The sequence below is a fragment of the Cygnus olor genome, chromosome 7 (genome assembly GCF_009769625.2).
Source record: "Cygnus olor isolate bCygOlo1 chromosome 7, bCygOlo1.pri.v2, whole genome shotgun sequence".
Taxonomy (NCBI): Eukaryota; Metazoa; Chordata; class Aves; order Anseriformes; family Anatidae; genus Cygnus; species Cygnus olor.
The window spans coordinates 18,598,585-18,886,942 of NC_049175.1; the positions used below are offsets into that span (position 1 = coordinate 18,598,585).

At 42.0% G+C, this 288,358-nt stretch overlaps 10 protein-coding genes and 2 long non-coding RNA genes across 14 annotated transcripts; 5 read left to right on the forward strand and 7 right to left on the reverse strand.

Annotated features, from left to right (window-relative positions):
• The first annotated feature begins 7,458 nt into the window (after positions 1-7,458).
• LOC121072922 (beta-microseminoprotein-like) lies at positions 7,459-11,622 on the forward strand. Its single transcript, XM_040563224.1, has 4 exons — positions 7,459-7,595; positions 9,525-9,633; positions 10,308-10,413; positions 11,140-11,622. Exons 1-4 carry the CDS (start codon positions 7,593-7,595, stop codon positions 11,267-11,269), a joined length of 348 nt encoding a protein of 115 aa, XP_040419158.1. The 5' UTR covers positions 7,459-7,592; the 3' UTR covers positions 11,270-11,622.
• Positions 11,623-14,393: 2,771 nt separating this feature from the next.
• Positions 14,394-19,922, reverse strand: ELOB (elongin B). 2 transcript variants are annotated; one of them, XM_040563221.1, is made up of 2 exons: positions 19,822-19,922; positions 14,394-16,600 (listed from the first exon to the last, which is right to left on the reverse strand). In XM_040563221.1, exon 2 carries the CDS (start codon positions 16,512-16,514, stop codon positions 16,149-16,151), a length of 366 nt encoding a protein of 121 aa, XP_040419155.1. In that variant the 5' UTR covers positions 16,515-16,600; positions 19,822-19,922; the 3' UTR covers positions 14,394-16,148. The 2 variants fall into 2 exon arrangements, with proteins under 2 accessions (XP_040419155.1, XP_040419156.1); XM_040563222.1 differs by having other exon boundaries at positions 14,394-16,582; positions 19,822-19,914.
• Positions 19,923-21,048: 1,126 nt separating this feature from the next.
• On the forward strand, positions 21,049-23,600 carry LOC121072924 (beta-microseminoprotein-like). The gene is made up of 4 exons (XM_040563226.1): positions 21,049-21,116; positions 21,238-21,325; positions 21,998-22,100; positions 23,212-23,600. Exons 1-4 carry the CDS (start codon positions 21,114-21,116, stop codon positions 23,339-23,341), a joined length of 324 nt encoding a protein of 107 aa, XP_040419160.1. The 5' UTR covers positions 21,049-21,113; the 3' UTR covers positions 23,342-23,600.
• Positions 23,601-27,858: 4,258 nt separating this feature from the next.
• LOC121072926 lies at positions 27,859-34,360 on the reverse strand. Its single transcript, XR_005821439.1, has 3 exons — positions 34,287-34,360; positions 29,090-29,094; positions 27,859-27,949 (listed from the first exon to the last, which is right to left on the reverse strand). It is a non-coding gene; the product is annotated as an uncharacterized LOC121072926 (long non-coding RNA).
• Positions 34,361-34,396: 36 nt separating this feature from the next.
• LOC121072920 (neuropeptide Y receptor type 4-2-like) lies at positions 34,397-35,526 on the forward strand. The gene is given in 2 exon segments (XM_040563220.1): positions 34,397-35,378; positions 35,381-35,526. Coding segments are annotated over 2 exon segments (1,128 nt in total).
• Positions 35,527-51,793: 16,267 nt separating this feature from the next.
• On the reverse strand, positions 51,794-75,239 carry ANXA8L1 (annexin A8 like 1). 2 transcript variants are annotated; one of them, XR_005821440.1, is made up of 14 exons: positions 74,570-75,239; positions 74,401-74,447; positions 70,704-70,794; positions 70,352-70,446; positions 69,032-69,145; positions 68,107-68,197; positions 67,413-67,492; positions 66,739-66,798; positions 66,111-66,204; positions 64,695-64,790; positions 64,407-64,465; positions 63,568-63,690; positions 61,704-62,392; positions 51,794-51,804 (listed from the first exon to the last, which is right to left on the reverse strand). XR_005821440.1 is itself a non-coding variant. In XM_040563228.1 (13 exons), the coding sequence occupies exons 2-13, from the start codon at positions 74,419-74,421 to the stop codon at positions 62,336-62,338; spliced, it is 981 nt and encodes a 326-aa protein (XP_040419162.1). In that variant the 5' UTR covers positions 74,422-74,447; positions 74,570-75,239; the 3' UTR covers positions 61,689-62,335. The 2 variants fall into 2 exon arrangements, 1 of the variants encoding a protein (XP_040419162.1); XM_040563228.1 differs by lacking the exon at positions 51,794-51,804 and having other exon boundaries at positions 61,689-62,392.
• On the forward strand, positions 61,563-77,384 carry LOC121072928. Its single transcript, XR_005821441.1, has 3 exons — positions 61,563-61,692; positions 66,725-66,734; positions 77,373-77,384. It is a non-coding gene; the product is annotated as an uncharacterized LOC121072928 (long non-coding RNA).
• Positions 77,385-87,289: 9,905 nt separating this feature from the next.
• Positions 87,290-143,325, reverse strand: ANTXRL (ANTXR like). The gene is made up of 18 exons (XM_040563230.1): positions 142,467-143,325; positions 130,657-130,728; positions 130,434-130,505; positions 129,089-129,170; positions 128,952-128,985; positions 126,953-127,032; positions 126,776-126,844; positions 126,494-126,574; positions 126,331-126,391; positions 121,590-121,688; positions 120,227-120,296; positions 118,708-118,786; positions 114,452-114,547; positions 113,219-113,257; positions 110,549-110,647; positions 108,532-108,699; positions 107,317-107,397; positions 87,290-92,443 (listed from the first exon to the last, which is right to left on the reverse strand). Exons 1-18 carry the CDS (start codon positions 142,625-142,627, stop codon positions 92,213-92,215), a joined length of 1,674 nt encoding a protein of 557 aa, XP_040419164.1. The 5' UTR covers positions 142,628-143,325; the 3' UTR covers positions 87,290-92,212.
• Positions 143,326-145,706: 2,381 nt separating this feature from the next.
• On the forward strand, positions 145,707-168,879 carry ZNF488 (zinc finger protein 488). The gene is made up of 4 exons (XM_040563231.1): positions 145,707-145,791; positions 158,103-158,325; positions 160,832-161,060; positions 161,697-168,879. Exons 2-4 carry the CDS (start codon positions 158,107-158,109, stop codon positions 162,854-162,856), a joined length of 1,608 nt encoding a protein of 535 aa, XP_040419165.1. The 5' UTR covers positions 145,707-145,791; positions 158,103-158,106; the 3' UTR covers positions 162,857-168,879.
• Positions 168,880-169,192: 313 nt separating this feature from the next.
• On the reverse strand, positions 169,193-185,649 carry RBP3 (retinol binding protein 3; the record flags this gene model as incomplete). Its single annotated transcript, XM_040563232.1, has 4 exons — positions 169,193-169,854; positions 171,664-171,806; positions 174,726-174,916; positions 182,614-185,649. Coding segments are annotated over 4 exons (3,699 nt in total), but the record flags the coding sequence as incomplete, so codon positions are not given.
• An 11,921-nt stretch (positions 185,650-197,570) lies between these two features.
• GDF2 (growth differentiation factor 2) lies at positions 197,571-200,600 on the reverse strand. The gene is made up of 2 exons (XM_040563233.1): positions 200,255-200,600; positions 197,571-198,524 (listed from the first exon to the last, which is right to left on the reverse strand). The coding sequence occupies exons 1-2, from the start codon at positions 200,598-200,600 to the stop codon at positions 197,587-197,589; spliced, it is 1,284 nt and encodes a 427-aa protein (XP_040419167.1). The 3' UTR covers positions 197,571-197,586.
• A 4,758-nt stretch (positions 200,601-205,358) lies between these two features.
• On the reverse strand, positions 205,359-215,517 carry GDF10 (growth differentiation factor 10). The gene is made up of 3 exons (XM_040563234.1): positions 215,188-215,517; positions 210,275-211,182; positions 205,359-206,681 (listed from the first exon to the last, which is right to left on the reverse strand). The coding sequence occupies exons 1-3, from the start codon at positions 215,453-215,455 to the stop codon at positions 206,490-206,492; spliced, it is 1,368 nt and encodes a 455-aa protein (XP_040419168.1). The 5' UTR covers positions 215,456-215,517; the 3' UTR covers positions 205,359-206,489.
• Positions 215,518-288,358: the final 72,841 nt, after the last annotated feature.

Sequence of the window (288,358 nt, forward strand, 5' to 3'; positions counted from 1 at the left end):
GCTAGCCATTAGTAAAATCAGAAGGATTTAATGTGGAATGTTTTCTCTGGCTTTGTTTTTGGTAAATTGCCTATGAACATTGTTTTAAGCTTTCTTATGGCTTCATTTGAGATACCTCTTTTTGGGAAAAACATCCAATGGTTTTGCAAGCATTAGTATTACATTCTTAGCCTTTTAAAGTCCTCTGCACTGTGGGCTGGATATCAGTCAATAATTCCATGTTTCTGTAAAATTGTTACCTGTGAAGCTGAAGAAAATGTGAGGGGCCAGAAATAGAGTCAGTTCAGCTTTTTCCAGCATGTACATTTGCATATGATTTTTTTTTTAAACCTGACCTTTATCCACTGATTTAAGCATGTTATTCCTCAAACTTTTGCTTCCCCATAAAGGAAAACCATATGCATATGGAAATGAACTTTCTCATGTTGCTGAAGGTAAATTTTCTCCAAAGAGATTTTGTATCTTGCAGAAGAGGAAGAGTTTTGAAACTTGTCCTGAATGGCTTATTCCTTTTTCTTACAGCTCATGTCAAAATCATAAAGAGCACAGCCTCAACTGGTACCTATGTGAACCTTCTCACTTAAAAAGCAGACAGCTGTTGCTTCTTAGCAGAAGAAATACTTTGAGCATGGAGATTCAGAGACTTCCTACTTACATAGCTCATACAACAGTTTCTTGAGAAAAATCAGCTTTCATATTATTATTTTTTTAAATGACAGTTTTAAAAATCTTTTCATAGCTAACAAAAGTGGCATGGCAGCTTCTTATGGATTATTTTTTAATTCATATCACTGAGAACTGTACACATCAGCATTAACAACCTGTTTGTCGCAGTTGGGAACTGTGCCATACCATACTGGAATTATTTCTGAATTTCAAGTTTTGCCTTACCATAGACTTACAAAGTAAGACTACATTTTTTCTTCTGAAATATATGAAAAACATTTTATTATCTCATGAGGTCACATTCATATTCTTAATATGAGTAGTTCCTCAGCAAGACCTCAGATTCTAAGTGATTTGCAGATGTTTAGTTTACTTTGAAAGTAAGTAGAATTTAATTCTACATATCACCTTTTTTGGATCCTTATTTATTTATAATTAGGAGATTTATTACCTCCTAAGGTCCCAAATGTTTCTGTAGAAATTAGGTGCAAAATTTCTTACACAAGAAGATGACTTTCTCACTGCAAGAAGATTTCCAATGTTTTGACAATACCAGTAAAAGTATGAGTGACTGGAGCAAGAAACCTAGCATACCTTTTGGATCTCCAGCTTAATATAGACATTAATGTTATGGGACTGGGAAGAAACAGCACGTTTGATGAACATGATTCATAATTAACATATCTTCCCAGAAGCCCCCCATGTGTGGGGAGGCCCATCTTCCACTGCAAGGGCACCTCCTCCACCACATCCACTCAAGGCAGAATCTGAATCAGCACAAACAAGAACTGACACCAGAGAAGCAAGGAAATAGATTCTGGTGAGTTTACTGGGCAAAGGAAACATAGGAAATGTAGAAACTGACCTAGAGGTGCCAGAGAATAATCCAGCTTCACTGAAACCCACAAATTCCCTCCAGACTTCTTAAAGAGAAGTCTTTCAGTTTCAACATGTAATTGTATTGGGTTTTCTGCTGGGAGGAGAAATGCTTAACAGCTTGCTGCCGACAATGTTTTTTGCATTCATGAGATGACCCTACTGTAGAAAAGCAAGATGTTACACCACTTACCCTCTGTTTTGAATATTTGCTATTATTTGTGTACCACCAAAGACAAGCAGTATATGTGTAGGACAGGAACATGCAGAGATACCATTTCAGTCTACTATCCTTTGCAGTGCTAAAACTGCTAGTCAAATTTCAGTAACTCCCTCAGAAATCTCAACAGAACTTCTCCAAAACTGAAATATTTTTGTAGTCGACACTGCACTGTATTTGCTAAGACATTGAAGAATACATTTTTGCCTTTTTCCAAATTTCAGATCCAAATCTAAATTTCAGATTCTTCAGATTTGATAGCACTCCATCTGTTAACATGTATGTGATCAGTGATGCCAACACTGTACATGCATTTGAACTGCAACTATTTCACATCTGAAGGAATAACAAAAATAAAATGCTAACTGTGCATTTGTGAAAACAGACACACAAACTCTATTAAATACACAATTATTTGCTTACACCTGTGTTTTTAAACAAAGACTCTGATGACTGATATTTTCTCCTTTGGGAAAAAGGGAACTTTGCCAAAAGTCTGCAGACTAGTGGTACCAAGAGTCAGGCACTCAAGTTGCTGATTGAAGACACTGTACATGACTACTAGTACTTCGCAGATCTTTGTTGTTTCAGTATCCATTTCTCATCTTGCATTCCTTTATTATTCTCAGTGAAGTTGTTTATGCCAGGTAAAACATTCTCAGTATATTTACAGCCATAAGCACGGATGGATCTCAGAAGCTGCAAGCTTTGCAGGATAGGCAGCAGGTTTTGTTCAAAGCGTATGTTTGTAAGAAGTGGCAAGATGGTGAATGGAGACAGGGCTGGAAGAGATGATATCCTGAGTCATTGAGCACTGTTCTTTACCATTGCAAGATATGCATCGTACTATCACTTTCACAAGCTTAGAGTAGTGTCCCAAGTCCTACCCTTCAGATGCATCCCCTTTTCTTTGTCAAAGAGAGGGAAAACAATTCTTCTAGCACAAGTATGCTTTCACTAACTGTTAAAATACTTCCTAGAAACAGTCACAGACACCGTGTGTGTTTTTTACAGCGATGTTTCCTCAGCTTCCTTCTTGCCTTTGGCTACTTGACATCCCTATGCAATGTATACTGTTATTATGAACTAAATAGCCCAGGAGCAGTTCTGGTGAAAATTGCCACAAGAGCCACAACAGCCCTCCTTAGGTTACTCTTTTCTAGTTGATACCCACTGGAAACAGAGAGAAAGTGTGTAGAACAAGAAATGGGATGAAGTAGGATTTTATCCATTACAGTGGAAAATAGCAGAGAAAGAAAAGAGAAAACATCCAAACAGCCAAGATATCCCATGAATTGGACTGAAGCACTCTGTGGCTGCCCTCCCCACCCCAGACTGTTATGGGTCCATGCAGCAATAATATCCAAGCAATGAGTTTTATCTTTGTGGAATCAGTGACTAACAGATTTAAAAAATGGAAACAAGCTCAAGTCTCTCAAAATAGAGATGAAATGTAGTGTAGGTAGAGTATAAACAGAATTAACTAATTTTTCCCAAAATGGCCCAAACCCGGAGGTCGCTGAACTAAGTAATTGACAGCATAAACCTTGACTGCCACCCTTCCCATAGCTGACTGCTTAGGTCACACCTCCATCAAAAATCTTTGCTTTTTCATAGACTTATGATCTTCGTTTGCTTAATCAACTGCAGAGTTTGGATAACAATCTGTGTATGGAAATACTGTGTTTTCTCATTTCTGGAATAAGCTTTTCTTTGATTTTCTGGTTCGCAGAAGATTTCTAAGATCTTTTTGTTACCACATGGCTTGAGCTGAAAATTAGCTGTGTAGGAAATACTGCATTTCCCATAAATTCAAGCTCTTTTTTTGGCTGACTATGCCACTCTTAACCATTCTGTTTTTCTGCTCCTGGACTTTTAACCTTGCTGCCATAGTATTTGTGGTTATCTTCCCCAGTGCTGCCCACACTGCAGAGACAGAGGTAGCCTTCTTGCAAGCACAGCCTGGGCTTTACAGCTGGTCCTTTAGATCTTCTTGTCCTTATGTTCTTTACCTAGCACTGATCATTTATTTTTGGGATCATGACAGGACAGGATTTTCTGGGCCAGCTGAAGAATTACCATGCATTTTAAAACATGTGCCTTCGCAAGAGGGATCTTTGCTTTCCCACAGAACTAAACAGGAAAACAATGAAGTGTTTCTCACCTCCCTGAAACTGCATTGAATTCAAACTGAAATTTGGCCCAGTGATGGAGACTCTGTTACATATGGAAGGAGACAGGGGTGTTCAAGTCAGGGAAGAAATGACGTTGTTGACTCCAGCTTAGGCCTTCCAGCTTGAACTGAGACCTCAATTCAAATTTCTGCTTTGCCAGATATCATCCTGGTAAAGCCATTCACACCCTTAGTCTTTTGACTATAACATTTATACAGCTCTTTGACAATGCCTAGAACAGGAGGGATCTGAGGGCACAGGTTTGGAGGTTTGTGGGTGTATAAGCCTCAGAGTTAACAAAAATGTTCCCACCAAGAGAAAACTTCCTTCTAACAGATTTACTGTTTCAAAAGTGCACCATATTCTTTATTGCTGTTTAACTATGCTTCTGCTTAAACAATTGTCCCGTCTCGCATGCGACTGTGGAAGATCATCATCATTCAACAGTTGTAAAGCCAACATACACTACACCTAGCATTGTCCATTTAAGATCACCACGAATTTATTTGTAAAATTGTGTTTACTTATGATCTATGAGCTGATATGCCTCACTCTTCCTCTTGCTTTCTCCCTTCGAATGGCAGTGCCAGTCAACTTACTGCTTTTAGCAACTGGGTGTGTGAACTCGTCTTCCATAAGGAGTACAGCACATACTCTCTCCCCTGCAGAAAGCAGAGCATTCTAAAAAAAGTGAGGGTAGTACTGATATGGTCTGTTAAGAAACAGTGTTCCTGGGCTGCTTTCCTTTTATCTTGAAGTTATTCATGGATATTAACTTTTTTTTTGGTTGGTTGGTTGGTTGTTTAAGAACATTATTGCTGTATTTCTCTGTTGACTGCCTAGCACTGAAAAATACAGAAAAAAAGCAAGGCCAATGGCCTTGCATTACCCTAATTATCTCAGTGGTCATCAGTGACATGTAACCAGAAACCCCAGGTGAAGAATGACCAACTAAAATAGTGAGATAGATCTTCAAGAAAGTCTCCGAGATTTCCCCCCCTTCCTGAGGAAGAAACAGGATACTCTGTTCATCAGAGTGAGTGAAAAGAGGGCACAGAACTGGGTGGAACACGGATATATTCTTTGAATGTTTTTAAGAAGAAATAAACAGGTTGAGTAGACAACAGGAAATTTCAACAGAGCAATATCTGCTGTAGATATCTGTTCGTTCCCCACACAAGCATGGCATCTATCATCCTGCACACAAGCAACGTGAAGAAGAAATGCAACGTGGTATGGGCCAAATACGACGACCTCAGTAAGCATATATGAATGGACTATCCACAGAATTTGCTGTTCTGAGTGGTCTCAGAAACACAGCATGTTTTAAGGGTCACCTGAGGTACACAGATCATGCAAAAAGCTTCTTCGCTGTCCCTAGACATTGCACAGGCTTAGACAGATCAGTCCCTGCCGCATTCCGAAGAAAGCTGCTTGCAAGAGCCTCTCTCCATTCCTGGCATAGCTTGTGCCTAAAAATCAGGGAAGGGCCCTGCAATGGGGACGGCTGGGCGGTCCGTGCTTGTCTGAAAGGTTGACAGAGAGTGCACACACCCATTGGTTGGATTTGTGTATTTTGGAGCTAGAGTAATAAACACGTTCTCTGTCACTCAGCACCAAACTAGCAAGTTTAATGGGTCTTGGCTGTAACAGATTCCACGGGTCTCACTCCAGCACACCTGCGTCACAATTTGCAGTGTGTCTGGCGGTGAGTTTTGTTCACATACAAAACCTGCTGCAGGTCACCCATCAAGCAAAATGTTGTGTGCAAGCTTCCACACCATGGAAGGAGAAAAAATATAAATGACTCGGTAACACTAACAGAATCAAGATGATATAATTTGATGGTCCTTTTCTTACGAACTATCACAGAATACTTGCTGCTTTACCTTTGTACCTCCCACAGCCTTCTCAGCTAAGGTGAAATAGTTACTTACCCACCACGTAGAAGTTGCAAAGTACAGGCAAGCAAAACAAGTACCTGTCCTCAGCCATCTCAGACGTAAGCAATTAGGTCAGGCAGCATAGCGACAGGACAATGGAAGTGAGAGTGTGAACTCTCTCCATTCTCACTGTAACCAACACAAAAGAAGGCCTTGGCCAAGGACCAGGATATATAATTTTGTTAACCTACCGAGTCTTTTATTTCCTTTAATAGAACAATGCATCTGGTCTGGAATACCTTCTCTGAAAAACTATCCCAAACTGCAATGACACCGTGAAATTGGTTTCATATATGTTTGTGACACATCCAAAGGGGATATTTGTACTCTGCTGATGTCAGAAAAGAAATTTCCAGTGCCTATACTCATGGACTAACATGTTCTGTTGATTTATTAGTGATTAGAGCTCAAGGGCGTTAACCACGTGGCTGCGGTACTAGCCATTTCGTGATAGTGCATACATTGACATTGCCAAATCCAACTTACTAATTAAAATTGATTGATAAAAACTGATTCTGGGCAGTTTTATCAAACCTAAGAATACCTGAAAACTCTTTATCTCTTTTCTCCCATCCTGAAGAAAGATCTGGTAACTAAAGAAAAGCACACACCCCCTCCCCTCCCTGGCCCGGAGGGTGTGTGGGGGGGGAAAGTTACAAAAACAGTCTTCTCATGCTGTGGTGACAATTTACCCAGCCTACGGAGTTGAAAGCCAGCTAAGGCTGCCCCTATGAGTTGTCACACTGTGACATGCACTGCAATAATGCTGGCTTTCTCAAATGGGTAACCTGAGTGAGCTCTCAACTCTGGAGTTTGAGTAGAGGTGGAGTAGTCACCCCAGCCTGGTGTTAACCTCAACTGTCAAATCCACACGATGAGGCAAAAGTTAGGCAGCCAGACTAGCTGAAGTATTGCAAATTGGGTAGCTCTGGTAACAAGAAGTCTTCCCCTTGGTACCAGAGCTACACAATTTGCAATACCTGAATGAACTAAATCAAAACTACGCAAAAGGGATCTGTTCTTGACTCCTTCACTATCAAATTACTGTCCTAAGCATTTGGAAAGAGTGTCTGTCCTGACACTGTCTACCGCACACACAGAGGGCCTCAGCACTTGGGTCTTCTAAATGATGGAAAACTAAATACTGAAGAAAATAGTCATCTAGCACCCGTTTTTAAGGGCTCACAGATGCCAGCGACTCTTCACAGAAAACCATCTTTCCACATAACCCTTCCAACCACCACTCCTTTTCCACAAGAGCCTTCCTTCACCTGATGAACAAGAAAGATGAAAAATTGTTCAAAATTTGTCTCTTAAAATCTAGATGGTTCAAATTAAGCATACAAATCTTGGTGTGAGCAACAACCACAACCACACAGTCCCTAATGTTTTTTTCAGTGCATTAAATATTCCTCTCAGGCTTGAAATTCCTTCTGAAGTACCTCCCATAGCTCCCTTCTAAATGCGGAGTGGAACAAAAGCCACACCTATTTCTTCAGTGCCTTTCAGAACCAAACCTTCCTGTGTGTAATTGGCTCATTTTAATAATCTTCACTGCATGAGGTCATTTTGCAGAAAACTCATTGGAGTTATTCATGTATGTTCAGTTTGCTCAAGAACTGGTATCAGAAGTTTCTGCTCTATATAAGTTCGTGGACAAGATGAACTTCCTTCAGGCTGGCTCCTTACTGGAAACCTCATAATTCTACGAGAATGGTGAGTCCTTCCATCTTATGTTGTAAATGACGATGATATATTGCTACAGGTTTTAAAAGAGGTTCTGCTGGGTTTTTCTGAGTACTCAGAATTCTAAGTAACTCAGAGAAAGTAGAAACTGTGTTTTAAGAACAAAAGTCAGACAGATAAGGACAGGCAGGTAAGAACCCTGGGTAAAAGATTCCAGGATTTACAAGGAAGATGTCATCTAATAGGACTCCAGTTGAAGGTTTTTATTATAACATTCTGTTTTCGATTCTTATAATGTTTGGATGTAATCACTTTTCTGGCAGAAAGCAACTGTTTTGCCTCAACCTAGCACTGGCCTTCATTTTCATGAAAAGTTTGGGTAACATACAAGTGTTTAGTTAAACTCAAAAAATGTTATCTTTATTTTTAGTCATTTTTCAGCTCAAATATATTTGAATTCTCCCTACAAAAAATAACTCCTCTCAGTAAGTACTAGAATCTTGTTTTCTTCTTTGAAGAAATCAAAATATTTGAGTGAGTTATGCTTAAAATCTTGATCCAACACCTACTGCTTAGTATGACTGCTCCCAGCTCTATCGTGTACTCATAGGCCTAGCACACTGATTCATCCAACTAGTACCATTCCTGCAGGGTTCTGCAAATCTGTACCAAAATACTGCTTTCTGGGGCCAGACCATAAATGACATCTACATCATCATCTTTCAGCTTATTTTTCTTTGTAATTGTTTCCTGTTTCAAGACTATCTGATCCCTTCCATGACAGAGCTTGGTCTACAGGGAAAGCTAGATATAAGTACAGATTATGAACGCAGAGGACATGTTAATATCTTGTACTTGACTTGCTTAAGGTGACCAGAAGCTCATACCTATACGTCACTGCAAATGTTATGGAAACAATGATCGCAAGATTTGCATGATTTAAATAACTATTGTCTTTGTGGATTTCCTGTTCTCCAAAGAAATCCCTTGTTTTCAGTGCTCCGATTGGTTTATTTTCTTTAACTTGTCCCTCCACCTGTTAAACAAGCTGGTGATTTTTAACCTCATCTCTGCAAAATTAAATGCTTGTTTATCCCTCCTTCCATCTCTAAGGTAAGAGTTCTTTTTCTAAGAAGTCATCAGTTCTACTCTGTCTGACAGAGAGCAAGAGAGACGTTGTTTATTTCTTGTCTATCTTTCCTCTCTTACCAACATTTTAAACTCATCACAGATAATTCCATCCCAGCACTTATTTCTCTCATGTCCTCACTGAAAGCCATTCAAACATTTCAACCTAACATTGAAGGATGAGGTACTAGGTGGGGAATTTAAGCTAAACTTTGTCAACAGATTTTCTGAAAGTTTATAGAATATAGAATTATCTAGGTTGGAAGGGATGCTTGCAGATCATTTAGTCTAAACTCCTGCTTAAAACAGGGCCAAATCTTGAAGGTTTAACTTTGACTAAAGTTCTTCAGCTTATTCCTTCAATATTAGGTTGAAACATCCACTCAGTTCTTCGGACCCCAGTGAAGAAGGTTTTTGGTGTTTTTGCTTTTGTTTTTTTAAAACAACTATGCAGTTAGTGGCAGAGACAGTTGGTGACCAATCCTATGGAGAAAATAATGACAAGAAAAATGAACGTGGATGGGGAAGGAGTAAAATACAGTCCCTGTTCAGGTTACTTTCACAGACAGTGTCTGGATCTACCAATCCTGTATCAGGCAGTGCCTGATTTTAACACCTTGGAAACACAGACTCTTTCTTCTCAAATGATGCTCTGCTTCTTCTATATGGCTTGGTATTCCTGACTGTATGTTAAAGTGTATAAAATGCAAAAGACAATTAAATTTTGGTTCAAAACCACAATATATTTTCCTATTTCTAACAATAGCATTTATCATCAGGAAGTTTTAATATATACTTAAGTATTCACAATAATTCTGCTTTCTTGTTCAGAAAACCTTCTTGGCCTGCCTTCTTGTTCTTTCTGCTAGCGTGGCAGTGTCCAATGCTGCTTGTTACTTTCAACCATTGAAGCCAGTGAATCCTGGTGATGAGATCAAAGGTGAGAAGTCAATTGTCCTCAACTTGACACACACTACCACAAGTACTGCCTGATTTGATTTATCCAGTCGGCACATTTCATCGCAATTCAGAAATAATTGGAAAGAGTGGAGAGGAACCACTGTGAAGTGGGGAAAATGGAGCATGGAGAGTAATGGATTTATAATACGCTATAAAAGAAAAGCTTGTCTAAGAAGCATGACGGAGGCCAAATTACACATGGATTTTGTCTAGGGAAGTAGCATAGGCTTAGGTTATTTACCTGTATGAAGTCATACTTTTTTTTCCTATGAGTGCTGCTACAGGAAAATAAGTGTTCAAAAGCAGTATGCAATTAGTTGGACACACTATTGCGGTTTAGCCTAGCAGGCAGCTAAACATCACACAGCTGTTCACTCCCTTTCTGGGATGGGGGAGAAGAACCAGGGGAAAAAATTGTAAAAGCTCATGGGTTGAGATAAAGAAAGTTTGATAAGTTTTGAAAGTTTGTTGTTCTGTTGAGAACAACAAGGAACAGAGCAGATGAGGATATCCTTTTCCATGCCACTACTATAGTAGTAGTCCCGCTACGTTAATGAAAAAAGCCAGCAGATTTCCTATATGGTTTGTGCAGGCAATAGCAATGTTAGTGCAAGGTGTCTGACACTAACAGATACTTGTGTACTACATTTTCAGGCTGCTATGACTCAAAGGGAGAGCTGCATGAATTTGGTTCCGAGTGGAAGACTGCGGACTGCCTTGAGTGCTCCTGTTCCAGGGGTGGAATCGGCTGCTGCTCCACGTGAGTTCAGAGCAGCAGTGGGGTTTCATCTGCTGCCACAGCACAGCACAAAGCACTTCCCTTCACACAGGGGTCCCTGAGAAATCACCATGACTCTTCTCTCACGCCTTTGATATCACAAAGTAATGCATTAACCCAACACCATCACTAAGCATGCAAGAAGTTCCTCTAAAAAACAAAACTCATGTTTAAAAAATAATCCTTGTTTAAAAAAAAAAGAAAAAAAGAGTGATTTTTTCTTGGGGCTAAAGTTTCAGGTAAGAAACTGATTCATGAGGGAACATTTAGCTGCTTAAGAATTTTCTACTGCTGCTAATCCAGATCTTTCCCAAGCCACGCATTGCTCCTCCTTTCTCTCTGAGGAACAGCCTGGGATACACTGGCTTGCCTGTAGTTTTTACTGTAGTGACACCTAACCACTCATGCAATTCTTGTTCCATATCATAGCTAAATAGAAAAGGCAATGATATTGTTGATATTGGAGCAACAAATAAACACAAACATCCCTTGGTCAAAAATCAGATCAGTAAGCTACAACTCTCTCTTCATCCTGTTTAAGCAGCAGGGTAAGTCACCTTTGATCTGGGAGCTTCACATGAGCTCCTTTTTCTGCCCCTAAACACTGCCTCAGTATAGTGTCTTCATATTAGAAGTGCATAGATACAATCTCAAATGGAAGCTGTTTTTTTTCTAGGTCTCATCACCTCTTTCTTTTTCCAATGACAGCTATTCAACACCAGTTGATTATGATGAAGAGAAATGTGTAAGCATTTTCAACAAGGAGACCTGCACTTATGAAGTAGTGGAGAAAAACGATCACTCAAAGACATGCCCGGTATACGGGATGGTGGGCTAACACAAAAGAGTGCTGGATTTGGGCTTTTTTTTTTTTTTTTTTTTTTCATTTCAAGGCTTCTTTCTCACAAATTCAAAAACACTGAAAAATGCAGCCATCAAGTGAAATCTACTCAAAAACTTCCTAAGTGATAAAATTGAGTATGTAAGCACAAAAGATTTCCTCAGTTTCTCTGCCTTCCTCTTCTCCATGCAGTTAGAATTTATACCTTCCTTGACATCTGAAATTAAAGCTGACTTTAAGTATCATCAGTAGCTGCTAATTTTAGTTCTTCTCCCTTCAAACTTCAATGTCAAGGAGTATGTTATCTTCACACAGCTGTATCTTAAAGCTAAAAATAAAATCAGATGAAGCACCAAACATTCATGTGACTTTTTTTTTTTGAGGAAGAAAACCTAAAGAATTAACAGTCAAAAAAATATGGGAAAGCAATGAAAAGCAGCTTAGAAGTCTTTCTGAACACTTTTCTAGGACAATGTCTCATATGACGATCATTTATCCTACTTGGCTCCCTGAAGCCTGCCCAACCTATGGGCTTTAAGATCCAACACCTACCCAGTATTGTATGTCTACAACACAGCAAACCCAGTCCTCAGCCAAGGGTCTGATTAATCTTTAGAAGATTCAGCTTGAGCCCCATCCACAGTAGGAACCAGTCTTCTTACCAGGTTTGTCCTTGCAGTATGAAGTGGCCTTTACCTCAAACTTCAGCTCACTAATTGCTTTAATTGTGCAAGTGCAGGCTACTGGTTTCCTGCCTGCCTGCCTTACTCCAGCACCCAGATTTTGTTTTCCAACAGTCTGGGCTCCAACTCACTGTGCTGGATGGCTAGCCCCAGCCCCTTCAGCACCTGCCAAGGATACTGAAGTTGGGCCAGAACTATTTCAGAACCGCACCCGCACTCTTACACGTGCAATCACAATTCAGCTACCACAAACCACATGCTTGTGTTTCTCAGGGAAACTTTGGCCAATAGTGTGACTGCAAGCAGTGATACCAGCTTCCCTTTTCTGTTTCTGCTTCCCACTCTCTCAACTGCTTGGAAAGCTCGGAACTTCCCATCCACAAAATAATCTGTCAGCATTCAGTTGCATTGCTTGGAAGACACTAGCCCCAATAGCATGAGAGTCATGAGCCAGTTTACCTCCCTTTGTTCACCTGTGCTAAGAGAAAGCATATTTGAAGGCATCTTCTAATGACACAGTGTCCAGTACAGACCCCAACACTTTAGGTTTGAGTCTGGAGGACTCAGAAATGGATACTAAAAAAACTACTGCACCATGGATATTGTAGGGTTGTTCTTTGTAGTTTCATCCAGAGGAGATGACACAGGAAAGGTAGCAGCATGGACGTCTTTCTGTCTGCAAGAGACTTCCAGATTCAGTTGTAAGGCATGTCCATAGAGAACATCAAGTTTCTAGTAAGCTGTGACCAAAGATTTGATTTCCTTTTTAATGCTAATGACTTATGTACCCAAACTCCAGAAAAGCCAGCCTTACCAGTACTCCTACTGGATTCAAACCAATTTAACCATATTTTAAACACACTCAAGCACTTTTCTCTAGCATCTGACAATTGTTGTTTTATGTGGATCTACCCTGTCTACTATGCAAAAATAACAAAGATTCACATCTAAACCAAAGTATCTCCAGGGAGCTGTCTGTTCTCCTCTTGTCTGCTCAAAGCTTCAGCATGGGAAAGGATAATGTTACCTATCACATCTAGTTTCAGAACACCAGAAGCACAGCAGAAATTTGGCTGCCTTCTGTAGCAAGGAACCTAGCTGTGGTAGGATGACAAAACCTTCCAAACCGAGAGCAGAGAGCATAAAACCTCTGCTCCTCCTTCTGCCAAGTAATGTTTTTGTCTTATAATTTCTCTACTTCAATGCACACAGCTACAGTCCCCTACAAAGAATACATTCCCAGTCCCAGTCTTCAAGCTTTAGGTGATAACACCACTAGCTCCATGTAGAGTAAAGGAAACATTTGCATAAGAGTTTCCCATTATCCTGACATGTAAAAAGTTTAAAAGAGACTCTGCAGAACCTTGAGAGTCCAAGCACAGCCCCAGGCAGAGTGAAGAGACTACGTGCTCTCTTCTACACCCATTACTATCTCCCTACCTGGAAGAATGCAACACTTCCACTAGCCTTACTAGAAAAAGAAATGAAATTTCAGGTGGCTGATCCTGATCCCTCTAATCCCAGTAATTCTTTCTGAGGTAAGACTTTTAAATACCAATAGATGTTCTTGCCCTAAAACTGAAATATTATGCTTACCCTACCAATATGTTTGAACATAACAGAACACATAAGCCATAATCTGATGGAAATTTTCCAATTAAGGAGTGTTAATCACTTAAATCCTATTTGTTTTTACACCCATTTGTGTGTTGTTCCCATTAAGATTTTTACAAGCCTTAAAAATAAAATCCAATTTAAACAGTCATAAATAAGGAATGCACATATCTTATTTACATTACAAGCTAGAAATTTCCGGCTCATATTCTGCTTTGTGCTGCTTTTTTAAGATATTGTTAAGCATGTTCACTTTGGTTTTAATTAATGCTTCTGTTGGTATGCAGGAAAGTTTGCCTTGGCACCTTCTGAAAGCCTGAAAGTTTGTTCAAATCTATTGTTGTGTTCATGTTTCACTAAGCCAAGCTGTGGTTTATTTTAGGGCAAACTAATGGGCTTTATAATAGTAATTTATATGAAACTCCAGAACACAAGTCATATGACCAATCTAAAACACTCAGTAAGACTGAGTTACTTTAACATTTATCCCCCACATCCAAAGTCTTCAACATTTCATTTCTTACAGCATGTAGTTCTCAGCAACTATCATGGTTTTTTACACATCATGATTGCAGCGCTCTTGCATAATCATTACTTCAGGTAGATCTCCATTATAGAGCACTGATGAACTGCAGTCCTTTACCACCATGAAATCAGCCTCCAAGAACAGCCTCTTATTTTTCCCTCTCTATAAGTCCAGAGAGGTCTCCCATTTCTATCCTAGCCCGCCAAAGACAAGACAAATCTACCAAAGCAAGCAGTTTTGTTTTACTGATAAATATAGTGGCTCAGAAATCCTTTAGATATCTGAATTCAGATGGGATTATTTGACCTCTTAAAGGCTTCTTTTTTTCCCGTTCCATCTCAGTTGTTTCTTCCCTTTTCTAGTATTCAGCTGTGTAAGGCAGGCTATTGAACAAGTTAATTCAAAGCAGTATTAGTATTATTCCCTAATATTAACAGAAAATGATAAAAAGTTAAAGAAGAGATCAGTTCTGTAAGATTGCGTTCTGAAAGGAACATTTGTGAGCATAACACCTAGAATTCCATTATCTAGTTTGGCTACATTGCTTGCATCAGGCCTATGTTTTTACAATATAGTCTCTTTCTATCAGTCAATATTTCTCATTAACATCTTCCCTCACTCCCTTCTGAGTATTAATTGGAAGTGAGGGACTCTTCCAACCCTCTTCAGTAGAAAGGGGTTAAAAACTTAGAACAACCAAAATTGTATCACAAATCAAGAGCATCAAGCCAGTGCCACTTTGCTTGGTGCTGCTCACTGGGAGCCAAGGACTTCAGAGGGTACCTAACTTTTCCAGCAAGTGTTGTGGGAAGTATCAACAACTTCGCAGAGTAGATTGTGCTAGCTACAGCCCAGCTACATTAGTACAGCTGTTTATGTACAAAGGTGACAGATCTGGAACTTTATTTTTGTTCTCTGCTAAAAAACAGCAAGTCACTAGATGGCATCCTAGTTCTGCAGCAGTGCTCCTGTATTGGAAGGAAAGGCTGGACAAACCAGATGTACAGATAGCATGAAAACTTAGATCCTGATGCTCCTGGCAGACTGGAGCTTTTTCATTTGTTCTAGTGAGGTTCAAGAATGCAAGCATCTTTTTAGAAGTATTCTTAATCTATTAATAAGGGGAAAAAACTCCAAGGAGCTGTCATGGACAGGACTGAGTAGCTTTAAGTTTTTGGACTCTGATAGACTGGCCTACTTAAATTATCCTTGGTAGAGGAGAAAGAAAGCTCAATAATAACACTACAAAGTTTTATTCAGGGAATAGATATATTAGCATCTCTAATTGTTACCAGAGGAAAAAAAAAAAGACTAAAGAGTTTGATGGGACTGATCCCACGCTTTAAAGCATGTGGTGACAGACTTCCTTCTTGCAGGCCTCTTATCAAGAGCTGCAGTTTTAGTATATTCATTTCTGACTGTACTGTCCTTTTTTAAGCTCTGTTGGAAAAAAAAAAAAAAACACCTTTGTGCAGTCCTTGCCAGTGACCAAGCTCAATGTCAGATTTAGAAGTTTCTTGCGCATTGTATTAGTGCAATGTCCCTTAACTTGAAAGGACACAAGCTCCATTTTCTAAGCTCACCTCTGCTCAGGTCTTACTCTTGCTTGCAGCAAAATCGTTAGAAGTTTATTCTGCAGCCCTTTCTCCCAAGATTTCCAGCTAAACTCCTCAGAAGCACTATTTTGAGGAGCCAAAATGAAGACTGATAGATCTGCTTGTCTACCAAGTTAGTCTGGGCAGCACTTCTTTCCCCAGAGCCAGAACCTCAGAACTGGTAAGGCCATGGGGATTGGCTGGAAGGAACACAAGTGGCAGAACATACCACTTACAATTCAGGAGGCATACATGCCATCAGCTGCTGCCATCCGAGAAAAGCCTCTCAGGAAACAGTTCTGTGGGTTGCCTGGGCACTACAGCACATTGACATCATGTAATTGAATTGCAATGCTTTATTATTCAGGTAGACAACTTTGGAAGGGTGTGGATAGGAGCAGAATACATAGACAACACCAGCTTCCTATCTGGAAGAGGCAGAACAGAAGATTATGGTTTTAACGCAAGGCTTGCTCACTGGAGCTGCTACCAGAGTCTTGTGACTTCACAACATCAGGTAGCTCTGAGGTGCTTGAGAAGGGGTCAATGCGCAGTGGCTCAAAGGAGCCACTACCAGGTCTGAATAAAGCTAAGCCCACTGTGGCAGGAATATGAGGACGGCAGTTTTGGCTGCTTAAGCCACAGTCTAGCAAAGTTCTGTCATCATCATCCAGCAGCTGGTCATCTTTGTAGAGCCTCTGCTCCTCCGGTGGCCTCTTCAGTATTCCCTCCACCACCTTTTTCAACTCATGCACAGTTGTTGTCTCTTTGGCCTCAGTGAAGATTGTCGTCTTGTGACGTCGAATCATCAGGTAGACATCCATCACTGCCCAGGGGCTTCCTGCAGTCCTCTGTCACTGGGAAGCAGGTCTCAGTCCTCTTAGCAGGAAACCTGTATTTTCAGGAATAACTGAAGTCAAGACAGAACTGTCATTAGGTGATTAGACCCACTGGGGAAGGGTGGGTGGGGTGGGGGGTGAGGGGAATAGTCTACAGGAAGCTGCTCTGCTAGACAGACTGAGATCCTCATCGTCAGAACTATGGAGTACAAGTACAGCAAGCTCAATGACTTCTGTATTTCTACCTAGGTATCATCTAGTAGAGAGCTAGTACACTGTTAATGAGAATTTGTATTGCTTCAGCTTCTTTCCTGAAAGGATTTAATTCCTAAATCATTTGGGGCCACCCGCATCTACCCAAGATCCTAGGCACATGCAACACACAGAAGATGGAACATGTGAGGATGCAAGCACACAAAGCAGTTGGGCTTTGTTCCTAGTCAGTCAAGAAACCGAAACATCCCTGGTTCTTCCATACGCTTGGTAAGTGTAGGAAAGCTGACATACTGAAATAAGTACTGAAATGTTGGAAGTTCTCAACATAAGGGATAGTGTTACAGTATTACAGCTTCCTGCTCCAGCATCAGGAAGTCAGTTATCAGGTCTCATTGCCTAGCATCAGCGAGAAGAGGGAAGAAGTTTAGAAGTAACTTTTCTCCCCCAGCATTAAGATTAGAGATCCATGCCTGAGTCAGGAGCAGTCTGGGAAGGGAAATTATGTCTGGTAACATTAGAGAAAGATTAGAGAAAGAAGGAGTTCCTCAAAGTCCAGCCATTTTAGTACTTTATGGCAGTGCCAGTACACAGTCCCTTGTCACATGTGGAACAAGTCACACCCAAGAGGCTTAAAGACTCTCTTCAGTCAAGGACATCTGCCCAGAGCTGCCATTACTGGTTCACACAGAGTTTAGGACCAGTTGCATCTAATCCCATTGACACCAGGCCCTACTTCCAGCTCCCTGTCAAAGCAGCCACATTTCAAGGGTATGGGCTGCTCTTGTCTTTGGGATGATTTATACAATCTGAAGGGAAACCAGAGTATGGCTCTCCCCACTGGAGCCCCCTGGAAGGGGTGTGATACACTCCTCTGTATGAAGGCAAGCAGTGGTCAGATACCTACAGGCTACAATGCTGAATAGGCAGAGCTCTTGTTCACTAGGTCAGAGAGAGGTGGGTGGGTGGGAAATTTAAGCTTGTTTTTCTCTTCCTTTTGCACTTTGATATCACTGGCACAAACAAGCTTTCCATGACAAACCAAGGCTAGAGTTAATCCCTTGTATGGTCATACAGGCTAGATTACACCAAAGATAGTAACAGATGCAATAAAAGCAACTCCATTCCTCCAGTAGTTTCTTCCTATCCAACAGGGAACCAGATGTTTATTCCAGTCAGCATCCAACCCTAAGCAGTGACCCATAGGTACTGTCATCTAAGCATTGCCAATAACCATAATGCCACATAACACCAACTTGCAGACATGCACATGTGCCTGTTCCAGCTGGAGTTCCCTGGGCTTTGCAGTGCATTCTGCAGGAGAGGGGGAGAAAAGAGCCACAAGTACAGCAAAACCAACAAAATAAGAGGGAGCTGCTCTGGACTCAGACTCAAGGTTTATGTGCGGGCCAATTCCTGCTGAAGGCAAGCAGAACCTTGGGATCTACACACATTTGTGGACTGAGGCCTAAATTCTCCCCTTCCCAAGGCCAGAACTGAAGGAAGGAAAAAAGCCAAGTTTACCTCTCTTCAACAAAGTGGAGTTATTACATTATATTTATGTTATCTTGCTGATCAGTTTAAAGAGTCAGGCCTGTTGCAAGAACAGCAATTAGAAAACTCAATTCTTGTTTCAAACAGCATTTGGACACACAGGCATGCTGGACAAAATGGAGTATGCTCATAGGCTAAACAACTGGAAGTAACTCAAAAAAAAAAACCACAACACAGTGCTCCACACATACACAGAAACCTCCTCTATCTGCCCCAGACTAATAGAGTTACAAACTAACAGGGAGAGAAAGGTAGAGGGGAGAGAAAGGTAGAGCTAGAGAAATGTTCATTTTAAATTTCCTTAGGGACAGGATTTGGGCAGCATACACATGCATAACCTGAAAGCATCAGGAAGTCAATCCTGAATCCTTGCTGCAGAGGGAAGATAGCACCACCTGCCACAAGGGATGGTCACACCAGTGCTACTGCACTCAGATAAACAGCGGAATACATTCTCATAGACAAGAGGAGGAGCAGTCCTCAGCTGGGCAAGCTAAACTAAGCCATCCCTTAACGGAGGGACCCACAGAGGACACAGTACTACAGCCCTGAGAGGCACTGTTCACTCATATCTACACAATAGAGAACCCTTTCTGCTCCTTCATTACCTACTTGACCTGGAAAACCTTATTTGCCTCAAGAGAAGATTTCTGAGCAGGTCAGCACAACATTGACAGAGAAACAGGTTCAGCCTCTACTCTGTTACAAATCCCATAAACAACTCTCTCAAAGTTACAGTCTTTTAAAAGCATTTGGTTTCTTCATTCTCAAGTCTACAATCAAAGTGGCCTTCAGCTGCCGCCCCCACCCCCCCCCCCCCCCCACCCCCCCCCCCCCCCCCCCCCCCTTTTTTTTAAGGAAAAAAAGCACAGAGCATACTTTAAATATACACATAGGGTTAAGACAGTAGTGCTGCCAGGCTCTTCTGGCAGCAATAGCTTCGATCACACTGCACTTGCCTACCAGAGAAACAACAGGAGTAATAAAACAGTCATTAACATCGTTACTTCTTTTCAAGAAATAAAAAAGTGAGCTTATTATTTTAAGGGAATCATTTAGAATACACCATGCCCTTTGAGTCAAAAGTTACTTATCACATGTCCTTGCAACTATACTATTATTACAGATACTATACACCTTAACAATAACCCATCAAGAAACAGTACAAGATTAAGAGTTACATCAGGGACAGGCCAGAAGTTTGAATATGATCCCATGTTTAAGGGTTTAATAGCATAAGAGAAACTGCAGTTTCACTTGATTTCCTCTAAGTGCCAAGGTCATTTTGAACAAATCATTCTTTTCAGACTGAAGTTCATTCATTAAGGATTACAAGGGAACTTTTTCCTTGAGGCACTTCATTAGATACCACAACTGTTTCCTAAAGCAGAACCACAGAGTGTAAACTACCACAATCACAAGGTTAACACAAAAAAATATCAGCTGCACTACAAGATCAGAAGCAAACTACTATAACAGCTCTAAAGCTTCTTGCTAAGTACACAAAAACAAGCAAACAACTTACGTAAACCAAATCCTCTGTCGCAGCAAGCAGCAGCCGCTTTCCCCACAATCATTCCTTTCCTCTAGACCACTCCAGAGAGGGCACGTGCTCTGCCACTGTGCCTTTTATCCCCAAACCCATTCCAGGGCAGCTTTGCTTCCTTCATTTGTCAATCAGTCGAAGCTGATGAGTAACCAAGGTGTCTAATCAAGGAAAGGCTTGCTGAAAGACCCATGCTAATAGAATTATTTCAACTCATTATGCTGGGAATCCTCTGATAACTTTTAAAACTTGTTATGCCTGTGCTGCAGCTCAGCAAAGCAGTGGATTCCTACAGTCCCTGACACAGCTGCAGACAGTCTGGGATCTGTGCAAGTTTTCCTGGTTGATTTTGAGATGCAGCCTCATATACTGTGTATTGCAACAGTCTAATTGTGGAAGCCCTGGACACCTGTGGTAAAATGTCCTCATGATCTCCAGAAATAACGCTGTAAGATCCTAGCTGTTTCAGAGGCAGGGAATGCGTAAGGTAAAAGAAAACTGGAACTTTTGCTTCCTTTGCCTTCCCCAGTCCTTAGAATCACTATTGTTGCTGTCAGGAATCCATGAGTAACCAGCATCCTGACTGTTACATTCAGTTCTGGACCAAGGCAATGCACACACAGCTCATCTCACTTTTGCTGACAAAAAGGTGCTATCTGTTCACGGTGATCTGTCTCTGCCTCCTCAGCCTGGCTTTGCGTCAGCAACTGAGAGATACAATACTCTACAGCTAGGCCCTGCAGCTCACTAAGTATGGACAAAATAATGTGTCACATGTAAAATAACTGAAATTATAATAAATCAGTCTGAGAACAGCAGCCACGTCTCCACACCACTGCACTGTATGAATGACCTGTTCTACACCCGGGTTGATCTCCTTGCAGCAGGTCAGGCGAACAATAGTGTGCGGCTGCCTTGCTTCACATGTGCCCTTTCCCCACTGTTTCTTGATAGCCTGCCAGCTCTGAAGGCATAACTTTTGGGGGGTCAAATTCTTCCCCTGACATCAGTGTGGATGTGGAGTAACTAGTGTATCTGCTGGAGTTTCTTAAGATTTACGCCGGCACAGTGGAGATCAAGATGCCGACGTACATCATTGCAGGCTTTTTGAGGTGACACCTTCTGATCGATGGTAAGAACAGGTTAGAGTGTCCACTGGCACCCCGGGTACTCACATTTACATCACCTCCCTTTGCACTGACCATTGTTTCCTTACTGTATATAAATAGACAGCTGCCCCTTATTTGAGGATTTGAGCAGTCCACGCAAGTATGGTAAGTCAGCAGCTTATATTCTCTCTCTATATATGTTTGTGTGTGTGTGTGTGTGTATGTACAGTGGATGTATTTTTCAAAACCACCTAGTTTTAAAGAAAGCTTCCCGTTTCTTTTGTAGAAATTCTTGCTGGTCTTCTGCTTGATCCTTCTCTTCTCAGGGACTCTGTGTGATGCTCGCTGTTACTTTAGACCATCCAGCAAATACGGTAATGGCAAAAATACCTGACAACCCTGAAGCAGAGATTGAAAGCCTAATTATGTTAGAAATGTTGGAATAGTATAACACATTCTGTGTTGAAGAATGATCTGAACAGCTACACACTCAGGTACCAACCCATCTGGAAGCATCTCTGGACAGAGAGACACTATCTGATGGATAGCTGAAATTCTTGCCGAAATGGCAAAAAATATGTACTTTCAAGCAGCGTTGACTAACTTGAGTGGTACCTGGCACTAAAATCAAAGCAAAAACTATACAACTGGTGTTTAAATTCAGTTTAGCAGAACAAGTTGAAACCTAATAAAAGTTGTGGAGGGAGGGAGGAAGGAGAAATTACAGTCTAGACTTGTATGTTGAGCATGAGAAAGGGCAGAAAGATCCTACCATAGCCATCAGCTAAAGCATTTCGCTAGCAGAATAGTGCTCCTCTAGTATGTGATCGCTACCACTTTATCATGACATGTCATACACTCACACACTACAGAAGCAAAGACATGGTATCCTTTCCGTAGAGCACTGTGTCACGTTCTTCCCTGATGTGACTCTATGGAAATCAGCAATTTGATTGCCAGTCCACAAACATGAGACTGTGGTTTATGTCTATTAATACATGTTCATACTGAATTACTGACAATTATTTTCTGCTGTGTGCATGTAGGGTGCCTTTCAAACAGAAACCTTTATGTTTTTGGTGCGGTGTGGAAGACTGAAGATTGTTACCAATGCAGGTGTAAGATGAATGCAATGATTTGCTGCAGCTTGTAAGTTCCCCTAAATTACTTTTTGGGTTTACTTATTCAGGAATTGGTTGAAATTTTCAGACTTAAAGAGCCTCAGTGACAGCATGCACTGGAATTTCATACTCACTTCAGCAAAATTCCTCTTCCTGTTTCTCAGCTCTAAATATGACCAAGCAGAATTATTTGCCAACCACACAGACCTTTTCTGGGATATCACCTGGTCCTTCTTTTGATTCTGACACTGGGGTCATGGGTGTATGACAACTGGATGTATGATTCCCTCTATCCTCATTTTTCTTCCTCCTTGTCTTCAGCAGCTTGTTTATAGATACCTAAATGCCCCATAACACAAATACATATGGACTCCTGAAACTGTGCTCCAGACCAGTGCCTGCCTGCAAGCATTTAATCAGGCCAGTGCTGCTCCACACCCTTCCCTGTGCTGCTACGAGCTCATCTTTCCTGCTTAGCACAACAGGACACACGTGCTCTGCTCTGATCATTTGGTTTCTAAATCTTCTTGTGTGTTCCCATCTCATGGATAGCAGGTGGCACATCAAGGACAGATGTCTTCCTGAGTATAATAGGGTGGACTGATTATGTCCCCAGAAGGCTAAAAAACTTTTTGGGGTGAAGGATAAAGAGTCCCATACAGGGTCTATGAGGAAGGATACAACTTGAGGAACCTGTGGTGGGGAATATTTCTGGCTTTTCTCAGCCGTAAGACAAGGGGAGGTACCTCATCTGGGAGGTATTCATGCTAGGGTGATTCAGCACTCTTTAAATGGTTTGTTCTTAACGATAACAACAAAAAAGCCTTAGTTTGAATGGGAACGACAGAATTAATCCCCACTTTGTCTCTATGCAAGAATTTATACCAATCCCTAACAGAATGACCAGTGAGAAATGTATTTGAACTTGAAGACACAAGTAAATCATTTCATCTGTGACCAAACATGATCAGGGCTCTGTATTTCTCTTACTATAATCCCTAGTGCTTACACTAATGGAATCTACAAGCCAAACCAAGCCATAATGTATCTTCCCCAGATCGGCTGTGGATCAATAAGCACACATATCTCAGTCCATACCTTAACTTCTTATTTTTCTCTTTGCCTTTTTCAAATGACAGAGTTGTAATCCCCAAGAACTATGACAGGGCAAACTGCGTTGGTCTGTTCCACAAGAAAAGCTGTTCAATCAAAGTAGTGAAGAAGACAAACCCTGACATAAGCTGCAAAGTCTACAATGGAGTTGGTTAAGTCCATGTGATGTGTTTCTCCTCTTCTGCATGTCCCTGGAAGTTGAATATGTTCTGGATCGCTCATTTAGAGGAAATCAGCAAAGCAACATGGTTTCAGGAGGAATGGGTTCACCTCATGCCTTTCACAACTCTAATTACGGCACGTCTGTCTCATTTCTGACACTAGGGGGTTTGTCTTATTATATACACATTTGTAACAAATCTTTACCATACGTAATTTTGTGACTTTATTCCTGTTGGGATCCAGAGTTAAATAAATTTCCACATACACCATATTACTTCTTTTCCTTCCAAGTAGTTACTGAGTGGTCTTGCTGAAAACAGAAGAATTCATGGTGTCTATAAAAACATGATTGCAAAGCTAATTATTGATTTAGAAATCATCTAGCAATTAGAGTAACAGATATTACACAAAGCTGCTAGACAAACAGATTCATTATGCTATTACACCCATTGACATTTCTCCCAAGGACTTGTACACTAGAACAGGATAAAACAAAGCAGAAAACAGCCCTTTGAAAGCCTCCCCCAGCCTGGTGCCTTCTGTAGGTCAATCCATTAGTGCAGATGTACAAGGGAACATATTTTTCAGGAGATAACTGGTGTATTACAAAAATGGCAAGCTCATTCCTGGGAGTCCAACCTATTGCAAAGAAATGCCATATAAATAGCTCTGTAGCCTTCCATACTGGTGTTGAATTTCCTGCAATAATCTTGTTTGGACCAAAGTCCAGTGACAAACAACCCTGTGAAAGCTGTTTGTATAGAAAACCCAGACTATAAAATATGTTTCGAGAGTAGACTTTAGGCGCTACACTGTGCCTGGTACAAAGTCCATGAGAGAGGTTTATATAAAAATATCCTATAAAACATATTTATACAATATAAAAAGCAATTATAACAAGAGCACTGTACAACTTTAAAGGCCCAGATAAATAATTTGAGTGAGTTTATTTAACAGTGACATCATGGGTGTTCTCTTCATGTCCTTTCTTCTATCTTGCTGAAGTGTATTACAAAGAAATATTTCAGCTGATGGGAACACCAACATATTTTTCATAACCATTGTGATCTATTTTTAAGTGCAGTGCACATACTAAGGAAAACAGCTTACCAGTTTTTAGAAGAAAATCCATCCATGGCTCCATCTACTACCAGAAAGTCATTAAGGTGATTTGAGAAAGTAAGTAAAATGAAAAATACAATTGTAGCTCCCTAAATCTGTGGCCCTCAGGATTAGCAGCTCCTTCAGACAGTATCTCCCAGTGCCTTTTTGGGAGTAAGGGAGTGCCTAGCCTAGCCCCAGGGAGTGCCGTAGCCTAGCCCCAGATTTGTTGCCCATTGTCTCTTCTGTGCTAACAGTCTGTGGGAAATCAGGTTCACTAGCTCCCACTGTTGAAGGAGGGGTATGAACAAAGTGGAGAAGGATGAAAATGATTAAAATATCAATTCTTCCTGAGAGAGAGAGAGATTCTGACAAAGCCAAGCAACCAAAACCAAACTTCTTCAAACTTCCTACAAGGATGCAATGTAGATCTGTTAAGCTTAGCATATAGATGGACTATGGTGCATTTTTTTCCATAATACTTTTGTTATCAAGTAGCCCATCCTATTCTTTTTGGACACTGTTTGCTCCCTGTTTAACAATGCCAGAGAGAGCAGGACTCCAGATGATGGACCACAATTAGATTTCCTAAATGTACTGTAGGAGAATTGGCCTCTGAAATTCCAGGCTCAGAAGAGAGAAAGGCAGAGCCTCAGGGCTCCATCCATGAAGGCTGATATGGCTGGAAGCCTGACACAAGAATGTTGGAGGAGACCCTCGAAACATCCAAGGTGCAGTCATAGTCCCAGTGCTATGTCAATCCCCTTTCCTCCAGGGAAACAGTTTACTGTACCCAGTGAATGTTTCTTGGTAGAGACTTTGCTATCACCATAACCTCTTGCAGAAATGAGTTATCTGGCCATCACAAAGAGGACTACTTCCCATGCACCTCCCTTGAAACAGGTTGTCTCTGTGGAGTCCAACTGTCTTAAATAAAAATAAAATAAAATAAAATAAAAATAAAACACCTGTAGAGAAAAGAATTTGGTTCCCAAGTGCCTTCCCATAACAGGAGCACGTGCTGTGGACAGCAAATGGGCCCACGTGTTCTTATCACTCTGTGGGTAGGAGGACAGGCCTACGCTATGCCAGCCGCAGTTTTACTCCATTTCCTATCAACTGTAAACAGAGGTTGGTCCATTGGTTGCTAGAGTCAATGTAAACCAACTGATAGGAACAGAAACAGCCAGTCTGACCAGCCCGTGGCTTGCAGTAGCTGGACCTACCACCCTCCCGTGCTGCTTTGCAGCAGCAAGTATCCTGGATAAAAAGGAATTTCCATGCTTGGGCACCCTCTTACAAGTACTGCTTGTGCATTTGCCAAAAGCCTTAGCAGGCCAGGATCCGCGCAGACACTCTCCGCAAATAACAGCTCAGTGGTCCCCATCGTACAGTGCCAGATAGGACTCTAGTGCAGCCCCATTTACCTCACCAAAAATGGCCAGAACCTTGATACATCAGTTCATCCCCAAAATCTGTCAAGAAAGACCCTGATGCCGTAGAAAAATATCCATAGTCAGGTCATTTCCTGATCCCTGGGCTGCATAGGCCTGAGCTGCCTTTCAGGAAGAGTGCTGCAGCTGTTCTTCATTGCTTGTAAGAAGAGAGCAAATGTTAATTTGCTGGTTGGAGGCTCTGCCCAAAGGTCTGAACTGAGAGGATAAATGTGACACAGTGTGTCTTTAACTGTTCAGGAGGTGTGGAGATAGCACTGGCAGACCACTTTCACAAGCTGAAGGGGACAGGAAGAACAGCGCCATAAATCAAAATATTCCCCAGGAAAAGTACTGTCTGTTTCCTGGTGGTTTCCCTCCCCTTTCTTTAATGCTTTGAACAGCAGAACAAATAAACATACGATAAATAAATTAAGGAAGGAACAGAAGTGAACAGGCCAGCTAAATAAATCATTTCTGCTTTTCTGTCTCCAGTAAGATAGGAAGCCTCTACTTCGTAAGGAGCTGGCAAGAGGCTGAGGATCTGCATGGGCTGCTGCCTTCTCAGCTGGAAGCACAGGCTTCATGTCCCCTTCCCTAGTAAGATCAGAAAGGTCATCTCCACCTGAGGGGTCTGGGTAAAAGGGAAATGCTGTTTAAAGCTAACTGGTAAATAAAGCTCCTGAAAAAGAGGCTGGGAAGAATAAGTAACACGAAATAAGCAACCTAGGCATGCACTGAAGAAAGGAGCACTAAGGACCACCCTCTAGCTTATACCACTCATCATACAGGTTCCCGTTTTAAGCCTCTCAGCATCATAAGATACAAGAAATGCCAAATTATGCTAGAAATATTTTAAACATTTCTGTTTCTGCTTTATTTCTTTAATGAAGAAAGATGTCAGCTAAGAGCTTAATAGATGGGCACATCTCCTCTAATAGCTGGTACCAGAAAAAATGAAAGAAAGAATACAGTACAAATAAATGACTATTTTCACTGTTAGTTTAGTTGATAAGAGCTTGTAGTTATTTTTGATATTGAAATGTTTTATTTCTGTTGACATACTACACACCTACAAATGAAAATACGCATTTACTACAACTTTAGAACTACACACCTTTAGAAGGGCCCCAGAACAGCAGTAGGTAGAATAGACCTACCTTAGACTAGTAGCTGACCATAGCTTAAAACACACTTTAAGTAAAGACAAAAATTAGGTTATTCTGGTATAGCCCTTGAAAATATTCTGTTTGTGTATTTTCTCAATGCAAGATAAAAATTTGCAACTCTGATTTCTGACTTGGATTTTCACGAGAAAGGGGGGAAACAAAACAAACAAACAAACAAAAAACGATGAAAGCTAGCACTTGGCAAATCCTTCTTTTCCTCCATTTCCAAATTTCTCAGTGCTCTCAGATTTCTGAATTCTTTGCATGGGTAATAGTGCACATCTTCCCCTTCCACAAGCTGGATATTTAACGACTTGAAGCCTGGATCCTTCTAAAATAAAATTCCAATTCTGGTCTTTGGTGGACTAGGCGTAGGGGGACTGGGGTGGAGAGAGGGAAAAAAAATGATACTGTCATCTTTTTTCTATATGTATGAGGAAAAACTGTCTTTGAAACCTACAGAAATCTCACCTCAGGAAGAAGAACAGAGTGAGGATTCATTCCTGTACTTCGCCCCTCTCCTTCCAATCATGTACATGCTTGTGTGCAGCATGGGTGCACATAGTGCCTCAAATCGTTTCATAGCTCTTTCCTGGAGCTGCATTTCATCTCATGTATCTGTAGAATTTCTACATTTACGGAACAGCAGAGGGAGCCCGAACTTTTAAGTCAGACCAACACCATGAAGCAGGAATAATTGGCTAAACTGAACAGAGGGAAGGGGGGGGGAGGGAGAGAACTACCATCCAATTTACCTACAGAAACAGCGAGGAGAGCGTCTCCTCTGGATTGCTAAAACACAGAAGATCTTGCTTTGCTGCTACAACAGTCCTCTCTTCTTCCAAGACAGAAATGGGCAGCAGCAGTCATTTTCTCCATCAGTGAGAGGTAAGAATTTCCTAAAGTATTTATTTCAGCATTGTAAGAGCTCAGATCTCTTTATCTCTTTTGATTGTCAAAAAATTATTCAACTTTCACTTGAGTGGCTGACAGATGATGCCATCATTATTAATTCCCTTTGTGCTCAGACCTTGCTCTGCTTTAGATAACATTTTCTGGTCAGAAATCAGTTAGTTAACTAAGGATTCACCTGAAACTTTAACCTAGGATGTGAGGCATGAACTATATATCAGAAATTTTTACAGTAGATTTGCTATTACATTAATACAATTTAAATAAAGAAGTTTTAGAAGAATGTGAGAATATGAATTAAAACCAGTTTTGATATGATTGTTCATTCATTTAACTATTAGGGTAAACATGAAAGAATGAAAAGCATTCAATTAGCATTTGAATTTTAAAATTGAGCCCTTGGAACTGACAGAGATGTAAAGTTTAAATTCAGCAGAAGCTGTGGATTCAGAGGCTTTGCCCAGACTGAATTCCTAAAAGCAAAAGATTCTTACATAGTCCAGTTCCACAAAAAGTTGTGGATTTCTTGATGGTTTTAAACCCATACAGAAACAAGGGCAGAAATATGAAGTGAACTTGATCCAAAGTCCACTGGGATCAATGCGCTCTGAATTCAGTCACAAGGCAAGGAAAAACAGTAATAAATACTTTGCTCTGTTTGCATACTTTTAAGCTCTTTCCCTAACTCTTGTCCACCTCTGTTGTCAAGAGAGAGACTTGTCTCCTCCGCTAGACCTGTATAGCACCAAGCACAAAATGACCTATTCTCAATCAGTTTTTTCAACACCACCGCAATAAACATTAATATCATTATTAATGGTAATAATTTAGCAAGGTTTATAAAAGTGAGGGAGGCCTTAATAAATACTTAACTTTATCATTCAGCTTTGATTAAGGTTGTGCAAACAATTGTTTTTATCAGTCAGTGCCTGAACCAAAACATTAAAAGTATAATTTGAAAGGAAAGAAGACATTTTTCAGATGCAATTAAAAAAAAAAGAGTTATTTTGGTATGAATGTTACTTTTGTTTAATTGGAAATAAAATTTTAATCAATTTATGAGCTTTTTCCTTTTTTTTATTTAAATAAACAAAAGGACTTGAGCTTGGTACAGGATATGGTGATACCAAACCTGGTATTTAACCCATTGGAGCTGGTGATCTTCTGAGTTCTCCCTCCTCCATCCCATTCAGAAAAAAGCATTTGAATGGACATCTCTCAGCTCCATGAAATGTTCCTTTCCCATTGTTTTGTGGCACGTCTTACTGGTTTTAGAGTTCCTACCTATACCACAACTTTTTTAAAGTTACCCTGGCATTATTCTGCGGGTTTGAGTTCAGAGAGTATGGATACACAACCACCATATGCCACCAAGCAGATGACTATTTCTGACAGATTGATCCAGTCTTACTTATCATGAAAGGTCCAACCCCTGTACACTGGGACTTTTGCAAACTTTCAAGGTCAAAGAAGGAGATGGCAACTTCTTGGGAGATTTTTGAGGCTTGGGTGTGCTCCCTGCCACCTTGCAATGTGCCACAAAGACTTTCTGGTTATCATTAATCCCAATACTTTTGGAACAGAACTTAACAAAGATGAAGATTGATAAAATGTTCACCACTGAATCTCATTATATCAAATCCCTTACAGACTTCACTTTGCTGTGACATGTCTGTGCATACTCAGTGACAGGTTCCCTCTTCTAGTTAAGTGTTGCTTTCCTGTGAGCCTATAATGATATCCACCTGATTTTTAACCCCTCTCCAAGGTATAAGGTTAAACAGGGCAGTTCCGTTTTACTGAGATAACATAACTGCAGACAAAAATGGGGTACCACTGTTAGTTACCACCATCTCCATTAATATCTGCAATATGGATTTCAGAGTTCTGGTAAACCTTTCCACTACACATTTGTTTCTACTTTATAAGAGACAGCCCATAGCTACTTTATTCAAGATAATTTGCATAACTTTTTAAATAAGTAATACAACCACTTGGCTGTAAGAATCACTTCTCTCATGAAGACTTACGGATTGAAAGGAGCAAACAGTGCTTGAGCTACTGATTAAGTTCTGAACTTGACAATTAATTCCTTCTGAGTACCAAACAATGATGACAAACACTGCAAGCATATTTTTTTTCCTTCTACCTATATCTAATGTAGAAATCGATCCACTCTGTCCATCACAGCTATATAGAGACTGGCTTTTGATTGCAGGGAGGGGCTGATGCTGATTAGCTTTGCAAGAAGGACCTACCCTTTCCCAGTTAGCAACAGAACATATTATTAGCAGTAGTGCCATGCTTTATCCTGCCTCCAGAAGAAGTTTTTATAGAGATTTAAATGGCATGTCTTCAAGTCCACGGGTCTCTCTAAAGGGCAGTCATGTATTAACTGCCTGGGATCACTTACTGTCTAGCAATCTCTCTTTAAAACCCACTGGGGAGTTCATTTTCTTCCCTGAGCCATTTCTGCAGAACTCCCTTTCTTTTGAAGATTTTTTTTGGGACATATAGGATATCCCTTTATGAGAAAACTTTCAAACTGACTAATTACAGGGTTTGTTTGTTTGTTTTGTTTTTTATATAGCCTGAGTGATATTTGTTACTTTAGAGGGCTGTGCTGTTCAGCAAGGCAAATTCTTCACACCTTGGCTGCTCTATTTCCTTGCTTCCAACAGGATAATGAATGTCTGTTAAAGACAAAAATGGAGAATCTAACTTAGAATAAGATTAAACTGGAAAGTCATTTTTCTTTTTCTGTATACAGTCAAGTTGCTGCAAACTTTTGTGATGCCTACCTTTCAGAGATGCCCCTCTTGCTGCATCAATTAGAAAACCTTGCTTTTGAAGCACGTTAGCTCTTATAACTGACCTCTTTCCTGAAGTTCAAAAGTTCTGAATATATATCTTCATTCATATTTATAACCTTCCCTCTTTAAAAACAAACAAAGAAAAAAGCCAACTCTTCCCCCAACTCCCTCTTCAAACTGATTTAGGAGGTTTGTTACTCCTACAAGCCAATTCAGTATTGCTTAGTTTCTGGAGAAAAAAATGTTGTATTTGTCTTTAATTTTTTGCTATATTTTAGTGGGTAATTGACAAGCATTCAATACAGCAAGGGGAGCTAACACTCTTTTCCATGTGCATTGGTGATTTAGTTTATTAGCTAACATTTGACTGAACTGTCTAAACAGAGCAAGTCCATATTGATTATTACTAGCTCTTAATTTAGACCAAACCAAATGGCAATCAAACATTTTGAGATGACAAGCAATTTTGCAGCAACTGACCCCAAGAATCTGTCATTTAAGGATACTGTAACAGGACACATAAGTATTACATCACCACAATACTTATTTCTCCTGTTTTTCTATAAATGTTTTTTTTACATCATGATTGCCAGAATAAGAGATATAGAGAGCTCTGCGTGTAAGTGAGCTAGGCTCTGACTTTTCCAAATACACAAGGTTTGACAGGGAGTTTTAAGCCCTGCATAGTGTACCAAAGATTTCCTTGAGACACTCACATTGCACCTCCCTGTCTCACTCCCCTGGTCTGTGATAAGAGGGTAATTCCTTATATACCTGTGGGCAATACCATGAGAATACATGACCAGGAAATGTTTGCCAGTCACTTTGTGAGAGACACCACAGAATGCAAAGTATTAAAGAGGGAATTCCTAAGCCAACAAAATGCATTGCAGAGCCTTCAGAGACATGGCAGTGCCATCTGCAACAAATGCATAGCCACATTCTCCTTGGCGTTCCTCTTGGGAACGTGCCCCTTAAAGCTGTGGGATCTAGCTTCCACTTTTCAGGTTGCTCCAATACTTCATTTCCTTGTTTAAATGTTATTAGTTCTCCTTACTGACCCCTCAGTGCGTCCAAAGCTGTCTGGCACCCTTGAGAAGGCTTACTCTGTGGGGCACAGATGTTTGTAATAACAGCACACATTTTTCAAGCAATATGAGAACCATGTATTTGTTGTCTGGGATACTGTAACTAAGGATACTGGGCTGGGACTGTAGTAAAAGGCCCATGTGTTCACTTACAGCAGAGTCTGTTTGTCCTGTCCAAATGCCAAGACTGAGCTCCTTCAACTGGTACCAAACCATATTGCAGGCTGGTGACCCCTCTGCTCTATTCCGTATGCAGCATCTCCACTGGCCAGCAGTCACTAAAAACTAAGGGGCTGGTTGCTGGTTTTTCATTTGATCACCATCTTCATGCTGAGACAGACTCTCACTAACCCTCCGCATATACAACTATGCAATCTACACATCACCACTGCTGCTTTTAGTTTCAGAAAATTAATCAACCTGTTCACAGGGCTTGAGTAACAGCACAAAAGTAAGTGGATAGGAAGAGTTACACCTATACCCACAGTTTGGAAAATTTCCATCATCCTCTTTAATTAAGATTTAAACTGCTGAGAAAAGAGCAAGAGGAAAAAAAGGTTAGAATATCTTACTCTGTCAACCATCTCTGACATACGAATAAAGATAGATGACAAAGACAGATAAATCAGCAAGTTTAAAAAAAAAAGGGAATTGCCTGTACTAATTTTTGCTGATCAAACACAACAACATCACAAAACACCTTTATATTTACTGTACACTATGCCTTTGTTGTCAGTTCTGGAGATGCAATGCTTCAGAAAGAGAAAACCAAGGCAAACAAAAGAGGCTAGCATGGCAGGCGGACACTTTTTTCTAGAGTGTTAGTTACCTTTATGCATGCAGTTGCTCAGCAGTTAATGCTACTCAAACAGTGATAAGCTCTCTATACCATTTTATTTATGTATTAATTTTCTGACCACTTGTTTTTCTGAAGCTCTGAGAAATTTATCGCAACCTCACAAACTTGTTTGAGTAGCATTTTATTGCTGAGGAAAGGCTTGTGCAATGGGTAAATAGTGTCATTCCCTGTGTATTTATTTACTTTTCACATTACAAGCCTTCGTACAGCATGTAACTGCCTCTGACCTGAGAAGGGCAGGGTCATATTTTTTCTTCTAATCCTGGACAAGGAAGATGTGGACTCCAAAGTCAGGATTATAGAGCTACGGCAAGGGGTAGTCACTTACATCAATGTATCCCAATGCCTGGCTGAAAGGAAGGAGCTAGTAACAAAGAGGAAAGAGGATATTATCCTCCATGCAGAGTGGGAAAGGGAACTGGGAAGAACGGGTGGTGCCAGGTGATCACGGCAGCCTCCCAGAAGCCTTCTGGTAGAGCCCAGACATTCCTATGGTGGAGATTTCCAAACACATACAGCCCCAATTAACTCTGTTGGGTCGGTTCCCTGGGCCCGTTGAAAATCCCAGCTCAGGGATTGCAGCCACGGCTAAGCAGCAGTCCCAAATGCCTATGCAGAAACAGCATCCAGTAGATAGCACATGCTGCTACAACACTTGAACTCTCCCAGTTAAAAAGAGAAAAGTTCTGCTGAGGAAGGAAGCTTATTGCAAGAAATTAAGAGAAGTTGTCAAAACCACCCATTCTTAAAGCCAAAATCAGGAGATTGGAATATTATCCCTGATAAGCCCTGTGATGGCCACATTGGCCACCCAGAAAAAGGTATCAGTGCCCTGTGGGCACTGGGGTTCATCTAGAATGGGGAAGCAGGGAATTTGGACCGCAGTTCCCATGACCTATTGCAGCCGCACAGAAGCTGGAAAATAATGAATTTCGAATTCCTTCAGACTCTTTCAAAATTGTCCCATGTTATCCCTCCTGAGGATATGAGCCTGAATTTTTGCATGGTGATCCTGTCTCAAGCAAATGTGGTTTCTGGCTGCAATTTTGATTTCAGTGCACAAATTAACTCACATTAAGATACGATAGTGTTAGCTTTATGCAGTTAATGTGCCTTAGTTTTGCATTGATGTTTAGCTTGACTGAAGGAAAATGCAGCCCCAACAAAGGGCCTTCCACTCAGTTTGGGATCAGAACTTTGCAAATCCAGAATCACACATGATTTTTATTCTCAGGTGTGTTTTGATCCAACTTTCTACTGCATTTGTCATGTTTAAGATACTGCACTGAGTTAAGTGATGAAGTGAAAATATTCTTAAATCTCTAGGGTAACCTCATAACCAGTAAACACAGTTAATCTATTTCTATAGAAATAGACCACAGACTTCTATACCACACTCTAGCAAATTGTTCCATGTCATGAGCTGATAAGCCATATGAAAGGGAGCTGAAGATACACAGAGTCATTGGTGTTTGCTTCTCTGTCCCACTGCCCTCCACTACCCTTTTGACTAGTCTTTTGTGGCATAACAAAGTAATCTTTTTCCTTTCCTTTGCAGGCATACCTTCTGCAGCCAAACAGAACAGATACAACCTTTTTAGAAGATAAAACCTTTTAGAAGACCCAGACTGTATTTGATTATCGCCTTTTTGGATAAACATTTTGGGGTCCAGGATGAATAAGACAAGGTCTGTTCATGATGGTTTTCCTTTCCTGAACAGTAAGAACTTGAGCTCAAACCGAAGCTTCCCCTCACACCTTTCTAATCAGTGCAGGAATGTCACTGACCTCACTGTTTTTCTGGCCACCTCTTATAGCTTGGAGACAGTTCTAGGCATTGTGGGAAACATCTGCCTGATTGCTGTCATAGCCAGGCAGAAGGAAAAGACCAACGTCACCAACATCCTAATTTCCAACTTAATAATTTCAGACTTGTTTATGTGTCTTGTCTGCCTGCCTTCCACCATTGTTTACACCATGATGGACTACTGGATATTTGGGGAGGTCATGTGTAAAATGACCTCTTTCACTCAGTGCACATCTGTGACGGTGTCAATACTTTCCCTTGTCCTTATTGCTCTGGAAAGACACCAGCTCATCATAAACCCAACTGGCTGGAGGCCAAGTATCTCCCAAGCCTACCTAGGAATTGGAGTCATTTGGACTTTAGCATGTCTCATGTCCTTGCCCTTTTTGACCACGTCCGTCTTGTCTAATGACTTGTACCAGCAGCTTTCACACATCATGAATTTTTCCAGTGACAAGGCCATATGCATTGACTCATGGCCTTCTGAGCAACACAGACTTATCTACACCACCACCTTACTGCTCTTGCAATACTGCATCCCACTGTTCTTCATTATACTTTGCTACCTGCGTATCTACTTACGCCTACAGAAAAGAAAAGACATGTTTGAGAAGAGCGAATACAGCAACCGAGCAGTTCAGCTGAGAAGGATAAATATTTTGTTAGCATCCATGGTTGCTGCTTTTGCTGTTTGCTGGTTACCACTGCATGTTTTCAACACCATTGTGGACTGGAATTACAAAATCATTTCACCTTGCCACCACAATCTGATCTTCTCATTGTGCCACCTGGTAGCCATGGCTTCCACCTGTGTCAACCCCGTTATCTATGGTTTCCTAAACAGCAACTTCAAAAAGAAGTGAAGTCACTGATTCTGAGCTGCCAGCATAATTCAGTAACTGCATCCATGGAAGAATATGATCATTTACCTTTATCCACCATGCAGACTGAAATCTCCAAGGGCTCACTGATGAACTGCAGACATAATTCCATTTAGCTAGCAGAAAACATTTCAGAGGGTTGCATTGACACCACACACCAACAGTACCTGTGAGTATAAAAAGCAACTGATGATGCTGCAGCTGGGATGCAAACAGGAGCCCACTGCTGCCTGATTTTTGGAAGGACAGGCAAAGAAAGTTCATAAATGTATGCAGTAGCTCCTGTGGTGCCCAAGCTGTTCACATCATTGAGGCGGTACAGACGTTGAGAAGACTGGGCTGATGTGTAACTGACTGCTCTACCAGCTCAGTAACTAAGGTGCAGCTGCACATAGACTGACGTGGGGTTCATTAGCTAAGCTCACATCTCCACCACAGCCGAGATAGAATCTCAGGCTTCCAATATCAGTTCTACAGGCTGCCAAAAGCCGCATTAGTGAAGGCTTCATTTTCAGTATTAGTAAGATTTTTATGCACTGATGACACACCAGTGGAACAGAGATATGTAAATATATACATTTTTGTGCTTTACTAACTCTGACAGCTTGTTAGGTAACAGTAATGTATCAACAGATCTAGTTCACATCAAACTGGATGCCTGGAACTTCTCTCTCATCATACAGGCCTGGGAATAGCCACTTGGCAATACCAAGTAGGGACACAGAACAACAATCCTGTTACATAAAGAAGAAAGTTACTTATAGAGGAATAGTGGCAAATGAAAACATTACTCTGTCGATTAAACCCCCGAAGCACATAGACATGATGCAGAGCACTTTTTTTAAATAAATGAAAAACAGTTGCAGATCTATGTGGAAACAAATCTGGTTGATTTTGCAATTCCTGCTGCTGCCAGTCACAGAGCTCCACAATGCTAAAAGTGCATGCCATGATGATAAGAAGTGGCTGGATTACTGGAGCTGTTCCAGACCTCGGTAGCAAGATCTCAATTCTGCTTCAGCAGCAAAATACTAATTAACTCCTTGGTACTTTAACTGCAGGGTGTCTCATTCAGAAAGTCTGAATGATCATGAAAAATTTGTTTGTGGAAGCCTTGTATTTTCAGAGTGCATACACTCCCAAAGAAATAAGCATACACATGGAGGTTTTCTGTTTCCTGTTAAAATAAACCAGATATCAGACACCCGTCCCACTTGCTGGCATCAGCAACAAAGATGGAGCTGAAGCTCCGACAAATCAATAGAAGGTCAGTAAAAATAGCACAAGTGGAATCCAGGTCAGGTGGAAACACAAATCTTAAAGCCAAGCTACATGTAAATAAATAGTATTGTCTATTTTGTCTAATTGCTCTACTGAAGCGAGGGTCATGCTTTTTAAGATGTGTGGTATTTTTAGTCTTTGTCCACAAATTGGCTCAGTGACTGCTGAGAAACCAAGAAGTAGTTATGCCCAAGAAACTCATGCTGAGGAACAAAATGAAATAAAAAAATATATAAGTAAGTTAGAAGGCAAGTGTATAAAAGGATACCAACATGTTAATTCAAGGTGCTGTAGGCTAATAGTAAAGAAATATGGAACTGTATTCTGTCCTGTGTTGTTAAACTAACCTTAGCAGAAGACTGGACTAGGTGACCAGCTGAGGTCACTTCTAACCTGAATTATGTTACGCTAAGTAGTCATTACTATTGTAGTCAATGGGATTGCGTGGAATTGAAGCTATCTAACATACAGTTATGCAGAAAGCTTCCCTTAGCTGGAAGCTCTCCAATTAGTTGACTGGTAAACAATTAGATGAGCTTCCCATGCTGTGGTCTGACAAGCAATATGGACTTTGGACAAAGCATCTGAAGACAAGATCAAACTCTTACACCGTGGGGTAGCAAGAGCTATCAACAAAGATGAATTCATATCTGCAACTGGCAGAGATGGCAGGTAATCCCTTACCATGAGCTGGGACACAGAAATCGGTGGCAAAGCTTCAGGTTTGGACATTGAATTCTTGCATGCAGAGTCTTAAGGAGGAAGCTGTTCTGACACAGCCACCCTTCTAATTCTGGGCAGAACCTGTATATCTCAGTAAGAGTTCTTGCGTGATTTCCTTCTGCATCTTCTTCAGTTATCTGGCAAGACGGCTGCTCCTTTCACAGGGACTTCTGCTTTCTTTTGTATTGTATTTTTTGTTGTTACTTGTTGCAATATGAGAAGTAGTTTCTCTTGATTTCTTTGTATTCAGTGTCATTTCTAGTCTGGACATTGATCCCATTAGAAACACAGAACAAGGGGACTCATTTTTATCTGAACCACAGTTTGAAGTTTGCTACTGTAACTGAAACCAGAGCTGATATAACCATGCAATGCTGAGTAGTAAAAATATATTAATTTCCCCTAATCAATTTTATTTATACCAAAACCGTATTGTATTATTTGAGAGCTTAAATACTGATTACATTTTATGGTGTTTTTATATTTAGGGTCCATTTCACCCAATTACTCAAGTAATTCTGCCTGTTTCCTGCTCTTTTTTGTAATTTCAACATTTAATTAATGTGCATGTCAAGCTATAGTAAGAATACCCTGCTAAACGTGAACATAGAAGATTAGCTGATTTATAGTCTTAAATGTACAGCTTTTCAAGCACCACTCTGTGAAATGGAAACACAATTACCCTAAGGTTTTTTAATTCCATGAGCATGTCTTTGGCGCTAGTTCTAAGTGAAAATTTTTTGATAGAAAACTTGCATAGCTCTTATAGCAGGTCTCTGACATACCATATTTGCATTGTTCATCAAGTGCCAGTTCCTCCTGCAATGGCAAGAAGTATCTGACTCTTTCTTAAACTGTGATTCATGCGGCCATTTGTACCCACAGTCACAAGTAAGTATGCAAAGCAAGCAGATCCAATTTTACAATAACCCATACTGACACAAACAGGAATGTATCTTCCTCTAGTGAAGAAGGGAAGTGTCAAGCTTGGAGTCAAGTACCATTTATTGCTAATGGACTTTGGGCTGGATAAACTAAAGGGTTTAGACATTAAAACCCACTAAACTCCACCCAAACATCTAAGCACAAAATGCGGAGCCTGAAAATTCCCAGTCAGCTGCTGCCTATTCATCCCGAGGCATATACTTCAACATCTAAAATTCCGTAGGTAACTAAACATAATTTTAAAGTAAATCCAGAAAAAAAAATCTAAGTTCCAAGGGGCTAACCATATATGCCACATATAAGCTCTATCTTCATTTACACACTGGGCATCATGCTGTCACAAATAGCCCTAACAGGAAAGGTGCCTTTATCACCACATCTTCATTCTGCATGGACATAACGGTGCACAGAATGTAGCTGTGCACAAAGCAGTAGAAAACATTACGCTGTTAGTTTTCACAAAGAGCTCTAGCAACTGTTCTCCGTCCCCTTTGAAGGCAAAGGCACCAGACTGGATGTAATTATTCCTGCATGGCTCTTGAAAGAGCCTTTTCATTTGTTGCTTTGTGGCTTTAACACAACCAAGAAGGGATCTGTCTCCTTAGTCCTGCAAGAGGGTAACAGGACAGAAATAGATTACATACATTTTACCCACTTGTAAATAACTAATAACTTTATTTAAGGATCAAGCACTTCTGTGTTCATTGTACTACAGCAATGCTTTTTAGTATGCTCTTTAAAAAGTTGTGCTACTGAGTTACAAAGGTGATGTTGGGGAAACGTGCTGGAGCTATGTAAACCACAAGTTCATACACTTCTAAGACTTTTCCCTGATTTTTTGTTTGTTTGTTTAAAAAAAATGCTTTTTATGTTCCTGCCTCTTGTGACATGCGGTAAAGAGATAGTAAGATTTTTCAGAGCAAGAAAACAACTTATTGGTGTGATATAAGTGGCACACTTTGGGAAATCTAGTAATAACTAATAAAATAATATTGCCTCTGTTACTTTGTCTCTGCTTCTATAAAATAGCATAATACTAATCATAATATGAAGCATATAATGTTTGGTTCTCAAATAGCGTTTTTCAAGAGAAAAAAGTTAAACATAATCGGTGACTCATACAGTTTATTACATTCACACACACAAGGGAAAAAAGTACAATAGCGTTACCTGTTACATGCCTGGGTTATTGATATATGGCATAAAATGATAGCAGCAGCAGTCGGTAATGATGTCACTAAGGGTACACACACTGCGGGTCTGCTATTTTCAAATGCAGTTGTACACAACCATACAAAGTGTTGCAGTCTAACACAGCTTATGGTAAATTAAGACATCGCATCCTGAGAACCCATTAAGGGATGCTTTTACTTTGACCTATGTGTCTTCTCACACTTTGACCTGATATTTCTTTTATAGGCTATTCTCCTCTAAATTGCTAGTCCATGGAATACTAGCTGATATTCAGAATGTATTGAACATTGATTTCAATAGAAATTGTTGCCTAGCATCATGAGTAACCTGGGTTTAAATTTTATGAACAGCAGCATCCACAGAGCTTTTATGACCTTCCCTCACTATCGCAGTTTGCTTAACAAAGTCACTTCTTTGAACTCAGGAAGTCATAAGTAGAATAAGCCTGAGATTTATACTTTTGTATAATGCCTTTTCCTGCCAGACAATGCTCATTAGGCCTTAGTCAGAATTGTTTTGTTATCCTTCCAATAAATGCTTAGTAAACATGAAGCCCAGTAGCAGCACAGAGATTATATGATGGAAAGCCAGGACGAAATTGAACACCAGTGGTTTCTTTATTTAGAACTTAAATTGATGAGACTCTACTCCACTTTTGTAAGAAGCATTCAGTTATAGAGTGCTGTAGTATTCATCCCATATGCATGAAAATACTTGGTCCAGTAGCAACTATAGTAAAGATTATCAGCCATAGTACTAAAAAGAGTTTTAGTCATGGTACATGAAAAATACAGCACTGCATTTTTTTTCTACCAATTGACAAAATATGCAAATAGCCCAATATGCAAAATATGTGGGCTATGTTAGAAATGGTGACATAATAATAATAGTACATGTTTTCTGTGGAGTATCACAGGTGCAAGTACAGCTTGATTTTATTAGGCTCAAGATGCAACCCTGGCAGTAGAAAGATAATTTTGTTAATTACAAGCTATGATGACATGCAGAACATTAAATTTGCACTTTAACCCCTAAAAATAGGGCTTTGTTTTATCCTTAAAGCCTTTTTCAGGTAAAAATCTCTATCCTTTGAATACCATAAAAGTAGCTCATAAATTGTTGTGTCCTCTATCCAGACTATGGGAGTACAAAGCCTCCTTGTCAACAGCTAGCGGGCAACCACTACTTCATCATTCATAAATATTTGTCTTGAATCCATTTTATTACAGCAGGACTGCAAGTAGAATGCATTTATCCTGTGTTATGCTCATAGTGAGGTAGGAGCCACTGATTCATCTACTTGATAAGCTGACTTAATGACTAAAAATAATTATGTGTACCAAGTATTTATTTCATTTCAATGCAGACATTAGAAGTGGTCCTGATGTTCTAAAGACCAATTTCTGAAAAACATTGCATTCACAGCAGAGAATACAGCTGAAAAATACTAGAAGGTTCTGGTCTCCTCAGCACATATGTTAAGTTCGCAGCAAATATAGTCAAGTATAGAGTTTTGTTAAAAAAATAATGGCAAAACACACAGACTGCTTCTGAACCATAATGTGGATATACTGTCTGCCCTGTGTTTTTGGGAAGGCTCATGGGATTCAAAGGCCGCAGACGCTGGCTGGCACTGCAAATAATATTTTTAAAGCTGATGAAGTCATCTAACCACACCATTCCCATTTAAAATTCAGCATATATTTAACTTCATTTGTCAGAAATACAGCTAAACTACTGCAGATTGTAAAGTGTCCTTTCCCAATAATCTGCATTTTCACGAGCCATCACAGAAGTCCCATATGGAACGATGCACACAGGCATGCGCAGCTTCACATCAAGCAAGCTAATTGTCATGAGCAAACCAAAAGGGATTGTTAAGCCTACAAACCGCTAATATAGCTCCTCTGTCTCAGAAATAGCCCACGAAATATGGATCTTAATAGGATGAATATATTCCCCATGCATTGCAAAGGCAAGCTTCACAGCAGTTTAATTGCATTCTCTGAGTTGGTTACAGACTTTTGGGCTAAGACGTACTAGTAAAGAGCATCTTACTATTTGTGAGAAGGAGTCATGGAACTATTTGACTGAAACAAGAGGAAATATTCTACCTGTACTCAGAGCAAAAGGCAATATACTTGCTAACAAAAATCTTGATCCAGCACATACTCAATTGTTTGCACTGCAAAATGAATGAACAATCCAGATTTGCAAATGCTAACCTTTATGTGAGGACAATGGCAGGCTTTATAGTTCAAAACCATTTTCACTGATCTGTTTTCCACAAAACACAAATAGTTAGAACAACAATATGCAAAGCATTCCAGAATTAATATATATAATTACTATATGATTTCCCAGGATCTGGTGCATGGAATAACAACTGCACACTATACATATTTTAAATCACGCATGAAAGAATCCACATCCAAGACTGTAGAGCACACATGAAAGCACTATTGTGACTGGTCTATAATTAAGTGGTATGATTTTGTGCAATACAGAACAGCTATTAGGCTTCTCTTAAGTATAATAAAGAAGGGACATACTTTTATTTCAACTATCTGAACTCAATGTCACTTTTTACAAATAGAGTTCACATGAAAGAGGTAGTAGCAGACATCTGTGTGTACAGAGAATATGTGAGCATAAAGAACAGATTTAAGACGTTATCATTAAGACTTGTATCTAGGAGATTACGTAAAGTCTTTATGAGTTTTTTAGACCTGGAAACAAATTAATTGATGCTGTTGCTATGATTCAGCCATCAGCTAGACTGGCTGCACTCATTTTTGTCTGAGTAGTCTGTTATTATATTTAGGGAATGAAAATAAGCAGTGTGATGCTTATTCTAAGTGTGTTACTCAGTGGCAATCCCCCCATTTTATACTAGGAGCGAAATATGTTTAATATTTCCTTTTATAGCTAAATATAAGTTAATAAGAGGTATAGGGCCAATAAGTAGTACCAACACCCAAGAATACCTACTCTTTATCAAACTTTTTTTTTTAATAGCAGTTTTAATACCTATTGAGGAAAACAATGTCAAGTGTTTTAACAGAGGTTTACAAATCACTTCCCTATTAGGAAAGAACACCTATGTTGCATCCTGTGCTGTGTGTATTAGTTGTTAATAACTACCAACGCCACTTGCCTACAATGAGTTCCAAGCCCCTCAACACCATCATGATACACAGAAATTAAGTGTAAATGGCTACAGAGAACTCGATTTCCAGCTGCAGGAGCACATGAACTCAGACAGGACTAGACATTTTCCTACATGCCACAAGCACACACACAGAGATGCACATGCATTCAGAGCTGCAGACACAGCTCCAGAGCTCTTGCTCTTCACCATGTTAAGTATCAATTATGTGCAGGTAATTAACTCCCAGGAAGAGAATGCACTATCAAATTAAATATGTTAGTGAGGAGCTGTTGACTCCCTCGAGGGCAGAGAAACCTCGCAGAGAGATCTTGACAAATGAGAGGGCTGGGCAATCACCAACAATATGAAGCCTAACAAGAACAAGTACCAGATTCTGCACCTGGACGGGACAACCATGGCTGTACATACAGACTGGGGGATGAGAGGGTGGAGAGCAGCACCACAGAAAGGGGTCTGGGTTTGAACAGGAGTCATGAGCATGCCCTGGCAGCCAAAAGGGCCAGCTGTACCCTGGGGTGCATCAGGTGCAGTGTAACTAGCCAGCCGAGGGGGGGATTGTCCTGCTCTGCGCTGGTGCAGCCTCACCTTGAGCACTGTGTGCAGTTTTGGGAACCACAATATAAGGACATAAAACTATTAGAAAGCGTCCAAAGGAGGGCTACAAAAACGGTGAAGGGTCCAGAGTGCAAGATGTACGAGGAGCAGCTAAGGTCACTTCATTTGTTCAGCCCAGAGCAGAGCAGACTGAGGGGAGGCCTCATGGTGGCCTGCAGCTCCCTCATGAGGGGAGCGGAGGGGCAGGCGCTGAGCTGTGCTCTCTGGGGACAGCGACAGGACCCAAGGGAACGGCATGGAGCTGGGACAGAGGAGGGTCAGGCTGGGTGTTAGGAAAAGGTTCTGCACCCAGAGGGTGGTCGAGCACTGGGACAGGCTATCCAGGGCAGTAGTCATGGCATCAAGCCTGCCACCACTTATTAATAAGCCAGCTTCCACCCTACACATGCATCAACCTCTGAAAACTGCAGCCCCAGCATCTTCAATGAAGAAGAGGCACACACAGATTAAGAGCACTGAAAGAAGATGAGGCTGTACAAGGTGACCCAAATAAGGATGGGCAGTCACACAATTAGAACATTCATCCTTCTCAGGGAGTCTCTTGATTTTGTAATTAACTTAGTTTGAATGAGTTCACTTCTTGCAGGCTCTGTACTGCTAATGAGGCATCCAGCCCCTGAGGAACACATACCTGTGCAGACCTTGCAGGATATACTTTAATGCAATTTTAATTCTTACTTGGTTAACTGTTAGACCTCCTCAAATGCACTAAACAAAGCATACCCAGTTCTGCCTACCCATATATGAAGAGCACCCAAGAGGTACAGTCAGATAAAGACAGAGGCCTGAGTTTTTTAGTTAATTAGCACCAGGTAATAGCCATTCCTACTTTCAGTGAGACAGGGCAAGTCAGCATGCAATTTTCCAATATGTTGGATTCAGGGATTATACTGGTCTCTTTCCAGCTTTCTCCCCATCCACTCATTCATCACTCCATGAGACAAGACATGACAGTACCTCCCAGGAAAGCTGGCAAGTAGACAGCTGGACTGATAGGCAATTAAAAATAACATTAAAAAAACATTCTAAAAAAGGAAAATATCTATTTTTAACCTTATTTTTATCACTGATCCAGCTAATACTTTAATAGTTATATTACCAAAACTAAAGAGACAGTGACCTTGCAGCGTGGGAACAAGCAGAGGAGGGAGAATGTTGGGAACTGGAATTTTAAGACAGCTTCACCACTGAAGTCAGCCTTGTGTCTTACTAAAGCCTCAGTCTGGGGATTTGTTCCTCACCTGTCCTGAGGGAAGCATGGCCAGAACCTCACAAAACCACAGTGGCTAGTCCACAGGCCGAGACAGGGTCTTCAGCCTGATGGCAGAAGATAGTCCATTCAAACTTACTGAAATTTAGGTCTAACTTGCATGATCCTGTTTCTTTACAGCAGCAGCTCTTATGCGATAGTCATATCTCACTCAATACTGAATGTACAACCACGATAAGATTAATTTCAAAAGCTAAGCTAGAACAAGAACGGAGGTTTTCTATCCTGAGGTACGGGTGAAGGTTCAGTGACCAATAGTTTCAGTCAGAATCTCTGTTTGAACAACTCCCCGTCTAAGACCTGTTACTTGTGTCTTTGCTCCAGATTCCCATGAAGAGTTTCACAATTAAAACATGGTATTTTCCACTTGGCTATTAATATTTGTCAGCAACTTTTTTTTTTTCCTGTTGGGCGCAGTATGAAGTTCCTGAGCCTCATTTGCCACAGTATTCTGCTGTAAGGACATGGCAGCCGCCAGCAGTAGTGAAGGTGGTGTTGGGTACTTTCACAAGAGGACAATCTTCCTTATCTTCTGCAACAATAAGGAGATTATCCCTGCAGCTGCATGAGCTGTGCTGCAACCCAAATCTTTAGGAAATCAACTAGATGCATCAAACCAGCAAAATGTCAGCTTATTTTTTCCTCTGCTGGGGTCTTATTTTTTAAAAGCAAATTTTTTCCTAAGCTGCCCTGATTAGATAGCACTAATGTCATTAAGCTAAATTGGTTCCTTGGGAGATGTCCCAATTAAATGGCTATCCTAATTAAGCACATCCTGATTAAGCAGAAGATCCTATAATTATAATAATAGCGTGTAATAAAAACTGGCCCATAGTTTTGTTCAGACAGAAAGCATTTTGCAAGCCTTATTTACAGGAACCACTTTATCCAGCACTGAAACACAACCAGCTCTTGGGTGAAATGCTACATCTGCTTAACAACATTCGGTAGAACTAAACAGTCTTTCAGGGCAGGAAATGAACAATTCTGCACCATACTGACAACATACAGAATATTATGATAAGGCAGAAGGCACTTAGCCAACAATTGGGCCAAGTATTTTGGCTATTCTCAGCAAAACTGTAGCAGTATTTATGAATGCTGCATATGACCACAAGCGCACCCAGAAGTGGCATCCATAGAAGCCTCTACCATAAAAGTTTAAGTTCCATGTTAAATGGAGGACAAATGCTTCATGTTGAACTTTTGGCTTACAAATATCCAAAAAAGATATCCTGTTCCTGTGTTAATACCATGGACTTTTCTCTGCTTACAATACTGAGAAGAGCAACACAAGAAGCCAGGTACAGTCTGGTAATAAGTACAAGTGTGAAAATACTAGCAAGTCCATTTTCACCAATGAGCTGTAAATCCAAGATCCCAAACCTCTGTAGTTATCGTAAATGCATGTTTTTTGAGTGCTACTGTACCAAGGGGAATTCCTACTGTGTGTTTTCAATGCTGTTTGTGATCCAGCTTGCATAGTTGTATTTTGCTGGCTCACAGCTCTGTCATGGACAGCCTCATTTTTTAGTTTGTCCTACACAACACTACAGGGATGTTAAGTGACCCTTAGTAAGTAATGAGAGCCAGATAAACAAATCTGAACAAACATTTGTAGTTATTAAAATTACTTTTTTGGCCTCAGTAACAAAAGAGCAGAAACAAACAGTCAATATGAAGCTCAAAGGCTCAGAACTGTTAGCTGATGAAGACTGAATTAATGTAGACGTGAACAGCCATCAGCTGGTAAATTATCAGAAAACAGGAAAATTAGAAAAGACTACAACAAATCATTGGTCCAAGGAGTATCTCCAACAACTCTCTACATCTCTCCTAATTGCGCTGCCATTGTCATGTCTGAGCATCTCAATGCTCAAGCAATTCTGCAATATCCCTTTATGCAACAGCAGCTCCAGTGCTTCAGCTAGGGCTGAAGCTGTAATTGCGTGGGCCTGAAGGCTTAAAGCTAGCACCATAACTATGAGGAGCAGAGTCTGACCCCTCTGTGTACTGGTGAGCACACGAGGTGCCTTGAGGTGCTGCAGACCACAACACCAAGCTAGAGAACTGAAGCCATCTTCTCAGATAAGATCAATACAATGCAATTCCCAGAGAACAATTCTCCAATTCCTTGTTCATGCTGTACCAAGCTTGCTGTTGGTCTTCTGCAAAAAACTCTCTCTACACATAGCAATATGCAATAGCAATATGCATCCTCTATACATAGCATAGATAGACTTAGAGTGTTCTTGAAGTACTGCAGAAATGTGCTTTCCTCAGAGCACTTTCTTTGTATGTGGGAAAACAAAGATCTTGCAGTAGTTTACACTAACTCTTGACCCATCCATTCCCTCTCAATATCCTCAGGAACGCCAGCCATTTGGACTGTCATTAACCAGAAGGGGCTTAGAAGTCAAAAATCCCCAGGAGACTTCTCAGCACAAATGGCCCTTACACAGATCAGACAAAAACAACAATACCCTGAATCTATTTAGCGTCCTGGAGGGGAAAACAACAACAGTATTTGTCCCACAAGCATATAAATGTTGTACACCATTTTATTGCCATAAATAAATACAAATAGAAACCCCAGAATAAGATGCAAGGACTGTTGTCCAGTACGGAAAATGCAGAAACTAAAGAAATGTATGCATCTCCTGATCCAAAAACAAAGTAAGCCTTTTACTTTATTTCTCATTATGAATAGCAGTGCAGCACAGATTAGCCATCTCATTTTTTGCCAATTATGATAGCCAGAAATTACCACAAGAGAAGTGGTCTGGAAACTCATACAAAACTAACCTAGCATTGCTCAGAAGAGAGGAGAATCTGACCATCTACATCCCTCAGCAATAAAAGAGCTGGCACATGAAACATGCATAGTTCCTTTCCAAACCAGGGACACAAACAATTCAAATATTTATAAAATTAGCTTCAGTGTTATATAGCATTTCTAAGCAAGTATTGAAGAAAAGTAAAGTTTGATCCTGGAGGTGATGAGGCAAAAACATAACACAAATTTACCACAGGGAACACATGCCAAATTAACTGGCATCCCTAATTGATATCACTAACCTTATTAGGACAGAGCGGCAAATTTAGTGTCTTTGCAAGTACATGAAGCATTATATAGGGTTTCAGAGGAGAAATGACTAATAAGAAAATGAAGAAAGATGAGGATTTAAGTAAAAAAATAAAACAAATCCCTATACTGCACAACTAATAAGGACAGTTAAAGATGCCAATGGGTTATGTAGAAACAGAACTACAGGCTGAACACACCCCACCAATGGAGTGATCTTTTGGATGGACCTTATTTCAGACATTCTACCGTGACTGCAACATTAGACCTGTGTAAGCGCAGGTAAGCCCTGCTGATGACACTTTGGTTAGAGACATTAGCAACATGGAAAAGGATAGGACAATACTGAGAAAGGGCGTAACTGATACACCATGAAACTTAATAGAAAGTGCAAAGCCTAAACAAAGAGCCTAGAGCTGTTTTAAATAAGTTGTATGAAGGAGGGCAGAAGGCTCAGCAGCCAGACCTTGCCAAGGGTATGAGGAAAACACTGCCATCCCAGCATTACTGTGGGGTCATGACATGAGGCAGCTGTGAGAAGCACAAATGCAATCTGAAGATACATAGAGCAACAAACGTGAAATAGTTGACAAAAATGGCATTGTGCTAGGGCTTCATGCAAAATGCAGTATACAGTTGTCTACACTGAAGAAAGAGCTACAGAAACCAGGACAAGCTGCAAAGTAATATCACTAAAATCAGAGAAACAGCAAGTCTATGTAACAAAAAAGGCTAAAAGAGCTCACAGCCCCATGCTCTGCTGCCCAGTAGTTGGGGTATCAGACTGACTGGCACAGTCTCACTGCCAGCCCTGCCTTAAGTCTTCTTCCTTCAACCCAGCCTGTCAAATCATTAAGAGCTCCATACCTTCATATACCTTTCTACTAAGCACTGACAATAAAGATGATAATTTTGCAGAGGCCACCTGTGGCTATGCTTCCCCACAACAGCGCTGGTTTAGGATAACTTCCTTTTTAAGGAGCTGCTGTAAGTCTTTTAGCAGTTCTCAGCATCAACACAATAACCACTCTCTTTTCAATCCTAGTAAGGGCAGGAGATTTTTCTTCTTCAGAATAAATTCTTTTTTAGATAGAATCATACCAAGTTTCCAGACCACCAGATGAATATTGCTGTATGCAACCAATGTCTCAGAATAGAAACTTGAAATAAAAACATTAAAAAACATTTTGTTATTATCTCCAACAATAAATACCTTATGGGGAAATACACTAAACTTCTGTAGTAAAAACTATACTAGCTTCCTGCTTCTTTTCAGACTCATCTTCCTCAACAACTCAACTAAGAAGCTAAAGCCCAGCCCCTGAAATAGCACAAATAAAGGGCAAATCTTCTGGGACCTCCCCTAGCAATTACTACTCAAGCTTAATTATCTTAGATTGGAATTACATGAAGTTTGATTTTTCTCACCTCTCCATGCCCTGAGGTCTCAGGTGATGATTTTATACCCAGGTCTTCCCAATAAGTTGCAATTAATATGCTTCCTGATTTTATGACTGTTTTCTACATTAAAAAGGTAGTAAAAAATGCATCATACTTAAAAAACTACTTTCTGCAAAGCATGAGGCATTTTTGGAAACATGAAGAAAGCTTCACAACAGTCTTGAAAGCAGGGCTAAGGTTATGATAGATGAAGTGGCAGCTACCCCAGTAGGGGAGGCTGGAAGAGTATTTTATTTTCAAAAGCCTATTTCCAGGCACTCAGAACTTGCCCAGCCTTTGGGAATTAACATTTGGCTGAATTAAAGACAGAGTTTCAGCTGCTGTAAAGCAGCAGAGCACCACCAGAGCCAGTGAAACACATTTGATTCCTGTAAGTGGAAATGGCCTCTGCAGCTCTGCAAAGTCATTTCCACAGGGGGAACCAGGCTCGAGCTTGGATACTGGTTAGGCCCAGACCTAACCAGTTTTTGAACCATCCTGAAGCACACATAGTTAGCAGGCTATTTCATTCTTCATTTCACTGAGACATCCTAAATTGGAAACTCAGGCATGAACAAACTGGTTATTTTTAACACATATACATACCAAGTGTATCTGTGTTACAAACTTATTTTGTCAAAATAGTGATCATTTTCCACCTGCCATAAGTTGAATTCTGCTCAAATTTGTATTGCTAGGTGATTCCACAACTGTCATGATTTTTTTTTCCTTAAATCAGGATTTAATTTTCAAAGGAACAAACTACCTCATAATTTGGGAGTAACCCTAAGAGTACTCTTCACCATTCATGTGAACCTGCTGACTTTTTTCTCCTGGCAACCTTTTGTCTCATGGTCTAAAGATCAAAGTTGTCTCCTTGTAATACTACCAGTCTCATAGGATGGACAAATGCTAATGTTTCCGTTATTATATTATAAAAGACATTGTGCAGGCCCTGTTTTCTTCAACAGGCCTTCTGTTACATTGTAAGAGCTTCAAAATTTGAGGTGAAGTTTCCTGCCTGCCTTACACACGGTGGCAAAATGGGGCCCCGTTCCTCCATGTGCCACAACAAAAATACTGTTATTACAGCACTCATCTTGGGAACAGACATGAAAGACTAGAAGAAGCTTTTCTTCTGAATCAAAACTTCAGCCAGCATGAACTAGGCTTCTAATGCGAGTTTTCTACTGACCTGGGTTCAGATTTTGGCAGGTCTGGTGCTGTACTCAGACAAACCAAAATGACACATTGCCTGGGCTGTGTTAGAGCAGAAGTTGAAGTAAGCTCCATACTGCATTTGAGAAACCATAAAGGCTTTATCCCCATACAATAACCCATGGGAACCTTGAACAAGAGAATCTGAGCTCTCAGGGTATGGACAAGATTGCAGAGTGGGAAACCACTCTTAGGGACATGTCCTGGTATCCACATTTAGGCTGTTAGAAATCAAAATCTCATGTTGTGTACGTTTATAGGGAAGTCATATAACACAAATTACAGGAAAAGCAGGACCAGCTAGTGATCTGCCAGAGGTTGCACTAGCAGATCCTTCTGGAGGGCCCCTTCATATTGCTGTAATTTGGCATCTACTTCTGTTTATTTATTATGATAAGCATAACACATACTTATTAATAAAGATGCTTAGCCTCCACACCCGTTATTAAAATTAATGAGAAAATAAAGTCTTGTGCACCTCTCTGCATCTGACCATACGTCATGATCTTGAGAAGATGTTGACTGGCCCGCAGCATCCCAACTTCAACAAAATCCATGGTCCTCAGCCATAGCGTTGAATCTGTCCTGAGAAATTCACCTGCCAGGACTGGAGCCCAGACAAGCTGGGATGTTAATGAGTCCTTTTAAAGTAAGTTATTTCTGTGGTAAGGTTTCTATTTCCTTTGCATACAACATCAAAGTCTAATTGATAATTGCATGCTAAAATTAACAAGAAACATGAGGTTTTGTGGGTTTTGTGCTTTTTTTTTTTTTTTAAACTGGTTTATTCTAGAGGAAAATGGTAAATATTTTAGGAGCTATGTTGCAAGTCCTGAATGTCTTGACCCCTGGGATTACTTAGCCTTAACCCTAGATGTAGTAACTTCACCCTGTCCTCAAAGCAGAAATGTTGTTGTGCTTGGCAGGCTGTCCACGTCAGCACAAACTTATGAAACTTCAGAATATAATGTCTCCAGTGGTCTTCAGGTGAGGGAAGTGCCCCATTGATCATTACTGTAGATCTTGGAAAGGCTGACAACCTCATTCATTAAAATGACTCACAACAAATATTTTTTAAAATAATTTTGGCTTCTCTTTGAAAGGCTGTCGGCTCTCACAAAGTAGGGCCTGTGGTGTTGTTAAACTCTCAGTTCTTTGGCTGGCAACCCACAAAAGCCACAGGCTATATGCAGACATAGCTATTTGTTGTTGCAAGGTTGTGCTGTCGCTGCTGCTTCGTTTCACTGGTGAGCAGGCAGAAGGTGAGTCTGCAGAGCTTTACAGGTTATTTGTTGCATTGCCACTTCATCAGATGGCATCACATCAGGGTACTACAGATCACCTTTGCACTGGAGGAGAAAACTGTGCATAACTAATTTTATTTATATGTTATACACAAGTCCTTGAAATGGGGTGGTTACGAACCGAGATAATTTGAGAGGTATGTGAGGCTGAGTCCAAACATCAGAACTCAGTTCCCAGGGAGCAACAAGCCTAAAGAGCAGATTCCAAGTAGACAGAAAGGCAAATCTTGCCACAGCTCTACCCAACATTGCACCATTTTTCTTTAGAGTTCAAACTCCATTGCCCCAGTCAAAGAGAGCCAAAAACTAAACCAAGCTGAACCACGGTGAGTTCTGCCCTATATGCTTTGTAATCATCACTTACCTTCCAGCAGACTTGGTGTCTGACAAAATCTCCACCTCCAGCAAGTGAGGATTTCAATTTACCCAGAATGCAGGAATCACAGGGACAGGGACAGCACAAACTTCCACTGTCCTGACATTGCTGCTGTTCTTACTCTGGGGAAGGGACACAGACTTACCTTTTCTTTGGCCCCCTCATATCAGATTAGGACTAATTATAATGGAAGTTGTTTAGAGACTACAAATATTTAGCTGGTTCCACAGTAAAAGTATGAGAAACAGCTGGCAAAGTACCAGCTTTAGACTTGGGAACCTGTGATTTTGTTCCTTGCAGTATCACAGGTTTCCCATGTGACAACAGGTACAGCCAAGCCCTAATGTAGAGAGTAGCAACAGTCCCCACGTCCACTTGGTTCCATGCTCTAAAACAGAAGTAAAGTGTAACAGAAGTATTGGGAGGACAAACACGCACCAGGAAGTATTCAGATACCACAGTAAAGGTGTTATGTAAATACCTCCAGCTAACAGCAAGAGATGTTTGCTCTACATGATTATCATCGTGACACCCAAAACTCACTGCACCACATTTATTTATCAGCAAGACGCAGTCATAAAAACATCATGCCTTCCAAGCACTATGACATTCCCTTCCTGCAGATGGCTGGAAATGTTCTTAGATACAATATTTGCAATTAGTTTGCTGATGAAATTAGTGCTCTGAAATGGTTAGTTTTATAGATGCCTATGTTGCTCCCTCTGTGGCTATTACTGCTTTAACCTCTTCAAGACCTTGGCTGAGAGCATCTTCTCAGGACTGTGTTATTGAAAGAGCAGGTCAGAAAGAAATACAGTCCAGTGCAAGTGGAGAGAAAAGGTGTCATCCCTGGGTGGATGATTTCCCTGGGGCTCTGATGATCTGAGGTCTAATCCACTGCTTCCAGTCACTCATCTCCATTTCTACATCTGTCCCTGGCAGAGGACATGCAATGGGAGAGCTCAGTGTCATCAGTGATCCCGGTGACCAGCTCTGGCATCTCCTATTTGCATGAGTAGTCGTCTGTCCTGACAAGTGCTTCCTTGCCCCTTTCAGTTACTCTCCAGGAGAGTTTTGGGCACATGTTCAAAACATTCAGGAAAAATGCCTCCAACTACTGCCCCTGAATTCCCCAAGAGAATTGTCCTGGTGCACACACAGCTGATGGCAAACACCGCCCTTTGCCTGCAGACCCCAGGACTGGAAGTGTGCCAGTGACAGAAAGGATCTGTCCAGAATACAGGGACAGGCTTCATGGGGCACATCAGGGATCTCTGGGGGTCCCATACTCCCAGGGCAGAGTTGTTTCACTTTGCCTCTGTTCACTGCTTTGTGCCATTGGGATGTGCGGGACCAGAATCTCTTCCATAGGAAGCAACCAGGAAACTCACAGGTTAGTAAAGTCTGGATTCCCTTTTTGCACCTAAGCCCATCAATGTTTCAGACTGGTTTTCACCTTTCATTGACAATAAAGTAATTTGCTAGTAACAAACAACTTCTAATCTGAACAAGGACATGAATCAGATAGCTCCTGCTCATTTTTGAACACTGCATTATGCCCTGATTGATTGTCACTGGCTAATGGTTCCATCAATAGGACACGCTCCCTGGAAGAATGACACACTTCCAAGAAATTTTCAACAGACCCAAGCATGTATTACTGATGAGCTAAGAGAAAATAATCTTGGTCTGGTTACAAAACACGAGGTTTAAAGTGGTTTTATTGAAGGTCTGCCAGTCTTTTTGATTATGGCTCCCCTCTGAGATAAAGTGTATTTCCCCCGAGGCAAAGGATTTAGCTATGGCACTAACCTGCAGCTCAGGAGAGCTGTGCTCTCTCCTTGGTTCTGCCTCAGGTGGTTCAAGCAGCCCCTTGGAACAAATCTGCATCCTCAGGCTACAGATATTGAGAGAGGTTCTCTGCCCGTTTGTCCCCAGAACCAGCTCATCGCCAACTCAGGGAAGTGATGGAGTGAAGGAAGCTACCAGAGCAGCTAAACTGGATCATTAAACCACATCCTAAACCCCTTACTTTCTGTGTGGCTAGCTCTACCACCTGTCCCATACGTTGTGGGATCTTTTTATTTAAACTCAGCCTTGAAGCAGGAGCTTCCCCTTAACATGCACTCATGCAATGCCTCGCAGCACGGGGATCTGATCTTTGTTGTATGCCTAGAGATCATAACTACTCATTAAGTAGTTTCACAAAAAATGAAAAGCATTCAACTGCTGCCAACAACCATGGCTGCCCAGTAGTGCTCCCTCTTTGCTGTAGTATTTGCAGACCTTTGGAGAACTTTTCCATCTTCTCCTGTTTCCTGCAAGGATATTATCTGTGCTTGCAAGGATTCAATTAATGCCATTGATGGGGAATGTTGTTCCATTCATCACCAGCCACTGCATCTAATGAATAGGATAATCTAATTCTCCCCAAATAAATATGACACCAAATTAAAAGAGTTCATAAGCAGCCTCCAAAATGGAGTGAGTTTGTTTCAATTTATTGCCTTTTAAATTACACTGGATCCCTCAAGTACCAACCTCGCTATAAACAAGTCAGTGACTGAGGTTGAAAGTTTATTATCACAAATGTTTGCCTCTATTTATACTAGAATTGAGTATTAGTATTAGCTGGAAGAACAGCGAAAGGAAGGTCATCCAAATGCCACAGTTTTTAACCACAATTTTCCTAACCTAGTGAGAGAGCTTTAAGGCATAATGCATTCATGACAATTATTTTTGCTGTGTTTACTGTCACTAAAACATTTAACGAAGTGGCTATGACCTGCCATTAGAACATGTGAAAAGTTCACTAGGGAACCGGAAAAAAGTAATAATGCCTACTTGGTGCTTGGCTAGTTTAAGAAGAGACTTCTCTCCCTACCCTCCACCAAAAAAAAAAAAAGAAAAAAAAAGAAAAAAAAAAAACCACCCACAGCTCTTCCAGCTTGTTGCCAGGTCTCATTTCCTTTGGGAAGCAGCTGTAAGACAGATGATTATGTACATGAAGATAGATGAGCTTGTCAAGCTCTTTGAATTTAGCCTTGAATTTCAGGGTCCTATGTTGTCTGACAAGCTTTTCCAGATTATTTGGCAGGAAAAAAGGTAAGTAGTGTGGCTGTGATTTCTTACAGGATGATCTAGGAAAAAAAAAAAAAAAGAAGACGACAACTGAACTAGAGACTTAATTTGGTGCTTACAAACTGTATCATTTTGGCTCACTAGTTTCTTACTCTAGGCAATATCTGGTGCTTCAGAAGAAACAGATCTTGTTCTTCACTGCTTGAAAATCCTATTTATTTAACAGCTTTTATCATGGCATATGAACACTTTCCTGAAATTAATTGATTTAACCTCATTAAAGGCAGTCCCAAGAAGATGTATCTCTATGTGGCTTTTACAGTTAGCACATTACTCATGGCAACACAGCTGTGCCTTAGAAATACAGAGCTATCAAATCTGCAGAGCAAAAAACTGCCTTGTGCAGGGATTTATTTTTTTTTTCAGTCCCAAAAGCATGAGAAGCAGTAAGAAGTAAATGGATTTGTATAATGATTTTCAAATCCTGCAGAACATTCTTCATTTCAGCCCTGGACTCTGACATTAATGTGTGATGTGGGGACTCTGAAACCCTTGTCTGCCTTGCCTGCAAGAAGAGAGCTAAGGCTGAGATGGTGATGGTATGGGAAAAAACTATGGGATCTTCTTGTATCTAAGCAGTAATTCCTTGAATTAATAGGAATGATTGATCTTAGGAAAAGTGGTATCTCTGTTTATTTATGAAGGATTTTTTTTTTTTTTTGAGTCTAGGATAGCAGAGTATTGAACTAATATTATCTTAGATTAGGAAAAAATGGTACTGAATAGCTAATGACTTCTGAACGATAAGCTGCATTTGTAGTTGTTTGGCACAGAGTGAATACATTTCTACACCTTCCTTTTGCTACTGTCCTGCTGCAAACTAGAAAGCTCACGACTTAGTATTTCTTACAAAAATATTTGTCATCTTGTCTGTTGCTTCCTAGCAGAGTAATGAAGTAGGGCTAGGGCGAAAAACCTGGTAAGTGTGGAAAGTAAAGGATAACCAACTAACAGAGGAAGGCAGAAGAGCTGCTTGGTGATTATGATATGCTTCATAACCTTTGATCACAGAGCTCTGGCAAAAGCAGAGGTTGACATCAGCTGTACTTTTCCTGTTCTTTTCTTGTCTAGCTCTTCTGTGAGTTGTTTTTCCTGTTAAACTCATACAGAGTTTAGCTCCAACTACACCGGTCTTTTCTGTTAGAGAAGACAGCTAGTGAAGTTTAAAGCAATCAGTCTTTCCTCCCTTATAAAGGACATCAGCTTTTATTATGGCTAAAAGAAAAGGGGATCTTCAGCTCAGTGTCTGAACCACAAAACTGAAGGGAAAACTGAGGTTGGTTGGCTTAAACTAAAATACAAATATAGGAGATATACAGGAAAGTAAAAATATATATATATTCTGATGCAAACTGAAACATTGAGCATTTTCCCTTCCAAAATGTCATGTCTCAGGTTCAGATTAATGAAACCTTTAAACAATTGTTTTTCAACATGAAATGTTTTTTTTAAAATAAAGTTGCCATTTTAAAATCAATACATGGAAATGTTGACTTTCATTTTTCCCTATTTTGCTGTCTGACATTTATTTATAAGCTTAGTTTAATTTAATTTATGCCCCCCAGATGCCATTTTTCAGTGAATATACTACTGTCAATGACATTTTGCCCAGTCCTGATTGTGATCCTATGCTTCTCTTGAACATGGCCACACATGACTCAGTTCCTGCTTGGACTGTAACTCAATTTCAAAGCTTACTGTCATCTATAACTCCAAAGAGCAATTTCAGCTGAAATCCTTAATTGAATTACAAAGTTGTATTGCATTGCTCACTATTTATTAATAATATTGTGCCTACAACATATCCTGTTCTTCATTACCACAGAGAGAACAGTACTGGTTCCTCTGTGTGATCCAGAGCTATTTATTTCTCCAAATGTTAGATTCCTGCATGCACAGAGTCTAAAGAAGCCTGCATTTCTTTTGTAGTAAGTACTTTTATCTAGCCAGTAATGCAGAAAAGGTTTCTCAGGATTATAAAACCATTGGGAGTATATACAGGCGTTATATGCCATAGAAAAACACCACCATATACATTCTTCAAGTTTCAAAGAAATTCTAAGTGTAATGAATAGTATCCAGGAGACTTGAACTCCCATACCAACACCACCGTTTGGTCTCAGGTACACAACTTTCAGACAGAAATGCCAGTCCCAAGCCTCCAACAGACGCGAGCAGTCCAAAGCACGATGCAGATGCACTGTGACTAATTGAGATTTGGAACAGGAAGGGATATTGGGAAAACAGAAGCACAGCTTGAACATATCATACTTTCTGCCAAATAGACAGGAGCCCAGGTCCCCAAGGCTGACTGTTTCTATCATCTTCTGGGAGGACGGTCAAATATAAATCCCAAACTATGATTTATTTATTTATTTTTTTCTGCAGCTTAACATAAGTTTATTTAGTAAACAGCAAATTCTCTACTGATAACTTCTTGGAAACTCAGGGACAAGTCCTTTGAGTTCAAATATATGACACCAGAAGACTGAACGACAACTACTTACAAGCCCATTATTGTTTGCAGTGATGGGAATGATGGAGTGACCTTGTCTACATGTGGTCTGATGAGAAGAGGTCACTGCACTGCGTTGAACAAAACATCTCTGTGCTGCTGCGGTATCCCAGGCACAGGGAAGTGCTGCACTTATTGACCCTGACCACTACAAGACTGAAGAGTTTTGGAGTCAGCTCGGGCATTCAGGTTCAGGGCAGAAGTTGAAGAAAACATGCTATGTCTTTGGCGTAATCCCACCTTTGCGCCTCACAGGTTCTACTACCTTCCCTGCAAGGAAGATACCATCCAATAGGCCACAGGGAAGACCTCCAGTTTTGTCATCAGATGGTGACCTTGCCAACTGAATGGGCTCCTTCAAGAAAGACAGGCAATAAACCTCAACACTAGAAGACTCTCTTATCTCATCTGGATGCCTGTGGCAGGCAGTACTTCCTCACCATGTCACATTACAATAACAAATTGACACTAATTCACCATTAATTTATGAATTTAACAATAAAAAAGCCTATGTTTCCATCCAGTAAGGCTCCCATCTGCCCAGCATGGAGGATGCTCTCCCCTTGGGTCTCCCTTCTGCCCACCACAGTGACCAATGGGGGTGTCCATACTAGCATAACCCACCTCCCCATGGAGCTCCCTGCACACTGGGCTGTCCTGCATTTCAGCAAAACCACCCCACCCCCTACTCTGAAGAGAAGTGCTGTCTGTGCAGCCCCACAGATCTCCCAGCACCAGCTCTGGTGCCTGACCTGGAGCTCTTTCCCTGGCTCCCCCAGCTCCAGCTCAACCCCATACACCCCCCAGGGATACCTCCACACACTCCTAGGGAAACCACAGGGAGACAGGAAGATTGAACATCCTTTTCATGTTTTCTTCCACAAAAACAATTCTTAAGGGTGGGGAGATGGGAAAGAAAGCTTCCACTTTGCCTCAGATATTTGCCATTGTCTTCTTTCACTTCCCATCAGGAATGAGGGCTTTACTAACCTCAGTTTAAACACTTAAATATACTTTACCCTCAGATGACTGCAAACTATTGCAAAATAAAAATGCAAATGAACATGGGCCAACCCAATCTTTTCCTCTTCTCTCCAGAAGTCCCAGCAATGAGACACCTCTTCTGCAGGGCCTTCTCTTGCCCATGGCTGGCCACTGCCTGGGGATCCCGTGGTCACTCTTTGGGGTGCTAGGCCATGTCTGCACTGGGATGCTGGGAGAATCAAGCAACTCCTACATCGCCACCTTTCTCTGGAACTGAAGCCTTTGGGTTTAAACATATTTTAATTTACACATTGACATCATACCTTGAACAGATTTTTGCAAGTTTACCTCTTGATCATGAACAGAGCTGGTAGCTAGATTCAACCGTCGCTACATATACCCAGGCATGAGCTAAGCAGAGATGCAGTGCCTGCAGCCAGCCAGGGGGCACAGCAAGGTGCAGCAGGGCAGCTCCCCAGCTCCACACACACAGCTCTGACTGCAGCATGGGCAGCCAGCAGGACTGGAAAAGGGCTAGCGCATGGGTGGCAGAAGGCATGCACCGGTCCCGAGCATTTCTTGCAGTGCCCCCGTCAGAGTCTGTGTTGCCTTTTGCTTTGCTGAGAATTTATCTTGATTTTTGTGCAATAAAATCGTGTTAATTAAACTGTGGATGAATAGAAAGGCCCTAAGTCAATGTTTGTGTTTGGAAAAGACTGGTTAGAACAGCTTAGGAATTGATTCCGCTTTATTAAAGCACCTGTTCACCCAGGGAACATTTTAGCAGCAATCAATATGTAATTAAATCTTTATTGATGTTTTACAATTGCTTTGTTTCCCAGCAATTATGTTGATAGAATCAGCTTCCCTCAGTTGTTCCTCCTTTCCCAGCTGATCCCAACTACCCATCACCTGTGATCCCAGGGGCACCTCACCTCACACCTCCCGGCCTGTTGTTGGTATGTGGGCACCACCATCACACCCAAGCCCACCGCACGAGGCACATGCCATTCAGCACAGAAAGCCAGCCTCTGGCCTAAGTAACCAGGTACAAGGGCTCCAGGATGATTTAAGTACAAAAGTTTCACTGAAATCCACAGAACAGGGATGGTTTTTTGTTTGGTAGTCTACTGGTCTGCCTCTGGGTGACTCCTCTTTTCAGGTAATAAAGAAGAAACTGGCAACATCCTAGCTGGCCTCTGTGTTGTTACTGAGGATAGATTGTGATCCCTGAGAATTAAGGCAAGGGGTGAATGCTATGTTTGTGTGGGGTGGTTGGTAAGGGGATGCAGGGAGATGTCTAGTAGGGCAGGGATGGTTCAAGTTCTATAGGTACATTGCTCAGAAAGGAAAGTGGGTGATATTGGTGGTAGGGAGATGACTGGACCAGGTGATTTTGAAGGTCTTTTCCAACTTTAATGATTCTGTGATCTCTTGCAGCTGGGGTCAGTGCTCTCACTGCCTGCCCAGCCTCCAGAAATGCAGACAGTGTGGGTACAAACTATTTAAATCATTCACACTCCCTGCTTTGTCAGTTCCAAATTCCCTTCTGGCCTTTCCTATAAAACACCCAAAACATAGAGGATCTGGCTTGTATTTTCACTAAAGCCTCATCGTGGGGATCTGGACAGAAGAGAGCAGTTCTGCAGAGCCTCTGAGCCACACGGAGGCATGCTGCTGCAGGGTGAGAGTCAGCGGACAGAAGCGGAGGTGCAGTGTCAGGAGGGGGACACGGCCAGAGGAAACCACAGGATTTAGACCAGCCGAGAGGGCAACCACGCCCTGCTAGACGTGGAGCAGGCCTGGCCCTCCTCCTCGCCCCGCATCCCGCCCGCTGCCGGGCGCTGAGGCCTGGTCCCGCACGGGGCCCCTCGCGTCCCGCCCGGCGGGGTGCAGCGCGGCCGGCCCCCAGCAGGTGGTGGTGCAGGCACGGCTTTCCCCGCAGCGGCTCCTCGGGGAGGGCTGCCAGCGCCGGCCGGGAGCTCTTGCCCTGAAAACCAGGGGGACCCTGGCCTGTGATGCCTGGAGCAGGCCGCCATGCCTGGGCAGAAGCGGGTGGCAGCCAGGGAACAGCTCTGCACCACCCGCAGCCCCTGAGCGGTGCTGCACGAGTGCTTGAGGCACCTTTGTCACATTAGTAAAACTGGTACATCCCCCGAAAAGTGAGCCTGCGGGAGACATTAAAAGGCCTGGGAATTAAAAATATTTGGTGAGAAGTTAGGTGATACAAGGTAATAGACCTAGCAGTTACGGGGAAAACGAACAGATAAATTCAGTGTAGATAAACTGAGGTTAAAAATAAAAAATAAAAAAATCAACCACAATATAAAACTATCAGGAAGTTCAGAAATATGCAATGAAGGCAATTTTCTCTCTCACTAATGTCTGTAAAAACAACCAAAAATCTAGTTATTCACCAGTAGCAACCAGGACATTTATGACTCAACTTGGGTGAATATTTTCCCAGGAAGAATAAGAAAAAAACCAAACCCACAGTTTTTCCATTTAGAACATTTGCATAAGAAGCTTCTGATTTTGGGGGAGAGGAAGAGACTTAGCAGAAAGAGCATGTAATCTGCAACCCAGGCCACTGAAAAGTATAGTTGAAAATATATTTTAGTGACAACTTTTGTATTTTACTTAAAGTTATTTTTAGAAGTCATTTTTGTTTTGACAAGACATCCTTTCTATTTACTGAAAATAGTTCCCTCCCCGCAACAAGAAAGATATGCATCATCCCCATTTAAAAGAAAAACATTTATGTCCCCAGAAATCTCTTTATTAATCATAACAAGATTTTCCTCATCTCCATGTCTTTATTGGTCAGCCCTAGTCAGATATCAGGGTATCATCATACCAGGCACTGTCAAGAGTTCATAAAAGAAATCTGTCCCTGTGCCAGAATTGCTTGTTCAGACAGAATGTGGAAAGTGGATAAAAGAGACGAGACCAAGTGTAGTGAGTCCAATACATGCTACTACAAAGTCTTGATTCTGCTGTGCCTCAGGATGTTTGGGTGGTACGCAATACCTCATACCCAGGAGCTTACAATTTGTATCTCACCTAAAGGTTGCTTAAACCTCAGTTTCTGTGTTAAGAGTCTGTTCAGTTCTTGACAGGTGAAGGAGCCCAGGGCTCATGAACTGGAGGAAGCCCAGAGGACCTGGCAATGGCATGCCACCACAGCAGGACATTCCCCTGACTGGAGGGCATCTAGCTGTGCAGCTCACCCACACCCCCCAGAGACTGAGCGAAGAGCCCATCCTTCATGCTCAGTCTAGAAATACACTTTTTAGTCCAGGTGAGGAATTGGGATATTGCTGGAAACAAGCACTTAAAGGATAAGAGATTTCTGCCCTTCAAAATGCATTAGAAAAGAAGAGAAATTACACAGAATGAAATGGAAGCAAAAACCAAACACAAATGGAAGTGTTTCTAACACCATTATGGAAGTAAACAGTTTTTAATGTGTACTAAGCATCCATGTTTCTCAGGGAGCTTTGGAAATCTTTACTAATTTGATCTCTCCCTACCCCAACCCCCCTCCCACCCCCTCAACCCTCCTTGAATCAATGGAAGGATTTTCTGTGTGCGCATTTTCAGGCACTTATTCTCTTAATTTGCTTTCTGTATCCATTTCAGCATCTTCCTCCTAGATTTTGTCACTCACTGCCACAGAGATTTAGCAAGGCTGTCTTGTAATCACCACTGGTGTCATCCTGATGGGGGAAAAATTAAAAAAAAAAAAAAAAAGAAAAAAGTTGAGTATAGAAGTCCCTCTTTATAAACTGGCTGCTGCCTTTGTCAGTGGATGGGATATAACCCCCACAAGAAAAACACTTTGGAAAGATCAAGCCAGATTTCAGCAGGGTTACTGCCAGCTGAAACCATCAAAAGTGAACAGAGAAATGAAGCCCATTACTGCCACCTGAAACAACATTTATCAAGTCCAATTCTTTTCTTTGGGATCCCAATGAGTAATTGATTGGGGCTCCATCCTACAGAGTGGCACAGAAAGTCAGCACAAACAAGAGAAATCAGTACTGTTGTGTTCAGATTTTACATCCCTGGTATTTGTGTAGTGTTCCCTCCCTTACAGGAAGGGAATGGGCAGTTAGCCCTGACAAAGGACGTTTTTAAGAAAGCCACAAATATGGTCATTTTGGTCTACAGAAGTACTACAGAGAACATCTTGAGATAGAAATTTTACTCCCTTTGAATATTTTGTGATGACAGGTATAAAGGCATTTCCACTTCTCAGAGGAAAGAATAGTCCATACAGACCCTCGAAGACTGATCATTAATCAACATGACAGACACTGACAGTGTCAATTAGAAGAAAGGGCCCTCATTACAGAATGAGACGTTCCATGGGGATTGATAAGCATAGGGCTTTTGTGCCATTTGCACTAGGGGAAAGGGATACCCCAGAGACCTTATACAGCAAATTATAAAACCCAGCTTTTCAGCCCTAATAGAAAACGTGGCTTTTTGCTAGGGGAGGGTCCTTTGTCCAGTGCTGAGACTCAAGCACCAAGAAATGCAGTATGCTTTGATAAGGTTCAGTTTATAAACTTATCTCACCACAGCATGGGCCAGGCCTTCATTTGGGGTAAGTCAATTTAAAATAGAGAAATAAAATCACAACTGCTTTGACTTACATGACACTAGTTTTTGGTAGTTAAGGACAACAGAAAGGAGAAAATGGCACAGTGTGGGAAAGGTGTAAAAGGGAGGATTAAATGCATCTTGATTCATTTAGAAGATCATGAAGGACACATGAAAAGCCTAGAGCAGTCTCTCATCAGGTTTGGCTTTGCCCACATCATGTTTTTCTGGGCAGGTTAGGAAAGCACATGACGACTAAGAGCCATTATATCAAGATGCTGCTTACCACAATCATGCTGGAGAGAGACTGTCCTGCAATCCGCTTGAATTCAGCCTTGATAAGATTTAAGTCAACTTCACTTCGAGAAACAATCACCCTTATGAGGGTCCCATCGCGGGTGCCAGCCCCCTGAAACAACAGATACATCAGTCTGCAGTGTTAGTGGGCATTCAAGGGATAAGCTGTTGCGAACTGGTCTGGGACTGGGTGAATTAGCTTTCAGACACCACTCGGCACACATTCTGCAGCAGATCTGCTTTTCCTTGTGAAGATGCCACATCCTCACCTCCAGGGGCCACTGTCCATACCACAAGCCTTCTGTCTAAGCGTGCCATGAGCCTTTGCACATGTGAAATGCAAAAGCAAACACTTACAGGATTGAAAGAGGGCATGAATACATACTGCCCTTCTGCAGCAGCACCCATACAACACCTGCCTTCAACCAGTATTGTTTAAGAACTCACAGGAAAATAAAGTTCACTTCAATAACACAAATCTTTGGGGGAATAAGAAAATAAACAGTCATCTCAGCTTTCCACCAAGTTGGGAGAGCTGACATTTTTACATATCATTTAAAAATTATAGGGACACAATCTGCAGTTGTCTTACATATCACCATTTGGAACTTTTTTTTTTTTTTTTTTTGACTGTTTTATTAAGAGAATTGCTTCCTAAAAAGAAAATATCATGGCCCAGTCCATTAAGTTAACATTATGGGCAAAATCCCACTATGACAAACTTCCTCAAAAAGCTTCTTCCAGAAGTTGGCAGGAGCCAGATTGCAGTAAAGCCCGGTATGAATAATAATAATAATAAGAAGAAGAAGGTTGCAATAAATGCCTTACCTTTAAAGCATGGTATAGCCTTTCTGCAAAGTAGCAATGGATGTTCCTTGTGCATTTCACTAGGCATATAAAAAAGACTCAGTAAGAATCAATGATAATTGCAGTCCAGGGCAGCAGGTTCAACAGATTCAGCTTTTCCATTCATTCAGTCTACACCTAGGACATGAACTAAGTATCCTTTACTTCCTACCAGAGAGTTTTATAAAGTAGATCCATCCCATAGTAGTCAATTGCTGCAGAAGGAAAGACAACAAACTCAGGAAAAAGAAAGGGAAATGGGACACTTACCAATAGCCAGCATAGCATCCTCTAGTGAGCCACTAGTCTCACTCTTGATGCTGTCTTCTATGCTTTTACCAGAAAGTTTCTGGTATTCTTCAAACACTGTTTGAAACACAAAGCACTTTGAATTTTCACCAAACAGCTGCTAAACATAGTAAACAGGTGCAGATTCCAAGTTATATAAACTCCCACATAAACAAAATAGTAACAGAGTTGTTGTTCCCTTTTGTTCTCTAGATACAGATTCTGGTTCCAAAGTACAAACCCCTGTTTTGATTCCTAGCTTTTAAACTAACAAAGAAGAAAACCTGCTATGTAATGCAATGAATATCATACTGAAGTTTGCACAACATTTAGGATCGTATCCCTAAACATTAACACTCAGATATTTTGGTGAAAGGCAATACTACAGAATAGAGAAATTGATACAAACCTTCTCAACTCAGACCTACTCTCCATATTAAAAAAATAAATATATAGTTGCAATACACATACATTTTAAAAAATAAACTATTATAGTCTGCCTTAGTACAGAGGAAATCAAATTCGTTTCCTTGATAATTTAGCAGGTCCCAAAGATTGGTTACATCCAGACCAACTGTTGCAACTCAGTTCTTAAAGGCAGACACAGCCAAAGACTAGAGGCCACTTTTTGTTTGGTTTGGTTTGTTTCTAAGTGCTGTTGGCAGATTAAGTTTAAAAACACAAGGGGGAGCTGGCCTCCAGGGCCCTGAAAATTGTCTCCAAAGACTTCAGCTTGAAGAAGTTCAGGCATACTTAGGTCATCAACAGCTAAATTTATCAATTGAGTTCCAGTAAATTCACATGCTACTTGATGTGCTTAGATCAGGGCCAACATAACAAAATCTGTTAGTTAGAGCTTTGGACTGCCTCGAAAGTCTTGCGATTACAAGGCCAGGTCTCTGCTGCTTTGGGCCTTGGGGAGCTGAGGGCTCCCTTAGCTGGAGCTTGTTCATCATTTCCCCTCCCAAGCAGCCTCCAATGGTCTCAGAAGAACTTCTAGGCCAAAACTGGAAAAGGCTTCCTGTGGTTGCCCGGCACTGGCTTTGTCAGTGATTTTTTCCCAAAGAAACCCGTGTCCAAGGAGTCATGAGTCTGTCCACTGCACGTTTCTACCTAGTTAGGCAGGAACTCTCTCCCCCTAGGCTTATAAAAATAGCTACACCATCTAGTCATCACTGCTGTATCAGGACTCCTATATAAACAATCTGATTTTCAGTTGCATTAAGTCTTCATAAGCTTCAAAGCTGCTGGCAGCTTTGGGGCATGGATTAGGCAAGGATTAGTAGGCAGGTGTTTATTTCTGACCACCCGAGCTTTGACATCTGTATCCCTGCCTCTTCTTTTTTGGCTAGGATGATTTCTCATTTCAGATGCTTAGGAACGTGGACTGCTTCATACCTTTCATCAAGTGTGTGGCACTCCTCGTGCACAGGATGGTGATGAACTGTATCTCATCGGTGCCCCGTATCTTCTCCCCAGCAGCATAGAGAGTCTGAAATTTAACACACTATTGTTAGATTTTCTGTGCATGCAGCTGGTAAAGGAACAGGCATTTGGCTTGAGGTACTGCTTGGGCAACAGGTCTCAAAGTAACCTAAAGTACTGTATGAACTAGACTCTGCTAGAATAGTTGACTGTGTAGACCCTTGATTGTGTCTTCTAGTGAAATCAGGGCAGTCACTATCTCCACCCTTTCTATCCCTCCTAAAGCAGCTGGAGCAGCCAGCACTGCTATTGAGGTTTCTTCCCTATCTTCAGTGTCCCTCGCCACAATGTCTATATATTTCCACATGTCAAAAGCAGTGGAGCCTGAGCCCACACTTCTCATCCTTCCTGTTTGGAACAGCAAGGCTCGGCAGTGCAGGCAAAACTGAAGAACTCCAAGTTGCTTCTGCTTCAAGAAGGCCCCTCCCAAAACTGTTATGGCTCCAACCCCATGATGACCAGGACTCTGTTGCCCAAGGACCCTGAAATTCAAGATAGGCAGGATGCAAGCATATCACTGATCACAGGCATTTGAGAGTACCTCTGCATCCTGGAGAGCCAACGCGGTATCCACATAGAGAGTGGCATTGTCCCTCTCACCCTATGAGGAGAAAAAGACAGACACCATTTGCTCTCATTAATTATTTTCCACACAAGGATCACAGAGTACATTCTAGACAAAGAACAAATCTCCTCCTCAGCTATTTCTGTAGAGTACTCAGTCAGTAATGTTTCAGACAACACAAGAGCTAACTCCTTGGCTCCACTTCATATTACTGATTTCAGTCAAGGAGTTGTTAAGTTATTCTGCTTCTTGGCAAGAAAATTGAGAAAATTCAATAGGATAAATAAATCCAAACATGCTCTCAGCATTGAGGTGGCAGACTCTGGAATAGTGTTGAATCATTGTTGAGGAGATTTTTTATTTTTATTTTTTAAAGACCCCTATACGGTGTAGTGACTTTATGCGTATGTAAAAGTGAGATGTTTCTCTGCAGCAGAGCTGACTGTTTCCAGCTCTCTTACTGCTGCTAAGGGAGGGTTTTCCTGCCTCGGTCACACTGAAGCTGAAAACAGAGATCCAGTTCAAGTGATGTGTTTGTCCTGTAGTTTGTGATGATTGTGACTGCATTGTCCCTTCTATCGCACATCTTCTCCAAAAAGGAATAGAAAAATGAAGATCTTTGGATCCTCTTTTCTCTTCTCTAACATTACCTGAAGAAGGCAAACTAGAATCTGTTCAAAATAGCCACTTGTTTCTGATTTTATGTCTTCTTCCAGATCAGAACCGTATTCTACACAAGAGAAAGAGAAGAACGATGGAAGTATTTACTTGGGTGTTATGATCAGGATATCACCAGTCACCTAAGGACATACACAAGTCAAGAAGGTCACTAGTGAAAAATGGCAGGCTGAGATCAGCATACACCCTCAGTGATACCCAGACAGGCACTCCCATCTGACCGAGTGTACCACTAGCTCCATTGGCAAAGGCATAAACCCACGGCTAATGTTAGAGATGTAGTTTGAGGGACCAAAGAGCTGTGAAATAGTTACAAACATAATTGATAGATTCCCATTTACAGCACATTTAAGGGAGAGAAAAAGCCAAGTGTACAGCTGTAGCTTTATTTGCCTTCTGACAATGGTTGAGCTTGGCACCACAGACTAAATTTGTGATTTGCTGACCTTTTCCTCTGACTGGAAGAAAGCTAGAGAGGGATTTTCAAATTCACTCAGCACAGCCAGGTTCTGTTTGCCAGGCTGAAGGCAGAGTTAGGCTGCACCTTCTTGCTTCTACAATCCCCTTTTCCTGCTGACAGTGCTAGCTGGTAACACCATTCCCGCTGTGCAGTCAGGCAGCGGCACATTGCTCTGACCACACAAACCAGAGCCCCAGGCACTTTACCTTCTTTGTACGCCTTGATTATCTCTCTGATCTGCGCCTTTGTTCGTGATGCCAGGATCTCTATGATAACACCTTCACTTGTTCCCACACCCTTTGATGGAAAGCATAGTGGAAAAAAAGGTAGAGAAAGATATCCAGTCATGCAGTGAAATTTACTGCTGGAGAAGTATGGTTAAACGAGGAGTCTGATGGCAGCAAAGGGTCAGACTGTGTGCTTAGCTGTGAGAAACTGTCAAGATGAAAGCTGGAGACACAAAGCACATTTGTTTTGTGTGGATTCATTTACTGAGATGCCCAATTTGTAAAGGTTTCTTGTATATAACCCTGCACTTCTGCAACGCATTTTTGGATCTGAATCTTTGGTGGAAAGTATCGGAGGGATGTGGGGACACTAATGCTTGTCTAGTCAGTCCTTTGTACCATTAAAAAAATACTATATCAACAGGTAGGATCCCAGCTAACCCCAGCTTGGCCCTTGCACCAACACTCATTCATTTCTTTGATTTCTTAACGGTTTCACTGCTCAGGTGGGGTGTCAGGGCAGCAACTTTGGCCCAAGGTCATTGAGCTCCATTCACAATAGGCACTACATAAAGCATCGAAGAGTTTCTAGAGCTACATGTTAGAAACTCATCTGCAGATGCTCATCTGTTGCCAAAGCCAAGTTTAGATCCACTGTTACCTTCCCCAGGCTTTGAAACACATACGTACAGAAACACATATACATATTACATATAAATATTACAGCAGCATTCCCCCCCAACATTCACTGATAGCACAACTAAATATTTCTCAAGGGGTAGTGTTAATAACAAACTTAATAATCACCCACTAGCCCAGTTACTATCACTTTTCATTAATAGGCAGTTACAGGAAATGAACATTGGACCTATGCTACTAAAATAGCAGCATGCAGTTTACTTACCTTCATGGCATCGTACAGCTCCTTTGCATCATACTTGAACGGGGGGTACATGAGAGCCACAATGAGCCTCTCGAAGTCGCCGCTCAGTTCAGACTTCAGGCTTTCAATCAGATCCTGTTGAACATCACCATGCTTACCACATAAAAAGCCTCAAAGGTTCTCTTTCCTGCCCAGTGCAGTTTCCATCCCCATGGCCTACAGCCGTGAAGCTGTGACATCATTGTGCTGACAGTTTATTAGAAAAGGTCCTGGGGGCTGGAAAAGGCACCTAACTCCAAAATGGATTTTGTCTAGGTCCTTCCACATCCTTTGTTCCCCAGTATCAAGCTTCCCCCAGGTAATAATTCTGCAGCAGAGCAGGGAAGATAAACATCTTCCTCCAACCTGTTTTAGACAGGAAGCAGAACCAGGAGCTGAAGGCCTTGAACTAAGTGAAGGATATAGCCAATACCCAAAGCCTACACATGCACACACACACAGGACGTCTGCAGAATCAGGCATGCAGTCTGTTTAAAGACAGGCTTCAAACCTTCCTCTCATTATTGTATAGATCTTTTAGGGTATGCCTCACCCTGTTTCAGTGGGTATATGGAATGAAACCATTCTATTCATTGTCCCATACACATTTGCTTCCCTTTCTTAGGCCCTTTCAAGGCAGTCCCTTTTCCATCAGGGTTTGCTGGAGATTCCTATTTCTATATTGGCCCAAGAGCCTATATTGCTCTTTGCCAATAACTTTCCTTCCCCCACACTTTTAGATGCAACTCTCACACATCTGGCTACACCGTTGGGCTGGTGGAAGGGTTTGCAGCACAAGTTTTTCTAATGAGAGTAAGGTTTTATCAAAGACAGAAAGATAGCCACATAAAAACATGGTTGTCAACAATTGCAGTTTGTTTTCATTTTTAGAATTTCCAAATAAATGTAATGAAATAAGTATTTAAATTGAATTTTATCACTTAAAAGAGCCCCAAACCAGCCCGATAGTTTACTCAAAAGGCTACTTAGAAAGTATAACTTTTTGTTATAGCTTCAAAAACAATAAGAAGTTACACTTTAAGTCAAAATGGATTTAAAAAAAAAATATTTCTGGTCAAAATACCTTTTAGAAAGAAAATTACAATCACTAGGCGAAAACCAGTTTATCCCACCACAAATTAATTTCACATATTCACCCCAGGCCTTATTATCAAATATTAACCTGTTTGCAAAAGACCTGCATATTGTTTACACCATGCTTGCAGGATGAACTGTACACCCATTTACTACATCCCACATGCAGTGAAACAGTGACTGAATATGGCTTTGTTTTGGAAGAACCTTTCCAAACTGTCCTTTGAAGGATTTGGCAATCTGTTGACGCTGCATGTTACTCCTCTTAGTTAGGACATCAATTATAGCTTGTTCATCAGTCCCTATGGAGAGCAACAATAAGCCATAAACACAGTGCACAGAGTAATAATAATCCCAATTCAAGTAATCAGACAACCTCCCCTAGTTTATTGCCTTCATGATGTAGAAATTCAATTATGTCTTGCAGAAATGTTGATTTTGAATTATCCACATAAAAAAAACCCATCATCTCTAGCTGCAATTTTCTTCAGGAATGGCTTTTAACTGAGCAACTATAAATGCAACATAGAATTTACACATATGGATAGAGTTAACTCACCAAGCCCCTTCATGGCCTTGTACAGGGCTTGAGCATCAGGTGCAGGGTCAAAGTTTAAAGCACCTGTCACAGACACACCCTCTGCTTCGCTCTGAAAAATAAGAAAAATACAACACTTCATTACTGCATTTTGTCAGCTCAAGAAAAGGTATTTTGGAACGTAAAATAATATTATTCATATTATTACACATGTGGAAGACAGAAAAGCGGAGGGGTTGGTTCAAGTCATTCTGAAGAGCAAATCTCAGAAGAGAACACAAGTTTCTTCCCTCCACTTGCCTGTACCAGCCTCTGGCTCCTGGCAGAAAAATGAGGTCAAGCACTGCTGCAAAAGTCATTAGGTGCAGGTGGTCTGGCAGAAAAAGCTAAGTAGCCTGGACTTTCCTATTCAAGCCTTTCTACAATGCTTAAGAGCACGTATGCTATCATATCATACTGCTATTAAGCGCCACATTTTCCAGCACTTTGGTACAGGGTGGTTTTATACATAGCCTTTTCAGTTTCATGGAATACATATCTTCCCACAAACCATTTTTCTAGTTAGCAGCTTTATTCTGCTGCTGCTTCTCTCAAGTGCAACTGGTTTCACATAAGGAAGCACCTCCTTGGGAAGGATTTGTGCCAAGAGGCTACTTTGAAGGAACAGATCCATCTGGAGAAGTGCAGTTACAATGTTCTCCTCCCCAGAGCTGAGAGCCAACTACATAGCAATCCTCCAGTCAGACCCGTAAGGCACAGCCAGCACCAGAGTAACAGGGCAGAAAGACACACTGGGACTTACTCCAGTCACCATAAGGCAGTGAGGCCATCAACCAGAACCCAGGCTTAAGAGCTTCTGTTTAACCAAAGCTGTTAGGCAAGGGAATTGGCTTGAATACACTGACATCTCCAACAATAATGTCCTATCAACAGGGAAGTCTGTGAATGGTTAGTCATAAAGAGTCATCACCACTTTATTCCAGTAACTGCAGTTTTCTCTTGCTTAGCAGCGGAGAGATTTAAGCTTCCCCAGGAAACTGCTGTATTCTCATAAATGGACTTGTAGGGATATGATTAATATTGAACTAATGATATCAGCATGACTTGATGGATTTTTTCTAAGGGGGGTGGCCTCACAGTCAGGTAAAAAGCACCTTCAATCCAGAGCTTACAGACCAGAAGTAATCACTAATGCTGTCCCATATGACTTGCATAATATAGACCTCCAAGTGCCACCCAGCAGCCTCCTGCTCTGGTGCAAATTCCTTTTGCTCCTATTTCCTTTGTGACAGAGGGATCTTCTCCCTCTTCTCATTGCGTCCTTTGAGGTAATTCATGTCCTCCCCAGAGAAAAATCCTCCCCAGAGCTAACCTTCAAGAAATCTTTGCCACGTAGAAAGGTTTGTGGAAGTTCCCTTCGGGACCTGCATTGCTGGCATTTTTTATTTTTAAATAAGAGTCTGGAAGATTAATGACATGCTCCTGAGCACGCAGCCAAGAAACACTAGGCCTAGCCCAGCACCACAGCTGAGGCATAGCCACGCCATGCTGCACAGATACTCAGGCTGGCTCAGGGCAAGCTCGTTCAGGTGTTCTTGTCCAGTGCTCTACTGGTAGACATAGCTGGCAGGTGTTTTCACGCCAGCCAAGCTCTGGGAACAGTATCAAGCAACCAAGAAATGATGAGCTTCAATAGAAGCAGTATGTTCAGCAGACTGCAAGATCTGGAAGAACTCTTTTTTTACTGAAGTTTGCTTTGCATCCAGCACAGCAACAGAATCCTGTGCCACCAAACCCTGCTCTGGGTAGGGAGGGCAGCTGAGGAAGGGACTGCATCAATGGGAAGCTTGTCATTAGATGCAGCTTCAATTACGTCCCAGTGATTACTGAGCAGCAAGTTTAAGGCTGTGGTGAAGCTGTCACTGCAGAGCCACTCCCAAAGGCTTGCCATCAGCCTGGAACAGGAGGCCTGGCCAGGCTGTTGACAGGATCAGAGCAAGTGCTCCTTTTCTGCTCCCCTGTGAAGTCAGCCAGTACCAGCAAAACTTCCCCGGAAAGCAGGATACACTCATCTGTCTGATTTTGCTCTGAAATAGACAGACAGTCCTCTCTAGCTTCACTCAAAGGCTCATGTGAAATAAATGCTCTGGATCCATGCCTGGTGACTCAGGGTAAGAGGCAGTGCAAAGCTCAGCTTTCATTTGGAGGCAGCGGTAACAGATCAAACAATGGCCCTTTTTGGTCTTAATTCCAAGAAACACAGCCCATCCTCGTTCAAGTAGCTTACTCATGACTCACTCATAGGCTTGATTCTCTGTGTTCCAGCACAGGTACAATCACAGTCAGTTTCCAGAGAAACACTATTCAGTTTGGTCTTGTTTTCCAGATGAATTGATGCTATAATTACCTAGCTGAAACTACTCAAAGCATCCATGCAAATCTCCTGGTAAGATGAATAACTAGTGCAAAAGCAATGTAATCTGTGTACCCTGCGGCTGATGATGTGAAGAGCGTTTTACCTATAAATGAAGGGTAAGGGGATTAAAAAATATATCAAAATATATATCCTATCAAAATATTTTCTAACCTAAGGAGTAGTTTATCAAAAACCTGAAATGTGTGTGACAGGTGGGGTTATTGCTTTTCAGTGGAAAGTTTCTGAAAGAGTTTCACATTTTTCATAGTTTGCATATGAGTTGTATTTTTTATGGAGGATTTTGAAAAAACAATTTATTTTTAACTACTCCTCCATTGCCTGTCTTCATACCTTCACCCCTACAACACCAACAGATAAGAGTCCTCTAGAGCTTTCAATGACTTTCCTCCTTTTCTCACTAAGTTTCCAAATGATTTCCAGCTTGGAGGGTGGGGGCAACAGATCAACATAAAGGGAAAAATTAAAGTGAGAGCTCCTCCAGGCTTTGGAAAAAAATCCATTTTACTATACTAACTTCCAAAAGGGTGGTGACTGGGCAGGGAAAGAAGACTTTTCCACCAGTGCTCCAACACATGCCATTCTCCAGCAGCTCTCTTCTAGGCCTTGGCTTGTAGATATCTAGAGATAAAGTCCCCAGGGAAACCTAGCCTTCCACAGAAGCTAATGTGAGAGCTGCCACTGATCTGTATGTGGAGGCTGCTTCAGGGCACCCCACAACTCCCAAAGCCACAAGAGCTTAAAAGAGAACAAACAGCATTTCTGGCTCCTAGCAGACAGGCAGGGCGTCCAAGTCCACATCGTTGCAGCAATATTCAAAACCCACCAAAGAAAGACACTGTGGCTTGACAAACCATACCTCCCTCCATGACCACAGCCTGCCAGCATGCTGGGGACAGGCCACTGCTCTGAACCCACTGCCAGAGGTGAAGGAAGGGACAAGGAGTCTGCAGCTTTCATACCTAATGCAGACCTCTGCTGTGCAGCTTTGCTGATCCCCAGTACCATATCCCAATGTACACATAATCATCCCTCTGCACCACTCAACTGAAGGGCCAGGGAGAGTCTGGTCTTCTTAAAGCCAGCATGCATGTTAACACCTCCTTTAATCAAGGTTTTGGAAGTGCTAAAACCATTTTATAGTCAGAAAAGCAGTAAACAGATTTGGCTGATTTTTAAAGGGAAACATTTAATTCCCACACAGTGCCTGATAGAGCTTACAAGTTAACTTATTGTAGTGCGAAAGAAGTGAAGGTGTTTCACTTCACTATTTCCTCTACTTACCCAAGCCTTCCACCATGCCATCTCAGTGTTGGTAGTGATACCTGGGCCTGTTAATGAAGAAAACCACATGCATCACACCTCACAGTAAGGGAATCTGAGATTTGAAGAGGGTGGGGGGGGGAAGAGGAATAATTTTCTTTTTTTTTTTTTTTTTTTCCAATAGACTTACCACAAGAAAGTTAGAATAACTGTGTTCCTCTGGAGGCTTATTCCCTCTGGAAGCTGCAGAATGTAACTGGACTCTGTGCTGAGAACTGGCAGGTATAACCCATCCTTATCTACAAATTCCATGGGGCAACGCCCGCAGACACTGCTCAACCTGTTTTGCGCGTATGATCTCACAGGGAGAGATCGAGTTGCTTAACAAACCAGGCTTCCCCTGTGAGGAGCCCTATATTCAACCTCAGTTGACTAATGCTCATTGTAATTTTTCCACTGCTTCTCCCCCACACCCTAACCCGCTAACATTTTAGCCTCTGGCACTGACACAATGTGCAAATTAAAGCCAGGTAATTTCTTGGCATTAAACTCCACTGAGACCCAGTGAGTTCTGCTACAATGAAATAAACCACTCTCATATTATTAAGGACTTTCTATTTCTACCAATCTGGATGACACCAAAACAGGACTCTCAAAACTTAACAAACGCTCACCTACATCCCTTCCTTCATAAAAGCCTATAAAAAAACCACACTAAGTCAACAGCCAAACATGTCCTACCTCTCATAGCAAAGCTCAGTACAGCAGCAGACTGTATACTGACTTGGGAAGTCTCTTCCTGTCACGTAACCCAGACTCACACAGCATGAGCAAGAAGCATCTCAAGGCCAACACAGAACCAGCACGTTTCAGGCTAACTGCTCTCAGCAATGTCAGTTCCAGCAAGGTTACCGTAAGGCTTGCTATTACATGTTAAGGCTTGGTGCAATGTGAATATTTTTTCCTTTTTGTGTTCATAGTAAGAGCCAAAATGCTCTTAATACTTAAATTCGGAGAAGTGTTTCTGTGAAACCAGCTGAAATATCTTATGGCTGTAGCAATATTTTCCTGTCTAGACTTTTGTCAGAACCCATCATGCCCGTGTTATTTATTTGTTTTTAGATGGAAAGCTGCCCTGATGGAAACATTCCCATCAGCTATATCTTAACCCTTGCTATAGAGGAACTTTGTCCCCTCTCACATTTACAAGCCCACGCGGGACCCTGGGTAAACACCAAACCATGGGCCTCTCTTACTTCCTTCCCACACACTGTTATTTCACTTAACCCAGCTGGGTCCCCCTGGCCTGGGAAGCTGCTCTGGTTATTCCCACTGGAATGAGCTCTGCCAGCTCCTCCCACCTCAAACCCATCCATCACACGGGGAGGGCAAGTTGTGGAGGAGGAGGCACTGTCCTTGGCATAGGAAGTGTGCAACTAGGGTCCACACCAGCTTGGTTTCTAGTCAACTTTAAGCAGCAGGGTCATCAACAGTGCACAGCAAGGAGGGTTCATGAGTGGTCCTTCATTCTCCCTCCTTCTCGGGGAAGGGTGGTCAGAGCAAGATGGATTTGCTTTTGCTGGATCCCAAGGCTGTGCCTGGCTGCTTACATATGCCTTTTCCCTGTGTTGGGATTTAATTAGGTCAGCTTGCCATGAAGGTCAGCTTTCTTGAGGACTCCATGGACAAAGAAACTCTTCTAGACAGAAAGTCACGGAGTTGGAGCTAACAGCTGTAGGTCACAGAGGGGAGCAGAAACCCAACCAGACAGAAAATGGGAAAAAGTCCAAGCAGTCATTTTTGCCAGCACAAACTAAAAAGGCCGCAAAGGGACACCAGAGGAGACTTTAACAGGGGAATTAGAATTTAATGTGGCCAGATTTTAAGAAATCAGTATAAATGGGCTACATAAGATCTAGAGAAACTGAACTCCGAGCAATCCCTCTTCAGGTATGGTGCTACTGCTCTGAATTGATTCTTGCTCTTCATTCACCGTGGTTTATCTTGTTAGTAAGAACTGATCACTTTGTCAGCTGTGAGTTGAACTGTATTGCAGCATCAATGATGCAAGGCCTCAGAGCAGTGCTGCACAGTCTTAATGCAGATGAGAGCAGTCAACGCTCTCAGGCCAGCACAGCAGGAGGTACACTGCAGTCTAACATCCCTTTTGCTTGGGGAGATGTTTGTTTTAAACAGCTCAATTAACAGACTCATCTTCACTACACATCTTGGTGCTCCCTTACCACACTTGTTGTACATGTGAGTGAGCTTGTCTGTGGTTCGTGTACTTTACTGTTATGTACCAGAAACATACATACACACACATCTTTTACAGCAGCAATATAACCTCACATACTGCAGTGATTATCCTCAGGATCACACAAAATTTCAGAAAGGGGTAGAAGACAACACACAAGTTCTACAGGTTCTCCCAAGCCTCCCTGTCTCACACACACAAAGTCATTTCTGCATCCCTTCCTTGTAAAGCGAACTCCAAATTCACTAAAAATACTGTCAGGAGAACTCTGCCCAGAAACATGTTAAGGTGGTTAAAATTTGATCTTGTAATCCTTCTTGCTTGCCCTGCGGTACCCCTACAAAACAGGGTCATCTCTAAGCCATCTGCAAGAGCGTCATCTGAGCGGTGGGTCAGTCATGTTGTGGGTACAGACATCCACAAAGTGTCTCCACAGTGAAGTTCTCTCAAGCCTCAGACCTGAACACCTCCAAGCTTTCAGCAAGTCCCTGCTTCTGCCAGTGTGTCTGGCCAAGTCAGCTGTTGGCACAGCCATCAGCCACCAAAAGTGGTCAGAAACCTCCAGAAGCAGCAGCACATACACCATAACTAGGTCTGGTTTGTGTGTTTTTAGGCCATTCAATCCAAATCCATTTTCAGCTAGACATAATGAAGAAGCTGCTCTGCACTTAGCTTTTTCTTGACTCTGCACTTGGGACTTTCCAAGCTTGAATCAGGGACACTGGAGCTACCTCAGTACATACCCAGCCAGTGTAAGGAATGCTATAGAAGAATTCATGAGCAGGATTGGATTTTGCTCAACCTTGTTCAAAACCATAAAAGACTTGAAGTAAAAGAAAAAAAAAAGTGCTGATAGCCTTCAAAAGGTTCACTACTTACATTGCTTCAAGATTGTACCACTCAGTAAACTCTGACTGCTCTGTTTTATGTTGGACAAAAGCAGCTTAAAGGATGCTCTAATTTAGATGCATCTAATTTAGATGCTCTAGCTTCTAGAGTGCAGCCCCTTTCTCCCCTTCCCCATTTGTAGGTTAGTAAAGTCTGGCCCTGTGCCTGGAGAGTTTGAGGCCAGGAGCTGACTGCTTTGGAACACGAAAGCTTATGCAAAACAGGTCCTCAACTGTCCAGCAGTTTTACTTACCCCATGGCTTTTCTCTGCTACTAGAACTTCCTGCAGCAGGACAAGAACAGAACAGCCCATTGGGAATTTCACCCCAAAATTTGTATTTATTCTTTTTTTTTTAAAGCCAGGAGCTTAATCATTCTGGAAATAGCAGACCAAACAGACATTGATACTTGATGCAAATCAATAATCTGACCAATCATAAAATATTTTACTACGTAAATTTGAGGAAATTAGAGCACACCCCTCATACCAAGCAGGAGAGAAGCATTCTGCTGCAAAGAAAGAAGATAAACAACGTTTTTCAGCCCAGTTTATAAGTAATACTGCGTAGAATCACAGCTCTGATGAGGACTCATTTCAACAAATTGCAGGGTTTCCTTTCATGTGATACCAAACTCTTAATATCTCTTCCAGTCCTATGCTTTCCAGGACAGGTCATTACCTCCTTACTTTTTAGTCTTTTAGCTCCAGACCCATTACTGACAATACTTTGCCCCTACCTTCCAGTGACTTACATCAGTCTCTTGCCCCAGCAGCTGCCATGTTTGCAGACCAGGTTACACTCCCTCACTGTGCAAACCTAACCTGTCTCATCCTGCAGATTTTAAATCAGTGTGCAAACAACTCCACAAACCACACTAAGTTCTACTCCTACTACTCCATTCTTTTTTCCCTTCTGTGTATTGCTACTTAAATAGATACTATCAGCTGACTACCATCAGCAGTAAGAGCGAATGCCCTTACATCTACTAATCAGCTCGCTATCACCTGAAATCAGATCATTACATGGAAGGGCTGTGTAAATTTGCTAGCAGGCCAATCCAAGCAAAAAGTTATTGTCTGTTTATGAAAGAGGTGTGAGCTGGGGTAAACAAGCAGATGGGAAAGGCAGTAGTTCTCAAAAGGAGAGTATCTGCAATACAAAAATAAAGTCACTAAAGTCTAAAAAAATTATACTGACATACCTGGCAGCTCACTGCTCACCCTGCCCTTTCCTCTTGTGCCTTTGAACCATCTTTCAAAGTGAAAATGATCCCAAAATAGGATTATTTCCATTTGAAAATCACTAGCTCAGCTTCATTTTCCAAGTTTCCTTTATTACCGCAAGCAGCTTTGTGCCAAGTACCATAAGAGAAAAATCCGTGCCTATATGTTTTGGGGGATGTTCAAGCAGCAACAGTGTAAAATCTCAGGGCCTGATTGTGTCAGCACCAGAAGGACGAGCCCCGGGGTCAGTGGGGCAGCCAGTGCCACAGGGGACTGTGCGCAGAGCTGTGTGCAGGTTAGCAAAGGGTGTGTCGGCTTCACCTTTGCCACACAGGGCCCCTTCGCTACCGGTGGGACAGCCAGGGTTAGGCACAAACACAAACGAGCAGAGCACGTCCCCTTGGCTTGCTCTGGCTCTGCTCTGACTCCGGCTGAGCATTTTTCTGTTCATTCCTTTCTTGCGCTAGTGCTGGAGCCAAGGAATTCTTCCCAGTTGCCCTAACAACCATTCCCCACACAAAACAGGCAACTGCTGCTCTTGTTTAACCCCAAAGGCCAACAAAGAAAGCACCCTCTGAATCAAAATGGGCAAGGGGAGTTCATTTGGGTCTGATGGGGACATGACAGATGCCAGGAGATCAAATGCCAGCAGCGGGTGTGAGGCAGCATTCAGGAAGCATTGGGTGCTTGTATGTGTAATATTTTGTGCACATCCCAAGACACCTCTACGGGGATTATTTTTTGTATAGTCCCTGATGGAACAAGTACGGGTGCCCATACACAATTAAAGACAGTCCTGCTGTTTGAATGAGCCCTGCAATGGAGAAGGATGTACACAGAGCTGCCTAAGGGTGACCTCTCGATGCCACCTGTCATGCCCCTACTGATGTGCTTCACTCTGCAGCAAGGATTGAGCCAGCAGCCCCACATCAGGCTCACCCTAACACTGATCATGTGGTGCATTCCCATCAGTAGCAGCTGCATCTGAATGGCTCAAGAGCCACAGAGTTCAAGCACTGCTGAGTGATTGGAGTGATCTATGCTAAAGGAGGTTAAATTTAAAAATGAGAGAACACAGTGTCACTTCTGATTTGTTAGTAAAATTAGACATAATATTACATTTTCACATCTTCCTCTACAGCTAGATTTTCCTTCAGCTTTGAAGTGGCCGTATTCCAGCCTGGAGCTGGCAACACTGAGGACAGCATCCTGGAGCAGACTCTGTGAGATGCTAGTGGGTCAGCTAGGCTAGTAGCTTGGCTGCAATTGCTTGGTGGCACAGTCTCTGAACACTGCAATACTGCAGGCAGTACTATGCCTACGCCATAGTATGAAGGGCCCAAAGCCAGTCCACTTCAGCCCATGCCTCTGTTGAGTATACAGAAGCAGAGAGCCTATGAGTAAACAGACTGTTCTACTAGCTCTAATGGAATTATTATAGTTCTAATTAGGGCACTATAATATCATGATAGAGGAAACAGGCCTAGATTGATACACTAAAAAAAAACCAAACACATTTTTCTATCAGGTGCAGATGTTTCTCTGTGTTCCTCTGTCACCTGTAAAACCAGTGGGAGCTCTGCCAGTGATTGGTATGAGTGCCAAGCCAGACTTAACTTTGGTCCCCCTCCCGCTCTGGCAGAATTTTGACACTGCTGAAGTCAGCATGTCCATGATGCCAGTTACACTGGTGACATTGTGATTGGTATCCAGACCTCTGCTTGTGTGCATTCAGGTGTCTTGGTGGAGACAGCAAAGGCATTTGTGTCTCACAATCTTGACAAAGTAAAACAGAAGCAAGGAGACATAAAGTACCGCTTTCCTTTCCCAGAGAAGTGGTGTTCAGTCTCTACTCAAGTACCTGTGATCTTCATTCACTAGCTAAGCAGACTATTGGGAACCCTTTACATGAACACAAGTAAACGAGGAAGCAAGACTTTGATAAATGGTTCTGCCTGTCTGAATTTGTCATTCAAGGTATAGACAGGTCACTGAGCCAGATCTCACAATATGAGCACATACATCTGCCCTCTCACCCAGATACCAGTTTCTGGGACGCACTGAAGAACACACACCTAGAAATGTGTGTGAGGTGGGGATTGTTTGTTTTCTCATTTTATTGTGAGCTAACACAAAGGCTGTTGCTTTCTAAGGGAAAACCAACATATTTCACAAATTGTTTTTGTAGTAAGAAGAACTGAAAACAGGGCAAGTAAGTTTATAATGGAAAAAACTTTTGTATCAGAAGCACTAAAAATAGCAGCAGTGCTGCTAAAACAGCCAGCTCTCCTTAAGCTGAGGGCTGTGGTCTAGCTGTGCTAGTTGAAAATCTTCCAAATGTTCTATTGTTTCCTTAGAGAGCTCTGCCAAATATAGGTGGTTCAACCTTAGTGTGGAATGAGACCAGCCCCTCTTTAGTACTGAGATAATTAGAGGCCATGGGGATCAAACCAGAGAGGATGTGTTTAGGATCACGGAGAGATCAAGAAATCAAAATAAGTTCTCCCAAGAGCCAGGCTCACAGTGCCACAGCATCTCAGTCGTGGAATGGTGGGAAGTATCATCTGTGCCTCAACAGAATACCTTGTGCCCCAAACTGTGAGTTATTTTCAGCACTAATTTTTGTCACAAAAGGGATAAATGAAGGCTGGATGTTTCAGACATTGAATCAGCAGCAGCTCATGAACCAGCTCAGTTAGATGCAAGAACAGAAGTAGACTGATGGTCTCTTCTGCCTGGAGAATTTTACTCAGTACACGTTCAGGGTTGATTTGTGTCTCTTTGACAGTGATAGAGCAACCAGGTCACAGCTCACCAGTGAATATGCCTGTATGAAAAGTGCACTGCAGAAAACACAGTGCTGCTGCATTACAAACTTGGCTCTGCATGGAAGCTGCAAAGGGCAGAAGCATGGCTGAGAAAGGAGCAGCACTGAGGAAGGCAAATGAAAGAGCCAGGAAAGAGGATCTAACCATGGCAAGGGCTCAGGAAGGAGCTGAGGAGGGAGCAGTTGTGGCAGAGGTCTATGAGTGCTGGAGGGAGGAAAGATGGCAGCACCAAGGTCAACCCCAAGTTTTCTTCAGCCTACAGTGGAAACAGCACTGAGCAGTGGCACTACCAGGCTGCAATTACCTAGCTGCAGTCCTGCTATTGAACACCCCAGAAATGCTGAACCATTCCAGGTCCAAGAACTGAACCTCAGTGAAACTCTTAGCCATGAGACCTTTTCTATTGCAGAGTTCTACTTTGGTGCAAGATGCATAACAGTAGATGCTGTTAGCTGATAGGCTTAGACAGTCATCTTCTTCAATGCTGGGCACTAGAGAAAGCACCACTTTGCTGCCAAAGCTGTGTGGTGTCTTGAGGATTGCTTTTGTTGGGTCAGCCATGTCTCGTTCTGGTCACAGCCTTTGTGAATCTCATCAGAGTCTTAGGCAATTCCTATGCAAGCAACAGAAGTCCTGCATTGCATCACAAGCTGACGGTAACCAGGAAACAAATGAAAACTCTTATCCCAGGAGACTTTTACAACTATCATTTCCAGTTTATGTCGCTGTCAAAAGGCAGCTCTCTCATGCTGTGTGTGTGACCTGACCTACCACAGGGAGCACATACTTCCAGCAGCAGGCTGCTCCCTGCTTGGTGCCCACGCAAACCCCATCCCAGCGTGTGGTGTGGGCCTCACGCTGGTGGCGGCTGGGGACAGCTCAAGGCCAACAATGCTGGTCGGTGGTGAGGGCGAAGAGGCCAGCGGCTGGCAGCAGCGTGGCCATGGGTTTTACAGCCAGGGAGTTGCTGCTCCTTGGCAGGTCAGGCACAGAGAGCGCTGTCACCTTGTGGGCGGTACAGGAGCTGGAACTGCAGGTTTAACTAGGGGTTCCAGAGCAAAACCAACTTAAAACACATTACTTTTTTCTTTAAAAGCCATGCTGACTTCCTGCACTGCTCTGGGAGCTCCCGGCAGGCTGCTCCACCGCGGGCCATCGGCTGTCCAGCCCTGCCCTCCAGCGGCAGCCCGGCCGGGGCCTACCGCAGGCGGGCGAGGACGAGCAGGGGGACCGGCCCCTCGGGGGCAGGAGGAGGCCCTGGGGGGGCTCTCCCTCAGCAGAGGGGCAGGGGAGGTGTGGGGGCAGCCAGAGGCCTCGGTGGGGCTCGGGGGGATGCCAAGCTGTGGTGGCATGGGTACAGCAAACTGGGGTTGGTAGCAGCCCTTTCTCCACCCTGGGATTTGGTAGGGCTCTGCTCAGAGCATTGCTTCCAGGGCAGCTTCAACCATCTCCCTCTTCGTTGTCCTGAAAGACGAGTGGCAACAGAGAATCTTGGGCTCCACAGGCTGCCCTACAACGAGCCAGCAGGCTCCTGGGGCTGACATTTGCCCTCAGTGCACTGCCGGGGCAGCAGCAATCTTGCAAGGGGCAAGTGCTTCTCTGCAGCTTGTCCCCCCTGTGCAGCTCTCCAAGATGGTTGGGAAAGGGGCTGCCGGGGCCAGATCCTGGCAGAGAGACATCACACACTTGGCTTGGCTGCGAGCACACCAACAGGCTATTTTTACACTTATTTCCTGCTGTTGAATTGGGGCTGTTCACAACAAACCAAAACCCTGGCTTCCCAGATGTGAATCATGGGCATGGCCAGTGCAGGGCGCCCGGCTCATCCCCATGCTAAGGGGGGAGCTGCTAAGAGACCCAGAGAGGAAAGCAGGCAGCTGCTGAATTTGGACAGAGCCACCATGGCTACAGCTGCAGAAACTGTCAGAGCAGGAGTGCTGAGACGCACAGTTCAACCAGCCATAGCTGGGCTCTGTCCTTCCAGCAAGGGAAACTGAGGCACAAAATGGAGGGCAGAGAAACAGCCAAAGCCTACTTCTCCTGTGGTAGCATTACAGGAAAGCAGGAAAGACTTGATGCTGGCTTTGCCACCCGACAAGAATGACACTGCAGAGCTGGTGAACCCAGGGGTGCTCAGTCGGTTCCTCAGAGCCACCCTTGATACCAGCAGGCTGCAGATCAGGCTGTTGGGGAGCAGACAACCCCCACACATACATAGCTCAGGAAAAAGAGAAGGACAGGATTCCTGGATGATGTAGGAAACCTACCCTCCAAATCCACCTTCCAGGAGACCTTGCCAGAGGCCTGTCTGAGGCCACCCAGGAAACATCCCACCTGTTCTTCCTGTGGTGATGCTGGGTCCAGATGGGTTAGAGGAAGACCTGTTCCTTTGCTCCTGTGCTAGGGAGGAAAATGAGCTATTTGCTGTTTTGACCTGTGGGTCACTTCAGCAATGCAGAAACCAGTAGAGTTGGCAAAAACAGACAGAAGGCTGGGAAGCTCCAGAGCCTGCAGGGAGCTGTCAGTTCTCCCCACCCACTTGTTCCCTAGGAGAGGATGAGTGCTGCAAGACACCTGCCAGCTCAGGAGGAGACAGACCTGACTCTCTGTGACTGTCCTGGTGGATGGGCTGTCATTCACAATGTCTCAGACACAGGCTGCGTGCATTTCTGGAGAGGGAGGCTCCCGATGACCCACAGTAGACCCAAGTCTACCAACATGGTGACAATGGCTTTTAAAGTTTATTAATTATCTTCTGAAGGCATCTTTCTGCTGAGGACATTGCAGCATTTCCCAACTGGCAGCAGGCCCAACAGATGGAGCAGAAATTCAGTAAAGAATAGAAAAGACCTCTAAAGCTGACCAACACTAACTCCTACCTCTGGTCACGTTCACTTTTGCATAAGGTACTCCTCGTATACAAGGAAACAGAGGCACAAAGCAGTCACAGTTGTGTTTTTGAGGAGGTTGAGCTACCACAGATGCTTACCACATTTTCCCATTGGTTTTGGTTAGCCAAATATGCCTTTGGTGACATAGAGGAATCTTAAGACTCATGTTTTCATCTCAAAGCGTCTTCGTATGTACTGAAATAATGGAGAATAGAAAACACTTTAGTGCGCTTAATATTTTACCTGAACAGTGCACGAGCCATGATCTCTAAAGAAAGGGTAGCTTTATTTAGTAGCCTGTCAAATGCATGTGTGTTTATTACAAGTGGATGTCCTGAATGCTGTGTTCGTCTGTGCCCTCTGTGAAGACTCAGGCTATAAATCCAAACCCCTTTGCCCTCAGACGGAAAAGCATACACCTCCAGTGCTGTATGTTCTGGGTCATGAGACCTAGGACATTTCTGCAAGCCTGCTCCCAAAATCATGTCCCTGAGGTTCAGCAGGATGCAGGAGAACACTAGCATGGACAAAGGGCAACTCAGCTGCTACATGGCAATGACGGACTGGCATGAGAAGAGCTCACTTTGTTGAACTTGGTGGCGAAGACACAGATAGGTTTATATAAACACCTTTAATGAAGTATTTATACATGCATGCCAATGCTGCACCTTGGAAAGTTTAACAGGAAACATTTTTCAATCAATGTCACAGCCAAAACCTTTCAGTAGGATGCCACATTGTTCCCTTTCTCTCAGGGCTTGTAGCTCTTTCGTTTCATCTTTGGAGTTTCACTGGTTCTCCTGAGCTGCTGTCAGAAATCAGAGTAGTATTTGGCTAGGAGGCTTCCAGCATACCCTGCCTTGCAGTGACATGGGGTTCCTCAGTGTGAAGGAAGGGGGCACCTTAGTTGCAGAAACTGGTAAAGCTTGGGATAAGTCCTTACCCCAAGGCCAAAGCACATTCATAGAGTAAAGATCAGAAAATTTTCAGTATGGACAACATACTCTGCCTGTGGTTTCTTTAGGAATGGGAGCATGTGGAGAATGGGTATTTTTCAGTTACTAGCTCAGATGCTGAAGCCAGTAAAATTCTTGCTGCTGACTTCCACACAGCCACATGTTGGTGTATGTTCACATGTAAATGCCACTCCTGAGACTGTGAAGTATGTTTGATGAAAGGTGCTAAATCAGCATTAGAGACTATTTATAGACAAGGCTGTAACCAAAGCCTTAGACTTAGCCCAGACTGCGGGGAAGTTCAGGTCAAATCTGAATTCTGTTGTCTCAGGCATGCAGAAACCTAACCAGCCACAGCTGCAGCCAGTGTTGGGTTTTTGTTAACGCAGAACAAAAATGCCCAGAGCCTCGGCTCCAGCTTTTGTTTGTGTGATCTCTTCTGAGAGCCCTAGCCTGCCTTTCCCGTAAGAACCAGATGGAGGAACAAAAGAGTGAAGGTCACAAAACCGTTCTGTCAGCCTGGGGAGCAGAGTGAGGGCAAGCTGGGCTTTGTCAGAGACCCCGATGCCATGAGGAGGTGCACAGCTCTAGGCAAAGGATTTCAGCTCCCATAGGGATGGGGGCACCTGGCTCAGTCACCATGCAGCTGCCCCCAGCTTTGTCACAATGACTTTGTGCAGGGATCAGGCCCCTAGAAATCGGTGCCCAGAGTTTTTCCAGATGATGCTCTACTGCACTATGAAGCTGGGCTTAACTGACCCTTCCCACTACAGCTCCTTGGTAAGGATAGGGATAAGAGCCCAGCCTGGCCCAGAGAGCATCTTGTACCCAGCTGGCTGCCAGACACACTGCTTTCACAGGAGGATGGCAGAGACAGAGCACAATTACCCCACACACAATCTCTGCTAACAATGGACATAGAGAAGCCTTTGCCCAACTCCAGCTGAGAAGGAAGTCACAGATGTCCTTGGCATCACCCTGTCATGTTGTGTATCCCAGGTAGTGATGGCATGGGCTCAAGGGGCTGAATATGTGCAAGGACCAACTTCATTTCCCATTGCACACACGACTGTGGCTGCCATACTGTGCAAACTACGTACATAGCACAGCTCAGCAGCTTTGCAGCGTCCTTGGTTTCCTATAATTGCAGCCTACTTAGGTTAGAGATTTTTGTGGCTTACCCCTGCTGACCTCCTTGCCTGGCTCATGTTTCCCCCAGGCCCCCCACCCTCAAAATCCTCAATGGGGTTTGGAGAGATACAGAGGAAGCCTTAGCAGCAGGGAGGGAAGAAAAAATTAGCTTCAGAGACAGTGAAGGAGAAGGGAGTTTAGGATCAAGTCCTGCGTTCTTCAGGCAAGGCTTCTAGAAATCAGTAGTTGTGCTCAAGTAAAGATAAAAACCAACCCTGTGTCTCCAGTGTTTTCATAGGTGTAGGCTTTGCTATAGAATTTGCTCTTTGCCAAAGACTTGGGCTCTAGCATCTTATTTTGCTTGGCTTTATGTTCATGTTTCTATACACTGGACTTCTCTTTAGATAGCAGCAATAAGCTCACATCCTACCTCCCTCAATCAATGTTCAAGTACCAACTTCAGTGGAAGTTACTCATCATTTCTACCCTACCTGAGAACAAAAAGGGCTTAAAACAAGTGAATGAGACAAGGATTTCAATTCTCAGGAAACTGAAGCACTGAACATACCCTCGTCTCTATTCACATAATGACTAAACAGTAACTTGGGATCGGAATTCTGACAGCCCAACCCCACATACTCCTCCTGACTGTTAGAGGGTTCAGCTGATTAGAAACCCGAGCACAGACAAGCTTATCCCTTCTTAAGATGACCCTTACAATGAAATTCACTGTAGTGTTTAACCAGTAAGCACTTTTATTGTTGATTTTGAATCCATTACGACTACATTATGTTGGATTACAAGACGTTGGCTACATCTCCCACATTTGCATGCAGGCATTACATTTGCGAGGTTTTCTCAGAAAAATGGAGCAGGCGCGTAAAATGCATAAAGGTTATATGATTATAACATGGAAGCAGCATGTCAGTTACAGAAATTGGTACCACATGTATCAATAACAACCCCCCACACCCCCATTTAAAACTTCTTTGTCCATCAAAAATCAAACTGGTTTCTCTGTCCCTCGTCTCTGTTCCCTGGCTGTCTGTCAGCCCCCATCCCCAGTGTTTCTGAAAACACACTTTTTTTTTTAAAAGAATTTAGTACAGTACATTGTTTTTCCCTTAAAAACAAAAACCTTTCTCCTTCACTATCCCCTCCCCCCAAAATGAAAAATCTATCATAACCTACACATCTCTTCAAGCAGTGTTAAATGTTAGGAATCTATTGCAGTATCAAAAGTATCAGATCAGTAACAAACTTCTAAACATACTAGGATGACCCTAAAATTCCCCTTTCCCGAAACTACCGAGAACTGAAAATGCTATACTGCATTATCACACTTGCATGCATGTATCCTGAGCCACCTGTATTTATTCACCTTAAGCCCCTTTTAATAAATAACTGTCCAGCAGTAACATCCAGAAGTGTGCTGTCTCCTCCAAATTAAACTATATTTACAGAAGTAGGGCTGTTTTTTCAGTGAAATTTTTTTTTAAAAAAAAACAAAATAACAACAATAAAAACCAGCAAACGATTAAAGAGAAAGCATATTACTGATCACGTTGTCTAAAGACCAACAGGAGTAAAAAGCATTAGGAGCACCAGGTGCACATGCATTTGAACTGGTACAGTTCATGAAATATCATTCATTGTTATGCTCACTCATTCAGATGAGGAGCAGATTATTTTCTTTTCTTTTTCCTTTTTACATTTAGGACTGTCTGCTCTGCAGGCTACTCCCACAGATGGCAATGCATGCACTGAGGTTAAAAGATGGCCATAAATATGCTTTGATCAATGTGGTTCTGTATCAGCTTTAAACACTTGGGGTTTCCCTCCCCACTGCTTTGCACCTTGTGTCACTTCACATCTGTGCTAAGTGTGAGCCAAAGGTCCCTCAAATCCACATTTTTCTCTTGGATGAGGGGAAGCATTAGATACTCACTTTTCATTAAGTTTCAAATGATGCTATGAGCTGGAAAATACAGGGGAATCATCCCACATGAGAACATTTCTTAGCAGTGTAAGTACTGTAATCACAACTGATATACATGCATATCAAAACAAACATAGTTAAATCTCAAGCCAGTTAGAAGGATTTTGTTCCTTCTCTTATTTGAGCCAGCTCTCAGCTGATAGACACCAGTATTACTGCCTTGATTTCAGTTGACCTACGTTAACTTACACCAGGTAAGGATCAAGCTCAATAAAATAGCAACCATTTTCTCTTACTGCATTGTTATAGTGCCTGAGACCACTGCAAACGGGCACATTTCTACAAAGCCAAAAGGCCTTAATGTAGCCAGTGTGGTATATTAACATTTCAAAGGCGATTCAGCCAGATTCACTTTCTCTTCTTCCGACATTACCAGCAAACTATCATCTAAACCTGCAGTGCTGCCATCATAGAAGCTGGTGGGGGGCACCAAAAACTTTGAGTTATTCACCACACACTTAAATTTTATATAGTGAAGATGCTGGGAACTCCATTTACGCTAAACCTAATTTTCAATTTCATGGTGCTTTCTGCTTTATAATACAGAGATCTGATCACCTGGAATCACCAAATCACTCCTATTCTTGCTGCACTTGCACATTATGCAGAAATTATAAGTAATTTATACCTGCAAGACTGCCTATTTGTAGCAAAGGAGAATATTTTCCAGAACTACAAGTGACAGGCATGTTGGAAGTTTGATTGTGGAGAGTCCTCCCTAAGCCAACACCCCCATTCTTACTGAAAGCGAGTTAAATTCTACATTAACATCAGTGCAAGTCTGCGACAACTCTGACCCCTCTTCAAGATCTATTACAGGAGCAAGAGAATAAAGAATTTGTCTTACAGGCTTTTTCATTAGCTGAACTTTACTCCTGACCCATTAGTTCAACTTGATAAGCAGATACTAAATCAGTAAGCAAATTTTCCCTTTCAGTATCACATAACTTGTGAGATCCACCATTATTACAATCCCATCATCACCTGCTGATAAGAGACTTGGCATCTACAGAGCAGTGGTCTGCTCCAATCCCACAAGCAGATAACCCTCAAAGGCTGTGTTTTGCCCTGGCAGGGCAAATTTATTATTTTTAATCACCCTCTGCCATTTCAATTCTTGATTAGCATTTGTGGCTAATTGTCCATTGCCCATCTAAACCACATTTGTGGCTAATATGTGAGACGCTATTAGGTTCAACTGTATGTACATATTACAACACATCTTAGATCCAGCAAGTTTACTTCACATAGGCTTCCATAGGACAAAAATAACATCAACCAGTGATCTCTGCTTGTAAAGCACCTTCCCCCACATCCAGGTTCCCACACTCTCATTGGAGTCATCCAGTTGCTTCCACTGGTGTCAAAAGTGGAGCTTCACCAGAACTGCAGTAGAAAATTAGACACATTTTAGATTCACCTTTCAACTGAAAGAAATGGAGATAAGTAAGCGATGACTGTGTTGCACTGGCTACAGAAGGCCTTTCCATTCATAGGAGTGCTGCTCTCTGAGCAATTTTTTGTAAAGGAAGAGAAACCAAACATTAAAAACCTACACACTTCCCACACACACAGACACATACATACATACACACGCTTCTCCTCCGAACAGAAATCCATTCTTAGAGATCAAATTATGCAGACCCTCTTCAAGTGACTAAAAACATGAGAACAGCATTGAGTACATCCCAGTTCTCCTTTCTGATCATGAAGTCACAGGTCAGCAAAATACTTGGGCATAAGGATGTTCCTCTTGACCTGCAGGACATATTAATGCATGCAGAAGTGCTTTGCTGGCTCAGGCCTAAATTAGGAACAGTTCCAAGGCCAGCTGGCACCCATGAGTGTGATTCCACTACCTGCACCAATATACATGAGGTAAGAGCATAACTCAAGAGAGCGGAGCAGTGCAAGAGGAGAAAAGAGGCTCTGTGGTTCTTCTGAGTTTAACTTTGACAGCCCCAGCTGCATACACACGGCATGTCACAGTGATCAGCACAGACCGATGAGAGCTTGGTATGGTGTTCTGCAAGTGGGACTTCCACTGGAAATAGTAAGCCTGATTCCTATTTGCACCAGTGCAATGTTATATGTCTGTAAAAATTGCATGAAGAGGCCATTAAATCTGGAGTAGTTACATGATAGTTTGTTTTATCTTGGATCTATATGCCAATAACTCATGTGATGTGCTACACACCCACACCTACACACAGATAGAGAGATAGGTATATGCTGAGCCATAATGCAACATACACATTATTTCTACAAATATCCTAACTACACAGTTAATGACTAAGCTAAGCAGCATAGGGATTTGCAGACACCCTCTCCAATACCACATGATAGGTACTGGTGGAGAAAAGCAAGCTCAGGTGTTACTTTGATTACTAGGGAATGATCTAGGCACAACCCACGCAGATGCCACACTGCACACTAGGCATGGGCTGTCCCACAGTCCCGCGTCAAACTCCCACCTCTGTGTAGGTGCCCCATCACTTCTCTGATGACACGCAGAATTGAGGGCAAGCAGTCAACACTTGGGAAATCCTCCAGTCAAACTGGAGAGAGGGGAAAAAGCTAGCACCAACACACCACACCGTGCCTCTCGCAACCACAGGTAGACTGCAAGGCTACATGTTATTGGGATCTGGGCCATCTAAAGAAAGCTACTTATTTACTGATTTCTTATTTACTGATTTATTTACGTCTGAATCACAAGAGGATTCAGTTCTGCTCGGCAGTAAGCCTGAAAGGAAAATTTTTAGTGATTAACCGGCAATGGAATCAGTCCCTCCTGATTTATATGACATACTGTTTGCATATGGTAGCATTCATGCTCAAATTACACCTTTCTGTTCCATTTTGGAGTGTGTTTTCTGTAAGTGAAAACAAAACACCTATCCAAAATACTTGTCAAAATTCCTCTGAACTTGGATGAAGCTGAACCCAGGTCTTGCTCAGGGTTTGGACTTCTGGAACCAAAATCTGGCCTTCAGTGACTATCCCATGCAATCAAATCTAAACATACCTAGAAATGGCAGGCTCAAAACTGATTTTTCTGGAGAAAGACACCCCTCTTATACGTGAGATTACTGGCACATAGTCTTATCTTACTTTATTATTGTTATAGCCTCCTTATAAAAACTTTCATGGAAATTCCACCTGCAGAACTAAAGGCAGAAATTATATTTGCAATTATTGTTCCATTTTAACATCTGGATGCAGTACTGTTTGGGAAACAAAAAGCAAATTCTTCTGTGAACTATGTTTAACCAACTTGCAGGTGGCAGCTATCAAAACAGATGCACGTGTATCCAGCTAAAGTTATTAACATATGATCTGACATACCAAGTCAGACAAATGTCATGTGTAAATAGATCTTCAAACGTATACATATAAAAGCTGCTACTGTATCTAGATGATCCTTTTTGTTTGTTTCTGTACCCCATAGCTCTGAATCTATCCACTGAATGTTTACTCAGCACGTGTGGTATAAATATATTCATACACTAAAATTGACACTTGGCAATTTTTTCCTTTTTTTTTTTTTTTTTGCTGACCAGCAACAAAATCTGATATCTTTAACTGTAAACCAATACTCAATAAATATGCCGCATTCAGCAAAGAGACATATTTTGTCGATCAGGATTTTGCTGTACTAAGCCATGGGCTGTGGAGGTGGCCGTGAAGGAGGAGGTCCAGGAGGGGCTCGGGATGGGGGTGGTCCGGGAGGTGGCTGCCTGGAAGGGGGCTGCAGAGACACGGGAGGAGAAGGGCTTCTCGGAGTGTAGTTGAGAGGAACATCGTCACGTCGTGGCAGCTTTGGCGGTGGGCTGTAAGGGGCAGAGGTCCCATCTGATTTCACCCGAGTGAAGTTCATGCATCTTCCCTGGAGGTAAAAGAAAAATTAGTTATTCATAAAAAGCATGTGTTTTGACTCATCAGCAACTAGCCAAAGGGCCTGTAAGCAGAGAGGCCAGGCTGCACTTAGAGGTCTTCATCCAACATCATTCACTGGATCCTAGACATGATATTGAGACTAGGCTATACTAAAGGTCAGTACTAGAGACCGATGCTTTCCTTGGGTTCCAGAGCTCCTGCCTATGGAGAATAGCCTAGGACTGGTTTAACTCAAAAGGAAGCCCAGTGTGACTTCGCTCACATACACCCTCTTCTTTGCTATGACTGCCATGCAGAACCTGGCTAAAGCCACAGAGCTGCCACAAAGTCCTGCCTGCCTTGGTGAGATCCATTACTGACACAGCTGTGCTGGAAAAAAAAAAAAAAAAAAATTCATCGGGGAAAACAGGATTATACCAAACAACATTAGCAAAGGCACCATCTGCGGCTTTCCTTTTCACAGTGATGCTAGCCTAGCTGGTGTCCATGCTTCCAACACTGTGCTGGGATAGTACATCTGTCTTCTCTGCTCGAAATGTAGCTGGGGCTTTTCTGTCATCCTCACAAAAACCTATGAGGTGTGGGATTTATGCAGAGGGAGCTCCAGTGGGTGTGTTTTCAGCATGGATGTGGGATATAGGCAGGCAGGACCTGGTGGAGAACTGTAGATGGAGATCTTGGAACAGGAGTAGATGAAGTTTGGGAAAAAAAAAAACAAAATAGCAAATGCTGAGGATATCCCAGACACAACTATGGGCTAAACACAACTACACCAGGGTTTCCTTAAGCCAAAACAAAAGCTCTATACAGGTTCCCACTAACCAAATTCCGGACAGGAAGAGATATAGACAGACCCCAAAGACCACCTAGCCTTTCTGATCAGGAGCAGCCAGGGGCTCCTTGGCATTTCAAAATCTACATGACAATCTCATTCAGGAACCAGGACCTCTGCTGTCTGCTTTACTTGCTTCTCCTGTTGGCCACCGTGTTCTGTTACAAAGGAGCCCGCTATTGCTGTGAAAGCCTCATGAAATCCTGCAGACACAAACTTGTGTGCAGAGTTACAATTCTTGGCGTCTCTCTACCCATCTCCTCACCTGGAGAGGTGGGAGGAGACGCTTTGGCAACAACCCGACTGCTGCAACCTCAGCAGCAGCCTGCACCTGGAAGTCAGAAGGTCCTTTAATCACCACATACAAAGACAAAGGCTGGAGGTAAAGACTGAAAACGCACGTGTGGCACTGCCGACTGCCCATTTACAGGAGCCTTCAAATGCCTGGTGAACTGACTAATCCCACCAGTCTCAGCCCCTGAATTTTAACACAACAGCACTTCATGAACACTTCAGATACATAACGGGGTCGTTCACAGCTTTGATATGCACTTATCAAAAAGCACACACAGACTGCTTTTCCTCATTGCAACTGGGACTTGGTTTCCACACAAGTAACCATAGGCAGGAAAATACCCATCTCATTGGTGATGAACTCCATTTGCCAGCACTTTTTCCTTTGTGCAGCAGGCCTGTTTTGTTTCATGCAGTAATCATCCTAATGCAAATGCCCTCTGCAGTTTAGCATAGAGAGGAATGTTACCTGTTTTTCTCTTTCCAGCACAAACACTGGGTGTGGAAAAGCAAAACAGTTGTTTGGTGTTTAGAAAGCATGTCTCTGAAGGCACCTTTCCCTCCATCATTTTGAAAGGCCTGCAAAGCCATGATGCTGGCAAGAGGTTTAGGTTGCATGCTGGAATCAACAAACCAAATTCAGCTCTAGGTTATACCAACATCTCTCAAGCAAAAATCAGGAGAAGGATTCCATATTTATAAAAGCTGCCTTCAGGGCCACACAGCTGTAGACTGTGATCTCTGTAGCTACAGATGGCTGTGACAATGGGGATACAAGATCCCATACCAGGGACAGATCGCTGCTGGTACGGTGCTGCTTGGCACAAATAAACACTGAAGGTGCTTAGGGAACTGGCTGAGTTTCTGAATCACAGCTTCCGCTGGAATCCAGGCAGAAGCCATCACAGCTTAACCACAACTATCTGTTTTGTTAAGTGACTTGCAATGCCTGTAGTTTGGTTCATGAAACTATTCCTTCAATAAGAAGGGAATTGCTTTAGTTTATGACTTTCTGAAGAACGGCAAACAGAGCTGTTTCTGCTATGTATCAAGAGAACCTTGTGCAAGCTCCAGAGAGCCTAGAAAATGATTCAACAAATGTAATAACGCCCAAATGGTACCACCCTACCACTTACTTGGATTGGATGGCTCAGGGCTTCAAGAGCTCAGCTGCAGCCAAGAGTTATTTGAATGGACATGTTGTTGCCTGTACACGAGATGTACTCAGTAGCTCTCAGTCCCAGTTTTCACCATCACAAATTCACCACTACACTTAAATAACAGCCTCAATAAATAGGATAAAATCCTCTTTCTAAAAATGGAGGCTTGTTACAGCAGACTTTGCTTATGCACCTGGCTCAAGGGAACAATGTACTGGGGCCAGATGCAAGGAGACCTCAACGGGCAAAAGTCCAGGTCTTGGTGACTTCTGCAAAGATGAACCATTGGATCAAAAGACACCACAAGTCAGTGCTTTGCTCTACTGCCACAGAACTCAAGTCCTTCCCAGCACTGCTGTGAGCGACCATCCCTGTCAGCCTCCAACTGTCATTTGTCTTCTGCTGTGCTCCGCTGTACTCAAAGCGCACTTTGGAATTCAGCAGTGTTTACTGGTAGGCAATTAATGCTGCAGATAAACTTACAAATATCAAGGCTGAATTTCCTTAAATGTATCTGCAGTAGAGCTATTGAGTTTATGAATTTAAAACAGCCAAATAGTCAATTCAGGAGAAAAAAAAAAAAAAGGTATTCAGATGAGATGCAACATAGAGGGAGGGGAAAAAATACAAGAAAAAAAATAGAACAATCTCCCAGAAAAAATGCAAAGCTGCAAACCCAGCACTAGTGCTTTTGCCTACAAGCCTTTCCTGCCTCTCTGTTGTCTTTCCCCCAGACATCAATTCCAAATATATTCATAGTCTATAATCAAAGGGGATCCCATAAATCTGTTTGCATTACTTTCACTTCAGTTAAAGTGATAGGCGACGTCAAACTGCTGCCAGTTTCTGCCACAGTCACTGATTTGTCAGACAGATGGGTAATTTAAAGGCCATGCGCCGCATTGTGTCATGAAAAATACGGTTGGGTTGGGAGAGTCTGACAGACAGAGGCTCGGATGATCGATGTATGTATTGTGACACTTCCTCACAAAAGATTACCGGTGTTACCCTGCAATCTCATACATCAAAGACTTCTGGTGAACACTGGAGCAAATCCTCCTGAGCACTTCAAGCAGCCATTGATAAATTGAGGCCAAACTTTTAGCTAGGGTTAGGATTAACAGCCAAAAGGGAAAGGGAGGAACTAGTGACAATAAATCATAAGCCAGTTTGAACTTCTCTGGTATATTTCAAAGGATTTCCACGTTGAAGAATTAAGCCCTGCACTCATCACACTTTCCTAAAAACAAAATGCCACAGCAATTCTGCCTAGCAGGCACACCCCTCTGGGATTAGCTTCAAAAAAAATTGTGACTGTTTCTCAAATAAGCTCTTTCTTACAGTAACCACAAGATTTTTAACACTGTGGCTGAAAGGATTAAGTAATTTCCTCTTCAAATGCATTTGAAGTCTCTTAAACCACAGAAATATTAAGACATTATTCCAAAGGTATCCTGTACCTCTGCTCTCCTTGCACAGAACCAAGGAGAAGCATCTTTTTTCCAGGAGCATTGTATACACCAAGTACTTTAGGGAAGGGGGTCTGAGTTGCAAGATGCAGTAATATGATGGTAATTGCAGGCACAACAGCTGTGGGTAGCTGCTTTGTTGTCTACGAAGCAAATGATCTGCGTAAATCCAGTTTTGTCTGGTTTCAGCCCCACTCCCAGGACAGCAACCCTCAGATGCTACGACCCGCACCGCGTACTGTCATACAGGCACCAAGTGAAGGTCAACAACGCACCATATGGAGTTACGCCCTTGCTTCAGCTCACATCTGCACAGTCTTCCTAATGCACAATTATTTTGCCTCCCCATATGTCCATCCACTTGTTAGGCTCTTGTTACGCTGCTTGCCAAATTGGCTTTTCAAAAAGTACAAATACTGAAGCAGCAGGATCTGCCCTTGTCCCAGCTGTATTTTATCCCAGTGTAACAATCACATATGCAATTCAAGCACTTTGTACTTCTAGGCAATGCCTCCTCGACCACCTAGGATGTGTTTTTGTGTGTGGTTTGGGGGGAGGAAGGGAGGAACCTCTTAAAAGCCACTGCATCTTGTTTCTGGACTAGTTTCATCATAGTGCTCAGTACATCACTCCCCAGTGCTTGTTCCCCCCAAATTTTTAGATACTACTCAGCAAGGTTTCAATAGAAAGGAACAATTCTGTTAAAAGAATCCAGGTAATTCAGTGTCACGGGCAAGTCTCTTCACCCATGATACTAAGAGCATTTCAGAAAAAAAGTATTTCAAAAATCCAGCCCATCTGCCAGTAACTGTCGCTTTTCTGTGTCCATTACAATAAACACATTGATATTTAGCGAAAAAATCAAATCCAGTTTCATCTGTGCGTGATGGAATTTTTGTACACACTAAAGTCAGCCTGTTTCCTCTTTCTAGCTGTATTAGTTGACCTAATAAAAGATATCCTTCCCATTATAAACTTAACCTGGGTTTCCATTCACCCTCATTTTTGCTTATGGAGTCTCAGTGCCACAATTTTGACTAGCTGAGGGGGTATATGACTGAGGAAGAATCGGCTTCAATTAAATATTTACTGAAATTTCTTAGTCTTTATTTTGGATTAATATGATACTTGCCTTTATGTTTTAGAATGAATTAAATAGAACATGCCTGCAAAGATTAATCACTCTAAAATGCAAATTTAGGGATCCTCACATAGTGGTCCAAAATATGGGTCCATGAAAGTTTTATATATATACACATATATATATATATATACACACACACACAGGACTTTTTCATTAGTGTTTATTTCATTAGCATTTAGCTTTACTTCCTAAATATCAATAATTCATTGCAAAAGTGGAGTTCTAAAACTCAACAGGATAGACGAAAGTTTCTATGCTAGCTAAAAACTCAGGAGAGGAAAGCACGGTAAAAAATAAAAGGAATGCTAAAACTTCAAGCCATAAGGCAAAGGATTAAGTTGAAGTGCTAGCATCTACAAGGAGTCAATCACTTTAGCTAAGTAAAGGTTTTGACCCAAACACCCAGAAACTGATGGGATACACTTTTAAGATCAATGATTTCTGCAAAAAAAGTTTAATTTTGGAGACATTAGAGGGCAGTGATTAAAAGAATAAAGACTTTTTAGTAGAAACACCTACACTGAATATCCTAAACCAGCAACAGTGCAGAAAGCTGTTCTACTAGACCTATTTATGAATGAGGCAGATTATAGATAGTAATTTTTATTTTTAAAAAAAAAAAGCCTAACCAAGGAGGTACAGAGCTCCCACTACTCAAGTCTGCTGGGCAAGTATCAGGATTAGCAGCTGGCTCCTCAGAAGTCAGGATCTACGTGAAGCAGCCTTTGCCAAAAGCTTCCTTGCACTGCACTGCTTCATGCTGACTGCGTGCTGAACATGTCACAGCTCATTAAAACCTTCACGGATTTCCTGGAAATTGCACTGATTACCCTGCAGCACACAGGCTAGAAATTAGTGAGCCACTGAAACAGTTTGTCACATAAAACCCAACCCTGCCCTGTTTCCAGGCACAGTCCAATAACTTTTACTAACTACTAGTCTTATATTTGGGACTGAGATACTTTTTTTCAACGCAAAAGCAGTATCAGAATTGTCAGAGATTCCTATATCAGCAGTTTGGTGGTTGGTCATGCTTTCAGTTGAATAAATATGTAATTTATATTTAATTTCTTATTATAATTAATGGTGATTAAAGTTTAATTCTTAAATGACATTGTTGTTAACAGATTAAACATTAATAACTAACATGTAATTATTTTTTGTATGTAGCCATTTTTGGTTATTAGGTTTCAAATCAAAACAATATAATTACCATAAAATATTTGTTTGTATGAGAGTCTGGCTCTGTAGACATCCTCTAGTTTGACAGGTCCTCTCCTGTCAGTGCCTATTTCCTAGGGATATCTGGCAGCTCAGAATTGTTACCTAAAGTGATGTCAATCCAAAGCTATTTACAGGTAAGAGAACATGGGGTTGACTGAATGGAAGAGGATTTTAAAAGATCCAATAAAGAAGTGGAGTCCAACAATGAGAATATACTTACTTTCTTCACCACTTCTTTTAAAAAAGAAAGAAATTTAGTCCATCCCTTTCTTTATCCAGTGTATTATGCGGCATCTTTACCTGCAAACTGATATCACTTTTGGTCCCTCCTTTTATGATGGAGCTATCTGAGGGGAAGAAAATCACTACATTGTGGGCTATAAATCATTCATATGGTAACAGTGAGTGCCTTATAATGGCTGTAGGTACATCTAATAAATTGAAAATTACAACAAGATGAATTCAAAGGCACAAGAATGATCCAAGAAGCAGCAGAAAACTGCTTACAGCCCAACATGACATGCACACCTGCAGACACTGCTCCCACCTCACAGCTCAATCTGTGCAGGGCACTGCTTAAAACCAGGAAGGGGTCCTCTGGGAGAAATCTACTCAAGTTCAAAGTCCAGTGCAAGAGCACATGGAAGAGAAGTGGGCTACTTCTAACCTACACCAGGAGAAATCAGACAGTTCCAGGAATCAGATGGAGAAATTGGCTCTTTTAAGCTAGGATCAGGGACCTTCAGCAAAATGAACTTCATGCTGAGCACATCCATACAATCTGTCTCTCACATGCCTGCTACCACTTTTCCAGCTTAAGAACAGAAGGAAAGAACAACACAGCAGGTGTTGGACATCGAGAACCTATCCCAGTAATGAATTCAGGACTACTAAATAATTTGCATCATGCTCCATTCAGCAGGGAGCTGCATGTTTTTTCCAGCCCTGCCTTAGCAAGAAAATGCAGCAATGGACTACAGACACCTCCTGAAAGAAGGGCCAGAGTCACAAGATATCTTTCAGGAATGCACAAAACATCACATGTCTTGGACCTTGCTGAGGTTGTGGCTAAAGTAGCTCTCAGTGCAGACCATAACAAAGCCTGTTGATTCTGAGCCCTAAAAAGCTGAAATGGTGAAAGGGATAGAAATGGATGACAATAAGCATAAACAAAGTAATGGTCCATCAGTCATCCTTTATGTTCACTACCAATCTCCAAGTATAGCCATGCTAAACCAAAACCCATCCAAACCTCACAGAAATATCAAACCTAAACCTGCACTTATGATGCACAATTTACTGCCTTCCTCTTGGCTGTCAGCTTTTATGGATGAAGCTCCTAAAGTAGAGGAAGCGAGGAGAGAGACTGCTAGGTCATATCATCTACCCAAGGTCAGGCAGAAACTTGGGAAAAAAAAATGGTACATACAAGTTCAGGACTCGTGACTCACATCCCTTGTTTCAACCACAGCACCACACGTTTCCACACTTGAATGCTGACCAGACGAGAATGTGGTTCAAGGGAAAAAACAGTGGGGTTGGTTTGCAAAAGATTTTTTCTCATTTCCTTAGCATTTTCAGGGAAAAGGAGGTTGCACGTGCACATCGCCTAGAACACAGAGGGCTTTGGAGCATAGCAACAAGAGCAACAAATACTTGCTGGGCATGACAGGCCTAACCTTGAGGTGTCAGCGGGCTGCTGGGAGGAGCAAAGGAGGCCACAGAGGACCACAAATAGTCTTGCTCCAACCGTAATTAAGTGTCACCGTGCTTTCCAGAGTGAATCGTTTGATTGTCTCTGCAGGAGCAAGATGGAGATTGTGATGCACACAGAGGAAGAGCACTAGGCTCTTTATGTACCTAGTATATAGGATAACATTGGAGACCGAGAGCTTTCTAGTGAAAATGGCTATTAATTTTCCTTGGCTTAGCCAAAAACTTAAAACTTTGGCCCACTGTGCAAACGAACTGGCTCTTCGTTTAAAATGTGGAAACAAATACAAGCATGCCCAAGCCCTCTCTGAGTAACTGGCCCTTAAGAGACTCTGCTGCTGTCTAGGACAAGCAGATGGTAAAACTGCAATTCCCACGTTACCTCTGTGCTCATCTCACAAAGACTTTCCCCTCCTGGGATGAGACTACTACAATTCATTATCAGTACTACCATAATTTGAAAGCACAGAAATCCTCTACTCGCCTCAAAGCTCCTACGTTAACTTGGATAGAAGAGCTCCTTGGGACAAAGCCACCTTATTTCTAGGAATGAACACACTAGTGAAGCATTTCAGATTCTGAAGTCCCGACATGGAACTTTCCTTCCTATTTCCAGTGCGCTATAGAGACCTAACACCCTATGAAAAAATGTCATTGTCACACTTCCCTTACAGAGCATGACCAGTCTATTGAGTACCAGTTCTGCACTTTGAAGCAGCTCTCTTCCACAAGCAACTCATCACCATCTCTCATACATATTCTGCTATATACCCTGGTCCCAGCTTACCACAGTAGTGTGACCTGTCTCCCCAGAAGCAGAAAAAAAAGCACATACAACATAAAACACAGGTACACTTCCATTTTTCCTCAAACCTCTAAGGAAACCCAGCACTCAGAGTGCCTAGTCCTTAGCATTGCAAGAAGGGAAACTACTTTTTGTGAGCTTCACTTCAAAATTTCTATAAATCCCACTCCTGAAAGTTATCAGCCAGTGAAGTCTGAGGTTTCTACTCACATAATTATATTCCCTAGAAATAACCCAAAAAGCAGAGAAGGAATATTTCATGTGGGAAAAAAAAAAGCAGAAAGATCTTAAAATGCTGCAGAAACTACCAAAGTTTTTGCTGCAAATGCACACCACTCAGCTTCCTATCTGAGACTAAAGCTGCCATAGAAGTCTGGAGGATTTTAATATTTACCTGATATTTATGTTCAAAGCAAGATTAAGTGACTTAACAGATATAGCTCATAAGCTCTCAGGTCACATAGTATCTTTGTGCTACCCACATACAATAGCAGACAGTGATTTTGGGTAGTCCTCTGGTACCACAACACGAACCACAATAGATTATACAAGAACAGAGGCATCCAGAATTACAGCTCCTCTGTAGACAGCAATGACGCAATACCTTTTCATCTTTAGTTAATCTTTTGTATAATAAACTTAGTATGAATAACAGTATTAATATATCACAGAGCACATTTTATTTCTAGAACTCAAGCATCTTTAAAGGATGGTCATGGCATTACTCATTCTCCACATGAGGAATCAGATTCCTGCACAACTACCAGGAATACGTAAGCAGAGAGCTAAGAACGGCTGGTTAGGTTAAGTTCTGGACTATTACCCAACTCAGAAGACAATGAGGGATGCATTTCCCAGCAGTGCCAAAGAAGGCAACATGGGGTTCAGCACTGATCAAAGGGCGCTCCTCTTAAACCCAAGAATACTCAGCTGAATCCAAGACAGGCCTGTACAGCTCAGACATGTTCTATTCGAAGTCTCATTAGAGCAGCAATGCAGTTCTGCCTAGAAAATCATGATAATGGCATCCACAGACAGACACATCAAGGTCACAGTTAGCAAGGAACTAAGCCAGTGGTTCTTATCCCAGGGTCACGCTCCCTATAAACACTGAGAATCGGATCTGATGAACCTGTTCCTTTGCCATAAAAATCAAAGTATCAAACTCTTACACATGCTCTAAGAGTAACAGAATATCACCACCCTGTCTACCCAACAGAGCCCATCTCTGGAATGTTCAAAAAGCTGACAGGAGCAGTCTCACTGTCCTAGAACTTAATCTCATTTATTGCTGGGGAACTACAGTACAACAGACATGAAGCGACTTACATCGGGTACAGCCAGGGTATCTGAAGACACAGCTCAGTGTCTTAACCACAACACCAATCCTTCTTCGTTCTGCTGTGCAGCCCATGCTGAGTAGCACCAGCCCCAGGATCTGCACCCATCCTTCAGAAGAGCCTCTTTCAGTGGTTGCTACAGAGCATGCCTCTGGCTCCCAAAGCCCTGCACACACCACTGTTCTGCACGGGGGCAGGCAGGCAGCATCCACCAAAAAGCCCATTTGTAAACCCTTCCTCCACGACAGAAATAACACGATCCTGGCACAAGTGAGAGGTAATGCCAGTATGTGGGCTTCTTACAGGACAGGAAACTCATTAGTCACTGATTATGTTTCCAGCTGCAGTGCTCAGCATATCCTGGGAACCATGCATTAGGACACAGACACTGCACCAGGGAGCTTTCCTCCCCCATACCATGCCTGTTATAGCGGGAGTTAAGCTTACAAATACTGGTCTCCTTTGCCAAAAGAAAAATAGAAGTCACACAGGGGCTACATGTGTCTTACTTTCATCAAAGGTGACAAAGGAAGATCACCCTACTGTGGCAGGCAATGTCCCAGTCTCTTGAATTCTTCAGCAGCTTATGAAGATAATTGGCTCCGGAAGGGTTAAGGAAATGGAGAAAAACCCTTAAATCAGGCAGCAGCCTCTGATGCATAGTCTGAAGGAGAACAGTGCTGCTTTTCCAGCACCCCCATAGATCTGCCAATTGCTACTTGGGCAATTACTACACAGCTCTGAGCTGCAGAGAAACCTATTAAAGGCCATTACTCGCACTTGAAAAGCAGTAATCAGTGTGAGCTCCAACTAGTACTGGTAAGTGGGCATCTAGTGTGGAGTGACAGGCAGGTGCTGCCATCCCCGTGGGCTGCTTTCAAACCACTGACCACCTGTGGGTAGCAGCCAGAAAATAATGACAAGTCATTAATAACCCATAGGCTTGGTGTCCCACCTTTCGTCTGAGGAGTCCCAAGTGCCTGTCAGGACTTAATTAAACCTCACAGCTGTAAGGAAGGTAAACATTGCGTTCAAGATTTTGCAGTTGGGAAAACTGAGGCACTTAGATGCCATTGTCAGCATTACTAAGAATCACTCAAAATTTGACAGTATTCAGATGTTCTGAGCATTAACAAACCCACCAGCTTAAGAGTGATTGCTTTGAAAGGGACACGCAGAATAAGGAACCCCATCTCCTCATTTCAAAAGGCTTGTGTTTAAAATCCCTGTTGCCACAACTTACTCCAAGTCGTGCAGTGAATCAGTGTGTAGAACTTGAAAGGACAGAAGTCCTGGCTTCCAGCATGAGCAGCCACTCATATTTTGTTAATTTTTTGGATGCAGCACAGCCTTTTTACCATCAGTTTTGGGGGAATAAATAGGAAAAAAATTCCAATTTTTGTACCACAGTCTGCTTCTAGTCCCTTTCCCCAAAACAGATTTTGCACATGCTAACCAAAGGTTAGACTAGTAAAGCATTACCTTTTTCTGAGTAAAGTCCCATGGGTTTACAAGGGTAACAGTGACAGCAAAATCCAGTCTACACTCTCGCTGCTGCAGGTAATTTTCAGTGACAAAAGTAAGATCACTTTCTAAAGCTTTAAGTAAACAAGAGCTATTCTGCAGGAGAGGAGGGGGGACGACATCTTTTTTTAGCTGAGGTTTTTGGTAAACCAAGCTGCTGAGAATTTCCTGTGACAGTATGTGCTGAAATGCAAAATGGAATGGATTTGCTGAAAGCAGCAGCTAAAAAGGCCATTTGAAAGAAGCATTTCACCTTCCTCTCTGCACATATCGGAGCTGTTAATGTGTATTTGATGGCATTGTTAACACACCCACTTTCGATCCAGGAGGCTAAAGAAGAGCAGCTTGAAAGCTCCCTTTTACACAGAGTACTGAGAACCTGCCTGACTAACCCTGCCCCTGCCCCTCCAGCTGCCGGGGCTTCTATTAAATACTTTGAGATATTCATATATGCTCATTTCCCAAACCGTAATCTTTATAGCAGCCTGCTGGCAAGATCACAAACTCCTGAATTTCACAGGGGAAGCAGAGGAGAAGCAGTCAACACAGTTGGTCCTGCTGGTCCCACCAGTGCTGTTGGCACCAAGGCTACTGCAGGGCCACGTTCCAGCTCTGTAAGTAAATTCCTCATTGGCAACCAGAGTCTCCTTTTGTCAAGGAAAACAAATATTATATGTGGAAAAAAGAATAAAAAAAAAAATCAAATGAGAAACCATCACCACCTGCCATTGCCTGGGGGCATCCCAAGCTGGCACTGCTTTAAAGAGCATGTATAAAGGAACCAACCATGCCCTCATTCAGTAGCAGGAGATTCCTAAATGCATTCCTAGAAGACTGAAGAGCTTTTATATCTGCCCACACTGTATGACTCAGACCTGATGCTGCACTTTTCAGTTGGAGGGCCCCACCAATGGGTATGGCAAACATATGCCTTGATACAGAAGGACATCACTACAGAGTGATGGGAGAAGCCCTCAAGGTAAAAAGGGCAACCTGAGCAAGTATCCCAAGCCACAGATAGCTGGCCAGACCACCTCAGAGCTGTCAACCCCTCTGTTGGGCCACAAGAGTGGAGCAAGGCAGTGACCACTGGTGCTGTAAGCCCCAAATCACTGGTAGAAGAGAGGGGTAGCAGCCTTGGGATGAACAAGGAAGAACACCGCACTGCCAGGCACACCAGGCTGTGCTTCCGTAAGTACCAGCAGTAAACCAAAACCAAAGCCTGTTGACCTCCATCAGCACATCTGGGCAGGAGTGACCCCTTCCCTGCCTGGGCTCTTGGGGCAGCCCAGCTCCTCCAGCTCCCTACAGCCAGAGTTCCAGGCTCCCCACACTGCCAGGTCAGTCACCACACTTACATGACTTCCCCACCTATCCTTTAGCCGGGATGTATGGATGCACACATGTGTATGCATGTATAGTTATGCAATCCCTCCTCACCAAAATGTAAAGTCAAAAAGAATCGGAAAAGACCACTGAACAATCCATAGCCTTGCTCTTCTCTGTGCTAGGTTTCTCCATGAAACACAGGCCTGTGATGCTCTTTATTTATACAGTAGAATGATGTCCAGTTATTTTCTTGTTTCCCATTCAATATTCTTCAGCTTTAGTTAATTTCACAGACCAGGGAACAGAAATTATCCTATTCTTCCACCAAATCTGGCTCAATAGGATTCTTTCCACCCTATTTCCCAGATGTACGTTTGATTATCTAATGTTCGCCCTGACACAATAATCCTTCAGCTTGCTCTGCTTTACATAGCCTCTTTTGAGTCCCTTGTCCTCCCCGCAGCAGAGCTGGAAGGCAAGTAACTGAGCATCCCTGTTCTGAGCCAGCCCCTGCATGTTTCTCAGCCACACAGGCTAACAGAGGCTCTGTTGTGCTCTGCACCCATAGAAACGTACCAGCCAAGCGAGTAAAAGGCAGAGGATAGATTCGTGGTATACAATGTTAGCGCTATCAAAATACAGCTGGGCCTAAAGAGCCTATTCACAAGCTCTAGATCGTGCTCAAAAAGTAAATAAGGTGTCTCAAGCACAGCTGCCTTGAAAATGCAGCTTGGTAAAACAAGTTAAAAGGCCATCTTACAAAGTAGCATGGGATACTGCGTTTGTACTCTTAGTGCCCTCACACACCCAAAGAAAAATTGAAGACAGTGAAGTTTAAATACCAGATCTTAATAACTAAAAAAAAAGCCATAATGATATTTTGCCAAAAGCCAGAGGGTTGCAACTTATTTGTCCTAGCTGATGGAAAGTAGGGCTAATTTTAAGTCTGTTTTCAGGCATGAAAATCACCGAGACAGACAAGCCCAGCACAAGGCCCCCTGCACCACAACTACCCCAGGAGAGCACCTGATGGCCCCCACTGCTGTAGCTCTATAACCCTTTCACCCGAAAGCAAAGGTGATGAAATATACATATTCTGGGTACAGAATAGCCATGGGGGAGAGAAGAAAGACACCATCATCTTTGCTTGATCCTTGTGTTTCAAAGCTCCACTGCGGAAGGACAAGTCTGAAGGCAAAAAGAAGAAAAGCAGCAGCACTCAACTATTACGGAGTTTTTCCTCCAGGATACCACAATAGACAACCGTAACTTGCCAGGCTCTCATGGGGAAGCAGAGAGCTCCTGGTATCACAAGTGACCCTGGAGCAGCAAGCAGACAGCTGCGTGACTCAGAGGCACAAACTCCCTGCTTCCTCCCAGGAAGAATCTATTCCTGACCTGCATTTGACTTTATGAAGACAGGAGATATCCTATGCCTCCATACAAGATATGAGGAAGAGATGTATCTTTGCACAGAGTTCTAAGGAAATTTTTTTCTCCATTAACTTTGCTAGAGTTTTTTTCTTCATCATCTGCACTGTTCATAGTTTCTCTCGTTAGCAATCACTTAATTTTATTATCAAATCTGAAAAGCTGTTATCCTTCCTACCGAACTTCAGAAAAATGATGTTGAATTTAATATGCAGTAGTAGTTTTACAAAACTAGCAGTCCACCAGAGAACCTTTCCTTTGACTCCAAAAGGTGTGCGCCGGAAAGCAAGGCTAAGAATTTACATTAATGAAAAAGAGAAAGATGCTACCAAAGCTGGTCAGCTTCTACCTCAGTCTGCCCAAACCATAACAGTGGAGACATCGCTTTTGACCTTTTGGGGCAATACTTTTAAACAGATGCCACTGCAAACATTTTAGCTCATTTTGAAATCTCTGGTTCTCATGACAAATTTTTAGCCTTGGGCTAACATAAAAAGACAAGCTCTCACACACACACACAAAAAAAGCAGGGAGAGGGACAGCACACTGTTGCTGCTAACAAGGAAATGGAATGACAATTTGTTTGTGACACCTTACCTTATCCCCTGGCTGTGGTCTCATAAGAGAGACTTGATCATAGCCACGTCGAACCAAAGCCCATAGTGCATCAAGTTTGCCCTGAAATAAAAATCATGTGAGATGACCAAGAAAGTTTGGGATAACATCATGAAATTAAACTACAGCTGAGCTGATGCAGCCTTTCTGTATCAAACTGTATAAAAGCTGGTCCTCTGCCTTTGTCCTGTGCATACCAGAGAGCCAGAACAGAGACCTTGATGTGGTAACACATACCTTATACACAGTGGGCCAAACTCACCCTGCTCAAAACTCACTGAAGATGACTAGCTTAATGTGAACAGCACCTAACTGTACCTCTTTATGGAGTTATATTAACAATAGGCAGAACAATGAAAGTGTTCTGTACTGGATAAACAGCCACAAGACCTAGGCAGGCATTAAAATTCACAGGTACTTTCCAGCCAATAAATTCAAGCACTGTTAAAACCCATCTGTGAACCAGCCATGGCAGAATAGAGAGTGGGGACCTCATTCCTGCACCCACAAAGCACTGGTTTGGGACTCGGCCACGGGTTTCTGGGATGAGTGCAGTACGTTCCTGCCTCCATCAGCACGAGCCCTCCAGCTTCCTTAGCTGTAAGCTGAGATAACAGCTCTGGGGTTGTGTGAGGATACATACATTAGGGAGGGGGAGACATCAGATACTATAATGACACAGGAGAAATGAGGATGAAAAAGCACAGAGAGACTGAGTTACTTACCCAAAATCAAACACTACATCTTGTGGCTGAACTAGAAGGGAACAGAGCTGAATCCCAACCCCAGGCCTTAGCCACATTGCAGCTGAAGCAAGGACAGGGTGCTCCAGCTGATCCTCCTTGTATGCTGCTTTAAATCAGCATACAGCTGAGACCTTTCCCAGAAGAGCTGGGATATCTGCTGCTGCAACCCAGTCTGTGCAAAAGTACCAAAAAGGGTTGAGACAAGAGCAGGAAGATTTCTGCTCCTGCCCTACAACACACTCCATTCTTCCCCACCCCGCCACCAAAACTGTGGCAACACAAGCCCTGGGGCAACACATGTTCCAAGAAGTAGGCAAAGTTGAGGAATACCAGCCACTTTTCTATATATAACCTCTCCCAGCTCCACCATAAGAAAGGTTGCACTATGGAGGCAGGATGTAGTAGCATGTAGGACATAAGACTTTGTCAAACCCAGGGACAGGCTTGTTACCTTGATTGGAGTGTACCACTTCCGCTGAGAAGGCGGTTTTCTAACATGGGGCTTTTTTGGCTTGGGTTCCCATGGCTCATACTCCTGCTCTGGCAGCTTAATAATAGCATTTTTGGGTTTCTCCAGTTTTGCTCCTTCCTCTGTTGATCCTTTGTCTCCCCACCGCACCTAAAGCCAGGAGAGCACATTGTAAGTACAGACATTTCCATGGTCCCTCCCCTAAGCAGGTGCTTTTTGCAGATACTAATCTAGTTCCATCAGGTAATCCAAATACCTCCAGACACAAAGCCAGATTTATGTAGGCACCCAATTGTCACTGTAATCAGAGATACGCATTTAAGAGTCAAATATTTTCTCGTGAAAGCAGTCTGAACTACCAGCATTTGCACCTTCTGGCAACAAAAGGTGTTGTGGGAAGTTGCAACATCCAGGGCAGATTAACTTATTTTCAAGTGAAATACAAAGCCCTGCTCTGCTAGGACACAGGTGTAATTTGCTTCCCATTGACTCACCCAAAAAGCAGGCAGCAGCACTAGCTGAAGAAAGGCAGTCTTTATAAATAGCCTTATGCTGATTAGTTCAAAAATGAAAAAAGGGTCAGGGAGAAGGACTAGAATGCCTTCTTAAGAGCAGCAGCTCTCAGACTTGTGTGTAGCTCCTACTAAAAACATCTTTTCCAAATGCACAGCCACAAAAGGGGACAGTAACTTTATCCTCACTTAGTACCTCCCTCACTCTATACACTACTTATCTCAACCTGAAATTCTGCTTTTGTAGTCTGGCTCAAATAGAAATGTTATCCCACATTCAAGGGCAACATGGGATCCATGGGGGCTACTCAGCCTCAAGGATAGTAATTCTGAACAAAGTTATTACGGATATTAAGATGCATTACTTTTACTGCAGACTTTCAGGGACTTGCTGAGAAGCCACTGCTTTCATTCTATCAGCCCTAGTTTGGTCCAGAACCTCAGCCGGCTTACATTAGCCCACCTCCCTCAGCTACCTACTAGATGAGGTAGGAGTTTCTGGTGTGGCATCACTAAAAGTCATAATTAGGGCCTCAGCAGATATGAGTGAGTGATAACTCCCTTAACTAGTTCTCTTGGTTAGAAATATTAAATTGATTTCACTAACATTATGGTGATTTACAGGAGTTAGTAGCTGATCACACCATTATCAAATGGCTCCCCAGAATGTATGTATCATAGGATAGCACAAGACATGTTTCTTTCACAGTAACGCTTCACCTCATTTTACACGCGAAGACTGACTTGTGCATGAATCCTAGGGCAAGATTTGATTTATAGGACAATTTCAACTCAGAATCAAGAGTGAAATTTTTCCCTGACAAGTTTTTGAGCATGCTCATTTTGTTAATGCTCAACTGAAAAAAAAAAAATCACTATAATTCCCCAAACCAACTGCTTCCAACCAGGAACAGTGTAGACAACATCCTCAAATACTGCTTTTTTCCTCAAATATAAGACGAGCTTCTTTACTGTTAGGGTAACAGAGCACTGGATCAGGGATTATGGAGTCTCCTTCTCTGGAGATATTCAAAACATGGCTGAATGCAATCCTGTGCAACGTGCTCTAGGTGACCCTGCTTGAGCTGGGGGTTAGACTAAATGATCTCTAGAGGTCCCTTCCAACCTGAGCAATTCTGTGATTCAAAACCAGCATAACTCTGCAGTCGACAAGAGAACTGGAGCCAACTGCATTGACTGAAGAGTTAGATTCAGTAACTCAGAACTTCTTTTGGTGCTTGTCCCATTTCTTAACCTGCAAATTTTCTCCCGCTCATAATGCTAGATTCAATTAATTACTCATGCAAATGTGCCAGATTGATGTCTGATACTTGGATGCCAGGTGCAATTAGGTGGACAAGCCTTAATCAAATCTCAGCCTCTACTCCAATGAAGTAGGTGTGGGTTTTGTTTTTAAACACGAGCACATTATTAAAGTTAAGCACATTTGCACTGATTTTCACAACAGCAAAGAAAAACCCAAATACCTCCATCCTCTTAATTCCACCAACACCTCGGCCTCCGTAATAAGATGCATCCACGGTTGGCCACTTTTTCTTTGGTAATCCATCTTCATCATCTGATTCCTGTGGGAAAGACGGGGAGATGTTACTGTTGTTCTCACATAAACGGGAAACAAATGAACATCCTATGGTCCAATCGTTGGATATCTGGCTTTGTGTGTTACACTTACTTGCTGACAAAAAACAAGAGTGTCTTGTCTCTGCAGCTGCAATTTTATCTGAGAACTGCCTATTCCTCTCTCCTCTTCAAGCAGCTTTTATTTAGTCAAATATGCATTGAGCTTCAAAATCACAACTGACTTTTAAGGGACAGCAAAGTGCAGATGAATTGTACATTATACTGGCTTGCCACTACGCTGTGCAGAAAATGCCACAATCAGCTAACCCAAAGAAATCATTTATTAATTGTGCTTTTAGAACTTAATGTCACCTAACAGGGAAAAAGCTACTACTGTGAGATTTCTAACATGTGCATCAGGCCCTTTTCTCATGGCAGCTGTAACCAGTTGTTCTACGCTACTTGATTCTTTGCAGAGTCTGGCTCAAGCTGTACAGTTTGGAGCTGGGACTGAGACTGGAGCACCTCCAAGTTTTCAGGAAGCTCAGATCCAGAGTTTTTGACCTGCATTTCTAAAGACTGCAGATTTTCTTCTTCTGGAACGTGGGAGATTCTGAATCAGGGTTTTACTTCAGGTTCACCGTTCTGTTCTTGCTTAACTGAAAGCTGGCAAATATTTCTGGTTCAACAACCCTGGGAACACATCCCTAGCTCTATCATCTTGAGCTGTAGAAGTCACTGGGATTTCTCAGTCTCCCTGTCATTACACTGGAATCAAAGTGGCTGAAAGTCACACCATAACACTTTCCCTGGCAGTCCCAAGAACACATATAATTGAGGGAGGGGCCCAGCAAGCCTCTTACAACACTATTTTTGTTCCTCAAAAATTAAAAAAAAATAACCACACTTAATGCTGATATATAGAAGTGAATGCTGCTGTTGGACTGGCCATGCATAGCACTCAATTTTCATCAGTACAAGTATGGTTCTAGAAACACTGGAATTTTTATTTAAATAATAATTAAAAAAATAAAATAAAGTGAAATCCAAATACTAGAGAAAGACACAATTTATTGCTAGATTACTAGGTGACATTCTCTTCAAGTGGCCTGACATGTTTCTATTTTAATGTGAAAGGAATTGAGACTCCAAAAGCCAATAATTTATTTTTAAAAGCATGTCTTCATTTTTGTTTATTCATATTTAACTCTTAGGTTTTGCCTTGGAGAAAGCTATTTCCATTCAGTGACATTTGAACTTTCAGCTATAGTTCACAGGTCAGTTCTTCCAACAAATTCTTCAGTATGGCCAGGCAAGACATTTCCATTACTGGTAAGGGATTTGGGGGTGTCCCCCTCAAGTCACAGAAATACACAAGGCAGTTATTGCGTGCATGTTTTGATGTTGTTTTGGAAGAGTATAATACACAAACCCATTTTGTGCCACATTAAAGACGGTAACCAGTGAACTACATCAGCAGTTTTAATTTGTTTCACTTCATTGGGAACTTGAGGGCTATATAAGAAACGCTGCCTCTTCCATGGGATCTAACACTGATTTAAATTCTGTGTGTCTAACAACCCTTATTACTGGAAAGCCTGACAGTTACAGGACAGTTAATTATGGCTTATGCTTTTCCTGTTGATATAGAATTTATACTAAATATCTCCTATACCGAGCATGATTTTTGGTGCATATTCTCAAGTTAAATTGTCATAGTGCTGCTGTCCAGGACAAGCAACAGGATCACAGACACAGCAATGGTGGCCTCTTGCAACCTCAAAACAGCAGCTGTGGTTGTCTCCTGATATTCATGCCAAGTTACAGCAAATTAGCAGCAAACTGTAAGCTTCTCTTGAGGATTAGGCAAGTATATTCCACCCTTTAACTGCCTCTGCCTAGGAAAGGAATAGAGGCTGCCATGAGTTTACTCTGGAAATGCTTTTATTTCTTGCTATTACTTCCATCAAAACAGTAGAGTGAAACCTAAGCTGAGGTCAGGGCCTTTGTGTGTTACTGTACCAAAAAGAGCTCAGTTCAACCCAGCCTCCAACAGCTCACAACTTAAATAGAGAAGGGCCAAGTGTCCTGCCAAGGGTCAGGCTGCAGCAGAACCACAGCCAGAGGCCGGATCCTGCTCACTCTCCTGTAAAGCCACAAGAATGCGGCCTTCACTGTCTTTTCTTTCAGCTGACAGACTTTGCTCTTTACTTCCAAAGGGGCTAAACTCCTGCTGAGAACAGCAGCTGTGCAGGAGGAGGGATGTTTTTGATGCTGGAGAAGCAAAGATTTTCCTACACACACCTGTGTGATGCACAGCAGAAGGAACAAAATACAATATGAACTGTGGGTCTGTGGACTTCTGAGTTATGCAATTATTTTCTCTGTGGATGAAAATAGTCTTGCTGTACTTATATAAAGAGGCCAGAAGGCAAAAATAACTGCCCTGACCCAAGAGACTTCCTCTCTCAGCCCTCAGGGTGTCATTAAGACACCTCCAGGGCTGACGCTCCTGGGCAGCATGATGAACTACAGTGGCTGCAGACAGTGCGACAGCTCAGAAATAGCATACTTACAGGCTCTGGAGGTGGTGGTGGAGGCGGCTCCTTGATCACCTGGAATATATAAACAACAGGAGAAATCCAAGTTAATAGTAGGGCTCATCCATCCCAGTGCTACGCCCTCTCTGCTTTCATGCTTGCGTCATAGATGGGTTGCTCTGCTCCATTCCCCCAGATTCAATTCTCTTATTAGCCTCTCTGCTTTTCATCAGAGAACGTTAATGCAGATGAGAAGCTAAACCCATCAGATTGAACTATTCAATTAGTGAAGTGCCCTCTTAAGTAACTCATAATACAGCTCCACATAGTTCTGCATTAAAATGTCGTGTGATTACCAAGCTAGCGCAAAATATTCATTCAGAATCTGCAGTTCCTATGCATAAAAAAAAGCCTAGCTCTAGTGTTTAATAGCAGAGCTTATGTACATATTAGTAGATCAGTTCCATTACGCTCTTCTGCGGCAGGTGCCAAAGCTTGTTTTACAGAAGCACTGATCCCTGCAGAAACTTGGGTGAAGCTCAGGCAACAGCAGGAAAAGGAACTGAAACCTCTTGAAGCTCTCACGTGATGTTTATTTGGCTACTCCTATATATTTCATTTGCTATCCTCTTCTGCAAACACTGTACTTGACCCTGCAACTGTCACTCCTGTGAAAAACCTCAAGGGAATGACTGATTGCTCACTGCACACAGCACCACAAACAGCAGACTATCGTTACTCGCACCCATAGCAACATTCATGCTGCAGCACCAGGACCACCACATATCGTAAAGAGACCAGGCTTCCAGCCCTGCCTGGTGCTTACCGGCCCCTGTGAAATGCCCATAACTTTCAGCTCCACACACATTAAACTCTGACTTGCATGTTTAACAAATAATGCAAAAGTTCTTCTAATTTACAGGCGCTTCAAAAAATTGTGCAGAGAAATTGCATCATGTAACTTTCAAGGTATCTAGGCATCGCTTCACCCAAACACATGCAATCTAGACAGCTGGTCTATTTTTGGAATAGCAATGTGGGCTGTGGGCATTTGCACCCTATATCTGACTGTAGGTAAGATTAGATCTTGTCTGTGATGCACAATGGAATGCATTACAGAATCCATAACACTGCAGAGTCAAGCTACTTGGTCCACTACTACATGAAGAAGCTACAACTCCAAACCATTGTGATCGTTTTAGCAATAATCTAAAAAAAAAAAAAAAAAAAAAAAGGAAATCAAGTAAAAATAAATAAATCTGTACTTACCACTGTGCAGCAAAGGGGCCAGAACCACCAAAGAAGAGCCAGAGCCAGCAGCAGAAAGAGAATCAGCAGAGCAATGAAAAGGATGGTTCCAGTCAGCTGCAAAAAAGGTGATTGTTTCTGAGTTATCTCTGTATGCCAAAAATGAGACTGGAGCCCAGAATTTGCACTATTAGATTGGGCAAAATGAGCCAGGTTTCCCTCACTACAAGGTCTCACTTAGGCAGTGCAGTACATCACTGTTACCATTAGAGTCTCATCAGGATTTAGCGTGACAAATGTGTATTTGAAGTCATGCTTCAGGGAAGCACCTCCTGTTTGTGGTATGTATATCTGCAATTTATATATACATTTACGGTATGCCTATAGCTCAGTAGACTCAAGGGAACTAAAACTGTACACAAACCATTCCCAAATCTGTGCTGACAGGTCCCTTAATACTGTCAGAAGGGCATTTCAAACTACATGGCCAGACTCAAGTAATCTTCCGTCACTAGAGATGCAGAATATACCAGCGTTGATATGCAAAGAATGGTAATATTGGAGCTAGGAGCTTACAGGTAATTTAACGTGTCAACATCATACAACAGAACAAAACTTATTATCTCAGCCTCAACAGCTCCCACGCCTGCCTCTGTTGCCTCTTGACTCAGACAGCACACAACCCCAGCCCGAGGACTTAGACAAACTAGTCATTAATGCTGCTGGTTCTTGGTAAGCTTCTTGGGACTGGTTTGACTTTTTAATAACATGCTGTGAGCTTAACCATTCCTTTCTTATATTCTATCTACCACTCCGCAGGTGGGAGTCTGGGGCTAGATAGGTAAGGAACTACATTCAAAACAGATGTCAAGTTTCTCGAAAGAGTCTGGAATTTAAAAAGAAAAAAGTGTTAAAACTTGAAATTAGCTTTTCCTGTGGAAATCTTGCTCTGAGTGCAAACAGTCCATCATTTCATGACAAGATGTGCTCACTGAGTATTGCTCTGATGACTACAGGAAAGCAGGTCTTCAATGTGCTGCTTGGCTCCTGCAGAACATACAGAGCACATGGTTTTTTGGAAATTAAACATTTGATGCAGATGAGCAGTGGCAAGGTGAGACATGCAGTTTCCTTGGACTGCAATGGGCTCTGGGATGAGGTTAATATTAGCTCTAGTGATCCAAACCTGTGAAAAGAAACCTCTTCAATGGTAAACTGGGCTTAAAAGGTTTAATTCACCAGCAACAGGGATACCAGAGAACAGGAAAAACCCAGTAGCAAAATGAAGGACAGCCTGGGACTGGGAAGCAAAAAGAGCTTGAAGAAAGATCTGTGAATCAGGCTGAGGAAACGTGAGATGGCTAGAGAAAAAGCTGTAAGATGCTTTGAAACAAGGATATGTGGGAGGTTAAATGGAAAGAAAGCAAGTCCCCATGCATGGAGGTTAAGGTCCATGAGATTTACCTTGTTAAATCTGAAAACTATTTGCTGAATTCCCATGACAAGACAACTCAAACTCAAGCTTAGCCCCTTCTTTCAACAGGAGGAGTTCCCTTCATTGTTCCCAGTTGATTTGTTTTCCCCCCAGACAGCAAAAAGGCTGAGGGTGGAAAAGAAAGTACGGGCTGATAAGAGTTTTGTGAAGTCTGGATGAGATCCTGAGTGGCTGACTTGGGTGATATCTGCTCTTCCTCAGGCCAATCCTAGATCTGTCAGGACTGGCATGTTAAGACATGACTAACCCACCCACAGCTCCCATACCACGCTTAGGCATGGGCCCCAGTATCCCATAACTCTAGCACTGCGTCACCATCCCTTCACTGCTCTGCAACTTCTTGTCACAGATACAACAAACCAACCTGTTCTGGGATACACTACATAGCTCACATCATTTGTTAAGTCAGGGAGCAGGAAAAAGCCAAGGTGGAATGCCAGGTGTCCTGCCCAAAGGAATCCTGTTGGAAGACACTACCCAGCTGCAGCTCAGTGCTGCTGTCCCCCTCTGGCCCACCCTTGGCTCCAAACAGCACTAACACATCAGGGAAATGGACACTTGGGAGACATCAACTTCCAGTGAAGCTAGTTCACTGAGAAAAGAGTGATTAAAATCAAGTATAACTTTTAAGAGGCGTTTCTGCACTCCTTACAACAAATCCAAGAACGGCACCAATGCAGCACATGAGCCACACAGACGTACATACCACTGCTACTGTTACTCCAAACACACATTGCCTCCTTGTCCTGTTCCCAGGCATTGCTTTTCCCATGCTAAGTACTCATATAAATCACCAAGACATTTGCCAGCAGCAGCTCGGGAGCTGCTGGCAGCCAGAAGCTAGAGAGTCCTCTTTCAGTGATCAAATATACAAAGCATTGTAGTGAAGCTGGACTTTGAAAAAGGAAATAGCAGACTTCATGCAGCTGAACAGAAATGAGCACAGGGATTGCACAGAGGCTTTAGGAGTAAAGTCAAGAGAAGATACTTACTGTACAGAAAGGACAGAAGCGCCAGCTGGGGAGGAGAGCTGAGCAGGCCAGCTGACGGCAGCTCACAGAAAAGGGAGCAGGAGAGGAAAGGAAATGGAGGGAGTCTCTAAAACAATAAGAGCGAAAGGCATGAGGTTAGGACAAAGTTGGAAAGCGAACTACCAGCCTTCCTGCTTACGGACTGCAATTGGGATATGATCTTTCCTGCACCAGATGAGAATCAGGCCCCTTGTCTCCTTCACGTTCAATCTGCAGGAGCTGGGCAAAAAATGTGAGATTGACATGACTGGAGATTAGAGTTCTCTCTTTATCCTATGGCTACTGAGAGGAAAGCTTCCTCCAACCACATTCTGGCCTGAAGGGACCCCAGCTAGGACTAAGACTTCAGCATCTATTAGAAAAACAACATATGGGTAACTAAATGCACCAGTTAACACTTGTGTTTCACTGTGGACTCAAAAGGCTTCATGGTACCTGGGGTAGAAGGGAGTAAAGTGTGGAAATATAAAGCCTTAGTGTATAAAATTTGGAGGAAAGTTTATAAAAGATATATATATATGAGGCAAAGCTGCAAAATCATCTCTGCTAGACTCTGCATCCTGACACCCGGGGCTGTTCCAGCAATCTGCTGTAAAATTTCCCAGCTGCCTTGCTGAAAACATCAGAAAATCAAGTCTGCGAGCTCCAGTCGCTGTTCCCATTCCTGTCTTTCTACTCTGCAGCTGTCAGAAAGGCCAACAATGATTACAAACCAATATGACAGCATTTGGTGTAGGCTATAAAAGTCCTTTAGACACTAACAATAATAATAATAAAGCCCAGCTTCGATACCAAATGCTTAGTACCAAGTACTTTGGCAAACTTTTAGTCCGCAAGCACAAGGCCCAATCTTTAGAGTAAACTGTTGTTAGCTTGCACCAGCTATTGTTGTTGCTTATTTCTACTCCATAGCAAGGAAGAAAACCATTTATCTACTTGTAGTCAGCTTTTTTTAAAGTTCTAAAATCAGATTTTGCTGAAAGATCACTTCTAGCTGCTGGTCCCTTACCCTCCCCTGGGGAAAAATGGTCTTCCTGACATCAGCCAGGATATGTGTAGCAAAGCCACTGCTGTCCCACAGCAGGACGTGCTCCTTTAGCTGGGCAGCAGCCTTGTATCAGGAACCTCACCATAGGATGTGAGGCTGCTGTCTCTTTCTGCTCATCCCCCGTGACACCAAGAGAAAAGCAGCTACCTCCTGTTGTTAAAAGTGTAAAAAAAAATGCCTTGGCAAGTCCTGAACTAGAGGTAAATTGTGGAGGTCTAACAACAAATGCAGTGAACTCCAACCACCAAAAAAAATTAAAAAATGAAAGTTTAGAGGATCTTCCATGCTGTGGCCCTTCTATGTCAAAGTTCCAGAAGTTGTACATTTCACCTCAGATCCCACAGGTGATCCCAATGCTCAATAGCATATTGCTTCTTCATGCTCTTTCTTCCGTTTTCATGGATTCCCTTCTAGCCAAATCCTATCTATAAGGACGTTTCTCTCCTGGGATAGGAACAGTCTCGGAGCCTTTTGTTGTAATTGTTTACTCTATAAATCTACCATGATCTAGCCATCATCAGCAATGATTTAGTCTTAACTAGCCTGGTTATTTTTCAAGGAATTGCTGGGATTCACTCAACAACTGTGATGCAGCAGCTGCAGGGAGCTCACGCTCAGTCAAGGAGGCTTTGCCTGAAGAGCCACCGCCTCTTCTTTCCAAGGTCTCATGGTTTCTCTGTCAAGCCCCATTGCAATTACTTACACACTGTGTGCTGGTGATGCTGACAGAGCTGGAGATGAACGTTAGCCCGTTGTTCATGCTGACTTGTAGGAAAACCACCCTAAAGCACAAACAGATACACTTATTTTTAGTGTCATCTTTATACTCATTGTTCCCTTTATTCCGGCTGTGTTTTAGCCATTGGCTGATGAACATGCATAGATAACATGCCCTGCTGAGTCAAGGCATTATCGTGGCTTCAGGTGCTTACCTACCTCTGTCTCTCTGCTTGCCCAGGAGCCATCCTTTTATGTTGGCTTAATTGAGTTGGGACATACGCTCTTTATTTAAAAGCCTCCATCCCACCTGGGGCAAAGGGCACTAGGACAGTGAGTTGTAACAGTCTCAGACATTTGGAATATTACCCTAGATAGCACAGGAAACCTTAAGACTTTGTTTTATTTTAAATCTTTCTGGAGCTTAAAGAGACGGTCTTTTTTTTTTCCTATTTAAAAGCTTACCTAAGTAAAGTCAGAGTACCTGCATGATGTCAAAGGAAAAAAATCACTGAAATGACAGTGAAATTGAAACAGACTCTGGCCCTAGGCATTCTCCAATATCAGAAAAAGGGTCTGAGGAGAAAAAAAGTTTCCCCAGCTACCCAAAAATAGGGAAGGGGAGGGAGACCCCAGTACAGTATTCAAGGACTCAGAAGATCACCAAGGAAGAAGTTACAGTCTTGTGCCACATCTACGTGAAGTCTGCAAGATCACAGTGGCTGAACAATACCAACACTAACCAAAGCAGATCAGGGGCAAAATGAGAAGCAACATCAACATCAGCAAAGGGATTCAAATCAAGCACCTTTTCAATCAAAATGAAAAGTTTGCTTGGAAGTCAGTTAACTTTTGGTCTGGAAAAAATGCAACAGGAACAGAGAAGAAATTACATAGGCATCCTCAAAAATCCTCCCCCACCAGCATCTGAAATCCTCCCTCCCCGCTCTTCTCATTAACTCTAGCTTTCTCCAAGTCATCTCATGGCCAATAGCCTCCCAGCTGCACTGGGTTCACGGGGGGAGACTTCCAAGATGTCTTATTAGACAGTCCCTCCATGCAGAGCCCTCAAGTTCTGGAGATGTGGTGCAGAACAGCTGCAGCTAGCTGGACTGCAGCTTCCTAGGCAGGCTGCAGTGGGAAGGTCAATCCTAACACCCACCAGCATCCACAGAAACAGAGTGAGGCCTGACATCAATGATTACAATGACTCAGTGCGGCTGTATCTCCAGAGACTGTGCATGACATGGGTCCAATGATGCCAAGAGCTTTGTGGCACAGCTGATGTGGGAGTTTTTTATCACCAGCCTTCTTTTTCATTGAATAGAACTGTGCTTGCTCATGCTAGGAGGGTATTTGGTACGCACAGGATTGCCCTAATCCCATTACAAAAATTAATCTTCTTAGTTTAGCTCTTTAGGTAAAATTCCAAGCCCTTGGCTCAATAATGACATCCTCATCCAAAGTCCCCTCTCTCCTGACACCTACTGGAAAGCAATACTTACTGTCCAGCATCTTCTATCACTGGTGCAGGGCAAAGCAGGTAAGTATCATGAACGAGGGTTGGCTTTTCATCTGAAAAAGAATTAATATAACTGTCAGAAATGAGAAAAACCTCAAGCAACAACAGTTATTAGAGCTGTTCTTTCCTGCTTCTCCCATCCCAAGCACACCTGAAGACACAGCTCATTTCCATGGCCTTATCCTGCCAAAGCAGGTAAGTTAGTGATGTGTTTTAGGGCCAGCCTGAGGGGGGAAAAAAGCACAGCCAACACAGATCAGTGTCTTATCACATCAGCTGCTGCAGATCTAACCCAAGGAAAACACAGTTTGGAGGACATATGGAATTAGGGCAGTTTTTCTCCTTTGTACTTCCAGGTCAGCCCTAGCACTTGCAGTGCGAAATCTAATCAAGGTGCCAGTGGGTTAGGAACAAGGAAGAAAGAGCCAGAAGTCTGGCTACCTGGTAAGCCACAAGAAACAAATCCCCTGCAAAGGGCATCTGTGAGTGTGACGGGAGTGAGACCACCAGAGTTTATTTAACACAGCCTCTATGTAGGCAGCAAGGATGGGAAATGAAGGAGCGATTCATGTGCACCCTCTCTAAGCGAATTCACTGCTAGGGAAGGCACCAGTCTGGCCGCAACAGAGTATGAAAGCCCCTACTGTGCTCAGCCAACAAGGGCAGCATATAGAGAGAAGGAGCCAAGCTCCCCTCCCCATGCCATGCTTCACCCTGCCAGACACACACTGCTTCTCACGAAGGAGAGGACTGCTGAAAAAATGGACACTCGATCTTTTTTGGCCATTCAGTCTTTTGCCTGGCTGCTGAGACAGCAAACAAAAGACCCGGTTGAGCACAGCGATTGCAGGGAGTTTCCACGTTACACATTCTCTGCGATAAGACAGGCAACTTGTGTCAGAGAGGAATGGAGCAGAGCTGAAGGGTCCTGCTTTATGGTAAGCATCTTCTGAATCAGTGACCAAATAGCTTGAACACACCACCAGGGCATCAAGACAGCATTATTTATTTTTTCTGGAGATGACCCAGGTAATAGGGAGCAATTTTATTTCCTTCCTGTTAAAGCCCGATAGCCAGTCCTTGCTGGCTGGCTGTATCACCCACGTAAATCATTACAGCGAGCCTGGAATTCACTGTGCAGCAGTATCTCCTGCATAAGCCCTCACAACACAATGCCCACAGGTTGTAAGAGTGAAAAAGGATGAATTTCAAGCTGCTAGATGCATATCCCCACCCATCTCCCTGACATCCACTGCAAGGGCTCCCCTGATACAGATGGGAGACAGGCTGCATCCCATGGGATGACAGCCAGTGGGGAACTGGAACCCCTCAGCCTGAAGACTTACTGATAGTAAGGCTGTCGTTGAGCTTGAAGCTGCAGAGTACCTGGTCGATATTTCTTGCATGATAAAAACCATTGCCTCTTACCACAACTTGAAAGGATTCTGTAAGTAAAAGCACAGAAGAGTTATGAGAAATAGCTCAAATACAGCATTTCCTTCGACAGTGGTCTGAAGTACAACATGACAACAGCTGTTCTCCACCCTGTGTCTGAATCAAAGTGTCCACGCTGACACTCAGTACTCAGCAGCAATAGCCAAGAGTATTATAGTGACACTGGTGCTTTGCAGAGCAACATTCATCTCGAGGGTGCTCCCACAAGCATCCCACAGACCCTCAGTGCCTCAAAGATGCCACAGCAACACTGTGAACCTGACTTGGCTGATGGTATCTCATGGTTCCTCCACAGCTTTGGGTGCAGATACCTTCTGTAATCACAAGCACCAGGCTTTCCTCTTTTCTTCCCAGCAGATCACACTCTGCTCTCAAGCAGCAGCAGCTGCTCTGTTCAGTAAGACATGGACAAACAGGACTGCCCTCCTTGCCCCACCATGAAACAGAGGGGAAGGGTTTGTATCTGGCACAAGCCCTGGTGAAAGTCTTTCAGCATGTACAAGAACTGAACCTGTGTATAGCCCTGCTAGCATCTGCTGCATGTTTCTTACTTCTCCATAGCAAGGTTTTAAAACTATTATTAGTTCTATTATTTGTATTTATTAGTAAATATTAGTAACAACCTCCATGGGTAACACATCTTCCCAGAGCTCTGACAATACCTGGACACCCATCTAAAATTTATTTTTGTCTCTTGATTTTATAGAAAAGCAGCTTGATGTACTATAATTACAGTTAGATCCTCCCCCTCTCCCCCATACTAAATCTTAAAATGCAGCAACCACAAAGACTTCACTGAGAGCTATTTCAGTGGTTTTAAAAAGATGAAAAAAAAAAAAAAAAGACTTTCAAAACAAAAAGGTAAAAACTACATCTAGAGGTCTAGTCTTGTCAGGACAGGTTACCCCTCCTGCTCTTCTTTTCCCGTCACTGCCGTTCTGCACAGTCACTTGTGAGAACTGACTTTGGAATAACCTGCCCATCAACACAAGCTGACAATTGAGTTTCAATCCCAGACTTGCAGGGAAATGCAGACAGCTGGTACAGGATTTGGTTGTTGCTGTTGAGAAGTCTGCCCCTTCAAATGCTCCTGAGCATTAACATGTTCTGGGTGACGGTCTGTTGAAATGGCTAATTCCATTTAATTTTGCGCCCTGGCTCTGGCTGCGTCCTTTTCTTCCTTAGTTACTGTCAGCTCGTAGATTGCAGCTTTTGACAAGACAGCAAAGGGAAAAAGGTCAGCACTGAAATAACTGGGCAGCGCTGGCAGCGAGATGGTAGGTTGGAGCTGGTGTGCGCTGGCTGCGCTGTCGGCTTCGCTTCTGTGACTCTGATGAGAAGCTGACGGCTTGCATCCACACCTGGGAGTTGATGTGGCCAGTAGGATGCCACATCCAACAAAACCTTTCAATCACATCCACGTACCGTAAGCATAATCAAAGCAATGATGCTGTCAAACAGGATATGAGGCACCTCCACTGCGGCACTGATAGCCTGTTTACAGGCTGCATGTCTTGGTCACTTTAAATCAGAGGGAAGAGAAAGGACCCAACTCCGTTTCTCCACAGTGGGGATGACAAATTTGCAGGGTCAAAAAGCATTAAGCATCAGATGGTTGTCATAACGCGACTAGATCAATTTGTAAACGGACTCACTGGATAGCTTTGTCACAGAGAGCCGGAGCCCCAGTAGGAATTGTCGTAATTCAGCTGCAACCACATGGAAATCGTTTCATCAGCAATTTACTAAACCTCTGGCAAATCAAAAATGAAGCTGAGAACACCAGTAATCAGCACAGTGGTAATTATGAGCTGCAAGAATAATTGTGAGCTGCAAGAATAATTGTGAGGAGTAGGTCAGTCTGCTCTAATCCCCAATAAAGACTGGCTTCCACTGAGCAACACAAAGCCTGTGTGCTTTCATACCAGATTCTAGAAATAAGTAATAATGTTGAATAAAATCAACACTAATTCCCCCCTCCTTACTCAGATAATATGCACACAAGAAATGCACAGAAAGATTGACATTTCAAGGCTATAAACAAGCAAGCTGCTTTGCTGGAGAATGTCACAATATGTCACTTCCAAAAAAACATAAGTATTTTTTGATCAAGATTTTGAAATGCAGATTTTAATTGTATATATTTTTTTTTAAAAGAATAAAATTCCTCACTAAAAAAAGAAGGGGGACAAACCTTACATTTCTACAAACTGTTATGTTCCAATTTTCACCCAGCTCTAAATGCACAGTATACATATTTTCCTATAGGATTTAATGACCATGTGATCTTATTTCTTACCTATATATTACCAATAAACTATATTCATGATTACCTAAATGTAACGTGCATTCAAATTTTTAGATTACTTCAGACACCTCAGGACTTTTCTGTGTTGAAGTTCAAATAATAAACGTTAAAAAGTCACATTACATATAGAAAAGAACTATTAAATGACTGTCCAGTGAACTGAACTCAGGATCTGGATTCACACTACCATGAAAAAGTTGTTCAATCCAAGGGGATCCCTTCCAGGAGACAATGGTGCTCACAGCTATAAAGACAAACCTCTGGCTCTGCTGAAGTACATGGGATTGCTCAAGATAATAAAGCCAAGCACAAGCATAAGTATTTGCAGCCATGTCCTGTAAAACTCTTGCAGTTCATTTCAGGTATGGCTTGCAGGACTAAGCCCGTAGTAAAAACTATTATGATCCCAATTCTTGGTGTTAAAGACCATTTAACCCACATGTTGACAGCTTGCACCACTTAGACCTGCACTTGCTGCTTCCTCCTATTTTAAGCAAACCTTCAAGCACCTGAGATCCACATCTTCATGCCCTGGTGATTCAGCAACATGCTTTGCCCTGAGCCCACCTTTGCTGAATGATGTTTTCAGCAGGGACAGAACAAACCCCAGAATTTAAGCATCCTGCTGAGTTAGCAGCATACACACAGACTACTCCAGGCTGATGTGTACTGGTCTTGTTTGAGAGCTATGAAGATGCTGAAAAATACTGATAGATGCAAGTAATATATAAAAAAAGAAAAAACTATTTTAAATACATTTTAATTATACTTGTGACAAACTAGTAAGCTTAGCAAACCTGGCAAAAATAAATAAAATGGTTTGAGCTCAGTCAAGAACTGAGCTGGTTTGTTTTTCAAAACTGTTTTGCCCTTTTTGCTGAAAGATGTCAAAAAAATCCAAAATGAAAGATGTCAAAAGATTCCAAAAGTCATATAATCACAGAACGGTTTGGGTTGGAGGGGACCTTAAAAACCATCTAACTCCAAACCCCCTGCCATGGACAGGGACACCAAAGGCAAACTTTTTCCTGAAAAGGCAAGCACTTAAGCACTCTTGTAAGATATTTTCAAATTGAAAATTTGAAAAAAATGTTTTCAAATTCTATTCTTTGATATGCTTAACATTATGCCAAATCACTACTGGAGCTGTCACACTTTCACCTGGCTAAAAGCAGTTTTTGATAAGCAAGAGAACTTGCAGTAAGTTGTTATGCAAAAAAAAAAAAAATGCCTGTTATACAGCAAGAAAAATTTTTGCCATAAAATAAAAAAGCTTTGAAGTTGTTTTGATTAATTCTGCAGAGTTTGCAAAGGAGATTTTTAAAAGCAAAATTATCCCTTTTTGAAATTTTCCACAGATTTTTTTTATGACAAACATCTGTTCCACACTTACATGTTTAAGAGTAGTTCAAAAGATACAAGGATATTTTGTTCTAAATTTAAATACTAAGGGCAAGATCATACTGCGATTGACATGTGGAAGTGAGTGAACAATTTCTCTTTTGTGCTATTTAATAGATTTTTCCTGAACCTCTTATTTTGTATCCTGCATTTGTATGTACTCTTTTTTCAGTGGATGAGGAAGTGAACACAAGACATGAACATCAGATCTAAATAACCATGCCATAAACTATACTGTCCGGCAAACTTAAGGTGTCACTCTCTCTCTGCTGCAATAGTCTCTCAAGTAGGCAAAAAAAATAGCAAGCTGCTAACGTAAACAGAACAAATACGAGTTAAATATACCAGACAGAAAAGGCACGAAGTTATCAGCAGCTTCTCTTGGGATTCTTCACATTTGCCTGTACCCTAATAGTTCTTTCAGTGCAAGTAATTAAAACACTAATGCTTCAGAAAATGTCGGGTGTCTTGGCCTATGCAGTTAGCTAATTACATCTGGTTCAATAACCCTGAAGTTTCTGTGACTGTTCTGCAAAATCTTGTTCTAACTGCTGACAAGCCATAGCAGATCTGAGGAACGCAATCTTTCCAGAAATTTGTGAGACGTTAGGCACTAAGATAGCCTCTGGCAGTCTGACTTTGTATCACTTTTGTCTCCTCCTTCTGTTGAATGTTTTAAAGAGCAGTATCCCCAGATCTCCCAGTACTCTTTCAGAGAGTTCTCCAAGCCAGTGTTTAGAGGCTACCTGTGTATTGACACCAGCTCCTTCTCAAGCTCAGAAGGGACACACAAGGCTTCAAATGCAGCCCCAGGGGATCTCTCCAACACATCCACAGGCTTCATCTCTGATACTACATCAGGTAGTTGCTGACATTTCAGTGTCATTTGTTTGCCTTACCACACTGTTCTTGTGGAAGCTTACCTCCTGCACAAACACTGGATGGCTCAGCTGCTAGGATCTCAATGCAAGATTTCTTGAGAATCTGTAAGATTTAGACAAAGACATTTTTTGGTGATCTTTTTATCTATGCTTTATTAACACAGTAACGAGTACCTTTTTTTAGGTTTCAGAATAGCCAACTTACTGAATCAATGGTTCCTCTAAGGGCATAAAAGCCTCCCGTAACTGGAAAAACATGATCGATGCTGTCAGCAATTGTTGACAGCTGCAAAGAAAGACAATCATAAATCATGAGGAAAATAAAATTACGGTGAATAAAACTGGGCCCCTTCATACTTGCTAAAAGACATCATACTGACACGAAATGATTTATGCCTCAAGTAATTAAATAAATGCCTTCAACTGATGCTGTTATTTCTGCACTAGTGTAACAAAAACAAAACAAGAAGCAAGCAAGCAAGATTACCTGAGTTTCATTGAAGTCTTTCACTCCAACACAATAAACAATAGCTCCAAAGCTTCTGGCTCTGTTGGCCTACATGAGAAAAAAAAAGACAGTAAGTGCAAAGCCATATAATCTGTAGAGCCAAAACAGCAAATGCCTACACTTGAGCTAGTTTAGGTAAACATGAAGGTGACTTACTTCTTGTTCTGCATAATAAAACTGAACATCTTGCAACTCTCCATCCGTCAGAGCAATAATCACACTAGCAGTCCGAACTCCTACATGGACAACAGTTAACAGAGCATATACAGATGACACAAGATTGAACAATGAAAGTAAGTGAAGTGACGCATGTCTCGTTGCTGACAAAAATACAAAACCACAAGGCCAGACTCTTAGCCTGATCTGTATGGACTTCATTGGAGATGCAATGATCTACCCCAGCTGAAGGTCAGATGCATGGCAACATGCAACAAGCAGGAACCTACGCACTTCCATCACACAGAAGCAGCACTTAAGGGCGAGTACTGCTCTGGCAAGGTCCATGCACAAACTTTGTCCTGTGTAAAACGCAGTATCTGGCCAAGGCTATATCTAGACCCTTCACGTGGGGAAATGGCAAAATGGAAAATACTTCTCGAGAAGAGCATTGGCCAAAGACTGCTGGTATGAGACCTCTGCAAGAGGACCTTTCCTGCCACCCTACCTTCCCCTCCACCAGGTTTTAAAGCAGCAACCCCACTGAACACAGCACAAAAAGGTGCTTCCATAGGCGGGTTCAGTTCTACTTCTCATGCAAGAAAAGGTGTTAGTGAAGTTCATAGGATTTCTGAGAGTAAAAAAACGCAAGACCAGGTCCACTGGAGAAAATTCATGTCTTGTGCTAAGCCATTTCATGTCCCAGATAAGCTTATATGAAAAGAATGCACACTTCGGACAGCTATAAAAGTAACGTGGTATAGAATACAATATGACCTAGAAAAATGCAAGATATTAAAAATTTAATCCCAAATAATACACAAACTATGGTTCAACACACCATTCTACTTCAATAGTTCTCACTAATGCGTTCACACATTACTTTCAGGGAAGTATTTATTATTTTATCAGAATAATCTGGTACAGTTTCAAGTGTCTTTCCCCATACTGTCTGAAACTAAAGACTGATTGGCTTTGACAGGTTTCTTATGCCATGCAGTCCTTCCCATGTCATGTCAACACAGACATAAAACCTTAAAAGTGACCTGCAACTTTGGAGGGGAAAAAAGCTTGGATTCCCATATTCATCATTTTTTTCTGCTGAGGATGCTTGAAAAAGGCCATAAAGAATCTGAACTTTGTTTTCTTCTGAATTCGTTTCTTTCCCAATACTTTATTTTATGAATCCAGATGTCATCTACTCCTTTTTCCTTCCTAATCAACTTAGCTAGGAACTAAGCAACTACTCTCTATCTATTAGGAAGAAGTAAAATAATTCTCTTGAGCTCATCAAAACTCTTGATTTGTCTGGTAGAAGCATGTGAGAAGCCATACAAAAAAGTTGCTGTTGAAGACTCCACATGCACACCCTGTTTTATTAAAAGGCATTGATAGATCTTCCAAAGAGGCCATCTATCCACAAATGGAAAAAAGCTAATTTCAGGGTGCAAACTAGGCATAAAGTGCTCAGTTCAACTTCTTAGGCCCTTTTCCCCCCCGCCCCCGCCACAGAAAAAAGCACAAATACATTTTCCTCTCCAAATTTAGCAAAAAATTGCATAACAAACTCAGATTCTGATCCTAACTTTTTCACACTGATGGAAAAAATCTCCAGCTGATCACACTCATACCTATGCTAACGAGAAGTAGAATCTGGGGGAATGAAGCAGACAGGGCTGAGTTCATCAGGACAGAGCAGGGAAGGGAGATGAAGGTGTTCCTGTCCCCTAGATGCAGTACAGGCAGCTCCGGCTGCAATGCTCCGGTCTGTATTCTGCACTGGGTCAGATCTGGGATTATAATGGTCTCCTCTGGTCTTAATAAACCATGAATCATGCATCTGAAAGTAGGGCTGTAGTCAAAATGGAATGCAACGATTGTGTAACACCAGTCCCTTCTCCAACACTTCTTTCAGCGGGTTTACTGCAGGTCACACAAAGAACACCATCACCTCTGTCTTTTCCATGCAGATATGTAACAATTGATAAGCAATGCCTACCTCCATAGGTTTCATGGTAAATCTGCTCATTTGCCTGCAACAAATTTTAGAACATTATTAGCTCTTAAGTGCAGAAGAAGAAAGGAAATCAAAGTTTGCATATATAAATCAAAGGAAGGAGGTGCTGTGGTGTGTACCCTTTTAAATCCTTCATGCATGAAGGTGTCTCCTCCAGGCACTTCATACTGAAGAATTTCAAGTCCTCGTCTTATGGCTTCCCTTTGGATTAAAAAAAAAGAATTTTATTAAGAGGTAGTTTTCCCTTCCCCCTTTTCCCCACCCATGAGATATTCCTGTAACACACCTAGATCACACATCCTGTCAATACATGGCACAAAGTACACACACACCAGCTAAAGCACTGGTAAAACCAAGATTCAAAAACAGTTTTGACATGAGCTGAGCACCCACGGAAGCACAAAACCAGGCATATGATACAATGCTAGGGTTAATACATTTTTAAGGGTGAAATGCTGACACTGCTCCCTCACTCTGCTATATTGTCAGCCAGAAAAAGACTGAATTAGAGCAAATGCCAGATATTGAACACTGACAAACTGCAGATGGAATGAGAATTTAAAAGCTTGTGGCCCTGTCATGAAAATAGGATGACTAAAAGCTCATTATTCAATCAATCATCAGGACAGTTGGGATTAAGACTTTTCCATTATAAAGACAGAGGCCAGAAAACATGAAAATAGGATGGGAATGGGAATTTCCTGTCCCATACCAGAGGCTCAAACCTCCTCAGGCTGTTTCCTGGTACAAGAGTAATTTGGACACCATCACTCCTGGTGCATAGCTTCCTGCTTCACAAAGAAACACCTGGAAACTAAGAGGATCACTCAGGGAAATTAAAACTAGTTTTCCTGATTACTTAAAGATTCACAGCCATAAATACAGGGGAAACAGGAGTATGTGGGATTAAGGTAAAAATCAGGGGTTGGGATTAGGGACATCCATTGGGCATAAAGCACACTTTTACACTTCTGAAATATAAAATGAGCTGAAAAAGCACACTTGGGAGATCCAACAACGAACAACAGTTTAGAACAAGGAACATTTTAATACCACATTCAATGCTATTTTCCTATTTGAAAATAGCAAATCTCCCCTGTGAAAAGTAAAGAAGTTTGACCTCTGTCTTCTAGATAGACAACAGAGGCCTGAGGACTTGATTGTGAAGGTGGCAACAAGAATTTTGCTCTGGCCTAAGTCTCTCCTAAAAAGGCTGTGGTCTGGCTGCACAGTGGCAAAGCACCTCTAGCACAGGTGTTGTCCAAAGGCAGGGATGTGACAGCCTGGCAGATAACACTCCAGCACCATTGGTACAACCGCTGCTGGCATCAAGCACGTACCTGAGCTGATGCCACACTGAGGACTGACACAGAGCTCTGCATCCTGGTTTTGGGGCCACTCATTGAGAGTGGTTTGAGAGGAGGGGTGGAGGGAGTTTCTGGATGAAAACTGGGAAGTACTTGCCTGTTTTCTGTTAATTTCATGATTGTAGTGCCTCGTGAAGAAAAAACGATGAAAGACATGCGCAGCATTGGACTGAAACAGAAGAACAAGCCAGATCCACGTCTCATACACATTACTTCAGCAGATTTTCATTTCATAAGGAGTGAATGAGAAATAATGCATGAACATGTGTATGTGTACATATACATAATCAATTTTAAAATACCATCTAAGAAAGCTTTACCTTATAAACTTCTCCGCCAGGCTTTCCACAAAAGAGTAAATCTCTGTCCAATGATTTCTGACACTTCCAGATCTGTATACAAAACATAATGGATTACCTTCATCGTATTTCACAGTGAAATTCCTTGTATCACTCTGAATTTTAAGACTGGGATACTCTGGAGGTGGCTAGGGACACAACCTGGACAGAGGTCTATGGAGATGAGGCAGCTAGCTCTGGTGAGACTTCTACAGCAGTTGTGCTGGAAGCGGTAACAGAACAATTATTACAAAACCCACTGACCTAAACACAAGTAGAAATATTTATTTTTTTTAAACATTTGTTACATAAAATATTTATAAAATGAATTGAACTACAAGAAAATACTTGACATTGCTAAATCATCTGCTAACAGACTATTTACTTTCCTAGAGCACAGCTCTGCTCTTGCAGCCACACAAAGTCCGGACTGGTCTTTGACCCTCCCAGAACGCGTGGGAGAATGTTTCCATGAATTACTGTTTGTTTCAAAAGAAAAAGCTTTTGAAGTAATTCAGAGGGGGAAAGGCAGTACTAATAGCTAACACGCAGCACTAGCGTTCTGGAGAGTCGATCCCTGCCTGTTACAGACTTCCTGTGAAAACTTGGGCAATAAGTTATATGCACAAACTTAGGGGTTTTTGCTCCCATTCCTGATCCATAAACTGCATTACTCACACTCTCTGGCTTTTCTAAGTTTGGTCTTACATTCTCAGGGACCCCAGCAGTCTTGTGGGACTCAGAGCCCTGTATGCAGCAAATCTACAGTGCAGTTGATTTGCACTTTATGGATCCATGGCATACACTTCCAAGCCACTTGGAAAGGCTACAAAACATGAGAAGTCAGTGGTGTGAAAAGCCCTCCCTAGGTGGTGTTTATGAATAAATGGCTCATTCACTTGGCTTGCAAGGTGAATGCCTGCATCAAGTGTCTTGGGCACAAGCAGAGAGATGACTAATGCAGCAGCATGTCCTGAAGGATCACAGAGGCTTAGATGCAAGAACTAAAATACTTCTGAAATGTAACTACTGAAGAAGTAAGAAACAAATTTTTGCCTTAGGTTTCCCCTAACTGCCATTAGACATTTTTCTGTGTAAATGTATTAGAAAAGGGAAACAAATTGCAGTTCTGCTATGGGTTTTCAAAGCAATCCTATGTCTACCCCTATACACCAGGTACGGATCAGCAAAGAGAAGTCCATGCGTGTAGTGCAATATGGCACTGCGTGCCTTGCAGCAGTGCTGGTGGGCTGAAGGAGAGCAAAGAAAGGGTTAAGGACCATAAAGGGACCACTAAAGTATTTAAACTTGAATAAGCCTGCCTGTGTGCTTTGATGCTACTTTTCTGGAGAAGTGGTGACTCATTCACAGAACAAACTGGTTATCTAAGAATGAAGAAATTAAATTGCCAGACAGCAAGGGAGGGCAACAAAGCACCAGAAATGGATCAAACCGAGGACTGCTCAGTCTCCAATTTGTGTGTCAGTCAATGGATGAGCCACGTTCACATATTTGTGAACAGTGCCAAGGAAAGGTGATGGCATTACTAGCAAACAAGCCATTTTCTTATCATAAAAATGTACATAATTCACATAGGCATGGATTGAGGAGTGCTTTTTCAAAAGGGATCTGAGGCAGTCCAACGCCTATAATTCTCTAGGATTCTTCTGAAAGTCCCAGACTAAGCCTCCAAGTTGGCTGAACTCAGATTTACCTTGAACCTAAGCAAGGTTCAAGGTATCAAGATCTATGCATTTAGAGCTTCCAACTTTTATTTTTAAGTTCTCCCCCCTACCTCACCCAGAGATGACACTTTTCAGTTTCTCTCTGAGCTTGCTATCCCATTTCAGTTCCATTCTTGCAGTTTCCAACAGGGTTATTTCTTTATACAGAATGCCAGTTTCCTACTCAGAAAACACCGATCTATTTTGGATGAGGTATCAAATTTCTACTGCCAGCTGCAGAGGTAATGATGCAATCCAAAAAAGAAAGTAGCAACTAATTCTCTTCATAATGGCAACAAATCATCATTTCCAGTACCTTCTTAGAACTCTGAATTGCTTTTTCTTTTTTTTTTCCCCCTTTCTCCTCTCACATACCTAATTTTTTAGGCAAAGAACAGCTTGATAAAACAACAGACACTGACAATTTAAGAAAGTTGTAAATCATTAATGGTGGAAAAACACAAACACAGTACAAATGCACATATAACCTTAATACTATGCACTTCCTATGCACTCTGATAACCTTAAATATAACAAAATACCTCGTCTTGGAAAGCACAAGTGGTGTTAAGAGTAACAAGTGGCTGTAATAAATCTATACGTACCCACCCCGAAAAGCTAAGGATGCCTGTCAAGCGCTAGTCCTCGCAGGAAGCATACTGTCACAGAGCTACAACCCTGCTGAACAGAGGCACTTCAGGGCAGCAGGGGGTCTCCTCCTCCACTGGGAGGAATTCTGCACCCACACATGGCTTATATCTTGTCTGTCAGCTGGGAAGCATCAAAGCAAGACAGAAGCCCTAGCAAGAAAGTTTTACTGTTTCCAAATCTTATATGAAGAGGGCCAGGGAAGTGGTCAGCACTTAACTACTTCCTCCATCACACTCCTCCAGACCCGGGTGTTGTCCTGTTGATAGCGATGCTCAAACACAACCAATGCTGGTAATGTCAAAGCCCTCAAGAACCAGAGGTGGCCTGGCTTACAAAAGGACATGATTTCCCCTCCTTGCCCCTCAAATTCCTCTCTAAATTGGCCACTTTAATGACAGAATAATGAAAATTTCCAACTATAAAATGCAATTTTACTGTATATAGCTTTGCTAAGCTATATACTAAGCTGCCCACTACTGTCAAATAGTACTCCCAGTACTGACAGAAACAGAAGCAGCCCAGCACTATGGAAAATACTGAGACATTTCACTGCTTTCTGCATCTTAGCTTTAATACCACAAAATCCCTTTGTGCTGGCAGCACAAACTAACATGCTATGCTGCGTGGCTGGATGGAACTAGGAAGCTTTTGCTTTGCTTCTCCATGGCAAGTGGGAGGCTGTGACTTAAACCCCTCCAAGCATACTCTTAGCTCGTTTCTGACAATTGTCAATGCTTGAAAGACACACTCATTTTCAACTCCACCGTTCCTGAGCCTAGAGTAAGCATGAGATCTTTCATACTCTCTGCACCACAGATTATTCCTGGACATCTTCACAGCCTGACTTTTACAGTAGTTTTGGTGCCTTTGTCATTTCTTTTAGTCCTATGATAACTGAGAAAAAAGTAATTCCTGTTAACCAGCTTACTGGTGCTAATAGGAGCCTCAGACAAAGCTGGCACGTTGTCCCAGTAACCAACCATCATCAGTAACCAACCACAAACAGATTCATTGCCTGGCCTGTTTGGTCACTCCTGTAAGATTTCAGGGGAGCACCGAAGACTTCTGAATAAGGAAAGCATCAGCCAAATATGGCTCAGCCCGGTGCAGAAAGCACACTGGGTGCAAGTCACATGCTCGGCCACCCTCACCAGCAGCTTGGGGAAGCCATGTGGCAGCAACACAGCCAGGGAACCCTACACACCCTGCAGAGCATCCAGTCAGAGACTTCTGTGGGCAATGAGCCACTGCTTACAGGCGGCTCACGCGCCCTCCAGGGCCAGGCAGGAAGACAAGGCCTCAGTCCTTGGAGGTTACACGATTCTCATGGTGAAGGCAAACACAGAGCAACAGACAGCTGCTGCAGAGAGCCAGAATGCTGCAGAGGACATGTTAGGGGCTGCTTCTGTTGCCAGCTCGCTGGGCCGAGTCTGGAGCAAATCCAGCAGAATTCCCCCAGGTCCATACCTAAGGAACTGGGATCAGAATTGGTCCCAGCCAGAGCCGAAAACCCACAGGAGCTGTTTGCTGGGAGCTCGCTCCCCAGTGCCGAAGCTCGCTTCCCATTACAAACGAGACAAAGAGAGGAGTCAGCAAACCACAACATAGGAAAGAATGCGCTCCCTGCCTCATGGCCCGCGTTGAGGAGCAGCTGCTGCTCCTGCTGCCGTTTTCCTGAATTTCGCATTGCTACTGCTGGATGGGAGGGGAAAAGAGGAGGCTGGTAAGTATTTCTGGGGGCGGAAGGAAGTGATGTGATCGCAGGCCTCGATTCTGCTCCTGCTTACTTTGGAGTGACTCCTTGCAACTTAGCAGAGCTCTGCACCAGTGTAAAAAAACACAATGAGTGGTGTCAGAGTTGTGTCTGGCCCTTGCTGATGGCACAGCACGAGCTGGGCTGGAGTCAGCCCCTTCTGTCCTAGCAGGCCCCAGAGGGGGTAGAAGCTGGAGGCAGAGAAGCCGAGCAGCACAACCTGACACCCAGGCCATCACACTCTGCCCTGCTACTTCAGGGTCACATCTGAGGTGTCTGTCCCAGGACATAAGTGATCCATGGTTAGAGCTAAACTCACTGCCAGGAGCCCACTGTGCTGCAATACACCTCAGACCTGCAGCTCTGCAGTGAGAGTTAATACCCAGGCACTACCCAAACCGCCCACGTTTATATTACCACACACGCACACAGAGCAGGCAGCAGGACTCAAAGCCTCAAACAGGAGAGGGAAACCCCTTGAAAATGAGGAGCTGCCCCTTGTCCTACATTTCACACACCCCCAACATTTGCCTGTCTCTTACTAATTAACTGATGGCAGCTATTTCAGAGATCCCAGTGGGAAAAAAATAAAATAAAAATAAAAAAAAAAAAAACCATAAACCTGTTATTACTGATTCTGGGTTCAGTTTGAGTGTGGTGTCAGGAGAATAAAACAGCTATCAAGTTTGCTGGTCCCTATAAGTATCCCCTTGAGCTAATGGTGGCCTTGCACACAGCCCTTTGCTCAGAAATAAGGCAGTTTGTTGTTATTTGGAGAGAGCTCTTTGTGGCCACAACCACATTGCAGACAGCAGGAGAATTCTTGCACATGGCTAATAATGGCTCTGCAATAAAAGCAAACCCTGGGGCATCTAGTTTGTTGTGGCTTCAGACATGCATGCGCATGTTCATCCATCCCTCGCCTCTCTTCTTGTGAGCCAGCAGAGCATTCAAAGTGACAAGGGCCCTCCTCTCTCAAACAATGCTTCTTGCAAGCATGGAAGGGACCTTCAGCGGGTGATTCATCCAGGCTAGGAAGAACTAGTTTATATTATCTGCTCCAAAGGCAATTAGAAATACTGGCAGAAATGGCCACTCCAAAGCAGCCCTCGCTGCAAAGTACTTACAATATTAATGGACAAGACAGGAGAGGGGAGGAGAAAGATATGGAGAAGCAGCTAGGAAACAGATTTCATAGTCCTAGGTCAGTGCACCAAACACAGGACTCTAAAGTACTTGAATCCAAAAGGTTTTTTATGACCAAAACCATTAATTTACAGATGGCTTTTCTCCTATAAAACTACTGACAAGATTTGCACCAACATCACTGACTTACGTAAATCATCCTTCAAAACACCACCCATTGCTCCTGCTGTCTAATCTACAAATCCTGTCCCCCTGCGTTACAGCTCATGACACACCCAGCCACCTGAGGAGCACACTGCAAGGTAGAATTCGAAGGCTCTCTTGGACTGCATCCAACCACTTCAGACCTCCCAGGAAAGCTCCAGCGCTGCTCTGAGCAGCACCAAACCTGGAGGACCTGGTCTCAGTATGCCAGTCCTGTTGAACACAACACAGGGAGCAAAGCAGAGCCCTCAGTCCCAGTCAGGCCGCAGCACTCGTAACAAGGTGCAAGCAGTAACTGGGAGCACGGAAGCAAGGCTCTGGCGCTGTCAAGAGCTCACAGGAGTCACTTCATTGTCTCCCTGTTTGAGATGAAAAGGTTTGGTGTTACTACACCTTGTAACAACTCAGACTGCATTGCATGCCAACATTTGGCCTGCAAGCTTCATTACAAAAGTAATGAAATTCTCAAACACTGAGCACAAGCAAACTGAAACCCTAGGTCAGGGGGAATCTTACAGTTTACTTCCTTGGCTCAAGCCCCAAATAAATCAGATATAGTTACATGCCTAAATAGACTGCAAATGACAAGCTGCCATGCCTTTTTCTTCCTGTTAACTGTACACATTTTATGTTGAATAACTGCTACCCATTAGCGTTGTCTTGGGTTTAACAAAGAATTTTTTCTTGGTGCAGGAGGAAGGGAGTTCTTCCCCTCCAAAAGGCAAATCTGGCAGAATAATATCAGACAAAATGCAAACAAATAAAGCCTGGTTCCAATAACATAGGTATGTCTGAAGCTGAATAAAAGTTTCCTTTGGAACATTCCATACAATTATACCTGGTTGTAAGGAAATCCCAACACTGGCTGCAACATAACCACAACAAAGGAAGATACAAAGGCAAAATACCAACAGACTATGTTTTGAAAACAATAAAGAATATTGCTTACAGGCAGTTGGAGACTATGAGAGGTGTCATGTAGATGATGAGTTTACATTATAAAGGGGAAAAGAAGTCAGACAGAAAAGGAAAAGATACAGACACTAGACAACCATTTTTAAATATATACGGCAGTCAATGAAGTCTAAGGAAAAAAACTGATACTTCTACTCTGACAGTGAGTCCTCTCAATCTTGATATGCAGTTTACCTGCATCTGGTCTCAAATCTTACAACGAACTTAGGTCTGGCTGCAACAGGCAGATATCCTTGCTCACCAAAATGGAGTTCAGCAGTGTTTAAAGTTAGAAGTGAAATATGATATTTTTCAAAAGCAATGGAGTGAGGTGACAGAACACATGTTCAGGCACCTATCTCTGCCAGCACTCCAATTTCTGACCACAACATTGTTATCCACAGGCCTCCACTCCTCATGCCCTGTGTAGCACCCATGCACAGAACTGCATCGGTCCAAGACACCACAGAGAAGAGCTGCAGGAACTCCCAGGGCCAGCTCTGCCCCAACACTGGGGGACTGGGACCGTGTGAATGCAGGGAGGAAGGCAGAGGGCTGCAGTGAGAGCATAAAGCCAAAACTACTTGCTCTCACCAGTGCTTGTAATTCATGATTCTCACGAGTGCTAAATTCATTCAAAAAATTGGCAAGGAAATTGTGCATTCTTGGGAGGATAGGAGCAAAACGTGTTTACTGGACTCTTTTCTTTGTTTGCTTTAAATAAGGCATATGGGGGGAGGGGGGAATAATCTGGAGATCATCAATGCACTATACTTGCCTTAAAGTGATTAAAAACCTGGTCCAGAATAGCAGCTACTGAAATGCCTTTTGTTCTGATGGCTTTCTGGCTTGGCTAAAATTTGAGGAAGTATCAGCTCATTTCCCACCCAGCAAACTTCCACAGAACAACTGTTTTTTCAAGGTGAAGTGCCCGGGGGGAATTACCAAGAAAAAAAAAGAGGAGACATGGAAGTTAATTTCCCATCTAATCAGCAGAGATTGTGTTCTCCTGCACCAGTTCCCTACCCAGTGATGCTGACCTATGGAGAGTGGCTTAGCAAGGGTAAAGGAAGGTATCTGCAAAACGGATTACAAGGGAGAAGGCTCAACTGGCTACACTGTGCTGATGTCTTTAGCAAAGTTGCTGCTATAAGCACAGGAGAAGCAGCAAAACTGATGTGAAAAGCAAGACTGTTGGGGGCCCAAGAGACAGGAGTACTGTGAAAAGGGACTATCCACAAGTTCAGGGGGAAGATGGGAAAGGGTAGTTAGTCCAGCCCCCCAAAAAACAATCGCTGCTCTAAAAGAAAGCCAACCAGGGCCTTCAGACATTTGCACATCCATGGTCTGTGCTGTGGAAAAAGGAAACATTTTCTCAAGGAAGCACAGCTCATTTTTCCCTCAAAATCCAAACAATTTTAGCAAACATCCCAGCAGGAAAAAAATACTTTTGAGAATCTCACATTCTTGTTTGCTCTCCCTCTTCCCCCTCCCCCCATTTTCCATCCTGACCTACAGTCAAAAAATAACCAAAAACCTTTCTTTGTATTTATTAAATACAGCAGCTCAGATCTGTCATATTAAGAATTGCCAGGAGCAAATATTTATGGCAGAGTTGGAAATCCTTTTAAAATCAGGACTTATATTTGTTGCACTAATCATAATGATGCCACCAGGCACGGTTATAATTAGAAAACACTAGAGGTCAGTCATCCTTTTTGCTGTGCAAGTGCATTGCAATATGATTACAAACAACTGCTGGATGTTAACAGCAAGGCGGGGATGAAGAGGAAGCATTTACGTACTCAAGCACAAGGATATCAATACAAGACCAGAATAGTCAAGCAGCTAAATACCTAAGAGGACATGTCCTCAGCAGTTCCGGATGGGACTGAAAGAAGTCCTTCAAGCACTTTGACAACTGAAGCAAGTGAAGCAACCAAAGCAAATGAAGAGTGCTCAGCTACCCATTTACTTGTTTTAACTTAATAGCTATGCTTGTTTAAAGATGAACATGAGGTCTTTGTTATCACCTGTGACGATCTTACCATATGCCACAGGAGAAATGGGTATACCAACAGCATGGTATATTGCTTTAACTCATGCACAGGGCTTCACTTGGCTGCAAACTGAAAAATCTCTGCTGCTTCAGTATAATACTTTGAAGCCTTCCACTACACATACAAATAAGCTCAAGCTTGCATAACTCAGAGTATGACATACAGACAGCACAATTTTGCAGACTCTAGGCAGCCGCTTCTGTAGCCAGCAAGCGTCCAGTTCTCGTAGCTTCAAGAGATCTGCTCATTTAAGTATTCCTAGAGACAAGGCAAACCTACTGGGACTCTGACACGGTCAGACAACCCTAAGGAGAACGGTAGCAGGTCTCCTTTCCACACATGCTGCTTTTCCCTTTCACCATGCCAGTTTCTTGGACATCCAAGGCTTAGTTCCACTGCTCTGATCTTGCCTCTCCTGTAAAGTTAATTTTAAGGGCTACAGTCAACTTCAGGAAGAGAAAAGCTGTAAGAATTCAGTGAGTTTCTCTTTCTAATTGGCACCATATATATTATACCGATAACTTCACAAGCAGATGATCTTTTCCCTCTGATGGTTGTTGCCTGCAGGATTAGATTCCCCACAGACTTTGCCTGGCAGAACAAAAAGAAAGTCATGACCCAATAAAGTCATTGCAGTAACACACAGTGCTTACATGCATAAGGAGAAAGGTTTGTTGTCTTCTTCCAGTTTGCCTCCTACAGATGAGAGATTACATCTTTCTATGAGGAAGCAAAAGCAGATTTAAAGTCATTTTGGTTCACCCAGGCTGACTTCACAGACAGGGTCAGTCATTCAGCTCAAGAGTGTGCTACAGGGTCACGGGATTAAAGCCTGGAGTTTTCACAGAATCAGTGCTTCAATCCCATTGTTACACATCTAATTAAGACTTAATGCAGCTAGCTCCATAATGGCAAGGCACCAACAAAGGCGTGCAATGCCCCGGAGATGTGGGGATACCTACCAGTATACCAATGTTTTTCTTCTGGGGATTCTCCTGTCAGAAATTAGAGCCAGGATTCTTCCTGGATATGCATTAGCATGGATCCAACTGTAAAACGCATCCGCCCCATCTCCAGATTTGACCAGCTGCTTATAACTGGCTTCCTGCCTTCTCCCTACCAGGAATACCCTGACCCTTCTCAGCACTAATCTCTAGCTCCTTTCTAAAGAACTGTCCCAAGATCTGGAGTCTATCCACCTGCTGCTTCAACAAGTGCTCACGTTGTTCCAGATGTCACAGGATATATCTGGGACTAAACACCAGCAGCCAGCACGTACGCTGCCTCTAAGTACCATATGCATTGCGTTACAGCAGGAAAGCAGCATGGGACCTATGGCTCCTGAGATCTGCCACTCTAATATTACCCACGTGGATTGTAATGCAACCTCATCAAAGCCAGAAGCAACTTTGCAACTGCATTGCCACTGGCCTGTAGGAGTGGGAATGGATTCTAAATGGATTCTGTTTGAGCACCCAGGGGCTCGAATAACTTCTACTGCAACTTTTTACCCAAGACTTCTTTCAGCCTCTTGAAGGTTATAAAGACACAGTTTGCAACTGAAGCCAAAGAGAGCTTTCCCACTGGTACCTAAATGCATGACTTTTACACCATGATCAGGTCTGGTCTGCAGTGGAGTAATGTACAGAGCAGACAGCCCCTGGGCCAAGATGCAAGACCCATAGCCTACTAAAAGAAAACATGATTGTGTCCACAACACTGAAGAGGATCTTAATCGCACAACCAGCGTTCTATTGCTTGATGTACCTAACTCTGAGCAAGTTGCTTTGTTCTCTGCCTTGATTTCCCCAAATACAATTTGACTGAGAACAGAAGCCACCCCAGGAAAGTGCTTTCTGATCTACAGAAGAGAAGTAGCATAGTAATTCAGTGTGCTGATTGCTAGGGGTACACGATGATATTTTAGACAAGGAAATCACAAGGAAGAAGATATACCATGCCACAGAGAGAACCCATATCGCGATCATCAACATTTACTGTTACTGGGATCTCAGTAGAGGAAGTGGACAGAACAACAGTACCAGGTGCACCGTGGAACTATGACAAGCATGAATTCGAGTGCTAATGCTAGCCCCTCACAGAGCTCCTTCTAGGCAGGAAGGCGCCTTCAGGAACAAGTTCAGTGAAATAATAATAGTAAAAAAAAAAATCACCAAGGCCACCAGACAGTGTGTTAGCACATCTTTTAGAACGGCAGACCATTTCTGGTAGTTTTCAGACCATTTTGCTCTAAAAGCAGAATCTTTACTAATGATGCTTTTCTCTTCTTCTGGAACATAGGGACTTGCTGGCTCCTGAGCAATGGCGGCTTTTTGCCTCACACCGGCTGTGCAGAAGTCCTGGTGGACCGAACAGTTCTCCCAGCCGGGAAACAGCACAATGCAGACTTAGTACCTGGCTTATGAGCAAGAATCACAAATATAAGGCTTCATTTTTCATAGTACCGTGTCACATCCTGTCACATAACCCAGGATGTGCTGGATAAGATGACCATCGCACTCACTGTATGCAGAAGACCAACAATTTACTCCTGGAGTGTAACCCTCGGTTGTCAAGCCAAAGCAGTGCACCAAGAAAAACAGAATTTTGGCCCTTCTGAGAACCACCTGTGGGTGCACTAATTTACCACTGACTTCACTGGTTCTTGCCGTAACGTGTCTATGAATGTGAGCTTAACCAAACCCTCAGGCCACATCTAAATTAGAATAGCGTGATATTAAAGAAAAGTGTTTGCCAACATATTTTAATAGATGTAACTCAGACATAGGTTTAGGCAATTCTAAAGAAGCTGATCAGAAACAAGTTTCATGAAACTATACCACAAGCATGTGAAAAAGGCAATCATTACATACAAGCACTTGAACCTTAACTTTAGGTAGCTCTGCACAGACTGCTCTGGCATGGCTTAATGCCACAGGTGGCATTTCAGCACTTCGCCAAAGCCCTGGCACCAGACTCCAGAAGTGCTGGGGGCACTGACCACTGTCCCCTCGAACCCAACACCCACAGCTCACACACCATGCAACCTGAAGGTGACCTGATCTCCTGGGTTCGCATGTGCGACTAGCCCACGATAAAGCACAGAGCTCCCCTAAATGCTGCACTTGAGAACCGCACAAGTTGGGGGGAGCAAAACTAAGCCCCCTGCCCCACACATCGTGCTCGGCACCAGGGGAGACGGGGGGAAGGCACCCGAAGAGACCGGGGGAGGGGAAAACGACATCCCTGCTGATGCAAGGAGGCACTGAATAAACGTTTTTAAACGTGACTGTCACTTACTTGTCCAGAATGAAGTAGAGATCAAAGGCACCGTGACAGGAGCGCTGCTCTTCTTGCTCTTCTTCCTCCTCGGGCCGGGCGCAGGAGGTTAGGCTCCCGCTCGCCAGCAAGAAGCAGCATAAAAACGCTGCTTTCTCCACGCCGCTCCTGCAACTCGCCATCTTTTCCCTTCCTTAATTCTTCCTCCTCCCCCAGTCTCCCTCTGGCTGCCGACCTTACAGTCTCTTCGGAAGCGCCAAGGGAGGAGAAAAAAAAATAAAAAGAAAAAAAAAATAAAAACCACAAAAAACAACCTCACCACCACTAACTTCAAGATCTCAGCTCAGCCCCGCGGGCTCCGGACAGCCCTGCCCGCTGGCTCAGGGCTGGCTCAGGGCTGGGGGCTGAGCCCAGCCGGAGGGTCCCCAGAGCCCCGTCCCCATGCCCCGGCGCCTGCTCCCAGCGGCTCAGCCCCGGTCCCGCAGGGCGCAGAGCGGCTCCCCGCGCAAGGGCCGGCAGCAGGAAGGGGCAGAGGGAGGGGAGCGGCGGGGGGAGACAGGATCTTATGGGGGAAAGCTGAACCGGGACTTTCCTGTTCCGGGATGCCGAGCGGGGAAAGGCTGCTGCGAGCGGGGGGACCGGGAGAAGGGAGGGAGGGGAGAGCCTCCCGTCCCGTCCCGTCCCGTCCCGTCGTGTCCCTTCCCGGGCTGCTCCAGGGGAAGAGGGGGACCAGGTCACCGTGGGGGCGATGGGCATCATTGCAAAAACCTGGGAAGAAGCGGGGGCGGGGGGGGGGGAGGACGTGGTGCGGGCACATGTGCGAAATTGAGTTGCAGGGGACGAGGGTAATTGCAAAGTTTCTTGCCTGGGGAGGGGCGAAAGGACGGCGTTTTCACGCCTGTCTTATGTCACGGCAAATTGCTTCGTTGCTGTGGTAGAAAATCGAGTTTGCTCTCACTGCGTCCAGCAGGCAATGAGTAACGCTGAAACGAAAATCTGTCGATGGGGGCTGCACGGCAGCAGAATCCCACCCGCCTGCCACCCGCAGGGCACAAAGCGCTGCCCCGAAGAGCTGCCCCAGCTCATCTGGATGCTGCCTCCAAATTTTGCATAACTGTTGGCTGCCAGCCGCTCCTCCCTCCCCCACAGCCGCTGCAGCTCCTAATTAATGAAAAGAGCCACGGGGAGGGATGCAAGCGGAGTCACTTTGCATGACGGGCTTGGGACTAGACGTTTCTCTCTTTCCTGGGGGGAGGCTTTCGAGCAAGATTCAAGGGCGAGGCGATCCATCCCCCGTGGGGTGCTGGCACGCTGCCCCCCAAACACGCATCGCTTCGCTGGGGACCGCTTCTCCTGGGGAGCCGAGCGGTCATGGGGGGGCTCCGGCCGCTTTTCAGGAGCCACGAGCAAAAAGTGACACCTCCTCCAGGCGACAAAGCCGGCACCGAGGCGGCGCACGGCCCCCGGCAAGGCACAGCACGGCTGGAAGGGCCGCGGGGTGCCCCGTGCAGCCCCAAGGGGCTCTGTCCCGGGCCGTGTCCCCACGCACCCATCGGTCCCTTTCCTCCACGCCCGACACGGACACGCGTGGACGCGGCTCGCCCCCGCCGCCCCGAGCCCCTGCCCCGTGGCAGCCCCCCGGTTTTCAGCCGCTCGCCCGGTTAAAACCCTGCGCGGCTCGAAGACGAGCGCATCGCTCGAGCTAACCACTTGAAAAGTTTTTCTGTGCGCCGGCCAGCTCAGACCCAGCGATTACTTAGATCATGGAGAAATCCAAGAAACCCACATCCTCCCTGGTGACATTCACAAAAAATGAGCAAGCGGCTGCTGGGCAGCAGGAATCCCCCGTCCTCCCGCTCCGCCTCGACGGTGCCCACTAGCGTCGGCAGCCTGCGCCTTCCCGCAGCCGCTCCACATCCCCGGCCCCGTGTCCCGGCGGCGTGCCCCGGGCAGGTCGTGATAACGCTGCGATTGGCGCTGCCCGCTGATTATCGCGACTGATGCTGGGGGCCGCGCTAGCCCCCGGCCGTCCCTGCCCGTCCCGCAAGCGCGGGCGCTGCGGGTGGCTTGCGGCCGTCCCCGCAGAGCCACCGCCGGGCTTCCCAGCCTGGCGTCCTCACCGGGGCGGCTTGGGGACGGCCCGGGACGAATTCGGCTGGACAGGCACCGGGCCCGAAACGGGAGCGAGTCTCGCCACGTCTGTTCGCCCCCTTCTCAGTCCTTCTGTAGCTATTTGCGCAAAAGCCGCGCAAACGTGAGCGCTTGCGGCATGAAGCGCAGTGGGAACTGCCCGTCCCGGTGTGCCGAGATACCTTCCTGGCCCGGCCCGGGGGGGCGACGGGGCCGGCAGCACCCAGGTCCCGGCGGGGGGCTCGGCGCTGCCCGTGCTCGGCCCCGGGGGATGCGCGGCCCCGGCTCCGTGCCGGCCCCGGCCCCGTTATAACGCGCGCCGAGCCTGGAGGTGCCTCGCCCCGTTATCGGTGTGAGATTACTCCCTAATTGTAGCGAAAATCCGCCCTTTCAAAAGCATTAAAGTCTTGACGTTTCTTTTTCCGATACGAGCCAATATTCGGATTACACGGACACTAATCAAATAACCGGGGCTATTCCCTTTGTCAACATGCTCATAAGAATCTTCTGCCAGGCGTTAAAGGCATTTATAGGGAACGACATCTTTCAAAAGCGATGTTGCTTAGTCCGGATTTAGGAAATATTTGATTATGACAAGACGTTTGATGGTTATATTTTACATACCAGCTGTGCCATAAATCGTTTCATACCTCAAAGAAATTCCTAATTTTGTAGCCTGCGAGTGCTTTCTATGAAGCAGGGATTTCCATTTCTAGCCATCCTTACCCATACCTGCAGCCCCCCGTACACCACGATAATAAACCCAAAGCGGTGTCAGTCGCCGCCGAGGAAGGCTTTGGAAGATCTTTCCATTCCCCTCCAACTTTAAAAGAAATTTCTCTTTTTAAAGTACCGCTACAAGGGGGAATCCCCACCACCTCCCGAGCTCCCCCCCCCGCTGCACTTCGCGGCCGCTCCCGGGACCGCCTCTGTCTCGGGCGGGCTCCGCGCCCCTCGGGAGCCGTCGGGGGTCCCTGGAGGAGGCTTTCGGGGCGGGGAGGGAGGTTAAGGGGGGGTCGGGGCGCCGCGGTGGGCGTTATCCTGGGCGGGGAGCGGCGGAGGGGGAGGAGGAGGAGGAGGAAGCCGCCGTGGGGGGGGGCGCAGGGGGGGCGGATCGGGGCCGGCCGCGCTGCTGCCGGCAGAGCGAGGGCAGCGCCCGGCGGAGCGGGGGGCTCCGAGCCGTCCCTCCCGGCCGGGCAGAGCCCTCCCGCAGCGGGTAAGGGCGGCGGAGTGCGGGGACGGGGCGGGGAGGGCGGCCCCGGGAGTCCGAGACCTCCGGAGGGGTTCCCCGGGGAGCGGAGAGGGCGTGGGGGGGGAGCCCAGAGAGAGCCGCTGCGGGGGCCGGGGGCGATGGGGCTGGGGGTGATGGAGACGGGGAGATGGGGCCGGGGGTGATGGAGCCGCCGTGCTGCAGTCCCTCCTCAGGTACCCCCAGGGGTTCCTCTCGGCGAGCATCCCCTCGAGCATCCCTTGCCCTTTTTGCTGCTCCCCTCGTTCGCCCGGCTCCCATAGGTGGCCAGGGCGATCGCGGCCGGTCGGTACTCGGGGTCTGGGCGCTTTGGAGAAATTGATGAAGTTTCTTGGCAATACATCGCGTCGCTATTCTGTATTTGTATCGGGTATAACGAGATCCGCGCTCCCCTGCAGAAATTTCTGAGTGGGTCAGTAAGTTAGGAACTGCTGTTGTTGTCACTTGGAAATGTCACATTGGGCTTTACGTTTGCAAATCCTGCCATGAAAAGGTTTCCGTAGGATTGAAGTCCGGTACCAGTGTGTGAAGCCTCTTCATGTCTTCATTCTGTGATCAGACAGGAACTAGTCGTAGGAAATGTCAGTGAAAACTTGATGGAGGACATCATTTTTAAGCAATTCTGTATTTTCAGTAGAGTTGCTCTTAAATGAAAAGTGGTCGCACTCATGCATTGAATTCGGGAATTTAAAAAGGATTGTTCAGGAGCTATTCTTTGTTCGTGGCTTTTGAAAATGCCGAATTTAGTGCTCGACAGCTCTTGCTACCATTTGTTAAATACAATTGTTACTACAGAGAGAGGGATTTATTTAGGCAATAGGAAGACAGGGGTATTAAATTCAGTATTTTTTAAAAATGTGTAAAAGTAGACGAAATCACAAGTAGGTTTTTGAGAGAGCACGTTTATTCGGTATTTAAGCATCCTCCAGTATTTTGAAGCAAAATAGAGCTGCCGTATAGAACTCTACGGAAATATCATCTTATAGGAGAAAAAAAGCCATAGAAACATTGATGTAAAGTCAAAATATTACTTTAGCTTCTATTACCTAAATGTAAGATAACCAGATAAGAAAAAACAACAATAAATTCTTTGTAAGAAATTATATATTATACGGAAGAATTGGCAGAATTAATTGCCTAAATCCTAGCATGTTATATGCGTTTTGTGTTTTTTTTTTCTATGTCCATAATGCAGTGAATCAGTATGATTTTCCTACAGTACATGTTACTTGAAAATGCTATTAACAAACGCCAGCCAAAGAACAAAGTATTTAATTGGGAAACAAATTATTTTAGATCAGAACTGTTTTAATTTACAAAATTCACTTTTGATTACAAGGTTTCTTTGCTTCACCGTAGTATAAAATAAGTTGTTTATGTTGTTCCCCACAATTTCACATTACATAGTGTTATTCAGATCAGTTATTGGCTGTTAGTGGAGTAGACATGATGTAGTAAGTTTAGAATTAATGTAAATAACATTAAAGTAAGTGACTGTTACTTAGTACAGTTGAAGTATTCTCCAGTATTAACCATGTGAAAGTGACTAGTCGTAGTTTTAAAGTATTTTTTTTTATTTTTAAAATATTTTTCTTCATATGCAAATGATAAATATGCAAAATTGCAGAAGATTATATAGCTGTATGTGCATATATATACGGTTGTGAATACGTGTATTTATGTGTAGACATATATGTGCACACAAATATTAGTTTCTTGTCAAAAAGAGGTGTTTGAACAAATATCACATTTTTTTAAAAATCAAGAGCTATCAAAAATAAATAGCATGAGTGTTAAATGAAAACAAGCCTTACACTTCTTGAACATCAATCAGATAGTCATTTCTCTGAATTTGCAAAAAGAAGACATGAATTTGAAATATATGAAGAGAGAAGAGAAACAATCTGTGACTATTTTCACAAGTTACACATTTTGTTTCAGTCTGATTGCGTGTGATTCGGTCTGATTGTGTTTGGTTGTGGTTTGCTGCTTGGCTGCTTGTTTATCAGTTTCCTCTGGCTGCAGATAAGGAATGGAGGTTTTGCCTGCAAGGATGCCTGGGTGAAGGAAGAGATGCACCGGTCTGTGTGAGAACAAGTGTGGTAGCACATATTTCCATGGTTGGGGCCTGGGTCTTTCCTATTTACATGAATGGGACAAGGATTTTCCTGAAAGTGGATACATGCATATGTGTGGCAAGTAACTTACAGCGTGTTGACAGAGGAAGGTTTGTTCAGTTGCCTTCTCTTCACATGAAATGGGAATTCCCATGAAATGACTTTACTGCTTTAAGATGTTTGTTTGTTGTATGCTCCTTTTGTGTGGGGGAGAATTAGAGGCATTTTTTGCATCTGTTTGCTCTCCCTTCCCGGTTGTTCCCTGTAAAATTGAAATTTCCTGTGACATTTTGGGGTGGTATGTATATTGCTGAACACTGAACAATGCCAGAGCAGCTGGGGCAGAATCCAGACCAAGCCTCTGAAATGACCACTGGCACAATTCAGATCTGGAATACAAAATACTGTGTGCTCTGAACTGAAATATATCCATACAGCATGCTGCATATACTATGCGGCTGAAATGATGCTAATTCATTACATGTATAGTACAGTAATCTTCAAACATGTCTCGAGGGTTACAACGTGCTCCCAGTATCCCACAGGAACCCTATTTTTTAGGTCCTAGGCCTTGAAACTTCAAGAACAAAAGTGGTGGATTAAGATAATGCTTCCACCACATGGACAATCTGTATGCTAGAGAAGAGTCAGCCCTTCAGTACAGAGCCCTGTGCACAGAAGCTAAGTCTTTAAAAGCCAGCAGACTACAGAGCTATAGTCAGCCCCTCTTTGTCCGCAGGTGGGCTGTCTGACTTGTGAATGGCTTGTACAAGGCAGTACCATCCACCAGGGTCCATTAAATAAGATGCACTGCCAGACAGAATGAATAATTCTGCCTCTGGGGCCAACCCAACTAGAAAGGAGTATTGACATTTTATGCATCATGGAGCTAAACTCCTAGATTCAGTTTGTATGAACCTGGGGTAGCAGAAGATCGACATATTTCCTGCTTTCTAATTAAGACATCATGGTATTTACTACTGCTTGTTATCCAGCCTGAAATATCAAGAACCCTGCTAGTTTTTGTGTTTAGTTTGTGGGTTGGTTTGTTAGATTATTTTTTCATTTCTTGCATCTGGGAGGTGTGGAGCAGAGACCTCAGTGGCTCTGTGTGGTCACCCATGTTCTACCAGATTTAACACCTCCCATTCACAACAAGGTCTGCTAGATCAAGGAAGGCTCCACTGGAGCTGTGCTGATACCATTCCATCACACATCCCAGCAAATCAATATTAGTGAGGCTTTCCTGTTATGTGGGATAGTCCGTTCCACTCCTGCCTGCCCTTTTCCTGCTCTGGAGGATAGTGGCAGTAGAGATAGGTGTTCAGTGTGGAAAGTGAAAGAGAGCACAGGGAAGTTTGCTGTGGAGCTCCCATTTGAAAGTCACTTAGGTTAGGATACGTGCCTCTCCTGGAACTTGTCCAAATCTCAGTTATTTCCTCACCAGACTATCTCTGACACTGAATCGCAGACATTTCATTCCTGTACTTCAAGCAGAGTGGAAATTACATCCCTGTGGTCTTGTGAGAAAAGTTCTGCCCCTTCTGCAGTGAGGCAGCTCTGCATGTCGGTGGGGCAGCTGCCATGCATCAGGAGAGATCCCACTACACCTTCCCCTGTCCTCAGAGAAAAAAAAAAGAAATATGAAAAAAAAGAAAAAAGAAATCAAAACTGGAATCTGGTCTTTTAATCTGTACTTCCAATTGGCTCCTGTACTTCACAAGACTTGCTTCAGGCAGATGTGGAGCTTTAGGTATTTTCTCATTTCTAAACAGGGATTTTATCTCTGTCTTCTTCATTATTCCCCATGAAGTTTGAGAGATTGTTCATAATAAAAAGATTTGGCAGCTTCATGATTCACTAGGCTGGGCAGCCAAGATATAATGATGGCTCATCAAGAGGTGTCAGTTTATATTGCATGTACTGTGGATTTCAGGTGATGGAAGACAGTCTGAAGACCACGGAGCCTTAAAATACTAAGATTTGGAGAACTGTTCCCTGAAGATACCATGACGATAAAACAGCAAAATTGTGTGCACCCCATAAACTTGGAGGTGTCTGACTCAATAAAAACTTCCAGATTGGACCAGCACTCAAGAAAGGGCCAAACTGGAAGCTCAACATAGATATCAGGCTCTTCACTAATAGATGCCTTATGATCTTTTCAGGGGATGTGAAGTTTCCCTATTTCTACCCCTTATTTTTCAGGGCTTGTCAAACCAGAGTTCTGCAGCTGCTGTGCAGAAAGGCATGATGAAAGGATGCTGAGGCCAGCTGAAGTGCCAAGGGAAGACCATTTTCATGCACCGAGCTAGTTCAGCCCCAATTTTATTCCACTCTCATCTGATTCAGTTAATCTCTGCAGCCAGAAAATTCCTCCCTGGTGCATAATTGTATTTCCTTCTGCTTCTCCCCTGATGCCTGGCTCAGGCACGCTGCAGGGACTGAGCTGTCCCAGGAGCGCAGGGTATGTGCTCAGAGCAGAGGAGCCAAGAAGAGGTGCTCACAGTATGGCCCAGGATAGCCCTGAGTAAGAAAAACATTCTGGTCTCCACAGGTTTCATTATTAACATTTTGTTTATCAGTGCTAATTGGGCTGCTCTTAACACATGAATTGGAAGTGGTACATTGGCAGTAAAGGGCCTTCTTTGAACCAGCTGACCCCATATCTCTATGCAGAATCATTGCTGGAATCTAAATTTGCCATGTGTGAAACTGGGAGGATGAAAGAGGATACTTAGAGCTCAGGAATTCAAGGAATACTGTCCATGGGCTATTTCTAGAAGATGGACAGGATGCTGAGCTTGAACTCAGCACTTTGTGCAGCCCACCTGGGCTGGGAAAGACAGCACATGGCTGTATCCACCTGTCCTCTCCACATCTCCTTGTGCAGTTTTCTTCTGCCACATGCATGAGGTTTTCAGCAGCAAAGGTCTGAAGGAACCACTTCATGCCCAAAAGGAAAGGCTCCCAGACCTGGGCCCAGGCTGAAGCAGAGATGCTCTATCTTGCAGCATCAGTGAGCTAAAGGAAATGGCCTGCTTAGACCTTCTGTGCTTTAAGAAGACCTTTTCAGCTTGTAATTTAATGGATTTAAGCAGCAGGTTGCAGTTTGTTCCAGCATTTGTCTTGGGGTGTTTGGAACTACTTATTTTATCTTTCAAAACAAGAATTCTTTCCTTTCTTTGATTTCCTGCCAGTTTCCTCCAGTTCCAGTTTTGATTCTTCTCCTTTGCAGTTCACAGCATGAATAGCAAAAGAAAACTTTGCACAGAAGGAAAGCAAATGTATAAAACCCAAGAAGCAGATTTTCTCACTTTTCCATCTCTGATTCCCTTGGAATTCCCTTCATGTGTTAAGAACCCTTAATTCCTTATAACAACAGAGAATAATAAATACTGCAGACAGAAGCACTCTGTCTGCATCAGCTCAATTCCCTTAATATCTGTAGTTTATTGTGCATGACACTGCATGTCTGATCATGGATTCCTCAGACCGACAGACCCCTAATTGAAATCAAAGGGAGTTTTGGCAGTAGCCACAGGAATGCAGTGGCATGGAGTCCCAGGTTATGTGCCTCAGGGAGAACATTGTCACACTTTTGAGTTGAGAGGAGTAAGTTAAAAGGTGAAGGAAATGATGGTTCCAGTATTTAATTTCTATTTTATTTATTTTTTTATGTTTCAGTCTTGCTGACATGGCAAATGCTGTTTAAATTAATCCCTACTCATGAGAAAGGCCAGAGTAGATGTAAAAATGTCTGGGGAGGCTGGGATGATGCTTCCCCAGGTCAAATACAGTAGTTTTTGTGAGTAACTTGTGGAGTGGTTTGTTTTTTTTTTTTTTTTTCCAAAGTAGGGTAATTGTTTCGAAAGGGATATCACTATATGCAAATTATGCCACAGTTCAAATGGAATGTGAAGGTGAAATTGAAGAAGCTATTAAGAGTTATTTTTATCAAATTAAGAGAATCAGTTTTTATTATCCCCTTCCATTTATGATTGCAAAGAACTAGCTAAAACAAGTTCTGGTTGAAAAGTTTCCTCACTTGCAAAAGTGGTTCAGTTGTTTCCATTACACTTCCAAAATTGATAATAATATTAAGCAAGGCTACCAGTGCTTTTATGACCACCAAGAAGCAAAGGGTGATGCCACAGTTCAACATTGTCACTGTGGCAAGGAGAATTGGGCTGAGTGCTATGAAAATAGGGAAGAGGGGAGTCTGTGTTCAAATTGGTGTTTCTGCACTTGGGCTTTTCCAGACGTTTCTTAGAAGAGCTTGCAGTGACATCTGAAGGCCATATAGTAGAAAATCAGGGATCTGAAAATCTGCTCTTGACTGTTCCTATGACCTTCTTTCACTTCTCCTCCCTAGAAATGTATTTTTGTCACAAGGTGAGGGAACTACCTAAATATTTTTTGGGAAGGCACAAGTTGTAACCTGATTAATACAAGTGGGATGACATGCAAGTGCTAGGAAATGGGGAGAGAGAAAGGCTATCTGCAAGGTTCCAGCTTGGAAGAGAATTCAGGAAAATGGAAAATAACTACTAAACATTTCAGCAATGGAGTTATTTCTTAATATGCACAGGAGACTGTTAAACAATCAACTGGGATAGATATACACAGAATAGCCCCAGCATTGGGAATGTTTGTGTGTTTTTTTTTGTGAATGTTTTTGAAAGAAACAGACTCTCATGCTTCCCACCCAGCAGCCAGGCAGTCACGGCTCCTACCCACCAGCTCAGTGGCTGGAGGCATACGGCTGAGGGTGGGGAGCAGAAACTTAATAATGCCACTCAGGTGGTGAAGCACTGGTCCAACCTTGGTTGTTGCAACTGTGTGACAACTCCACTGCACCCTTCCATGCTAAGCGCAAACTTACAGACAAGCTAAATTGTGTCTTACACTGTTACAAAGCATGCTAATTCCAGTGGGGTGAGCAGTCTTCTTGAAGAAGCACAGGAAAATGCCTAGAGTGGGTCTTAGTAAGGGAGAGCTGAAAGGAGATTGTTTTAACCAGGCAGCTCTATTAACTGGATGAACAGAGCATAGGTTCACAGAGGTCTTCTGAAGACATAAAGACGAGTAAGTCAAAACATTGGAGCTGTATCTTCAAAGCAAATTGCTAAAAGTGCCTGCTAAATCACAATGAAACTTGGCAGGAGGAAAGGATGTAAATCCTTCAGATTAAGATAAGGAACACCAGCCTAAGGCGTCATAGTTGACTTTGCAGGGCCACAGATTTGTTATAGACTATACCCAAATCATCAGGTTGAACCCTTTTCAGTAGCAATTTGTCTGCTACTTCTGGAAGCAAGCAGGCTGGGGTCAATTGCTGTGAGCACCATCTACTTCGTGTTCTTTTTGATGAAACATCCACAACTGCATAATCCATTGGGAGTTGCCTGCCTATAGGTACTGGTTGTTTGACAGATCTGTCACACTCAGAAATAAAGATGCAAAATCCATGACTCAGGGACATGGTAAATGTGTATCAGATACTCTCTAGGGGATGAAGAGTCCATTAAACAGCAAGACCCTAAACTCATCCATATGAAGAATTCATATCTGTGACAGATAGAATATGGAGTGTACCCATCGTCTAGCAGGTGATCTGACTCTAATGTGCTACTAATGCACTATAAATATTCAGTTTATTTCACCCTTTCAGAGACGTGTGTGGGTGAGCCCAGAGGAATTCTGCTTTTGCAGAACATGAGTGAGAACAGCAGGATTATGTTGCATGAGGGAGAACACATCTTTAGGAGGCAATGGCACTCATAGCATTGGCTGTTTGAGGCAAGTATGTCATTGCACAATACAAAACTGAAGATATGACCTTCACAAAGAGGCTTATGACAAGGGTTCTGTAAACTTGCCAAATAATAGAAGAGGGGTGAATTAGTCAGATGTACAAGACAAGCTAGCAAAACTGTGTGAAATGAAAGTGCAGAATAATTATTGCTTCTCAAAGCAATGTTAGCTAAAATGTGGAAATCAGTAACATAAGACATGTGATTTTGGTGTAGTACATCTTCACCTATACGTTAAATGAATTTGCATCAACTCCTCTTGTTGAGCACAGTAAAGCAAAAAGAGGGGTAGTTGCCTTGCTGACACCATCCCACTCCTTTGAGTAATGTCTCAGCACCTCTCTTCAGGATGGGGTTCTCTTCACACAGCACCACCAGATAGGTTAATACCCTCCAAAGCAGATAGAAATCAGACTCATTTAAAATCTTCTTTTAGGAGAACACTAACTGTCACTGTTCTGTCACTGAAATCAAAGGAAGTTGCCAGAGATGTCACTGAGCAACAGACACCTGCACACAGGAATACATAACCACTTTTCCCCGTTCCATTTTTTTTTATTTGTTTAATGAAAATAGGTAACATAAGCAACTGTCTCCTGCATTTCCACTGGAAAAATCATTGTTTTGATATCACCCATGAAGCTGAGATGTCTATAAAAGGAATAAAATCATAGGGAAAACCTGTAATGCTTGTCCTGATAGCACGTGAAAACACTGATGGGCATTTCTAGGTCACTGAAGAGAAGTTGATTACAACTGTAGCTGCTTAAGTACTGGAGTGAGGTAAGAGAAGGACACCTACCTCATTAAGGGGCAGAGGTGGTGGTGTTTGAGGAATATGTTAAGATGAAAGATAGGATTTATGCTCAGCTTGGGAAAATAAGCAATTAACCCATCAGTGGGAACTCCATAGATCCAAGTGCTCTGAGGTACAAATACACCAGCCAGAGGGGGGAATTGTTGAATACACCATAAGAGGTGTATGTAGGAATGATAGGAAGTTGAGCTAAGGAAATGAAGGCCTGATACCAGCCTCAGACATTCCTGACATTCTAGGAGAAAGTAAAAAATCAGTTAGATGAAATTTTGGAGAATTCACTGTTATGATCGTTTTCTCTGTCCTTTGCTCCTTTTGAAGAGTGTGAGCAATTCACCTACTTGAGTCTGTCAAATAAAAATGCCAATCATTCTAGTGTACCTTTCTCATTTTTCATTAGGACTCCAGTTGTAGGTTTTTAATGATTATAACCTTCTTTAGACTCTGAGGACTGTTGGCAAAGATGTGAAATTTGCTCTGGGACTGGATTCGGAATTATACAAGAGCTCCTGTCCCTCTGTCACGTTTTGGGACACCATGTTGTACTGAGATGTTTCACTAGATGGTGCATTCGCCAAATTATTTGAAGAGATTGATCTTCCCATGCTGAAAGCTTCTGATGCGAGGTTTACCATAACAAGCCTTTTTGCTCTCTATATGCGGTACATCCTCTTCACAACTTTCTACAAAGTTGACCCTGCTGTGCAAGAGAGGAATGTGACCATTGCTGTCACTCGGGGGATTTTTTTTGTCCATCACAAATCTTTGATTAATTCACAAGTCATTTAGAAACTAGCAAAGAATCCTGGCTTATTGGATTGGAGGGACTCTTAACTTTGGAAAGAGAAAAGTTGTGTTGGTCAGAAAATATCTCATATTCCTTATTAGGTTCCATTTCCCCCATCCCATCAGTCTAGGATAATTAAATGGAACTGAAGATGTGCATATATTGATTTATTTGCTTCCAGAAGGGAGGTTTAGCCTGCAGGCAGCCCTGTGGGACAGTGAGGACAGGCAGAGGTTCCCATGTCCAGGGAATTAATTCCTGCCCTTCTCCTTGGATGCGTGGAAGCCCTTCTGTCCTCAGGATTTGGGGTGAGGGCATGGGCAGCACATCAAGCAGCACACACCTTGCCAGGAGCTGTTGAAACTTTCACCGAGGAGCTCAGAAAAGCTACCCAGGTTGGAGGTGTGTGCTGCGCTTGTGCTTTGGGAGCTGGCGGTTTCACATCCATCTTGCAGGTAGCAAAGCCAGAGTGGGGCAATGGTGCTAAAACCTGTCTGGCCCCTCTGCCTTTTCTCTTTCTTTGGGACGTATGTTATGGCAGAAATCACTAGGTGGTTCTGTTAGACATAAATCTTGCACTTTTTCTTGATATCTTCACATTTTCAGTCTTTGGAGAAATGGTTCTGGTAAGCTTTGGGTGTATGGAGCTCTTTGAAAGCTGCTGAAATAGGGGAAGGTAGCAGGCAGCAGTAGCTGGCTGGAAGGGGGTGTAGATTCTTTGGACCCTGGTATTGGTGCTTTGGCTAGGATTTCTGGAGGAAGGGAAGAGATTTACTCCACACAGGCAGCAACACATCCTCTTCCTAAAAGTGTGTGTGTTCAAATCTAGCATCCTTGACTCCTTCCCCATCACAAATTCAGCTTTGATGGCCCTCAAAGGAATCAGGAGATTCTATTTCCTTTGGATGGACACCAGTGTAGCCAAGGCACAATGCTCTCCCGGTTTACATGGAGACATTCAGATGAATTTCACAGAAAGGGGAATCTTAGTGAGAGGATTTGCCTTCTAAGGTCATAAGTGGATAAATAAAATAATGTTAGAAAAGATTAGGAATTTTAGATTTTCTTTTTCTTCTGATGGTTTGGAACTTTTTTTTTTGTATTATTATTATTTTTAAATGTGACTTGACTGTTTCAATTTATTAAAAATTAATATAATTTAAATAGAAACACACGTGCATATGAATGTGTTTATGTGTTTATTTAGGTAGATCCTATATATTGCACAAATGTACATATACAAGACATCATTTTGTTCTCATAGCAATAGTAACTTCAGCAGATTATTGGGAAACCAGGCAGTGAAACTCATCAGTAACAGAAAGCAGAGACCCATTCTATCCTCCTCTTAATGACTAATATCTGGCAAGCCACCTGAACTTTTTTTTTTTAAAAATTATTATTATTTTTTAATTTCCTTTCACCTCCTGCTCTTTGTCTTGTTCGTCTTTTTTTAGGCCTTCTTCCTTCAGAGGCTTACAATGTTCTGTATACATAACCATGCATTTCAATATTTTCAGAGTAGGGATTTAGACTTGCCTACCAAGAGGAAATTATTCTGAATTAACTATACTGATTTAGAAACTGATTTAGTTAAATCAGTGCAACTCTCCTGAGCGCTTTATATCACTTCAGTTTAAGTCATGAGTCAGTGAATAACAAATCAATTCTGTTGGCAGAGAGTGAGAAAGATTAGACTGGATCTTCAGCCCTTCTATCTCAGTATTTATTAGGCTAAGGACTCTTCAGGGCTTGTTGCTGTTCTCTTTAATTTTCTCTGCCTAATGGACCTGATCCATCTCTTGATGGCGTAAATGAGGGTTTTTCCATGACCTCCAGCTGGGAGCTGAAGATGGCAATAACTTTATTAAAAACCTGGAGAAGCTTAGAATGACAAATAACTCAAAACTGCCTCCTTGCTGTGTATACAGTTCTCAGACTGAGGCTCATAGTGCAGAAATCACCTCTGCTCTGAAAAATGTAATGTTCTACATTCAGTTCAAGAGACTTCAGTCCCTAAGCATACCAGTCTCTCCTAACATTGTGCTGAGAATATCACCATGCAAAGAGCCATAATCTGATTCAATTTTCCTAACAACAGCTAACAGCTAAAATCTCACATATATTTTGAAATAGGATGAAAATAATCCCTGTGTCAATCTACAAAGATTTTGTGCATTCAGGCTGAATAGACTTGGGACTCAGAATGTTCCTGGCTTTGTATCTGCTTAACCAGAACATAGACTGATGTTACACTTACAAATTAAAAAGCATGGCTTTTTCAAAACCTATTTGGTAAAGCATCTGCTTTTTTGTTGTTCTCTTTCTGCATTTTTCTTCGCACTTCTACAGACTACTAAATAAGAAAGTTATCTGAGAATATGCTGATCAAGAATATTCTGAGTTCCACTAATTGAAAATTTTGCTTACTGTTACCAAGGTTTCTTACTGCTGGCTGTAGAGAGTACAGTGCAGAAACAGTTGTGCTCTTGGATGGTCTCACTAGTCCTGAAAAGAGTAACTAGGTTGTTTACAAACCTAATATTTTGGTTTATTGCAAAGCCTTTTTTCTCTTTCAGAACTGGATGTTCATAAAGCTCTACACTGTGTAACCAATAATGTTCTGACATGCTCTTACAATTCACCTGCAGTTAGTTCCTAGAAGCCTTTATATTGTAAGTAGTGGTGCCCCCTTCCATTTTCATCTGTGTTACAAGTGTGATTTCTTGCTCATTTTTCAGGTTTATGATGGAACTCACATCTTTGCCTAAATTCCTGTGGACAAATGACAACAAACTTCTGCATCACCATTTTCCGGATGTATTGGCTACTGTTCACACCACACAAGACATTCCCAAAGAAGCTGTTTTTGGACCATGTATGCTCCAGAACACCCTAGTGGACACTGTAGCTTTTATTGCCCTCAAGTGTTCTGAAAGACGAAACATCCATTACGTATTCAAGGTAAGAGAACGCAGCATTTAATGCAAGTCATGTCAGACAGGGTCACACCATCTCTCAGGCGGTGGCTATGTCAGGGGGGAGATTTTTGTTCTGTTCAGCACAACTAACAGCTCCTCCAAAAGGGAGAAGTAGCCAGCATGTTTCTGATTATGAGCTGTAGACTGGAGGGACCTGAGTGAAAACTGGCTCCTTTGCAGGAAGAGTACAAAGTTCCACTTCTGTGCTGACTATTGATGACTTGGCTTTTAAGTTTAGTCCAAAAAGGGGCCCTATATTTTTTCTCTCATCTTCCTGGGGACCCTAATTTGAGCTTCTTGGTCCATTTTGTATGCTTGGGCAAAGACAATGGCCACCATTGGCACAGGTGGTTCTTCCCAGCCAGCCGTTTACCCCAGCAAAGCAAACCTGCGCCTTGTAAAGCTGTCCTTCCCATTGAGTTCCTCTGAGCCTTACACCCTCTCGTGGGGTTAGCTTCCTGGATCCAAGGAACAGCCTTATCCTCACCCTTCTCCTCCGGCTCCTGTCAAGGAAGCCAGACCACGTCCATTGCACAGCTCTGACTGAGCCTGTTGGGCAGTAAAGCCCTTCCCTCATTTATGGATGCAAAAGATTCATCTGAGGGATTTCCATCCCAGGAAGAGGGTGGATTTGCATTACTTGTAGTGTCTCTGCATGTGTGGAAAAAGTGAAGCAGGCTCATGCTTGCAGTTGAGTGTACCCAGGTCTTCTGTTCTGCCCTGTACTCCTCCCCAGCTCCTCCAAACTCTCTCAGCTCCTTCCCTGCAGGCCTGGTTCCTGGAGAAGCTGAGTTCCCTTTGACTTTGCTTAGAGCTTCGGGTGGGTACTTGGTATTTCTGAAACACTGAAACTAATAAATGACAGCCTCTGTCAAAGCTATTAGTTGCAACCACTGTGTGTGTGGGTGGGTGTGCTTGTGTTTCTGTCAGACTTTTGGATTTCTCAATCATTGTTAATTACCATGGCGTTTAGAGAGAACCAGTTACAGGGCATGCTAATTTATTTTCTCCCTTATAATAATTAACTCTTATACTAATGGCCCCTTAATATTTTATTCTTTTATTCAAGCTCCTACCGTGGTCATACTTTTCATGGTAGGTAATAGTCAGACTGAGCTAAACACAGAGAAAGAAAACCAAAATACTGTTTCTGATACAAAACACCAATGAATGGCTGCCCTGCAATTAGTGGAAAACAAAGAGCTATACATTGCTTGGGGTGAAATTTGGATCATACTTGTCATTAGACATTTTTCATTTCCAAATTTCTTCCTTTCAAAACAATGACTTAGTGCTTCAAAAATTAGTTGAGGCTTTTTATGTGTGTAAGTGTTGCCCTTGATCGCCCTGTGTTTCAGCCTCCGAGCTATGAAAATCTTCCCCATCCTTCAAATACTGCTGAGGACATAGATCTGCTGTGGTAAACACCAAGGAAAAAACCTATTAATAAATAAATCATTCCCTATTCAAAGCAAATGCAATCAATTAAATAAGATGGGAGCCACACACTGAATGAGGAAGACAAAACCAAATGTTTTACAGTTATATTATTTCCAGAGCATGGTCAACCTGTGACTAAATGACTCAGGAGTCCTGTGGAGAAAGGCATTTATGCGACTGAGGACTATGTTGTGACATGTACACAGAAGGGAGATTTAATTTGAGCAGCAGGCTGAATATTATGTTTTTAACTTTTGAGTGCCTGACCTTCCAACCTAAGTGAAATTTTTAAATTGAGCTGTTTGGTATTTCTGAATGCACACACTGAAAGTAAATCAATTCCTCACTACACTCAGAAGTAATTTAATGAAAAGTATTAATCAGATGAGTTTTTGTCTGTTCGTATACCCTGAAATGAATTTAAGCTATTTATCAAAGGGAGAAAGGGGAATATGTCATTTTATTTCTGAAAAAGGAAAGGGATAATATAAGCGCTTCCTAGCTGTACTTGTTAAAAACTTATATTTACATAATTTAGCTGCTAGTATATGCGGAAGTTGTCTCCTTGGGATTTTGACTCAAATAACCAATATTATTCCTAATTTACCCCTCTCCTGACACATCCCATTTTCCCATGGGATTGAGACCCCCTACTTACAGAGGAGCACGCCATCTGTACCTCTGAGATCCACACCCAACGCAGCCTCAGGAGACAACCAGCATCAGCAGAGGACAGCACCCTTGCCACGAGGGGGCCGGAGACGGGCCAAGGGACCAGCCCTGGCACTGCTGGCCCAGAGCAGGTTCACGTGAACAACGGTGTCCCCTTCTGGTCCCACTCAGTGCTCCCAGAGCTCTCAGCACTCACACCAGGGAAGCCTTCTCCCTCCCATGACTTTGGGTTTGATCACAGCTGTGTGTGATTTGGGCTCGCAGCTTTGGCATAGGCTCTGTGTGAGGCAGAAAATAGGCTTTTTCTTGAATTTCATGGAAATCTATTTGGGGTTGCAGGACTTTAAACTTCCCTTTTTGTGTGTCCTGTCTCACAGGTGGATGTTACGTCTGTGCACAGTCCTACAGGGCTGCCTTGGATGAGACTTGTACAAGCAGCTGTCAATAGCAAGGAGCAAAACTTGGAAGCTTACTTAGAAAATAGTCAGTTATATTATCGCTCCACCAGGAAAATCAACAAAAATGAGGAGCTGCTTGTCTGGTATGATGAGGAGCTTTCCAGACTCTTGGGTTTCAATGAGATAAAAGCTCAAAGTCCCCCAAATGGTAAGTACCAGACTGCTGGCTCTGCAGGAGTCACTGAGGACTGAAGTGAGTCTGCAACTTCTTTAGCATGGGTGATGCTGTAATGCAGGAAATAAAACCAGTCTAAATCCTTAGCAGTCAGCTAAGAAAAGAGACATTCTCTTTTGGGGATTGGGCTGGAGGCATACAGTGAGAAGAAATTTGTAGTTCTCAATGACATTTTAGTTGTTACTGTCCAGCAGAGGACAGTGCACTAGGGAGCAGTGCTGAGGTTTTTAAGCTGTGCAATGGACATCTATGCACCTGACTACCTCGGACTCCTAAAAGCCTAAAATATCAATTTGAAATATGCCCTTAAAATAAAAAGATGCCTTTAAAATAACAATTTTATCTAATACAAGCATGGCTGGAGAGTCTAAATGAGAGCATTTCTGCAAGGAGCACATGGAGGTAAATACAAGTGAACAATTTTCCATAACAGCAAGGGACCTGACTCTGCACTGGCATTAACTTTACCATGTACAGTCTTGTATGACATTAGAGATGTTTCCGGGTTTGTTTTTTGTTTGTTTGTTTGTGTCAACAGCAGGGTCAGGATCTGCATCCATCCATGATTCTGACTTTGCAAAACTCATCATTTGTTGTCTGTTTCTGCAGAGCTGAGGTGCCAGGAATGCAACCGAGTCTTTAAATGTGAGCATTCGTATCTCTCCCATGTCCGCTTCCTATGCGTCCCAGAGAAGAGTGCCCTGCTATGGAGAAACTTCCAGGATGGCAAGACTGAAAAAGGCAACTTAGAGGACCAGACCACAAATTTCCACAGCCTGGCAAGGGATCTAGAGGTCAAAATGACAGCTCGTAAAGATGACGCACATGGTCTCACTGGAGAAAAGAGAGCAAAATTAGAAGAGGCTGAGAACAACAGGAGCAGGAAAACAGTGTTGTTGGAGAAAACAAATAACCTGAGTGAGGGACATAACTGTGGGGGCAAGGAAGAGGTTGGGGGAGAGCGTGCACTGGCAGGTTCTTTCTGGAAGCCTAGTTCAGGGAGGCAATCAGCTAGGAAGGATGCTTTCGAGCAGAAGCAGAGTGCTTTCACTGAGGTCAGGAGGGTAAAAGAGAAGCTGAGGAATGAGAAACCCAAGGAATCAGAAGAGGAGGATGACACGGTCCCAGCTGGTAAGGAGCAGGTATCAAAGGAAGTGTTGCTGAACTCCTCTGGCAGTGCATTCTCCTTCGTGTGGCCCACCAGAGCCCGAGGAGAGCAGAAGAGTGCTTTCAGCAAGCCCAGTAAATGTCTAGCAGAAAGAGCTGCAATAAACTCTTCTCATCCCATGAGTGAGTCACCAAAGAGCCTGGGGGAGCTGTCCGGCTTCATTGCCACCACAGACATCATGTGCTGCAGCACTCTTCTCAATTCCAAGTTCTTCGTCAGTGATTTGTGTAATGCTCAGATGCTGCAGACTAGCATCACTCGGAGCAATGTTTTCCCGTATACCTCAGAACTGTGGCCCAAACAAGCAGGAGGACAGTTACAAAACACAAGTACCACTTCTTCCTCCTCCTCCTTGACTCTTCTTCCCCCTACCTTCACGTCATTTGGAGTGGCTGCCCAGAACTGGTGTGCCAAATGCAATCTGTCCTTTCGCATGACATCTGATTTAGTCTTCCACATGCGGTCGCATCACAAAAAAGAATACTCCTCAACTGAATCCCAGAGCAAGAGGAGACGAGAGGAGAAGCTAACATGTCCAATTTGTCATGAGTACTTCCGAGAACGCCATCATTTATCCCGGCACATGACCTCTCACAATTAGAGCTGTGCAGATAGATCTCACCAAGGGACTGGGCAGGTTGGGTAAAGAAGGGAAATGTTATTCAATTGTATCAATTTCTTTTTGCAGTTACATTAATTTCTTACAGGAGATCACTGCTTACAGTAATTTACAATAGATGCTTTGCAAAAAATATAAAATGTTTACGAAAGTCTGAGTGGGTTGTAAGATCTGAAAACTCAGCCTAGCCCTTGTCAATCTATTTTTGAGGAAATAAAGTAGTGAAATTTATGCACATGCAGTACTAATTTGCAATGAGTTGGGAACAAAGGTATCATTTTGCAGATAGAGTTTGCTTTGCTTGTATCTGATTTGCTGGTTTATGTGCAGTACAATGTAAATACAGAAGTAACACACTCTTTACTGAATGTGGAATCTTTAAAGACTAAAAAAAAAAAAAAAAGCATTTATATGCTTAAAGAAAATAAGTTACTTTTCCTAGCAGCTTTGGTGGACTCACTCCTTTGTGTTAGCTGAATCAGCTCTCTTATCAGATTCATCTCACTGTCTCCTTGGCTTTGGAAGGGACTACTTAAAGTTAAGACTACCTGAAAATAGTGGTTGTCAAAAAGTGACCAACACACAGCCAAAGAGGATGTGAGTTGTAAATCAGTACACCTGAGTTCTGTTCTATGCTCTGCCACTTTTGAAATATCTTACACAAAACCAAGTCAAGCTGGATCTGCATCAGAATGTGACCTGTTGTCAACACGATCATGTAGACAGGGAGAGCAAATTCTTCCCTGGGTGTGCTTGCAAAATCTGTGTGACTTTGGTAGGCATATAGATCGGATAAGGGCAGAGTTTGGCTGTGGTTTTCAGTTTTTGGATATACTAAAGAAAGTAGCTGGGAATTCTGAGTTACTGCTTCTGATAGACAGAACCTGCACCCTTTAAGTCTGGATGATAGGCTCCATTCTGCTGACAGCTAGAAGAGGAATGTCCTTCAGAAAATGACAGAGGCATTAATTGCATTGGATGAGACCATCTCTATCATCTGGTTTCTACATTGGCCAATCCATCCATTTTAAAGAAGATGCCAAAGTCTCTCTGTAGCCAGTCTATATGAGACAGTTTCTGTTGCCTTCTTTGGTTTGTGCTCTGCTTAGTCTCAATCAGTTTGTATTGCTTGGAGGGGAGGGGAGGGAAAGCAAGAACCCTGCCTGTTGTTACTGCAGCTCATCTAATTAGCCTTTCATTACTTTCTAAATCCACTTAGGGACTTGCTCTTGATAGCTTATGACAACATGTTATTCAAGTGAGCATTTATGTCTCTCTTGAATGGGATTTTTTTAAGGTTGTCTCCCGTTTTTGTGGCCTGTCTCTGAGCCTTATCTGCAGTTATTCCCTTTCAGATAGAGAACTGTTAAAAAGTGCTTATTCCCCAGATAAGAGTACCCCTGAGATTTGTACAGAACATTGCAATATACTCCTTATTATTTAACTTCATGCTGATGATACAGTCCAGTGTTTGTCTGGAGCACACTGGACAGAAGTTTTCATTGAGTTCCCATGATGATGCTTAGGTTGATAATGCAAGTATCGGACATCCAAGTGACGAGAGACAGCCCTAGAGTCTTAGGCTGTCAATTGGGATCAATATATTACCCTCATTGTCATCTCTTGGGAGATTTCTCTGAGTCAGAGACCATATTCTTACCAGTATATTGCTGTTTATTATTAATACATGGCTGTTTCCTGTTAGCATAAACATTTGACTTATTGTAGGCCAGCCACTGGCTCTGCACTCCAGCTTTATTTTCCCAACATAAAGTGATTAAACCTTTACATTATGCCTTTGAGTTTAGAGGACATAAATTGAGACTGGAGGTCTGGTTGGACTGTAACACAGCTTTCCCAGGTCAGTTGTGCAACTTCTTTCATTGGAGTCATTAAAAACCAAAGTGAACAAAAGCTTTGATACATGCAGCACAGGGAACAACCTTGCATTGAGTAGGGGATGATGTGGTTTCCTCCTAATCTTTCCATCTCTATTTCGTGTCCAATAACATTTACTGTGTAAGGAATATATTTATGGCAAGGTTTTACAGGCCAAATTTCACTCCATCTGGTTTTATCTGGGTGCCAGCCAGTTTACTGTGAAGTCAGTGTCCATAAAGCATAATAAAGGACTCCATGGTGTAACTGCATTCATATGTGGTCAGGGTTATAGTTCCCATTAGTAGTTTAGGCCAGATTGTGATCTCACTTATTCCAGTGCAAATCCAGAATAATTCCATGTTGCTACTCCTGATTTACATCAATAATATTCAGATCAGTCTGGCCCTGTATGAATAAGACTAAAGATATTTTTTTTTCGTACCATTACTGCCAAGTATTCTCCTCTATGCTTTCTATAATATGCTGTTTTCTTAACAGTTGTATGTTAGAAACTTAGTTTCAGATTTTTTCTGGAAAAAGACAGGAGCAGCTATGTAATGCTTCCCTGTATTATGTTGGTGCATCGCTTCAACACTGTCTACTCCAAGGGCCTGTTTTTCCAGTGCGCTACACTTGGTTATCATTTAGGTCAGAATGAAGCAGTATGTAACTGGCTACATGGTTTCGCTGATTTTGTGTTGGTGTAAGTGATACTGAGAAGTGTGGAAAACCAGCCATGGATAAAAAGCTGCTAAATCTCCAGATTTCTTCTGATGGTGTGTTAGATCTACATCCTCAGAGCTCTCATCAGTAATTAAACTTCATTTTGCCCATCATACGAGGTTTCAGTAAGCAGCAAGACTACGGGGAGAGATAGCTTTCCTTTATACCATGAAGTCGTTTTCTTCGGTGAAAGAAAAAAAAACACAACAAAAACAAACCAAAAAAACCCTCTAACCCAGTTTCTTTGTGGGCATACCTCAGCCACATCAACTTGGATACTGTGATGACAAGCTCTGTATAAATGCCTTCTGTGCATAGAAAGGCAAGAGAACCAGTTATGAAGAGTGTCAGAACTAATTCAAAATACAAAAATGAAGAGGAGAGATTTTTAATTAGCTTTCCCTATGACACTGTCCTTACCTCCTCCAGTTGCAGAAGCAGCACGGTTTTATGCTAGCATGTAAAGACTGGGGGGTTTCCTTGTGCAAAACAGAAATCCCACTGCAGGGAAGTGTGTGCTATGCTGTCCTTACCCCCTTTCAGATGGCCACCGGCACAAAGATTGAATGAACAAGTTGCTTTTTACACTGAAGACTACAGAGTTTTGTGAACTAAGACCTGTTTACATACACTACTGTCCAGTATCACATTCTGTTGCCAGCTACACCTGTGCTGACATCAGAGCAAAATAGCATTGGTGCCAACAGAATCAGAACTTGATTCCCTATGTGTAAAATAAGCTTTTGTGCAAATCCCCTCATGCAGTTGGGGGGAATGTCTTTTATGTGTCTCATGTTTAACTGAGTGTCTCATCTAAGTTGGGTTACATAAACCCTTGGACTTAGCCAAAATTTTGGGAGATTTTATTTCTTTATATGAAAATATTCATATTAAAGCTGAGTGAACCAAGGCAGCACAGGCAGAAGGAAGCCTAACGAGACAAAGAAAAACAAACTTCCTGTAACTGAGTCATGCTGGAAGCTTTTTTTCCTTATGTCTGGAAGTCTGAACATTTAAATTGGTGCAGATGAAAGGAAATCCTGCTGTAAGAAAGGCACTCCACTAGATGAAGAAATTTCTTGAAGAAATTTCTTGAAGAAATGAAGGGACTTAAGGAATTCATGAAGGACTGCATCCAGTCCCAGCGCAATACTGTGATTTCACAGCAGGGATCTGTGTCTTTTTTATGACTAGAGATACTTGGAGGAAAAAAAAATGAAGATGTGTTTCTCTATCAAAACCACACTCAGATTTTTGAAAAGTATGCATGTGCTTGTTTTTAAGAGTAAATTTTCACTAATTCCTTAGATACAGTCTGTGGGCTCCCTACAGACCATAGTTTGAAAATCACTGGACTAGGGCAGTTTTTGTGGTGTGATCAGGGAAGACTGCATTAGAAGCACTCTCTAGACAGCAAGAATGCACCATTCTGTAGAAAAAAAAAAAAAAGAAAAACACAAGTAAGCTGGCTGCCATTTCTTGATCGGAGTCCTGTGAACTCTAAAAGGAGAAGGATCATACTGCTAGGAGGGCTGGTACACCAACTTCTTTCTTCCTTTCTTCGAAAGGAACATTATTAGAATTAACCATTAGGAAGTTGTTCTAAGTTGGAAGGTAAGGAAATCGTGCTACAAACTGTTGAATGTCCATGTCAGCTCTGGAACCAGAAGAGAGAAGGGTGATGGTTTCAATGTGTTTCCTGTTGTATAAAGAGCTGGAAAGGCACTTCAGTATTTACTAAGTCCATCCCTAAGACAACATTTGTCTAACTTTCTCATTTAAACCATAAATCATGGATTGTCCATAACTGATTTTCATTTGTAATTTGGTGATGTTCTAGTCTTTCACTGCAGTGTAATTTTCTAAACAATTACTCTCTATTGAGAGAGTATTACAGCACTATTGATATCAAATGGACTCACCAGCAAATGCATTTTGTTTTTTGTTTTTCTGACTGTATCCCAACTGTTAAACATTTATTATTCATAAGTACTTATCATATTACTCAGGCGAAGAAATTATTTATTATTTGTGCCCATTTGGCATAGTTTTTGGTCCTTGAATGGATGGCTGAAGTTTTTAAATGTTGGGTTTGACAACCACTGTTGTTTGTACATGACAGCACAACAGACTGTGTTTAGAAAAAAGGAAGAAGTATATCTGGATCATTTAGATATTAAAGAGGCTTAAAAGACATTAGAAGAAATACATTAGTGTTGTTTACTCATTCATGACTAACCCAGTCTTTTCCATATTAAGTATCTTTAATATTCTTCATACATATATCACTTTACACAATATACTGTATGAGTTTTAATCCATTTAAATGGTTCTGCAAAACTGAGAAATTCAACAACTGGCTACTGCATAAAAATCAGAATACGAAAATGACTCAAAAGAGCCCAGGTTAGTGATCACACCAAACGTAACTGGAAAGATAAACAAGTAGTAAAAAAGATGGAAAGTCTACTTTGTTGTTAATATTATTTCCTGTAAATACTGAAAGAGATTCTCTGCAGCTAGATGTTTAAACATGATTTATAAAAAATGGCGGTTACTTACAAATGAGCAAGCAAACAGCAATGTGTAACTACTACAGTCTCTAACTGACAAAATTTGGGGGGACCATTTTCCTAAGTTTAATGCCTTACAGCTGGTATTTTGCTGAGACAAAGAATGCTGAGATCTAGATTAGAATTATATGTATTTCTAAATCATTACAAAGACATATGGTTAGATAAGAATTGTAAGGATGACAAGGAATGTAGGGCATTGATTAGGTTCATGTGAATAATATGAACTGTTAGTTCACATTATCAACTCTGTTATTTGCCCTGAAATACACTATCAGTTAATAACTATCTTGTTATTATGGTGCAAAGGATATTTCTTTGCTTTCCTCTGGTCTATGGAGTAGGGCACACAACCATCCGTTTTTTAGCCTTAAGTAAAAACATGATTCTTTTTCCTGAGTGTTGATCTGAGCACTGGGTTAGTCAATGTACTGCCCTTTCCTTCCTAATTTCCCATCCCTCTGCCAGATACCAGGGGAGAAACAGACATGCACCAGGAATCTGGGCAACCCTGACAAACTGGGAAAGATTATTTTTGGTACATCTAATGATGAAATGGAGAAGACACTTAGCTCTTGCAGTTTGGAAAACAGACCCTCACAACTACTGTTAATTCTGCTTTAAGATGTGTAAATGGGAATGTGCACATTTTCCAGAGGAGCAGATGTGCATTTTCTGTCTTTGCATGAACGCTTTGAGGTGGCCCACATGCCTTCAATACTGAGCTGGGATTTTCTAAGGAACCAAAGGAAATCTCTGTGATCTGGAGCTAAATCTAAGACAGACAGTGCAACAACTAACATTTACATTTCAAGCCAGGAGAGAAATCCAGAAACCCCACTGAATTATCCAAGTATCTCAACCATGCTGAGAAGGAGTTGGATTCCTCAGAATGGGGTGAAAATGCAACATGTTGAAAAGGGAGTCACTTAGAGCTATGTACAGGGAACCACTGACTATAGAGATTGAACCCAAGTTCCTACTCCTTTTTTGTCTGGGGAGGTGGCTTTCTTCTCCAAGACACTTGGTTACTAGAAAATTAACACACAAAAAATGACACTTTGGTGTGAAGCCTCCCTTCCCTGTTAAGAACTCAAATCCACTTCTGCTACCCAGAACAGTGCCATTCCTGAGGCTTGGGAATTATTCTGTGTAGCAGAAGGGCCTTAAAATAATTTCTCCTGTTGGAACTGTGCTCTTGTGCAGTAAACAACCCATCATTTATTAAGCCAGACAGATAACGCATAGAAAAACACCCATACCCTGCACATTCCCTCACATGGAAATGCACACACACACACACACAGTGAGATTTTTGGGATCTCGTTTTTGCATTAGTTACCTAAATTATGGCTAAATACTCTTCTGGGCTCCCCAAACCGTTATTGGTTCAGCTCCTGAGAGTGTTAAGTCCCTCAGGCTTCTTTGAAAATTACAGCCTACCTTTTTTCTAGGAGCACATGCCCCTGCTGGGCTATCTAGAGCTGTGCAGGTGAGCACTGAGCATCTCCTTTGCTTTGATGAGTGCTGTTACAGCTGGTGTTTCCACGTGAGGAGGCACCCCTTTCCCTTCCCAAGAAGTGCTCTCTGCAGAGATGACTGATCTGGAGGTGGGGATGATGATGTAGAAGTTGGTATCATCTACTTGGTATGTCTGTGGGGAATGGGAGCCACCACTCGTCTGTTCCCCAATGATGAGAGCTCTGCCCAGCCTCTTCATTATGGATACAAACTCCTCAGCAGCTCCAGATGTCACAGCACTGGTGAGGATTATCAGACCTTTCTGAGACCCGTACCTCTCCCCTGCCAGAAAGGACAAAAAACATCACAAAATGCGTCCATTTTCAGAGATTCATTTGCATAACTGAGCCAAGATACAATTCTTTCCTTACTTGCTATTATAAACCAAACGAATTTTAAAATATACTTTGCAACTATGATGTTATTAGAGCACTTCTTTTTTTTTTTTTTTTTTCTCCCTAGCCCAGCCTTTGTACTGTAAAAAAGACTGTCACCCTATGCAGTACTCTTGAGCCATCAGTTTCTGGATATGAGTTCCAACAGCTGATGGTTACTACTGCTGGATCTCTGTGGCTTTTACTTCTACAGCAGCTCCTGGAGCAGTAGGATAGACAGGCGAGGAAAGCAACCTTTTCCATTGCTCCAGCAGGGTTACTCAAAGCTCAGCCAGCAGCACCTTCAGTTTCATTCTCATCCCTGCTCTACGAACATGGCTCTCATAGTACTTGGCCTGCAGACTATGCAGGCAGCATATTATGAAATTATAATTGTAGTGGTTTCCCACAGGCTTTTTGTAGTCTATAAATGGAAGATGTTGTATGGCCTTTGTCCCAAGCCCTTCAACAAATACCCTCATATTTTTGGGATGCCATCCAAGTTATCTCATTCTCTTACATAAACCAGCTGACAGGAGTAGGAGTTTTCTTGCACCTTATTTTCAGTATATCTGAACACACTGGATACTTTTTGAGGGCTTAGTTCCCTTGAAAATGAAGCCAGTGTGTCATAACTGGGACCTGATAACATGAAAGATACTCTAAACTGCTTTAAAAATGCCATTCTTTAAGTAAGTTGCAGGATGACATCTAATTCTCATACTAAATCATAAGAGAGGGGCCAATAGCATGGTAATTAATTTTCACACCATCTTTGGTCTTCTCAGTTCATTGTAGATGTAATATCCATTAGAAGACCCTTTTCACAGTAGATATATATAATACAGGACCAGATCCAACTCCTTTGAAGTTAATATGAGTCTGCCTGTTCTCTTTGATGGGAACTGGAATGTGTCCATAGTAATCATACTCCCTTAGCACAGCCCACCTCTAACTGCTTGGGAAAATAGATGGACCCTGCAGCCTGCCACTGAGTTTAACCATTTCAGCATGCTCCAAGCCAATAACTGCAGACACCACGGTGGCACCTCTTTCAGTAGCTTTAAAGGGGAGAAGAATTAAAACCATTGTTTAAGGCTGTTTAGTACTCCTTCTGCACTTTATGAGCACCAAAGAGCTTTGTTTCTGCATGTTTGCAGCATCTCTTCAACTTCCATGGACAGCAGGGTAGGGAGTGACACACTGCCAAGTGCTCCAAACTCACTCAGATGTGCAGAATTTAGTGCTTCCCTTTGCTTTTGCATTCTCTGGACAAACTGGGCTATTGAGGGTGTTTTCATTTATTGAAATAGCATCTGATGGATCGCACAGGTAGGAAGTGAAGTGCTACATGTAAAACTATAAGTGAGTTTTGGAAGAGGTGTTACTAGAGTTTTAAGCAGCATGGGATTTATTTCTAATCTTAGCAACTTCTATAAGCAGTCATAATTGCTGTGTACTGTATTCAGCTAAACTTCTGGGAACCAGTTTACAAACCTGTGTGCCCAGTCTACCCCATTCCTAGGAGTTATTTATAAATGGCATTAAGGACAGGGCTGAGATGCATATTTTTGTTTTTATATTCTCTGCACAGCTTGAGCTAATTGCGGCAGGCGCTTTCACCAAATGAGTTATGGTGTCTAATGGTTCACTTTAAAATACACAAAGAGGAACCTCTGAAATGAAAAACTATTCTCAAAAGAAATTGTCTTTTTACCTTTGAGCTGGGGCTGGGTCCATATTTCCTTTACTGAGTCACTGGGTCTGTCGTAAACTTTGTCCAGGAGAATTTGTTGTCCTTCATCAAAGAAGTATGAGCATAGGATTGGTATTGAAGTGGTGTAGCCTCCAATATTGTACCTTTTCAGAAATTTAAGATATTAATAAAACAAGTAAAAATTTGTGGCAGATGACAAATCTTCCTTCCAAATGTTTTTTCTTAACATCACTGCTGAAAGGGCTTAAAGCTACATTTTGATGCATTTACATTCATTCTCCCCTATCAATATTGGCACATCTATCAGAGAAACAAAATCCCATCTAACAGGCTGGGACTGTTATTGCCCACAGTTGGCTACAAAAGCAAACAGAACTCTGAATGGAATGTTTTTCTCTTGATTCAACCTGAAAAAAAAATCAGAAAGTACACAAAGGCTTTTATTTGTAGAGAAACATCAGATTCTTTTTCTTCTTCTGATTTGAATATTGTTATATATTTGAATATTAGGGTTACATATGTACTCATACTTCCTATGTCATTAGTGATATTTAAAGGTAGACCCCAGTTTAAGCAACATCCATCTGTAGAGCTGATATGGGTTCTCATTTCCTGCTGCACACAGTAAGAACAACTGGAATTTGGCACCTTATAAGAGGAGGCATTTGTTTTTGTGCCTAAAGACTTTTTTTAGCTGCTTCATTTAGGGCCATCATGTTTGAAAACTTTGGTTGTAATTTTATTTCATATCCATGTCTGAAGACTGAAGTCACAGAAGTGCCTAAATGTCAAGGGAGAACCCCTGCTATGTATACACACAGTGGAGTACCAAATTATTTTTTGTCTGTCACTTCTCTCTGATAATAGAGCACATATGACACTGAAGTATTTGCACATTGTTGACTATTGGGAGATAGCATGCAGTGATCTCCTGTGGTTGATGTTAGGAGTGCCTGGCACAGACATTCCAGCACAGACCTACTAGAAAAGGGTGTTTTGTCCAGTTCAGTCCATAATTAAGTTCTTTTCATCTCTAAGAAAGGATTAGACAACCCAGGAGATCTCTGTCCCAAACAGTGAAGATCCCTCATTTTTCTGCAGCATTTGGGAGCTGTGTGCTGGACTCACACTGTGACTGCCCAGAGCTGCAATGAGCCTCTTTAGTGTGTCCCGGGGAGCGCTGTGCTGCCATGAGGTGCTGCTGCTGCACGGCCCAGGAGGCAGCTGGAGCCAGCAGAGCCCAGTTCCTGCAGCTGCCATCCCAGCTGAAGAGAGTGGCCAGCAGCCAGATAGCTAGCTGGTTGGCTGAGGACAAAGCAGCTGTCTCTGCACAAGGGTAAGAGGCAGTGATCTGCTGAGTTGTTGCCAAAAAAGCTGAGTCCTTCCACCTCTGTTGGTGGCATCAGACAGGGCAAGGTGGATGAGCACTGAAATTCGTTGTGTTCTTGCTGCAGTCACCCATCTCCAGGAGGATTTATTTGTCTGCTAGATGTAGCCTAGAACACAATATCTCCTCGTGCACTTGGAAGAAAGGAAGGAGGTCTTTAAGGTACATTCCTGGGTCCCCATCTAGCCCCAGTTATGTTGCAGTGCCAATCTCAGACAGCTGGCTAGGCAGCAGAGAGACAAAACTATGCAGCAGGAGTGAAGCCAGGCAGCAAGATGGCAGAGCAGCTGCCTGCCCTACAGTGCGTGTCTCACACAGACTTGAGCTGAAGAAGTCTACAAGATTTTGAGGGAAAAGCAAACATCAAATATCTCCCTCCTTTGTGAACATCAATTTAGAGGCTTCTCTGATTATCAAACTTCTTGTCAAGAGAAAGAGACAGGGCGGATGACAAAGACAAGAAACATTTTGACAAGACAATAGAAATAGAGCAATGCTGGAGAGCTCTTCCTGGGACTCTCTAGGGCAGGGAAACTGCAGAAACTTTATTCAGTAATAACAACGGAGCAATTGTTAGAATTTTAGCTTAACCCTTGGAGGCAAGTTCTTCATTCACTACAGACTTCTTGTGTGACATTAGGGAAGCTGTTTAGTTTACCAATGTCTCTCTTCTCTAAACTGTGATATTTAAAAGTAAGAAGTTTGTGATTGGCCAGGGAAGGGAACTTGTAAGGTGAGAGACATTATGCATTATGGTTAGTCCAAGCAAAATGGAAGTTATCAGCCTCCCCTTAAAATCATTGGATTGGTTTAGGTAGAATTTGAAAACATAAAATGCTTATGTTTCTTTTTACATGACTTCAGAGACTGAGTCTTTTAAGTGCTCTCAACTCTGCTTTCTTAAAGGGCTAGAAATAAGAAAAAGATTAAAGAAAAAAAAGAAGCAAGGAAAGGACTATAATGACACCATTTGGTACCTAGGGCATGATGTTACCTTTGCTGCTTTGTTACCCTGGCCCTGGTTTGAGTTCTGACTTGAGAGAAAACTAGGGCAAGAAAGAGGAAAGTGCTGGTGCCATCTCAAGTGTATTGGAAGATGGCGGTGTTAAGAGCAGGCATATGGTGCTGCAGCTTGCTGCAGCAGGAGTGCCACAGTATCTTGAGGCAATAGTGCCTTTAAGCCACCTTCATGTTCTGCACAAGGACCATTCTGTACAGGGCTGATTGCCCAGCATAATTTGGCACCAAGGATATGGCAGACTAGATGCTGTAACACAGACTTACGCATGGTCTGTTCTTTGGACCATTCAATCACTTGACCACTGCCAGCAGTGAAGTAATTAATTAAAACAAACATATAATTAATACAAGACACATGCAGAGTCAGATTAGAAAGAAATCAGAAAAAGAAAACAGATGTGATGTCCAGGATTGCGTCCTGCAGTGTAAACCCTAAATTTGCTTATTTAGTTTTAAACATGTCAAGTGATGGTACAATTTCTCTTGAGATATATTTCCCGACTGTTATTGTTTTCCTTGGCTGTTTTCCTTTTCTCATTTAATCCCAGCAATGCTAGGCTGTAAACAGGATAGCAAGCCATGTAAAGATAATTCACTGTTACAAATAAAATGCTGTTTTGAAAGAGGTTTGGTTATTTGCCATTCAAAGGTTTACCTCATGTCTATGATTAATGCATCTGTATGAATAATTTTCTTCCAAACATGCTCTACCAGTAGGTTGGACACCTGGGTTAGAAGTTCGCAGTCTCCAAACATATCAAATCTCAGATAGCCGATGTTGTTTTCAAATACGTTTGTGTGGAATGAAAATTTAATCAGATCTTCAAATACTTCTGGAGAAGGGATCTGAAAGAGTTTGGAAAAAACAGAACAAATCATTTGCTGGCACCGACAGCTTGGCACAAGTTTTAAAAGGAATTATGTGGGTCAAGTTTAGTTCAGGTGGGACATATGTGAGAAATATGACCAAGTCTGAAGTACAATAATGTAATGATATTAAGACTTCTGCATACTAAACTTAGGTTAGCACGGGCTGCCGACCAGTACTGTTTGCCCAGTATTAGATGCTTTAATAGCATGCTCAGAATCCAGATCAGGCCCCCATTTGTCAAGGCTTAGCTTATTTATCAAAAATACAAGGGAAATCCTTGTGCCAGAGAGACCGAAAAGGCTACAAGAACAAGCCCAAGCCTGTAGCACAAGTCATTATTCCAGATCTGCCACCCAAAACTGCTTACATCCTTTCTAAAAGAGGCACTTGAGGCTTTTATAGTCTCATTGATTGGGTTTAGCTGACAAACAGCTGCTGGCTACAGATGAGGCTGGTCTCAGCCCGTTAATGGGCCAGTCCCTGTGACAAGGAGGAATCTCCTGTGTTGGGTATGTGCTGAGATACTCATGAAGTAGATGTGTTAGATCTCTTATATGGTGGCTATGTGCCTGGAATTTCATGTGTTAAGCTGTGATTAATTTCATTTTGTTTATCTGGATGTTAGCAGACATTTTTTCATAGCAATGTGTAGCCAAATAATAAAGTTGTCCTAATAACCCCTATATGCTTTGGAGACAGAATCTGCTCCCTTTGCCAAACTTATGTTTTGCATGCATATGTCTGAAAATGGAAGACCTTCCAGCTTAAGGAGATAAGGCTTTCAGATATAAGGGTGACCTAGAAGGGTGACCTTCTGCAATGTGGGCTTTTCTCCTCAGGGTTGCTGTGAAACTGATTTTATACTTGCTTTTTAATCAATTTCCCTCTGCCATATCTCAGCCCCAGACAATCCACGGTTTAATAGTGAAAAGAACAAAGAATCAGCAGTGTCATGTGCTAAAAGGTGCTCTCCCAATCCACAGTATGACCCAGAACTTGGGAGACATCTGTGTCTTCTGCAACTGAAGGAAGTCAGGCAACCTCCTGCCCTTCAGGCAGTGCCCTGGCCTGGGGTCTGTGCTCCTGCCAAAAGCACCTCTGTCGCTGCAGGCAGAGGGTTTCCAAGCTGTGTGAATGCAATTGTACTTGACATAGCTCAAGCACATTCCCTTTACCTGAGGGAATATTAGCTACCATATCACACTTCTGGCTGCCCTGGGCTTCTTCATCATTCAGTGCCTTCTGTATGCCAAAATTTCAAGAATTAATTCAAAAGCTCTGTTGGCCAGTAGTTGTTGATCTAGTGGTGAGAGCAAACTTGCCTCGGCCCTTTCCTGTACTTTCTTTCTCACTGTACCTTGTGAAAATAACCACTGTATCTGGACTGTAAACATATCAGTCCAAGCTGCTGAGTTTGTCATTTCCAATCCACTTCCCAGTGACAGCAATGCTACTTGATCTGCCCACTGTACTTTGATTAAGAAATCGCAGTTTTGAAGAATACATCCAGCATGCATTGCGTTGTTCTGACAGAGCTTATTTCTAGTTCAGAGGTACTGGTCCCCCCAGGAGAAAAACTCATCACTCATTTGTAACATACAAATAAAACTGATGTGGTACTTTCAGCCACTTACCAATGATATTTTAATTAAACGCGCACATTTCTTTCCTCTTTCTCATACAATAATTGCTAGATGCACACCCAGAAGCATGTTGATTAGCAATAACCTCTCGGTCTATGCCTGGTAATATTTTTTTTTCTACTTTTTTTTTTTTACTGTGCTGTATCACATCTTGCGTTGCTAACTCTCACAAATTCATTACAGATTTCAAGGTGAGTAGGTTTCCCTTAGAGCTTCACATCTCTTGGGCTAAAATGAATATGCAATGATCTCAAAAAAAAAAAAAAGAGAGAATAAAAGGAGAAAGTATGAAAATACATCTATTCCAAAGACTCTGACTGAAAGTCAGACAAGAAGCACTCACAAAGCTATTTCCTTAAAAAATAAAAAACACAAAACAACAAAAACAACCACCACCACAACAACAACAAAAACCATTTTAAGTAAAGGAGGGGAGGAGGCTGGGACTGACAGTAGAGAGTAATGGTCCTGGAAAACCCCAGGTTCATGACACTGGCTGATGGGCCACGTGCTGCTGGTACTGACGGAGGTGAGTCTAGCTTCAGAGACCAACCGCGTACTCCCCTTTGGAAGGCAAGGCTCTGCTTGCAGGTCAAGAACAAGCTGGGACAGGATGCAGCTGAGACTAAGATCCTGCTGGTCAGTTAGGCAGTGTTTACATACAAATGACTTGATGGCTAAATATAAACCCTCAGGTGCCTTAGTAAGAACACTATAAGCAATGTGGCTAGACTAAAGGACCTCCAAGCTAACACCACTTAAGCCAAGAAGAATTTCTTTTGGTTAACTATATAGAGTCTCCAGCTCTGTTCTGCAATTGCCTTCCACATGTGTGTGGCCTAACTGTAACAAGTAGTGGGACACAGAAGAGGACTTAGATTGCTGCCCTGCGACTCGTGCATGGAGTTTTATCACTGGCTCTGCTGCAGATACATACCCCAGCCATGGGCAAACTACTTTTCCAGACGCACCTCTTTTCCCTCTTTTCTCCCCTTTCACCTCTCCCCTAAATTGTTTTGTTTATTTTGATGGAAACTGTATTTTCACAGCTAATTATATACTGACCACTGTAGTGTAACTCTTCTCTGTTACGGTTGCTAGTGCTATCAGCCTCCCGGTTAGAATACCATCAGCCAACACACCTGGGCCATTGCAAATCCAGAGGCTGGTTTAAGAACCACGAGATTTTGGGGCAGTAGGGGGGTGTTGCTCCTTTCTTTCTCAGAATAGCAATGGGTATCTTTGTTCACCCCCACAGGCTGAAATGGTACCATCCATTTTATTAGGTTCCCTAGCAAAAGTGCTGAGCAGGACCACCAATATCCCTGACAGCTGCCTCTCAGTTGCTCTTAAAAACAACCAGTGATTGAGGTTACATGTTCTTCTCCAGGCAATCCAGTCTAGCACGTCACTAGCCTCACTATTATAAAGATGTTCCTAACATCTTGTGTAAACAGTCTAAGTTTGCTACTTTCTACAGTTTAAGTGCATTACTTCTTGGCCTATTCAACATGGGTAAGGAAACAGATTATTCTCTTCATATTTGAAACAGCCTCTTATGTATCTGAAAACTGTTTTCATATATCCTCTCAGTTCTCTTTTCTCCTGAATAAACAACTCAAATCCTTTAAGCTTTTTCAAGATAACTCTTACTCAACTCTTCTCTTTATTCCTTTTCCTCTTCCCTGGGCCTTCCCCACCAGAGACACAACTTTCCAAAAAAGCATTGCCCAAGATTGGGCACAGTGCACTCCAGCTGAGCCTTCTTTAGAGCTGAATGTAGCAGAAGACTTCATGCATTTCACTGATTATATTCCTGCTTATCCAACCCATTTTGATGATCATTATTTTTTACTGTGACAACTTGACTCTGTGAACTTGTGTTCACATTGTGAACTCTGAAGGACCCATATACTTTTGTACAGGACTCCTTCTAAACAAGCCATTTTCCTCCCAGAGTTGTGCAGTCAATTATTCCCACTCTAGAATCTGTGCAAAAACCTTGCTTGTGCTCCTCATCCTGCTTTTCACGGATAATTTATCCAGTTTTTCCAGAACCATAGCTTTGAATCCTTATTCTGTCCTCTGTTGCACCCGGACAGCCAGGATGGAGAGGTTACCATAAGCAAAAGCTGAAATGCTCTGGGAAGGATTAAATGAGGTTATTTAAGGCTCTCAGTCCACACTGAGGAGCGCAGGGCAGAGGGAAAAGCTCTCACAGCAGATGGCGCTGCACAGCGACATGTCAGCCTGCTCTGACAACATACGGCTCCTAACATACTCATTGCAAGTCAGTGACCAAGAGTGTAAAGCCTTGTTTTCTTGCCTGGAATAACCTGGAAGATTACATTGTAAAACATGATTCATGGATAAGTTTTGATTTTTCATCTAAAGCGCATTGAAAATCCATAAAACTAATGGGCAAATCTACTGTAACACTGATGGCAATGGCAAAAAATGAGCATAAACAGGTCTCTTTGGTGGGATTATTGTAACTGCAAATGTAGCTGTATTGAGCTCTATTATCAGGGTCAAAAGATGAAAGGTGCTAGAAAAAGAACAAAAATGATTAACAAAATGCCATTTTCTTCTCTGCACCAAATATAAGAGGCAAGCAAAAGGTGAAAAGTCAGGAGAGTTAAACAGGAGACTTTTTTTTTGGCTTATATAAACTTCTTTAGTTCCACTGACTTTACTGTGGTTATGTTATAAATCAGCATCAGAAAGGCCCACAACATTTTTTTCTACCTGTTAGTGACAGATGTAGCAATTTGTTTACCTATCTTGACACTCCGAGGCTATTTTGTTTTACTTGTTAATGGAGGCATATAAGCAAGCATACTCATTTCTGGGGGAACGTCTGTAACTATTACCTCCATCAGCAAAGCAGAATCTCTGCTATAGGTATTATTTATCCATGAAAAGTGATTCTTCAAATGAAGGAACAGCTTCTCCTTATAAAAGATTCCTTTTTTTTTTTTTTTTTTATATATATATATAAAAGATTCCTTTTTATCTTTTACTAGGGATGTACAGTGCAGTGGGGAGACTTTCTTCATCAATTTCATCTGCATATCTAAAACATTAGCACAGAAATTCCCTTAGGTGTGAAGACTACATTAAAAAGATTTGGGCATCATCAAGGGGCCGCAAGAGTCACTCAGGGAGGGGCTTGTCACTTGAAGCTGACTTAACACATTTGCCAAAATCAGGCAGCAATTCCTCTACAGGTAATCTACAATACTCAGATATTCATGAGTACATGGAAAGGAAGGTGTGATAAGAGAGAGGCAAACAGAGGAATAAGAAGCGAAGATTACAGAAGTGTTCATCACCGTGTTTACAGAATTCATCCTTACAAGCAAAAGGCTATTTTCTGTTTCACAAACAGTATACGCAGCATTTGCCTCTGGGAGGTTTGACTTCGGAAAGTGGCGTTTATGCAGCAGAGTGCTCCAGCTAGTATCGACCTTGCTGCTGTCACAGAGGAGACGTATTCACTACCCAGTATTATGCTTCAGCTGCTATTCTACTACAGCAGATGCAAAGGTCTATGTGCATTTCACTTGTCTGTCTACTATGTCCCATCCCATCCCTCCTGCAGTTATTCATCGTCACTTTCATTTAATTGTGTTGGATCCGCTTCACTGTCAAGGTCACTATCTAGAAAATCCAACTGTCAAGGGAAAGGTTGGTTTGGAAGGCTGGCAGCATAAGAGAAAAAATACCTCTTAGATTGTTAAAGTATAAGCATAGTACAGATTAAATAGCCACTGTGTCCTGTTTGAGACTGTCAAAAAGAAAAAGAAAAAGAAAAAGAAAAAGAAAAAGAAAAAGAAAAAGAAAAAGAAAAAGAAAAAGAAAAAGAAAAAGAAAAAGAAAAGATGAATTTATAAATGCATTTAGTGCCATAATCTAAGCTTCACTGTAATCTTAAGGCATTTGTTTTCTAGAGTATTGGTATGGGGGAATATCTGAAATGATTCATAGAAAACATTCCTCTTGGCTCTGCAAAAGCAAGGCAGAAGCAATTATCCTGTAAGGTGAGTCAAGAAGATACAGGGACACTGTAGGAAAAAAAAAAAAAAGAAAGGTACTTTTGCAGCCTAAAGCTCTGTGGAATAGGTGAATTTTCTACTATCTCCATCACAGGGAAAAAAACCTATATGTTAAGTCTTAGTTCACTCACTGTCTTCTGCCTTGAAATATTTTAACACCACTTTCTTGCCTCTCTCCCTCCCAGTTTCCTCAAGCACTGTGAAGGGATGCATACCTCCTTGGTAGCTATTCTAGTTCCATAAGAGACCCATGCTTTTCCTCTGCTGTTTATATATTATTCCTCCTTAAAGAATTCTTAGTTTTGTCCTAATTTGCATCCACACTGCTGTGATTTCTTTCTGGTGGATGTATATCGTGACCTTTTCTAATAATTTTTCTTGACAAAGAGTTGAGATAAACAGTGGCATTAATTAGCATAATGACATTTGCTCATTAGATCATTAGCTCTATCAGGATCAGAATTTTATATCGTGTAAAAAATAAGATTTTTGTCCTGTACATTCTGTTCTCAACTTTCAAGATCTGAATAAAGTAAGTAAGGTCTAAATAAGTAAAAATACACAGCAATATCCATTAACAGCTTTCAGCAAATATGGTGACTAAGTTGCAGGATAGGTCCACTTTGTAGGATGGAGAGAAATTCATATCAGAGCTAATATGCTGCTAAAAATTTAATAGGAGGGGGAGAGCAATGGAATTTAAAAAAGAAAAAAACTTTAATTATTTTATTTATTTATTTATTTATTTTTGCTTAGAGGCATGAATGAAGCCAGCATCTCTTGGTTATCAAACTTGAATTGAAAAAATGTCCTCCCCTGGAAATACTTAGACTTTGTCCTTGACATTAGTGTTGGAGATAATACCACAAAGGTCATGCCCACCTTAATTCATGCATGCCAAAGACTTCAGAGGGTGGAAGCCCACAGATTTCCTCCCCCAGGAAACATTTAATAGTTACCTGACACTTGGTATACTCTGGTTCATTGCAAAGGCAAATGCATTCTCTTCAAAAAGTAATTTTATGAGTCCCTTGGGAAAAGTCTCTGATAGCCACGCTGGAGCAGTAGCCAGAAAGGAGCTAACTCCATCCAAGAAAGGGATCGGGTTATCCTAACCCTCCTTTTAATTTGAATGTGGAATTTTAACAAGTGCTCCTGGGAGCTCCCTCTAGCACAACAATGAACAAGAAAGATTGCCAAGACAGACCAATGTATAAATAGCCAGGCTCAGAACAAAGTGCAGACTGTTATGCAAACCACGCAGCAAAGGCAAAAGTAGATTATTAAAAATCAATTTCTCCCTGGGGCCACCTAACTTCCACCCAGATACTTCTTCCAAAGTATTTCTAGGTCACTGGGAAACTGTCTGATGTTGAGCATGAGATACAATCAGAACAAGTTTCCACTGTCACTACAAAAGGAGTTGCTTGTTGTTCTAGTGTAATAGAATTAGAAATCAGGTATGGCAATCTTATATATAAAAATCCATTGCAAAGTATGGGGCTGTATGTTTTGCAGGTCTATGCATTTACTCTGGACCAACCTCATTTTTCTCAGATTACAAACTCAGTTTGTAACCAGTGGGTTTCTGCATTAATTTATTACAGCTTGAAAAGCTGTCATACTCTTCTATGATCACAGAGATGAGATATTTTCACTGTAATAGGGAAGTCCTGCATCAGCATCTTTTCTTGTGGTAGATGGCCACTGAAAGAGATCTACAACCTGAAAGCTGTTGTCCCCAGAAAGTATGCATCCAGAACTACCGTCTACTAACACAAGCTACTACCCTGGCTTGCCTTAGTATCAGAGAAAATTCAGTCTCCAAAACCCATTGAGGGACAGGCTTCTTTAATGGATACAGGTAAATCCTGATGGGTTGATGATATGGGCTAGAAACAAAGTAAGATGTCTGACTCAGTGCTCCCATTCTAACTGGCATCAGTATAGCTGGCTACAGGAGAACTGTACCTGTTTTGGCATGATTCCTGGGATGCTGTCCTTGGCGTGTTCAGGGATGTAGAGTATTTTGAGGTGCTCATCATCAGAAAGAGCTTGCAAGTTGGCAGTCACCTTCCTGGCCAACTCCTCTTCTGAATTAATCCTTTTGTAATTTCCGTTGTTGATATTCTTGGTGAGATTGGATGCTATAACAGCCCCAATGTCCACAAAGGCATAATTATCTGCCACAAGCTTACCTACAGTTTGCAGTGTCTGTGGCACCTGGGCACGCAGGTTGGCAATGTGCTGGGCTACAGCCATGGCTTCACTGGCTTGGATGGTGATATGTGGCTCCACTCCAGACACACTCCACACTTTGCCAGTGACTGGGCTGAGCACCACTTGGCTGGGGATGGAGGTGTACAGGGAGCTATTACCAACACGATAAATGCCCACTGAGAGGGAACCACCTACTGTGGGCTCACCAATAACTGTGGCCCGGTGTAGATCCTTCATAGAGCGAGTAAAAGCTTCAGCTGCTGAGCCACTCATATGGCTTGTTAGGATGTAGACGTCCTTGAGGGAGCCATATCTCTTGCCAGTGACCTGAGGGAGAGTCCATACCTCCGTGCTGCGGGAGGTACTACGATCGAAGACAGTGTAGAGGTGTTGCCGAGGCTCAGGCTCAAAGAAGTAGGAACAAAGTATTGGGACAGCAGTGGAGTAGCCACCCGCGTTGTACCTCATGTCAATAATCATGGCATCCGTGTCAACCAGCTTGTTCCATACCATCTGCACCAGCTGAGGCCCAATGGCCTTCACTGTTTCTGCCTCAGCCATCATATCAAAGCGAAGGTAGCCCAGGTTGCCTGGCAATACCTCGATTTTGAAGAGCGCCTCAATGATATAGCTGAGCTCCTCAGGGCTGGGAATCATGTTGGGAAGCTGTTCTTCTGCTGTTGGTTCCACATGGCTGTGGAAAACATGAAGCCGATGGTCCCCTGAGGCCTCCTGCAAGTCACTGGTAAGCTGGGAAGCCAAGGTCTCAAAGTCTACAGCTGATCGATAACCTCCTTGGGCCCGTTTGGTGCTGAGCATGGCACTGGCCTTCCCAGCCACTTCTGGGATGGCATAGTGAGCTTCTAGGAGTTGCCCAGTACTTTCCAAAAGCACCCCCATGTTCCTGTGAAAAGCTAGCACCTCTTCAGCCTTCTCCAGCGCGTCCTCAGCCAATACTATGGCATCAGGCACAACTCCTCCACCCATCCAGCTTTCTCCATGGTTGTCAATGAAGGTGATAACTGGTACTGTGATAGTTAGGCCACGGGTTATTCCCTGCTCAGGCTGCAGCAGAGGGAAGGTATAGGTGTGTGAGAGGCTGCCTGCTGTGATCTCCCCAATCAGTGTGGCGCGGCCCAGGGACTGCATGAGGTAAGCAAACTCCTCAGCAGCTGTAGCAGTGTGGTGGCTGGTGAGCAGGTAGATGCCACGCTGAGCTCCGTAGGGCTGGGCCAGCAGTTCTGCCTGGCTGTTGTGCTCCTGCGTGTGGTTGGTGCGCCTGTCGTAAGTTGTGAAGAGATGGACAGGACCTACAGCAGGGTCTTGGAAATAGGAGAGTAGCACAGGCACAGCAGAGGAGGAAGGGCCCCCAGGGTTGTAGCGTAGGTCCATGATCAGGTTCTCTGTATTTTGGAGGGGCTCCCACACTTTTTTTACGATGTAAGGTCCCAGTTTAGCAAGCACAGAGGCATCAGCAAACTCATCGAAGCGCATGTAGCCCACATTGCCTGGCAACACTGACACCTTGAAGACAGTGTCCACCAAGGCATGCAGCAGTTGCTCATTGTCAGGCAAGTTGGCTGCCACTGCAATTGGCGTCTCAGCAGGGGGGGCAGCAGTTTCACCTGGCATCATGACTCGGACCAACAGGCGAGGGTCCTCGGATAAGGTCTGCATCTCAGTGTTGAGCTTGGTGGCCAGGTCCTCTGCTGACTGCACAGAAGAGAAATCAGAAGTGGCGAGGTGCCGCAGCAGCACTGGCACCCGCTCCACTAAGCTGTAATAGTCCTTTAATATGTCTATGAGGTGGGTTAGGGTGCCAGGCACTGCTCTGCGCACTGCCAGGATGTCCAAGGATTTCTGTAAGGCTTGTTCTGCCTCAGTAGCCACACATGGCATCACCCCATTAACCTCCCAGCTCTGCCCACCCCCACTCAAGGGGCTCACAGACCGTGATACAGGAACCATTAGATAAAAATTAGAGAGGCCAATACGCAGCTTCTGGATATCCAGTGAGCCCCCAGCTGTCTTCTCCCCGACAGTGATAGCTCTGTTCATGTGCTTGAGGATGTAAGCCACATCTTCAGCCACTCCTGTGGTGTGGCGGCTGATCAAAACAATGACATCCTTTTCTTTGCTGTACCTCTCTCCCAACACTTTTGGCAATGTCCATATCTCTGTGGTGGTGTTGGAGGGCCGATTGTATACGGTCTCAACATGCAGCATCTTGTCTGCTTCATGCAAGTATGAGATGATGAAGGGAAGTCCAGAGATCTGTCCTCCAGTGCTGTGACGAAGATCTATCACCAGGGCAGATGTATTTATCAGCGTCTTCCACACCTTGTCCACCAGAAAAGCTCCAACTTTCTGCACAACGTCCTGTCCTATGACATAATCAATCCTCAGGTAGCCAACATTGCCCTCCAGCTTGTCATACACAATCACACGCTCAATAAGACTCAGGAGTTGTTCACGAGTGGGGGAAGCCTCAGTTTCTTTTTTGGGAGCTTCATGTGGTGATGGCTCATAGGAAATCACCAGTCTTGGATCGTTCAGAGCACCTTGCACTCCAGCTGTCAAGACGCTGGCCAGCAGTTTTGGATCTGAGATGTCCAGGATCTCCCCACTCTTGATGGCTTGTTCAATGGCTTCTTGCATTCCCACTAGGTTTTCAGGATAGCAGTAGTTATCCAGTAGGACTTTAGCCATGTCCAGCACTAGAGTTGGTTGAAAAATTTCCTCAGCAGATATGCTGCACATAATCAGAGAATAAAACAGGAAAAAATGTGTCCTGAACATTTTGTATTTGTACGGAATAAAAAAAAAAAATTGTATTTAGGAAAGAAGTCAGAAGCTCTTATCTGTCAGGATGAGCATAGCTCTCCGCTGACCCTCTGTGAATCACACTGAAATCCCTGTGTTGAATCCAGGTGCACTGAACAGATAAAAATCTTTTATCTGCATTAAACCTTTAATCTCATTAAAATGGAGTGCATCATCCAAAGTGCACCAATAGATGAAGTTCAGCTTCTTGCTACGTTACAGACCTCTTATGAAACAGCAACAAACTTCAGTCATCAAGGAACATTTTTCTGGCAGTTAATTGTTTTCAAAAAATAATGTATTGCCTGTTATAAACTGGACCTGGCTTATCCTGACAGTGAATTGCTTAAATCCAAAACTTTGATTTTAACCACAATTAGAACAGCAGTCATCCAGTCTTTTAGCATTATTTATGAAAAGCTTATACCAGAAGATTTTTCAGTGACTTAGTTGTATCAATATTTAATATTTTTTCAAAAGTTGTTGACAATACATTGTCTTTGGTGTTTTCCAGTCTGTGCTGCAAAGGACTGTTTTTTCATTCTCACTAAAGACTCCAAACAAGGAACTCCAGACATTTGGAACAGCTCATAAAATCCAAGGTAATGACAGCCTGTTAATTTCTGTGCTGAGAATTGCCAGCATTTTAAACAGGACTTTGAAATACATTTGCTTCAACATAATGCAGCTAAATGTGAGGTGACTTTAATCTTCATAATTTGCACTCAATTAGGATTTACTTGTAATACCATTGAGTAACATATGGTCATGTCTGATGACAGCTCCCAGCCAATGGACTTTAGGCTCAACATACTAAAATAGAACGTGGGGGGTTGTTTTCTTCTGCTCACAATGTATTTGAGACCCTATTGTGCTAAGAGTTTGAAAGAGGATCAGAATATGCGGGATGCAGCCGCAGGCTGTACCCATGTGAATTGTCAACACTCTGAGCTCCAGTATGACATGCCAAAGGCATACAAGAACAGATTCTTGGCTTTAAGTCTCAAAAGAGCTGCTACCCCAGCCACTCTGCTTGCTGGAGGTGGCTGTAGGAATAGACTAGGGCATGTGGGAAGGTCATGTTTTTGCATTGCTTTCAAAATGTCACTTGCTGCTACATATGAATACATGTGGAGGGGACAGTTTTAGAGATGGTCTGCCCCAGCTGGGCACACTCTGTCGGTGTCTTGAGCAATGCCTGCCTGAAACAAAAATCACACACTCACATGAACAAAATTTAGTACAGTCCTCTTTCTGGGTCATTCAGTAGTACGAATGAAAGAATTTTGGGAAGCTCCTTCCTGTAACGTCTGTATAGGGATAGCCTAGTCTATATACGCAGGTGCTATTTCATCCCATGCTTGATTTGTGCCTGTGTGTATGTAAATGTACAAATGATGGAAAATTAAACATATCCGTGTGACTTTTTTCTACCCATATAATGAGTTTTCAGAAAATGTTAAGCACTATATAAACTTTCAGGGTAAGAAAAATATTTAATTTTTTTTTTTAAACCTTAACCATAGTTAATCTGTACAGTGGTGAATATAAGTGTTGGAGCCCTGAAAAACAGTTTAAGCAGTTTAGCATGTTGTTTTCATTTGAGTCTGCTTAAAATTTCAGGGCCTGTGGTATTTGTCGAAACTGACAGGAAATTCTCTATTTTTAATGAGGAATAAGATAGTATGACATTTAAATATTATTAAGATTTCCATATCTGTGTGCACCGCCTTTGTTGGCATTATACTAAAGATTAAAAAAAAAAAATCCAACAAAGGGAACAATTAAATTGTTCTAAGAGTCCATTAGAGAAAGGACTGCTCTATGGCAAAAGCTGTAGAACATGATGCTATAATCACAGGTATCTGTGATAACTAGGCTGTGCTCTCATCTTCAAAAATTAAACCCTAGTTTAAAAATTGTAGCCAATTACCTTGTCAAAAGAGACGACTGGTATATAGCTGAAATTTTTGCTGATAATGCAGAAATAAGTAATTAAGCTCCAAGTTTGCCATGGCAATGTTTTGTATGCCTGATTGGTAGTGAAACAGTGAGATTCAGACTTGTTGCATCTTCTTAGTCTGGCGTGTGTGTATATACGTGTGTGTGTTGGCTGCTCTATGTTGTGACAATGTGTGATACCCACCACAGAGCTGACTCCAGGACATTATCACTAGCTTGAATTGCTCTTCTCGCTTTCTTCTTGAAAAGGATAATCCAGTACACCAGGGCAAAAGTAGCTGGGATAAAAATGCTCCAGCAAAACCACACTTTGTCCAGAAATTGACATTTGAGCTCAAGGATTTATTGCCAGAGCTGAATTAATTTCTCACATGGACAATACAGTGGACAGGGACTCAAAAAAATGGGCTTCTGTTTCTAGCTCTGCCACTACCCTACTAAAATGACTTTGGGCAAATTGATTTCTATTGCTTTTCTAATCCAAGACTCTTCTATCTGTTTAGTTTGTAAAGTCTGGGGGCAAAGGATCTCTCTTGCTACGTTAATGTCTACCACGTACCCTGCCCTTACTTCCAACCTCAGACTGTGCCTCTAAAGGCTGTTAACACAGGAATAATTGTGCACACTCCAGTGTATGTTAAGACAATTAGTCCAACAGGCAAGATATTGTATTTCATAAATCCCCAACTTAATCCTTAAGCCCCACGCACTCTGCACACTGTCTGAAGCAGGGACTTTCAAAATAAAACCACTAGGAGCTGTGGTACGTAGTTGTATCACGTGATCTTGATTCTGACACTTCACTTTGGAGTGCTTAACTCTTTAACCTTAATTCACTATTAGCATTTTTTTCTGCATTCCACCATCTTTCAATTAACTTGAAAGTGAAGATATAGGTTAACTAATTTTGTTTTGATGGAAAACAAAGCATAACAATTAAAAAAAAAAAAAAGTGAGATCTAAAACAATGACATAAAAATGTGTAAACATGAAGGAGTTAGATATTTTGCCTGCTGGGCTAGGGGGTTGGGTTGTTTCATGGGTCCCCTTTTCTTCTTTCTTCTTTCTTCCTTTACTCCCACTGGGTGCTGGAGGAGGGCATGCCCAGGAGCCAAGGAGCAGGGTTGCAAAATGGATCCATTGTGACAGGAATTGGGAAAACAAGTACAATAATCCATGTCCCTAAGAATATGTCAGGATGGATTTCTATTTCTGTCTGTCTGTGCAGTAGCTTTAAGCATACAGCTTTCTATCCCACAAAAAAAGAATGACATTGCATGTTTAGAGAGTATACATAGTACTTTCCTTTTCAATCCTTCAGTACATAGAACATAATGGCCACCAATAATTATATAAAAATATTTACCAAGTATGAGTTAACGGTGCAAAAAGTTAAAGTATTTACTATTAAAACTGGAGAAACTCAAAGTTTCTGAATTCCATGTAAGTAACTTCATTCTGCTAAGTAAATCACAGTAAATCTTCAAAAACCTTATTTTTCTAGAAGGGCCTTCTTTTACACTGTATTCTTCTCCATGACTTTCTGCTTTTAGAATAGACATAAATATAACTTGAAAGGACAAAGGATTACTCAAATTATCTCATTTTCAACCTTCTGTGCACAGGGTGACTTAGAATGTTATGGGTGTTATATATGAGGTGTTAATAGCGACCTCATCTTACTCTGAATATAACAGATATAGATGAACAGCCATGAGAATCATACTCAGAAAGGAGACAGCAACAAACACTGATCAATTTTGATCAAGATATGTGCCAGATAACTATCTTCCAGAGCTAAACAGGTTCTATATATCCTAAATTAAATTCATTATATGATTTTTTTCCTAGCATTTAAGGAATTAATTCCATAGATTTACAATATTCTTCTCTACTGTAGCCATATTAAGAGGTTAAAAATCTTGAAATAACCCTTTCCTGCCTGTGATTTTTGTAGAATCATAAGATTAAAACAGGAACTTTTTTCTTTTTTTCAAATATATATTGTGCATTTTATCATGTTCTAAAGATTTTCATATCAGAAAGAGTGGAAAATGAAGCTGAGGTTTTAACAAAGCTAGGATTTTGAGAAATATTCATAAGATTATGATTAGTTTCACCCAGTAAAAGCCAAGATATGGCAACACTCCACAACGCACTGTATTCCTCAAGTTCAGATGCGTATTCTCCCTCATGTTTTTTGCTATTGCCCTTTATCTCTAGCACACTGAAACAAACCTTGTTTCACATTATAAATGTAAAATAAATGCTTCCTCAACATGTATAAATTAAAAGCCAGGGCAGTGGAAAAGAGTAGTTTTCACACTGGATCTTTTCAGTGATCTCTGCTTTCTTGTGCATTGAATTCAATGTGATATATATCACTCATTTCTACCTTTGTAATTTTTCATAGATAGTGTTAGAAGGTGAGAATCCTTCCTTATGTGGTGTGGATACTTCAGGCTTTGGAGAACAACAATTTACTTACCCCTTTTCTTCCTTCATAGAACTTATATTTTTATCAAATATGTTGTGTAATGCAATTCCGCTCATTGAACTCTCAGTATCTGGAATGTAATTCTACCATCAAGTCTAATTTATAACATAACCCAAACCAAATTCCTATTTTGATTTTAGTTTTGATCTGAACTCAACAGCTCAGGTCTAGCTCTTGCTTTTATATCTCATAAACTTTTATGACCCTTTAAAATCTGTCCATGAGTATTTCATTTTCTGACTTCCTGTAGCTATGAACTTCCCACATGCTCAGAGAAGAGGCTTTTTTTTTTTTTTTTTTTTTTTAATCTGTCCCAGATTAGTCTGCCTGCATGGTCTGCATCATTCAGATAACATGCTAAAAAGCTTCCACAAGAGACAGAGTAAATATTTTGCTTCTTTTTCGATACTCCCTGTTTGTCATCTGCAGCTCACCATTCCTTCAGAGGACCATTATAGACCATTTGGTCACTGACAAACTGCAGTAGCAGGAGACTCATCTAAAGGTGGCAGCAAAAGCAGCTTTCTCTCTGGGAGAAATAAATTTTTGAACATAGAAGCTATGCCAATAGGGTAATGGTGAAATTTGGACACAAACTACTTTTCGTTTTAATAGAGCCTCCTAATATAGACATATTTCAAATTATATGTAAGAAATAGAATTAAGGTAAAGGTGATATTGGGCTCCTAAATACTGAGAGGCAGGTTTTATTAGCTCAATCATGGGACTATGGTAATGAGAATGTTAATGTTTCCAGGACTTTGGTAAGTATTTCTAGACAAATCTCCCCTGCCTTTTATAGATGTACAAGTCTGGGTCAGTACTACTTCATGGCTGTCTGGGTCGGGCATACCTGAATTGCATAGGTATGGACTATGACTGTCTTTTCTGTTCTGTTCTTGCAATGTCTGGTACAAAGGGAACCTTGTACCTGAGAAGGCTTTCTAGGCTGCTTGGTAGTACAAACATCAAATAATATCACCTTAAGATTCCTTTATAACTTCTAGGCTAAAAGAAGTAATGTTAGGTTTTTGTTCCTAAGTCTTGAAGCTTTTATACTATACAAACCTGTAGAGATTAAAATTGAAGCTGGTGGAAGGGTTTTTTTTACTTTTTTCTTTTTCTTTCTTAATAGTGAAAACTTTGCATTTTATGAAAATAACACTTAAAATGAATAACGATTACATTTGTAACAGTAATACCTTAAATCCAAATTATGTTGGATATTAATTTTCTTCTGCTTCCCTTCCCTTCCCTTCCCTTCCCTTCCCTTCCCTTCCCTTCCCTTCCCTTCCCTTCCCTTCCCTTCCCTTCCCTTCCCTTCCCTTCCCTTCCCTTCCCTTCCCTTCTTTAGTGTCCAAGAAAGAGAAAAGCAAAGGAATAAAAGAAGGAGAAGACAATTTATATTTTTACTGAAAGATCGGGGAAGGGTAGAGAATGTATATTCCTATTTTGAAACATCTCTAATTTCAGCCAGGATTCATGGTACAATCAGGAACAGGTGGAGAGTAATGGCACAGTTGTAATAAGCTCACATCGACAGCTCTGCTGAACTGCCGTATTCTAGATAAGCAGAAAATTCAGGAGGGTTTCAGATAAATGTATTGCAGCTATCCAGCCTGAGCTAATCTAGGCACACAGTTTTGCATTTCTGGCAAGTAATTTGTCAACAAAAATAGGAAATTGATGTGCAGTCCTTGGAGAACTGGTGTATTGTGTGCTTGCACTGTACTGCCTGTATCCTGTAGATCCTACATTTCTAATGGACTTGCCTGTCCAGCATGGTGAACCAAAACAGAGTTAATACTAAAGAGTGAATATTAAATATACAATCTGGAGCCCTCCTATCCTTAATATTCGAAAAAGTGAGAACTCCAATAAGGCCTTTGTTTAGCTACCAGGTGCTGCAAACAGCTGCCACCAAACTAAATCCTACAGACTGTGCTGCTGATGCCTCTCCAGCTCTGAGGCCAGATGAAAGCCATCCTGCTGCAGGTGTCCACTTCACTGACACAAGATGAATGTGCTCAGTATGTCCAGGCAGATGAGCCATTGCTGTCTTTAGCCATATGGTCTGCTGTAAAGAAGTATTTTCTCCACCACTTCCAGCTCAGAAGTTTTGGTTATCAAGGCTGAAACTGCCAGGCCATTGCTTGCTCAGCTCTTCTGGTGCACTGGGCCTGTGTCAGGACGTGTGAGGGCTACCAGAGGCACAGCAGGGCTCTGGCCAAAGCTTATGTCTTGGTGAGGGGACAGACTCAGGGTATACCATTTTCTAGGGCTACACTGTGGCCTTTCTCCTGCGAGTCTTTCAGCTGATTTAAGACTGACTATCCAGCATAAGCTTTGTGATAAGGTACAAAAGGGAAACAGGGCCATCTTGGCATCAGCAGGCCACACAAAGGCTCTGAGGCAGGTTGGCAGGATGATATGGTGCTGAGGCAGCCTGGTGGCAGCAGTCAGTGCACAGATGGCAGCAGGGCAGTTCAGAGACGTGATGAGAGCAGAAAAGGCTGTGTCCAGCCCAAAGGGAGACAGACTTTGCACAGACATTAGATTTGAATGCACCACTGCATGGGGAATAAGAAAGGGCCATGGCAGCCCACAGCTGGCGCTGAGGCAGCGCGTGGGCCTCTCACAGCCCAAACATGACACTGAGACAGTGTGTGGGCCCCTCACAGCCCAGAGATGGCACCGAGACAGCACATGGGCCCTTCACAGCTCAGAGATGGCACTGAGGCAACATGGGGATGGGACAGAAATTAGAGAAAGTGATGAATGCTGAAGAGGGCCCAAAAATGGCTTGAGGCATTTTGTAGGCCTCAGTCAGCCCTGGGGCTGCACTGAGGAGATTTGCATCTCAGGCACATCCAGCTCCACTCTCCTGCCCCGCAGACCGGCAAGAAGAGCTCTTCGAGCACCTTGCTCTCCAAAGACTGCAGAAGGATCTGCCCTCGTTTTCCCTGTGCTAAACATGACAAATGGTAAGTTGGGGAGTTCAAATGGTTAGAAGGGAGGTGGTTAGCTCTAAGATGCAGCTAGAGGGGAAGCAGAGCTTTTGTTAAGCTGTTTGAGGATGGGACCTTGCCTCACACAGATTGCTCATTTACTACATGTTGTCTTTGCCAGATTGTTCTGTGTGCCCTTCTGTACCTTTCCAGTCTTCCCTGCATTAACAAACATCAATTCAGTGCTGCATATGGGCAGCTACAGTCAGGTGTTAATACCTCCTGGAGTGCGGGCCTATGTGGACCTAGGTGTCGCATGATTACTGTGACCAGGCACAGAGGGAGGCTGGAGGAGACTCAGCTGTGGTCTGGGAGCTGTGTTAGAGCACAATTGTGTCTGAAATTATATGCCTCCTTGAGAGAAAGTCTAAAACCTATTAATATGAATTTCAGGAACTGCCAGTTCTGGGTTAACATTTCTGTATGGTCAAGGATATTTCCAGCATAAAGGTATCTGAGCAGATGCCAGCTGACCACCTCCAGATTCCTATGAGGCTATTGGCTCTTAATCAGTAATCATGAAAATGGAGATCTTTTTGGCTTTTAGTGATCACTGGTGCTGTGTTGTTGTTAAGTGATAAGTTGCATCTGCTGTTCTTCTGCGTTGAGACATGACACAGGATATTTTGCCTGCTGCATACACAGAAAAGGTAGGAAGATATGTAAAAATAGTAAAAGTTTTATCTCCTGAACAGCTTCCACCACCTCATCATGGTATCTATTAAGAATGGAGTGCTGCTCAGTAGCCTTAAAATTGTCTGTGGCATCAGCTGGTGATTCTGATGTTAAAAGGGTCGTTGTTATACAGCTAATGGGTCTGAATATGAGGACGTACTTCAGCCACGTGTTTATGTTAAGCAAGTATGTTTTGTTTTTAACTGTACATCTGCTGGACATTGCACAAGCCCCAGCCTGCTCCTCAGTAGCAGCAAGCTGCTGGTCAACATCCACAGTTTGGTGGCGAGGGGCGCTTTTCTCAGTGTCTGATGGGGCCTGGCTTGATGCAGGTGGCAGGGTGCTTTGCCTGCTCGTGCAACCTGTATATTTTCTAGTGCTTTTTGGCCACCTGGCTGATTCTTTGCACCCCAAGGAAACTGAGAAGTGAACGTGAGCAATTGTTTAAAATCAAATTTTCAAAACTACCTAAATTGGGCTGCTAAATTTACAATGTAAAACCAAACACCAATTTGACACATACTTCAGCCATGCTGTAGGTAGCATCTGTAGTCACTACTGGGTTCTCATTCCTTCTTGACCCTGATCATCACCCTGTGGAAAGATTCATGTTTCAATTTACTGCTATACCAACCAAAATGTTAAGCCTTTGGGAACACGATCATTAGAGCTGGCTGGAGGAGGAATTGATTTTTTTTTTGTTGAAATACAAAAGAGACTTGTACTACAGTTTTGGGAAAAAGTCTGTAGAGCTTCACTGGAATTCTGATAGCATAGCTAGGATCTGAATTTTTGAGCCAAAAAAATGGCTTTAGATCTTTTTATTTTTATTTTTTCTTCAAGTAAGTTCGGAAAACAAAGATCGATATTTGACTTCAGAGTGTGAAAAAAAAAGAATAATTGATTGTAGAGAATTTCTCTCTGTGGGGACTGGTCTTTCCCCTTCCCTACTATTTCATTTGATTATGGATGAAGTCCTGTATTCAGTGAACTTGGAATTATAACAAGGACCTTGTATTTAGATGACTTAAGAGCAGCACACAGTTGCAATTACCTTAACACATAGGTGAATAAGTTTTCTAATGTGTTCACACCACATGCTTGTTCAGTGGTTTGTTTTACTTTAAGAAGAGAAGTACAAAATATCATGAGCTTAGGAGACATCAACAAAACAAGGAGAGAATATGGGGGGTTCTGAAAGGAATAAGACATAACAACTGTAAGATGACAGAAGCCAGTGGGGAGTGGTAAAATGAGAGGATGTCACAGGAAACCTAAGAGTTTAATGACATGCATCTATGGATGGATGGAGTTCGCATGGACCCAGACCTCAGATCTGATCCAATTGCAGCCCAGTTCTAATGAAAAAGGCTATAAATCAGTCCCAGGATTCTGATGAATCGTGCTTTGTGCTCATGGTCTGTGATATAACCATCAGTTCTTGATGGAATTATAACCATCCTGCTCACACTCACCTGCTATTTTCTCTGTATTAGGTTAACAATAGTAAATAAACTGCATATTAGATTTCAAGCTGAGCTGTTCGTGCCGAATGAATTCGTCTTGCCCACAGGCTGCCTTAATTTAAAACATATGTATTCATTTAAACCATGTTGCTTCCATACATTAAGCTTCTGTTGAGACAATATTCAATATTTTGTACAGACATATAGTTTGCTATGAGTTTGAATCAAAAATGTTCTCTGATAGATTTATTTATTTTTTGTGGAAGGTGGAGTGATAGAAATGAGGTGGACCATGATGGCTTTGTACAGCACTTAAAATTAGCACCTGAGAACAACACAAGACACTGTCTTTTCTTGTATGGGCAAAACCTTCACTAAAATCAAAGAAAGTTTTCTTTAATTGCAGGAAAGATGGGATTCTTGTTTAGTGAAAATACAAGTGAAGTCAGGAGGACCATTGTATGATAGTGTATTTATCTCATGCAATTGCATGTGTCCCAGAACACAGACAGGTATTTTCAATTGATCCCAGTTCTAAGGCATGAAAGAATTTTGTATGATGGGGCAACCCTGGCTATACGTACAGACTGGGCGACGAGACACTGGAGAGCAGGCCCGCAGAGAGGGATCTGGGGTTGTGGTTGACAGCAAGTTGAATATGAGCCAGCAGTGTGCCCTGGCAGCCAGGAGGGCCAACCGTATCCTGGGGTGCATCAAGCACGGCACTGCTAGTCGGTCGAGGGAAGTGACTGTCCCGCTCTACTCTGCGCTGGTGCGGCCTCACCTCGAGTACTGTGTGCAGTTCTGGGCACCACAGTACAAAAAGGACATTAAACTGTTGGAGAGTGTCCAGAGGGGGGCGATGAAGATGGCGAAGATGTCTTCCCTAGAGGGGAAGACACACGAGGAGCGGCTGAGGTCACTGGGCCTGTTCAGCCTGGAGAAGAGGAGGCTGAGGGGGGACCTCATCGCAGTCTACAACTTCCTCGCAAGGGGGAGTGGAGAGGCAGGTGACCTATTCTCCGTTATCACCAGTGACAGGACCCGCGGGAACGGTGTTAAGCTGCGGCAGGGGAAGTTTAGGCTGGACATCAGGAAGAGGTTCTTCACCGAGAGGGTGCTTGCACACTGGAACAGGCTCCCCAGTGAAGTAGTCACTGCACCAAGCCTGTCTGAATTTAAGAAGAGATTGGACTGTGCACTTAGTCACATGCTCTAAACTTTTGGGCAGACCTGTGCGGTGCCAGGAGTTGGACTTGATGATCCTTATGGGTCCCTTCCAACTCGGGATATTCTATGATTCTATGATTCTATGTAAAATAGAGTTTCTCCTAAGAAGAAATAAAGAAAAAGAAACACAGCCTGGTGGCAGACTCCAAAGAAATTATTTAGACCCCTAAAAATGAGTTCTTTTCACAAGTGCTGAGTACTGCCAACCCCCACTGTTGTTATGATACAGCTCCTAAGACTGGACATTGTTTGACTGCATGTTCTTGCAAAGAAATACTAAGAATATGCAGTAGGTCAAAGTGGCTCTTTATCTTTGTGCAGAGATAAGGGCTGCTGTTCCTCCTAGGAAACAGTGTCTTAGAAGCGGAAGGCTGTGCTTCTTATCATTCAAGTATGTGCCATAAAGGGGTAAAAATAGGGACATTGAGGATAAGAAAGATGAAACCAAGGCACCTGCTACCCACAGAAGGAAACTTGGGAATGAGATGAGATGGAGAGTCTCGTCTGTTTTGGAAACTGCAAAACTTCACTTAGAGGAGTAAATAATTTGCATTAAAGTGATCTGCAAAAGCCTCTGAGATTACTGACATGAGAAAAGGCTTGCAGAATTTAGACTCCTGACTTTATCATGCAGACCAAATTCAGCTCACTGAGTTTTACAAAAGTTGAAAATGTCAGAATTGGATGACAGAGTTATATGTCTGTATCTATTAAATGTATACAGGACATCCTCAATCCCATAGGCTGCTTTGAAGATACTTTGGTTTGTGACCTGAACTGATTTAAGAGAAAAGTTCAAATAAGGTATTCAGATTATATCACTGTTAGAAATAATGCATGGTTCTTTCAGTCTCACAAAATTTTAATTCATGATACATAATGCAGACTATTTACAGTGATTGCCATTTTTTAAATGCCAGCTTTCCTTCAAAAGAAGCAGCACCAACAGCTAGCCCAATGCTGTGCTCCAAACCTTGTTTGCAAGGATTTTCATTTGCATTACTAATGTACAGATTTACAGAGAGCAGAAAGGGGTGTATTCTTAGAGCTTCTGCCTTGTATACTACCTGCAGCCACATTCCGCCACTTTCATCCCTTCATAGTTATATATCAACGTGGGTACCCCAGCATCATCCTTATACAGAATAGAGATGGAATCCAATTTGGTTGGTACACAGCAGGCCTTAGAAGCTTTCTTCGGGTTTTGGAGGTGCACCAGAGTTTGGACAATAGCGTGTTTTGTTGGGGTAACGTTATCTGTCAGAGGGAAGAAGCAACCTCCTTTGCACTCAAAAGCCTCATAGTCTTTGGGAGCGATGATCCAGGAATCCCAGCCAATCTCCTCGAAGTTCACATGGAGGGAAGTTCTCCGGCAGTGGTTGGCTACGATGCTTCTCTTGCTTCTGGAGGAATGCCGGCGGGGCCCAGTGACGGCCTTTCCCTCTCGTGGTTCTTCTTCAGACGAAGTGTTGTTCTTTCCTAATTTATTTAGTACATTTTCTTGTTCATGAACAATCATCTCCCGGAGCTCCACTTTGGTCTCTTTTGTCCCATTGCTGCGGTCATTGGAGAACACTATTAACAGGGGCAGATTTTTTTTGTCAGGAGTAACACTGATATCCAGCTTCCCACAAGTGAAACCACCCAGAGCCTTACTCTCTATAACAACCTCTAGCTTGTTTTTAGTCTTCAGTTTGTCTGCCCTGACCCATCTTTTCACAGCGCTGGACACTTCAAACATCTCCCAGCCACACTCCTGGATATTGTGGGAAACGAGGAAAGATTTTGTGCTTTCTGGGTTTTCCCAGTGGTCTCCATCTAGAACATCATAAATGACCATGTTGCCTTCCAGTCTAGACAGAGACCCAACTTCCCTGTGACAGGAGATAAAAATTCTCAGTTCAGCTCTGGTGATTTCCTCATATCGTGGAATCGAGATGTTGAAGAGCAAGATGTGTTTCTGAAATGGATTTTCTTCTGGTGAAGCTAAAGAAACAACATCTGCAATAGGAAATTAAAACACGTGGTTACAGTGCTTCTGACTGTCCAAATAACTTGCTTTTCAAAGATGCAGGGTATATTTTGGGCGTGAAATAAGAACATGGTTACCTAGCAATAAAAAAATAATACTGTCTTCTGGCCAGGTTTCAGGGGCAGAGGGCGAAAAGTCAAAATGGAGGTCCCTGATGGTGGTGGTATTTTCACCAAGATTTCATGGTCAGGTGAGTATGGGGAGGAGTGGAGGGATAGCATCAAGAGTCTGCCTAGAAGAAGGTGTGGGTAGTGCTGGTCAATAGTAGGTGTGTAAATAAAGCATCTAAAGTGTTCAGATTTAGCATTTTCCTGAAGAGATTTTTACAGAAAGGATTCTCAAAAAAAGCTGTGGGAATTTACCACTGATCATCGTGCAATGGGATGAACTGCTCGCCTAGTATGGAGAAGTATAGTACGTACTTGTCTCTTTCTAAGAATTAGTTGTGCTGAGGCTTTTGCCTCAGCTGTCTTCAGATAGCTTTGAAAGCAGCTTGGGTGACTGAGAGTTAGGGGAAATAGAAAAGCGTTTGAAAAACCTGAATCAAAGCTTGAGGGTCTGTCTAATTTGGCACTTGGTGATAAACAGCCTTTCATGTCTGGGTCTGTTCCAGGCAGGACTCACTGAGCTTGTGTGATATATATATATATTTTTCCTGCAAATGTATGTGCAGTACCAGCAATCTGCCTTGGGAGGGGCAGATATTTGGCTGGAAGATCATATTGGTAATGTTTTAAAGTGATCACTGACTGATGTCTATTTAATGGTCAATGTAAGATAATTACTCAAGCATCATTTAGGGCAATTTTAATTGGTTACTTTTGACACTTGGCTACTTTTTACACTTTTTCAGCATTTACCCTCTAAAGCAGTCTGAGAGGAAAGTGGGATGTGGGAACTGTAATCTAGCTGTTATACTGTCTAGCTGTAATCTGGCTGTCATACTGTTAAGGTTTCTTTCCATTTCAGGACTAGGGTCACTGATTTGAGAGAGGTCCCTATAGTGCTGTTACCTGCATATGTCTATTTTTTTATATAAACAGATTCTCCATGTTGCATTTCTATCCCAAGAATTGCATTTACTTATAACTATTTTTTACTGCTTCTTGAGGTAGAGCTTTCAAAAATCTATTTATTGTTACACAGATCTTGATCTTTTGTTGTTGTTGTTGTTGAGACAAGCTTGACTACCACTTTCGCTGTAAATCTGCCTGCCTAAACCAGAATCTGTGGGGAGCACTGCTGTTCCTTGCTTGGATCCAGAGACAAATTTCTCAGCTGGCTACTGTGTTTTTAAGGATGATAGGAGCCTGCCAGAAAGAAGAGCTTTCTTGCATGGATGTCTCAGTTATAGATGATCAAAAGTATTCTAACACAGAAGATCAGTGACAAATCTCTAGCTTGGAGAAATGTGGTTCATGTAAATGCTGTATTCAGGACATTGTCTCAATTGATGCATTTGAGAAGAGAATATTGTACAATAAGAACATCAAAGAAGAAAACTTAAGGTAATGGTATTTTTTAAAGATGAATGAAATGATGGAGCAAGACTACAGTCCAAAATTTTAACCTGCTTAGTTTCTAAATAATCTGTGGAAGTTAGACACTCAGTTTCCTCAGAAATTCAAAATAATCTGAGTAACTGCTGTCCATATACTTCTTTAAAAATTCTAGTCCACATATTCAGGACTTCTCCTACCTTCAGTACTGAAGCTCCTCACAATGTTGGATGCGGGGATGGAGGACTTGTCCGCAGTGTATCTGTTGTATAAATCAATCATGAACTGTGGTGGTTCTTCCTTGGTCTTCACTTGTGAGGGGACCCTTGATAAATTCGAACTCCTTAGTAAATCCGTCTTCATATTCTCCAGGAAAGATTTAAAGTCAAAATGGGTCTCATCTTCCACTTCCCCAGGATCGTGAATGGGTGCGTCAGACTTTCCCATAGCTGATAACTTGTCCCAGTTTTCCAAAGGCTTGCCTCTTGTCAGACAGGCAATGATATTGAAAACAGACAGTGCAGCTAATACTCCAAAGTAATGCATTTCTTATATATTTACTTTCTGATGGAGAGACGAGAGGACAGGGGTATTTTAGCTGATTAAAAATATTGTACCATTACAGACAGAGGAAAGGAGATGGAAGTCAAACAACTGGAATGCCCTTTGCAAATAACTTTCTTGTGTTCTTTTCACAGTCTGCTTCAAACCCCAGCCTCTTGTCAGTTGTCAAGCAGATTGGTTGTACACTTGCCCTTATCTGAGTCATTGATGCCATGCTTCAGCTTCTGTTATCTAGCAAAGCTCTTAGTTAATGAAGATTCTGTAAACATCTGACAAACACATATGGCTGGTGGGAAGGACATTGTATATTGTAAAGAATCCACATTTCACTTAAGGGTCATCATTGCTTAATTACACTCTTTTGTCATTTCCTTTCCAACACAGACAGAAGCTTTCTTAGGGACGTTGAGAATTACACAGTTTTCATCAAGACTAGAAAACAGAGATCTAGAACAAAAATCCTCTATTGACTGTTAGTAAACAACATCTCACAAATCTCTGTCACAGTCCCTTAACCTGCCATCAGAAAATCTCCAGTAATTTGATGGAGACCTGCGATTCTGCAAGACATGATCTCATGGCAGTGCAAACAACCTTAAAACTTCTTTCGTTTATCAGCCAAGAGCTATTATTTGTACACAGTGAAATATCTGTTTTGTGTCAAGTTTGCTTCATGCTGTTTGCAGGCCTGTCCATTTGGAGTTTGATTCCTTTGGTAGATGGAAATTAATTATTGTTTTTATAGTATCTTACGTAATGTATTTCTTAGATTCTTGATGGTCAGTCCAGTCCCAGAGCAACCAGTCATTATTTCAGTGACCTCAGAATAAAGACAGAACTAAGCCTTCTAAGGCTATGTGGAAAGTAAGAGGTCTCTGTGAAGATAAGGAAGATTATCTATGCAGATAATGTTACCCATGAAAAGAAGTGGCCAAGAGAAAAATACAAGTCTGATGATATCATTTCTCCTGATACAGAGGAAAATAAAAAGTGTATTTATAAGCAAAAATGGCACTTGTTATTTATCTGAATGAATCTCATTATCTAATCTAGTGATACATGTTCTGTCAGTATTATTAATGCATCATTTTTCTAAGCACAGTTTAATCCACACTGCACATGTGCCACAAAGTCTGAATAGCATTAGGAGATCTTACATTGAAAAAAAAAATCGCAAAGATACAGACAAGATTTTGTCCTTTCTTCTCTAGTTTTGTAGCAGGGCATACACGGTGTTTAAAGTGAGCCCAGACTTCTCAAATGCTCACTTATGTATCTGTTCAATTGACAATTGGGATCCGAGAGTCTGGTTAACTATGTTCCTAAGCTGTAAAGTGAGAAAGGATTGCTTTGCACTGATCCTGTTCTCCTGAATTAGCAAGATTGGTTTGTTTTACTCAAGGCCCTTGTATCTTCTACCTGTGTGCAAGAGCCTGATGGCTTGTGTTTGGCTAAAGCATAACTTTTCAAGGGTCTCCAGAATCTATCTGAAAATGTCAAAAAAATTTTTTTTTTTTCTTTTCACTTTTTGTAGCACTTTTTCCAGAAGATTATCACTCACACTTAAAAAAAAATCCTGGTACTTCATTTATTGTTTCATTGTGTCTGCCTTTACCTTCTAGACACTAGTTCTTTCCTGCTGGCTTAAGGAGCCCCACAGTGCAGGCATTTCCCCCCCATCAAAGTACTTGCACAGTGTAATCGAGTTACTTCTCAGTTTGCTTTCTGATAAAATAAACAGTTAGAGAATGTATCTTACAGAACGTGTCTAAAAATGCACCAACTCTTCTTGTTTCTCTGTTTGTGTCAGAATTTCAGTGCCTTTTTGAAAAGGTGAACACTGGGGCTACACATGGTTTTCTAGTGGCAGTCCATCAGTACCACATGCAAAAATAAAATCTCCTTTTCTTCTGGGGTTTGCTCCACTGTGCATCTTTTAAGGCTTTCATGTAGCTCTTTTTACGTAGCATCACTGTGGATGCTCATATAATGCTGTAAGACCATGACAACCACCAAAACTGTTTTAAAATCATGATTTTCAAGGGTGCAATCTTCTGCTCAGTAGGAACAGCCTCCATTTCTTGTGCCTAGGTACAACGTTCTGCATCTGTCTACCTTGAAATGAGTTTTGATTATATAGAGTGCAGCTAAATCAAGATGTCTATACAAATACCTCTCTCCTAAACGCTCCTATGCAAATGCTGTGGATGTTGTCATATATAGACTTCCAGTTCATATACAAAGATGTCACATAGTGTCAGGCCAAGTGTCATCTTTGCAGAAACTTTACAATGAACAGTTTTATTCAGTGACAATTGCTTTTGAAAGCTGCTCTTTGAGGTTTGGCAGTGAGACAGTTGTTAATTCATTTGATAAACAAATACATTTATATTGTCCAGTGGTTCCTTCTAACTGTGCTGCCTTGTAAAAGTGAAGTGAAACAGTCCACAAAAAGCTAAGTACATTCTACCTGTTGCTTTTACCTCTGACAATTAAACTGTGATCTCAAAGAATGAAATGAATTTTGTTTTAGAAAAAAATGTCCTTTAAGCTTCGCTGACTAGTATCAGCTGTTTTCCTGGCTTATCTGTCTTTAATCATCCAATATTACTATATCCTCAATTCTTTCAAGATTAATTAGTGGGATTATCTTAACCTGCTATTTTAAGTGTTTGTCAATGTAACTTTCTCAAGAAATTTAGACATTGAGTGGAATGGTTTATAGGATGGTCATAGAGACCGAAAAGGCTGTTGGAAGAGAAGAACCAAGAGAGCAGTGATGCTGGTGTTTTCCAACAGCAGCTGACTGCATTTGTGCCATTTTAAAAATATTTTAAAGTGTTTAATGCAAAGCTTCCTTTTCTGAAGGAAGATTAGATGTCTAAATACCAAAGACACAGAAAGTAGTAGCCACTTCTAAACAAATAGTGGTTAAAGGCCTTGGTAACATTTGAGAATTGACCGATACAGCTAAACCAGAAAATGCATTGTGACAAACATGGGTTTCTACTCGAAGTTACACTATTCCCCTAAATGAAACAAATTTTACTAATAAGAGAATTGTCTTGTTTGTGTAGTAAGGGAATGCCTTGATAGCTATGTCACTTACGGGTGTAATTTTTGTTTGCCTGTGCTAAATTGTAAAGTTATGCCAACAAACCTTTAAATGCATATTAGATCTTTAAAGGTTTTCTAGGTATCCTAAAGAGTGTAGGAGTAGTGTTTTCCCTTATATCCTATAGACCTTACAACAGATTGTACGATGGTATCTCTATTTTGTAATTGCTTGCATGGCACATCTTGGAAAGCAAATTTGTACTCAGTGACTAACTCAAGATACAGAAAAGATTCCCAGAGGAGAACAAAATGCAAAAGACCATATCATAAATACACTACACTAATATGTCATTCTGTTCACAGTTGAAACTAAATGGGATCAAGACGACCTACAAAGAAGGATAAATCTTCATGTAGAACAGAAATGGCAATGGCTTAACGTACTTTGAAAAGTGTTATGCTTATGGCTGTTCTGTAGGAACAAATGATGGATTTCTGAGAAGTTTCTCATTTTTCTTTATGCATCAGCATTACTCTGTCAACATTAGTTGAGTGTCTCTTGATTTATAAAGACACAAGACCCTACATTTTTAAGGGAGGTCTTTAATAGCAACAGTATGCAAAGGTTTGTCCTGGTAGTACCCGTGTAAATCCCTGTAATGCTTTTGGAGAAGAAATGCCTAGCAGGATCCTTGACCTTTTGGCAATTACTACAAGGTCTTAGAGGTAACTACCACTTAATGAGAGCTGTTGGGAGGAACTGGGAAGAACTGTTGATAGAGTAACCTTGCAGACACTCCCACGTACGCAGAATCTTAGTTTGGTGTAGGTTAGCAGGAAGGGCCACATTTACACACCCCTGTTGTCTGGGAATCTGCACCCCATGAATATGGAATATTTATGGTAGAAATTACCTAGTGCCTTAGCTGGAGAGGAGCCTTCCAGGTCAAGTCATTCATCTGAGGGTAGTGCGCGTTTTGTCCTTTTGTGTGAGCAATACCGCTCTAATAGGATAAGGTGGTACAGAAGGTTGGACTGTCCCTTGAGTAAGAAAGGCTCCACAGCTCGCTCTCTGTGCTACCTCACAGACCTCCGAAGTTTGTTCTGCTCCTGCTCTGCCCAGGTGGTCATACAGCAGGTGGGTGAAAGCAGAGCACATCACCAGCACATCCTGGCATGCAGGGATGCAGAGGAAGAGAATTGAGTGGCTCAATAAGGGAACAGCAGGTCTTAGAGGAGTGCTGCAGTTACAGGGGCTACCACAGATGCATCAACAGAGGATTATGCAGGAGTTAGAGGGAAGCAGAGTTATTTCTGTTAAGACTTTTAATGGAACAACTGCCAAAGATTGTGTCCCATTTTGAAGTTCACTGTTGGAAAAAGAATTTAATGAAAGTTCTGGAAAGACTTCAGAAAAGAGCCATGAGAAATTGTTTTGAGACTTGGAATAATAAGAAATCAAAGTATCTATTTAAATCTTAGCCAAAATGTAATTTGACCTTGCTCTATATACTAAAAATACACAGTGAAAGTATTTTGGATAATAGACAAAAGGGATCTAATAAAAATAGGTTACAGTAAAATCCAGTGAATTGAAGCTAAAGCTTAATAAATTCAGACTAGGATTAAGCCACTGCACTTGAACAAAGAGCACTAACTTTTGGAACAACTACTCATAGTCCAGTAGAGATAGTCCATCACTTGAAATTGTTGAAGCCAAATTTATGCAGGTTTTTCAAAGGTATTTCCAAGCTCAAAACAGAAGAACCATAATACATGGTGCAGAAACTACTGAGCAAAGCTCTTCAAACTGTGCTGTGCAGGAGGTCAGTCTAGATGATCAGGGTATTCCATTCATGCTTTAATCTATTGAAGCACATTATGACAAGCTTAACATGCATTTACGTGTTTCCATCTAATTACCACAATGTAGCAGAGTGGATTTATAGAAAGACAATTCAACTATTTTTAGATACTACTGTACCTTTAATTTATTAGCTTTTGTTAAAAGCATGTAACAATCTAGAGGATATAAAGTATAATTTACAAAAATATAAATCTTGGTTATTTTATTTTTAGTATTTCAACATTATTATATAGTAGGTGTTACTCAGAGCATATGTTTAACAACTTGAAATTATATCCAGCAAACCAAAATTGTGGGATATTATATATGTCTTTTGTAGAACAAATTATATATTAGGGAAGGGTAACCCAAAATGGCTGTATTATCATACTGTATATATGAAAGCTTATACAGTGCACTATACTTGCATCCTGAAGAAAATATACATATTAAGCCCTTTATTACAGCATTTTTCAGTATAAATATGCAGATTAAGAGAATGAGTGTTTTAGGCAAAAAGTTTCAATCTGTTTACAAAAGTGATATTCTAAAACAAGCCTGCCTTTGCAAATTCACTTCCCATCTCCTTGGTTAACTGAAGAGATAAAATAGTCAGTAAAAACAGTGTATAAAAACATATTTTAGTCCATTGATTATGGAAAACTTTACATTTAAATTTCTTACTAAATATCATGTTTCTTGGCTAGGTGGGTTAGGAAGATACTTGTAAAAGTACTGAACTCCTGGAAGGTAAATATATAAGACAGATGGTGATCGTAAGACATATCCTTGCAGGTGAGCACGGGTATCGTTTTAACCTCTCCGCATGCTTTCTGTGGAGGAATTGCAGGGATTGTAGAGGAATTGTAAGTATCAACACAAGTGGATTCATCTCCCATTCACAACTTTCCCAGTGTGGTCAGGCAGGACCGGTAGGTAGGTCTTGTTAGAGATGTGTCTGTATGAACTTATCGGCAGGCACAGGTTTCCACCGACATATTGGGATATACCTTCAAAACAACATTTTTATTGTCATCTAAGAACAGGACACTGAGGGAGCTCATTTTGTCAGGAACGCAGCAGGGCTCTGGGATGCCAGGAATGATTCCCACTGCTTTTACGATGCTCTGGATTGTAGCATGGTTTGATGGTCGGACAACCTGGAACAGAGAAGGAAATGGTTATTGCTTCATTTATGAGAAGCTGCTTTCCCAAAGCAGCTTGGAAAATGACACAATTATGTTATTTTTCTTGAAAAAATTAATATATGTGATTGAGTCACAGGGCCATGCAACATAACCATGCCCTCACATTTTCAGCTTTTCTGCAGAGCATGTATCCAAGTTTGTACTTCCTATGCTGCCTTCATAAATACCAGAGGAGGGCACTGGTGGCACAGCCAACAGTCAGTAGCTTAGAAAAAGAGCAATGTCCATGGCTGCACCTATTAAATGCTGGAGACAGGCATGCAGGGAAAAGGGCTAAGGTGGGGCAGACTTCTCAGTTGCAAGATGTGCTCTCGTGTTCTTAACCTCTTGTCTGACTGAGAAAATTGGCTACTGTATTTCCAAAGTAAATATGTTCCAGTACTGTTTCTCCTCACGAACACTGACCTGGAACTAGTTACTTTTTCCCTGTACTAATTACTCTGATTTAAAAGAGTGCTCCAGAAACAGCCTCAACAGAGGGAAGTTGCTCTAGAGTAGACAATCTCACAGAGACTTTTCAGATCATAAGCCCTTGCAAACTCGTACTGTTACCTACAGTTTCAGTAGTTTTCAGCAGATTTGGTGTACATGGCATCTGGGGGACAACAAAGAAGGACTTCGCAAATCTCAACATGGAAGCAGATACTTTAAGTGAAAAGAATTTAATTAAATTAAAGCTTTCAACTGTTCCTTAACTTAAGTGACATCATTTGAGTCATTACAAGGATGGACTGTGAAATCATCCTTTCTGCTTTGGTGTTTCAAGACAGCATACATATCAAGACAGTCCCAACAAGTGACCAATCTTGGAAAGAGCCTTTCTGTAATTAGCATGTGTTGACATAATTAGCAACAGTTGCTCTCTTAGATTTCAAAGCTGTCCAAAATCAAACAGCAGTGAATTAGCCTTGCAGCTGCTGCATGAAGTAGAAATAAGCTTCTATCCACATTGGCCATGCCTGCAAATCTGGACAGCAAGAGAGACAGAAGTAGCCTTCATGTATATAAGCAACTGCAGAGTTTAGAAATTCAAAGAACTGGAGCTTCTAGAATCTTAACTCTTGCATTAACCTTTATGAAAAAGCTCCTCAAGTACTTCTAGCTCCTTTATTATTTTATAGTGTTACTTGAAAGAATCACAGATCTTAATGGGCTACTGAAAGAATTTGTTGACCCCATGCAACACACAACCATCACTGCCCTCAGTGCCAGTAGCTGTCATGTAGAACTCCTTTTTATGAACCTGCAGAAGATCCTACTAGGACCTTCTCCAGCCATACAGTCTCTAGGATCTGCAGGGAACAAACAGATGTGAGCCAAGTCTAGTGAGAGCAGCTGTCACCCCTGAAACCAGTTAGAAACAATTCAGCCTGAGTAAATCAAGCTACCAAGACGACAGCACTAATTAGGTTTCTAATGCCTGCAAGCGTACACATTATGAGCAACAATGCTTAAAGAGAAAGCTGCTTATTATGGACTATTACTTTATAGAAAATCTGGATGCCTGAGCCCTACATCCACAGTGGAGCCAAGCAGCACACCCATCCCACATCCAGCCAGGCTCCAAATTTTCCAGCCCTTCTGGAAATCTGGCCCAAGTGCTTAGTGATCTTGGGTTAGGCTTCACATTAGCCTTTGTACCAATGTGCTAAAGTGGAAAGCTTGAAAGGCTTGAAAGACCGAGCTGAATGCCCAATAGTGATGGTACTGCGCAAGCACTTGATGAGTGAAATGCTGGCTACAAGTTAAATACAGCAGGCTAGGTTCTGCTCTTTCTTAACTTCTAGGACAGTCCTAGCTGGGGGAAATTCTGAACCTCAGAAAACAGGAGGGTGGTGATGTAGTTGAAAAGCAAGTCTGAAATACTTCAGCTCACCTTCTTCGTGGTTTGTACCCCTTCTAAAGTCCGCTTTATCATGAATTTACCCATCAGAAGACACCCTCTGCCACATCTTAATAAGCAGTACTTCTTAGCTTCAGGAAAGTTCTGTTTTCATTTCAAGAATGGAATTCAAACGGAAACTCATAAAATAATTCTCTTACAAGGATAAAATCGAGTATTCTGATTACTGTAGATCAGGGAGAAGGTTTGTCCAAACACTTGTTTCTGACATTAAATAAGCCACCAATATAAACTTATTACACTGTTCCAGCTAAAAACACGTCCATTCTGTTTTGGTTCTGTTTCCTCTTCCATCATACTCATTTGCTCTCAGGAAACCAGGTGTGTTAATTTGTTTTCTTTTGTACATATGTATTGTGCATTAGATTATGGCTGAGGACCCATATTCCCAGGCTGGGTTTTGCATTGGATAAGTTAAATGGTCATTGTGCTGCATAATCGTCCTATACTACAACAGAAGAGTGAAATTGTATATGAGCCTCTGCAAGCTTTAATTTTTACCAGACCATGTATGAATTTATGTGTACCTGGTTCAGCATTGGCCAGCAACACAAGAACATGTGGTCTGGGCAGATTTCTGCACCCCACCCTGAAATCTGGATTTCTACTGTTCCTGGACTTAAACTAGCCTGCATATCCTCTCTTCCTGCAGTCATACTACTGATTTCAACGCAAACACTCAGACTCCCTGTAGGGCAGATTCCTGTCTCAGATCTTTGATATTCTTTGTTGTAAAACACTATCAATTATTCATGGGCAGATTGACCATGTACAAAATTGGCAGTTAAATGAATAATCAGACCATTTGTAGGTAGAAATGTAAAATTATTAGTTTTTGAACATGCACATTATGCAGTGCTTCGAACCTTCCCCTTTTATTTGAAAGCTCTGTAAAATGAGAGAATTTTTGTATTTCATGGGACTGCCAGAATTTCTACTTTTTGCTGAAGGGCAAGTGAGTTGGGAGTAGGCCAAATCAGAATTCCACTAGAATTCAAAAACTCTTTGCCTCTTTATTAGGAAATTTCACACTGCTTCTCAAGGAGGAATTCAAAACACCAGAGTTAGAGTGTTACAGACAGCTACTTGGCATTTTCAGCCACATATGGAAAAGCAACTTTTTTCTAGTTTGAGCAGGATTTTCTCAATTTTAAGACTTTAACAAATTAAAGAAGCACCAGAGAATTTTGAGACAAATATAACTGTAAATAGCATTCTTATTTTCAAAGTGACAGGCAGTTTCTTAAAGCATGTGTCACTACTCTGCATTTTTCTCCTAAGGTATTACCAGTAGAATTCAGAAATACTCTGATAGAGTAGCTTGTTTTATTAGCTTTCATACTGTCTACTTCTGCTGCCACACAGGAGTAGTTTGATGCTTTAGTGTGCATAACCATATTTTATGGAACTGCGTAAGTCTCTGTTGTGGTTTCAAGATACAAAATAAGAATTTCTAAGAGAAGTTATCTTACCTGAGACATTTTTCTTATGAAGTTGTTAAAAACAATACTACTTATTTTTTTCAGTCTAAACAGAGCATGGGGAGATGGGTAGAAGTCTAAAGGTAAAAATCTAGCTAATGAAGTAGTTGGAAAGGCAGAACAGTACTATTTGCAAGCTAACGAGTGAAAAGGCATACTACCTTAGGCATTGGAAATTCACATGTCCCTGCACAGTAGTAGGCATCAAATGATTTGGGAGATATGATCCATTCATTCCAGCCAATGTCAGCAAAGTCAACTTTCATGTATCTTCTTGAACAAATCCGTGGCTCATTCCATTGTTTTCGCCTTGCCTTCTTCATTGTTTTCTCATCAAAATTTAGCACCTGAGACTTTGCAAGTGTTTCTGTGTTTTCTTGCCCTTTTCTCCTTCTGTCTTTGCGTGAGCCTTTTGGTTTCAAGGACTTGTAGGCATTCTCCCATATGTCATGTTTGTTGTATTTGTTGTTGTTATACTCTACCTCTGGCAACTCATTGTTCTGAATAGAGCTAGAGAGGTATGTGTCCCTTCTCACTCGGGTATCAGTAGAAGCATTAGGTGACAGATTTTGGTCCCCATCACTGGAGGGGAATGGGTCATAACGCTGTAGGGTGACGGCCACACTGTTGGGTTCAGAGATTGCAAGGTCATTGGCGTAGACTAGAATATAAGGCAAATGGCTGGTGACCTGTTCGGGGAAGCCGTGGTGCTCCTCCCCAGAATCAAGCTCAGCACAGAGGATGAGCTCTGCAGCCCGTTTCGATTCTTTTATGATGTGCGAAATGTCCTTTGCATGCCAAGCCCCTCGCCTTTGAAGAAACACGGTGATGTTCCCTTTCACTAGTCCATAAGCAGAATTCTGGGGGATGGTTTGGAAAATGAGGTTGAGACGCAGGATGGGAGGCAGGTGAAGGAGGCGGCAGGATGAGTTCTTGGACCGTTTACAAAACACTTCCTGGTGCCGAGGGCGTTTGTCAGCATAGAAGTGAAATGTGGCAGCAAGGATCATCTCTGAATCCTGCATGGATGTCAGGTTGAAGCAGTACAGCGGCTTCTGGGCCAGAAATTCTGCAAGAGAGCAAGGAAAACATGGATAAATATGAGACAAAAAAACGGTAGTCAAACCACTTATTCCTGAAAGCAGATTAGCAAAGTTTGCTTTTTGCTTGCTCACTTCAAACCAAAGAGTATAGGGAGCTTGTTGGACTCACTTCAGCTTAAAACTGTAGTGAATGGGAGGAGGAAAAAAAACTAACAATATTTAGCAGCAATATTAAATTTCAGAGGTGAAAAGAAACACTACTTATCCCATTATTCACAGATCAATAAGATCACAAGAAAAAAAAAATATGACCATCTGAAGAACATACTGCTCTCTTTAAGCTCAGACTGGTACTAAGAATGCATTAAGGGACTGTAATGGGTAACCAGTAAGTTGGTGCTTGCTGCCTTCCAGTTCAGACATATGCTAGCTAGAGCCATCATTTGGATGAAACCACAGCAGGTTAGGATGTTCATCAGTTCCAGGACCACATACATAGTCTGGAAGTACTGATTGATATTCAAATAGTCAAATTCCATCCACACCATCTGTATTTCTTCTCATGCAGTGAAGTGGACCAGCCTGTCCTGATACCCGTATAACATTTCCATAGGTGGCAGAGCAGCTGACAAAGTGTTCTGTGATGACAGCCTGTTTGTTTCAGTCAGTTCAGGACAGGATTCCTATCACTAAACTTTTTAATCAATGCTAGCCATATTCACAGGTGCTCAGACTATGAAAAAAGTTGAGAGTTCAAAGTCGGCTCAAGTCCTTGGAGTAGTACACTGCCAGTACTATCAGTTCTATACATAGAACTTGAATTCTTGCATCAGTGGGATAAAAGTGTTTCAAACACCAGAGCTCCCAGGGTTTCTGATGAATTGGGAATTTGGAATGAGTGCTCAGAGAAAAGGGATTTTAATTTTTCTAAATTTCTAATTTTTGCATTCCAAAGTGAAACAAATCCTTCAAAAGTCAACATTCTTTGTAGAAATAGTGAATCAATAGCTACTGAAGATCCAGAAACCTGGAAGTGTGGGCTTTTTAGGAATTGAGGAAGCTTGAGTTTTGGATGGAGCGTAGCCATATTTATTGTAATTCATCAGATCGCTCATGCTTTTACCAGCCTATCAGCCAAGAATTGTTATGTTTTCCAGGCCTAATATGAATTGAGCTGTACGAATTAAAGCTATGAATATTTTACTGACCGCATCTACCTCTGATCACTGTAGGCATCTTCAAGTTCAGAATACAGACATGATGTATGGATGGTACATGCAAGAGATGAGTATAGAAAAAACAGACAAGTGGCCAAGGAAAAACACTTGCTGTTAGTAGGCAAGCCACCTACTAGGAGAACATTGCATTGCAGTAAGCGAAGATTAGCAATGCAGATTTACTGATAACATATTTGTGTTAAAACCAATATGCAGAGAATCTAGTTTAAAATATTTTAAGCTATGAAGTTATGTTAAAGCAACTGTAAGCCTCTAGAGCCCAGAATTACAGTTCCTGAGAAATCTTGATTTGCTTTTCTTGCACATTGGCATTATGATACTGTCTTAATTAAACTGCTGTTATTTTCTACTCTTCCCTGAGGCCTGGACTTCATTTGGAGGATGGGTGGCATTCAGTGAAAGAGCCTGAGCTGGAAGAGGCAATTTTTGCAGGAGGGCTTCATGGCTTAGGCAGCTGTTTGCTGCCATGAAGACCAATTCCCATATCTCAGCAACCTAGATGAAGTTGGACAATAACTTGGTATTTCACATCTGGTCACAAGCTACACTCCAAAGCCACTCATGACTTAACTGTGCAACTAACTGTGGTCAATTGGTGCCATTTTCTAAAGCTAAAAAGTTCCCTGAAGACAAGAAAAAAGTCTATGAACTAGTTTGCATTGAACTAAGGCAAAACTTGAACTGCATGCCCATCTCCCAGCTCCTTCCCAGAGAAATAACCAACTCCTGTGAACACAGGTGGAGGCAATCAGATGTTTGTGAAGCATTTCTCCTGAAGTTATTAGTACTGCTAAAGAAACATGAAGTTATATTTGGAACATGTGCAAAATTCATATGCTATATAGCAATTACTTCACATTAATATCTAATACTTCTCCATATTCAGCAACCCCAGTCAACATCACCCATACCCTGTAAGTGATGTGTGGTTTCTCAGGGCTGTGGTAATACAACTGTGTAATTGAGGAGACCTCGGTAGCATGACAAAGGAGCAATGTCAATCCAAAATCCAGTGAGAGGCCTCATCTTGGCAACCCTATCTTGAACACTGATGCTAGAATGTGCCCAGAGAGCTTTAAGCTGCAGCGCAGGAACGGAGGGTTACAGGTTTTCTGAAGGGTATCTTTTTTTTTTTTTTTTAATAAAGTAAATCCATTGCTTGGGATAACAAGAGGGAAGTTATTGTAGGTGTAGTCTGTTTTGCTTGTCTAGATAAGATCAGAAGTATCATCTGTATTTCATAAGGAACAGATGTTCCACATGTCTTGTTAGAAGACCATGCTGATTTCTTCTCTCAGAAGAATGCTAGAATTTCTTTGAGGAGATAAAGAAAACACTCTGCAGAACAAGCTTCTCACCGCCCTTGGTCTTGTGTCATTCCATGGTTGATTTCAGACTGCTCATCACTAGGTTGATGAATCACAAAGAAATAACATTTATTGTCATAAAAAGCATTGCAGAGGAGCTTTGGCTTTCATGCCATGTTACTGGGGAAAGACAAGATCCCACAGAGAAGGGATACAGATGGAACACAGGAGACAGGAGGTTTGGACACAGGTGTGCATGATGCTAGGCAAGTTACCGTGCTAGCATCTCTCTGCCTTAGTTTTGTGATCTGACAGATGAGCAAAATACCAGTGTGTAGTATACATGGGTAGGAAACACTACTCTGGTGTTTTAAAACTAAATTTAACCACTTGGATGCAAATTGCTTGTTCAGCAGAATAGCTAAAAAAGAAGAATATGGAAATGCAAGAACTGTCCCACCAAATGGGGCTTGTGGCCCAGGACCTTGCTTGGGTAGCAGCCAGCATCAGCTGCTCGGTTCACTGAGAAGGAAGAGCAGCAGTAGGAGGTCACGGAGCAACCATCCACCATGGCAGCTTCTTCCTAACCCTGTTAGTTAGTGGCTGGCTACTGGTCTAATGCATGGAGATTTCCCTCCCAAATGGCTGCAGTTGCCTTACATCCTAACTCCTAGGGGTCTGTGTGTTTTAACAGCCACAGCCTTCTGTAGGATCTCCTCCTCCTAGCAGGAGGACTTGTAATATTGCATCTAACATAGGAAAGATTTAATTCATGCATTACAGATATGAGTTACGGTGTGATATTCTAGTAACCACTCACTACTAATTCATCAGATGTGCCTATAAAATCGGTACTTAAGTGTAACAAGTGCTGTTCTGGAAGCTGATCTAATTCTTATTTCAGAACCGAGATGCTAGCTATAACCTGTAAGAGCTAACCAAAGAAGGAAGAGACATTTTCCAGAAACGTTATTTTAAGTATCCTTGGCAAAGGATAACAAACGTAGAGAACATTAACTGAGCAAACAACTGATTTTAAAGAGAGGGGGCGACAACGAAAGCGCAGTTCCGACCCGGTACGCGCTGTTGCACCCTCGTAACGAAGCCGAGCAGAGCTGGGGAGCGGGAGAGAAACCCCCCTTCTGCTCGGGGTGAGGCAGCGCAGCGAGCTCCGTGCCCCAGCTGCGAGCTGCCCGAGGCGGTCCCACGGACGGCACCGCTCCCGCACGGGAGCCGCGGGGAAGGTTTTGGTCCTCGGGGGAGGCGCAGGTCCTCCCCGCAGTGCCCCGGGCACCTCCGGTGTGCTCGCCCCTAGCAGCGGCAGCTCGCCAGGGTGACCCCCTCGGGGCAGATGCTTTCGGTTGAGGGCAAGGGGCAGCGGGACCCGGCCGGGTGGCACCGGGGACCCCGGGACTCGCCCCGGCGGCGCCGTGAAGCCCACGCACCCCCCGGGCAGGCTCCGGCCGCCTCCCCGAGCCCCCCTTACCTGGCGTGGCTTTGAAGCTGCGCACCGTGTTGCCGTCCCCGGGCCGGCTCCCGTGCCGGTTGTACTTCTCGTAGAGCTTAAGCATGTGGACAGCGACCATGTCCTGGGCGAGGCCGCCCAGCGCGGGGGGCGGCGGCGGGGAGCCCCCGCGGGGGGCTCTGCCGGCGGGGCAGGCGGGGGGCCGGCCGGCGGCGCTTCCCCCGGCGGCGGGGGGAAGGCGCAGGGCCCAGAGCAGGAGGCAGCAGCAGCAGGTCAGGCGGCCGGCCATCGGGGGCTGCTGCTGGGGGCCCGCGGGGACCGAGCCGCTGTGTCCCGGGGCGGGGGGGGGGGGGGGGCGGCCCCCCGCGGTTAACGTCGCTGCCGAGCCAATCCCCGGGGCTGGGGAGCCCTCGGGAGGGGCCGCCGCGATCCTGGCGAGCGGCGCGGCCCCGCTCTTTTAAGCGGAGCGGGGCGAGGCCCCCCGGAATTAGCGGCCGGCCGCTGATTGGAGACGCGCGGCCCGCCGGGGGCACGGCGAGCGGCGGGGAAATCGCGCCCCGAGGCGGAGAGCGGGCGGCGGTGGGTGGAAGGGAGGAAGGAAAAGGGGAAGGGAGAAGAGGAGAAGGGAGGAAGGGCCCCGCTGTAACCGCGGTCGCTTCCCGGGGGCCGGGGAAAAGGCAAATCCCCGGTAAGAGCCAGCGCGAAGCAACCGGAGCGCAGCGGGGCACTGCTCGCTCCGGGCAGGCGCTCACGCAGTTGGGTGAAGGGGGCAGTGCCCGGGCAAACTTTCCTCGCTGGGCCGTTTCCACGGGGGATGTGAAGGAGGAGAGCACCCGGGTGAAGTTCTGCAGGGCTGCCACGGCTTAGGTCGGAGAGCGGCGGTTTAGAAGTGGATGGTGCGCGGTGTGCTCATCCATCAGGTGACAGCAGCTCGGAGCCAGGCTTAGAGTCACCCAGCGGGCGCACCAGCCGTCCTAGGGCAGGCAGCCTCCGAGGGAGAGGGCTATATTCCTAGGGAGTTTGTTCATTCCGCCTCTTTTTAAATCTTGTCCTCCCGTAGCCAAGACAGTTACTTTTCTTGGAGAGTATACAATGCAATAATTGAAAAATTGTTGGAAAAAGCTACTGTTGCTGTGTATAACACAACTCTTTTGTGATTTTTTTAACCTTGGAGTGTCAAATCTGAGCAGATACTATTGAAAGCCTCTGAACCACAAGTTTGTAGCTTTTGGATCATCACAAAGAAAGGTACGATTCATTTTTAAAATTAGCACCAGGCCACATCTCTCTGTGCCCCTTGAACGTCTGAAATGAACAATTTGCAAATACAAATTTGTCCAAATGGACGTTGCAAAAATATCAAACCTCCCATTAATTACTCTTTGCTTATAAATAAGCCAAACCATCCTTTGATGCTTTTTTTTTTTTTTTTTCTCCATGGTAGCATGCTCATGACCTCCACTGGGGGTGTGAGCGAACCTTTTGTTGTTTGTGGTTTTTGTCTGTACTGTTTCTATACAATCAAGGTCCTGTGAAAAGGAGGAAGAGGCAGCAGGAGGTAGGAACAAGCTGGGCTATTTTGGACCAATGTCCCATTAAAACGTTCTCTCTCTCCTTAACTCACTCCAAACTCCTATTCAGGCATACACTTTGTATCAGTCTTTAACCTGCACTAAAACCTGTAGGACACTGATACTTTGACATTGTTGGGAAAGAATTAAAGAATCAACCAGGGATGGCTAATATTTCTTGCCTTATTTTATTGCAGAACAGCAGGAATTCTAAGTCTTTAAAGCTCTGGTACTTTGACTCTTTTATGCAGCTGAGATGATGAAATAAAAATGTGTTTGGTAAAGGAATTCAAATTAGCACTGGGTCACATAATTCCCCTGTTCTGAATATGGCCAATCAATGGCATCTCTAAGGCATCTAGAGGCAAGAGCTATGCAATTTCTGCTCATGCAGAATAATATTCCTAGCGTGGAAATTTCTGCTAATTAAAGCTCTTGCCAAGTAGAGTCTTTTTCTTTTTCTTTTTTTTTTCTTTTTTTTTTCTTCTTCTTCTTAAATAGCTCAACTCAAAGCTTTGCAAGCCAGGACTTGGAGAAAGTTTCCCTGTAGTTAGAGCAATGCATTCAAGATTTTAAATTGCAGATCTAAGCTTCCTGCTAAAATCATCAAGATATAAATAGCATTACACACAGTTAATAACATCTTATATAGAAAAACAAAAACAACCCAAATAACATTTTCTTTCATTAGAATTAAAGACATCTATACAAAGGAACTGTTGCGATCTGTGCCTCTTTTGTTGTAGAACACAGATGTAGGAAATATATACGAAATATATAGGAGGGGAGATACGTCACCAGGAAGGGAATCTATTCCTTTTGTTCTATGGTAAAATTGCTTACTAACTCCCTTTAATGTTAGAACTTTAAAATCTGCATTAAAATAGTTTTGCCTGACCCTTTTTATAGTAAAGTCAGTGGCAGGGATAATGATGGTTAAAATTTCAGGGAAGTTGATGAAACAAATTATTACTGAATTTGGGCTTCAGTCCAAATTTCTGGTTATTACTTATGGTAGGATGTCTCATTCATTTTTCACTCACAAAAATACCATGCTATGTATAATGCTGTGCAATTAGCTAGGACCGTACAGGACCATTCCTTAAATATATTACACGTTAATTGGAAATAAACTGGATGGAATGCAGTGGGCTGCAGGTTCTCCTGGAAACTGATGGCAGAATTCTAAAAATCTCATCACATACCTTCCAAAATCACACGGTGTGGCAAGAATGATATATGGTCAGTAAAAAAACGTTTCTATGTGTTGTTCAGTTTTTCTGAACAATAGTGAAATTATCTTCACGCCCCAAAAAGAAACAAAGCAGCACAATGCTGTTGAGGTGTTACAGCAGGTGGAATGGTCAGAGCTGATTCAGAGCCCTGGAAGGCTCCTAATTTTGAGAGGAGAAGTTTGGACATATCAGGCAGTGCCCACTGTGGGCAGTTTCCCTGCTTTGCCTCTCGAGAAGCAGCGCTCACTGTCGCAGTCCATCCCATCAGCTCAAGAACAAGCTCCCACCTTGGATTTCTGCTCTGGATCCACACGTTCATCTTCCAGTCTGCTGCAAGCACAAACCTTACCCCTGCTAGGTTTTCCATCCTTCATCTTAGTGACAAAAGTTTATTTTGTCTGTCTTGCTAAGAAGCAAGATTTGCCTCTATTCACCTGCTACCACACTGTCTACAGTGTATAATTACAAAAAGTAAGGAAGTAGGAACCAAGAGGCACAGACTTGTTTCCCATCATTTGCTGACACTCTTTGATTGCTGCTAGGACATCAGACTAGGTTTTACAGTGACCCCTTTGGGAAATGAAAGAAAATATGCTGTGTCTTCACATCTGTGAAATGGTAATCTTTACCTCAGATGTGTGATGTGAGGACAGATGAATGCAAGTGTGAGATGTATTGATGGCTCTAGACAGGTACATACCTAAGGATTGTTGGTGTAGTGCAGTTTCTGAGTGTTTTCCCAAATGCTAGGTGTTCATACGTACACTAAACAAGATGAACGATCGTTAACAGCAATAAAGATCAGCTCTGTAGTTAGTTTTATCATGTCAGCTCTGTAGTTAGTTTTATCAGGCCTGGAGAGCACCTATAGGCCCTAACTGCCCTGAGCAACATCACCTGGGGCCTCCAGCCCCAACCTGAGCTCATGGCCCTGGAGCACCATTTAAGCCCAGACCGAAGGCTTTACCTTTTGTTTGCAGGATGTTCCTGAGTGTGTCTATTTCCAGTCTTGTTCATGAGATGCTGTTTGGATTTCTTGGGTGATCTTTGGACTTACTGCTTTTACTGTCTCATCAGCAGACTGGCTATAGGACCTGTGGCTGTCACTGCCCTGCTCTGCCCACCCAGCTCAGGTACTGTGGGGCTGTGCTTGGTGGGGAGGTTCCTGCCTGGCTCCTCTAGGCTTGCTTTTTCTTGGGGAAGGGGGGCTTTCACTAGTCCCTGAGTAGTTAATCTGTACCTCTGCAACCCAACTGTGCTCACAACAATCCCTATATTGTCCTAAAACACCAACAGTGCTACTTGCAGGCCCTGTAAACTGAGAGAAACCTGGCAAAGTCCATATACCGGGGAGCTTATACTTAAGCACAAGAAACAGCATTCATATGTTTTCATTGCAGTGTCTATATTCCAGGCAGCATATCTGAGCTGGTTGTGTTAGGCTGCCTTTGTAGTCAGTGGGGGAGAAGCAATGATGGTTTCAGCATAATTTGTTGCATCCTATAGTAGGTGTCCAAAGGTGTTCGTAAGGTCTGTTCTCTCGGAGTGCCTGTAGCTCCTCATTGATTATAAAAGAAGTCAGCTAGCTAAGATGTATGGGACATGCATTTCACTGTAAGGGACAGAGTGCGTGAGGTGGAGAGCACCTTCCTCTTTCATTAGTTTCACTAGAATGTGATAGCACATGGCACTACTCATCCTCAGGATTAACATTTTGCACAACTGGACTTAACTGCAGTTTCTCTTCATCTAATTTGCATTTAACAGGTATTGGTATATTCATGTCTTACCCTGTGAGTAATGAAAATGTCCCAAGTATCTCTTTTCCAGTTCTGTCTCACTGGGAGGTTGGGATATGTTTTTCTATATTGGAAGAATTTCAGAAAAAACTTTCTTTATGATGGGGCTGCCTACATGGAGTCACAGACTTGTGTTTCTGCCTTGAGGTTTGCTGCTCGTGCTTCTAATGAGGATAGCCTAGGCAATCATCAGACAAGCGTGTCCCATTCTGTTGCTACTCACAAGCTGCTAGGCTCTGCTGGAGATTTTTCTCTATCTGTACGTTACTAAATGCAATCCCTTCATCTTGGCAGTTTAATCTAGCAGAGATGTCAGCAGGTATCAGCAAAAGTAGAAATTCTGTGACGTTACTAGGCACTGGCCTTGAAATATAGGTAATGTTTTATTTTACAGCAGGCACTTTCAACTTCTCAGTGACCCATGCACCGCTACATAGAGTCATTTAGGGAGAAAAAGGATAGATGTTTCTTTCCATTAAGAAAGGGAAATGAACTTTCCCAGTGGAAATTCCAGTGGTAACTCATATGAGTTGCAGAGCAGGTTGGTAATGCTGCCTTGGGACTCGTGTGAACTGCAGTAGCTCCTGTCATTGTCTGAGAGGCATCTTGTTGTGAGATGCTGTGTCAGGCTCCTGTACTTTCTGGGGTATGTACCCTCTCCTTTTGTGGGATGGAAAGCCACAGACCAAGCAGGAGGAGAGCATGAGGCAATCCAAACACTCGGACTGTGGCTGTAGCAAAAATACAGCTTTAGGGAGGGAAGGGGGGGGGGCTTAAATCCAATTTCCTGTTCAAAAGCAATTTTAAGGAAATATTTCAAGCAGCCCAAGGCAGCAGTCTTCATGTTCCAGCCAGCAACCTATAGGGCTTTGAATTCCCTGTCCTTTTACTCAGATTGTTTCCTAGGCAGCAAAGACTCTTGCTGAGGTCACTGCTCTGTCCAAGTTCAGAGCTCAGCCTGGTGCACTTAACAGGCAAGATCGATACCTGCTGAGCTGCAGCTGCCAGTGTAAACAGCAGGGCCTTCCAGCAGAGCCAGGGGGAACGGGAGATGGGCCGGGTAGGCTTGGTGAGACTGCGGCGTGCCCTTACACACAGCATCAGTGCTCGGGTGGCCAGCGGTAATGTGCATCTCTAGGCTCCTCTTTGTGAGTGCAATTTGAAGAAATCTGTGGAAGTGCTGGGGGGGAGTGGGGAGGTAGGGGTGGGAAGAGGCAGCAGTGATTGGGAACGACCTGTGGCCACAGCTGGTTTTGCAAGGATATTGTTGCAAATTGGGTTGGGATCTCTGCAGGATGTTCTTAGTCTGGGTAATGCTGCAGATGAGATGTATCGAGCTGATGGTGCAGAAGGGTTTCTGCACACGGTGGATGACATTAACTTCTGGGGAAGTATCTTAGAAGCACGAGGAGCGGCTCCTGACCAGTAGATGGCAAGCGTGCCCCTAAGTCAAGGCTCACCCATTGCTCTCCTGTGTATGGGACGCGGCTGTGTCCTTAGGATGACAGTTAGGATCACTTAAGATCCTGTAGCATTTTTCTACTGAGTAGCACTGTGTCAGGTAGCCTCAGCGTTTCCAGCTTGCCTGTTCATTGCTTTCTAAGACCAGAGAGGACCATTGTAACAGCTTTGGCTGATCTCTGCTTTTGGGGTGCTTTTGGGTGACCCTGGCTCAGTGAGGTACACCTGGTGCTCCTGGATCTCCCTTGAGCTGTAACAGCTGTGTTAAGGATCCATGCTATCTTAATTGCAAGTGGTAGAGAACTTGCAACAAGAATTATATTATCATCAATGTTTAAAATTTACATGTTTGTATTTTAGACTTGTTGGGTGTTGATTCCTCTAGAGATTCAGAGCTACAGTATCGAGTCAGTGCAAGAACGAGTGGTTCTTGCGCACTTCTAGCAGGGGCAAAATTGCAGAAATGAATGCAGGCAGCTAGGGATGTACTAAAGCCTGCCTTATGACTTATCCATACCAAGTATGGCAGATATGCTAGGACATTTCCTCCCCTAGAGGGGATTAGGCAGACTTTATTTCTCTAGGTATTCTTTTTTCCATATTTCCTCAATCCATGTTTTTCATCTTCTCAGATCCAACACTCCTGCAGGGAGGTGCCAGCCTATCTCTCCTTTCTGAGGAAATTTGAGGCATTCACCATTCAGCTAGTCCATTTGAAAGAGTCATTCAGGTTATCATTGCTATTGCAAGTTCAATACTGATTTTTTTTAAAAGAGCAATCAAGTCAAATATCAAAGTGGAGTTTTATTCTGATTCCTATAAACAGAATTCCGGGTAGTAAGCAGGATTCACACATGTATGAACTGACTTTACGGATCACTGTTGTGTAGCTTGGCTTCATGTGGGTGTTTTGCTTCTTGTAAAAGAAAGCAAAAAAAAAAAAAAAAGGGGTTATTCTGTTTTTCTGTCACACTGAGTTGTAGGCCAAAATGTAATGTCACTACATCAACTTTGGAGTTGCACCCAAGATGAATTTGGCCTTGTCATTATGAAATTCTTGCTATGATCTCAGAAAGGGCTCGTGCCAGAACAGCAACCACAGAAATCATCAGTTGAAACTCCACCGAAGTTCTCATTCCGTGTATATTAAAAATTAAGCTTTGAAATAGAATGCTTTATTTTACAATCTTGCATTACGTTTTCATTAACGTTATATAACTCTGAGGCTGTTAAGGGGATTCCAATTGGAATGTAGGTATTTCAGCTGCAGCATGGAATGGGTTGAAGTATGAGTGGAGAAATAGAAACATAATTCCAAGTGAGATACGTTACTAGGTCTTGGTATCTTATCTCTGATATTTTCAGTTATAAATTTCAGGTTGCCCTGTCCCCATTAATCAGATGTACACTTAAGTAAACTAAGGCCTGTTCACGGATATGTTATGAATTCAAAAACATCTTTCATGTGTAGGAATGATGCAAAATCAGTACTTTTCCAGCTCTTCTTCTCAAACTCTTTGAAGAGGAACTCTTTCCATGGCAAAAACTCCCAGAAATTCTATAAGGTTTACTTGGAATTGCTTTATAGCAAATGAATGAGAAAAAAGATGGTAGATAAATATTAGAGGCAGAATTCTGGAGTTAACGCTATTTTTTTCAATAGTTAGAGGCACGATTGCATGTGTCTTAATTACAGTTCTATTCTGAAAATCTGTTCTTCCAATGTAACTTTTCAGACTATCAGTAAGTCAGTGGCACAAAAGGAACAAACAGATACTAAAAAATCTGCTATCATTAACTGATGAGTTAGTTGGTATTGTATTAAAAGGACCATTGATCTAATGGCATGGCAGTCCATTTATGCGCTAGTCGTGGCATTGTACACTCATGTTTTTTACATACTAGTGATTTCTGGAAATAGTTATTTCCCCTTTTTGCACAGCGCTGGTAAGGGTCTGCAAGCCAACTTGAATCCCTTGGCCCAGCTGTTTCACATTCCTGGTGGGGATGGGTAGGACATGGAAGTTCAGAAATATGGGTAATCAGCTTGTAATTAGAACACAGTAAACTATCACACTGACCATCAGGTGTAAAATTTACATTCCAAAGGCATACAGACATGAAAACATTTATTTTTTTAATCCCTAATGTAACAAAAGAAGAAATGCAGGGAGCAAATGATATTCCTTTAAATCCCTGCTTCTTGGAATGGAAAGCTAGGTTGAGACTACTTGCATGCATTAATAATCAGCATTATTTTTATTTCTTTTTGTCCAATATTAGAAGTCTTATGTTCAAAAGAATGCACGTGTGACTTCATAAATATACCATTTGCAGAAGCAGTGAGGAAGGGCTGTGTTAAATTTGCTAGATTTCCTGTCATTGAGAAGGCTAACAGAACTTTTTTTACTGAAAGACCCTGAAGCACTAGAATAAATGTGAACTCTTAGAGGCTGGAGCTTTTTATAGATGTGAAAGACAAACATCTGTGATGAATGGTTAGGTGGAATTGAACCTGCCATGGGACAGGAGAATGGAATGAGTGACCTCCTGATGTTCTGCCCAGCCTGATTTCCTATGCGTCGTTTTGCAGATGGAAAAAATGAGTCTAATCCAGCCTGCATTTATAAAGGAATAGAGCAATCTGGGTAGTGAACTCGAAAAAGCTGTGCACAAAAGTTGTAAATTTGCAAACTCAATTCTTATTTCATCATTTCTTAATATAAGATGGTTGCAGTACCAAGTGGAGACACTAAATGTGTGATGTAATTTTGTCCTACAGATTTCCTAAAGAGCTGCATTAAATCCTTTATAAAATGCACATCTTCAGTAAGATCTCTACTTTGAATTGAAGAGTTAGCAGCATCTTAGTTTAAGAAATACCTCAGCATCTGTGCAGATCCAATAAAATGTTAAATCTGATTGCAGTTCTTCAACTGGCTTGATCTGTCATCATGACCTTCCTTAAAAGGATTCTGAAGTGTAGAACAAGTTGCCCATGGCTTGCATGGAAAGGAGGGATCTCAAAACTGCAAGGTAAATAAGTAATTTGCTTTACATATTGGACAAGTAATGGTAAATTAAGTGAATTGCCAAGTAAATTGGTAATTGCTGATTGTTAGTGATAGTCTTATGGCACTTCCTTCACCTTTCCAGCAGGTGGTTATCTGACTTGCCTGGTTAATGAAGTATTCAGCTGCAGTTCCTTGGCGGCACATTACCTTCTGGGGATTTCAGGAGATGGAAGCTTCTTGAAGACTCTATTTGAAATAGTAGAAAAACTTTCTGAGTAACTAAGGGCTACTGAAACCCTTACCAGGTTTTCCCTTACACTCAAGGTGCATTTCCAAGACATAGTGCATTTTTTCATAAAAGACCACAGGTATTGGCTTGTTGTGTTTATTTATAAGCTACAGGCTAATAAGGAACTTCCATACTCAGAAATTTTTGGATGGCATTCTGATGCTCGGATGTAGAACAACTTGTATGTGTTAGAACAAACATGCTAACCTTTGTTGCCAGCATCTTAGTGTCTCCCAGAGCCCCACTAGAGAAGTAGGTGTGCTCCAATGAAGTGGTCCAAGTCAGGTGAGCAAAGGTCACTTAGGAGACTTCTGGCTCCACCAAGGTCTAACCTCCATGGTTCTGCTCAGTGAGGCAGCTGTGAAGTCATGAAGCAATGTGTTCTGAAATTGGAAAGGGCTGCAGCAGGCAGTAAAAGTTTGTAGTCAAACAAAGCTCTAAGCCTCTACTTTGTTTTTGGTGGGTCAGGCTCCTTCCACAGGAGCTGAAAGCAGCCGCGGTGCCGCCGAGTCCCAGAGCAGGGAGTCAGACAGCTAGTAAAGCGGCTCAGCAGGGCTGTGCTGGAGCAGAGGCAGCTTCCAATGGCCCTGTCTTTAGTGAGGAGTGTCAAGTTTTTACGAGCATCGTTATGTTTTTATAGTTTAATGGCTTTGACTATTAAAGCATAACAAAGCACGTTAAAAACTTGCCATGGCTCATTTCCGCACTCAGTAGCAACTCCTTGCTACGTGCAGTGTGGGTCCCTAGGAAATACTAAATAACAAAGGCCAGCTAAATACAGTGCTTTTCACATCTTCCTTACCCACTTTAATCATTCTGGCCCCTTTCTATTTAAAAATGGTCTTGATTTGGGATGTGTTTTACTCAGCTTCAAAGCGCTCTGCACGGTAGCTGGTCTGGAATTCACGCCTATCAGTGGACTTGTTTATAAAGCAATGGTAGTTTGCATAAAGACCCCAGATGAGCTGGAGATGACTAGAAATGTGTTTTAAGAGACACTTCCTTAGAAACTAAGGAGCACTAGATTGAAGAATAGGGTGATGAGTTTCCATAAAGAAGTAAAGAAAAGAACTATGACTAATTTCAGACACCTGGAAGTTTGACAGAATGGAGAAGGATGTGTTTTCAACAATGATGCTGTCATCTTTAGTTACAGAAACATGGACGTAGGGCCAGGTTGTAGTCCAAGGCAAGTGGTGTAGCAGCAATTCAGAATTCACTCTAGCAGAAGAGAGATCTGTAGATGCAAAATGCTATTAAATTGAGACTGGACACTGCTCCCAAGGATGTCAGTGTTGCAGAGAATGTGGGCGGGCACTGAGGTACTCTGGCTGCCAGGTACTCTGTTACTGGAGCTCCACAGGGAAACAAGGACGGGGAATGATGCAGAATGAGGAGCAGTTCTTTAGGGTGGGTGAGAGCATTAACTTTCTGATGCTTGCGAATGTAACCAAGTGCCTTGGGGTTAGATTTCTTTGCATCTTTTTCTGCATTTGCAGTGTAGGAAGTATGATAATTCACTGAAAAATCTTGTACAAGGGAGAATTTTAAGTCTTAATTCCAACCAACAGTTTCATGAAATGAATGAACAGAGTACTTAAAGCTTTATGTTTGATTTTTGGTTTGCTATTTCAATAGGATCTTTGCAAAATAAAATTTTGAAGTTCCTGTTAAATTGAAGCCTATAAGGCAACTTAAATGTAGTGCAGCACTTATGTACTTGTATTGCTTTTTTAAAAAAAGTTATCTAGGTGTCTAAAGATGCAGATGTACATGCACCTAATGGCATTTTCAGAAGAAAGCTGGTATTTATATTTGGAATTTTAGAAAATGTTACTAGGTGTTAATTGACATTGTTTCATGCCTAAATATGATTATAATTGGGTTCCCTGTGAGCTTTGGGATCAAAGTCCTTTGGAAATGTAAAGTATTTTATTATTATTTACTGCCTTTACTTAATTTGCTCATATGTTTTATAAGCTCTTGAAAGCCATTGCAGAGTTATGGCAACATGATCCAGACATGGAATAAACCCATGGATGATGCATTCAGAAGGGATGTATTTACCACAGTGTGTTCCAGTGCTTGTCAGTGGTGCTTGATCCCCTATGATGGTTTGTTACTACATTCATCTTCCTGCTAACAGTCTGCATTTAATACCAGTCCCACTCATGACTCAGAACACAAGTTCATCATGGGGTTACTTGCTATTGCCAAAGAAACTTCACTCAGTCTTTTTTCCTGATTTCTTATTTCCAAGAAATCAGGATTCTAGCAAGCTACTTGAAAGGGAGCCGCTAAATTTAGGGATTCTGCTTCATGACCCACATGTTACAGGATCTTTTACAGCAGAAGGTAGTTATAACAAATGTCACTGAAAACATATTACAGATCACTGTAAAATAATCCCTGCTTTATTACAGTGAGAAGTGATTCAACAGTAGAATGATGAACAGGGAAGAAAATCCTCCTAATAGCTGGGCATATGCCTTTTTAGGGTTCTGGAATGGTAGCTAGACTTCTTGGGGAAGACAAATAAGCACAGGTGACAGGGATCCCAGCCGACATTTTAAAAAGCTTCTAGCATGGGAAAGCAGAAGAGGGACCTATTGTGAAACAGTTCGCTAGAAAATGGTTTTCTTAAAGGAAGGTGTCCCTGCTTGATGGGAAGGAGTAGAAAGTTGCTCATTCTTTTGACAGCAAATGAAAGATTGATTCTGAGATTTCACGTCAGAGCAACTGTAATACTTTATTATCCCTTGCAGGAGTTATGGTCTGCTTAATTCTGCATGTAGGTCAAGTGGCAAAACTGTATAGGTAACACAACAAGATAAAGGAAAATCTTATATAAACATTGTCTGTTCGCTTAACTCATTCATTGTACCTGAACAGTATGGTCTCTTCTCCCCTTTGTAGATAGAAAAGTGTTGTTGGCTGCTGTCAATATAAACTGTGGTTTTATTAAGAAGTGTAGAAAGTAATTCCAATTTGACGGTTTATATGGGGAGTCTTTATGTGGCAGTAGGTGAGGTGTGAATAGGAAAAATGTGATTTTGGCCTTTCTAATGTCACCAGAAGTGGATTTGTCAGTGCAGGCGTGTTCCAGGAACAATAAGGAGAGGTAGGAACAAGTAGACAGAGTGCTACGGGACTGAAGGACAACAGAATGGTACAATAAGATAAGTGCAGTACAGGGAGAGGTGAATAAAACTGGATCCTGTGAATCACCCTGTGGGGTGGGGGAGTTTGGCTGCCTGAACTTAATGGGTTAGTGACTGTTCCACTTCTATCTTCGTCAGATAAATGGCAGTATTGAAAGTGAAACAGAGGCTAAACACGATGAAATTCGTATACTAACAAAGACAGTACCATCGATGTGTCGGGTACTGTAGTCTTCCCATAACATGCAATGTGTGGTTTGTTGTGTATTACATCCATCAGCTGCCTCCACTCTCCTATCACTTGCCAAGCAGCTAGCACATTGGTACCTCCATCTAACTGCCCTCTGTTAACACAAAGCATAACACAATTACTAAGGAGACTTCATTCACTTGTGAGACAATCCAGTGAATCATTCTTTGACTATTTCCACCCCTCAGACAGGAAGTTCTGTTGGTGCTGTCTGGGTAGAGACAAAATGATTTGCCATCTTTCCTGTATCAAAAATAGTTTCAGTACAGAAAATGCCTTTGTATACATATACAAACATACTTTCATACCTGTATCATACTTTTCACGTGGCAATGTTTGTTAAAAAGTCTGTGTTTCTTTTCATATTCATTTTAAAATGAAATGGAAAAAGCTGCCTTTGCAAGGAATTTTTATTGGCGAAGCGTATCATTTACTTTGGCTCCATAAATCAAAGTGCAGTCATGCTGCAAAATATGGGTAGCCCATTTAGAAATATTCCATCAGGAGGTATGGAGGTACAGTATATTATACCTGCTGTGTCAAATAAATAGCATTCTCAATTCCTGTTCATCTGTGTATGATATCTTTTACTGCAATGTGGTGCTTTCCACCAAGGTAGTTAATTTTGTTCCTGCAATTTAAGATGGAATTGATTGCTACAGTACTTGCCCTTGGGACAAAGTATCTTTTTATCCAGCATGTCATTTTGACTTTTCACTATTCTTTTAAAAATATTCTATATGAAATATTGTAGGGTGTGCAATAAGCTTTATAGTTCCCTTTTTATTTTCTATCTTCAGCATCTGTATGTAGCCTGCAGTTAAGTACTATATACATCCTTCTGTTCTCTACCTGCACTTTGCTTTGCAAGATGTATTTCAGTATCATTTAGATGAAGCCTATGGATGACTTTGGCTAGCTTTAGATTACAAGGTTCCTCAATTAAGTATTTAATTTTGCACCAAATCTACTATAGTTTTTATAGTTACTCAGAGAGCAATGCAGAGCTGAGTTTTAATTTCAAGATTTTATAAATGAAAGCAGCTTTATAATATTACTTTGAAATAATTACCATGTTTCTGTTGGTCTTCTAAAATTGTGCATGTTTTATAAATTAAAATTTATTTTGAAAGTATTCCAAAAATTTTGGGAAATTTTGAAATTTTGAAAGTAATTCCCAATGAAAAAAGGAAGTGTTGGAAATTATTCATAGGTAGCTACTTATAAGAAGGCTGTGTCAGACTTCAAGATGAATTGATAACCCTGAGTAAGTGAACAAATAGCTCGGGATGGTCAGAGGTGTATATCTTTTGGTAAGCTGCTGAAAGAAGTATTGCCTTGCTGAGTGAAGCTAACTAAGTTGGAATGCCCGAGGAGCAATATATTTCAAACAAAGCCATGATGGAACAGTGTAGTTATTTCAGAATTCAAGTGCAAAGCCCTTTGGGCAGGGACTGTATATACAGGGGGTCCTCTAAGGTACTATTTCAGTACAAATAATGATAAAAAATTAACATAGGCGTTAGAAAAACCAGAAAGTGGTTGAAGGAGGCTGGATGCTTGCCTCCTGACATTAGGGGTATGGCTGGGAAACAGCAGGTGATACGCTGGGAGGATTTGAGGGAAAGAAACTGATGTAGTTGAGTGTATTTCGTGGACTGAAAATTCTAGCTCTAGCCATCTAATCTAGATAGAAAAAATAATAAATTCTTAACTATGAATGGGTAGTGTTCTCATTGGGGTAGTTCAGTTACGTTTCTGATTCCCAAAATATGTATGTTTAGGCAAGTGGGATACAATTAGTGCAGCATGGATTGCAATAACAGATCTTGAGTAGAAAGTGAAATCCATTGTTAGTAGTAATGCAAACACATTTCTATTCCACTCTTAACAATTCTATTTCCAGTATACTTTCATGGATGAAGAAAAATGGCTATGTAGTAGTAGGAAAACTTGTACAGTTTAATAGTAGTATGTGAGTAGGAAAAATTTCTATAAACTGTTCCAGAGTAAACATAAGTAATTTCCTTTTTGAAACACCCCTAGTAGAATAGCCTGAATGTTTCTTTAAATGTCAGTGGTGCAGCATAGCTGGTAACACTTTCTCCATTGAACCACATACTTAGCACTGAAAGTTTCTTGCCAGTGTAACTGTCCAGGCTGGCTATAATTGTCTTGAGCCCTAATGGATTGCATACGGCCCCGTTCTTTCAGTGAGGCCAAGTGGAAGACTTGTGGAGAAGGCGGCGTGCTGGTAGTGGGTGGCTACAAGTGGGTACTTGGAGCACGAGAGCCCGGGGCTGGCATGGTTAAATTGACTTGGTCTGTGAGATGTTCCTGGTTACTCAAATAGTACTGAAGTATCAGACTAGACCATTCAAGTGTACTCTGTAAAGAAGTGTTATGGCGCTTATCCAATATCATCAAGACTCTGTGGGAGTCTGTCCATTTATTTCTCAAAGGGTGCTGGGCTGGACTGTATGCTTGTGGTCCCTGACAGCACTTGCAGGTCATTGTCCCCGTGTGTCTGTGGTGTGCTGTGGGACTGTATTTGTGATCTCACTTGGGCATTTGATATTCTTTCTGCAATTAAGATTCATGGGAGCCTTTGCTCTTACCTAGCCTGGTTTCTGTGTTTTCGCTGTGTGAGGTGAAGATGTGGTGATCTTGCTGGGACGTTTTCCTGACCCCTCTGGCTGTGGTTAGAGAAGCGAGAATTACTTTTCCATCTTCCTCTCATCAGATAGTACACAGTGGGCATCCATGCGTGTCACTTGCTGACTGATACCAGTATTTTACCAGCAGGGTGTGTGTATACATACCTATGTGTGTATATAGTTTCTATCATTCACCAGAAATGTTGCCAGAAATAATTGGAGACTTCAGTGAATGAAAAATGATACTTATTTTTGTAATACTGTTTCAGGAATGTTCCTTGCTGTTGTATGTCCTATTCTATTACATAAACATCTATTACTGTTTGAATTGTGTAGTTAGGCCATTGCTTTTCACATACTGAGTCATTTTTACTTCTGAGCTTCCAAAACAAAAGTTATGTCCGTTGTTTGAGTGTTATAGGAATTTTGAACTCCTTATAATAACAAATCTTTTATTCTTACGTTCTTGAGAATGGTGTATTGTTAAGGTTATCATACACTGCGTGTTGAAAGTATGTTTCATGCATTAACAATCAAGGTAGGCAGGGCATGAATTGGACATTTAAATATTCTGCAAAAAAGAAGGGAATAGATGGTGTGAGTCTGTGACCGAACGACACCAAAGGTAGATAGAAAGTTGTATTAGGAGTTCTGGTGCTGAGACTGCAGCTAGCTGGGAAAACTGGAAGAGATGGAAAACTGGAAGAGATGGATAGCTAGGGAAAACTGGAAATGTCTGGAAAACGAGTTCAGAATGAAAAACCAGGTAGGCAGACTGGGTCCAGAATGTATAGATTGCAAAGGGAAGACTGCAAAAGGAAATGGATGCACTAGATCAAGGATCCAGAGGTCCTTCTTGTAATCATCTGCCTCATTCTCTGCAAATCTAGCTTTTGCAGTAAATGAGGCAGGAAATTCCTTTGCCATGCAACTTACCTGGAGCAGGTTTGTCTAGAGCCCTGAATTAACCAAGAATTTATAGATAAACAATGTTCCAGATGTGGTTTTAGATTCTCAGATGTACATGCACAGAGTCAAAGTGTGGGATGGGCATGTAAACTGAATTACAGTATTTTCAAATATCTACTGTTTGACTTTAGTTCCAAAGTATTGTTAATTTTTCTATATATACCAAAAATTTGTGTACAAAGGGATGCATATCCATTCACACTAAGATGCATGTTCAGGTATATGCAGACTATACAAATGGACACAGCAATGGAGGAATACAGACAGAATCAGGAGGGCACATAGGACCATGTGTGCACATATGCACATACAGGCATAAATTCACATACAAGTGGAAGGTGCATAACTGGGAAACAGCATTGCATGAATACATAGGTACTTGTGCACCACAATCTCCTCCTTGGCTATATAAAGCGACAGAAAGGCCTGGAACTGTACAAACATCATTAAAAGGCACCCACACACCTGTGGCCATCTCGGGCTGGGGAAGAAAAAAATGAATACTGAAAAATACTGTCTGGGAGAACAAAACAGGAGAGTCAACCCATCAAATGGCTGGAACTAAAATAATGCCAGAGTATACCCCAGCCAAAAGCACTGCCAGCAACTCAGTCAGTCACACAGCAAGAGCAGTCATCCACACATCCATATGTTGCAAGAAAAATATCCACCACCTGCCAACTGGCTACTAGCAACCATGACCTGTGTGTGTGTGGCCAGTGTGTTGGTGCCAGTGTTGGAAGAGGAGTGGAAAGAAAGGAAACAGCAATAGGAAATCAGAAACAACAGAGGTGAAATGGAATCAGTGCTCCTAGTCAAAACATTTGCTTAGTACAAACAGAAGTCTGGAATGTGTACAGTTTGTTTTACAGTGAAAGATCCTGGTCATGTGTGAAGCTTCAGCCTTCTTGAGTTGCAGGAGGTCCTGTATGTGTGCAGCATATTTCTCCACTTAGCACGCATCAGAGGTCTTGAAAAGGCTGAACAATGCAACAGGTGGCTAATTGGCTTCCATCCTTTCAATTCATATAACAAGAAAAAATCTAGTCCAGTGCTGAGAATAGGATGTTCAGTCCTCCCGCTTGGTATTCTAGGCTCTCTGAAGTGCTCTGTGGCCTTAGGTGACTTGTTTGTGTTCTTTGCCTGCCATGTGTAAAATAAGGACAATGATGCATTTCAGCCTCTCAAAGGTACAGGAAGATCAAAAGAATGGATATAAAACTCAAGATTCTTGAAAGATACCAAGCAGAGGAAAGCTGACTTGTAAATGAAATTCCTGAAGTCTGTCAGTCAGTTATGTAATGTAGATTTGAGTGACAAAAGCATTTCATGACAGTCAAATTTCATTTCCATGGTGATTTCACGTCAGTATCTCCTGTATTCTGTTAATAGGTTTGAGTATGATACAGAACATAGTTCCAGTATCATACTATTGCTGTATGGCATCTCCATACATAAACTTCTAAAACCAAGTAATTGGAAAAAAGCAAACTTGACACCTGTAATTTCAGCATTTTCATATTTAACTCTGTATGGCTGATAGCTATTTTTGCCCTATTGTTCTTACCTGTTGCTTTCTGAACAGCTTTCTTTGAGCCTGAATCCTCATGAAAAATGATCCATAAGTTAACTGCTTACGTGTCCCTCTATAGGAGGTACCCTATAAATGAGGAGCTCATCTATTCTTACATAAGCTAGTAGGAGTTTTTGAATTAACTTGATTTAATGCTGTGTTGCCTTCACTCACAACTCTTAGGTTTGTAAGGAACTGTTACCAGCTACCATGCTGGGAATTCTTTTAGCCATGCCAGGTTACATGTGTTGGCTTCTCATCTGTCATGAGACTTGGTGCTTTGTCAGGGATTCAGACCAGGCATAGGCAGGATTTGAAATAAGATCACATCCATCCAGACACCCACCCAGCTGAGTGTGGTTTTGGCCAGAAATTCAATCCAAGATATAAGAATGCAGATAAATTTCTGTTAAAATGGTAAGTACAGTAAGTTTTTTCCAAGGTATTCAGGTATTTTTAACAAAAAATGCACTTCATAAAGTTCCAGGCCAGCAATATACTAAATTTTCTTACCACTGAAATTCGCATCATGGACTAAATATATAACTAATTAGAATTTCTCATTGGGTTGTTTTCTTGTCAATGAGTGTCATTCCAAAACTATAACTATGTGCAGGCTGGTGAATTTATGCATTAAGAAAATAGAAGACGAAGCATTTTAGTGGGGATGGCTGGTGTAACTAGATTTGTATGAAAATGCATTTGGTCTTGTTTTTTTTGTCTTCAAATAATATTTCATCATAGTACATCCCAGCTCACTTGGAAACTGCATAGAAATGATTCTTCTATGGAGGTGCTTTACTGGGTGAGTAGAGGCAGTTGTGCATCTGCTTTGCCCGTGTTTTGAGCCTGGCAATTATGAGAAGTCCAATTCAGAAGCCATGTGCTGAAAAATAAGACATATTAGCGCAGGCTCAGTGCCATGTTCATATGGTTACATGGCTTTTGGATAGAGCTGGCTGACATCTGGCTTGTGTGAAGTGTGGTAGAGTAAAATCCCAACTGTCTACACCTATTCATCTGGACATACCCAACATGTGGTTGGAGAAACAAGTTGTAATTCACTGCTTAGTAAACTTGCTTCACCATTTTTAGTTTCTTTTCTGACTTGTGTATTAGCAGGTTACATCCTGTGTTTACACAGTATCTTCATTGCTCTAGCGTTCGTCTCATGCCTGTCATTGATATACCTAAAGCACTGTACAAATAAATAACTATAGCTGCTTAAGATTACTACATTCTCAGAATAAAAACTGGCTTTACATCTAGTTGGGAATAGTCATGAAATAATGCTGGTTTGGAAAAGAATTGAGGAGTCATGCCTTTCTAAGAAAAGTTTGGATGTCCAATTTCCTTTATTTCAAGAAAAGTATAACTTTTTTCAAAAAGCTTCCTACTTGTATTTTCAGCAAAGACAATAGTCTAAAGGAAAATAAAAAAATCGTTTAAATCATTGTTGGTCAAAACTTGGTCACTAAATTATTAGAAAATGCTTGGATGAGTTGTATATTACTATGAATTTACAACTTTTGTCTCTTAATCTGTTTATGATATGGGTATCCCCACGCAGGGAGTGTGTAAAGCTGGATTGAGGTTAAATGTTTTAAATTGCTTAAGTCCAAAAGCTTTTGTATGAATTTTAAGAAGGCTGGAAGAAAGCATGCTGGTTAAAGTTCAGGTCTTGGTATGATTTATGAATGATTTGCTTCTGTTTTAGGTTATGAGCCTCTCAGTACCTTCATCAGTTTTTCAAGAAAGCCAGGTAAGATGATCTGTTAAGAGATTTTTTACACTTTTGTACTGAGCCTAGAATCATGGTTTGTCTGCTTGACGTCAAAACATTTTCTTGTGAATAAAGCTCTGCCATAAATCACGTTTAAAGGAGCAGATCTTAAACTCCCTTTGGAGAATGAGTTGACTAACTTAGTCTGAAGTTTGGCTTTGTTCATAACTCCCATAGCTTGAATTCTGAAAAGCCTGCTCTACAAAATGTTCTACTTGGTTTTGCAAAGATTTGCCTTGCTTTTGCTCATTTTTGCGCTAAGCTTATTTCATGTGATGAATGAGCACCTGCCTCTGTTTGAATTTTCAAGGTGAGTGGTTGAATTTAAACTTGCTATAGTCTTTCTAACACTGCACCACACACTTACCCTGGGTTCTTTAAAGCAGACAGACAAAACATCAGTTTTTTTCACCCTAAACTTTGCTGGTATTATTTTACAAGCATAATCTTGTTTAATACCTGATAATTAGTGGTGACAGCCTTTTTAACTTCTGCAGCTGCCAAAACCACACATTTCTAGCAAAAGAATACTAGGTATACAGGTAGTAGGCTACAATACCCTTTCAGTTTGCCTCAGCTAAGAAAAATCTCTAACTCACATAGTTTTGGTTCTTGATCAAATTTGTGTTGATATTTTTAAATTATCTCAGTCCTAGAAGCATCTAAAAGGCACAAAGCAGAGAAATGTCCTTTTTTAAGGAGGATCCATGGATCTCAAATTCAAGAAGTGCAGTGGAAGTTGTACAGCAGTCCCCACCAGAAACATGACATGTGACTTTTAATTTACTATCTTGTTTGTCACATGCCGGTACTCAAAAAGTGGGACGATATAATTATCTTGGAAACAGACTGCAAACCCTACAGCTGTTGTAACATTGTGAATCCAACCCCCTATTATAGCTGGCTCCAAGATCATAAAAACAAAAGCCCCTTCCACATACTCAATCCGCAACACAGCTATGTTCTTAACAAGCTTGGAAGCAGTGCTGTCCGTGCTCTGTGCATTGGTACAGGGATTTGGGAGCATGGCATTGGTGCTGGTCTTTGTTTTGCAACTAGTGTGTGGAAGAACTGTCACTTATCTTCTAGGTGTTGGATCTTAGCAGAGAATAGCATGTCAAACTATGAATAAAGACAGCATCCCTAACATGTTTAGGATATCTGTGATGCTGGACAACACAGGAGTTAAAGGAACATGTATTGACAGCAAAACAGTAACACGATGATCCACCCACCTATCATGAGAAGTTTGTGCAAGCTGAGGTAAACTAAGGGTTGAACAAAGGTGGGTCCTTCTGTCCCTAGTGACAAGTAGGTCCCTGTTTCAGGCATATCATGTATGGACATGGAACATGCTTAGAACAAAGCTAGCTGCAAACGGCTATTAATGTCAGCAAACTAAGGGGGTTAGGTCATCTTAAATGATTCCAAATCAAGTGTTTTCTAATTAGTATGGCTGACCACTGTATGTATGCATTTCATTCCCATGATGAAAGCTTTTTGCCAATGGATTTTCTGAGACCAATTGTAAGGAATGTATAGAGACCAGAGCATCTATCTGTTGAGAGTTCCTACAGGCACAAAATGCATGAAGGAAACCCAAAAGAGTGAAAGCTCAAGACTGACTCTCCCTAATGGTATCCTGCAAGTTGGCTGTAGAACCAGGGCACACAACTGTCAGCTCTTTCACTGGTCACACATGCTTAGGTTTTTCTTAATTTTCCGAACTTTTTCAGCTGAATATCAAGCACATTTGTGTTTGGAAAAATACATGCCTTATATTCGTCTCTGTACTCACTTGTGAAGCTGCACTCCAGCTTTCAAAAAACATGTTTTTTTTATTCCCCATAAAACAAGTTTCCATTTTCCAGAATATAATTCTTTAAACTTTGAGTTGCCCCTTAATTTTTATTTTTAATGGGGAAAACAATTATTTCTCATCTAACTACTACATTTTGCTTTGGATTAAAGATGACGCTCTTTGGCTTCAAGTGGTGCTTCCTTTCAATTATTCAATGGCCAGAAATGTTGGCTTGTGATTGACTGAGACTAATTTTTCTTGATATCTTAGAAATGTCATCAACAAAAAAGTTGATGCAACCTTAGTTCTGACCTCTTGTCTTCTCCTGTACACACTTAACTCATGCTTTTCCTCTTGTATTTCAAATGGAAAGCTCTCTGCTGTTCATCAGATTTCACAATAGTCCTCAATTAGAAAAACATCTTTTCCAGGAGCATAAAGAGAACATGTAGCACGGAATGTGAAAGTTGCTTAGAAATGTCAGATTTCAAGGCTGGTGATTAAGAATTTGATTCTGAATCATCTGTCTTTTGAGAACTTTTCTTTTTGCTCAGATCCTGGAAATTCTCGTACTGCCATGCTGGAGACTGTGCAGCAGCAAACTGATGGCACACTAGAAGGATTAAGCTTTTGAAAAAACTATTTTCCTCTAAAGAAAACCCTCTTAGGAAGTGATGTCCATTGCTGCCAATGCAAACATTCACCTAGCAGCCTAGTGTCCATGACAGCAATAAAACAGAAAAAGCATGACACAAACTTGTGAGGAGCATGGTGTGTGGTGAAAGCATGAAGGGGCATGCAAGCAAGCCCCAGTTATACAAGAAACTACTCAAGCTTAGAAAAACTTGTTATCAAGGAGTGATATATGGTCACTTCTGTTTATGTTGCTCAAGTGTTTAGAGCACTCGTCTGAACTCACTACCCCATATCGCAGTAACTTCAGTTCATTACAAGAAACAGCCTCAGCCCTCAAGATGAAATACACGCAGGCTAGACAAGCGAACTAGGAGGCTGACAGGCATAAAACCCCCTGTCATAAGGGAGGCAGTTGCAGAACTGAAAAGCCGTCATCCAAAGCAGAGTGCTGACCTCCCTGAAGTCAATACAGCTTTGTCATCTGATGGTAAAGTGGTAGGACTTATTTGTCCTCTGCTTCCCTGCACAGGGCCAAACTTGGTCACATGTTTTACTGATAAATTCCTGCCACTGGTCAGTTTCCATGAGTGACAATAAATAAATCTTCCTTTGAGGAGAGAGGAGGCTCAGTGTGTTAATGTCACAAGCCCTTCCACTGCTGGACTGCTCTTCCAGCCAGCTTGTTCCTGGCTCATTCAGTATCACAGCTACTTGAGAAAACTGTGGTATTGTCTGCTAAAAAGAAACATTTTTCAGAAATAATTTTTGAAAAGTTTTTTAGCAAACTGTGAAACTGCAAATATTTTGACAAAGAAAGGATGATATTTTGAAATGTCGCTAGTCTTGTACCCTGCTATCCTGTTTCCAAGTAACTAGGCTGGCCGCTTAATGCCTGGGTAGTGGCCTTGTTGATGGTATATAGAACCATTAACTTCCTAAGGTCTTAATGTCATCAATGCTGTATGGTTAATGTTAAAAGGCCTCCTAAGAATTACATAGCTGGCTGCCCCTTTTCTCTGCATTCCCGTGTTTCTGTGTTTATCTCTCAACTATTAGTTCACAAATTTGTACCTTTTGGAGATGCAACTTGTAGTTTTCCTTCTTGCACATAAGCTACTTCACCCTCAATATCAGCCAGCACACCGAGTAGGGTTTGATCTGTGTAGTTCATTACCTGTCCTTTCCTGTAGGATCTGGATCAGTGGGCAGAGCAAGCCTGTGCAAAACAGTTTGTTTAGTAATAGAACAATGCACTAGAGGGAAAGAACTCTCAAACACAAAGCAGTTGGCACCCAAATTGCTGTACTTGCCTTTGTGCTGACACTTGTGCTTATGTGGCTGCATAGGGAGCTGAATCAGGGAACTGGATGAAAATTTCCTTTTGCAGAAGGAGGGGGTTGGTTTTCCAGCTGGATTAGTTCCCTGACCCAAATTACCGTGCAACCACACAAGCATCCCTCTCAGTGGCAGCCCACACTTAGATCAACTTCATTTGCTTGTATTACCTCAGCTTAAGTGGTTGGTGAATGGTAGAAATAGTCTTTTTGCAGAATAGTTTTTCCATAGATCTGTGTTTCTGGAAGACTTATTTCTTGTTCTGTATTAAGTTTGCATCCACTCACATGTGCCAGTGGTTACTTCCCTGTCTTTGCTCAGCACTCTGCTCTGGAAATCAAGCCTAGGTACTTGGATTGTGTGTACTGGGCAGGTGATGACATACTTTAAATAGTGTTTCAAGCGTAAATTATTGAGATCAATTCAGGACTTGGATAAGTAAATTACGAACAGCTAAAGGCTGTTACTCATCCTGGTGAACTTAAGTGACACTGCCAATCCAGTATGTAAGGGGAGGAAACTGCTTTTCTGTCAGAGGTGATCTGAACACATTTCTGCAGAGACTCGTCGCTTTGTTAGCTTGAAATTTGTTTGAGTAATTAAGACTGAACTCCAGCAAGGACGTAGTTTCAGACAAAATATGGGACTATCTCAATACTGATACTTTAGATACTGATACTTCAGTTTGCATTTAAACACCTATACAGCAGGTTCTTTCCAGAGTAGAACAGGGGTCTATCTTCACTTAAGCACTGTTAGAGAATACTTCAACTCAAGCTACTCCTAACTAAAGAGTGCTTTGACTTGTAAATGAAAATCACTGCGACCACTCTTACTTAAAAGGATTGAATTGTGAATTGTTTGCATTGCACAAGGGCCCATGTTTCTGAAAATGATACCTATTAACATTTATTGCACTAGTGAAGTTTTATTAACTTCGTATTTTTTGTGTAGGTATTAAAAAAAATAGTGAAGAAGAACTCTAGCTACAAGAAAGGCTGTTTCATTAACACCAGTTTACCAGTACAAAGTTTGATTAGGCCGCATTACACTTGCCTGCTTAGCAGCTATGAGTGCAGTGTACCTATTGCTTTGGTGTTGACATGCTTTACGAGCATTTCTTCCCAGATAGCAGTCACACAGCAAAATCCTACTGGTGTGTGGTTGGGTTCTCTTTTGACAATATGCTTTATAGGTATCAGGTGTTGTGCTGTTTTTCAGCGTTACAAGCAAAATTCTGATTTGGGCAAAGGGGAGCATGCCATATACATGGAATTAAGAATGTATTTTTAGACAATGGCTGGGTTAATGGTTTGGTCTATTAGACTTACAATAACATACACTCAGGGTGTAAATTAATACAGGAAAAAAATACAATTGAAATTGTTATAGAGAAGAAAACTTTTCCTAATACTACTGGGCTAGATTTCTTATGAATATGTTGTGGTAAAGGCTGGTAGAGAGGTGGCTCCAGGCAAGAAGAAAACAGATTGCAAGCTACGTGGGACAACAGAGTCTAGAGATATCAGGAATGCGTGCACACATTTGGTGCTGTAAGAACTAAATGGTCTGGACACTTATCAGGGGTGTCATAAATGGATTGCATTGTGAAATTGTTTGACATGGGTTTAAAAGTTGCATATTAAAAAAAGTTCCTTAAAACCTATTATATGGAAAGTTATGAAGGCTTCCATTAAATTTCAATAGCTAAATGTGGAGCATGGGATTAGGCAAGGACTGTTTTGTACGTGCAGGCTAGGCAGACTTTTTTTTTTTTACCAACAAACCCATAGAATTTGTGCTGTATGAGAAAGAAGGAAAAGAATCAAAGATGGGGGGAAAAAGATAAAATGACTTGACTTCCCTTAGAGTAATAGATCTCAGCCCTTTCCACACTGACTGTACTCCATGGTAGACAAATGTTACACATAGTTTTTATACCAAGCTTTATATCCATGAATCCTGAAGTGTTTTTCAAGGGGTGAGAGTCATTTTATCTCTAAATTATGGAAGGGGAAGCTAAGGCAGAAAACCTTGACAAAAATTGTCTATGGTCAGTGTACAGGCAGCTGGCTTTTCAGAGAACATCACTGTGGCCCCAGTCCAGTGTTCAAGACAGGGCCATGCTGACAAAAAAAACAAAAACAAAAAACACCTAACCCACAAATATGAAAATAGTTATTTCAGTACTTGCTCTCCTTTGCTGTAAAGAATAAGAATCCTCTTGACATCTGTTCATACCCTGCTGGAGTTCCATTATCTTGTAGAATTCAACTCAGCCCCGATATCCTTTTGTCTGTTACAACGCAAATTGTCAATGACCACACACTGTCAAGACTGGAATTTCACTTGTGAATGAATGTACACCATTCTTTGCAGTTGTCACTTCACAGCTACTCAGCTGGGATAGCTTCCATGGCCTCTGTCCTGCAGCCATGGGTGACTGCTTGGGCAGATCTCACCCAGATATATCACAAACTAAAAATGGTGCCACTTGGAGCTGTGAAACAGTACTCGTTTGTTCATTCTGGTTTGAGATTTTGCCAAATAAACAGGATGATGAAGACATGCTCAGTGAAAAGGCAAAAAGTACCGATACTGCCTGACAAGCAGGATTTGACAAGTTACTGTCTGTGGTATCTCCTACAGGTTCCAGTTGCAATCCAGGCCTCATTGTCTTAGATGCTGGAGCTGGACAAGAGGTTCTGTTTTCATGGCTTAATAAAGTGCTGTGCAGATACACCCAGACTCAGTCTGAATGATGATGCTCTCTCTCCAACATGGGTTAATTAGATCGGTGCTGCATTGCATGTTTTGTCTGGGATAGCTTGCGTAAGTTCTGCACTTAGGATATAGCATGGGAGCAAGATCCTCCACAACACAATATTCTTATGTGCAAAGCAATATTTCCTCTTCTGAACATTTCTCACTTTTCTCCATATATAGTTATCTCCCATAATTACTATTCTTTCCTGTATAAACTCGATGTTTTTAAAAGATGAACATAACAAGCATTAACTTCAGGCTGCAGAGGTGGATACGAAATGGAGGATTAAATTTAAATCTTTTTAAAATATAAATCTTTTAAAAATATCATTGTCTGGAATTAGTATGGAGAAAATCAAGGCATTTCAAAAGATCCACAAAGTTACAGCCTGACACATTTCAAGGCCTGGAGGAACCATCTAATTTGACTTTCGTTCCAACAAAGGCCAATGAATTTACTTCAGTTGGTTTTGGACTGAATCAGTGGGATTCAACCTCAGGCTACTATAAAAATCCAAGCTTTAACAGAAAGCCACAGAGTTCAGACTTGGTTGAAGGATTGGAGCTTCCCCAAAATTTGAGCATGTGTTCAGTCAGTAAGATCTGATCTCGTTTCTAGTGATGTGCGAAGAAACAGTCAACTTCTGTGTTTTCCATTATTATTTCTATTTACATTCTTAATAGAATATAAAAGCATCTCCACCTTCTGTCCTTAGTTCCAGCTTGTCCCATCCTTAACACTTGTAGAATCAAAAGATGTAAGCAGCTGTGGAAAACTAAAACCCACTGGGAAAATCTTTTCTATTGCCCATCATGTTTTGTTTAAAAAACAGAATTTTTGGATGGAAATGTTCCTGGCTGTAGCCAAGCAATGACAGGCCATCAATATTTATTTAGAAGTGGCATCAAAAAGACAAGGAGGATCAAATGTCACAATGTATTTGTCACAAATAAATATCGCTTCAGTTTCAAGCTATTATTTCTCCCTTTCTCTGAAGTGAATGCTTGTGAGGGGAAATAATGAAAGACTGGTGAGCAAAGGAATCCAACTGCAACTACTCAAAGGAAGAAAGTCTAACAAATCATTAGTGGTCTGAGATTCAAATTCTGTCTTGAGATGGATTTTGTTGCTTATTTAAATTTTTATTTTCCTTTGCATTTGGATACATTACTGGGCTGAATAGGTGTAAACACAAACTGAGTAAAAAGCACTTGATGTGCAGTGATGCCTAATGGTCAGAGAAGTGTGGGGTCTCAAAATAGTTCTTTTGCTTATTATTAATAGTGTGTAAACATGAAGGTGTCTGAAACAACCTTAGCCCATACTCAATAGTGTGTTTAGATGCAGTCAATCAAAGATCTTACCTGCTGGAGCAGCTCACAAACCAAAGTGCTGCAGTGTGAAGGATGGGGTCTGGGAAATTAAGAGTTAAGGCTAGTGACAGAATTTGGACAATTCCCAACCATGCTGTGGCTCACCTTGTCATTTAGTAGTTTTCTGCATGCTTTGTACCCCCAAAGTCAGTTCAAAAAGTGTTTTGAAATTACATTTACTGTATTAGAAAAAAAGGAGCACATTCCTGGCAGTCCTGCCCATGTACTTTATAGTATTAGGCATGTCACCTTCTGTGCTCCCTGGACAGCGCTTTGCCTGCAGAGCATCTGTCGTACATATTGCATTTGTCGTCATGTACTTGAAATCAACACATTTCACTTCAGCTTGTTTGGGTGAACAAATTCCTGTCATTTTGTTCTCTTCCTGTATCCTTGTCAAGAAAAGTAGCCTGTAGTTGAGCTTCCTACTTACCACAATATTTTAGGAAGAAGTATGGTTTCCTTTTATTTCTTATAGTGAGATGTTAAAATACACAAAATAAGTAGCTAGCAAGGATAAGATCTAGATGCTGGGATTGTAGGCAGGAGAGGGTATTTTACGTTAGTAAAGGGCTTCCTACATTAGCAGTCAAAGGAAGCCAAACCAGAGCACACAGAGCTAAGGTGCACACTTCTTAAATGTGGAAATAGTTCCTGAAGGGAAATACTTAATTGGGATTCTGGAAGATTCCCTGTCTTCTAGGAAAAGGAATGTGAGTAAACACTGGATGCTGTTCTGAAAGGGACAGTCTAGTTTGTCCTGAAATGACGGCCAGCAGCAGTAGTCAGTGGTGTAACTGCATGGAAGGTCGAGTTAGCAGAGGGTCAGTAGAGTTAACGCGGTTCTTGGCGCTTCTGAGAACCCAGCGCGAGTTTGTAGTGATTGGTGCTCTACAGATGTACAGAACAGTCTCTCTTCCAAAAAATGTAGTTTAACCAAGACATTCAAAAGTAAACAAGTAAGGAGCAAATCTTTGAATGTTTATTTTACAGTATTATCAAATACTAGCTACTTTTTGGGGATGTTATAGTAACTTGATTTATAGGATGCAAACTGAAACTTTGTGGGCTAGAAAGGAACTTCAGAAACTTTCCAACTTAATTATATTTGCATAAGAAATGTTTGATCTCCGCAGCAGCTCTGGTAACTTTATAGAGGGAATGGAGATGTTTCTTGCGGGACGTGCTTCCAAATAGCTCCCCTCAAAGCATACCCATGCTCACTGACTCTGAGGAAAGCATGCAGATAAATTCTTCCACGGATGCTTGCAGCATATAATTTGATGTGTAGATTACACAGTATTGCAGAACAAACACAACAGATTCAGCTAGGATGACAAAGCATTACAATTAGTTCAAAACCTTTGTAAGTAGCAGGCTGCCTCGCATCATTTTTCCAGAGTCCATCAAATGCTCTGACTCCAAATCCTTCTCCCATAGCACTGTGGATCACTTCTCAGAGGTTGTATCAGATCTTCCTGAGTGTACCGAGGTGGGACAGGAAGATTCCTTGGGATGCGAGGAAGTAGTTGTGAAGAGGAACGCTTAGGGACTTGATCCAGAGAAGGGAACAGGCACCTGTCCAAAAGGAGGCAATTGCACTAGAGCAGCTGCATCGCTCCACAGCACTGTGTCCAAAACAAGTAACTGGCATTTTGGCCTAATTATTTTTGTTTGGATTTTTTTCCCACAAGAGTGCTAGTATTTTTCTGCAGAAAGCAGCAGCTTTTTGGATTAAGCCACCTTATGCTAAAACCTTTTCTAAAAAGAAAAAAAAAAAAAACATTTTTAGTTAGGAGACTTCCATTACAAATAGAGCGGTTAAATAACAAAGCCTAGAAGCACAGCAATCGATACTTTTATGTAGAAAATACAGGAGTACTATATGTAGCTGCCAAACTGTGTAATCAGCACTGTCTGACAAAAACACCGATTTCCTCTTCCTCAGCCATTATAGTTGAGCTATCAAAACAGAAAACTGTGCTTCTCTTGATGTGAAACTTGGTACCAAGTGATAACAGGAGAGGATTTATTTTCCATGATTTAAACAAATGAGGTTGGCTCCCAAACCTGCAGTTAACAGTTGACAGATTTATCTTGATGGACAAATTTTTACTTAGGAAATGGAAACCGTCATAAATGCCTTGCAGGGGCACTGCTTAAACAAAACAGATTTTTCAAAGGGAGTATAGGTGATGCCAATAATTACTCTGAGTCAAACAAACAAATACAAAAAAAAGTTTCCCTCAAGAAGACTTAACAGAATACACAGTTGAGGTAGCTGTTAAAAGCCCGTGCGTTTCAGTTGGTAAGGTGTCAGCTGGTTCAGAGACTTGGGGCCAGCCTTGCCATCATGGAAAATCTAGGCTAAGTTATATGGTGGGTAGCTTATGGATATATGTGCAGCTTAACACATGTACCTCAGTAAGTGAGATGGAAAACAGCATTACTCAAGGATTCTGTGTACTCAGCCACACTGGAGGACAGTGAAAAGAGAAGTGATCCGCATGTGGTGAGTACTCAGGACAGATTATGAGCTGTTTCCCTGCATCTGGCCAACAAGCACCACATCTGTATCTAATAACTCTAATCACCCAGTATGTAAGTTAGATAAATCTGTATTACCATGTAAATGAATTACCATTAAAATATGACCTGGCCATAGATCTTCTGTAGAAGAGGTAGCGTCCCATAGTGAGTTCTATTCATTCTTAATAATGCAGTCTGATTGTTCTGAGATAATTATCAGACTTCGTTTTGTGTTCACCTGGTGGTTATCAAATGACTAATGATCTTTCACTGCTTTGTAAGAGCATAGTTGCTCCAGGTAAGGAAAATATTATGTTGGGAACTTTTGTGATCTGTTAGCCTGAGACTCCATACTTGGGCAAAGTGATAATGGTTTTGTGGCTTTAGCTAAAATGGTGCCTGTCAAGCTGTGAGCAAGGAAAAAACTGCAAATTATATATCTTAGTACAAGGAAGCATCAGGGGAAATTTAGTAAGCTGTGCTGCACAGGAGTTCAATCTAGTTTAAAATCTATACGAAGCATCTCTGCATTACAGTGGGTTACAGTGGATTGTGAAGCCAGACACTGAAAAATCAAGCCAACTATATATTGTAGCAGATCTTTACAGATAGAGAACACCATCAGTCCCACTGCAGTCAGTGAGAGCTCAAAGCAGTCATCACCTGTGAAAATAAAGTAGGTAAGGAGGATTGGGTTGTACGCCTCCAGAACGAAAACCACTCACGCATAGTCATCAAGATGTTGGCAGCTAGCAGCAGGAGTAAGGTTCAATAGAAAACCATGTAGTTAGGCTCATGTTTATGGTGTGGAAAGCACTCTGCCAAAACCGGTTGTTTCTAATACTGAGCTCTCAGAATATTTCATGCCAACAAAGTGGCAAAAGTCCATCGTCCATCCTCTGGGTGCTGTGGCAGAAGGAATGGTACAGCTCATGCCTGCACCCCTTTACTCTCTTCCACCCACAGCCATGCATCGTGTCTCAAAGTGTGAGCAGGAAACAGTCCCTGGCTGTAGAATTTCCATACCATACCCAGGCATTGCTGGAGACAGTGACCAGTTAGCATGAGCAAAAGTCATGCCAGGGAGTACCCTGATATTCCAATAGGAGGAATGGTTGTATGCCAGTGCTTCAGCTTGTGCCCTAGCCATGCTTGGTTTGCTAGCACAGAGGTGGTTTCATTATGCCCATGCGTTAACCGGGTAAATGTGTTCTAACAATATGGTAAGGGTGTCCAAAATAACTCTCTTCATTTTTAGTACTCTCTAAAGCTATATGTTGTCCAGCTGGCTACAGAACTGAAGCAAATTGCTTTGGTAAGTTTGTGAAGACAGTGGAGTAAATATTTGGAAGCTCTATTAGAAGCACAGCGGAAGGCTCTGTGGAAATCTGCTGCATTGCCAGCATTGAGATATTAACTTGAATTTGTAATGTAGTGACTCAAAGGTATCAGTATATTTTTCAGTATATTTTAATGGCTGGGTAAGCTCCCAGTCCAACAGGATTCTGAGTTTCTGTACTCAGCTCACAAGCTCTAACCATGGACCTCAGTTGGTAAAGCAGGGCTGATGATATTGGCAAACCATTTTAGATTTTGCCACTGAGAGGCTCGTAAAGTGCTAACTAGTGTTAGCTGCTGTGAATGCCTGCGGAGTACTTTGCCTCTGTGATCACTGATTGGAGTTGCAAAAGAAACAGCTGGCTGCTGGATGAAGATATGAACTGTACTGAGAGTCATTTGCGGCTGCAGGCATTTGTAAAGCGTTAAGGGACACAATTTCAATGGATTGCAGTGGGCTTTTCACCACATAACTCCCTTTGATTGCAATGGGAACTGACTACTTTTGAAGGCTAAGTTGTGTCAGCATAGCACAATGACGAGGCTTTCATCTCAGACATTTGCATGGCAATGATTTGTTTCTTCCATCAAGTCTTCTAAATCATAGAAAAACTGAATAATAGACTGCAATAAAAAATATACCCAGGGACATGATATGTACTGAGTAAGCAGGCAATGAAAAAAAGGCATGCGTGTTAATTTTGCAGACAAAAATCTCTTCCTAGCAGCCTGATTCTCAAATCTGGGACTCTGTAAAACCTCCTGCTACATCATTTTTGAGAAGAAAGTATTACATTCACAATCAGCGCTACCTGCTAGACTGCAGAGAAACCAGAAGTTAATTATATTTTCAGATCTGTACTCTTTAGGCACAAAACCAGTCAGTTTTTGATGCAAGGGAAGAACAGCCTGTCTGAATAAGCTTCTTTGGAATAGCTGGCATTTCAGATGTTTGGTGGGAATACAAGCCCAGAAAACACACCACTATACGTGTGCTCTTCAAAATGATCCACTCCCTGTATCTGTCAGAAATGAGGCTTGGTTGCTGTACTGTACATAACTTGATGCCACTGACTGCTTAATCCTTTCGCACTTGTATACAGCAGGTGCATACAGTGTAATACTTCATCAAAAGCTTCAGCTTTCTTTGAAAATATAGGTTTTAAACAGCTAAAATTAGGATACTGCTGGTCAGTCTGACCTTACATAGAAAACCCCACAGGTCTGCATCAGTGTTCCTGAAAGAACACTTCGATTTTGTCCCTGAAAAGTGCTGACCTGGGGATGGGCGGGGCCTTGCTGATGACTGGGTTTGCATTCCTGGGTTTGTGGAAAAGCCTTGTGCGTGACTGTAATCAAATTACTTCCTTCTGTTTTAATTTGAGCTTATTTCTGTCTGATGGAGTTTCTTATCTGCCGCGTGTTAGACAGTAACACCATGGGTACAGAAACTCTGCTTAGTATGTGGACAGTGCTTTGAGTGCTGGAGCTCTGATCTCCGAACACGTGGGTACTGGGGCCAAACAAACACCAGTAGCCCCATTCCTTCAGTGTAGGTAACATTACACTGCCATGAAAGCCATGTGGAAAATGGAGCACCCAAAGAAATGTGGTTTGTTTTTTTTTTTTTTTTCCTTTAAGGCATTCCACACAAAAAACACTGTTTTGCAGGGTACCGATTCCTAGTGACCTTGTTAGCAGGTACAGACTTGAGGAAAGGATGAGCTGGGAATAACTGATTCCTGAGCAAAAGTTATCATGGCTTATCTGCCACAAACCATCTGTTTTGGACTGCCCTGTTTGCATTCTTTCCCTGGACCTGGTTCACTGTCACAACAGGCACAGGTTACACTGCCTGCGTTGATACAGCACAATTCAAAGGTAACTCCTAAAAATGACAAAGCTGGGAGCAGACTCAAAGCTACAACTACAAAACTAGCATGAGCCAAGAAACATTCAGTCTCTTTTCCCCACTTTTTAAAATTCAGAGCCTACTTATTTTTTCCAAATGTGTTTTTTTTTTTTTTTTTTTTTTTTTTTTTTTGGGAGAATGGACAAATTGAGGAAACTGAGAAAACTGAGGAAAGCAGGGCATTGGAAATAGGACAATTTCACTCCTGTGCTGAGGCACAAACTCAGACCATATTGCTTGTAGTACATAAGCAACCTTATGCTGCTTATGTAGCTAACTGCCTAAATATTACATGTCATCTTTTGCATGGAAATGGCCTTTATGGAGTTCAATGCATTAATTATTTTCTCACAGCTATAATTTACTCCTTACAAATTTGTGATTTCTGCATGAATTATTTTGAAATATAATGAGAAATATGATTATAAACTGATTTATGTTGTGGCTCAGCCTAACTGGCAGTCAACTTCCCTCTGGTCAGTTCCATTTTTATTCTTTCAGTCTTTTGATCAGAATTCATTTAAACTGTTTTAGAATTTTCAGTTGGTTATTTTTCTGTTAGGCAAAAGAAGGCTGCAAATAATATAAAATATTGCCTTAAAAAAATCATTTTAGCATCTTTGACCTTGAAGTTTTATTGAAATTCTGTTGCAAACTCTTCAGCATCCTCTTAAATTTGGAAACTCATTTTCGATGACATGCACCTCCTATGCTATGGAACCTTCCCCCCCTACTCTTCCAGAATACCTAATGCATCTCATCCCAGCTAAGAGGTTTGTAGCATTGTCTCATTCCAGTCTGGTGTGATTGTTAACTGGATGCACTGACTTCATTACCTTCATGATCTTTCCAATAAAGTCAGTAGAATATGTCCTTGATTTGTATACATTTGTCTTTTTTCAATGACAGTGGCGTTACGTTGATTTTTACCAGTTGATCTGATTTTAAAAATGCTCTTTTTACCAATGTAAAGCTGCTCTATGGTCCTAATCTTGTGCATAACATTTAAAAACAGAGCCAGATCTTCCGATGTGGAATCGGTGGTAAAGTATGTGATACTGTAGGGGTGCTCTGTGCAGCCAGGCAGTGAGAAGATGAACTTTTTTTCAACACATGTAGTCTGCTTCTTCAGTCCACCTTCACTTCTACCAATCCCAGAATCACTGTTTTGGCTCCTCATTAACACACTTAGCTCACAGTTAACAGTTTTAACCTCTATTCTTGTTAAATTTAGCATCCATGCAAATGATTCATTGTTGCTTCTCTATGAAGACCATAGGTGTTGGGGCACAAAGCTGAGGAAAGCAGGGCATTGGAAATAGGACAATTTCATTCCTGTGCCAAGGCACAAACTCAGACCATCAGTGCTCCTCAGGATGCATAGCTGCAGCTTAGGTTTGAACAGCATTTTGGCAGCATGGTTTAATTACCCTATGGATCTGAACATAGAGCTGAGTAAGATTTGGGAGTAGAGTTGTCAATTCAGTTGGACGTTAACATTTTGAGTTCTGTTAACTAGGTTAAATTGAAGCTTTGGGGAATATCATCTCTTTCTCAGGGGTGTGTTCAGGTCCTCTACAAGACAGGTGAAGTTCAGTTTCCCTTCCCTCATCCCCAGTCATGTGCAGTCTTGTACAGGTGGCTCTGATCAAGACTTCTTGCCATCCTCTGAAGCATTTGGTATAGGTCACAGCTGAACGTGAAATTCTGTGCCTGATGGACCAGTGACCTCTTTCACTGTGGTAAACTGCTGCTTACAAAAGACATGGCAGTAATGGCAAGGAGCAGGCTATCAGCCAGTATGTTGCTCTTCTGTTTGGGCCATCTCCCCAGGCGGGGGGCTGCAAGGTAATCAGTGCTGGAAGAAACCAGGTCAGGGTGCGTGAGGTTTTGAAATGAATGTTAGGAAGGGCTGTTCCAAGGTTAAATTTTACTAGAATATTGACATCTGGAGGTTTCCAACCCACCATTTAAACAAGAGCAAAACAGCAAAATCAAAAGCCAGCCAGTTTAGCTTGGAGGGAAGCATTCAAAGCAGAAATTAAAGTAACCACAAGACAGAATTGCCAGTATTCAAAGAGAGAAATGAGATACTGCAGTGGCAAAAGGAAGTGTCCAAGTGTTCTATAGCAGTACTATTATTTTTCAATTCTTTTGCATGTAAGATGTTCAGGTCTAATGGCTTGCTTTACCAAATTTGGATGATTTGGATTCTAGTCCTAAAATCAGTTATTTTTAGGAGCTTTTGTCTCCATCTATAAGATGGGTGCTGACCAGCTTGAAGGGAAGTAAGAACATGGATTTGAACAGATAGGTATCAGTTTTATGCAAATACTAAGTTTAGGTGGTATAAGTGCTATTGCTTTAAATCTGTGAAGTTCCCTAAATGTAGTAAGTACAGAGGTGCTGCAGTGTTGACCTCTCTCACTTTACGTGGTTTAGAATATGTCCATCTGCAGTTCTATTCCAATCATTAAGGACAAAATTGTTTCCATTAAAGTCCACAGGAGAGATTCTGTGAATTCACTGCATTGTGACTTTAGCTGTAATCTGAACAGCAAAGCATCTGCAAAATGTACTGGAACTTTCCACAGTGAGTAAGGGACCATTTCACACATCTGAGCTTTTTATGAAATCTAAGGTAGATACCTCTTTTCAGGGAATCCTGTTATAGTACCTATGCAGCTGTGAAAGAAAATCTTTTTTAAATGATAGCAAAGGAAAATATCATTCCCCAAGTGAATATTTATCATGTGTAACATGTTGCCTTAGTCTGGTCTTAGTCTTGTCAGTTGATAACGGAACAGTGTACAGCTATCCCCAAACCTGTGCTCTATTCATGAAGGACCGTGATGTTAAAGTATTCTTCCCTTGCAGACTTCAGTGATATAAGCAACTTGAGTGCCTAGTGAGGTCCCAGCCTCAGGACTATCAGGAGAGAGTAATTCAGGCTGGTTTGGTGCAGTCCAATCAAGGTGACTCCCACAAAAACACAGAAATGACTGCCTGACTGCAAAAAATATACTCGCTGTGTGGGGAATGGCCACTGAATTCCAGGGGCCTCAACTCCCCTTGCAGCCAAGGGAGTCTTGGTTTTTAACCCAAGGAGTTCCCTTGTTAGGTTTTGGTCTGGACGTTAGCCTCAGGACTGGGTTCTTTACAGTGGCTGACTCTATAGATTGTGGTACTAATAGCCCCAGTGTGCTTGACACTGTAACTAATTATTTTGTTCCTTGGAATAGCAATAAAAATAGAATTGCCAAATTAAAGTGGCACAACACAAAGAAACACAAATTAATTTCGTATTTGCCTTATTTGTTTTGGAAAATGTTTTGCCAGGTCAACCCAAACTAGAGGGGTTTTCACTGTTTCACACTTTACAGAGACAATAAATGCTTTTAAAAAGTGTGCTTTTTGCATTTCAGTAGATCTTCCACGTTGAAAACACAGTTCAGACAAGATGCTTCTAGTTTGAGTAAATTCCTAAAAGTTAGACTTCACTTTGAAGGAGCTAATGTTCTTTTGTTTTTTTTTTCCATGGTGCTTTTAGAGCAGATAGCTGAACACCAAATTCAATTAAGTGAAGCCAGAACTGCCGTCATCTTTATTCAGCACTCCCTACAGCTGAAGGGAAAGGACACAACACATTTCTTTTTACCCTACGGTGGTGGAAGGACCATAATTCAACAAGGAAAATAGAATTAGAAGCCGAGCAAACTGTAGATAGACAGTTTGCATTTCTGCTCCACTTAGCGTAACTTGGGTGTAGAACTGAGTGTCCTTGTGGCTTAATTGTCTTTGCAAGTACTTACGTGACTCCAGTTCCCTGTAACTGATTTACGTGGTTTTAAACATGCCTATGATTTAGATCTTTCTTAATTTTACAGATGTTGGGAAGTGGGAACACAGAGGAATAACTTTTTTGAAAGTAACTGGGATTTAGACTGCCTTCCTGGATAGTTCTGGTTAGAGTTGTTTATTAAGGGACTGATTTCCTAAGTATCAGTGGTAGTTACCTTTCCACAGAACTGAAGGATCAGCACTGCTGAAAATGTAGGTCTCATCGACTTCGCAAGGTCACTCAGTTTGCAGCAGCAGTAAACAGGTTTGCTTTGAAGACCCCCCTCAGATCAAACTCGCCCACTTTGCCATTTTGTAAATATTGATAATTCCTGCCCACATGGAGTCTCAGAAATCTAACAGCATCTTTATACACCCAGATCAGAAGGCCCTAAAGAAGGCCAAACCATTCATTTTCAAAAGTGTGTGCGCAGAAGCAACAGAAGAACTCTGGCTCTGAGCTTAGGTGTAAATTTATTATCATGGGTGACTTAACATTCCAGCAAAAAAGCCTGCAAAACCAGGGTGTTAGTATCAACAGTGGAAAAAGTACTTCTCTTAAAGATTCCTGGAGTAGGAGCACTAGCCTATAGATTTCAGTCTTGGAAAAAAACACATAACATGCAAATTTCTTAGCTGGTTTCATGAAGTTTTATAGAAACGGACATCTTACACTGCGGAAGTTGCACTGAGTTGCTGGGAAATGCTGGTCAGGCACGTCATTTGAGCATGGTAGAAGTTCATCGCTGAGCCTGAGCTGTAGAAGAAGAGAGTCCTTTATTTGTGCTTTCCTCTTCCCTATTTCCAATATATTATGAATTAGGGAGTAACAAAATGCTACTTTGAATATTGACTCTCACTACAGCCCCTAAAGGTGTGCCTGCTTCTGGTGGTCTTAGAAAAAGTGTCCTTCTTGTCACGCCTTCTCAAGTCACTGAGCAGACCTATGTCTAGAAGTATACTTCAGTGACAAAGTGTAACTGCACCGAGAGTTGGCTCCCCAAGAAACGAGTACCTTACCTTCCGAAAAATATGTCAGAGCTTGCTTGAAGTATTCAGCAATATGTTTACACTGGGGAAAAGAGGTCCTAGTCTACCTGATAACATTTATGGAGCGATTCCAACCAGTGACGGGCTGGTTAAGTGATAGAAATTCTGGTTTTGGTCTCTTTTACTGAAATGATTGGGCCTTGTTTTGCTGTGTTTCAGGGAATTAAGTGATGAAGTGCAGGTGTGCATGGATGTTATCTGTGTCATGCCACTTAGTTTTTGAGGGCCTATAACAATCAGTTTTCTTTTTCCTGCCCTGTGACAGCAAGTGCTAAAAGAATAGCAAGCCTTGAAATGCCATCTGGGAAATCTTACTGTAAACAATTATGCATATTTTCCCCCAAACTGGAAAGAATTTGCTGTTTGTTTGTACTTCATTTAGAATCTGTAGTGTTTTGTTATTGTTTTGTTTTAATAAACATTTCAAGGGAGGGTCCTTCCACATTTTATTTCTCTCCATGTCATTCTCTTCCCTGCCAGAACCTCCCAGAAGGCACTGAACATAAAACAAACAAAAAAGAAAAAAAAAATAACAGCATGGTCCATCTACCTTCATTTTGGCTGCAGTGAGTGGTCCTTCACAGCAGTATGTCTAGGGATATGAGCTTAACAGGAACATCAAATTCTCCCAGAAGCATTATGCCTGAACTTCTGATGCCCTGGTGATGGTATATTGTTTAGGGAGCTTTCATTTGTTAAGGTGCATTAAGTTAAACTTGTTGTGATGCACTCAAATGGAATGGGTGCCTGCTAAGTCTAGACAGTGACAGTGCAGGTCTTTTACAAAATAACAACCTAATTCCTTTTTTTTAGTGTGTGTAAAGGGCATTGTGTGCTGATGTAGCTAATCCATGCGTCAGGCTTTCAAAGGACGCTGGAGCCACGTGCACCCTAACGCGGCACAAAGAATCGACAAAGTTCTGGGAGTGCAGGTTTTTTGTTGTTGTTAGTTGTTTATAATGAGGAGAGCTTTAGCTGCATCTGGACAAGCCAGGGATGGGTTTGCACAATTCCTAGAGGAAGGAGAAGGCCACACAGAGGTCTCTGCTCTGTACCCTGAGCTGTATATTGATTGCACAGTGCTGACGGAGAAGAGCAGCAGCATTCAAAGTGGAGTGGCAGGATAAGAGGGGAAAAAACACGCCTGCCCGGACTGGGAGTTTGCTGATAGAGAACAGCAGGAAACCGGTGTTTGCAGGTGTATTTCACTGTGCTCCTTGTACAGATGAGCCATCTGCCACATCCAGGCTCTTTAGGCTGTATAAACTAAAGGAGACTTTCTGAGGTTTGAGCTGGAGCAATCGGGTTTTCATCTTCTGCTCTTCCAACCACGCTGTCTGTGCTTTTATGGCCATCTGTGTTTCTCTCATCACTTCCTTATATTGGTCCAGGTCCAGCAGAGATGAACCCAAACCAAAGAGGCACAACCTCAGCAGTGAGCTTGGAGCACAGTGCCTTGGCCCAACTGCTGCTGCTGCAGGCGCAGCCTTAACCCTGGAACTGGGATGAGGCTCAAATCCCCGGCCAATCCCAAATCCTGGATTGTATGGTTTTACCTCAGTTACCCTTTTGCAAAAAGAAATTCTTCTGAATTAGCTGATCCTAGTAGCTGTGCTTTCTGACCACTGTTGTTGAGTCTGTACTGTTTTCATCCCCAGCAGCCCTGGAGGGCAGAACAGTACTGTTATCTCAATTTCATTACTGGGGAAACAAGCACATGTAAAGGAAATGTGTGCATGTCTTTGCGTGCAGCAAAGCAAGGAATTGCAGAAACATTTCCTAGCACTTGATTGCATGTTGTTTCTAGCTGAATTAATGCTTCATTGCTTTTAAATGCGTATGTCCTGATCCTAGAGTTCATGCACAGAGTAGGGTTTATTTTAAAGTGTGAAGTGGAGCGATGTGCTGTATGGCCACAGCTGATAAGAGCTGCGTGACCAAGCAGCTGTCTGGTTCAGAAGGGCTCAGACTGCAGAAATCAACTCTCATAGCCTAGCTTTGCCCCTTTGCAGTGAATGTCTTTAAGCTGAGTTACTGATACCAGTCCAAAGTTAGAATTATCTGAAAGCTGATACCGTCTGTAGATGGTTTGTCTTTGTCTATTTTTCTTTTCTTTTTCAAATGGGGTTCAATGCAGCTTGACAAACCAGATAAATCTCAATGTCTATTGATTGTCATAAATTTCACAGTAACTTTTTGCTCTTCAGTCCTGCTGAAATCTCATTTCTTCTAAACTCCTTGGGTACAGAGATGAGCTGGAAAATAGCTCAGAAAGCAGAAACTTGGATTTGTCCTAAGTCTTCCATCAAAATTGTCCCTTTGCATGGGGATGGCAGCAGGCACACAAACAAGAGTGCTCAGGTTCTGTGCCGAGCACTGCCTGCAGCAGGAACTCCATGCATACAGGCAGAAAGAGACAGACATGTTAGGAAATGCTTAGAGGGTGCTGTCCTCTGGTATTGCCGTGCCTCTCCATGTCGGTCATCAGACAGACCGGCTCACGTTCTCGCAGCTTGCTTAGGGACTGAAATGAGAAGGAAGAAAACAACAGAGGCAGTAAAAAGGCACACGGAACAGAAGGCAGTCCAGTCCTTATACTTGATTTTTTTTTTTTAAAAAACAGATTTGGGATCAAAGTGTCTTTTGGAAACAGATGGCGTTGACTGCTGTTGGAGAGAGCCTACTGGACTAGTTTGACCCCAGGCTGCTCCAGTGTGTCAGTGCCAGTGCTCTTGGGGAAAAAACAGAGAAGGAAATGTGATCGTGGGAGAAAGGGATCTTTTGAGATAGTCCGGCGGAAGGGCACTGGGCCGGATGTTGGGAGATAACGCTTCTATTCCCAGCTCTGCTCTTCACCTTCTTCTGACCTCAAACAAACTCCTTATTTTTGAGGATTCTTATGTGTGTACAACTCTTAGTATTACAGGGCTTCCATATCACTTGGCAATACCGTGAACTAATACATTTTGATTTCAACCTGATATTGGCTCTCTCAGGCCAATTTCCAACTCTTTTTGTTGCAGTTGTTCAGCCAGAAAATTAGAGAATAAAACTTAAACCAAAAAGGGATGATGTAGCTCCAAGAACAACTTCCAAGATCTCATGAAAATGTTTATCCTTTAATCAAAATTCAAGTAACATAACAATATTCTTGCTATCCTATATCACCACAGCTTATTATAACAATAATTCAGTCATTTAAAAAAAAATACCAAAAAACTTCTGGGCTCACATTTCAGTTCTCTGCCAGAAAGGAAACTACAGAATTGTATTTAACAAATACACTACAACAATATCAAAACTTTGTTTTGTTTTGTTTTGTTTTTTCATCTGGTGCCATAGAAAATGTGTGGAAAATTTACAGGACCGTTTACTGCTATGGTCAACAATTTTTTGTGGTCAAATATTATGGGATGTTAGGAATATATTTTATGACTAAATAGTCTGTTATTTTCCATTTGCTGAGCTGTTTACTGGTACCAAACTGGGTGAGGAAGGGAGTATTGTAATGTAAAGCAATACAAGCCCAAACTGCAGCATCTTATCATAGACCCAGAAAGAAGAGGAACAGGATCTATCTTACTGAATAGTTCTTCCATTTTCTAAAATCTTTCCTCCTTTTTCTGACCCTTGCTTCCTGTTCCTTGCTAAGGACATATGCTAGCCCTGCAGAAGGCACTGAGTTATGTCACAGGTGCAGGCGGGCAGTGATTTCACCATAACGCTCCTATGCAGAATAGCAAAAGTCTGGCACATGAGAACACACAAGTGGCTGGCACTCAGGTTTCCGTTACAATGAAGATATAGGTAAGCATTCAATCAGTTCCAGAATATGCTGAGGAGCTGCAGTGACAGTAGGCATTAGGTGAAATGCATTATGACCACCAAAGCAAAACCAGGCAAAACTATGACAGCTTGTTATTTGGCACCATCTAAATAATCACAGAATGTTTCAGCATTATAGCAGTTATCTTAAGCAGAAAAGCTTTTTTTGAGCAGGTGTGACGTTTCTTAGCTGCCAGTGGAACGTGGAACTGAGGCCATAAATCCAACCTTAAAAATAAAAAATTGCAAGGTACTGAAACAGCAAGGTAACTAGATGTGCAAGTATGGAATTGAAAACCAAGAGGATCCTATGTACAGTAACTTCATGTCTGACATTGATTCCCAGTAGGCAAGTTATCTAGTGGACGAATTCATCAGTTCAGGAGGCAGTCATCAAATCATTTTGCCCATTTCCCTCCAACAAAAGACAGAAAATAACCACTTACAAGGATTTTCTTGTAAAACTGTCAGACTGGCCAGCAGCACAGAGCCCTGATTTAAATACAGTCTTTACCTGCTTGCAAGGACACTGACTGTTCCAATTCGTGTTAGCGGGGAAATTGGCATCAAGATGTTTTACACTAGCAGAGACTTAAGACATGTGGATTCTATTTGTCCAGCAATTGTGAATAATAAACTAAATAACAATTTAGTAGGTAATTTATGGACAAAAAAGAAGAGTGGCATTTGCCAAAACTATTACTCTCATAGTTTAAATCCGCAGATAGTTTAGTTGCTATTTCCTAGCTTTTCTGTGAAGCTTTATGCCAGCAATTCCTAAACTGTGGTTATGGACCACTCACTGGTGGTCCATAAGACAATGAGAAATGGCTGTGTAGCTGGTTTCTGAAACTACATTACCTTTGTTGTGTTTCCAGCAAAAACTTAAATGGGAAGGGTGAGGCTGAGAGAAATTCTTAGGGTTGACGGTGACAAAAACTTCGGAAGACCACTATACTAGAAAATACGTGGCCTTTTACAAGACTGGTGTATAATTTGTTTTGAAGGTTATGTACATTGCAAAGCCGTGTTTAGGATTCAAGTGTGTTCTGGGCTGAGTTGTCCTCCAACCTCTGCAGGTCCAGCCGGTGCATTGCCCTTGTTGGGGTCATGCTGGGAAGACTCTCAGCTGCAGGAACCACATGTCCTGAAGAAATGGGGTCCTACATTTCTGGCACTGACTGCCCACCATTGGAGAAAGAACTGGATGACACTTAATGTAGAGGGCTAATTACTCAGAACTTTGAGGTTGAAGAGGGGAAAAAGAGAATCCTATTTTGGCAAGTAATTCTGTGGCAGATACATCCCACAGACAGTTTATGCCCTGAAGCTTGGTCTGATTACTGCAGTCGTTATCTCTGCCTAGCATGGCTAAAGATGTGAACGCTCATAAAATGACCCAAGCCTTTCATTAGTACTCAGCCACAGTTAATCTCACTCTGTGACCATTTGGGGTGGTGAGTTTTAACAGGTCAGCTTCATGCTGTTCAGAAACTTTTCCATTTCTGGCTTCTAAAATTTCCTCTCCTTTAGTGTCAGCAACTGTTTCCATGTTTGGGATCAACAGGGAGGATGGAGTGATCAGTGTGCTGGGAAGAAATGGGTTTCAAAATGCGAACCACTGATGTTTAGAGGATTGCAACTGCCAGTTCTCAGTGTTGCTGAAGGTACGGAACGTGACTGCATTATTTGATAATAAAGCAAGATGCTTCTTGGCTCTAACAAAACTCGGTCCATAGAGCTATGGACCTATTTTGCTACCTGTTTTCTAGGTGTTGCACGTTTAAGTTTGTAAGACTGCCATTTATTCAAAGAGCATGTTTTGAGGGTGATGTGCTGTATTCCGAGAGACTGTATCTTGCTTTATTGCTTTAATCTGAAGGAAAAGTTTCACAGAAAAAATACATAATTCTTTCTTGAATTTGGAGAGGAAAAAGATAAAAACATTCCTTAAGGACATTCTCCTGCAACTTAGTCAACATGTTCATTAATACCAGGAGGGGAAGGGAAATAGTAGCTATTTTCAGAGATACAAATGAGATACAAACCTAATGTGTTCACTGCACCTCTTCCTAGAAAGAGAAGGGGTGGATAAGAAGGCTGTTACTGTAGCAAGACAGTCCAAACGGCTTAGTCTGTAAGGGCAGGCAAAATGGCTTTACCTTGTCTGAGAGCATGTAATGCTGTGACTCTGGTGCTAGCTGATTGCTGTCAAAATTTTAGTACTAGAAAATTCCATTCAGCTTTGCTGAGCTGAAAGCCTTTGATTTTTTTTGAATCTTCATCAGCTTCTATGGGTGGTCTAACATGCACTGAGGGGACAGAGCACATACACCACTGCAGCCATGTTTTCCGTCTAACATGCAAAGCATCCTGTTGGATAGCATACCTTTCCACACCTTAGCTGGTCTTGTCCACACTGGAAAGCAGCGTAGAAAAATTGGGGTGGGTATTATTCCCCTAGAGCTTTGCATAGGTTTGCGCATGGGAAGGAAGGAGGGAAATCCATGCTCACGGATGTCTCTTGGAAAGTCCGTGCAGGAGAATTTATCCCTGTGGTTTATTGTCTGCTATATGTTACTCCCTTGTAGCCATTTACAACTGAGTTCTCAGGCATTTGAAATGTGTAGGACCTACAAAAATAAAATCAGACTGCTTAATAGAGATATTTTATCTCTGTATCTGTATTTTACTGCTAGATCCTGTTTATCATGGCAGATAAAGTGAATAACTTACTTTAGTAGTCTTCAAAGCTTTCTAAAATTGGAAGCTACTTCTGACTTATGACAAGTGCAGCAACAAAATGACCCTGTAAAACAGCTTAAACCAGAAAATGAAGAACAAAGTTTTTTCCATTAAAAAAAGGGAGATGCACTGAATTAATAATTAATCACTCCATTGGTATTTATTTTCATCATAGACAGGGACTACCTTGTGCCAAGAGGAGTAGGGCCATGAAAAAGGACAGGGTCTTTTTCTGAAAAATTACTGTTTAAGATTTGTCTACATGGAATCATTTCTGAATAAATTGTAAATGTAAAGTTCAGTAGCTATTGCAGAAAAAATTCCATGGGGAATTCCTTTTTCTGAGTCCATATATTCTTCTGAGAGTTTATATAAATTTCATTCTTGCTATGTAATCAGAAGGGCAGGAAAAAGTTCCTGTGATTTTTCTTTTCTCTAGATCGCTTCTCACATGTTTGTAGATCCCCAGAGTTTTCTCTTTACTTGTTTGTAGTGATTCTCAGTCATCTCCTTTTACATATATATTTTTTTCGGTGTCCTAATGGCATGTCAGCTGTTGCAAATGCTTTGGCTTCGCTTATAACATGTCCTAGATATTTCCATTTTTCTTCAGAAGAACGTTAGAAATAAAAGGTAGCTGAACTCAAACTGATCTAAGAATTTGATTTAAATTCATTCCATTTAATCCCTGGTACTTTCCTAGGGCATTTATTTTCAAAGGCATTTAGACATCTGCCAGTATTTTTGCTAGTTTCCAGCTGTCACATCCATATAAGAAGATAGAAATTACATGGTTTTGTAATTGAATTATAGATTTGGGATAACCAAATTTTGTTTAAACTATGGATAAAGTTGCTGCCTTGTCAGCTTTGACTTTAGTCTTTTAGAGGCATTTCATGGCTTGAGTGCTACTGTCGATGCATGTTAACTGAGTCTTCTCTTTTTCCTCTTCATTACCTCTTTTCTTCACTAAAGAACCCAGGGAGCCTGTCTCCAAAGATTATTTGAAATGGCTGTGTCCACAAAAAGCTCCATACGTATTCTAAAAAAGGTGTTTGTCAAAATTCCCCAAAGATTCCTGATTTTCTTCACAGTCACAAGAGCTAGCATGTATTCCTGCCATTATTTGGTTTCAGATAAGCTGAAGAACTTAGTTGAAGACGATTACCAAAAAATGATGAGGGTTGGCTGCCTTGTGCAGGGTGCAGAAGTGCGGGGAATCATAGGGAATCAATAAGACAATATTGGTCAGTAATTTAGACAACAGGCTCGGTATACCAACGGGCTAGCTTTCACAGAGATTCTTACATGCATCTCCAGATGACCCAACTGTAAGCAGGTCATGCAGGCTAATGTTTCGAAGATGAGCTTTGGGAGGTGGCTCCATCACTTCTTTGTGCACCATTGGGTGTGGAAACATATATTAATCTCATTAGCTGATTATATTTTCTAGGCTTGGAATAAGCTTAGTCTTCCTGATCACGTCAGGTATGTGAAAATGTTTAAATTGAACATCTGCATTAATAATTTGACCATTCTAAGAACTGGGTCAGTGGCTTTTGGCCACAGTTTGCCATTTCCTATGATGTGCAGCATCTCCAGCAGTAGGGTGATAGTACTAAGTAGAATGAGAAGGGAAGGAGTCATGGTTTGAATCCCAGATGCATCTGGAGGTCTGCTTTTCCTTCATAAAGCATTGCAGTCCCATGTAGCTTCTGAAATTAAGCATGGTCTCATTTTCAACGTAGAATAGGATAGTTCAGCCGGAAGGGACCTTCAAAGGTCGGCTAGTCCAGAGATTTGGGTAGATGAAACTTTGATAGTATTGCAAGTCCTAGTAGAGGATCAGTATGTGAATACCTACCTTTTCACTGGTACAGTTTTTTTGCAACTATTTTTCAATGTCAAACCTGCCATTGATTATGATGGCAGCAGCAGGTAACTGCTGCTAGGTCTGTTGTTACCTTTGAACACCTTCAGAGCAAAAGATACCAGGAGCATATAAATTCATTTTTTACTCCACAGAAGTAAAGTGAAAACTTCTCAGAAGACTGTAGGAAAACAATAAAAACAATATTTCACGTTGAGCATGCTCTATATATCTGGGTAAACGTGTCAGATATATGAAAGAATACTTTTTCAGCATTGTTTAGAGCCAACATAGTATGTTAGTGGTCTACAGCTTTTGCTGAATTGCTATTTCTTATAGTTTTTGTGGGGCTGGTACTGACTAGCTATGCCTTTAAATGAGTAAGCCTAGACAATCTGAAAAAAAATCTTAAGGGATGATGCACTATTTTGCAAAGCATTGAACCAGTAAGAAGACTGGTAGTGCCTTTGCAAGTATCCATCTTCTTAACTGCTTATCTACCTTTGAAAGGAGGAGCAGGAAAGGAAGGAAGATGATTTTCTGATTATCTCTTGACCAGATCCTTAACTACTATAAGTTGTGTAACTATGAACATTTGAATCATTTGAGAATCTGAAACTGTATATTGCAGATTAGATGGCAAAGTGAAATGGGTACATTTTGAGCGTATGCAGAATACAGCACTGAACCTCAGATGAGTTTAGGGCTACAGGTCACACTGGTTCAAATTCCAGTTTGAGCTGCTCTTCAGCTTGCTGAAAAAACTGGCTAAATTAAAACAAAATATGGAATAATGCATTAAATTTGTGACTTCCAAGTTTTCCTGTGGTTTCCATAATTTGTGGTATTGCAGTATGCACAAAAGCAACAGAGCAGCCTTGGAATGAGAAGCTTACTGTGTCCTTCTGCCTTTGCCTGCCTGAAAATTTCTTGGATTTTCATCTAGGTTCTGGTAACGGGGCTTTTCAAAGTTCATACATAACCATTTGTGGGCAAGATGAGAACCATTCTTTGTGCTTTGCTTGGTAAGTCTTCAAACGAGAGATCCTAGTTCATTTGGTGCATTTCTGAAGGCTTCATCTTTGAGAAATATGCTTAGGAGAACTTGCCTTACTGCATGAGAAAACAAAATGACAAACATGAAATTGCTTTTCACATTCTGGTGTTAATCACTTGTTGGGGTTGGGAGTGTATAGCTGCTGAAGAATAGCTGCTTCTACTCTTCCTGATCAGTACATTAGTGAGGTGCAGGGGCAGTAGCTTTGCTTTTTGGAATACAAGAGAGCATAGAGCAAGAATGAGGTAAACATGTCGTTTTAGATCATTCCAAATGCATAAAATCAGGAGCTTAATGACTTTGAGTGACAGATTGCACCTAGGCCATTGTGTTTATTAGCTGATGTAGGATCTATTTTCCATGAATGTGTTTGTTTTGTTTTTTTTTTTGACTCAGTAGTGCTCCTGGCCTCTGCAGATCATGCAGCAGTTTGTTTCACTATTGAATTATGTACTATATAGAACTATGTCCTTGGTAGACATTGGTTTAGTCCTCTACAGACTTAAAATTTAGGGGGAAGAGCTCTATTTTTTTGTGCTCTAAAATAAAAGAATACTAATTCCATGTTTGCCTCCTCCACATTATTTGTGATTTTATAGACTTCTAGCATGTGTCTCCTCAGTCATATTTTTTTCAACCTGAAGAGTCCTGGTCTGTTTATTCTCTTATCTTCTCTAGTGGAAGTTGCACAATACCTCTCACCATCCTTGTCAGCCTATCAGTGCCTGTTTTGGGGTGTACTTGAATCTTTCATAGGATACTCTGGTACTGGACCATAGGATACATAGGGTACTCTGTATCCCTTCATAGGAAATCCATCACTGGCTTGGCTTCAAGCTCTAAACCCGGATTTTAAAATCCTCAAAAGAAAAACAAACAAACAAACAAACAGCCTGGGATACGTTGTTAAGGACTTAATGATGTTTTTTACCTAACTAGACACTGGATTAGCGTCACACATCTAGATCCTCAGCAATAGTAAAAAGGGGAATTTTATTAAACTATCTTACATTGACCTTTGTGGGAATGCGGCATGACTCTCCTGGGGGATCTGTGTTGTTCTACTTAATATTAGCTGTGGGGTGATTTTATGTCAGGTTTTAAAAATATGTAAGATAGAAAATGGTTTTAGCTAATTTGTATTTGCAGAAATTGTGTTGCTAACCACCTGCTTCTGCTTCATATCCAAAGACTTTCTTTCTTATCCTCAAAAAAATCTCTCATTTAAACACAAATGTTCTTTAAAATATTGAACTGCTTGGCTTTCAGCACTTTTAGAAGATATTATTTTTCTCCACTTTTATTGCCTGAATTCAGCCCTTGTTAATATTAAAACAAATATCTTGGCACCAAACGCAGTCTCCCTGATCCCTGTTTTTTGTTAGCCACTGTTTGAAAACCTTGTTAGCCTAGTGTTGGGCACTCATTAAACTTTCAGCTTACACAAGGTGCCTCCCAGCTCTGACAGATTCTGCGCTGTGGCGTTTATATGCGTGAGCATGTGTTAGTGTGTGTCTGAGCGTGTGACTTACTGACCCGTACACCAGGCCAATAAAACCGTAAAAGAAACGCGCCCTCACTTCCCCCCGGCAAGTCCGGGGTGTAATTCCTCCCTTCCCTCTGTGGTGTGCAGAATCCAGCAGTGACCCCATACAGGGCTCCGTTCTGCTCCCAAACAATGGGCTGCTGTTCGTGCCATATTATCATGTACTACCTTAGCAGTGGAAACTCCTCATTACTAAGTTAATCAAATATTTTTCTTCCTTCCCTCAAAATTTGTCACAACAAAAAGATGCATGCCTTTGCATTCAGAATGATCAATATCTCTACTTACATATGCAGGTGGTCGCATGTTCTTTGTTTTCTTTTGTTTTGATTTTTTTGTAGTTTTTTTAGCAGCACTGCAGGCAGCACAGGAGACGAGGGGGATTCTGTTTTTCCAAAGGTTGGACTTGGATATGCCAATGATTGCCTGGCTTGCGTATGTGGAAAAACACCGTCAAACAGCACAGCGGCTCTTTATTTTTTAATTACTACGTGACATTTTAATGTTTTACTTTAATTACATGTCCCTTCTCCCAACACTTTCCTGCTGTTCTGAGAAGGAAAAAGAAAAAAGGAAAAAGAAAAGAAATCATTAGAGACCGATGAAATAAGTAGAGACACTTCTGTGCAATGCATCAGAACAAAAGGGAGAGCTTAAATTCTTTTGTCCATCTCTGTCTTCCAAGATCCTTCAACCGAACAGGTTCCATTTTAGCAAAAGAAAAGCATCAGGAATTTGAAATATGTGCACACAGGTCCTCTGTTTCAGTGTAAATCAGCAGTGATGTCAGTGCTGCCATGCTGATTTACACCAGCTGGTGTAGCTACCCATTGCTTCGGTGGGGTCGTAGTGCCGTACACCTGCTGAGAGACAGCCTGGGACACATCTCGAGTATTCAGGCATAGAACGCTGTTCTGATTCTGCTGTATCTGGTATGAATTAGGAATTAGTCCCACGAAATTAAGGGAGCTTGTAATAATATAAGGGAGGGTTAAATAGGGCCCCTTCAATGGCTACTAACTTGCTTGGCCTCTGAATTTGCTCCCTTTGCTATTCATCTCTCAGTAGCTGCTTGTACTGCTAAATATCAATATTTACATTGGGATATGTTGCCTTTAAACCCAATGGCTGATTATTTTTCATGGTTTGTGCTTGAGCTGAGATTCAAGGTAATGAGGGTTTCTCCCTCCCTCACCTCCTCATGTTGAGGAGGTTCAGCTGGTTTCAGCTGAAAAATAAAATTAAACCAAACAAAAAAACCTAGCTTTTGATGGATAAGGTCAAGAAGAAATTATGAAGTGCCCAAGACTCGGTCTGTTCTTTTCAGGATAACTCTGTCTCCAAAATAATGCCAGTTCTGGCCCTTTTGGGGAAGGGAAGTGGCAGATGAGCTGTGGTCGGCCTAGCCATGAGGCCTAAGCCCTGGCACCTTTGCCTGGGGCCTGCCGGCGCAGCATGAGGCAGGCCAGGCCCAGGTCCCCTGCACCCATTTCACAGCCTAGCACCAATGTCCTTTAAAACCACCCTGGGTTTTGCCAGCAGAGCTCCATATGTGTTTGCTGGCTTATCTGCTGGTTGAAACTCCACTTTAACTGAGGTAACCTAGATTAAATTCTGTGTCAAAGCATGACACGGATCAATAGCAAGGCTTACTTTAAAAGTTACCTCAAAATGTTACCTCATAATCTTGATGAAATGGTCCTTCCAGGAAAGCATTAGTGAGTCAGGACAAGGCCAGATCTTGCACGAATTAAATTCTCTTTCCATGTGCTGATATGGCTGCATGTTTAGTTGCCATAATTCCTAAGAGATGGGCATCCAGATGGATCATATTTTCTTAAATCACTTAGTAAAATCAATGAAAGTGCTTTCTACTAAGAGTAAAGGTTGCCCATCTTATTTCTAAGAGGCATTATTTTTGTTTTTTATAGATTTTTTGTTAAATTAATATAAAATACAGGTTATACTGAGTGATCTTGCACAGCTTTCTGGATGCATCTTAGTTCTGTGGAACTGAATAGCCTCATTTTTTTCATGTATGTCAAGGTGTCTCTTTCAATCTCAGTTATATGAAATTTCATTTCAAGCTATTTAAAATATCCTGTTTTCTGGAAGCAGAGAAGTATATAACAGTTTGACACCACTGAACCCAAGTAGCTCAAAGCTAAAGAACATTTTTTTTTGCATTTAATCTCATTTTTTAGGACTCTCAAAGTTCAGTGTTAGGTTTACAAGCTGCTGACTCATGATTTTAGCAGGCTTGATTTGCCAGCCATAGAGCAGCCTTTGAAAATGCTTTTTAATTCTGTGAAATAATTGAGTCTTCAGAAAATGTTGTTCCAGGGAAACCTTCACAGATTGGAAATAAAGCTGTTTATACAGAATATTTGAATTTGACTAAATCAGCAAGTTATGAGAAAGAACACTTTGTTGGAGTACTTCTGGTTTGGTCTACTTAGTAGTATTATTCTTAACTTGAAATCCATCACTGTCTTTCTGAAACATCAGTCACATTTGGAAAAATACACCTTCATTAGCCTTCCCACTTTTGAAAGATGTTACTCTTCCTTCCTTTGGAGCTTACTGTCTGTAGAGAGCAGAAAGCGGATGTTTGTCTCAGCAGCTGAGATGCGCGTTGCTGCCACAGAAATGTGAGGGGAGCGTTGCTATTGACGTCAGTGGCACCTGATTGTAAACAAGTAAGTGCATTCTCCTCACTATCTGCTTTATCCATTTGTTATGCTAACAGAAATTATTCCAGTGCATGTCACCAGCAGGAAGAAATTAGTTTTTAAAGATCTTCTGCAAGCTAGACTGTTTTTCAAACAGAGAGAGGAAAATAAGGGAAGGGGAAAAAGGGAATGGGGCAGGGATTTCCTCTTTCCTGTTTTAGCAATGACATAGAACAAAGCAGACTCCATCATCACTGCACTTCAGGTGCTAGTATTTGTTGTCACAGGAGGAGTGAGTATGTGCCACGTGTGACCTGACCTGGTGGCAGTACCCTGTGTCCCAGAAATGGGGCCTGTCTATTGAATACTCCCTGCAGCTGAAACTTTGTGAACGTAACAATCAATCTGCACTGGTTCCCTCAGAGAAATGAAGAGGGTGACTTTCAGAAGAGGTCTTTGGGATGTCTTTTTGTATGTATGCAAACTGTATCTTATTTTCAGTGGAGCTGAGGAAATTGCGGGTTCTGTCTAACCCAAATGAACATTGATAATGGATTTTATTCCCTTTTGTTCACTTTGTAGTAAATTCTTGTACAGCGGTAACAGAAGTATAGAAAAATGCCATACACATCCCAGTCAAGGAAGTTCACCTTGGAGACTATATTAGACTTTTGTGTATTTCTGTATTAATATGGAGATGAGCTAGATAACTCAGTAACTTTTCCCATCTTCAATTTATATTTTTTGTTCCCAGAAATTCTGTAACAGTGGTGGAAGATGTTCCTCTTATTTGAAACCATTCTGTGCCCTGTTCTTGGTTTCAGGAAGGAATACAAAGGAGACACCATCTTTGTGTTTCTGTTTTTTGTGTGACATACCTGAGACTAATTAAAAGATAGTAAATTGCAGTTGATACAGAAGTTGCAACATCTGTTCACAAAGTCTGATTTTCTCTCTTCTGCCTCACACCATTGGTTTACCATCCTGTCTTTCCTGTTGGAAACTGAAGAGGTAAATGCCAAAAACTGGACTTTGTCCAGTTTGCAGCAGTTCAATATGTTCCTCTCATGGGATTTAGCTTAAAGTGCTTGGTTGCATCTCTTTTCCCCACTCATGCTGGTTCAATATCCTGTCTATTTTTAAATAAGTTTTGCAACATACAAACCAGATGTTTCTGAGACTGGAGAGGGGATCTGTAGTGGAGTTTGAGCATGTGACTCCTGTCCTTCCCCCACAGTGGTGAGTAAGGACAAATAAACATCACCAGAGTGCAGAAAGACCGGGCATTTTTAGCCCTGTAACTTTCAGCAGCTTTCTCTTGAACACCTCCTGAGTTTGTTCCTTTGCTTCATCTGCTGTCTTGCTAGTTGTCCCTTCTTCTGCAACAGCATACGATCACTTGTTGTACATGCAGCTGGTGGTGGCAGTTGACCAAATAAGAATGTGAGCTATTCCTTCCTTGCATAGCACAGCTTGTTCCCCTCTTGTAGCCAGAAGGCAGGGTTAGGGGGTTCAGAAGGCAGGATTAGGGACTGTCCCTAATGTATCCCCTTACCTCTCTTGCTGTCCCCTTGTTCCTACCTTCATCATCTTCTGGGCCCTTCCCACGTGCTGGTGTTTCCAGGTCCACCTGCAGTGTAAGCCTTTTTACCTTCCAAGACATGTTCCCACAGTAACTTCTGTTTCTAGCAGAGTCAGATGAAAAAGGCAAGTGTATTTTGTGTGAGAGTCTGAAAGTGTGAAAAATGCTTGTTTCATTTCCAAATAGCTTGTTGGTATTCTTAAAAAAAAAATCTGAAAAAGAACAGGTCAGACAGAATTGATTTGTCTTTTTACATTAACTTTCTTTCTTCCAATGTGAGAAATGCATAAACAAATGAAAGAAAAGCAGAAAGTAATAAATAAAAATTGTTGGCCACAGCTGAAATTCCACAGAGAAAATATATTCAATTGAAAAGTCATTTTCCATCAGTAAAACCTTGAAGCCAAAAGTGTCAAACAGCCTTTTCAGCACATTCTCCTTTTCAGCAGTCGTCCAACAGAGGCAATGTGATTGCAGGCCAAGGGGAAGGTGGGCTTCAGCCCAGTGGCTCAGGCTGCGTAACCATTTTTCAAACAATTTCTAATTATTAGAGGCATCTCTTATGGGATCATTTGATGAAACCTGATGTTGTCTGACCTTCACAGAACATAGTACTCTGGTAATTGTACTATTGTTTTATTCTTTTTCAATAAGGAAATTGTTGTTTATAGTTCATAAATAAGTTATCATCTTGACCTTCTCATCTGCCATTCATACACTCCCTCGAGTGGCCCACATTATGAATTACATTTACTCAACAGGGCTGTTTGGTTTGTCTGGATATAATTTAGCTGGTATTTTGAAGCACCTCAATACTGCCTAAAACAGCAAAGTTTTGCTGTGAAATTGTGAATGTTGGAGTTGTCTTTAGCTGAGAACTTGCTGGGTAGAAACAGCAGGAATGGAACAGGCTGCCGCCTTGTTTCCCTGTCCTTGGAGTTGCTGTCTTGACCATGTGTCATCCGTGGATCAACTTATGTGGTTCTTCCTAATCAATGGGGCTTAGCAGAGTGACATAATTCATGTAACTCTTTCATTTGAACATATCTCATTATTAGAGGTTGGTGCCAGTTCTACGTAAAACTCTGAATTCCTGTACTTATATTTTGTTTACCAAATTATTGGTATGACATCTGTGAGGATACCCTCTCTGCTTCTTTAAAACTGCAGTGGGAAGTACATCAACAAGGTTTGGGAATGTTCTTGGCTCACACTTACAGGGGAAGACACAGAGGAACGTTCCAGCCATTACTGATTTTCTTTTTCAAAGTGCTTTGTGTTTAGTACTAAATCTTTGTGGAGTGCTGTTCCCTGATGGAAATGTCATATGTATGACTGATGGAAATGTCGTGAGTATGGCCCTTGGACATCTCTGACAAGTATCACGTTTTCTCTCTCCTTTTCATATTATTGCTAATACCATTTTAAGGGGCCAGTTTTGGGAGACATATTTGTTCTGTCCCAGATATTCATGCTGTTATTGAAAAATGTTTAGAATAGTGATTTTTTGAGGGTATGATCCTCTAATCTTCTGAATCAGCTAGATGCCAGATTTTTTAGCTTTGATCAAGCTGTCCAATTAGTTGTAGGAGAAAGTTTCAAAGTCTCATTGTCTGACTCTGACCCTCACAAGTGTTTGGAAGCACTAGCTGCTTGGTTTTCTCTGTATAGCTGCCAGCAGGTGATTGCTGTTGTCATTATCATTTGTGCTGCAGTAGCAGTTAGAACTGTCCCTCACGACCCAATATGCAGCACTCTACTGAACAAGATTTCAGCTCCCAAATCTTAGTGTGCCTGCCTATAGTCAAAGGTGTGGCTGCAATTTGTGTGGACATAGGTACCTGAGCTTTCAGCTAGGTAGTCTGATACCAGTGTAGCTCTTCATGCAGCAGCTGAAGCATAGAGAGAGGAGGTGACATCTGCGAGATCATTTAAAGACCCGGAGTCCAGGGTGGGGGGCAAACCAAACTGCTGAGCTTCTCTCTAGTGCTCTGCCTACTGAGATACATACATACTGTCTGCTAATTCTACTAGCATCAGATGCTTCAGTGATAAACACGTAAACCCAGCTGCATCTGATTTTCACTACAGCTTTTGACAGAAGTCTTTCCCCTGTGTGGCATCCAAAGAACAGAAGATCCCAGTATGTAGACACCATTAGCACTGGGGGGTGGCTGGGGGGGTGTTGGTCTGCAATCAACAGGGCTGGCTTCTAGCATAATGATTTCCTGATAATTGGCCCATGACTGAAAGTGGCAGGGCATACTAATATTCGCCAGAGCCAAAGGGAGTGATGGATATTATGGACCTTCTGTCAGTCGATAATATCCTCACTGCTGCATGTGTCGGAAGAAGACAAAGGCCTGCTCTTCCCTGGGGTTTCTCACATGGCAGAGGGAATGCCTGGCAGTTTTACATGGACTTCGTTATTCAGCAGTGGAAGCTGTGATCATGAGCTGGCTTCATCTGGTTTCAATCAGCCGTTTCTCTCTCTCTGCTGAATGTTCCTATGTTCGTGGAATATTTTTCCAACTGCCAAATATGTTCCTTTGGCATTACCTTTCCAGCCCGCAGCAGAAGGATTGCAGGAAAAAAAAGTGGCTTCATCAAAGTAGCTGTTTGAATCAATAAGGCGTTATCAACGCTATGGGTAGCTTTTTTGGCTGCCCTGGCAGCAAACTTGTTCTACTTCTCTTGCAGGGAAGTGCATCTTAACCTTTCCCAGCTCTAGCCTCAGTGAAACTTAAAACGATCAGATCGGTATCTTCAGAGTCCTTAGCTAGCTAATATGATTCTATCTTGCTGATGTGGAATAAAGGGTGTTTGAATGAAGAATGGAGTAGTGTTCTTCCAAGATATCATATTATAACTTTGCTTTGGGGGAGATTTTCTTTTAAGCAAGTAACAGTTGTGATAGAAAATAACCTCTCCTTTATCCTTCTTATACTTCTGTCACCAAGAATTTAAGCAAATCTGTTCTTCATCGCATCCAGCTAAAGTCACTAGCAGATTTCAGAATCACTGCATGTGTCAATAATCAAACAATATAGAGGCCAGGGGGCTGGTTTAACTTTAGCAGTTTTGTGCTGGGATTATTAAAATGCATGGTGATGTGTTTCAAGAATGGGAATATCAAAGCGCCCTCTTTTATGTGGAGGAAGCAATAGCACATGTGAGAACACTCTAACTAAAAACTGCATTTTAAATAAAAACATTTCCAATATAAAGGCAGATTAATCTGCCTGTGTCTGCTGCGGGGTCCCGTACTGACTCCAGGAAATAAGTGTGCTAAGTATGTGGATCACTTTTAACTTAGAAACAGAAGAGCAAGATGATGTCAGTGTCCTCTGGCAGATCCAAAAAGAAACTCAAGGCTATTTCAAGGAATTAAAATGAGGACCTATGTATCCAAGTGTGTTATGCATACATCTATTCCTTTAGGTGAGGACTACTTTTATTGTTTTGAAGAAATGGCATACAAGAGCTGTTCCATGTGGCCTGATCACTAGAGAGGGCCAGAGATGCACATTGCATCAATGGGGTTCCACCAGCAAGATGCAAAGGGACTTATCTTTTAATTGAGTGGAGTCATTTTCCATTGGAGTTCAGGTGGACTTGTTGCCTAAGTTGCCTAAGAAAGCCCGAGAGAACGCCATCAAAATACCTTTTGTGTCTCTGTCCACGATAATTTTAACAAAAGCTTTCTTAGTCTGGGTAGATTGTTTAGATCAGCTTTACAAGAATCTTTCATTACTTCAAGGCAGCTGTGACAGAGACAATTGTCTAAGGTTTAAACATCTCTGACTAAGAGTTAGGTAAAGTGCCGTCAACTTCAGGTGATTGCTACAGTGGGCCAAAAGAAACTAGATGTACAACTGAGCTAAATTATAGCAAATTTAACTATTGTGAGCTAGATAAACAAAGACATTAGGCTTCAAAGACACTGCACCATGCAAAATCAAGAGTCCCCAGGTAAGAGCACCCACAATTCTTGATCTCATGGCAGTCTGTTCAAGCCTCATCACCAGTATTGCAAATGATAGATCTAGAATCATTTTCAGTTCTAAGGTAAGTTCACAGATTTTGCTTCAGGTCCTTAGCTTTAGAGATATTCCTAGTTAAGTTAAAACAAAAATACAGTAGAAGATGGTGGGAATAAAATGAATTGATTGAAAGTTAAGGTGGGAGTTGAAAGTAGCATCAGCTGCAAGTGCTGGCATGCAGCTGCAGTGCAGTAACGGCTGAGGAAGGCCTCCTCCTGACATCGGGCAGCTGTTCTGTCTCAGAGAACCAGTGGAATAAAGCAGACCAGAAAGTGCTTTCCTTAAAACACAGGTGGCAAAAGCATCATCCAGAGCTTGCTGAGTGCAAGCCAAAAGCATACTTTGTTCTGTGGAGCAGATATTAACTCTGATCAAGGCCTTGATGAAAATGCATGTGCAGACACTTGCCCTGACTGGAGTTTGTCATTGCTATGGAGTGAATTTGGATGACCAGCACATTGTCATGTCCCTAGCTGTGAGCAACAGCCACTTAGCAAAGCCATACCTACAAAACTGGTTCCTCCTTCTGTACGTGCTCCCTTGATTCTGTACTCCCTGTTGTGCCAGCAAGTTGTCTGGGAATGTGTCTTGCTGTTTTTGGTGTGTCAGTAAGCTGAGCATTGTGTGATTCTTTCTGCCTGACGTGTTCCTCCTCTTGGCCTTACATGGGCAAGTATGAGACCTTTAGATAACTTTCTGTGAAGGGTTACAGTTGAGAGTGAGCATGCTGGTCCCTAGCCTCTAACCTGGGGGAGCCAGCTATCCCAGATGGAAAATGTCATCATTGTAAGAACATTTTGGGGTGTTTTACGGTGAAAATTTGAATAATAGATTATGTTAAAGCGAAGATGGACTTATGTGGTACATAAGATATTGATCTCCTGCCTGGGAGCTAGGCTACATCTGTAGTACATCGTAGTCAGCTGGACTAGGACCAGAGCTCAATAGACACCCCCCCAAGTCCACACCACCTAGATATGGAGTGCACTCACAGCCCTTTAAGCCAGCTGTATCCTGGGCTGCATCAAAAGCAGCATGGCCAGCAGGGTGAGGGAGGGGATTCTGCCCCTCTGCCCTCATGAGACCCCACCTGGAGTCCTGCGTTCAGCTCTGGGGCCCCCTGCCCAAAAGGAACATGGACCTGTTGGAGTAAGTCCAGAGGAGGGCCGCAAAGGTGATCAAGGGGCTGGAGCACCTCTGTTATGCAGACAGGCTGAGGGAGCTGGGGTTGTTCATCCTGGAGAAGAGGATGCTCCAGGGAGACCTCATAGCAGCCTTCCAGTACCTAATGGGGGCCTGCAGGAAAGCTGGGGAGGGACTCTTTGTCAGGGGTTGTAGTGATAGGACAAGGAGAAATGGCTTTAAACTAAAAGAGGGTAGGTTTAGATTCAATTTTAGGAAGAAATTCTTTACTTATGAGGGTAGTGAGGCAATGGAACAGGTTGCCCAGAGAAGCTGTGGATGCCCCAAGTGTTCAAGGCCAGGTTGAATGGGGTTTGAGCAACCTGGCCTGGTGGGAAGTGTCCCGGTCCACGGCAGGGGGGTGGAACTGGATGGGCTTTAAGGTCCCTTCCAACCCAAACCATTCTGTGAGTGCCTGTGGCTCTGTGGATTTCCTCAGCATTCCCATGGGAGCACAAACTGTGTGCAGATGCTGATCTGCTCTTATGAAAGACGGTTTTAAGGCACTGTAGGGAGAGTACTACAAAATGTTGTCTGCTCCCATGGGCTGAACTTTAAGAACAAATCTGAAATGGGTCACTGTGCCTTGTCCAGCTGCACAGGGGAGCTTGCGTGATGAGGCAGTATAGACCAGAGTTCTCTCTGTCAGAAGTTTGTCCTCACAGGGGATGTAAGACAAGTTAGGGCTTGACCATAGTTTCAGTCCTGCTGTAGCAGTCTTAGCAAATTCTGAGTGTTACACTGAAAACAGAGTGTGGAGTGAGAAATTGCCGTGTTTCCCATCCCTGTGCCCTGGCACGTTTCGGAGGGCTCTCTTTACCTCTGGATGGATATCATCCTTATGATCCTTTCTCCCTTCTATGATCCTTTCTTCCTTTTTTCTTTCTAGAAGGATTTCATACAAGATGTTCCTTAAGTGATGTGGAGAAGGCTAGACTTCTTGAGCAGAACTGTGGTGCTTCCTGCTGCAAATACTTTGCCAGTCGGTCTCTATGCTACTTTGGCCAACAAAGCCAGCCACTTTGCTCCTGGGTACGCACCGCTTTCCCATGTCAACGGTATCTACTGCTGCTTGTCTGGGGGCACTTCAAAGCTGCCTGTGATTCCTACGACTAAGCAAAAAAGGTTTGGTTGGGAGTCCAGCTCACATCCTGTTCACTAGCCAGATACAAGAAGGTCTTTGGTCATTTGAGTATAACTGATAAGTATTTGACTCAGTGTTGTCTTAAAGTAGAAATCTGTCACTGTTAAAAGGTATCATTCCTCCTTTTTACTTACGTTCATGGATGTCAGCTTGAGATCATATTGACTAGGGGCTTCTTAGGTAACGAGAGGGTAGAAACCTTGTAAAATGCATCTAAGATTGCAAGGTTAATTTTTAACCTGCTGCAGTATAAAGCAGTATAAAATCAATTTGGCCAAAGCCTGCTTAAGTGGGTAATTAAGGTCACAATCAACCAAAATGGCTTCTGAAACCATTGCAGCTATAGATCATTACATTTCTCTCCCAGCACAATGCAAAAAGACAGGCCCCAGCTAATCCTTTCATCTGGCTATCAATCATCATTACATTGTAAACTGCCAGGGTGAGAGAGGGCAAAGCTTTGAATTCAGAGCTGATGGAAGTTCTATGACCTGGGGGCTTTCTTAAGCTAAAGGCTAATTAACCATAAAAGAGTCAAAGGTCTGCAAGTCTAACACATTAAACGATGTGGCTGCCTCTTTAGGTTCCATTGTGTCAGTAAACATTAAAGTGTGAACAAGTCTACAGCAATCTGTGCCTTCTCCCACCTCTCCTTCTGCTTCCTTAATTTTATATCTTGGAAGTTTCTCCACCTACGTGAAGCTAGGTGGAGCTTGGGAACCGTGCTCCCACTGGAGAAAGTTGTGAGCAGTGCAGGCTACATCTGGAAGGGGAATTCTTGACATTCTTCTTTCCTAATCTGCTTGGCCAAGCTAATCACATTAGCTTCAGAGAGTGTATTTGGTCATCATAGTCCAGAATAAACAAGCTCGTAGTCTAAACAAGTGTTTGAGATTTCATAGTCTGTGTGAGGCAGCTGTAAAACCGTATGAAGCTACATAATAAATCTATGGGTAGTGTAAAATTGAGAGATAAAGGTAAAAATTGAAAATTAAAGGTAGAAATAGCACAACATGTGACAATAACAATAGCAATAATTAGGCAGATCTACGTTCTGGAGAGTTTAAATGTTTGTTTTCCAAATGGTGTTTTGTTTCTATAAAAAACATCATTTAGCGAGAAAGGGATACATTTTTTTGTCATGCAATACCTGCTGTTGGGGCCTGACTTAAAGGCCACTGAATGCAGGGGGAATTCTCCTATGAGTGCCCAGCAAACGTGAGTTCAGAAGACACCAATGAAGTATGGTGTTAAGCAGCATGCCAAAGCTCAGGAGATGCATATGTGCCATTGGTGTAATTATATAGGTTTGGTACCATCCCCCGCCCCCCATACCTTCATTCTGGACCATCTTTCTTTTCGCATGCTGTCGTGCTCCAAACCTTCAGTTACCTCACAGTGGTTTGCTGAGCCACTGTATAAATCAGAATCAATATAGGATTGGAAGGTTTCGTTTTAGTACTTGGTTGGAAGTCTTGTTAGAAAAGTCTGTCTCACGCTAGGAAAAAATACTGATGTTTCAGAGGCCAGAGCTTTATGGGCTTTGGGCTGCTACAGGTAATGTTTTCAGAAAAGCCTGAAAACAACCTCCTGATCTTTTAGTGTCAATTGAAGATGCCATGATGCCTTTCTCAGGAGCTCTCTTAGAGCATTTTTTTTGGTTCAGTTCCACTGTGGCTTAAGATGTTGTAGCTTTGTGCAAAAGAATTATTCCTTTTTTTTGCCTCTCTGAAAGAGCTGTGTCTTTGCTGGTGCTGAATGAGAATGTATCCAGGCTGTACAGTGGTGTTGGACGGGTATTTAATAAATCTTGGAAAACTGAGGAATTCCACAGGACTGGAGGATTTCCAGTGTAGTTCCACTGTTTAAAAGTGATTAAGAGGAAAGCTAGAAAATTACAAAAGCGTGTAGCCTAATGTCAGTTGTACTTAACATAATGGCATGGTTAATTTGGAACTGCACCAGCAAAGAACTGAGAAATGGAATCCTTGCCAGTAGTATGGCTTCCTGGAAAGCATGCCTTGTTAAGTCAACCTATTATCCCTTGCTAATAAGGTTGTTGATGTTTGATATGAGGAGTATTCTAAGACAGCATACTTGGCTTCCTCCAAGGCTTTCAATTTAGTACTAATAGCTTTAGTACTAATAGCTTTGCCTGCATTCTGGGGTAGGTGTTGTTACAGTGTCCCTCCGGCTGCCCCCATCCAGTCCTCATCCTCCAAGCAGCAAATGGGAGCACCTAATGGAGCTGTGGGAGTTCCCTCCCTGCTCACCTATCTTTCTTCTGCAAGATGCAGCTGGAGACCAGGGCTGAAGGGTCCTATTGCACAAACTGTTAGTGTTCGGAATTAAAAGGTGCATCACAACCAAATCTCATCTATTTTTTTAAGACATTCTAGGAGGGGTCCCCACAGACTACTTTTTGTTCCAATATCATTTCGTATTTCCTTCAACAAACTTCATAATAAAATAGTCTCAAATGATAGTTGTTTTTTAATGAAGAATAATGTAATGATAAATGAAGAAGAAGGCAAGTTTCTGTCACAAAGAGATCGAATCATCTAGGCAAGTGCTCTTCCAGGAAACTGAGTTTTAGGACTGCAAGCTATGAAGGCCAGGTATTTCTGTATGCCATGAGACACTGTTGTGGAAATTCAGAGCAGTTAGATGTTGTTCTAAATAACCATAACCCAGCAAGTGCTGTCAGTGCAATGCTGAAAGAAAGAGGGCCAATGTGACCTTTTTAGAAGGTAAAAAGGCCCCAAAATGGAAATATCAACCAGTCATAGAGAATTAATCTTACATATGTACATGGAATTGATGAGATTAGTTTTGGTATTCGTATTACCAAGAATAATGCATGAGAGGGATTACCAATGGAAAGCTTATGATGCGAGTTTTGAGAGTTGCAGCTGAGGGTATTTATGCTTAGACATGTAAAGAAAGATGCCAGATCCTCTGCCTCTTACGGGCTGTTTAGCTGCAAACCAGCTTTTGTTAGGAAGCTGTAGCTGCAGACATATGAGTGGCATGCATGGCATCACTTTTAACATGCACTGTTTTCCCTTTACTTGGTGCCAAAGGGCCTGCTCACAAAAGCTGGGCAAATGAGTGACACTAATGGAATTATCAACAGTGTTTGATTCTTCAGAAGACTTGTTTCCATAAGCACAGTGACTTGGTATTATACCCAACAAAACTAGGTAAAAGTTGAGTGATACCTGATGAAGTATACAACAGAATGTGATTGTATTGATACAGTTGAATTGATACAGTGTTATTGACCACTGCAACACTGCTCAACAAGGATACTTTTAGTCTAAGTAAAGCCATTTCAGTTCATTTCAGACACATGCAGGTGAAATTTGGTGTCCTGAGTAATACGGAAGGTCAGATGATCCAATGGCTGCTTAAGTACTGAGATCCTGTGAACCTTTGGGAACAGCTGCTGCTTGCCCTTCAGGTCACTGTTTTCCTGTGCAAGACTGGATGGGTCCCACTTTACCCAAGCAGGATGGCACTGTAACCCAGCTGGCTTTGGAAGAGTCACGCTGGTGTCAGACTGGAGGAGTGCAGTGGCAGGCTGTACGGTTTGCACAGAATTTTTGGGATACCTCGGGATAAAAGGTGTTGTATACATGTAGGTCATTTTTATTAAATGCCTTGCAAATCGTTTATAATGCCTTTAAATATCAGAACAGCCATACCACATCAATAACCTGCGCACATGTGTTTACTTTATTTTAGGGTTTGCCACAGTTCACTATAAATGGCTTAGATATGTTCAGTAATTCACTTATAATGAAACGTGCAAGCCTTCAATAAACGTATGTGTTACAACTGGCCTCTGATGTAAATACTTTGCCAATTATATGTACATTAGTGATGACTGTAGCAGGCTTATAAATACTCTTTGTAATTCTTTGGTCTCTATTCTCTCCTCCCTTACATAAGTTTTATAGCGGTGTGTAATTCTAGATCTACAGATTTTAAGGCCAGGAGGGACCCTTAGATCAAGCCTGACTGTCGGTGTAGCAGGCTAGAGAATCTCATCTGGTTATTTAAGCATTAATCCCAAGAACCTTTTTGCTTTACTAAAGCCTGTCTTCCAGTCTGCATATCTGCAAGTGCTCAGGTGAAGACCCTGAGACATGAAAAATCCACTCGTGGCCTCAGAAGTTTGCTCCAGTTGTTAACCATCCTCACCGCGTGTCATCTTCTTCTACTGTATCTTATATTACTTCTTTGAACAGAGGAGATGGTCCTGTGGGGAGAGCATCACCTTAGCTTTGAGCCTCAGACCGTTTCTTGTCAGATTCTAACCTACATAAAGTTTAGAGAAAAAAAATCTTGAATTAATTCTTGTTAACCTTTTTTTTTTCAGCAGACATCCAGATGTTCTTTTCTGTGATGGATAAATTCTCCGCAGAAAATATCAGTGAGAGCCCTATATCATTTAAAATTTGTTATCAGCCTTTGAACACACTATTGAAAGAATTCATCTCAGAACTGTAAAGCTTATACATCCAGAAATGATGTCAGATTTTCAGGGGCCAGGCACCTCTGTAGGTATACATAAGATAAAAGACCCTGTTGAGTTTTAGCAAGAATATGAATGAATATAAAGGATGATGAATAGGAGCTGAAGACCTTGAAAAATCTTCTTGCTTTGTGTGGATGTGTCTTTTGGAAAACGGGTCTGATTCACACGATGCTTGGCAATTCTTTGTATGGACTCACTAGAAATGAAAAAATGTTCCCCCTTTCTGTCCACCACCACCATACAGGTTTCTTACAGTCATGAATGCTTCTTTGGACACCTTACCTGATTGTCAGCACAAGTCCCTTTAATCTCCCATGGTTGCTTCAGCACTGTCAGAAAGTCTACACGTTTCTAGCAGCATGGCTTTATTATCTGCCAGGTGTACAGGGACTTGCGTTCTGTGGGAATGGAGGAGGAAGGAGATGGAGATTTTAAAAGCAGATCTGAATCTAGATGTGGTTTCATGTTTTAGGGAATCTTATTTTACTTAGTTTGTTTATGTAGTCTGTAAGGATGAGTAAAATACTGCAGATGTGTTAATGGCAGGCAAAGGAGCAGGTGACAGGCAGGAGGGAGAAGTACTGGCTGTGTGCAGCTGGTAGGTGGTGCCTTGGAGTCTTGTGGCAGAGCAAGGCACAGCATCAGGGAATGTGCAACCTGATAATTTAAGCAGAAACTGGTCACAACAAAGAACCCATAATGGTTGATCTTTATGTTAATGAAAGCACAAAGGGGCAGGAGAGGTCTGTATTCTCCTGACAGGTAGTGATTTGCAGATCGGCCCTGAATCTGCAGGAAAGTGTTGAAACCTCTGTAGAATGAAAATGCAAATTTGAGATGGTGTGCATTTTTAATTGCTCTATTAGCACAAAATAAAAACGCATATAAACTTTAGTGCTTTTAATATTACACTTAGGACTGTTTACTTGCTGAAGGTAAAGTGCTTTGAGAAGGAAAGCATACTTCCTCACAGGGGCTGCTTCCCATAATTAGTTGGAGTATGACTGTTTAAATTGTAGCTCAGCAGAAATGTTTTGATTCTGTGGGGCACCAGCAGCTCAGCAACAGTGCTGCCTTTCACATCCACTTCTTAAGCGTAACAGATCATTTAGACCCTGGGTTGGCCAAGCTCACATAAACCAGGTTTACAAAGAGTTATAAAAGCTTGGCTTTCCTCCTCCCTTCTCCCTCACATTCCAATTTTTCCCCTTATAATTTTACCACAAGGCAATGCAGTCAAGCTTTTCTTGGATCATATGAATCTAGATCAATAAATATCAGTTGCAGAATGGGAATCTATGCACAGGCATGTGCTAGAAGGATGAAATGGTTGTGTTAGTTTAAAGGAACCTCAAAGTTTGTTTTGTTCTCTATTTGCAGGGCACAATGCCTATGTTATATAGGCAAGCAGAAACTGGAGTGGAAAAAGAAAGTTCCTACTGCAAAAGCAGCAAAGCTGGAATGTGCTGTGGAGACTCAGATTGTTTTTCAGCTCTGTGGGTGTGTATGGTAAGCAAAATGATGCTTCTGGCTGGGCAAGGGTACTTTTTTTTTTTTTTGTCTGTGTCAGCTACTACCAGGGACCTCGTCCTCACTTCCCCCGTTCTTTCCTCATATCGTACTTGCAAGAGATAAGTGACTTTATTAATTCTAAAGTGAGATTCAGAGTGAAATTCAACCATTTGCAGAAAAACACTACAAAGATTAAGCGTCATTTAGCAGAGATCCTATGGGAAACCAATGGTGCATGACATTTATGGCCTGAGCCATTTTCATCTATGCATCTGATATCGATCACAGTAACTAACTTGAGTGAGCATTAGATCAAGTCCGTGCTCTGTGTAGTGTATGAATCAACAGATCTACTTAGAAATCAAAGACCTCAAATAATTCTCCAAATGTTAGTAGGTTAAGCATTGTTCCATATGCCATGCTTATCTGTGATGTAAGTAAATATTAGTAGATGTATTTTACAGAAAGACAGATTTGAGTTCCCTTAAACTACTTTGCAAGCCTAGAACCAGGCATCATCGGAGCTGAGAAGGGACCTGAGGAACTGTGACAATGTGCTGGAGGCACTGGCTGTTTTGCAGCCTTTACAGAATCCAGCAGCAGCAATATGAGAGGTTTTCCCTTGATCTCTGAGCCAGCCTGAAGTAACTTTTTAATTTTTCTCATGATGCATCTGTGAAAGGAAAGTGTCTGTTGTCTGCATCAGATAAAAATAAAAATTCCATGGTCATGGTATTAGAGTGCCAGGAGATTCTCATGACTGCTCAGAGAGTTCCAAATTGTAAGGAATTATGGGGAAGGGGAGCTCCAGTCTCTTCAGTGGAATCAAGAAGTTCTGATCTGGTTCTAGATGGTGCTGTTGAACTTGATTGCTTCAGTGAGGTCACTGTTGACTGGAAACCCAGAACAGTAGTCCAGGCACTGGGGAAGAGAGGCTTACCTACAAGGCAGACATATAAAACAAAGATGTGGACTTACATTTTTAAAGGTATCAGGTATCTAGCTACTACTGAGATGTCAGAATACTTTTTCAAAACTGGGCTTTACAAGTTATTAAGCAAGTGAATGAAATACCTGAACATACACAACTAACAGACCAGACACATAGTTCTGTCTTGAACATCTTTGTAGGGTCACATTTAAAAAATAAACATGAAGGTCATGACAGAATATTACATAAGCATATCTCAGTTCCTTCAGTTTGGGAATCTGTAGTTCACCATCTAATCTGAACCATTCATGGAGATGATGAGAGCCAGTCATACGCCAGGTTTACTGTCTGCAGTCTTGAGGAAACTGAAGGATTTACTCTGATAATTTACTCTGATTTTGAAGAAGCAAGCTTTAGAACCTTGCTTTTCTTTTCTGAGATCTGACAAAGCTGCTGTGCTTGCCTGTCTTGCCTAGAAGAGATGAGGAAATGTCTGGTGTAAGAAACTGGTGGAGTCGCTAATGCTAGATAGCCCTGTACATAAGTATGGAGCAAAACCATGCAGCCTCACGTGGCTTGAAAGTGCTCCCCTGAAGGGACTGGAACAGTGGGAGAAGGAATCGTGTAGTCAGGTCTTCCTACTAGTACCTTACAGAAGCTGTCACGTTTTCTTGCTAGCTGTGCATTTCTAGGTTCCCCTCATCCTTAGCTTAAGTAGTGATGGTTTCAAGGCCCACAGTGCAGCCTCTCTGTTTCAGGAGAATCTACTGAGCTAAAGAACAGATCTCAAGCTGAAATTTCTCTTTTAAAATAACAAACCTTAAATTGTACAGCCCTAGAATTGCCCAGTTCACATGCAGCACCTAAACTGTGCAAGTATTTTCCAGGCATTGTTCAGTTCACTCCAGGTGCTCCCTGGAGCAACACTGCCGTCCAAGCAATAAGCCCGTCGTGGAAGTGTCAGTCCTCACCCCTCTTGGAGCAAAGTAACCTGGACTTTTGTCCTCCTTCCTGTTCCTCAGCTTTGTCAGGCAAGTTAGTATTTGGTAAGGGACATAGGAAAAATCAATAAGACACCCCGAACAGGAAAACCATGCTCAGGTCTGACAGTGTGAGTCCCAGAATACAGGGAAATATGTGCAAGGCTCAGTCAGTTTTACCCAAGTTGGTAACTAGAAGAGCCCTGAAAGGGAAAGAAAGCTGCAAGGATCAGTTCTGACCATAAGCAAAACAAATTTAATTGCTTTGCCTTGTTCACATCTGATTTGAGATTCAGTGGGAAGGAGAATCTGTGCACAGATACAAAGAGGAACCTGATCCCACCCCAGGGTAGTTACATGAGGGTGGGCCACTTCTCACAACTGCTGTAGCTGAATCACAGATTTGGGAATTACTGCAGACATCACTAAGTGGAATGTCTTGCATGTGATATGGATTTTGGAATTAAAGGTTGCTGGTTTATATTTTAAGTATAAAATATAACAATTTGGCAAGCACACTTAGTCAGAAAACCTAACTTGAACAGAGGTTTGGATATTTTTTACTCAGTTATTAAAGGGTATTCTTTGAACAGTGAGCATGTCACAGGTAAACGTATCATAAGCAAACTCAGAAACAGGGATATAGCCACATTTTTCTCTGAGTTAATTCACTGAGTAGCACTCTGAGGTAATTCTGCTGCATGTACTGCCATGAATTAGAAAACAAATTTTAAGAATGGTGACTCTAAAAAATGCGCTGAGGGTAAGTTGGGACCCAGGAACAGGAAAATGACTTAATTTGAACTTGATGGCAGTTCACTGCCTGGCATCAGAGTAGTGTAGTGATCAAACTGTTCCAATAGCGTGGCTTTCTGTTTGCGTCTCTTAAGATGTCATTATTACTATGCAGATGTGATGCTTTATTACGGTAGTGCTGTCAGCCGCAGGTAAAACTCTGACCTTAATCCTTGGAGTTATTTTAGGAAAATAAAAATAAAAATTCAGTCCATGCTTTGCAGAGTTTGCTGTCTATAATTCCAGTTGTGCAACCTGTGGTAACCTTCTCCACTGCGCTGACCTCACTGGGAAAATTAAAATTGTGCTCATTCTCATTGCAGTCCATCTTACCTAACCCTGTATGTAAGTTAAACAGAGAGGCTACATATTTCACTGAGTAGAGACAGCAGGCTGAATTAGGACCCCAGAGATGCTTACACGGATAGCTTGTTCACGATAGTACCAAGCCCTTTTCCTGCCCCATCATGATCCAGTAATGTTCTTGTGGCAACCACAACAATTCCCTGCAGGGGGCAGGGATATTAAGAAAGTATGTTTAGAGTCTCTTAATGTAATTTAGCAGCAGGAAGCTAGGAAGGAGTGCCAGAACCATGTGAATAGCCAGTTCTTTGTACACCACTTGCAAATGCTCCACCTAGGCCACAACAGGGCAATCGCTGCTTCATTTGAATTTATTGCTAAGAAGTGTTTGTCTGCAAGTATGTTCCACACCTGATTTAAGGCTTTTCATTTACATGTGACTTGCGTAATAGTGAATTTACTGTTCAGATGTGGTTAATGAAAATTAGCATTTTATTCACTGGAAACTCTTGTTGACTTGCTAATTATTTGCATGTTTAAGCTCTGTAACAATTCCAAGGCAAAAGAGTTTCTTTCCTAAGGCCAAGTAAGCCTGTTAGGTGACAGCATTGCCAACACCTCTTAGCACTGAATGTATCGCACAGCACTTCATTGCACCTGAATACTTTAGAAGTGTCTTCCTTATAGTTCTGTGGTAAACCAGCCATAAAAATATTTTATTGTAGCAGTCATTCACTTGGAGATAGTGAGTGAGTAGAAAAATCTTGTAAGTACTGAAGTGTAGTGAAGAGAGCATCAATCTTGAAGAGCTTGCTGAAAGTGGGTGATCTAGGCCAGCAACCATCAAGCTCAAAGGCACAGGGAGCTAAAGTGACATTTTCTGGCTCAGTCCCTAGTGAGGGTAACTCCGACCTGTAATCACGTTGTTCTATTACATTGGCTACAGGAATCTGAGAGCAATTGCTAGTTATAGAGCATTAATGAAGTATTATAGGTGACAAGAACCAAATGACAAAACAATATCGACCAGCCAAAAAACCACCCCCTCTCCCCAGTCCTCACACGTGTCCTTAAGAAGCAGTTAAAAATATCAAGATAAATTTATCCCTCTGTTGCCTTCAAAGACAAGACATCAGGGATGAATTTGGTCCCATTTTATTCAATTTGTCCTCAATTTGCTAAGCTCATTAATTTGCTCTTGTTTTACTCTCTGTTAACTGAGAAACAGCAGCCCCTTTGCATTAGGCATTAGAAGCAGGAAATCTCAGGGAATGTTTCTAATTGTCCGAACTTCTTTCCCCCTTTCTGCTGTTCCTGTTCTTAAGAAAGCACGAGGGGGTGGCCTGAGCATGAGGTACCACTAGGGAGACAGAAAAGAGTATCAAGGTCAGGGTGAAAACCACACAAGAAGCAGGAAGAGATGCTTGCAGTTGGGTTCGTGACCTTTGTATTTTTTCTGATTGTCCAGGAGAGGGAGGAAGGGGATAGAGAAGGAAGATAGGAAGTTAGCATTAGAGCAGATGTGTGCATAACCCCTGCTAGAAAACATCAGAGCGCTATGCAAGCTACATCGAAGCTGCTGAAAATTGTAAGGTTCTTAGTGCTGAATGTCTGGGGAAATCAGAGGTGTGTCTGGTCTTTGTTCTTAGGCAGCTGGGGTAATTCCAACAGGTAAAGGCCAAGGCCTGGGCTTTAAAGAAGATCTGAACCTCAGAAAAGACATGAAACATGTCTGGTTATTAGAAAACAAAACAAAAATATTTAAAAACAAACCAATAGCCTTGGCAATCAGTAAAACAGAAGTTCTTACCAAATACAGTCATTTTGAATGTTTATAAACGCTGGCAGGTACTAGCCTTAGTGAGGGTCTTCAAATTCTCATCAAGATAGTTGCATTCTTCACCAGTTCTCTCTGTGTTCTGACTTAAGCATATTAAAGTACATGTCCTTGTCCACACATATGCAAATGGAAAGCTGTGACCAGGTCAGAGTGCTGGTTAATTTTGTCCAGGCTTGCTGAGGTCTCAAATGTTTCAGTTTGCTCACATTCCTAAAGAAGATAGAATGTTTTTTTCCAGTGCCTTGGGGAACGGTTTTAGTGCATTACCACGAGCTGAGAGGGTAAAAATGCCTGTTACAAAATTCAAGCTCAATATTTGCCCTATTTCATTACATGTGGAACTACATAGCATTTCTTAATATGCCAGTCTTGAAATAAAACAATAAAACTCGGTGGCTCTGAGGCAGCAGGTGATAGATCACTGCAACTGAAAGATGCTCTACAGAATGATGACTCTGTAAAACGTCTGATGGTTTCCTAGGAGGATGGAAAGAACAACAAGTCTTGGAGTGGGGCAATAGTTAAAGAAAGTTGGTACGCTGCCTGCAAGGGTGATCCCTGAAACACTGCTCATTATATTGTCACCTGCATTGTGCTGAGCCACTTCCATACCCTTCCTGTTTTGGTAAAATATCCTAAGAAGCTATAAAGCAGTCCTCAGCCAAGTTTATACTTGGTTTTATAGCTCTGGAAATTGTAGGGACTGAATTGTAGGGACGATAAAAAATCTATAGGGACAACTGCAATTAGCAGAAAATGAGTGTGTGAAGCGATAAGTGGAAAGACTTGTTAAGATGCTGATGTTCTGCTGTGAGTAGCTGTTCACCTAACAGCTTGTTCTATGTGCAGTCAAGATGCTCCAGAATTTAAAGGGCTTCTCAGGCTCCATGTGTGATATCCTCGGGCATATCACGCACACACACAAGAGCTTAGAGGTCTGTTTCCAAGACTTTTTACCTTCTGATATCCAAGCTGATGACTGTGTGTCAAGGAGCTCAATGTAGTCACATATTGATGGAGAAGAGAAGCTGAATTCTCGGGGATTCCAGTTTATGTCCGGATGGGACCATGTCACCGCCTCTGGGGAGTCAGGCAATTAGAGCAGGCTTCATTTCCCTTTCTGCTGGGTGACATGGTAGGCGTATTAGTGAAAATCACTTCAGTTTCGTGTACATCAATAACAAGACATTGTTATTTCTACTGGATTATTAGAAGACATGAGAATCACACCAAATATGCCTGCAATGACTGGTTACCAGACTAATTGAAGTTTGGTATGATTGGATGCTAAGAAAAGGAAAAATATAATGGAAAAAAGTTTTAGTTTTGGTAGGTATTCATGATGGCAGGGATTTTGCTTGGGGTATCACATGGTGCTGAGCTTTCTGGGGATAGCTAGTATCAGGACACCTTCTGTAAACCACGGAGGTGATGTCCAGGTGTTTTTTTTTGTTGACACTGGAGAGGCCAGCAGCTTAGCAGAGGGATTTCTGTGAGCTCCCCCCTTGGTTGTCAAAGCAACACTTGCTGCAGCTGGGTTTACAGAACAAATACGGAGCGCTCCCCCTGGCAGAAGTCTTCATGAATTCTGGGCTTTACCAGCTCTGAAGATAAAAATGTGATTTGCAACAACAGAGGGGAGCAAACTGGCCATTGCAGTGTACTGTGGTATGGAGATTAAAGATTAAAAAATTAAAACAATTGCAGGAGGAACTGTCTTATTCTGTGAGGGCCTTGCTTGATATCTACAGATACTGATGCTCCGTTATTGCTGGTCCATTGTTGCTGTCTTCTACAAGTTTATTCTTTCCCCATTTTCTAGCTTCCAGCAATACTCTTTGTTTATGCAGCTGTCTTAGAGTTTCCATTTGCTGTACACCTTTGAATATTGCACTGTTCCTGTGCAAATATTTCACAAAGTTCGTGAAATATCAAAAGTGATCTCAAAATGGGATTTTTCTTCCCTCATAAATAGTTTGTTTTCATGCTTCCTTTTCTAAACTGCTGCCTTCAACTTGCATTCAGAAACTTCATCAGTGTTCATATAGATTCAGGGAAAAACATGACCACTTAAAAATCACATGCTGTAATTATCATTTGAGAGGTGCTTGTTTCATTTTTAATGATACAGGATCTGTAAACAGAATTTATATAACCCTATGTTTTGGTTTAACCAGGACAACGTATAAGAATCTGCATGAGGCTGGTAAGTCCTGAACTGAAGACACAACAAGGATGGGGATAAAAAGCTGGTTGTTTCATGACTGTAGCCTGAAAAT

Excerpts from the sequence above, each read along its gene's own strand:
- LOC121072922 (XM_040563224.1), top strand. Across the intron at positions 9,634-10,307 it reads TCCTGGTGATGAGATCAAAG|GCTGCTATGACTCAAAGGGA; the intron begins GTGAGAAGTCAA and ends CTACATTTTCAG. Across the intron at positions 10,414-11,139 it reads GGAATCGGCTGCTGCTCCAC|CTATTCAACACCAGTTGATT; the intron begins GTGAGTTCAGAG and ends TTCCAATGACAG.
- ELOB (XM_040563221.1), bottom strand. The coding sequence starts at position 16,514 with ATGGATGTCTACCTGATGATTCGACGTCACAAGACGACAATCTTCACT.
- LOC121072924 (XM_040563226.1), top strand. Across the intron at positions 21,326-21,997 it reads TAGACCATCCAGCAAATACG|GGTGCCTTTCAAACAGAAAC; the intron begins GTAATGGCAAAA and ends GTGTGCATGTAG. Across the intron at positions 22,101-23,211 it reads GCAATGATTTGCTGCAGCTT|AGTTGTAATCCCCAAGAACT; the intron begins GTAAGTTCCCCT and ends TTCAAATGACAG.
- ANXA8L1 (XM_040563228.1), bottom strand. The coding sequence starts at position 74,421 with ATGGCATGGTGGAAGGCTTGG. Across the intron at positions 66,205-66,738 it reads TGGCTCTCCAGGATGCAGAG|ACTCTCTATGCTGCTGGGGA; the intron begins GTACTCTCAAAT and ends GTTAAATTTCAG. Across the intron at positions 64,791-66,110 it reads TGCCACACACTTGATGAAAG|TGTTTGAAGAATACCAGAAA; the intron begins GTATGAAGCAGT and ends TGTTTCAAACAG.
- ANTXRL (XM_040563230.1), bottom strand. The coding sequence starts at position 142,627 with ATGGCGAGTTGCAGGAGCGGCGTGGAGAAAGCAGCGTTTTTATGCTGC. Across the intron at positions 121,689-126,330 it reads ATCCAGTGTTTGTGCAGGAG|AATCCTTTCAAGTTGTGGTA; the intron begins GTAAGCTTCCAC and ends TTTTACTTACAG. Across the intron at positions 107,398-108,531 it reads AGTGGTACACTCCAATCAAG|GGCAAACTTGATGCACTATG; the intron begins GTAACAAGCCTG and ends TTTTTATTTCAG.
- ZNF488 (XM_040563231.1), top strand. The coding sequence starts at position 158,107 with ATGATGGAACTCACATCTTTGCCTAAATTCCTGTGGACAAATGACAAC. Across the intron at positions 158,326-160,831 it reads ACATCCATTACGTATTCAAG|GTGGATGTTACGTCTGTGCA; the intron begins GTAAGAGAACGC and ends CCTGTCTCACAG. Across the intron at positions 161,061-161,696 it reads AGCTCAAAGTCCCCCAAATG|AGCTGAGGTGCCAGGAATGC; the intron begins GTAAGTACCAGA and ends CTGTTTCTGCAG.
- GDF2 (XM_040563233.1), bottom strand. The coding sequence starts at position 200,600 with ATGCATTACTTTGGAGTATTAGCTGCACTGTCTGTTTTCAATATCATT. Across the intron at positions 198,525-200,254 it reads GAGGAGCTTCAGTACTGAAG|ATGTTGTTTCTTTAGCTTCA; the intron begins GTAGGAGAAGTC and ends TTCCTATTGCAG.
- GDF10 (XM_040563234.1), bottom strand. The coding sequence starts at position 215,455 with ATGGCCGGCCGCCTGACCTGCTGCTGCTGCCTCCTGCTCTGGGCCCTG. Across the intron at positions 211,183-215,187 it reads CAGCTTCAAAGCCACGCCAG|AATTTCTGGCCCAGAAGCCG; the intron begins GTAAGGGGGGCT and ends GCTCTCTTGCAG. Across the intron at positions 206,682-210,274 it reads GTGAATTTCCAATGCCTAAG|GTTGTCCGACCATCAAACCA; the intron begins GTAGTATGCCTT and ends TCTCTGTTCCAG.